The 208,579-nt window shown below is 41.6% G+C and overlaps 2 protein-coding genes and 1 non-coding gene across 4 annotated transcripts; all 3 read right to left on the bottom strand.

Moving 5' to 3' along the window:
- Positions 1–15,168: 15,168 nt before the first annotated feature.
- Positions 15,169–40,618, bottom strand: CAPN6 (calpain 6). Of its 2 annotated transcripts, none has more exons than XM_081567211.1 (13): positions 40,519–40,618; positions 34,173–34,352; positions 24,766–24,897; positions 23,494–23,702; positions 22,749–22,978; positions 22,037–22,283; positions 21,703–21,780; positions 21,404–21,590; positions 19,377–19,499; positions 18,964–19,166; positions 18,266–18,387; positions 17,354–17,490; positions 15,169–16,787 (listed from the first exon to the last, which is right to left on the bottom strand). In XM_081567211.1, the coding sequence occupies exons 2-13, from the start codon at positions 34,335–34,337 to the stop codon at positions 16,605–16,607; spliced, it is 2,016 nt and encodes a 671-aa protein (XP_081423337.1). In that variant the 5' UTR covers positions 34,338–34,352; positions 40,519–40,618; the 3' UTR covers positions 15,169–16,604. The 2 variants fall into 2 exon arrangements, with proteins under 2 accessions (XP_081423337.1, XP_081423338.1); XM_081567212.1 differs by having other exon boundaries at positions 22,037–22,230; positions 22,786–22,978.
- Positions 38,034–188,018, bottom strand: DCX (doublecortin). The gene is made up of 9 exons (XM_081564034.1): positions 187,834–188,018; positions 187,111–187,496; positions 177,520–177,860; positions 102,939–103,041; positions 100,831–100,968; positions 85,965–86,059; positions 40,519–40,594; positions 39,829–39,903; positions 38,034–38,230 (listed from the first exon to the last, which is right to left on the bottom strand). The coding sequence occupies exons 1-9, from the start codon at positions 188,016–188,018 to the stop codon at positions 38,034–38,036; spliced, it is 1,596 nt and encodes a 531-aa protein (XP_081420160.1).
- LOC145537251 (U2 spliceosomal RNA) lies at positions 136,964–137,154 on the bottom strand. Its single transcript, XR_014076282.1, has one exon. It is a non-coding gene; the product is annotated as a U2 spliceosomal RNA (small nuclear RNA).
- Positions 188,019–208,579: the final 20,561 nt, after the last annotated feature.

Here is a 208,579-nt window from a genome sequence, read left to right as displayed (position 1 = left end):
ATTTCTATTAAAAACCAACTCCAAGTGTGACTAAATGACAGTAAAGTCAATTGAAAGCTGGTAAGTGAACATGTTGGAGTCAGCTTTATCAGAAACTCTGAGTCCTTAAGATGAGATAAAAACACCAGAGATTTAGCATAGTGGAGGTTTGTTACCCTGGTAATACTTGTACAGTGGGGTAGTATTCCTTCTGGAGCCTGTGTATATAATTTGATGTCTTTGTGTAAGTGGATACCCAGTGGTACTCTGTTCCCTTTGAGTGGAGTATATATCTTGTGCTGAGTATTCTTGCCTGCAGAATCCCATGGGCAGAGGAGCCTGGCAGGCCACAGTCCACAGGGTCGCTAAGAGCCAGACACTACTGAAGCGACTTACCATGATGGCACGCAAGATAAAGAGACTAGTACACACCCAGTGGAGGGTGAAACGGGTTGCTCTGTCATCAGAGGAAGGAGGTGCCCTGATAGGTGGTTCCTGCCCAGGCTGCTATCAGCAAGGCTGTATTCTCACGGAGCATGTGCTCAATAAGAGAAAGATAAATATCATATTCTAACGCATATATATGGAATCTAGAAAAAATGGTACTGAAGAATTTATTTACAGGGCAGCAGTGGAGAAACAGACATAGAGAATAGACTCATGGACATGGGGAGAGGGGAGGAGAGGGTGAGATGTATGGAAAGAGTAACATGAAAACTTACATTACCATCTGTAAAATAGATAGCCAACGGGAATTTGCTGTATGGCTCAGGAAACTCAAACAGGGGCTCTGTATCCTATGATCTTTTCTAACTCATTATTTGTATCGTTTTGAGAATTATTAACACCTACCTTAAGCCATCCTTCAAATTGCATCTGGATCATAGGCTTTTATAGACTATTAGTCAAAGCCCTGATGTCATCTGCACTAACATCTGCACTATAAGGGATGCAGTGTTGCTTGTGCTGGGCCTGCGCGTGGTGCTCTGTGACCTTCCAGGAAGCACTGTTCCTCTGATGGGAAAGATGAGGCTCGGCACTTGGCCACAGGCTTGAGGATCCAGAAGATGCCACGTACCAGCTTTAGTTTGCCTCACTTTCTCAATTCTTTGGGTTTTCCACCAACTTTTCTTTTACCATCATGGCATCACAATTGAAGGAGGCTCCCTCCCTGCCCGCACCCCACACACAGTAACGCATCATCTCCAATCACATCTTTCTTTGTCATCGCCGTGGAACCTGGCTATACTGAGGTGGAGCAGCTCCAGAAGCCAGTTCAAGTACAAGTTTGGCTCCTTGGACTCCAAGTATGTAAGAAGTAAATGAATGAACCCTGCCTGGAGGGGCCTTTACTTTGCTGGCAAGCATGTGGATGGTGGCCCCCTTGGCTTTCCATTAATTGCCCATTGGTTGAGGTACACACTGTGACCCACTGTGATAGCTTCACCCCATTTTTCTCCCTGTCCATGGATACAGCAATGATTTGGGCCTCACCAGGGAGGCCCCCGATTCCTCAACATCAATCAGCACTCCATCTTTCAGCTGCTGTCATCCTACTCCAACAATGTTCTGGTGCTTCTTCCATTCAATGTTGCTGCAAAATGCCTTGGGAGGTAGCAATCTATATGTTTCTGGCAGTTTCTACTTTAGTCTAGTTATATAGTAATATTATATCAGCATCCTCCTAAATTTCCATACCTTCCACTTCCTCCCACATAGAAGTCTCTGGATTTCCCTCCAAAAATAAAACCATGAGTATAAAATCATCATTCACAATATGGCAGCAACCCAGAACCCAAATTCTGGCTCCCACCATCTCTTTTGCTCTTGCCTCAACTGCACTTGACCACATGCCGTCGATTCACTCAAATCTCGTAAATGATGGACTCCCCTTAAGTTGACATGGGATTAAGAATTTAGATTTCAGAGCTAGAACTTCATTTCACTTTTCATAACTAAGTGTCAGTTTCAATTATTTTGATTATTTATCAAAAAAGGATAAACATATATGTGAAGAATAAGAAAGTTAACATATCAAAATGCTCATTTGATCACAAAGGAGACATTCAATAAATGCTAGCTCTTGGGCATCGCTGGTGGCTCAGACGGTAGAATCTGCCTGCAATGCAGGAGACCTGGGTTTGATCCCTGGGTCAGGAAGATCCAGGAGAAGGGAATGGCTACCCACTCCAGTATTCTTGCCTGGAGAATCCCAATGGACAGAGGAGGCTGGTGGGCCAGAGTCCATGTTGTTGCAGAGTCAGACACAACTAAACGACTAAGCACAGCAAAGCACATTAGCCTTGTAAAATATCCTGGCCAATTGGAACACCTTCAAGAGTAGCCAGCCCTGCATGAATTTTGGCTGGCAATCCAAATGCAGAGAAGTGTTTCTTGCATGACACAGCAGCCATCGTTAGAGATCATCTGGTCTTGTGTAGAGCCAGACTGGAAGGCTGTTGAACTGTGCAGTGTGAGTATGTGCCCCGTTTTTTCCCATCTACATCCAAAAGCAAGAAAATCTTTGCTAACAAGGGTGGCTTGCATCTGGGGGTAACATCCAGTTACACTATCTGTATTGGTGAAATCTTGTGCTGTGCAAAGCAAACTTTCGCCTCACATTTGTATTACAAGTCCTTATCCATCTTTGGCTGAAATAACTGGTTCTTTAAGAGTTACCAAATCTTTTCCCTTCTTATATTGCCAAATCCATTCTGTAACACTCTTAAAGCCATAAGACAACACTCTTAGGGAAAATCCAGCTATTTCAATTTATTTTTAGCAAGAGGCATTACAGCATCCATATAAGACATAGCCAACCCACAACTGAATCATCCAACTAAAGTCAGGCAATCTTATTGTATTTAAGTTATACTTCAATGAAACTGACTAAAAAGAAACAACAGATCTCCCTCAACTTCTGATGGGGTTATGTCCCGATAACCCCATTGTAAGTTGAAAGTATTTTTTTATTTTCTTCCAGTTTTATTGAGATATAATTGATATACAGCACTGTATAAGTTTAAGGTGTACAGCATAATGACTGAATTTACATACATCATGAAATGATGATCACAATAATTTTCAATGAGCAATATGTCATCTCATTTAGATACAAAATTAAAGAAATAATTTTTTGTGATAACTCAGGATTTGCTGTCTTTTCTTAAAAAATATTTACTATAATTGGAATATTTTAAGTTGAAAATGCGTTTAACACACCTCACCTACTGAACATCATAACTTAGGCTAACCTACCTTAAATGTGCTCAGAACATTTACATGAGCCTGCTGCAGTCCACGGGGTCACAAAGAGTCGGACACTACTGAGTGACTGAACAGAACTGACAGTTGAACAAAATCATCTAATGCAAAGTCTATTTGATAATAAAGTGCTGCAGATCTCATGTAATTGATTGAATGCTGCACTAAATGTGAAAGACAAAATGGTTGTCTGGTTACAGAATGGTTGTCAGTGTATCGATTACCTTTGTGATCATATGACTGACTGGGAGCTGCGACTCACTGCCACTGCCCAGCAGCACAAGAAACTATCGTACTGCTTGTCACTAGCCCAGGAAGAAGTCAAAATTAAAAGTACGATTTCTACTTAATGCAAATTGCTCTTGCACCATTGTGAAGCTGAAAAATTTTAGGTCAAAGCATCATAAGTTGGGTACCATCTATATATGATTTTGAATGTGAGTGTGCTGGTGTATGTGTGTTTGTGAATATATGTATATATCATCTGACCATGTTTACTGCAACCAATCTGATCCAAGGCATCTTCATCTCTTGCTTGGTTACAATAGCCTCTTACCTGGTGTTCTTGCTTCTATCCTTGCCTGCCTAACTCTAGTCTCAACGTGACATTCAACATAAATCAAAACTCTTCTTTGGGTCCATATTCCTCTCAGAGTAAAGACAGGGTCCTTATAATGACTTACATGGCCCTCCACTGTGGGTACCACCCCCTACCTTCTCATCCCCTTCTATTCTTCCCTTCACTCGTTCTGTTCCAGGAACACTGGTTCCTTGCTAGTTCCCAAACATTTCAGTCATGTGTTTGCCTCAGAGACTCTGTGATGACTGTTCCTTCTGATTGGAAAACACTTCCTTGGATAGCCACACATCTTATGTCTCACTTCCTTCAGGTCTTTGCTCAAATACTTCTTTTTCAGAGACGCCAACCTGATTACTCCATTTCAACTGCAATTCCACCACCAGAATTCCTGATATGTTTTCCCTTGTCCTTTTCCTCATAATTTTATCAATTACTTTCATACTCTACCATTTCATAAATTTATTCTATCTGTTGTCTGACTCTTCTCAGTTGAATGTAAGCTCCACCAGGGCAAAGATCTTTTTTTTAATTCCTTGAGGCATCCCCAGGCATACAGCAGCCATCTATAAACCTTAGTTAACTCAGTGAATGTTGGCTATTCCTTCTTCTTTCTTTTTTTTTAAAAAATGTTTAAGTTGATATGTTGTATTTTTGTTGTCATTCAGTTCAAGAAATTTTCTTCCTGTCTTTTTTGGCCATGCAGCATGCAGGATCTTAATTCCCCACCCAGGAATCAAACCCGAGCCCCTTGCAATGGAAGTTCAGTTCAGTTCAGTTAAGTTGCTCAGTCATGTCCTACTCTTTGTGACCCCATGAACCACAGCACGCCAGGCCTCCCTGTCCATCACCAACTCCCAGAGTCCACCCAAACCCATGTCCATCGAGTCGATGATGCCATCCAACCATCTCATCCTCTGCCATCCCCTTCTCTTCCAGCCCTCAATCTTTCCCAGCATCAGGGTCTTTTCAAATGAGTCAGCTCTTCACATCAGGTGGCCAAAGTATTAGAGTTTCAGCTTCAACATCAGTCCTTCCAATGAACACCCAGGACTGATTTCCTTTAATATGGACTGGTTGAATCTCCTTGCAGTCCAAGGGACTCTCAAGAGTCTTTACCAACACCACAGTTCAAAAGCATCAATTCTTCGGTGCTCAGCTTTCTTTATAGTCCAACTCGCACATCCATACAGGACTACTAGAAAAACCATAGCCTTGACTAGACGGACCTTTGTAGGCAAAGTAATGTCTCTGCTTTTTAATATGCCATCTAGGTTGGTCATAACTTTCCTTCCAAGGAGTAAGTGTCTTTTAATTTCATGGCTGCAATCACCATCTGCAGTGATTTTGGAGCCCAGAAAAAATAAAGTCAGCCACTGTTTCCACTGTTTCCTCATCTATCTGCCATGAAGTGATGGGACCAGATGCCATGATCTTAGTTTTCTGAATGTTGAGCTTTAAGCCAACTTTTTCACTCTCCACTTTCATTTTCATCAAGAGGCTCTTTAGTTCCTCTTCACTTTCTGCCATAAGGGTGGTGTCATCTGCATATCTGAGGTTATTGATATTTCTCCTGGCAGTCTTGATTCCAGCTTGTGTTTCTTCCAGCCCAGCGTTTCTCATGATGTACTCTGCATATAAGTTAAATAAGCAGGGTGACAATATACAACCTTGACGTACTCCTTTTCCTATTTGGAACCAGTCTGCTGTTCCATGTCCAGTTCTAACTGTTGCTTCCTGACCTGCATACAGGTTTCTCAAGAGGCAGGTCAGGTGGTCTGGTATCCCCATCTCTTTCAGAATTTTCCACAGTTTATTGTGATCCACACAGTCAAAGGCTTTGGCATAGTCAATAAATCAGAAATAGATATTTTTCTGGAACTCTCTTGCTTTTTCGATGATCCAGCAGATATTGACAATTTTATCTCTGGTTCCTCTGCCTTTTCTAAAACCAGCTTGAACATCTGGAAGTTCATGGTTCACATATTGCTGAAGCCTGGCTTGGAGAATTTTGAGCATTATTTACTAGCATGTGAAATGAGTGCAATTGTGTGGTAGCTTGAGCATTCTTTGGCATTGCCTTTCTTTGGGATTGGAATGAAAACTGCAATGGAAGAGCAGAGTCTTAACCACTGGACCACCAGGAAAGTCCTTGTTCCTTTCTCCTTGAAACTCTGTCTTTTCTTGATTCTGTGACCAGTTTTTCCTGCTCATTCTCTTACTTCTCTGTTTTCCATTTATCCAATTTTCTTTTCAGAGTCCTGCTTCCAACCATCATTCACATGTGGGTGTTCTTCCAGGATTCTCTCATGGTCAATTTTTTCACACCAGAGTCTCCCATCCCCCCACCCCACATATCATAGCTCTCAAAGCAATATCTCCAACCCATATGTCTCCTCTATTCTTCAGATACTGATTGTAAACCCATCTACCCACTTGAAATCCCCACTAATGTGTCCCAAAGTCACTCGACACTCAAATTGTCCCAAACCAAATGCACCAACTAATATTCACCATATCAGAGCCTCCCCCTGTGTTCTATTCTCACTCCCATCATCACCCCAGTCAGAAACCTGGGTATAATCCTTGAGCTTCTCTTCATTTTATTTACCCATACTGTCTCCTCAGTTACCAAGTTCTTATGAGTCCTCCTATGAAATATCTTTTCAACTGTCCCTTACTCTTTACCTCCACTATTTGGCGAATACCACAGCAAAATAAATAATGAAGGCCTGAAGGAACCAGTCTTTTACTTTCCATTCTTGGCACTCTTCTGGTTCACATTGCTGCTAGTGTCTGTTATGAAAAGAAAATCTGACAAAGTCAGATTTCTTAAATCCTTTCCATAGACTCTCTAGCATCACCAGGACAGGCCCCTTGCTCTCCAGTGCATGCCCTTCCTGTGGATTCTCATATCAAGTTCAAGACCTTGTCAAATACTTCCTAATAAGAAACAATAACCCTTGCTTATAAGTCCATAGAGAGATACAGAAACCACATACGAAAGTCACATCAATAAATCAAAATTAATGATCCCTAGGCCCGTAGAGAGTAGAAAAAAGATGCCAAAGAACACTGACTGTAGGTTGTGACTGCAAATTCTTCCTGTATTATAATTCCTTAGGAAAAACATATAAAGCCAATGCTATAATTAGTTCTGAGGCTGACAACTCACAGACTGAAAAGAGGAGGGGGCATCTTTGTAATGGCCAACATTCAGAATCACACAGTGTTCTCTCTTTCATGGCGTTTGGATTTGCCCTTCCAATTGCTGCAGCCCAGCCTCCATCCTGGAAGGTAAGCTAAATCTCTTCTCACGTTGATGCTCAAGAAGGTATGGTCCTTCACAGAGAACAGACTTGTGGTTGCCAAGGTGTAGGGGATTGGGGGAGGGATAGAGTGGGAGGTTAAGGTTATCAGATAAAAGCTGTTCAATATAAAATGGATAAACAACAACATCCTACTGTATAGCACCGGGAACTATATTCAATATTCTATAATAAACCATACCGGGAAAAAAAACTTTAAAAATAGAATGTATACATAAGTATAACTGAATCACTTTACTGTACAGCAGAAATTAATACAACTTTGTAAATCAACCATACCTCAATTAAAAATTTAAAAAAATTTTTTAAAAGGTACAGTATGTTAATGCATATATATGGAATTTAGAAAGACAGTAACAATGATCCTATATGCAAGGCAGCAAAAGAGACACAGATGTAAAGAACAGACTTTTGGACTTTGTGGGAGAAAGCAAGGGTGGGATGATGAGAGAATAGCATTGAAACATGTATTTACCATATGTAAAATAGATGACCAGTGCAAGTTCAATGCATGAAGCAGGGCACTCAAAACCAGTGCTCTGGGACAACCCAGAGGGATTGGGGGGGGAGGGAGTTGGGAGGGGGGGTTCAGGATGGGGGACACATGTGCACCCGTGGCTGATTTGTGTCGATGTATGGCAAAAATCACCACAATATTGTAGCTATCCTCCAATTAAAATAAACTAATTAATTAAAAAAGAAGGTATGGTCCTTGGCCAATAACCTGGATAAGTTCAATATATTCAGAATCCTTGGAAATGGCCTTATAGTGGTCTAGAGCTAGACACACATACATTTTCCATTACAGAGTAAAATGGGTTCTTTACACAATTGTCGCTGAGACCTGTATCTCAAAGGTTTTGCCAGGTGATAAGGTCTACACTAAAATCCCAAAATATAAGAGTCGTTGGCTTGACTCTAAGTCCAGCCCCGGGATAAAAGGCAATGCCCTTCTCTGGGCAGAGCTTCTCTGGAGAGATGTACGGTGCCAGAGTCCAGGTTAGCTGGGATAAGAACCCTAACACAGACCACAGACTTCCCTAGTGACCCTCAACATCTGTAGGGAGAATATGGCAGCAACTCAACAGCCTAAGAAGGTCCAGAGAACAGAAGTGACACTCCCTCTGCTAGGTCCTGGAAGCAGGGTTAAAGGGGTTTGGACAGATGTTTTCATATACTCACTGGCTTCAGGGCATGGGAGCAGTTGGCCCATCAAAGGCTTTGGAGTTAGAACAACTTTGTTCCCACCTCTTCCACTGAATAGTCCTGTAAGTTGAATCCAATTTCTTAAACTCCCCAGGCTTTCACTTCATCATCTGTAAATCTGGAATTGTTATACCCATGTAAGTTCATTGTAAAGATGGAATGAGTTCATGTTGTGGGAAAATGCATCGCACCAGACTTGGCCAACAGTATTGCTCTTGGTGTATGGTAGTTTTCATTTACCCTGGCCAAGCCTGGGACTGTATGAAGAGTGAGTCTGCGAAACTGAAAATTCTCAGGGTCAGAACCGCCTCTTTTTGATATGGCCCAGTTCCCACGTGGCACTAGTTGTTAAGAACCTGCCTGCCAATGCAGGAAATGTAAGAGACGCGGGTTCAATCCCTGGGTCAGGAAGATCCCCTGGAGGAGGTCATGGCAACCCACTCCAGTTTTTGTGTCTGGAGAATCCCGTGGACAGAGGAGCCTGGGGGGCTACAGTTCACGGGGTTGGAAAAAGTTGGACACGACTGAGCAACTCAGCACGCACAGCACAGTTCTAATAGCAAGGTCTTTGTTTCTGTTTCTAGAGGACCAGATAGAAACAACACAAGAGGGACACAGGGCACTTGCTGAGAAGGGGGCCATAAATGGAGTTAGTGTACCATTTTCTCAGTAAATAATATTAGTTTTACTTTTATCTAAAAAATAATGCATGTCCCATGTTCATTTTGATGTTGTTAAATTAAATGCTATTTAACATTCTTTGATGTCAATGTTACCGAATTTGATCTACACATTCAAAGCAACCCCTGTCAAAATTCCAGCTGGTTTTTTGCAGAAATTACAGACTTACCCTAAAATTTATATGGACATTCAAGAGACCCAGAATAGCTAAAATATTTTTGAAAAGTAATAACAAAATTGAAAATCTCCAATTCTTGATTTTTAAAAGCCCTGGAGTAACAGGGCTTCCCTGGTGGCTCAGTGGTGAAGAATCTGCCTGCCAGTGCAGGAGACACGGGGTTCAACCCTGGTCAGGGAAGGGCCTACATGCTTCGGAGTAACTAAGCCATGTGCCACAACTATTGAGCCTGTGCTCTAGAGCCCAAGAGCCACAACTTCTGAAGCCCACGTGTCCTAGAGGCCATTCTCAGCAACAAGAGAAGCCACTGCAATGAGAAGCCCACACACCTCAGCTAGAGAGTAGCCTGCACAGCGACAGACCCATCACAGTCCAAAAATTAGAAAAAAAAAAATCTTACCACAAAACTACAGTAGTCAAGACAGTGTAGTATTGGCATAAAGACAGACATATAGATGAATGAAATAGAATTGAGAGCCCAGAAATAAACCCATGCATTTATGATCAGTTGGTTTTCAGTAAGAGTGCCAAAACTATACAGTAGTGGAAAAAATAGTCTTTTCAACAAATGATGCTGGAACAACTAGATATCCACACTCGAAAGGATGAATTTGGACCTTTGCTGTACATCAACAATAAAAATTAACTCAAAGGGTCAAAAATCTACCTGTGAAAGCTGAAACTACAAAAGTTTTAGAAGCGGGCATAAGCATAAATCTTGTGACATTCAGTTAGACAATGGTTTCTTCCCTGGTAGCTCAGAGGGTAAAGCGTCTGCCTGCAGTGCAGGAGACCCGGGTTTGATCCCTGGGTCAGGAAGATCCCCTGGAAAAGGAAATGGCAACCCACTCCAGTACTCTTGCCTGGAGAATCCCATGGATGGAGAAGCCTGGTAGGCTACAGTCCATGGGGTTGCAAACAGTCGGACATGACTGAGTGACTTCACTCACTCATAGATATCACATCAAAACCATAAACAACAAAAGAAAAATAGATACATTGGACATCACCAAAATTAAAAAACATTGTGCTTCAAAGAACACCATCAAATGGAAAAGACAACTCACAGAATGGGAGGGTATATTTTCAAGATTACATATCTATAAAATGAACTAGATCCAGAATATATAAAGGGCACCTATGGTGGCACTAGTGACAAAGAGCTCACCTGCCAGTGCAGGAGACATAAGAGACATGGGTTCGATCCCTGGGTCAGAAAGATCCCCTGAAAGAGGGCATGGCAACCCACTCCAGTATTCTTGCCTGGAGAATCCCATGGACAGAGGAGCCTGACAGGCCATGGTCCACAGGATTGCAAAGAGTTGGACACGACTGAAGCAACTTAGCACACACAGACACACACAACTCAGTAATAAAAAGACAAACAAATTAAAAATGGACAAAGGATTTGAATACATACTTTTCAAAAAAAGATGTACAAACGGCCAATAAGCACATAAAAAAGATGCTCGACATTATTAGCCATCGGAGAAAGGCAAATGAGAACTATAAGATGGCAACTTCATACCCACTAGGATGGAAGTAATTTAGAAGACAGATAATAACAATTATTGGCAAGGATGTGGGAAAACTGGAACCTTTATGCACTGCTAGGGGGTATGCAAAATGGTGCAGATACTTTGGTAAATAATCTGTCAGTTATTCAAACAGTTAAGCATGCAATTATCGTATGATCCAGCAATTCCACTCTTAGCTACACACCCAAGAGAACTGAAAATACATGGCCCCACAAAAATGTGTACACAAATGTTCACAGCAACATTATTCACAATAGCCAAAAAGGGGAAGCAACCCAAGTTTCCATCAAGTGGTGAGTCAATAAATGTAATGTGGTATGTCCATACAATGGAGTAGTGAGGCTTCCCTTATAGCTCAATTGGGAAAGAATCTGCCTGCAATGCAGGAGACCCGGGCTCGATTCCTGGGTTGGGAAGATCATCTGGAGATAAAAAGAAATGAAGTATTAATCCATGCTACAGTGTAGATGAGCCTTGAAAATATTGTACTAAATAAAAGAAGTCATATACAAAAAGTCACACTTTGTATAATTCTATTGACAAGAAATGTGCAGAATAGGCAAATCCATAGACACAGAAAGTAGATTGTCAAAGTGAAAGTTGCTCACTCGTGTCTGACTCTTTGAGACCCCATGGACTACACAGTCCATGGAATTGAACTCCAGGCCAGAATACTGGAGTGGGTAGCCTTCCCTTCTCCAGGGGATCTTCCCAATCCAGTGATCGAACCCAGGTCTCCTGCATTGCAAGTGGATTCTTTACCAGCTGAACCACAAGGGAAAGTAGATTAGTGGTTTTCTAAAATGGAGGAGAAGGGGATTAGGAAGCAGTGGGGAGTATAGGGTTTCTTTTTGGAGGTGATAAAATTGTTCTAAAATTGATTGTGATGATAGTTGCTCAACTCTGTAAATAAACCAAAAACTATTCAACTGTACACTTTAAATTGGTGAGTTGTATGATATGTTATGTTTTTTATTAAAATTGTCATAATAAAAAAATGATATATGTCCATTACAGAAATGAGAAAATTCAGAAAAGCAAAAAGAAGAAAAAAGAAGCTAAAGAGAAATTAAGGAAACAATCGCACTTACCACTGCAACAAAAAGAACAAAATACCTAGGAATAAAACTACCTAAGGAGGTGAAAGATGTGTATGCACAGAACTATAGGACACTGGTGAAGGAAATCAAAGATGACACAAAGAGATGGAGAGATATACCATGTTCTTGGATTGGAAGGATCAATATTGCAAAAATGACTGTACTACCCAAAGCGATCTACAGATTCAATGCAATCCCTACCAAATTACCAATGGCGTGTTTCACAGAACTAGAATAAAAAATTCCACTGACACTGAAATTTTTTTTCTGTTCCCCAATTGTCCTCAGGATTGGTTAAGCCAAAACTTCCTCTCCTGAAATATACAACCTCTCATGATTCATTCTGTTTACTTCTTGAGCATCACCTTTCATCATTTCCACACTGGCACCATATATTTCAACCATAATGAATTGCTTTTCTCCAAACATTGCATGCTCCCTTGCAAGTCTCTGTACTTGCACACATCATTCTCACTACCTGCAACTGTTGGTCCCTCCCTTCATCAGATTTCAGCTTAGACATCACCTTCCAGAAAGCCTTTCCTGATCCCTGGGATTGAGTGTACCTCCTTGGTATCTAACAGTTCTCTATGTGTATTTCTATCAAATCACTCACACTGTGTGGATTTTTTAATTAAAATTTAATTATGAACAAAACCGCCAAGATCTCTGGGACAATATAAAAAGGTTTCATATTCATGTCACAAGATTCAGAGGGAATGGAAAAAGGAATTGGTGCAGCAATTTTTGAATAAATAATTGCTGGAAATGTCCCAAAATTTGATCAAAGACATATTTACACATTCAAAACTCCGTGAAATCCAAATGTATAAACATAAAAAAATCCTGCCTAGACAGATAACAATACTGCTGAACACTAAAGAAAAAGAAAAATTTTGAAAGCATATAGAGCAAAATGACACATAAAACACATAATATTAACAAAAATTTGAAATACTGTCGATTTCTCATCAGAATCCATGGAGGGCAGAAAAGAATAATGTCTTTAAATCACTTAAAGGGAACAACTGCCAAACCTGAACACTATATCCAACAAAAATATTCTCCAGAAATAAAGGCAAAATAAAAATATCCTCAAATGAAGGAAAAACTAAGAGAATTCATCAACAGCTCTAAAAGAAATGCTACAGAGAGCTCTTCAGGGTGAATATAAATGATACTAAAGAGAATCTTGGAACTTTGGGAGTAAAGAAGTGAAACAAAAATGGTAAATATAAAATACTATTTTCCCCCCATTAAGTTCTTTAAAATATGTAGGCCTGTTGAAAGCAAAAAATTGTAACCTTGTCTGGAGGAATTTTTAATGTATATAATCTGTATGAAACTTTGAAAGATTAGAGGGGGATGGTAAAGTGTTATAATGCTTCATTTCTTAAAAATTTATTTATACTAAAATTCAGTTAAGTTTTGAGAAATGCAGACAATTGAGTAGGCCCATAGGGTCGCAAACAGTCAGACAAGACTGAAGCGACTTAGCACTGCACATAGACAGTTGTGTAACCAATTGATACACAAAGTTTCAGACTAATGAACCTAATCATTATTCCCCAAACGATCTTCAGGTTACTTTGTATTCCTTTCTTCTCGCCTGTTCCCACCTCCCCAGGCAACCAATGAGAAGTTTTACCTCAACCAGTCCATCCTAAAGGAGATCAGTCCTGGGTGTTCATTGGAAGGACTGATGTTGAAGCTGAAACTCCAATACTTTGGCCACCTGATGCAAAGAACTGACTCATTGGAAAAGACCTTGATGCTGGGAAGGATTGGGGGCAGGAGGAGAAGGGGACAACAGAGGATGAGATGGTTGGATGGCATCACTGACTCGATGGACATGGGTTTGGGTAAACTCCGGGAGTTGGTGATGGACAGGGAGGCCTGGCGTGCTGCGATTCATGGGGTCGCAAAGAGTTGGACATGACTGAGCGACTGAAATGAACTGATAGAGTAGTGTGCATTTTTGAGATTTTGTGTGAATGGAACTAGGCAGGATGCACCCTTTTTTCCCCTTTCTTCTTTCACCCAAAGTTATTATTTTGAAAGTCATTTATGTCGTTATCCAATACATATTGATACATGTTCGTGCACTGGATTTATTGTGGGAAGACCAAGTTGACTGACATTATATATGTGCATACTTAAGAATACACATGAGTATGTAAGTTAGAGAGGTAAAGATTCTGAGAGAAACATTTGGTGTGCTATCTGCACACTTCTTAGTATGGTATTATGGATACACTGGTGGTAATACAGATGTAGGGAAGATGTTACCACTTTCTGGTGGCAGCATACTTTCATGGGAAAGCTCAAGCTTTAGGCCTCAAATGAACGTTATTATCTGATTAATAATCATTATATGATTACTGACCAACAAGCTTGAGTTGTTATTTATTTATGTGTTATTTCACCTCTCTGTTGTAAGTGTGATGATGTTATTTATCCTCTCTGTTCCTTCATGTCATTTTTGGAAAACAGAGACAATGACAACACTTGCTATGTTTAAGTGAATTCAGATGAGTTCTCATTTTTAAACCATTGCGCATGGAGTCTGACACATAGCAGGCAGTCAAAAACTGTTAGTTCTTTTTCTTTTCTACCTTTTTATTGGGGAAAAAAATTTCTCATTCTTAAAAATGGCAGTGCATTTGAGTTTAATCGTGATATCATAGTGCCATCTGGTGACCATAGAGAGCTATTACATTATCCGTATTGGATACTTCATTTCTGACCAAGTTCAACCGCCTTGAAATATCCTGGACTTAGGAATTCATCTCTAGTGCGTCTGGATTAGCGTTTCAAGGACAGGGAATGAGGACTGTGCTTGAGGAAAGTCCTGTGGAGCTTGGAGATGCCTCCTTTGCGTGGGCATCCTCTCGTGTTGGGAGACAGAGCTCAAGGAATAAGGAATTTTCTTCAATAGCCTACCCTAAAATGGGCAGAGGACAAGTTGAGTGTGGTAGGAAGCGAGTGAAGTCTTGAATGACCTGCCCACTGTAACTTTGGCCTTGAGTCCAATCTCAGAGGGGTTTCAAAACCATGTAACCCCGGATACCACACAAATATCCCGACTAGAAAAGGAACCCCCTACTCCAATCTACCAGCCCCACCCCCACCCCCACCTGGATGAATAGAACCAAGGCTTCTACATTCATCAGACTCATGCCTGGGCTCAGGTTACACCAAGTACCCCTTCCCTCACCCCCCCACCCCCACCCCTTGAACAGCTCCCAAAAGAGTCTCTGCAGATGGCCACTCTTGCCATCTCTCTGGTGCCGCCAAATCAAGTCAAGACTGGTCAGTTAATTAAATGTGAACTTTATTGTGCTTTGGATTACGTAAGGCAGTGTGGTGAAGACAGTGGAGAAGTTAGACTGAAAAACGTGATAGGAAAGAGTGAGCTAAAAATAATCTACAAAATAATTTTTTAAATGATCGCGTGCTGAACTACACTAAGGGCTACAGCTATGTCATTGTATTCATTATTGCAGAAGCATTGAGATATTCTAGGAGGTGAAGGTTGGAGGATGGGGAGAGGCTTCATGGAGGATGTGGCATTTATGCTGGGCCTTGAAGGAGGGGTAAAATGTTGATAGATGAGGTGGAGGGAAGAACATTTCAAAGAAAATTCTGTAGAAGGACTGAAAAAAAAACAAGAGGGCAAACAAACACCCCCAGGGAGTGACGCTTTCCAACTGGGAAGCCTGAGGGGGCTCAAGCCCCCAGATGGGGTCTTCAGTACCAATGATATTAGAAGGCACAGGGCAACGGGCTTGTTTGTAAACCTAGCAGCAGCAGGAGGTTTCACATTGCAGTCAGGGGCCCCAAACTGGCTGAACTACGCCTGGATGGACTCTTTCATCTTTTCATCCTATGTGGTCCTTATTCATCCTTCCTCTTGCCCACTGACTGCCTGAACGGTAGTTCGTGCGCGCCCACGTGCGCGTGTGTGAGTGTAGGTGTGTGTGGATGGGTGGGGGACCGAGGCTTTGTCTCCCACTGCAGCTTCTTCCACTTTTCCCTCTTGTGGCACACAGCTGGTTTCTGTGGAGCTGGAGCTCAGGCCCTTTCCACTGACTGAGCCTCAGGGAACTCTAGCTCTTGATTAAGCACCTAGGAAGCTTCCTCAACATGAAGGTAAAACCTACTTGGGGGGTGACTTGGATTAGGGCAGGACTACTCTTTCCAGACGTGGAGACTGATGGTGGTGTTGACTGATGGTGGTGGTAGTGATGGCTGTAAGGGCTTGGGACATATGAACAGACTGTGGCTGCTGTGTAAAATGCTGCTGGGACTGCTGTAGTGTTCAGTCAGGAGCTGGGATGTCAGGCTAGACCTGCTTGGCCTCGATCACCCCTCCCCCTTCCTCAACATGCCCTACAGGGGAGACATATTGGGGACCTGAAAACGGCAATGACATCGGTAGAGTATCCAGGCTGATGTTGTCCTGCTCGACTCTCACCCCCAGAAGCCCCAGAGATCTTTTTTCTTGGCCAACATCTGTCTAATCTCCAGATGGGACTGTCACCTCCCCCTGTCCAGCTGCTGGAGGTAAATAGGTTATGTAGCTACTTATGCTACTTGGATCAAGAGGTATAGGGAACTTATCAGAAGAAAAGGAAAGTTAATTACTGTGAATTTCTCTCTCAAAAGATTGGGAATCCTAGAAAAAAATTAGCATCTGACAGAAAATGAAAGAATGGAAGAGCTCTGTCAGGCTTCCCTGGAGCTGGACATTTAGAGCTCAGTGAGGTCATCGCTCGAAATAATCTTGAAGCTGATGTGGCCTTGTTTCACTTTGGCAGTTGGGCCACCCTTCTTACGCAGGTACAGTGACTTTAATTCACGGCAGTCACTGGGGTCAGCATCCAGGGTAACCTGGCCCAGGAACTGATCACAGAACTTTCGCTTGTTCCATACCTGGAGAGACAAGTCAACAGAGTGAAGGTGAGTAACCCTCTGTGACACTGGACTCTGACCCTGTGGCATGTGGAACTTAATGCTGGACTTAGAAAGGGCTATTTAAAAACCAAGGACTTTTTGCTGATACCGCTCTGAGTAGGAGAAAAGTACCTCAAAGAGCAGAGATGAAAAGCAGAGTTCAGGATCAAACTTGGCAGCTGGTCAGAAGCAGTAAGTCAGGGGAACACAGCCAAACCATAGTGATCCATTCTGACCTAGCAGGCTGAGGGCCATGTGAACTGGCATATGCTTCCCTACATGGGAATTTGCCGTGCCTGTGTTAGCATGTGAATCTGACAGCATGTGGGTTTCTGCCCACAATGAAATATGTGGAGGAGAATATATTTAGGATGGACATTCATAAGGAAGTCAGTGATTGTGCCTGGTGGGAGGTATCTGAGTACAAAACAAATAACCCAAAATAACTCTTGCTCTGTATCCTAGTCATCTGTGATGCACTTGGGATCATCTAGTATCTAGTAGTGAATAGGAGCCACTCTGCGGGTCCCTGTTCACGTCCTTACCTGCACTATAATAGGAATGTCAGTGGTCCTTCTGTAGAAAATGGCCTGGGTGTCAAAAATGGCATGAACGGTGTTCTTTTGGACAGGAGAACGGACTTCCTCCTTTCCACACTTGATGATCAAATATGGGTTTACAGCTGGAACAAAGTAACCATTATTTTGAATGCAGTGATGAAAAGTCCTCCTCCTGGATAGTCAAAATGATCTCACTAAGTCTACTCAGGGACTTTTAGCATAATACCCGGTTAGTAGAATGACCTAGGACTTTGGTGTCTACTTTCCTTTTCTTTTCTTTATTTTATAGAAGGATATAAAAATGAATACTAGATAGGCCTTGCCCAAAGACACTTATATCCCATTTTCTCCTTTTTAATTGAAGCATAGTTGATTTACAACATAGTGTTAATTTCTACTATATAGCAAAGTGATTCAGTTTTATATATATATATATATATATATATATATATATATATATAGCAAAAATGTTTGTTTGGGTTTTCTGTAAGATGTTGTGGAAAAGCCCAAACAAATTTTTCTGTCAATCCTTTATATATATATACATATGCATATATATATATCTATCCTTTAAATATATATACTTATATATATAATATATATAACCCTTTAAATATATATGTATGTTTATATATTTTATGTATACAATATATACACATTATTTTAAACTATTCTTTTTCATTACAGTTTATCACAGGATATTGAATATAGTTCCCTGTGCTATACAGTAGGACCTTGTTTATTTATATCCCATTTTCCTAACTTGGTTGACAGCCATTCTGACTTTTCTACACTGAAAATACCACTGGAGAGGCTCATCTGTGACCATCTTTTCTAATAATATATGCAATAAGTGAAACTGCATTTTGCTTTCCCAGACACCCCTGTATTTCTTACTTTCATTGGCATACTTCTTCTCCAGGCCCTCGGCGCTATGCACAGTGATCTGGGTGACAACCTTGGGGTAGCCACGAGCCAGATTCCAGCAGGACATCTTGGGCATGTCCATAGTCAGCTCCCTGGAACATCAAAAGGAAGACACGTCATCCACGACGAATGCCCTTTGATGAGGAGAAAGGCTCGCCAAAGCCGACCTCGTTGTTGAAAAACATGAAATGCCAAGTGGCCTAGCCCATTCCTCCCCAGACATGGCTTATATTTTATGGGTATGTTTTCCTTTCCCCTTGCTTTAAGGCTCAGAAGATAAAGATCAGAGTAGGCAGGGCTGGGGTGAAAAGGTAGCTTTGGTGACCCAGCACTCAGAACATAAGAGAGACACAATGAGGAGGGCCAGCTGTTTAAGAGAAGAGAGAGTCAGCCAGAGAACAGAAGATAAAATATAAGCGGAAAAACTTGGGCTATAGGCCCTTTCTCCTTAAATGGCAGCTCAGAGCACTGAAGCCCAGATCTTCATGGGGAATTCCTCACAAACCACCCCTTTTTGAGACATGGTTCTCCTGCCATCATTTCAGTTAAATCTGACTTGCACAACTTGGCCCCCTGAGTATCCATCTAGGGAGAGAGGGCCAATGGGGTTAGGACTTGGAGGCAAAGCCCAGAATAGGAGTTGGCAGGGCTAGCCAAGGAAATGGCACCTGAGCTGGACAGGCACTTCACAGAAGATTCTCAAGAGGAACTCGCTGGTACGGCCATGCTGGAACATGGTTGGGACCAGCACGTAGTTGCCCTTTTTCAGGTACTTGCTCAGAAACACGGTGCGTGTGTCAATGTAAGTGGAGGTCCCAGCACGCTCCTGAATGTAGAGGTGGTGGAGGCGGAATTTGCGGTTCAATTCCACCTGGAAATGCAAGAGAAGGAAACGCTCCATTGCACTCACATCATAGTTGGTGTTGGTTTTTTTTTGTTTGTTTGTTTTTTTGGTTTTGGAAGATTCTAGGTCCTCTTACTAGCTTCACCCCGCCACCTTTCTTAATTCTCTTAACCCCAAGGCATTCTAATTTTGACGCTGTTTGCCATTACCATCTCTGCTCCAAAGGCCCATTCTTACCTTGAAGAGCTCAAAGCCGATGATGTAATTGTCAGGTCTTCCCATGCGGCGGTAAGTGCGCAGATCCTTTTGCTGTAGAGACATGATGACCTTGTGCCCATCCTCTGGCACAGTGAAGATGTACTAGAGAAAAGAGGCCACCAAGGAGCTTAGTTAATGTACTTCTGTTTCAGCTGTGTCAGCTCAAATGTCAGGGAGGAAAACTCTACCTCTCGAAGCAGAGACTTGGGTTATGTCCTGGGCTTTGCCACTGACCAGAAAATGAGACCTTGGATAATTCATTGACTTGCTAACTGTGGATTCTAATGTTTGTTTCTCCCTATGGCATTCAGTATGTGTTGAGAGACACAACTTCATGCCCAGGCTTCTGATTCCAAAGAGGGTATGCTTTCTTTTAATAAATTATTGGTTAGGCTCTTGGTCTTTTTTTTTCAATTATCCCCTTATTTTTTAAGTTGTACACAAGAAAAATCAAGAATCTATAAAGACAGAAAGCATTCTTGCTTGACCTAACCTGACACAGCAGCATTCCCCTAGGCTAGCTTCTTTTTGCCAGCCCAGATGTGGGACTTGTGGGAGGGGTTGGATGCAGTTCCTTGGTGAATTGATGCTTCACTATCACTGTCATAGGGAAGCTACAGGGCTGTGTTAGAGACTTTCCAAACATAATTTGGGGAATCATGCCATTGGGAAGTGAGTTTAAAAGGCATCATATTTTTCTCTCTGCCTCTGTCTCTCTTTATCTCTCTCTTTTTCTGTTTCTGTCTCTGTTTCTGTGTGTGTGTGTGTGTGTGTGTGTGTGTGTGTATGTGTGTCTTTCTCTCCCTCCTAGAAAGAAACAGGAAACAGATGCAAAACCATAGGTTCACAAGGCCCCCAGAGATCTATCGTGTGAAGACACTTAAACAGTGAAGCCAAAAAAGTCCATTTCACCAGTTTGGTATATGTGCCTGACAATTAAAGCATTTCCAGGGTTGTAAATGAAGGGAGGTGGTAATAGGAGCTTTCTTCTCTTTAGGGACAATTAAGGTAGAAGGAAAGGAGAAAAGTATGAGTTAAGCAAAGCAGCCCACCAACTTTAGTATCTTTCAAAATGGCTGCCAGTGAGGTTCATGGAAAGAAAACACTCATGGCTAAGGCTGCAGTACAGTCAGAATTCTTGCCTCCTGTGGGCTACCTCATCGCACATTTGTGGATCAAAGCATCAAGGTTATTATAGGTTTAGGCTTTGGATGTTTGTATTTTTTGCTTTGAGGTGTGCCTGGGCTTGACCTCTAATGTGTCACCTGGCATAGCGTTGTAATGGGAGGTGAATGGAATGGGTTCATTGATATGGTAGTGATTCAAATCCTGGGAATAATGACCTGAGATTCTAGACGAGAAAAGGGAGTCATAATGATGGGGTTCAGGAGAATCATCTGCCTGAGAAAGAGGACACATATAGTAAGTATGCACCCCAGAGAGCAATTAGGCAGTAAAGATATAAAAAAGAATTGAGAAGGCATCAAAGAGCAGATTCTCTCCCTCCAATGTGGGGCCATCACAAGGAAGCAGGGAGTGTCAAAGCATACCCAGCAATATAGCCAAGAGAGAGGCAGCCAGAGGAGGTGGCTTGGATTTGATAATGTTGCCAAATCACACCTCTGCAAAGAGACACAGCCTACTGTGCTTTACAAGCATCTGAGCCCATCCGTCTTCATCTTGGTTGATGAATATTACACAATAGTGGCCAGTGGGAGAACTGATGTCAAAGAAACATTCCGAGGTGAGACCTGGCTTCCTATTGCCTTGATAGTGAACAGTGAAAGTGTTAGTTGCTCAGTCGTGTCTGACTGTTTGCAACCCCTGTCCATGGAATTCTCCAGGCAAGAATACTGGAGTGGGTTGCCATTCCCTTCTCCAGGGGATCTTCCTGACCCAGAGATTGAACCCAGGTCTCCTGCATTGCAGGCAGATTCTTTACTCTCTGAGCCACCAGGGAAGCCCTATTGCCTTGATAATGAAGACAAAAAGAATTTGGTTCAAACCTGGGGGTTTTGCAGGAAGGTATCACGGTTGTTATAGCAGCCTCCCGAACGATTCATTAAGGGATCATCGTTCACAGTCCAGCATCCAACCACGGACTCCAACTCCTTGTGGCCAAAAAGTGGGTTGTTCACATTGCGGCAGACATTGAGTTCATGGAAGTTGCGGCAAAAGTCCTCCAGGCTCATCCTGAATGGAAGGAGTGCAGGAGAAAGAAATGAAGATGCTACTTAATACCTACCCACCCCTGCAGTTCCATGTGAAAGCCTCAATTCTCTTAGCACAGAAAACTTCTCCTCACCAAAACTCTCCATCATCAGACATGACAATCCCCAGGTTCTTGCGATCTGCTGCAGTCAGTTGTTGCCACTCTTCAGAACTAAAGGCAAATGAACAAAGGAATAAGCCAGTATGTTTGCCATTGACTTCCGACAGGAAACAGGATGCCAAAGGAACAGAATGCATGAGGATTGGGACAGCTCTGTTTCACTGTCAGCTAAGTCACAGACTCCATGCCCGAGAAGAACCCACAGATGTCACTAAGCATTGACAGCCCACTAGTAGCCTAGAGGGATGGAATTGGGAGAAGTTATAGGGTTTGGGGTATGCAGCCATCAGAGTGGAAAGCCACTCACATCTCACTCCAGGGGCCACTCCATTCCTGTCTTCCCAAGGGGTTCCTCAGACGAATCATGTACAGCTTCTCAGTACTGAAGACTTCCACAAGTCTTTCTCCAAGGCGGATCTTGCGAATATCAGTCATGGTGTAGGTATGGCCCTTCAGCAGACCCCAATCAGTTTCAACTTCTTGTTCCTCCTGGTCAGGAAACTGAGAACAAAAAAAAAACATACATAAAGGCACAAGAATTGGGAGAGCCAAGGCTTGGCTCCTCCTCTTCCTTGATTGGTTTACACCAGTATGGTTGAAACTAGTTCTCTTATGTACATGGGAATTTGTTCCTGCCGCCTAACTTGACATAAAGCCAGCCAAGGAAAAGAAGAGAAGAATTTAATATAACTCAAACAATACAAATGACCCATGGTATTGCATTGATATGAAGAGCATCAAAATTTCGTGGGACTGGTTAATTCTTTGAGCAAACAGCTATAACCTCCACATTCAGGAGCAGAGGTAGGAGGAATAATTTAGCAGAGGCTATTTATATCCGCTTGAATGCTGCATCGCCAGGTTGGAATGATTGGTACAAAAGGGTGATACGTTAAATATCCTTAGCCTCTGCACCAGGGCTCAGCGTCTATTGTTAGCTTTCTGAGTTTCACAGTGGCTTGTCTTGGATCTCCAGGGTTAGGGTCACGTTCCACACTAAATGTCATGGTCTCCTCCACCAAAAGTGAGTAAAGAGTTGTTTTGATGAGTACAAACCTCAATGGAGCAACAGATCAGACCTCCTTTGGTAAATGTTTTGTACAGTTCTTTAAACAGCTTGTACTTCTCCTCAACAAGATCAGTGTATCTTCCCTTCTGCATGTCAACAGTTTCAGCCAGTGTGCCAGTGAAGTCCACAATGATATCACTGGTGGTCAGACCATCAAGGGCTTCATAACAGCCAAGGAGCCTAGGGGCAAATATGCAAAGTTACCTTTGTAAAATTATTTTTCCAGGTCTAAGACATCTTGCTCCCTCAAAATTAGAACACTCCTTGCACAGTCAGTCCTTACCAGCTAGCTTTTCTCTAGGTACAGAAGGAGAGAGATTTTGAGACCATAGTCATATTTCTAGGCTTAGGCTATGTTGATCTAAGTCCATGCATGAAACTTCTTTCTACCAGTAAATATTAGACAAGGAGGAAATCTGAGGCCATAATGTCATGTGATCCTTAGCTTAGCCTCAGAAAGTTGGCACCTTTCTGAGGGAGCAGGTAGGGGTTTAATGGAAATTGGATCAGCTTATTTCTTTCTCATCTAGAATTATGGAGGGCCAGTCCCAGGTCCAAAGCAATGCCTTGGATCTGCCTGACATCCCACCCAAGGCTAAGCTGGGAGAGCATGAGTATGAGTTCCCAAGGACAAATATGACCTTCCTTCCCTTGTGTAGCCTGACCACTGACTAGTCAACCCCCCACTTCCTTACTTGGCATAAGCTTTTTCCAACAGAGCGTTCCAAAACTCATTCATGGAGGTGGAGAAGGAGAACACAAGATCTCCATTGATGGTGGGCAGCAAGTCATCAATCACCACCTCGGTCCATTCTCCAAAATGCCAGAACCGGAAGTGAAATATCCCAGCATATTTATCTAGTTTTCGAGGGTCCCATTCCTGTTCCTTATGGTTGGGGATTGTCTGGAAATATAAGAACATTCAATCAGTCAACTTTTATTCACCAGACCATATCCAGATATTGAGGTTACAGTTGACTTCTGGAAAATCCATGGGGCAACAGGAAACATACCAAATACATTTAGCTTGGGTCTAAGGAAGTCCCTGGTAGGGTATTCCCCCCTCCCACAATTTTTGCTTCCCCAGTTCAGTTTTGTTGAGAATAGTATTACCATGCTTGCCCTGAATACACACAGGATCACGAGGGGCAGCAAGTTATGGCTTAAATTATTTTCCACAGATAATCTAAAAAGTTGATCATGAGAAACTGTCTACACAAACATATTCATGGTTGCATATTCAGCCCTATAAACAAGGCATTTTTTTAAAAAGCAAAAATTATTCAAAACACAAGGCCCCCCCTGTGGTTTTAGAGGTCCACCCTAGAGAGTTCGGGCAGATTCTATAGATGATAGATTTTATTCACACCTTGAATAAAATTACATTTTGGAAACTCTCCTTTTAAAATTCTATTACACTTTCAGCTTCTAAAATAGTTTTTCTGAAGAAAATGCTCTACCTTTGTCCCAAATCAACACTTCATTGCCTTGAACTCTGCCTGAATGCCATAGGAATTCTTGTACTCTTAATAATTTATTAGAACATTTTCAAGGATATATTTCCATCTTTCTCACCTTTTCTTTTATTCATATCTGTCAGTGACTTCCTGGCTCCCAGTGGGGTTTTTTTTACCCCAGTAGGTACAGAGAGTGTAAGTATGCAGAGCTACTGAGTCAAAGTACTGCAAGTGAACAAAAGATCAACTGATACGTGTAACAAAGAAAATAGAGCAAAATGTTAATGGTAGAACGCAGGTGAGTAAATGGATGTTGACCATAAAAATCATTCAACTCTCTGTATTTGTGAAAATTGTCGTAATAAAATGGAGGAAAATCACCTCCAATAGTGAATACTTTGGACTTCAGGAATTAAACAAGCTAAGAAAGTTATGAGCTGACTTTTCCTAAAGTTACTAAAGAAGACAAGAAGGTAGAAGCCAAGTGAGGTCCTGCAGAAGGGAGAATACCTTTGTCCAGTGACACTCCTGAACAGCCAAACAGGAAAACGCAGAAACCATTGGCTTGTGCCCCAGTCTCCCTTGGGTCAGCTGGTGGTTGCTGATGTTGCCCACAATCAGACGAGGGTCATCGCAGATGTCCTGTGGATACAACAATTGGTTCTAAGAATCTGAGATGTGTTTCCCATCAGACAGTGTGAGCTCAGCTGCACAGGACAGACCTCACAGATGAGGTAAGATCAAAAGATGACCAGGACATCCACAGGTGGGAGAAAGGGAAGGTTGTGGGGTTGTGAGAACAAACACAAAGCAGTAGATCATCAAGCCACGGAAAAGGGTCATGTGAGGGGGTAGAAGGAGAGGGTGAGAATGAGACAGGATGAAATGTGCTGGTGCCCTCAGACATAGTTTTTGCAGCAGCAGAAAGCTTGTAAAGAGGAGAGCAAGGGATTAGCACATTACATTTTGATCCTATTTGTCAGGATGAGATTTCCTGAAGTGCCTGTACTTGGAAGGGTGATTGCATTTAAAAGACAAGGTCTGATGGAGGTGGACATTAATGCTTCTCCCTCTCTAGGAAAATGAGTTAGGAGACCTTATATATGAAACCCATTCCTAATAAAAAGCAAAGGCAACAGCGGTCTCCATGGCAACTAGATTTCCCTACATCCTTGGATGAACGCAGATGGCAGCAGCGCTAATAGCAGGTGGTAATAGGCCGTTCTGAGGAGCACTTCAACGGACACTCTTTTTCTCCAGTGGATGTTCCAAGGGATGCTGGACAGACTGGCTGCAGTGTTTGTTAGGGGTGTACGTGTGTCTTTCCCCAATATATCATTAGCTGTGCCATTCCCACTGCAAGGAGGAAAATGAAGCCCAAATAATACAATTACAACACAAAGTAATAGAGGCATTTTCAAACTATAACCAGTGCCTGAAGGAAAGATCCCCAAGTTTCCCTGGTGGGAGGTGGGATAATTTGAATAGTAGTGTCAGTGCTCAGGTTGAAGCCTTAAGAATGACTAGAGTTAGCAATTGGACACGAGAGTGGTACGGAGGTATAATGAATAGAGAGACAGGCATGGACAGAGGCATAGCCACATACATGACACCATATAATTGAAGACACGTTTGTGTGACTCAGAGTATCAGCCCTTGGAGAGCTCAAAGGCAGGAAATACCAATGAAGTCTTGGGTAGATGGAGACAGCTTCGTGGAAGAGGCCTTTGGCCAGTACCTTGACATTCTGCTTACCCAGCAGAAATAGATCCTAGTCTCAAATGGAAAGAAAATCTAGACATATATCCTTTAAAAATTATTAAATAGACATCTATATTTTTCTGGTTCTCAAAACTCTTTTTTTAATGGACATAATTCTCTTTGATGAAGGGTCTGGTCTACAGAATGAAACATTCCATATATTCTTTAAAAGCCAAAATAACTCTGGAAAGGAACAGACATTCTGGGCAAGGATAAGACCAAACTGAAGATTAATTGGTCATCCTTTTGCCAAAAGGAGAGAGTTAGGTGGGTTGTCAACTTTGTATTTTCTGGTATTTTTTTTTAGGTGTCTCATCATTACATTTTTGCCTTAGAAGAAGACAAAATTTTTTCATGAGTTGGGAACCGCCTGTTTTTTTTTCACTTATGGAGCATAGAGCAGGTGTGTTGGGTGAATTCAGTTTTGATATTCTTTCTTTTCTGTTTGTTCCTTTGCCCCTTCTAAGATAAAATGAAACCCAATTTTTCCTTTCTGAGCTATGCATTACCATCTTATGTGGAGCAAGATGAAAAGTTATACCATGATTTCCTGGACTTAGATAATGCATATTTCCTAGCATGAAAAATCAGTAATGTGAACACTGATATGTGGAAAAGTGTGCTTTTAGATTATAGAGGCAAATTACTTGCTGGTTTTGTGTGGAGTTATTAGTGGTTGTGGTCACATTAGTCTTGAATTTCCACAAGGCTTTCATTCATAGCAGGGATCTAGGCTCAGCAAACATTTTTGGCAGGTCAACTTCTATTTAAGACCTAAAGGATCATATAAATAAGCAAAGAGACATGGAAGCAGAACTAAAATAGAGGAACTGTATAATTATTCTCTTGTTGACTAATCTGAAGGTGATTATTTTATATACAGTGTGTGTGTGTGTGTGTGTGTGTGTGAGCACGTGCATGTTTGTAAAGCTATGTGCAATCATGGGAGAATATATATTTGGGCAAAAAAAACCTCACCTTATTTTCCACTTCCCCTCATAAACTGGCCCATGCCCCAGTTTTACTTCACCACTCTTCATACATGATGGATGGTTATTTAACAATGGGTTTAAAAAAATAAGTTAACAGTCCATAGACTGTCAAGCCTGAAAGGAATTTAGAGACTATTTAGTCAACCTGTTTATTTTACAAATGAGGAAGCAGGCTCAGAGAAGGGCAGTAACTCACCCCTCCTGGCATTCAGCTAGTTAGTAGACCTAGGATTAAAGCTTTAGGTTCCTCACATACAGATAGAGAAGGAACTTCTAAACATCAACTAGTCCATCCTTTTTCCTTTACGTTTATTAATGGCCACCATGTAAAGGATAATACTGTGCAGTTCTTCAGGGGTGGAGATACAACCAGCTCTCTCAGTCATCCATCCCAGGGTTTTATGTCTCTGCTTAATGCTCACTGAAAAACTCTCCCTCATTCTGGAAGACTGGTTTCAGACATGTTTTAGCTTTTGGTTCCAGGCTAAATATAATATTACCAATGAGCTTTAATCTCCTCAACCTCATCCACTAAATATGAATCAAACTCTTATGTATGTCAGCACCATGATGTGAAACATGGGAGAACATTTTTATCAAGCCATTTTTTTTTCGCCTCTTTAAGGAAGTGAAAGACTAGAAACAGCTAAGGAGGTAGAAAGGGTAAAGGGTAATGAGCCAATGCAAATCTACAGCCAAGTGGATTTTTTGGTGACAAATTTGAAAACAATGAAATGGCTTCTTATTGCATTTTCCCCTAGATTTGGACAACTCAGTATAATTCCTGTGGGGGTAAGGAAGCAAGGCTGGAGAAATTTCCCTGTAAGTCAAAGCTGAGATGCAGAGTGCAGATGGGACATATCAGCCCAAGCTCTGGTAGGGAGTGGAGTTGGAGGAGAGGTCACAGCTCACACAGTCACATATTTGGGTGGCTTGAGAAGTAGGGAAGATTGCTGAACCCCTAATTGTTCCCAGCTGTGTTGGCGTCAACATGATCCTGGAACTGGGCTGTTTGTCAAGGCAAATCACTTCTTAGTGGGAAAACGCACAACTAGGAAGTCAAGCACCAAGAGTAAGTCCAGGAATGTTCTCTGCAGACCCCCATCCCGGAGCCAAAGCCTTCGACAAGCAAAGCAGCGTCTCTAAGAAATATGTTGCCTTAGCTGAGCACTGAAAGACCCTCTCATTGTTCCTTACCTCATCTCCCTTCCCAGACTCCTTGGGGTCGGGGGAGAAGGGGGCTTACCATTATAAGCCTTAGAGCCCCCCACACTCTATATAGCACGTACCACATCCACATCTTTAGTGCCTTTTTTTTTTTACACAGGTGAAATTTGCTGACAATAAACACTGAGGTCCAGGGTAAACCTCAAGAACCACAGTAAAGTGAAAGGCTGCCTAGAAAACCAGCGGCCAGAAGAACAGAGGCACTTTCAAAAGCACTACAGGCTGTCTAGCAGTCCTGTGGGGCCGGGGTCAGTGTGGACACTTACAAGTGAGGCCGGCCCTGTAGTAGGTACATTACGAGTAAGTCCAGGATTCTAAGTCATCCTGAAAGGCCTAGGGTTGCCATTCAGAATCCGAGGGCTTTACCAGCTAGTTCAAGCAGTTACCTTATGCTTAGAAAATTGTACCATCTCCAGACAGAACATGTAGGTGGACCTCCTCTCAGGGGCCAATGTTGGCCCCTCTGCTCAAGGAATCCACTTTCCTTGTGGAGTTTTGCTTCTGCATGAAGATCTTATCATCGGTAAAACATTCTCTTCCTTCCTAACCCCTCCAAGGAAAATTCAATATGGAGCTGTAGAATAATACCTGAAGTTCAACTTCCACTTTCAAACTGGACAAGCAAGTCAGTACAGAATTATCTTCTTTAAACCTTCAGACTACTTCAAGGAGACTCCAGGGGTAAATCCTAAACTGCTTTATTGGGAAAAATTTGTGTATCTGCAATGGGATACAGTTCGGCAATAAAGCAAAACGAGTACATGCTACAACATGGATGTTGCTTCAAAATATTATGCTAATCAAAGACGCAAGTCAGTTTTATGATTCCATTTTAAGGGAAATGTCTAGAATTGGCAAATCTAGGAATGGGAAGAGAATGTTTTACCAACAGAAACCAAAAGTGGATAGGTGATTGCCTGTGACTGGGTGTAGGAGGGTTTACTCACAGCAAATGTACACAGTGGATTGTATTGGGTTGATGCAACTGGTCTAAGACTGGATTGTGGTGATGTTTACATAACTCTGTAAATTTTTAAAAAATCATTGCTTTGATAAAGTTGCTGAATTTTATGATATATAAATTATACTTTCCTAAAGCTGTTAGTGTTTTTTTTTTTAATTCAGAATCTAAAATAAATAGGAAAGATGGTAAGAGTATGGGCCTATTCAACTCCCTTTGATTGTGTCAACAGCTAAAAACACTTAGGACTATTCAGGTGAAGGGATGTGATCTCCAGGAAGAAAAAGGAATTGATGAGCAGTCTAGGCCCAAACTACACTACAAAGGTGTTACATTCAACTGGGTGTTAGATTTTATTAGCACAGAGAGATATGTTTCCTCCTTTATTGGTCCCTCATATGTAATCTGGGCTTCTCTGGTGGCTCAGTCAGTAAAGAATCTGTCTGCAATGCGGGAGACATGGGTTCAATCCTTAGGTTGAGAAGCCTGGTGGCATATGGTCCATGGGGTTGCAAAAGGGTCGCACACAACTTAGTGACTAAACCACCATCACCACCATATGTAATCTACCACCGAGGCTTGTGTATGCTGCTTCTAAAATCTCCTCTCAGCCTTTTCCTTCCATTCCTCCCACCTTTGCTTTAATACAGAACTTCATCAGCCTCTTCCCATACAAGGTAGTAAAATGGCCCCCAGGGAGGGTACTCCCTGGTGGAAGACCTGGGCAAGGTCAATGGTAGTGGAGGCTGAACTCAAAACTTGACCAGGAGAGCTAACAGATCTTGTGCAGGAGTTGTGCCTTCTCCCACCACTGGCTGTGCAAATCCCCACAAGGCCTTGCTCCATTTTAGTCAGAGGTTAGTTGAGTCTGACTGGAGGACATGATTGTAGCATGGTGTGAGTCAGTCAGGAAAAACAGCCAGAGGCGGGTTGGAGGGGAGAGTGGCTGGAGGGAGCTGGAGAAGAGACTTTCTGTGGGAATTTGGTGGTTAGATTTCAGCCTAAAAATCCTACCTGCCATTTTAGGATCACATGGTAACTCAGTAGAACTCAGCTCTTTGAATTTTTTAAGGTCCAGGAGGTCAGGAAAGCCCAGGAATACAGGTCTTGGGGAACATACCTGTGTACCCAGGAAGCAAAGCCAGTAGCTGGGGTCATTGGACCAGGGGAGACCTTAAGGAGAAGGATTTTCCTCTGGAGGATACGGGCCAAAGAACTGACATCAAACAATAGCAAAAACCTTCTCATAATCCCTGTCAATCTAAAATGGCTCCTCAGGACACAGCAGATAATTGGCAAGTGGGAAAAAGAGGAGCTCAATCCTGCCCTGGGATGGTGGGGCTTGACTGCAGTTGGTTCAATTAGCAGTGATGTTTACAGACACGGAGGTTGTTCAACCCGGGAGGGGAAAGAGACAGAAAATATCAGGTTAATCATGCTTCTTCCCTTTTAGAGACTTCAGAAAATAACCCTGCTTGCCAATGAGGCAGTGAGTCCAACGACCCGTCAGGTCTTCCTGAGCCAATTTAGAGAGGCCTAGGGCTGTCTCTCAGCTTTCCTAATGGGAGGCCAGAGAATTTTGACGTGGTTCTTGACCACAGGCTTGGCCTCCACTCTGACTGGAAACTACTCTCCAGCTTTTGAAGATTCAGATGGTGGTCCAGAGGCTTGTTTCTTCCCTTACTCCCCACAAGAGGCCCCCTCCCCAACCACTTCAATCCACCATGATCTCCCCTTCTTCAAAACCTTATGTTGATTTACTGTCTGTATGCCTAAAATAGCATTTCCTCTATCCAGCATTAATTTATTATTTAACTCTTTGATAGCTCAATATCCATCTCTTCAACTATAATGGGAGGCCCTCATCTCAGATCTTGTCTGTATCTTGCATAGAGGCTGGCATAGAGTAAGTGCTACATAAATATTTCTCAACTGACTCTCCCTTTGGGCTGAATAAAGGCTAAGCTCAGAGTATGCTCTCAAAGGGGAGGGTATGGGTCAATTAATGGATTTACAGCATCAACATGGTGAGGAGGAATGTGAGAACTCACTGGAGGGAAGCTACGTATTTTATCAAAAGACACACAAGCAAATCTATGTTCCCTACATGGCAGTGTGGTTGAGTAAAAACTAATACAGGCTTTGTAGTCAAACCTGGGTTCAAATCCCGGCTTGTTAGCGGTCTGAACCTGGGAAAATTCTTACCTTCTCCCTGAGACACAGTTTCCTCATAAATAAAATGAACATAGTATCTACCTTTCTTTTTTACACTGGGAAAAAAGAATTATATCAAAGTGGATTTTTAAATACCTACCTTGCTTTGCTGTTGTTGTTTAGTTGCTAAGTCATTTCCAGACTTTTTGCGACCCCGTGGACTGTAGCACACCAGGCTTCTCTGTCCATGGGATTTCCCAGGCAAGAATACTAAAGAGGTTTGCCCTGTCCTTCTCCAGGGGATCTTCCCAACCCAGGGATCGAACCCGTGTCTCCTGCATTGCAGGTGGAGTCTTTACCGCTGAGCTACCAGGGAAGCACCACCTACCTTGCTAAGCCATAGCAAATTAGTATGAAATTTTAAAAAATGTATAGAAAACTCCAAACACAGTATTTGGGCAAATAGCAGACAAGCCCTAAATGCTGATTCCTTCTTCCACCATCCCCATTTCCCTTCTCTTTCTGACACTCTCTCACCTTCGAAGGAGTATCGCTTACCTCAGAGGCAAGATGGACTATTGCCGTTTTTTAAGTTTTTTCCTTCAGTGCTAATCCATCTAGGACTCAATCCACAGAATTTGAAAGATGAAGGCAAAGGACAAAGATCTGAGCCAAGACAGAGAGGGGAGGATGTATCTAAAGATGGGCCAGTACAGGAAGCACTGTTGGCTTGGTTCACAACTGGGGAACGGCTTCATGTTGGCTTGTGATTTTATGGCCCATCAGATCCCCTGCCACCTCCTCCAGGACCTCACCCCCATCCATTATCCCTTCTTTCTTCTGAGTCTTTAACCTCTTCTACTTTACTATTTCCTCCTTAGCCTATAAATATGTTCAAGTCTGTCCTATTTGTAAAAGACACCCTCCACTAGAAAAGCTCCCTCGATTTCCTGCTTTCTTTTCAGCTACTTCTACCTTATTGACCTCCCTTTTTTCATAGCCAGTTATCAAAAAAGAGTGATGGCCCTGATTATCACCATCCAGAGTGGCTCTCAAACAGCATATTTCTATTTTCTCCATGTGTTTTTGGGGAAAAAACTTACCTCTCTCTATACTGAATTTGTGGCTAATGAATTCTGCTCATGTTTTCCAGATTTGTTGGTAGGTCAGTGATCTACAAGGGTGTCAATAACTGGAGGCATAGAAACCCAGCAGGAGTGTAATCTTCCTTCTGATGGAGAGAACTTCTCTAAGTCATATTCTCAATGGCTATCATACTTTATGGGCAAAAATGGAGACATGCCTTTGAATCATATAGAAAACAAGCAACTTAAAGTGATCCATGTGTCTTGGCACCCCCTGGTGGCAACCTACATAAAGTGAAGTAGCTCATGTAAGAATCCCTTTTAGGAGTTCAAGTTGTGGACACTGACACTAAAGAGTGATAGCTTGTTCATTGAAGAAGGCAAATCTTGAGTTGCTGACCGAGTTGGCTCCACAATAGTGCACAGAAAGGTATAATCATGAAATAAGATTAAAAAGTCTTCAGGATATTGTAAAAGTCTGCAAATTTGCATTTCATAACAACCCTAAGTGACCTGTATACCTGGTCACCCACTTTGGGAAGGAGCCCAGATTGAATATCCTTCTATCTTGGTAGACTCTTTAGATTTAACCAGGTTACTATTTATTCTCCAAATGCCATCATCCTATCGTTTTATACATTGACCTCCTGCTCACATAGGACTTTTGAAGGGATTCTGACACTTGCTCTAGAGATACTATCTACAGATGCTCCACAGAGAACCATAGTAACTATTAATAAGTGGTTAGAGAGCTACAGTCTTACTTGGATCCGACGTTGCTAATGGTGGGGGATGCAGATGATGATATTTAAAGAGCAGGAAAGAAGCCTCCCTCCCCCAGTTCAAACTCTATCTTGTTCCTGTTGAGTTCATTTCATTTATGCTCACCATCTAAAGAGTAAAGAAAAGGTAAAGAATCTGCCTGCTATGAGGGAGACCCGGGTTCAATCCCTGGGTTGGGAAGATCCTCTGGAGAAGGAAATGGCAACCCACTCCAGTATTCTTGTCTGAGGATCCCATAGACAGAGCCTGGTGGGCTACAGTCCATGGGGTCACAAAGAGTCGAAAACGACTGAGTGACTAACAAGCCTATATAAGGAGTTTCCTCCTTACTGGTCTGAGATTATCTTGAAGTTGCCGTGAGTGGTAACTCAGTGAAGAGATGAGAGTAGAGCTTTTTGAGTTACCATATTTACTCAGATGAACTTCCAAAAGAAAACAAGAACGGTATCTCTCTCTTTTGGTTCTTTCTAAATTACTAAATCTGATACAATGTGATTAAAATTCAAGATTCCTCAAGTTAGAGTCAGAAGCCCAGATCCATAAAACTTCTCATTATAAAGTTGTCTGCTGGGAATTTTTGGCAGTGAAAATATTCTAATACTACAGAATTATGGATGTATGTCACTATACATTTGTCCAAACCCCTAGAATATATACTAGGAGTGAACTCTAAGGTCAATAATGAACTACGTGTGATAATGCTGTGTCAGTGTAAATTCACCAGTTGTAACAAAGGTACCACTCTGAGAGGTGGCATTTATATGGGAAATCTCTGCACCTTCCTCTTAATTTTGCTGTGCTCTAAAAACATAAAAAGGATACTATGCTATAAAAATTAAAATTGTCTGCTAAATTTGTCTATATGCAGCAGACTGTGTGAGTGAAATAGTGAACCAAGTAGAATTATGATGAAAGAGATCAAGAGGGAGACAGGAATTGAATCCACAAAGTTACCTGGGGACGTTTCCATATCACCTTTCCAGGAAGGAGTCGGTTGTAGAAAAGTGAATCATTCTCGGGCAAAAAGGTTGGATCACAGAAAAGTCTACCATCCCTGATGCATTCCTGCTTCAGTTCCTGGTACTTCTGGTTTTTGAAGAACTTCAGAGGAGGACCCATGATGTCAAACTACGTCTAGAATGATAAAATTGTTGTTATTGAGGGAAGAAGTTCTCAAGTTTTTGAAAGATTGTCTGAGATTAGACCAACAGATGTCATCCCGGTGATTTATTCCTGGATCCAGGCAACTTGAGTTTAGTTTCAAAGGAGAAGTCACCATTTTCAGGGAACGATCTCAGACTCTGCAACAAATTAGTTTGGGGATTGGGGTAAGGCATCTAAATCATTTCCAGGTCTCAGTTTCCTCATCTGTCAAATAGGTTAATATTCACTTTAATAATCTTACTGGAAAAATAGATAATAAATGTTAAGATTGAGAGTTAAACATGAGTCATTATAATTTAAAGGGCAATCTTCCATTTTCCACTGGCAGAGACAAGTTCAATCACAGAACAATTTCAAATTTGAAGAGAAAGGGGAAAAAATAACTTTACTATGTTCAGAGTAATTTGGTGCCTTGAAGGGCCACACACTTTGTGCTTGAGGGGGAGAAACAGCCCCTTTCACTTCTAACGAGCCCTTTTACACAATTCCTTTCCTCTTATCATTGAAGAGTTCTGCATTATTACTGGCCAGGGAGACCAACACAAGAAACAGAGCTCAGCAGATGGCCTCCAAAGACAAGGAAAGATAGAAAGTTTGCATGTGTCTTTCTTCTTAAAAGTCTAGTATGCAATCATTTGCCTGCGATAAAAGGCAGACTCTGAAATTCAATTACACTAATTCGGTAGACTATAGATTCTTATCCCATGGCAATACACTGTTGCTTTCTTTTCTGAAAAAAATAATCATGGCTAAATAGCAAATTAATACAGTGGCTCTTTAGGCAATGTCTATCAGAGTGCCCCATACTCAGATGTCCCTAACTGGTTTTTATGAGGGTAATTTGAAAGGCAAATTTGATTTTAAATAGCAGGGTTTTCAATGGCTTTTCGTGATTCACAAAGATATATTTGTAGTGATTTTAATGATCCTCTCATGACAGTCAATGTTTAAATGTGGGGGGGTGTAAAATTTATATGGCACCAAATATTTCAAAAATTTATTTTAAGGATAACTGTGTCTACATTCTGTGATTACATGAAGGTTGAAACTAAAGAATCGGGCTAAGGTCAGAATATCTGTTAAAAAATGGACAAAATTTGTGGGGGGAGCTAATTAGCACTTTCAATAGTATCTGTGTAGGTAGCGCAGTTCAAAACTTAGTTAATAATGAGGCAGTTGTTTTTTTATAACAAGTGTAATATTAATCAGACCTCTTTATCTCATTTTGTGTTCCTTCAGCATTGCTTTGAAATGCCTTACTGGTGAAGAAGTCTCCCCATTTGAAAACCATAAAAAATTTTTAATTTGATGTTATTTGCAACCTACAGTATATATAAACAAACTTACCCTTTCTCTGAAGCCAAGGACTAAGAAGCTGAAAATAATCAGTCTTTCCACCAGTACTTGTTTATTGGCAATTGTTTTTCGAATGGAAAGCTACAGGACACTGCAAATACCAAAATGCTTTCAGTCTTCAGGTTTAAGTCTGTCTATAGGTTTGAAATATTAATGTATATTTCATTGTATGTGAAATCTTGGATGGTATCAGTAATACTTCTCTGTTAAGCAGCATCAGAGCCAGTCTGAATGTGTGCCCAGGCTCCGTTCTGGAGCCTTTTACAAATGGATCCCAATTTTCATGAGTGCTCAAATTTATAAGAAACACTACTGTGCCTCTTGGCTTTTCCTGGAAGGTTGGGTGGATTGCCAGAGGCTGGGGACCGCAAATGGAGGGTCGTCTGGGGCAATTAAGATATTTAGTTTGCTAGAGCCTCCTGGTCCCTGAACATTTTGGATAAATGAGTATTTCCTGTTCTTGGGAAGGCCCTCTGCCCCTGCTAGTCTCCCTTGTTAGTCGGTCAACTGGCAAGGCAGGCAGGAACCTGCAAATGGAATCCCTGTTATATCAAGAGGGCCTGTCTACAGACAGGAATGGCATCAACTGAAAAGAAAATCAAGTTTAATTTTCAAAACTGGTATGATCCCAGTTGACTTTATCAGAGGCAGAATGTACAGCTGGTGTGGATCATTCAGGCCTTTGAGGGAAGGCACAAATATTCTGGAGAAGCACAGGAAATAAGGAAGAGCAAGCTATCAGCCTCAACTTTCACTGGCTCTGGTTAGAGTACAATTGTAGTCCCACGTCCTGTTGGACTTGCAGACTAGAATTGACCCCAATTTCTGATTAGGTAGCAGGAGAACTATATTTCATTTGTTGTGACTTTGGTTTCTTTGTGCCTCAATTTTCTCATCAGGGGAGTGGGGTTATTTATCCTATCCTCCTTATTCTGTGGCTGTCCCTAATGAGATGGTTAGTGTATAGGTTTTTGAATACATAGAAAGGGCTCCATAAATGCAACATATACACTGTAAGCCCTCTCACTGCCTGGCACAGAGCTAGGCACACAACGATCATTCAGGAAAATTTGTAGAATGGATGAATGCCTTATGGAGAAAATTCATGTTTATGTGGCAAATTATTGCTTGATGGGTGCATTTCAGCTCATGTTCCCTTCATGGCAGCTATGTTTAGTAGATGTTATCTGGGCCCTTCATTTTGTATCTCCAGAAATGGCTGCTCAAACAAGGAGCAGCTAGAAAATGGTGGCTCTCTCGTAACACCAGATTTAGTGTACAGGCTTTTATCACACCACACTGCTTCCTTTGCTCACTGCCTTCTTAAAGAAGGTTTTTTGTTTGTTTGTTTGTTTGTTTTTGGCTCAGATGAGGAAAACTCTCCAAAGCAAACATGATACCTAACTTTGAGGCACTCTGCCTGGAATTTATTGCCGTGGTGAATATTGAAAAGGTCCTTTATTTCCATGGTTTGATAAGCATGGGGGAATCTGAACCCTTCACATCCCAGGGTTCATCCCATTGAGTCTCAGAAAACTTTCAGAGACTAAAAAACTTGAATTGGGTTCATCATCAACAACTTGCCCTGTCAGGACATAAGAGAGTGGAGAAGGGATTGTTCCTTCTTTGCTAACTTGCTGCATCCAGCTGTGAAGACCAGGGAGTCTCTAGGTTAAAGACCACATATAGGAAAGTGGGTAAACAGAATCAAAGCTGGAGCCGCTTTGAATATCAATGAAAGGGAGCCTCCAGCTAACGAAGGGAACGTTCGCATTTAAGAAGAGGGACCTTGTGTCTCGAGGGCTAGTATTATGGGAGGCTGGGTGAAAAAGAGTGTGGAGTTTTGGATTGAGATAATGGTCTTCAGCAGTTCTGTTTGAGCAGGGCTCCTCCACACCCCAGGGTGTGGTGAGTTCGGAATTGCCAAGGGAAATTGAGGGAGCCTGCCACGTAGAACACGAGGTCGCACTTAGGAGAAGGAGCTTTTGCTGCTCCCTGGACTGGAAAGCTTGGGCAGCTGGACAAACTCTTAGGAGGCAAATCACTTGTTCTTTACCTGTGGGTCAGCCTTAGAGTAGAAACCAGATTTTGCTCTAAGAAGTCAAATCTGCCTCAGTTTATTCAAGAGTGATGATCTGATAGGAGAAATCCAGTCTGCGGTTTACAAACTGGTTTCGATTGCGATGAGTGAGAGGGGAGGGGAGGGCATTTAAGGAAGGGAGGGGGGGGGCAGGGGGCCCCCGGGGTGTTGTTTCTGGCTGGTTTCTCCTTTTTCCCTAGTTTCCCCCATGTGCTCTACTTGGGGCGAATTTGGAGGTCAAAGCAATTAGGAGTTTGCAGAGCAAACTGAACACTCAAGACTTGACTCTGCCCTGACATGAAGTCACAGCCACTTTCAGCACAGTTGGTGACCCCTATCCTCGCTCCTGCAGCTGACGGGATGAGAGAAACAGGGCTTGGAGACGGAGAATTAATAAAAATCTGGCATCCGCCTGTTATACAGAAAAGAGTGTGTTCCGGGTCTACACAGGCAAAGGCATAGCCACACCCATGGGCACACGTCTGCCATGGGGAAAATATGGCTGTTCTGATTCAAACAGTTGGCCAGATATCCTGAGGTCTGAAAGGGACCGCAGAAGTCTTATGACCCAACCTTATATAGGACGCATCTACTCTGCCCAGAGAGAAGACTCTGTTCAAAGAAATTCCAAGAAAAACAGAAAACACAATTTCCTTTAATTGCATTGTTGCAGAACTCTATCAAAAAAAAAATTCAAAATCCTAAAAAGAGCACAGGTAGTCAGGAGATCCAGGGTCAAGTCCCAGATACCATCATTTAGTGTAGATAACATCTCTGTCCCTCAGTTTCCCCATAAGAGCAATGGGGCTAAAATAGCTGCCCCGTTCACCTCAAGGTGTTATTGGGGACAGCTAACAAAATTAGGAATATGAATGTGCTTTTTAACTATTACAGAGAAGACCAGTGTAGGGCAGCAGTATTAGGAAACACTCGTTTTGAGCAAATTAAATCTCTTTTTTGTCCTTATTGGGAAATGAGGATATTTGATCACATATAAGACACTCACAAACATTCAAAAGACCAATATAAAATGGCCCCTCTGCCCTTCAGTAACTCCCCTCTGTTCCACCTCTCCGTTCTGGCTGATTTGCCCCCACTAACCCTTTTCTCCCCCTGTTGGCTTGAATAAGCCCATCCTATAATTCTAATTTTACAGCCTTTCAGAAGCCTAATTTCAATTTTTCTAGAATGTTACACTGGATGGACTCTTAGAGGTAGATTGCTTAGTCCATTTCCTTGCTTTTACAGGGAGGTAAAGGGACTTGTCCAAGGTTACACAGTTAGTGACTAAAACCTGGATCTTCTGACTCGTCTTTTTTTTTTTTTTTTTTTTTACAGTTAAAAAAAAGAAAACGGAGGTTGGGGGAGCATGCAAACACAAAACCTGAGGACATTGCTTGTGAAAATGTGTATTGTCCTCTTCTTACGAGAATGCACTTAGGAGTTTTGTTTTTGAATTGCTGTCAGAAGGTGAGATGATTTCAAATTAAGGCTAATCAAAGAAACACTGTTTGGGGGTCACAAAGGGGCTTTTTCTGCTTTTAATTTGAGGACTGAAAACTCCCAAGGATACAGAAAGCCTGCTTTTTAACCTATTCCTGACGACACAAGTGTTTAGACTTCTCCCTCGCCTGCTAAGGACTCAAGGATAAATAAAGAATGCTATTCAAATCCAAAGTATTCATACAGGCACACACGCGTGTATGCGCACACACGCACAGACACACAAACTGCAAGAGGAATGCCAGTTAGCTGTCCCCCCATAGATTCTTTTTCTACATTCCTTCAGACTATAAAACGTCCTTAATGTCACAACAAAGATTAGCAAATGAGATATTAGCCGATTTTCAATAAAAACATTAATACAGACAAGGGATACTTTATCTTGAAGCCAGAAGTGACTGTCAGAATGGCAGAACCTGTTGAATTTTCCTCCGTGCTTTTCACTATATTTCAAGCTCCAAATCCTGAGAACTAATTTTCAATTGCAATGCTCCAGTCCCTTCTCACCCCAGCCTGCTTTGATCAAGTGTCCCAGCTGAGCCCCAAGAACAGGGTAGTTGGGGGGTGTGGAGAGAGCCCCAGCTAAAAATCAAAGTTTAAACCAATGCAAAAATCAGAGGAAAACAAAACCAAGGCTATCCTGAAATTGCCAAGATCAACCTGTCACCAGGACAGGAGGGTCCCAGCTCTGCAGACAGGAAAGACCTTGCAGCCGTTCCCTCCTGCGCGGCAGTGCACCATCCAGGCACCCCATTGCCAAGGCTTAAAGACCTTGTGCACACAGTGTGGCTCCAGGATTTTGCCTGCATGTCAACAATGTGTCCATGGTTGGGGATCAGCAGAAGCTAGAATAAAGCCCTGACAATGTGGTCTCCCTCCTACACTAGCCTCCCAGGAATGGAAAATCAAAAAAAAACCAACCAAACAAACAAATCCTGAGCAGATATCACCAGAAAAATCTCATGGTCAGACATCCACAATTACCCACCTTAGACATCCTAAAAGAAGCAATTCAAAATTCCATTAGTTTTGAAGTTTTCAAACTGTTATTATGCACACATATTCAATCCAGACAAACTGTAAAATGATAGCTGTGGAGTTTACCTATAAAGTTCAAGTTTCTTCACTTCATTTAGATACTCAGTTATCCAGCAAATAAGATTGCAGGATGAGTTTGTGAATGTCTGCTCTCCTCACCTGAGTTATCCCAGGAGACTCGCTGCTGCTGCTGCTGCCGCTGCTGCTGCCGCTGCTGCTCTTCACCAGGTAACCCCTACAAAGTCTGTCCAGTAAGTGCGGCTGAACAAAGATTCTGGCTTTCTTAACCTGAAAACTATTTGGGCTGTACCAAGCTCTGCTCACAGGGGGAGGTGCCCTGCATTAAATTCAGGAGACTTGGCCCCGCCTAACAGTCAGAAACTGATCCTGAGTCATGAGGAAAATCTGGAAAGTGCCCCTACCAGATGTGCAAACGGGATGCCCACTCCAGATCCACCCACCAGAAAACTGAAAAACAACAAAACAAAACAAAACAGGAAAGCCATGTTTGAAAGTGCTTTCTGTTCCAAGGAGAAAGAGGACTTTTCAGGGAGGGGTCTGAGAGATTTCTGACTTTTCTGTCCCGAGGTTAAGAGTGCAGACCTGAGCATGACTCAAGGGAGGACATGGAGAGAAAAATCTCGAAGTGCTGGCAAACTTCTGGTGGACTCAGCTGCAGTCCCGGCCCTGGTACACAGATCTATGCTGGTGATGAGCCCTTCAGCGAGTGGGTGGGAGTGAAATAGGACCTGGTGGGACACAGGGAAGAAAAGGTTGCTTTGTAAAGTAACAGGTTACCTCTGGCCAAGGGCAGAGAGAGGGTAACAGTAAGAGGAAAGCAAGTGGAGTTTGATTCCATGGAAGCTGGAAGAAGCCTAATTTCTAGCATTGGGGCTGTAGAGAGTCTGCCTGGCCATGTTCGGTGAAAAGCAGAACCAAGAACTGGTTTTGCACTGCTGACCAAGAGGCTTCAGCGAGATATTAAGAGCCCTGTAAATACTATGGTGCACCCCCGTTAGGGCCCTACCCCCTGAGACATTCCCTGGGCCACAGTTCCAGGGACTAGATTCTCAAGTTGTTTTCTTTGTTTCAATTTTCAGAAAGAGTGAGGGCTCCGTATCTCATTCCCCAGCTCTCTAACCTTTGATCTGAAATTACCACCCTCTGCCCCATCCCTGCACCAAATGTGCTGCTGGCTCATTGAGTCCGAGAGAGGAGAGACTAAGAAGGAAAGGAAGTGTGCTCACCCTACACACTGGCCCCATACCAGTATTTTCATGAAACAGATGTGAGCAGTTTTCTAACTCTGGTCTCTGAGACCTCCTCCTTGGCACTTCCCCACACTCCCTCTGTGCCATCTCACCCTGTATGCCAAGATGGAAATTGAATGAGAAGTAGGGGTGCACCTGATTTGGTTCCCGAGTGACAGATTTCTCAAGCAAGTATCCTCCATATTGTGGGGTTACAGCTTTGAAACCAAGGGAAGGGTGTTTTGTCTGGGATCATCTTGGCAGCCATCTTTTCCACCTCTGTAACTTTCAAATGAGTAGGGAATCATTGAATCTGAGAATTAGAAGAAATTTTAGAGGCCATATCTACCGTCCCGCTCAGTGCAAAAATACCACCCTGATAATCTAGAAAGCTCATCCCTCTCGAAGGCAACTTGCTCCACATTTGGATATCTTCTAATTGCTTAAAAAAAAAAAAAAAAAAAAGGTATTCCTTAGGCTGAGCGAAAATTAGCTTTACATAAACTATTTCTAATTCCTCTTTCATATGAGAGATATCTGTCATATCAGCTTGAGTTTTTTGTCCTCCAGGCCAATATCTCCAGTTCACTTAAATCATGACTCATGGGGCACGGTTTGCAGGTCTCTTGTCTGCTCAACATGGAGCTTGTAACACAATTAAAACACTCTTTTGTTTCTTACACGAACTACTATTATTTGCCAGATTTTATGCTTATACAGTTGACTTTTATTTTAACCTAGATTCTGGGCTTTCCATGCATCTTTGATAACCATCACCTTGCTCATTTTTTATGTCAATTTATTCCCTTATGATTTTTCTAGATTTTGAGTCTTTCACCTAAAATATTGTATTCTTTATACGAATGTTTTTCAACCTTTTTAAAATTATCAACCCTCTAGGGAGCCTTTTAAGACATTTTTTTCCCTAATCTTGTCCCATGAAATTTTAATAACACTGATAAGCTGTGTATTTAATTACTCTCTACAGATCTCTGTATGTATGTTTCTTTTCATTCCTCAAGAACCAATTTTGCCCTCTTGGGGGCGATATCGCCTCCATTGAAAATGCCTGCTCTGTATTACCAAGTTTCTTTTATATGCATCTTTGATCAACTTGACTAATAAAAATATTGAATAAGATAGGGTCCAGGGCAGAATTCTGCAGCATGACCTTAGGGCCCACCCCTTATTAAAAATCACTTTTAATATGATTGCTCAAAGTTGAAGCAATCCATGTAAATTCTGCTACCATTCAGCTTCATTTTTCAATCTTTTCCACGAGGATATAAGACTTTTTCAATGTCTTGCTGAAATCCAGATACATTACACTCCAGTATATCCCCTTCATCTACCCTTTAAGATACCCATTCAAAAAAGGAAATGGGCTTAGTTAAGCATGACTTGCTTTTACTGAGCTCATGCTTACCCCTAGTGATTTCCGCTCCCTTTCTAAAGCCTCAGAAATGATCTGCTTAATAGTGCATTCTATGCCTTTGCCAAAGACCAATGCCATGCTCACTGGTCTGCAGTTTCCGGAATATATTTGTACTCTGTAACACCAACCTCCCTCTCTCGCTTCAGTAAAACTTGGAACAACATTTGCCTGCCTCTTTCTGTCTCTCACCTCTTCCCTTTGCCATAATTTCTCAAAGGTTACTAAGACTGGCTCTGTGATCACATCTGCACATTCTCTCAGTAGCCTCGGATGTAATTTGTCCGGGCCTGGAAACTTGAACTCATTGAAGGCAACTAAGTACTCCCTTATTATCTCCTCATCTATCTTAGGCTTTAATTCTCTTTCCAGTTCAAAGATCATGTTCATTGATGGAGATGTTAAGTAACTTGCCCACAGTCACACACCTAGTAAATGGGCAGAGCTGGAATTTAAACGCAGCCCAGTCTGACTCTAAAGTCTGGCTCTTAACTGGATGCTATGTAGATTTCAAGTATCAAAAGAGTGGTATGGCCCATGGGTGCCATATGAATTCCCAAGTGGGAGAGAGAGCTTCTAGCAAGAGCAGTCAGCGCAATCTTGGTAAAACAGGTGAAATTTGAACTGAATCTTTAAGCAAGAGTGGGATTCTAATAGGAAGAAAGGAGTGATGTGTGCGTTTGTGGAAGGATGATAGAAGAGACTGAGGATAGCATCCCAGGCAGGGGAAATAATCAAGAATCATCCGTCACCGTGGGTCTACCTCACAATACATTTGGTTTATCATTATGAACACAGAGAGACCATAAGTGGTCAAGAGATAGCCAGGGTGTTCCTGCCTTCCCTTAGGAAGTAACCATTCAAGCTTTGTGGCTTACTAGTCATGGATATCCTTGGGCAAGGAACCACCCTCTTGAGCCTTGCTTTCCTGCACTATAAAATGGGAATAATAATGAGCCTACATTAGAGGGTTGTTGTGAGGATCCAATCAGCTAGTTAACACGTAAACTCCTTAGGGCACTGCCTGGGGTACAATCGGGGCTCCATAAATATTGATTAGTGTCATTACTATTATTACTGTGATTCATTTATTCATCCAACAAGCACTGACTGAGCGTCTACTATGTTAGGTCCTGGGGATATAATGAAGAGTGATAAGAAACATGATCTCAACTCTCCATAAGTTAAAGACAAGCCATTCATTTATTTTGTGGAAGCTTTTGCTGCTGCTGCTGCTAAGTCGCTTCAGTCATGTCCGACTCTGTGTGACCCTATAGACGGCAGCCCACCAGACTCCGCCGTCCCTGGGATTCTCCAGGCAAGAACACTGGAGTGGGTTGCCATTTCCTTCTCCAATGCATGAAAGGGAAAAGGGAAAGTGAAGTCGCTCAGTCGTGTCCGACTCTTCGCGACCCCATGGACTGTAGCCTACCAGGCTCCTCCGCCCATGGGATTTTCCAGGCAAGAGTACTGGAGTGGGGTGCCATTGCCTTCTCCGTCTGTGCTATTTTTGTTTGTTTGCTTCGTATTCCAGATAAAGTGGTACATCTGACCTATTCTTTCACAAATTTTGACCTCGTTCAAAAGTTTGCGGGAATAGTTGTAAAAATCCTTTTCATTCAGTAGCCCGGGATTGCTAGAATAAGTTGGTGGCTACTCTCTCCAAGAGGTTCCAGTTAACTCCATGTCAATCCACACCCAGGTCTTGGATTCTACCCTTTTGCACCCTCCAGCTGCATTCCTCTCCTGATCTCTTCTCCCATCTTGGGCATTTTCCACCCTGAGGTTGTAAAATCGAGTTCCCCTATGGGGAAAATCCAGCTACACCCAGAGTGGAGTGTCATGGGGCACTGTGGGGCAGCAACATTTGGTTTTGGCCAGCTAACTGCAGCCTCTGCTTCTTTTGACTTTACAATCTCCCAAGGCCAGTGAGAGTGTGAATAGAAGCCACAGAAGAGGTTGGACTGTCAGCTTCCAAACCAAATAGCTTTGGGCCAGTGTGGGGTGGAGTTCAACCAAGACTTTGGGAAGGGGTAAATTGGATGTCTTCCCTGCTGGCCTGGTTAACACAAAAATAGGCTTCACTGGGCTGTCGGCAGAACTTCCTTTAATTAGGGGAAGCAACTCATTTGCCTTGTCAACTAAAGGGCTCCAGTTTCTTAATATTAGTGAAAGGAAAGCTCTGTCCCTAGTAATAGAAATAAATGGTCACAGTGGTTCCTAATCTCTGACTATATCAAATCTATACCACTCTGCTTGGTGACCAAGGCCCTTCCTCCACCATGGGATGTCATTTTAGCCATTTCCCATGACTGGTTTTCTCACTACTCTTTGGTGCTAGTCTAGCTCTCCTTTGTTTTCCAAATCTCAGGGCTGGACAACATTTTCAAGAACATCCCTCCACTGTTGGGTGCCGGGGTAGGGAACTCAGGGCTCGGAAGGTTGGGTGGGGATGATACTTTGGGTACAGCTGTCATCCAAAACTTAAGTATGCATTGTAGCTGAGTGTCAGCCCCAACAAACTAAGCACTGGGTACCGGGTGAGAGTGGGCAAGGCCATAGAAGGCAAGATGAGGAGTTCAGGAATTGAGGTGATCCAGAAGTCAAGTCAAGAAGCATGATTCAATCCTCTCCACTCCCATGTTTTTACTCAAGATGTTCCTCTCCTAGGACTGGTCTTTCTCACTCTTCCACCTATCCAAGTCTGGCTTATCCATCAATTCCCCAACCTTACTTTCTCCATGAAGCCTTCTTTCTCCCTCACTGATCTTCAACCTCTCAGATGGATCATCTCACTTTGGGTCAGTGTCCCATCTCACAGGGTCTTCTTAATAATTCTCCAACTGTTTCACGTGGTTACTTGGATTTCCTCAAACTGCAAACCCCTGGAGGACAGTAGCTCTGGCTTTTGCACTCCCCACAGTGTGAAGCACAGGGTGGGGCCCCCCAGTAGATGTGCAGCAAATAGTTGGCAATGGACTCCAGAGATACTGGGAATGAAGTTAGTAGCAACTTAGCAAGACTCCCTGATACAGGCCCATCACCACTCACAGAAAGTCCTCAGAAAATCACATGGAACTGTCTTCTGGGATTTCACAACCAAAAAAAAACAGGGAAAGTCTGAGGGAAATGATACTATCTCTTTGTCCAAGCTATAAATATATCCATAAATAGCTCTTTGAGTTCTGGGAAAGCTTATAGAATTGAAACATAAAGGATGGAGGCAGTCTTGAACACAAGAGTGAAGGAAAGACTGGGAGGAGGGTAGAAACAAACACAATTATGAAAGTTTTTCAAATGGGGGAAAGGACTCTTTTTCAGTCCCCATAAAATGTTGTTCATCTGGGCTCTGCTAATTTAGGAGTCTTGAAAAATTGGACTAAGGAAGGCTGTAGCTTCTTATAGCCAGATCTTGAAAGAAAGGAGTCGCTAAACTAATTAAGCCTCCCTGAAGTTGGGAGAGGGAGTGGGAGATGGGACAAGGTCTTGTTTGACTTAGGTAAGTCTTCCCAGCTCCCTCCTAGAGCTCTTTAGAAGCCTCATTAAGCTAATTATAAGTCTCAGTTGTACAGTCATTCTTGTCCTATTTTCCTGCTGTTATAAATGCTTAGGAGTATCGAAACAACATTTTCAAAGTGTACAATTTCGACTTTCCACTATTTTTAATTCATTTCCCCTTCTTAGCTGGTCAAGGGAGCAGGAACTCTGGAACGCCCCAAAGAACTGGGAGCTTTTATGTGCTATCTCATTTAGTCTTTACAAAAACAACTTTGCACAGAGGTATTGTTTTTCCTGGTAAACAGAGATAGGGGAGGTGCAGTGGAGGCTGGGGTGATGGTGGTGGGAGTGATGGTGGTGGAGTGTTAAGTAACCAGCCTCAGGCCATGCAGGAAGGAAATAATGGAGCCTTGTTTTTATAAAAAACAATTCTTCCAACTCCAAAGTCCTACAGCTTTCTCCTGGCCCAGGTTGCCTCTAAATTGAAAAGAATCATTAACTGAGAGGGGATTCAAAGACTTTTCTCAACAAATCTTGTTTTACCAACTCATTTAAAGTGGCCATGAATTCATGAGAAGAAAACATGGTCAAAAACAGAGGTGATATTCATAATAGCCAAAACCTGCAACCAGCCCAGATGTCCTAATTTTAGAAATGGTGAACAGATTAGTATTTCCCACGGGTGGGAAAGAAGGTTGTGGGAGGGATGTGGGTGCAGCCATGAAAGGGTAATACCACGAAGGATCCTTGAGGTGATGGCACTGTTCAATATTTTGCCTGTGGTGGTGATTACATGAACCCACCTGTGATAAAACCCCAGAGAACTAAATGCATACACAGATGAGTATAAGTGAAACAGGAAGTTGGAATAAAATCTGTGAATTATATCAATACCAATATCCTAGTTGCCATACAGTAGAGCTTTGCAAAATGTTGCCTTCAGAAAAAGCCAGGGAAAGGGTAAACAGGATCTGTCTGTACTATTTGTTACAACTAAAGGAGAATCTACAATTATCTCAAATATTGCAATTTTTTTTAAAAAAGGAGTGAAAGCATAAAGTATGTGTTTCTCCATCTGACTTATTTCACACTTTTCATAAGACACTTAAAGTCTATCCATTCTGTTGCAACTGATAAGAATTCAACTTTTCATGGCTGAGTAGTATCTCATTTATATGTATGTGTATATACCACATCTTCTTTATTCATTCACCTCTTGATGGATACTTTGGTTGTTTCCATGTCTTGGCTACTGTAAATAATACTGCAATAAACAAGGGGGTGCAGATAACTTCTCAAATTTGTGTTTTCATATTCTTTGGATATATACCCAGAAGCAGAATAGGTGGATCATATATAGTAGTTCTATTTTTCAGGTATGTCCATATTATTTTCCATACTAACTGCACCAATTCATTCCCATCAAGAGTGTATGAGTGTTCCCTTTTGTCTACTTCCTTACCAACATTTTAACATTTCTTTCCTTTTTGATAATGGCCATTTTGACAGGTGTGAGGTGATATCTCATTGTGGTTTTGGTTTGCATTTTCTTAATAATTAGTGACATTGAACATCTTTTCCTATGCCTGTTTGCCATCTGTCTATATTAAGCTAAGTGAAATAAGTCAGAGAAAGACAAAACTGTACTATTTCACTCATATGTAGAATTTTAAAAAATAAATTAACAAACCAAACCAAACAAAAATAAACGTATAGACACAGAAAACAGAGTAGTGATACCCAGAGGGGAAGGCTGAAAAAAGGGGTCAACCGCATGATAACAGATGGAAACTAAAGTTCTAGTGAGCACACAGTAGTGTATACAGAAGTAGAAATACAGTGTTGTACACATGAACCTTCTATAATGCTGTAAACCAATGTCACCTTGATTTTTTTAAAGGGAAATTATATGTGGTGGGGAGGTTTATATATACATCAAATGTATTCTGTCTAATAAGACAGAAACCAGTTTTGAAAGATGAAGTGCCAGTGGTCTGGTAGATTTGAGCAACATAGCCAAGACTTGGAGGTGCAAGGGCACTCGGCTCAGGGATAAAGTTCACACAGGTTGGTGAGCCGGGCTGATTACAAAAGAATGGGAATGTGGTGTGAAATTCACAGGAACAGATTTCATGCTTGGGGGCCTTCCTTCAAGGCTATAATTTTGTAGGTTCCTCTGCTCTTTTCTGGGAGAGTGAACCCTGCTCTCAGAGAACTGTAGGATGGGCCTCAGCCCAAAATAGCTACATCATTTGTGAGGCCCAGTGCAAACTGAAAATGCAGGACTGTTTGTTCAAAATTTATAATGAATTTCATGATGATGATGGCAGAGCACTAAGCCAGGCCTGGGGCCTCTCGAAGCACAAGGCCCCATGTGACTGTGCAAGTCCTGGCCCCAGTTAACATTTCTGCTAAATCCCCACAGCTGCGATGTCTAGAGGATACAGAACAGCACCCCCTTCCCAACCCCTCCCTGCTGGTCTGGATTGACTGGGATGACTGAAGTCTAAGTGACCTTTTGGAACATATTTACTGTGAAGTCACAGTGCTGGGCACTTGGAAAATTCCTGCCAACTGATCTAGTGCAAGAGAGGGAAGAAGGTGAAGTCTGGGAGTCGCAGGGGGAGGCAAACTGGAAACTCCTGCGAGTCCACTTTCAAAGGGAGGCTGATGAGTGAGAAGTAGATCTGCTTGGTGGCCATTTCTGATGTGTAGGGTGAAGGGAGCCCTAAACTAGGGCCTGGAGGCCTGGGCTTAAGTGTCAGCTCTGCCATTACTGGGCAAATTAACTCATCTCTGGGTGTTTCCTCATCTATCAAATAGAAATACTAACAATAGTGTGTATCTCATTGAATTGTCATGAAGAGCAAGTGAAATCCTGGATATAAAAGCTCTGCTGAAACTCTCATGATGTACAGAAATGTAAGAAATGCTTATTATACACACATCCCAAAGCCTCTCCTAGCAGGTGGTGGTGACTGACTTTATCTAACGCCTAAAATGAGATGTCAGGTTACAATTCATGGTCCAGACTTCTCTTGGCCAAGATAGAGGGATACTATTCCCTTCTCCTTTTCTCCCAGGTCCTCCCTCCTACAACTAACAAACACTGGACCTACCACAACAAACAAGCATAGGAAGACTGAAAGATGTAAAGAAGACAGGCAACCTAAGGACCTCTGGACTTGAGAACCAACATAACCTTGAGTTCTCTGGGTTTTCTTTTTTCCTCCGTATATTCCAGATAGGGCTCTTCAGAAGCCCCCAACCCCAAACTTCCAACAGGCACCAATCAAAAAAGGTTCTAAGGAAAGCCCGTTCCTCCTAGCCAAAGGCCTAGGAAAAAGGTAACCAAATAACAGAACACCTTTTGGGAAGCACTTCCCACCCTACTCCAACCAAACATCAGTGGAACAACAGCACACCACTCCCCTGGGGGTTCAGAGGCCCTGAATGGGGAGCTGATCTTCTAAGTCCTGAGAGGCAGAAAGAGTCAGCACTTCAACTCTCCTACCAGAGTAATCCCACTGTGCTGAGTCTCCACGCCCACCTGCAGGGAGGAGACTGAACAGGCAGTGTGAGGCAGGACTAGTTGGCCTCCATGGAATTATTAGTAGCTCAGTCATGTCTGACTCTTTGCAACCTTATGGACTATAGCTTGCCAGGCTCCTCTGTCCATGGAATTCTCCAGACAAGAATACTGGAGTGGATAGCCATTCTTTTCTCCAGGGGAATTCCCAACCCAGAGATAGAGCCCGTGTCTCCTGTGTCTCCTGCATTGGCAGGCGGGTGCTTTACTGTCTGAGGCACAGGGGAGCCGCACAAGCAATTAGGAATTCTTTTGAAACAAATGAAAAACATGGAAAATCCCAGCAAAGAAATAAAAAAATATAAAGAAGAACAAAAGAGCAATTATAGAACTAAAAAACACAATAACAGCAAAAGTACTCATTGGATGGGCTCATAGCAGAGTGGAAATAGCATAGACTCAGTGAACGTAAAGACAGATCAACAGAATTACCCAATCTGAATAGCAGAGAGAAAATAAACTGAAAAAAGTGAACAGGGCCTCAGGGTTCTGTAGGACAATAGCAGGAGAGTTAATATTTGTATCATTGGATCTCAGGAGGAGAGGGTAAAGAGTGTGGGGCTGAAAAAAATATTTGAAGAAACAGTGACTAAGAATTTTTCAAATTTGTCAAAAGATATAAACCTATAACTCAAAGAAGCTGAGTGAATCCCAAACAGAACCGCCCTAAAAAATCCAAGACACACCATAATTAAACTTTTGAAAATTGGAAGTCATGGTCTGAAAGAGAGAGTGAATTTGGGGAAGTTCAGCACAGAAGATCTTCAGGGCTGTCAGTCTTCTCTTTCTGGCTCTTGTCAGGCAAGGAGAAATCTCAACTACTTCAAGCCCTAGCTTCCTATCATCAAATCTACCATTCACTCATTCAACAAACATATATGGTCACTTAGTATTTGCCAGTCATTCACCTAACTGCAGGGGAGACAACAGTGAACCAACCAGAGTCCCTGGAGGAGGCCATGGCACCCCACTCCAGTACTCTTGCCTGGAAAATCCCATGGACGGAGGAGCCTGGTGGGCTGCAGTCCATGGGGTCGCGAAGAGTCGGACACGACTGAGCGTCTTCACTTTCACTTTTCCCTTTCATGCATTGGAGAAGGAAATGGCAACCCACTCCAGTGTTCTTGCCTGGAGAATCCCAGGGACGGCGGAGCCTGGTGGGCTGCCATCTATGGGGTCACACAGAGTCGGACACGACTGAAGCGACTTAGCAGCAGCAGCAGCAGCAGTTATCCTCAGAACACAACCTGACTTTCCCTTTCCCCAGGCCTTCCCATGTGCCCTTCTCTCTACCTCAAATACTTTGCCCTAGCCAGTGACCTCAAATGGTGTAGCACTCCTCTCAAATGTTTCTTTGAGGTGTTGACCCCACTTTGAGGACAGGGACTATGTCAAGTTCACTTCTGTAGCCCCAGAGGCTAGCATAATGCTTGCCCATTGAAGGAATGCAAGTCCACGGAAAAGAGATTTGACTGGCGCAGCTCTCAAATTGGGCTTTCTAGGTGGCTCAGTGGTAAAGAGTCCACCTGTCAATGCAGGAGATGTGGGTTTGATCCCTGGGTCAGGAAGATCTCCTGGAGAAGGAAATGGCAACCCGCTCCAGTATTCTTGCCTAGGAAATCCCATGGACAGAGGAGCCTGGCGGGCTACCAGTCCACAGAGTCAGAAAAGAGTCGGACACGACTGAGTGACTGAGCACAAGCATACACACACACGCAAACACACACAGCTTTCAAATTGCCTCCATGCTGCCTGGGGGAGACAAGGCAAACAGAAATGAAGCAGTCACATTTCATACAACCAGCTTGTTAAAAGTGAATACATGTAGGATGTATTGATCTTAGCAATGATAGAGCATGGGAGGAGGATTCATGAGATCAGGAATTTGAATCGGGCCTTGAAGTATAACCTGGCTTTGATAAGATCAAGGGGAGGGAGGAATAGCTAAGGGATGGGGGTGGGAAAAGATAGTAGAGCACAGCATACTCACCAGACGGCAAGAAAACTAACGCCCAGACAGTACAGGCCCGAGACCTGCCTCATGGTTCATAGGAGGTCAGCTCCCACCCTGAGGTCTGGCTAAATCTTGGCTCCTTTAAGCGGGTAGCAAAGGAGAGGGTTATAAGTGTGATGAGAGGGCTTCACTGGTGGTCAAGTGTTTAAGAATCCACCTTGCAATGCAAGGGGCACTGGCCAATCCCTGGTTTGGGAAGCTCTCACGTGCCGTGGGCAACTAAGGCCCATGTGCCACAACTACTGAGCCCACGTGCTGCAACTACTGAAGCCCGTGTGCTCTAGAGCCCGTGTCCACAACAGGAGAAAGCCACCACAATGAGAAGCCTGTGCAACACAGTAAGAGTAGCCCCTGCTCACCGCAACTAGAGAAAAGCCCAGGTAAAGCAACAAAGTCCCACCACAGCCAAAAATAAGTAAATAAATCTTTTTTAAAGAAAAAAAAAAGAGTGATGGGAACTCTAGACTAGTGGAAAACACTGGGGATAATGTTTTAGAGAATGAACACAAACACAATGCCCCCCAAATGAGCTGATGTTCCAAGCACAGGAAGCAAATCCTTCCTTAGCACCTCCACTTCAGCTGACTTTGATAGAACACATGTAATGTACAGTGTGCTTCCTGTTCATCATCAGGTTTAGTTTTCACACCAGTAATAATGGTCTTTCCATGGCAGAGCTGAGATTCAGATCCAAGCTTCTGGATGGAAGACCTGGCCACTTCCTCTGTGTCATACTGCCATGGTGAGCTAGGCCCAAGTTTGGGACCTACTGGCAATCTTGTCACGCAGGATCCCAACAATGAGCTTCTTGTTTCCCTTGAGGTGAGAGGTAGTGCCTATCCCTCCGTAGGGAAGACCCTGAGGGTTCTGTAGTTAGTGCCTCATGGTGAGTGGAGGGGGTGGGGTATATTTCTCCCTCTCCCCTTTCCAGAAGCTGAGGAGCAGGATTGCTGTCTACCAAGTGGTACTTTGTCCAGTTTGGCCTTCAACCAACAGTTCTGCCACTGCTCATTTCCTAAAAGCACCTGCAGTCTCTCCTCCATCAGGAAATCAGCCTCTTCCTTTCCCAACACTTGTGCAGACATTCACTCTTCTCTGCCACTCCAGGGGCACTTTGCTTGAGTTGTGTGTTTCTGCTTTGTTATCAAAGCTTTTCCCTAGAGAATCTTCTGCCTAAAGAAATAGGGAAAAACCCTCCATCGGCGCTTACTGACTCTTGGATCATATTTAAGGCGCTAGAACAGAAGGGAGTAGCCCTGTAGCAGGTGTTTACATGCATTGCTTCTTTGAATTTCTCCATTAGCCCAGTGAGATAAGTACTGTTCATTTCCCCATTTTATAGATGAAGAGACTGAGGTTCAAAGAACTTGAGTGATTTATCCATAATTAAGCAGGTAATAAATAGAAGAAATAGGATTTGAACCTATGAACTTCATTCATCACACTTTTACTACAATTGCCTATTTTATTGTCTATATCCTCCAGTAGATTGTGCATATTTCCAATTTTTGTTTTCATTTCACAGAATTTAGAATTGTCCAGAGCTTCTTCATGCAGTAGATGAGACAATCCTGAAGGATCATAGTGCTTTGAGAGAAAGTAGGCATTTGAGGATGGCTTCCCTGGTGGCTCAGTGGTAAAGACTCCACCTGCCAATGCAGGAGACGTGGGTTCAATCCCTGGGTTGGGAAGATCTCGTGGAGAAGGGAATGGCAACCCACTCAAGTATTCGTGCCTGGGAAATCTCATGGACAGAGGAGCCTGGTGGGCTACAGTCCATGGGGTCACAAAGAGTCGGACATGACTGAGCGACTAAACAACAACAACAGGCATTTGGGGACATGGGTAGAGAGAGCTGCAGAGTTTCTGAGCTGCAGAGTTTCAGGCCCTGAGTCAGTCAGATGGAAATGTGGTGTGTGTTGGGGATATGCTTCAGAAAAAAAAAAACAGTGAGGTGGATTGATGGGGCTGGATTTCAGAGTTCATGTTGGCAAGTAATGGGAGATCAGACAGGGAATAACCTACATCTGGAGGAGTGAGGAGTTTACGTGAGTTCCCCAAGCTGGTATGTGTAGACACAGGAGGCTGCCTAGCCAAATATAGCTGTAGGCAGTCATGGATTAGTTGACCGGGGCAGCTGGGAAGGCTGCCACTGACAATGGGTACAATTGAAACTTGAATGGAGACTGAGCAAGGGCCCACCCAGGGTGGGATTGCGTGCCAGGGGTCTCCACACCTGTGTATTTCACCTAGCCTTCTCTTTGGACACCCCAGTGACATCCTGCCTGCTCCTTGCAGAACTCTAACCTTCTATCACTGGCCAAGTTTCACCCAGGACCTCTACACTGCATCTTTTTCTCTTACTACTGGTGCCCTTTTTTTCCTCCATCCAAACCATATTATTTTTTTCCTCTGGGTTCTATCATGTTAGGAGCATAAACCTGATAAGCAAGTGTGCAGTAGATGTTACTGGTTGATAATGTCTTAATAACGTTTTCATTTGAATGGGAGCTTACAATGCCTTTGCTAGAAGCAGGGGTTAACAAGGGAACTTGGGCTTAGAGAAAAGGGGGGTTGGGATGGGGTGAGGATGGGGGTAGAGGTGGGAATTCGAGAAGGGGGCCTTTGGGTGACCTTTGCATAAGGATAGTCCTGGTTATCTCTTAAATACTTGGGAAGAGGCTTCCCCCATTCCCCTCCCTGTCCCCTCCACGTTCTGCCCACCTTGTTCCTATATTCCACTATCCTGCCAGGAATAACTGTATTAATTAAAACAACCTTCAGATGCAGAGAAAATGCCCAATTTGGTTTGGAGATAGAAGCTCTTCCTGAGTTGTCCAGGACCGCACAGAACTAAAGCTGGGACTCCGAGAGCTCATGTTCACAGCTTCCTTGGACACTAAATTTAACAGATGGGACACTTCAATCCAGGCCACAGTTGTCAAAAACCACGGTTTAAATCAGTCACAGACAACTGTTTCATTCCCCACACTTGCCTGGGTGTAACAACTGCAGGAATGCCTCTGCTTAAATTACACTCGGTGACACCACAGGGAGAGACATGTCTCGGCCACATTCATTCTCCATCCTTTCTGAGCTTCTTTTATAGCAGGGGTCAGTGCCCTTTCCCAAATGGGGTGCCAGGGCACTGAACTGTGCTCTTTTATGGTCCCAGTGTTATGTTGGTGTACATATTTGATCATGGCAAGGTGGGAGGGTGATGAGGTAGGAGGGAGAGGATGGGGTTATACTGAGTGTCACAGAAGGGAGTGTTTGCCCAAGGATGAGCTAGAGACATGGGAACCCTGGGTGGTGACTTACAAAACTAAATGGTGAGGAGCAGCTATACCTATGGCCCGTGACCTGTGTGCCTGTAATATCTGGTCTATGTATCATCACCTGGTATCCAGCTGCAAGGTACCAGCTCCTGCATTATGGAATCCACTCACACATCCATCCATCCAGGCCTTTACTGAGTGACCACTCTGGGCCATACACTGCCAGGTGCTGGGAACACAGACATGAATGAGACAGTGTCTGCCTTTAAGGAGCTTGTAATCAAGTTCCTGAGAGTTCAACTATTAACCCACCCTAGAATGCACTGTCAATCATTCCACTAAGCCCTTGCTGGTGCTTGGCACTGCACTGCATGATTGATGGAGATGTACAGTTACAAAGAAAAAGAGAACCAAGTCGTTGACCTTAAGAAGATTCCAGTATGGTAGCACAGAGAGACGGTTTTCCCCGGTAGCTCAGCTGGTAAAGAATCCACCTGAAATGCTTGAGACCCCACTTCGATTCCAGGGTTGGGGAAATCCCTTGGAGAAGGGATAGGCTACATACTCCAGTATTCTTGGGCTTCCCTGGTGGCTCAGATGGTAAAGAATCCGCCTGTAATGCAGGAGGCCTGGGTCCAATCCCTGGGTTGGGAAGATCCTCTGGAGGAGGGCATGGCAACCCACCCCAATAGTCTTGCCTGAAGAATCCCTGTGGACAGAGGAGCCTGGTGGCTACAGTTCCATGGGGTCTCAAAGAGTAGGACACAATTGAGTGACTAAGCACAGCACAGCACACAGTGCGGAGAGACACATAGACATGTCCATTTGTGTTCCATGTGGGAAGGGATGTTTGGCTTAGATGAGCCTCCAAGACACCATCCAACAGAAGATCCTTAGAAGTTGGGAGCAAGGGATCTGGGGGAGGCAGACTCGTGTCTGAGACTTGCCCTGTCATATTACCAGGCTTCTAGGAAGGGGCTTGGTAACCATTTGTTATTTTTGTTTGAGGAATGATCTCTTTCATCACTCCCTTTGCATGAGAAAAAAATGAAACACTGAAGCTAGAGAAATATGAGTGAAATAAAGCAGGGAGGCGTCCTGATGAACAGATTATTGTCTACTTCTGGTTCATGGACTTTGGAGCTTCTTCAGCTGGTCATCATCCTGTCAGGGTGCCCACTACCTTGTACTGGCAGTTCTCAATCTGGAGGTCTCTAAAGGGAGTAACTGGTGCTCTTAAGCTATTTTTTTAAAAAACGTTTGTAAAAAGTCTAATAGAAATTGTACATTCGGCCAAGACAAAGCCACAGAAAGCTAAGTACAATATCATGTTTCTTTGCTTTTGACTGGAATTATATTAGCTTGGTATGGTTATCTCATGCATATCTGAAGCACTGAGCGAGTAAAAATTGGGAAAATGAATTATTCCATAATAAATGTAGTTTTGCTAGATAAAAAAATTTTCCAAATGTGGGGCCCACAGGGGAAAGAGTAATAAGAGGGATCCTTAGTGGTGAAAAGGTTGGAAATCACTGGCCTCTACGTCTGGATGCCGAAGTTTGGCTGCAGATTCAAAGCCTATGACCACAGAATCCTGGGATTATTGGCAGCTGACACCCCTGATGTGGTTCCTGTTGGAAAAGCAAACATGCTCCCTGCCCAGCTTTCTAAAGTGTTATACATTAACCGGCTCACAAAGCACCATTCACGGGGGGACGGGGTTTTTTTGGATCACGGTTTACTGTGTTTTTGTACCTACAGTGAAAGAACATTTCAGAGGAAGCATAGGCTTGCCTGAAATCTACAAAGCTATGCTATTGCTGGGTAAGCGCAGAGCTCCTTGTAACTTAACGGGGCTGGAATAAGCTGTCCACACCTTTCTCCTCATCAACAGTTTTCAACCACTACCTCTGAGAATATACATTCCATGAACACACTGGAAACAAGTTAAGAACATCCATCGGTATAAGCGAAAGAGGAGTGACTCTGCAGGCTGGCGCGGGATGGTGAGGGAGGAGATTTGGAAGTGGCCTTGCCAAAGAATCATTCCCACTCTTCCCATTGTCTGAAAAAGTTTCCTGGAGGAGGCTCAGAAAAGCAGGCGAAAGTAGAGCTGAGGTTTCTGCAGAGAGAAGGAGCTCTCTAAAATATGGATTCTAACTCACATTTGAAATTTTTTTAAGACTGTAATTGTGATAAAATACACATAATATTTACCATCATAATCATTTTTAAGTACAGTTGACCCTCTAACAACACAGGGGTTAGGGGTGCTGACTCTCCATGCAGTTGAAAATCCAGCCTCCATATCCACGGTTCTGCTTTCACAGATTCAACCAACTGAGAATTATAATCCTGTAACATGTATTTGTTGAGAAAAAAATTTGTGTATTAAGTAGACCTGCACAGTTCAGAATAACAAACCCATGTTTTTCAAGGGTCAGCTGTATATGGTTCAGTAGTATTAAGTATATTTACATCGTTCTGAAGCAGATATCCAAAAATTTTTATCTTGCATGACTACAATTCTATGCTCATTAAACAAAAACTTCCACTTTCTCCTGCCCTCACCCCCTGGTAATCACCGTTCTACCTTCTGTTTCTATGAATTTGACTACTTTAGATATTTCATAGAGATGGATTGTACCGGCTTCTTTCATTTAGTGTAATGCTCTCCAAGTTCATCCATATTTTAGCATCTGTCAGAATTTCCTTCCTTTTCAAGGCTGAATACTATTCCATTCTATATTTATGCCACATTATGTTTATCCATTTGTCTGTCAGTGGACACTTGGGTTGCTTCCACATTTTTGGCTCTTGTGAATAATGCTAAGAACATAAGCATGCAACTATCTCACTGAGCTCCTGCTTTCAATTCTTTTGGATATATACCCATAAGTGGGATTAATGAATCATATGGTAGCCCTATTTTTACTTTTTTGAAGAACTGCCATACTGTTTTCCAGAGTGGCTGCACTACTTTGCATTCCCAGCAGCAATGAATAAGGGTTCCAAATTCTCCACATCATTGACCAAACTTGTCATTTTCTCTTTTTTTGTTATATATATATATTTAAATGATAGCCATCCTAATGTCTGTGAGGGGCTTCCCAGGTGGCTTAGTGATTAAGAATCCACCTGCCAGGCAGGAGACACAAGTTCAATCCCTGGGTCAGGAAGGTCCCCAGAAGGAAATGGAAACACATTCCAGTATTCTTGCTTGAGAAATCTCTCAGACAGAGGAGGGGCTACAGTTCATGGGGTCGCAAAAGAGTCAGACACAACTTAGCAACTAAACAACAACGGGTGTGAAGGGGTATCTCATTGTGGTTCTGATTTGCATTTCTCTAGTAGTGATGTTGAGTATTTTTTCGTGCATCTGTTGACCACTTGTGTATCTTGTCTATTCGAGTCCTTTGCCCATATTTTAATTGGGTTATTTTGTTGTTGCTGAATTGTAAGTGTTCTTTATGTATCCCGCACATTAACTCCATATCAGATATATAATCTGCAGATATTTTCTTCCATGCCATAGGTTGCCTTTTCACTTTGCCGATTGTGCCCTTTGATACTCCAGCCCACATTTTTAAAGACAAGAAAAATATGATAAAATGAAGAAAGAACCCGGCAAGAACGATGCCTTGGGGCCTCATTGGGTGATTTCGCCAACTCCTTTGAACTCTGTTCTTAGATTCCAGTCCTCCTGGTGATGTTCCTCTCAAGCCTTTTGTACACTGCTTGGTCTTTACCCCATTAGCTCTAGCCTGCTTCTAGAGAGAACATGCCCCATTCTACGTACTATCTGCCTTTAACACCCCACAACTTTCTTGCTGCTTCCTCCATGCCTCTGAGATCTGCCTTGTCATCCTGCAGCAGCTTCAGCCTTGGGTGTTGTAACACAGCAGCCTCAAATACACTTGCGACCTCTCTGCCATGCCAGGCAGAGACAAGTTTGAATTGTCTGCTTTTAGGGCAACCTTCATGGTGGGACTGAGTGTAGAGGCGGTTTGCTGTATGTATCAGAAGTTCTCCGAAATTTGATGCCCAAAGCCGGTGATCTGTGACAACCTGGAGGGATGGGGTGGGGAGGGAGGTGGGAGGGGGTTCAGGGTGGGAGGGACACATGTATACCTGTGGCCAATTCATACTGAGGTATGGCAAAAAACCATCACAATGTTGTAAAGTAATTATCCTCTATAAAGTCAATAAAGAAAATTTTAAAAAATTTAAAATGGCTAAGGTGGTAAATGTTACATTTTGTGTATTTTACCACAGTAAAAAAAATACATACACCTATGCATACATAACTGCAAAAAAAGGAAGAAGAAGAACATCAGTCCATCACTTCCTGACTGTTGACAGGTCATTTCAACTCTCTGAGCCCCTCTTTCCTATCTGTAAACATGAGGATAGCACCTCCCCACCCTGCTGGGATTTGGTGAGCCTTGTTCAGGATAAAGCATGTGGGGGTGCTGAGCTCAGTGCCTGGTGCATCTCAGGAGAGCTGGGCTATTGGAAGTTTCTCCTTCTGGGCCCAGACCCTTCAGCCAGAAGGAAGCTCACCCAGCCAGGATGGGGTCCACACAGAGGCTGCACAGCGCTGAGAGGCAGGAATAGAAGTCCCTCATCCGGCCCTGGCCTCCAGTAGCCCTGTGCCCCAAAGAGCCCAGGCTCTGTGAGAGGCTGCCACTGCCCGGCAGAAGGCCCCCATGTGTCCCTCTCTTGGTGACACCTTTCAGTGGCTCTCAGATCTCCCTGGCCTGGAGTTCTTACTATCTTCTGACTCATTTCCCTCCAGCCAGAACTAAAACCTTTTCTCCCTCACCTTCCCACAGATTTCATCCTCACCAAGCCCTGTAGAGTCTACTTCCTGTTGATCTACACTGCCATGACCCTTGTCCAAGCTGTTATCAGTTCTCTCCTGGATCAAGGATGTCAATGCCCAGGGCAAATGCTCTCCTTATCTCCTGCTCCAGGGTCCCTCCAGTCCAGTCTCCACAGCAGGGCAGCAGGAATGATCTACTTTCAACTTGTATCTGTTCATCTAACTCTTCTGCTTAAAACTTGTAAATACCTCCCTGGGTGCTCTTCAAAGGGGAAGTTCAAACTCCTTAACTTAGCCTACAGGCCCCTGTGCTCTGGCCTCTGTCTAACCTCCACACTCCACAGTGCAGCCATGTTGGAGATCTTTTGGTTGCTCCAACTAACTTTTTTCAGGGTTTTCATATATTCTTTCCCCCTAACCTGGAACATTCCTGCTCCCTCTGGCTAACTTTTCTTTCATCTGTAAGTCTCAGTTAAGAAGTCGCTTGCTCTGCAAAGGCTCTTCAAACTACTCCTCAGGCTGAATTAGGTGCCCCACAGATAACCCTGCCATTTTGCATTTTCTCATATTACTGTCCCCCTTAGCTAGACGTGGAGCTCTGTGAGGTCAGGAGCCATGTCTATTTACCCCAGTACAGTACTCAGCATGCAGCATGTTGTATGTTGTCAGAAGAATGAATCCCTATTTACCTCTGCAACGTGGTCTTCATCCACTCACTCCCCTGCCCTCCACCTCACTGGAGGACTTTCAGACCCCCAGACACATTGCACACGGACCAGACCCTTTGACTTTGTGCATACTGGTCTTTCTGGCTGAAATGCCCCAGCTCTCCTCTCCCCCTCCCCCAGTCTTGCTTCACCAAACAAACTCCAACTTGTTGTTGAAACCTCGGCTCAAGTTTCATCTCAGTGAAGCCGATGCCTGAAGGGGACCATTAAAATAAAGATTTATTCTCGGCAGGGTAATTCTTAGCTCATTCTTCATCATTAATGGTTTATTATTCTAGCTCCAATATCTAGCAGCCTTCATCACCCCACCCCAGAGGCCAGACTGCCCCTCCTCTGGGCTCTCCCATCTCCTTGCAGCACCTCCATTATAGCACTTTCTCAAGGCTTTGGGTGATGGGGTTTTGTTTGTTTGCTTAAGTCGGTTGGTTTCATTTACTTTACTTTACTTTTGTTTTTTTCCCTGGAGGAGGTAGGAGGACATTGTGTGACCTTAACCCTTCTGGCTCCTTGTAAGGGGACCTTGGCTCATTTCTTCAATTAAAATGAGACATAAATTCTGTCCCCTTCCCCACCCTTTGTCTTCTTGCAGCCAGTGTACCCACTCATTGCTGAGACAAACCAGGGCTGCTTCCCTTTCAGGAAGCATCATTTTTCCAATTAGCCTTTGATTAGAAGCAGTACCATTGCAGCTGGGCTGCTTTTAGTGCCTGCTGGTGATAGGCAGCTTGGTCATATGGAAAGAGCACTGACCCATGAATCCCCAATTCTAGCCCATCTCTGCTCTACCCCAGTGTCTGAATGTAGGCAACTTCCCTTCCTTCCTTGGGCCTCACTTTCCTCCTCTTCTGAATGATGGGGGGTTTGAACGTAATGTTTTGCTACTTAAAGTAAGATCCGTGCACCAGTGGGGCCTCCCTGGTGGCTCAGTGGCAAAAAATTTGCCTGCAGTGCAGGAGATGTGGGTTTAATCCCTGGGTCAGGAAGATCCCCTGGAGGAGGAAATGAGAACCCATTCCAGTATTCTTGCCTGGAGAATCCTCATGGACAGAGGAGCCTGGCAGGATACAGTCCATGGGGTCACAAAATCAGACACAGCTGAGCAACTGAACACACACACCCGCACCATGCACCAGGAGCATGGAACATCCATAGGTAGCTTGTTAGAAATGCAGAATCTGCCCCCAAACCTTGTAAATCAGACATTTTAACAAGATCATCAGGTGTTTCTATCCACAATAAAGTTTGAGAAAGTGCTGGGAACTTCCCAGATGAAAGAATCACTGGGGCTCTTGTTAAACATTCAGATTCCTTGGCCACTGTCCTGGAGTCCTAATCAAGTGGGACTGGGATGGACTCCCAGAACTTGTATTTGTGACAAGTACCCCGTGTGACTCATATCCCTGAGGAAGTATGAGGAACACTGGACAAGTGGTTTATAAGGGTTCTTCCACCTTGGACATTCTGCAATTCTGTATGCAGCTGGTTCATTACTGAGGATAGTCAGTGTGTGTGTGTGTGTGTGTGTGTGTGTGTGCGCGTGCTCAGTTGTGTCTGACTCTTTGCGACCCCAAGGACTGCAGCCTGCCAGGCTCCTCTGTCCATGGAATTTTCCAGGCAAGAATACTGGAGCAGGTTGCCATCTCTTCTCCAGGGGATCGTGCTGACTCAGGGGTCAAACCTGTGTTTCCTGCATCTCTTGCATTGGCAGGTGGATTCTTTACCACTAGCGCCACCTGGGAAGCCAAGGAGTCAACAGTGGTACAGAATGCAGAGCCCTAGGACTTACCCTTCTTTAAATTGGGTAAAGAATTTCCAGAAGCATCTAGGGCTGTGCAGGTGGGCGGTGGGGTGAAGGAAAAGGGATTACAGCAACTGAAGGCAAGCCTTTTTGAGTGGAGAAAATCAGCAGCGTCTGGGGTTCAAAGAGAAATTACTTGCTTACTCAACACTGTTTGCTTGAAGCAATCAGGCTTGATACATTCAGACTATCTGAAAGACCCTCTTGGAGCACTGAAAAGGGAGGATCAGAGACAGAGGGGCAGCATCTCTCCCATACTGGCAATGGGATCCAGGAGACAGGGCAGATGAGTTAACAAGGAAACCTAGGGAAAGCCTCTCCTGGAAAGGAGTCACAATTTCCGAACCCTCAGTGCGGATGTGTGTCCTGACAAGGGATGTTTTCCCATTTGTTGAGTGTATTTATCTAAAAACTTTAAGAAAGGTCTAAAAATGAAATCACATTTAGTTATATGTTTAACAAATCACCTTTATTTGGAAAAAGAAAAAAAAAATTACATAAGATCAGGACTGCCCTGGAAAGTCCAGGGTAGAAAGTCGCCAGTTTTTCTCCAAGTTAGGGTTTGTTTTTCTTATAAATATGCCTTAAGTTCCGTTGTTGGTAGGTTTTGGCTACATCTGAGATTTAGACAGGTGGAGAGAATGTGGAAGGGCATTCAGAGGGTATTTTTCTGGGCAGAGAAAGAAGGGTAGACTCTGTCAGCAATAGTGAAGTGTGAATGAACACAGTATATCCAGGGCCCGAGTCAGGGGAGGAGGCGGATAAGAAGGAGTCTGCTGAGCTGTCCGGAGCTGAGAACCAAGTCTGGTGATAAGGGAAGCCAGGACTGAATTGCTCAAGTCAGGGCTTTCCCTGGGTCATATTCTCCCATATATCCAGACAGCACACCAAATCCTGCCGATTCTGTATCAACTGCTCTTTCCTCTCTGCCTCCACTGCGTGCTGCATGCTAAATTGCTTCAGTCTTGTCTAACTCTTTGCAACCGTATAGACTGTAGCCCACCAGGCTCCTCTGTCCATGGAATTCTCCAGGCAAGAATACTGGAGTGGGTTGCTATTTCCTTTTCCAGAGGATCTTCCCAATCCAGGGATCGAACACGCATCACTTACATCTCCTGCTTTGGCAGGCAGGTTCTTTACCGCTAGCACCACCTGAGAAGCCCTGCCTCCACTGCTCTGGCCTTAATTTAGGTTCTCTCATTCCCCATCTGGACTCTAGCAACAGCTGCAAAGATCCACTCTCAGTATGTCTTTACGTATGCAAGTTTGTTTTTTTTTCCTCAAGCTCAAAGGGCTGTCTTTCTCCAGGAAACTGAATATATGGAGATCTTACCAAAGTTAACCGCCTCTTGAGTCTTTGTTCTACTGGGCAAAGATGCAAATCCCTCTAATTTAAATGATCCATGAGCTCATAGATGCTACTTAGGTCCTTACTGAGTCCTTGTGAAAAGGAAGTGGAATTCACAAGAGTAGGGGTTCTCAAACTAGAGAGGTTCCCAGAAACTGCCAGTTGTGGTGGGTGGTTTAGTCATTCAGTTGTGTCTGAGTCTTTGTGACCCCCATGGACTGTAGCCCACCAGGCTCCTCTGTCCACGGAATTCTCCAGGCAAGAATACTGGAGTGGGTTGCCATTTCCTTCTGCAGGGGATCTACCTGACCCAGGGATCGAAACCAGGTCTCCTGCATTGGCAGGCAGATTCTTTTCTGACTGAGCTATCAGGGAATCCTCCAGAGGGCTTATAAAAACAGGATTTGCTGGGCCCCACTTTCCCAGTTTTTGGTCCAGTGGAGGTGGTATGCTGTTGCTGCTAAGTTGCTTCAGTCGTGTCCGACTCTGTGCAACCCCATAGACGGCAGCCCACCAGGCTCCCCCATCCCTGGGATTCTCCAGGCAAGAACACTGGAGTGGGTTGCCATTTCCTTCTCCAATGCCTGAAAGTGAAAAGTGAAAGTGAAGACACTCAGTCGTGTCTGACTCTTAGCGACCCCATGGACCGCAACCCACCAGGCTCCTCTGTCCATGGGATTTTCCAGACAAGAGTACTGGAGTGGGTCGCCATTGCCTTCTGCAGAGGTGGTATGGGACCTAAGGATTTGCATTTCTGGCAAGTGCCTGGGTGGTGCTGATGCTCTGTGAGCACTTGAAGGTAGAAACCCAGTTTTCTCTCTATATCCCCATGGTCTCTGCATAGGGCCACTGTTGAAAGAGGGCTTCCCAGGTGGCACTTGTGGTAAAGAATCCGCCTGTCAATCCAGGAGATGTAAGAAACGTGGGATCAATCCCTGGATCAGGAAGATCCCCTGGAGGAGGGCATGGCAACCCACTCCAGTATTCTTGCCTGGAGAATCCCATGGACAGAGGAGCCTGGCGGGCTATGGTCCATAGGGTCATAGGGTCAGTCGTGACTGAAGAGACTTACCTTGGGAGAAAGTGACATTGCGAGAAATCAGCAATGAGAAGGGCCTGACGATATTGGGGATGAAGACTGGCCTGGCCAGTCTGATTGTTATATCTTTTCTTTGGATTAGAAACACTAAGAAGTCCTTCCCATATACTTTCATTGTCTCCACCAGAGTGATGGTCACGGGGCTAGTTGATAAAATACTGATTATAGAAAGCATTCCTAATCATCTCAGTCCTTGGGAATACCTAGGATGCTGGCAGTTTGCTTCTCCAAACACAGGTCAGATGCAAGCTGCAGGGTTGACCTTCATGGTGAGGTTGGTCAAACTATTTTCCAGGATCTCTGCCTCCTCTTTCTGTGCCCTTTCCTCCCTCCCTCCCTCTCCATCAATCTCTTCACAAGCCCAACACCTTGTGTTCTGTTAATAAAATCCTAACTGAGAAAAATACTCAATTAGTCATTTGTGCCTGAAGGTGAATACGATACGTAGGTGTTCCCTCTCCTGGAAAGTAGCTGCAGATCAAACTTTGGAGAGAGAAGAGCCACACTGTCAAGGAATTGCAGGCAGCAGGAAAAAGTGTTTTGAAGGAACCCATATGGAGTCTTTCTTGGGCCTCTGAAATAATTGCAGTACTAGAAGTGACCACCTATTCTGATGGCACGGACTAACCTTGGCTTATGCATCATTAAACATAAAGAGGTCACTTGATTCCTGCTCAACTCCGGAAGGGAGATCTGAGATCGTACATGTTGTAAATCTGCAGTGTTGTTAATTATGGTCTTTCCATCCCACGTTGACCCTCAACTTCCCCATCTATAAAATTAAGGGGTTGGACAAAATAATGTCTAAGTTTTTCTGCCAGCTTGGACATTTTGTGGTTATATGATCATCGGTTCAATGCTTCAAAAAAAGGGGGGGGGGAGAGAGAATGTCAGCCATAAATATTGAAATCAAATTTTATTTTTGGAAAATGACATTACACACATCTTGCAAATGTACACAGAAATGAGCATGAGATGAAGAACAGAGCTTGAGAGCCAAAATGATTGCAAGAGCAGCTCTGTGGCTGCCCGGTACCAAATGCTGTGAATCTGCAGCATTCACAGTTCACAACACGTTTCACACATGGAGAACTTCTCTAGACTTTGAAGTCCTCTGACCAAAGAAAGCCCTCATCAAATTGTGGAGGGAGGAAGAGGGATATTAACAGGCACGGGAGATGAAAAGGGTCTGCTCCAGCTGGTTTACATGGGCCTCACCAAACCTACCAGTCCAAGTGGGAACAGCAAACCATAAAGGAGGATGCCTTCTTGGAACACTGCTTTTGCATCTCAGCCTAAGAGCAGGCTGGGCATTGCCTGGGAAACTGACAGCAGTGCACATAAACCCATGTCCTTGTCTTTTCTCACTATAACTATTCTAAAGGGGCAGCTAAAAATCCCTAAATATCTATTGTCTTTTTCTAAAAAATAATTATTGGTCATTGGTCAAGCAGAACCTTCTGAGAGCCTCTGAATATCTCAACACTGCTGCAAGGATAAGTGTTGCCCACTGTGTTTCGATTATGTGTGATTCTGAGAATTATTCAATTTGCAATGTCATCAAACGGCCTGAGAGGCTCCCAATTTGCCACTGATTTTTATTCAAAGGTGAGCTGAGTCTTTGATCACGATGCCATCCCTTGAGAAATGGTCAATAACTGCTGAGAGACCATTGAGAAATGTCTTTCTTTCCTCCCCCTTTCTGGTTTGTTTGTTCTTTGCTGACTTTACTTGGCAAAAATTATTGGGCCCTAAATCAGTTATTTACAACCGTAAGACATCTGGGAGCAGAGGGAGGGAGAAGGCAAGGGAGGGAAGAGGGACCACAAGGAAGAATATATTCTTTTCAGAGGTTAAAATGAGTTATTTAAGAAATGTGATGTACAATAATACCATGCATTTACTCTCCAAAGCTAGTCACTAGCAAGCTAACGCCTCTAACACTACAACCACCAATTACAGCTGTTTTGCTACAGTAACTGAATTCTAACTACAGCTATAGGGCAGAAAGGGTGGGCTGTTCCATTTTGAACTTTCTCCCTTTGAAAATGGCCATAAAAGCATTTTCTGTACAAGTTTAATGGCACAAAAAGGTGACTGAAAACATTGTAAAGAACTTACCACACATGAGAAATGCAAAATTCAATCAAAACATGCATTAGTTGTGTACAAGTCATAAGGGATCATTGGCTTCAAGCTGCAATATATTACAGGACCATACATTGGAGACATTTTGGTATAACCTCTTATTCGCTCAAATCCCTTTAAGAGAACTTAAAAAGAAATGGCATTGGAAAGGGCATTCCATAAGGTCTTGCTAAGCAGTGACATTCCCAAGGGCTGTGCACCCTGTTGAATAAATTAGCACCTCCAAGATGGCTTCTTTAGTGCCATTAATTACTCTTATATGGACTGCCTGCATGGGATCATGAAGAATTGACATCAATAGTAAATGTTTAGGTGGATTTAGTAACAGAAGGAAAAATAAAATTTAATTATGTGAATGCTTCTGTTTATATTGTGGAATTGCTAAACACCCTTAACATTTAAACCGATCCCAATTGCCTATCAGTTTAGCTTTAAAAAATTCAACATTTGGCAAGCCTTAGTGTTTATAAGGTTATTGTGGAGAGCTTATTGTGTAACAGTAAAAGTTAAAACAAATTGTCCCCCCACCCCACCCAACACCCCTGTCCAGCCAAACCATATGACAGGAGAAATTACCTGTGGTCTCTCACTATATTATATTGCAGCTTTTAAGATTATGAGCAAATTAAACAAAATCAATTCATAGTATTTAGCTGGTATGAATCCATAGGTGGATTTTTCTGTTCAGCTGATTATTTTTCTGAGCATACTTCACTACACCACAAAATGGTGGACTAAAATGAACCACGAATTATTCTGTACAATGCTTGGAAGGCAAAGACCCAAAGATATACAAGCTATAATGAAACTGTGTGAGGATCTGCTTTGATAAATTACAACTGAAAATGGTGGAGAAAGGGCCAGGCTTGGATTGTTCCTCACCAACAGACTTCTAACGGGACTCTCGTAGGATCAGGGTTCGTTAAGTCTGGAAATAACTACTCATCACCAAGGCAAAATCACAGGGCTAAGAAGAGGTATATACCCAACACTTAGATAAGGAGGAAGGAAAAAAATTTAAAGAGAGAGAATAAAAGAGAGAGAGAGAAGAAGAATTGCAGAGGACAAAGAATAGATGCCTATAATGTAGAAAGATAGAGTATAAAACTGAGAGCAAATATGGTGAAGTAGAGAAAGAAAGAAAAGACTGAGATACACAAGGGAGGTAAGGTAGAGAGTGGCAAAAAACCATTGATTTCCTCAGATTATTAACCTAGAAATGAGAAGTTCCAATACCTCTAAGTCTTCATCTTAGTTTACAAGATGTTTGCTCTGACTTCTCTGTGCCATCTTTCCTCTCCCAACTAGACTGTTCTTCTCATTGGGAGCAGGAAGATGCCTTAATTTCCAGTGAGAATTCTATACCCCCCAGCCCCAGGCATCCAAGGTAAGACAAGATAGCTTCTGATTCCAGAAGATGTTGAAGCCTATAAACTAAGGAATAAAATGTTAGGCAGTTAGAAGGGGTAGGTGATTCAAGAGTCTTGTTATGTGATAACCAGTGTCACACTAGGAGGCCTGAAAATAAGCAAGAAGCTTATTTACACTCAACTCAAAAGGTTGAATGTAAAGATCACACTAGAACTGTGGGGATGGAGACAAGTTTGGAGACCAGGGTAGGAGAGACAGAAGAGGAAGTCACTCTTTCCTGAAGAAATAGGAGGAGCAGAATTCTTCAGCCAGATATACTGAAAGACTGACTGATGGAGAAGAAGCCTTCTTGTCTCTGGAAAGAAAAAGAGGAAGGGGCTAGGTGAAGCTGTTAAGTCTCAGCCCATAGTAGGTTGCCTGCTGGAGCCAGTGCTCTGTGGGTTTAGAAATCCATTTTCTTTCCTGAAGATGTGTCTTGCCTGCCGTGTAGCAAGAACCTCCAGCCTTCTATCTACTAGGGAAGTGAGTTCTGCTAGCCAGAGGAAGAATAAAATTGGGAATTCGTTTTAAATAAATAATTTGTGTTGTCTCAGTCCATTATTATGCCACTTAGAGCTGACTAAGGGCAATCCAATGAGTGTTAACATCACCGGACTGGGTCTGGGCCACCCAAAGCCAGAGAACCTGCTGGAGATTATCTCTAGCTAAAAGGTAGGTGAGCGGAATCAAGGCGGTATCCTTGCTCCAGGTGGTCACACCTGTAAGGAAGAGTCAACCCTGCATGGGATTATAGAACTGTGGATGAAGCTACATATGGGGTCTCCTTCTTGGGCAGAGGCAGAGTGTAACAGCCTCAAAGTTCTACATCAGGACAGAAACCTAGGAAGCCCAGCAACTGAAAGGCTCCATGGCTACATAGGAAGTCTCAGGCCATTTCTGGAATGTCAATGGCTAGGTCTTTATTCTCTCTAGGTTCCCAGTACTAAAACATTAGGACTCTAACCCCTTGCTAGTCTCAGATGAGCTTCAATACATGGATGGTTTACTTAGGAAGCCAGCCTAGGCCTCTAGGTCAAATCCCTTAATGCAATGACAATACAAGAGTGAAGCCTGGTCTTAGAAATCCAAATGGCTCCATGTGACCAAGGACAGGTTGCAGTGGCTTTAAAAGAAAGAAATATGCATGTTTTATTGCCATGGTAAACTGGACAGTAGGGGGAGATCATTTAAACACCACTATCCCACTGAATCTGTCTGGGGAAGTCCCTTGGCACAGATGTTTTTGAGGTGCACTGAGCTGGGGGAACATTCTCATCAGTGTGCTGGAGCTCATCCTGGAGACATGGCATGTTTGTACCCTTGTCCAAGGGAGATGTGTGTGTGTGTGTGTGTGTGTGTGTGTGTGTGTGTGTGTGTGTTTAAGATAAGCTATTCAGAAATAAATCTGAGGGGGAGTAGGGACACGTCTATCCAGAGTATTGAAGGGACTAAGAAATTGATGTAATTTTGTCCGAGGCAAACATTCGATTGCTGGCCTAAGACTTGGGTTGGGTGACTCAAAGAAGAATCTGGAGGTTAAAACACATTTTTCTTGCCTTCTTCTGATAACAACACATTTCCTTTAAGGTTCCTTGGTTACCGCTGAGGGAGGAGGAGAAGCAAGAAGGAGAATTTCCAGAGGAGTGGGGTAAGCCTGGAAGGAGGTCTTTCAGAACTAAATTGATGAATACCTAGTTCCCAGGAAGAACCTCACTGTGGGGAAAGCTACATGTTCAGACCTCATTGCCCCGGTTTCTGCCATGGAAGGCCACAGGAGCAGTGTACAAAACAAGATAAGTATGGTGAGTACAGCACATAGCTTGCTATTTTAGTGCAAATACAAGAAGTCAATGTTTAACATCAGCCAGGGTACATTTTAGTCCCAAAGCCCATTGCTTATACCTGGAAATTGTTTCCATCGATGCAGGATGGCTATGGGAAAATTGCAGATGAGCACAACCACTGCAAGGCCAGGTTATTTTCTCTAGCTAGTCTCATCCCCATATTGTAAAAGAAATCGCCAAAATACTGTAAAGTCATTAGTCTCCAATTAAAATAAATAAATAAATTTTAAAAAATAAATCACTGCCAGGGAATGGTGCTGTGCTGCGCTTGGTCGCTTCAGTCGTGTCCGACTCTTTGTGACCCCATGGACTGTAGCCCGACAGGCTCCTCTGTCCATGGGGATTCTTCAGGCAAGAATACTGGAGTGGGTTGCCATGCCCTCCTCCAGGCCAGGGAATGGTAGCCACACTCATTTAAAAAATACTGAAAAGTCATCTCAGAAAGTCAGGATAAACAAAGCTATTATTTCTCCCTCCCTCCCTTCTTTCCTTCCTTCCTTCCCCTGCTCTAGGAACAAGAAACATTTACCTCAGCCTACAAAGACCAACCCGTATGAAATGAGATGAAGTAAACTGACAGGAGAAACCAGTCTTCCCTCATCCCATTTGAACAGAGCAGGAGCTCCGGGGACTGTTCTGAGGACTCCTCAAGGTGGGCAGGGATCCCCAGTGCTTGATGGACGAGGGCAGCAACCCCACTATTCCTGTTGGCCCTCAATGCCTGCTTCTCTCTGGGGACATCTGCAGTCCATGTGGGTGGGAACCATAGGAATATAGGGAGAAAGAGCTGTGTATTAGGTTGCTGGGTGGATTTCCCACTGAGATCAGGGCAGCAGCATATGGCTCCAAGATGCGACATGACCCTGGGAAAGAATTCTCAGGAGCCTAGTGGAAGGCAATACAGTTCAGTGGGAATGGCCTTGGAATGAGAGCCAGGAGATGTGGGTTCTAATCCCAGCCCTGCCCCTAGCCAGCTGTGTGACCTTGGAGAAATTACTTTACCACTGCTTCTCCGTTCCTGGCCTGAAAATAAAGAATTTGGAGTAATGATATGATCTGAAGATTCCTTCCAGCTCGAAAACTGTATGATTCAGTCTAGGCTAATACTAAAGTCCGTAAGGACACAAAGCAGTCATGCTAATGGCTATCCTTTCCAAAACAGTGAAGAGAAAAGGAACTTTTCTCTCAATTTACCCCTAGTTAACACTACTTATGAAGTTGTTGAGCCCAGCCCCATATGTACATTTTCCCCTTCTTTGTCCCTATTTCTATTTCTGTAAGGGAGAAAAATCAGGAGGTAGGAACAAGCAATAGATGGATTGTGTGTGTGTCTGCATGTGTGTCTAAGAGGGAGGGAGAATGGGGGGAGTGGTGGCAAATCCTTGCTGAATGACTTGCTATTTGCTGACTGTGCAGAAGGTAATACAACGGGCTATTTGTGGTAAAACTGGATTGGGTAAAATTGTGAATGAATGACAGCACTGAAGGAGCTCAGTAACAACCAGATTTTCTTATTTTTTGCCTTGAAAATGGGCCAATTTAAAATGCAGTTGTTAAAGGCTTGAATTTTGAACTAGACCAAAGTCCCCTGAAGTGGCAGTACAGAAACATTTCCTTATTATTTATTTTTTTAAAAGATAGAAATTCTATTATTAGTATAGAAGATAATAATAAAAATGCATTGATTATTATAGAAGGTTGAAAGATCATTCTGAAGAAAATATGGCCACTGAATATTTTCTAATGGTACATGTGGCACAAGCATGGGAATGCCCAGAGAAGTAGCCTAGGGCATGGCCACGAGAAAATCTGAGTTTCTTCTCTGGTCCTGCTCTTTACCAGATGGTCATTTGGCTGCCTCAGCCTGCCTTTCATCTTAAATTGAAGGAATTGGACTAAATGATATCTAGAGTAAGACTGTGGGTGGAATTTGAGGGGAATCTGGTCTGCAATTTAGATACTGACCTCCTACCACTCTCTACAGCCTCCAACCCAAGTACCAATTTTTCCCAGTTAACTACAAATTTTTCTGGGAGGCACTAAGCAAAACTTTAGCTTCCAGAAAGAAGCAGCGGGTAAGTAAAATGGGCTTCTTAATGATTTCTAACAGCTTACAAATAAAGGAGAGGGGGGGGGAAAAGAGATTCTCATACTTTGGGGTTTTTCAATGACCAGTTTTACCCGGAATCAGTACCACTATCATCTGGATTTTCCTTGTAGCTAAGGACATCTGAAGCTTGTCTCAGGGCATCTGATCTACCCCTTCCATCAGTGCATTTCCTTCTACACAGTGCACATCAGCAATGCCATAAAGTTGCCACTGATTCGTGTCAGGGTGTCCTGTAATATCTCCTAAATATGAATCAGCTATGTGCGTGTGTTCATGCATGCATGTGTGCGTGCACGTGCACACATGCGTGCGTACACACACACACACTCACACACACCCAAGCTCATTCCAGTTAAAGTAGAGGAACAAATGCAAGTCATTCAATAGCCAAACAGCAGCTTGACTTTGAGTGTTGCACCTTTCCAACTATCTGAACAATTACAATGAAATAAGGATATCTTCATATCTGCTAAAAGCAAACACAGAATTGGCATGCATGGCTTTCACTTAAATTTAGTTTTCTTTGCCATTATGGGCTATGATTATAGACAAAAAGCAGTGTTATGAACCTGTACCTCAAAGACTGAGAACTATTTCAAATGATCAGTCCTTATAGCAAAGAGAAAGGATTCTGTGTCTTCAGTATGAAATATCAGGAATATAGATAAAAAAGAGCTGCTTAAAATATGCCGTAACATTTCATTTAAAATATAATTAGAATGTCTGGTCCACATTGAAATTATTAATGTAAGCATAACTGTTAAAAAGTTATCAAAAGACTGATTCTATTGAATTGGCCTCTGCTATTCATTTTGTTTTTTTTTTTTTTTCCTGGAAGTTTCTGTTTGGCAGTGACAGCATGATTTCTAAACTACATTATTCTTCTGCAATTTTTTTTTGGTAAATTTTCTGCATGTGTTTTTTAGACAAAAGAAAAATCACCAGTTTATAAAAAAGGAGCCTGAAGAGTTTGCTCCTGAAATACAGACACAAGGTTTTATAAAAAGGATATTGGTTTCTTGCTATAAAAAGCGACTGAAAGGTGTCAGACCTGAAAACAAATTCTCACAGTGTTTTCAGTGTTGGCTGTTTACAAGGCATTCAATAGAACAGAGATAGATGGATACCGTACAGTTTGTGTCGTAACTTGCTAGGTTAGACAGCCTCTTAGAGGACCCAGGTATATGAAAGCCCCTCACCCCCAACTGTTATTAATTGCGTATTGACTCTAAATTGCCCCAGTGGAGATGTTGACAAGGAATTCACTGTGCTTTATAAACACTATTGAAATGTCTACAGTGTTTTCCAATTTCGCCTAGTCTCTTTAAGCTATCCTACACCAGGGTCCTAAGCCTCTGGTGTCAGAATGACAAGTTGCTGGTGTTTCTCCCCCTTGGCAGCCAGAATTAGTGCTAAACAACAAACTAGAGTTTCAATCAGGAGTGAACTGCCAGGCTGGGGAGCTGCCTTGCCGTCCTCCCAGGATCCTCCAGCTTTCTTGAGATGGGGAGACAAGGGACACTTATGTTTGTCACTCTTGGATTTGCCAATGATTTTCCCCTCCCTGCCCCCACACACATCTTGAGTGCTATGTGTGTAAACAACTCTCTGCAGATGGAAGACTGTCACGGATGAGGAAAGCGAGATGGGGGAAAATAATGCAGGTGCCTAAGTATCCAATAGAAACATCACAGACTAGTACATTTTGCATCCCTGGAAAGTTACCCCCAAAGGATGGTTATCAATCTATCTCTTATAACTGGTAACTGTGGATCAGTGGTCCAGAGGAGAAATCACAGGAAAATAAACCCAACATATTACAGTGTGTTTTTAAAAGTAACAACAACAACAACAAAATAAAAATTTGAAAGCACCAATAGCCCTGTTGGACACTTGAGCAGAAGTACCCTATTGTAACGGTAAGCTTGCATTTGTACTCTGGACTCTCTCCTCCTTCACATGGAATCGCCAAGTGAGTCTGAGTCATCCAAGGACAGAGGCAGGTACAGGTCCTGTAAGAAGATAAGAGATAAAGTTAACTCTCCTTTTCTTAACATCTTGGGCTCTGCAATGGGCAAGATTATGTGACTGCTCTTTTTTAAACTAACATTTTCTCCAATTGTTATTTTGAAATATAGATTCATAGGAATTTGAAGTACAAGGAGGTAGCTTTGCACGATGTAGCCTTCATTCAATTTCCCCTAATGGTAACAATCTTGCAGTTTTCCATGCATTCATGTATGTGTATGTGTGTGTGCATGTGTGTGTAGTGTAGTCATATGTGACTTTATCATATGCGTATATTTGTATGACCATCATGACAATCGAGATACAGAACTGTAGCCTCACCAAAGGGCTCCTGCTTGCTACCCCTTTATAGCCACATCCACCCCTCCACCATCCCTAAGCCTTGGCAAACAGTGTTCTATTTCCCATCTCTACAATTTTGTCATTTCAGATGTTATATAAATGGAAGCATACAGTATATAACCTTTTGGAATTGGCTTTTCCCATCAGCATAATTCCCTGGAGATTCATCAAGCTGTTGCCTGTAAGAGTAGTTCACTCCTTTATATTGCTGAGCAACATTCTATGGACGTACCATGGTTTATTTAACCATTCATTGGTTGAAGGACATGTGATGATTCCAGTTGTAGGCTATTATGAATAATAAAGGTATAAACATCCACGTACAGGTTTTTGTGTCGACCTAGTTTTCACTTCTCTGGGAGAAATGCTCAAGAGTACAATTTCTAAGTTGTGTATCAACTGCACGTTTAGTTTGGTAAAGACTGCCATACTGTTTTCCAGAGTGACTGTACCATTTACATTCTCACCAGAAAAGTATTAGTGATCTAGTTTATTCACATTGCCACCAGTATTTGGTGTTTTCACCACTTTTTATTTTAGCCAGTCTTGTGGGATTGTAGTGATATTCCATTGTGGTTTTAATTTGCATTCCTCTGATGATTAATGATGTTAAACATCTTTTCATGTGCATAATTGACATCTATAATTCCTCCTGAGTTCAGTTGAAGAAAACATTCCTCAGAAATGTTTCTTCATGTTTTTTATCGATTTTTAACTGGATTTTTCTTATTGCTGAGTTTTAACAGTTATTTTTATATTCTATATATGGCTTTGGTTAGATACACGGCTTGCAGTCTGTAGCTTATCTTTTCATAACTTTTGCATGGTCTTTGAGAGCAAAAGTTTTTAATTTTTATGAGGTCCAATTTGTCTAATTCATCATTTTCTTCTTTTACAGGTTGCACTTTTTGTTGTCATATCTAAGAACTCTAGCCAAACATCAGAAGATTTCCTCCTGTATTACATTTCTAAATGTTTTACATTTACAACTATAATCCATTTTTTAGTTAATTTTTATGTAAGATGTGAGGTTTAAGTTGGGATGATTTTTTTTTTTTTTTGCCTGAGGATATCCAGTTCCTCCAGCACTATTTATTGAAAAAGCTATCTTTCTTCCACTCATTGACTTTCGTACCTTTTTCAAAAATCAGTTGTAGATATATAAGTGGATTCATTTCAAACTCCCAGAGAGCTGCCAGACCCTGAACAAATGGATAACCCAGAAAATGCACCCCATCACCTAATTCCAATTTATTTCTTAATACTTCCACTTCCCACCAGGAACTAGGATTCATGACTCCAATGCTGTCCCAAGTCTTGTCTATGTCTTGAGGAGATGGGATGATATGGCAAAGGTTTTTTCCACTGTTCCCAGAGCTCTATTTGGAGATCCTTGTGATTACTTGTAGACTTACTTCCCCCATGGTCTAAATCAGTGCTTTTCAAATCTCTCTCTCTCAGTTTCTCTCTCTCTTCTCGTTTAAATTTTCTATTCACATGAAATTTTTCTTGGAAGCCAAATACATGAGACAAATAGAAGCGTAGTTGTTTTGGTCAAATCAGACATAGGGGAGGCAGACTCTCACCCATCCCCAAATGAAGTACAGTTTGAAAACCACTGTTTTCATGTACATTATCAGCAAGATACTAAAGGAAACTGGAAATTTGAGGGTCAAGTCTCCGGGTGATTAAGAGGCTCTCTTTGGTATAAACATAAAACTTCAGTAGAGAAATGTCCAAGAGAATTAGAGAATGCAACTTCTCCTTGAGGTAAAGGAAAAAGTGAAGATGATGAAGGGGGACGAGAATAGGGAGGAGAGGGACTTATTTATCTAACACTGAGAATGCTTTTTGCTGAGAAAGGATAGGAAGTCTGTTAGGCCACTTAGAATGGAAACAGAAGTAAAGTATATTCAGAAATCTGAGGATGTAGTTAAGTAATACTCTGACACTGAATAAGTCTTTAAGTCTTGGTTTCTTCATCAAGAAAATGCAGAATGTACAATCTGTAAGGTCTCTACCAGCTCTGAGGACACTCAAAGAATGACTGAATCATTGAAAAACACACACACACAACAAAGGCAACTGTAGCAAATGGATTCACTTCTCACCAACCCGCTATCCCTACACTGTAAATCAGGGGTTGGAAAACTTTTTCTGTAAAGGGCTTCATAGTAAATACTTCAGGCTCTCTTTGCTGGTCACATATGGTCTCTATCACACACTTTCTTTGGGTTTTGTTTCTTTTACAACCCTTTAAAGATGTAAGAAACATTTTTTTTACATTGGGGTGCCATCCAAAACAATCAGGCCATACACAAGATTTGGTACTTTTGCTCTTAATCTCAAACAAAATTTCTTAGAATACTGATAAACAGGCAAGGAGCACAACACTGAGAAGACAATAGGAGAGCAATAAAAACATGTAGATCGGAGTTGGGGCAAAGTGGCATACTATGGAGTTGCATCTCTGAAGGGATTTAGTTCTCCAGAAATTGAGTAAAGTGAAAATTGGACATAGTCAAAGTATCTTTGAGCCTTAGACTTTAAGAATAGTGGAGAGACTCTCTGAAAATCTTCTCCTGCATAAATGCAGGAACACTGGAAAAAATTGTCAAAATCAACTTTTTCAGAACTCCAGAAATTAACCAAAGGCTTGCAACAACCCCAAAAGTATTTCTTCAAGAAAAATGGCTGACTCTCAGTAAGAATACCAAAGTTTGTGGTGCTTTAACTGGTCCTATTTCCATTCTCTCTTGTACCAGCTCCAGGATATCTTTGAAAACCAACAGCCTCAGAACTACAGTATCTGAAAAACAGCGACCTAGACACCACTAGAGGATGCAGAATGGGACTGGAGTTCCCCCAAATGCCATCTTCCCAGAGAACTGTCACTGTTTGACCTGTCTGTTGATTCCCACTTATGGGGCTCTTCTTTATTTGACCTGACTCAGAGCACACTCACTGTGAACAGCCTTTACAGGGAGCATTAATCAATTGCAATTGTTTAAAATCACAGCTGCCCGATGTGGGGGAAACAGTTGGGGCAAATGAAGCTGCTCAAAACCTTAAAAGGAAAAGCTGGAGAATTCATGTCCATAGGGAAGTTTGAAAAGCTCTGACAATATTCCCGGGAATCTCTAGGCCCAGGCACATGTTCAGGGTGTATTCTCAGAAAAGACCTGAGAAATTCTTAATCTCTCACCTCTGGTTGGCCTTGAGGCCCTGAACAAACAGCAAGTGAAGGCTAAGGCAAGCTGCCTGACAGAGCATTGAAATCAGGCTCCAACACACACACACACACACACACACACACACACACACACACACACACACAGCCCTTTGGCAGAGGCCGGGAGACTTATTAAATCAAAGTATTTAAGGAAATCTAGCAAAATTATCCTTCAAGAATGAAGGAGAAATCAAGGCATTCCCAGATAAACAAAGACAGAGCTAGCAGACATGTCATATAAGAAATACTAAAGAGAATCCTCCTGGGAGAAATGAAAGGACAGTACACACGTAACCCACATAAGAAATAAAGAACAATGATAAAGGTAAATACGTAGGTCAAGATAAAAGGAGTTATAAATTTATTTTTCTAACTTTTTTCTCCTATTATCCAATTCAAAAGACAACTGCATATAATAGTAATTATCAAGATGTGTTGGTGGACTTATTATGCATGAAGATGTAATTTGTATGTAAATAAGAACACAAAGGGGTGGGGGATGAACAGAGATATACAAGAGCAAAATTTTTATATAAAATTGAAATTAAGTTGATAGTAATCCAAAGTAGATTGTGTCAAGATGTTAATTGTAATCCCCAGGGCAACCACTAGGAAATAACTTGAAATAAAATTAGTAAAAATACAGCAAGAAAATTAAAACAGTATACTGGAAAAATATCTATTTATCACAAAAAGGGCAAACATACAGGAGTGAAGGAACAAAAAAGACATACACAAAATAGCAAATGGCAGATATAATTACTAATTTACCAATAATTACATTAAACATAAGTAAATTAGGCACTCAAATGAAAAGGCATAGCCTGACAGAATGGTTTTTAAAACATTCAGCTCTATGCTGTTTGAAAGAGACATAATTTATATTCAAAGACATAAATAGGTTGAAAGTATAATGATGAGAAAGATTTATCATGCAGTTAGTAAGCAAAAGAGAGCTGGAGTGGCTTATACTAATGTCAGAAAAAAATAGATTTTAAGGCAAAACCTGTTACTAGAGACAAAGAAGGACATTCATAACAATAAAATATAATTAAAACATATCTGTGCCTTAACAACAGAATACCAACATATATGAAGCAAAAATTACTGAATTAAAGTAAGGAATAAAGAATTTAACTGTAACGGTCAAAAAGTTCAATACTCCATCTTCAGTAATGGATAGAATAACTAGGCAGAAGACCAAGAAGGAAAGAGAAGACTTGAAAGACAGACACTACAAGAAATTACACATCTAACCTATTCCATCCAACAACAGCAGAATACACTTTATTCTCAAAGTCCTATGTAACATTCTACATGACAGATCATATGTTAGGCCATAAAATGAGTCTTAATAAATCTGAAAGGGTTTAAAATCATACACAGTATGTTCTACAACTACAGTGGAATTAAATCAGGAAGCTATAACAGAAAGATATTTGGGAAGTTCACAAATATGTGGAACTTAAACAACACCCTGCGGAATAGTCAGAAATCACAAAGGAAATTAGAAAATACAGTGAGATAAAGGGAAATGAAATCACAGTATGCCAAAAGTTTTGGGAAGCAGCTAAAGCAGTGTTCAGAGGAAAATTTACATGAAATGTTCAGAATATGCTAACTCATAGAAACAGGGAGTAGATTAGTGGTACCAGGGGTGTGGGTGGAGGAAAAAGAGGCTGTGACTACTAATAGGCATAGGGTTTCTTTTGAAGGTGATGAATACATTCTTGCATAACTTTTTGATTATTCTAAAAGCCACTAAACTGGACATTTTATTTAAAAGGGTGAATTTTATCTCAATAACACGTTGTTCTAAAAAGTAGTACCTTTGAAAAATCCTTCACATTGACAATTGAATACTGTATATTTCAAAATTTACTTTTTAGCGTAGTTGAATTGCAATGTTGTGTTAACTACTGCTGTATAGACAAGTGACTCAGTTATACATATATGCTCTTTTTCATATTGTTTTCCATTATGGTTTATCACAGATTATTGAATGTAGTTCCCTATGCTGTATAGTAGGACCTTGCTGTTTATCCATTCTATATACACCAGTTTGCATCTGCTAATCCCAAACTCCCAATCTAACTCTCCCACCCCTCTCCTCCTTTGCAACCACCAGCCTGTTCTCTATGTTTCTGGTTCTGTTTCATAGATAGGTTCTGAATCTTGTTTATATGATTCCTTAGCAGGTAACCCTATACAGCAATATGCATATATTGCTATATAGTGTATACAGTAATATTCAGTGTGTAATGATATGTACAAATGTAAAATACAGTTTTGTAGTAGTTTTGCTCTATGACTATATTGTGACCACTGATGAATTCCATAAATTTACACATAAATGCAAGTCCACTGTAGTAGAAAGAGCACAGGATTAAGAGCCAGGAGAACCGTCCTAAGCCTAACTTCCTCTTTCAGGATCTTTGCTTCTATATCTGAAAATTGAGGAAGATGAAGACTATAAGATCTTTATGTTTCGTTCTAGCTCTAAAATTCTATAAAATATAATGTGGATCATTACGTTTTGCTTTTCTCTAGTTATACCAAAGCCAGGGGAAGGGAGGCAGGCACTGCCAAGTTAGTGAACTCTCGGGGCAGTCTTCAGGCCAGCACACAAGGGTCTTTTCATTATGGAAGTCACTTTGAGTCCCACCACACTCAACACTGAACCATTGGACTTCAGTGTAGGTCTGAATCATTCATGTAATAGACACTTCAGTGTAGTTGGTTGGCTAGTGGAAATAATTATCTGAGAAGATTGTTACAGACTGTTATCTCAGAGGAAGAGGAGACAAGCCTAGGGGTAGAAATGGGGAGGCTACTCCACTTGCAGATGCTGTGACTTGTAATGGATGGGGTGAGACACAGGCTATGGAGAAAATCCAGAGGACCAGGCCTGGGTATGAACTTCTGTACTTCTATCCTCCATCAATTTCTTTAGTATTCAAAATATATTTTCTTGTATGAGTAGAACACTGTTCAGGGAAAGAAATTATCTCAACATTCTGTTTTTGTTGATTGATATGTAGAAATACAGAAACACACATATTGCTTAACAATACAAATAATTTGCACCTGAAATTCATTTGCTTAGTCCCCTGGAGCCCTACAGAACAAAATGTTTGTAACAAATACAGCTGTGCTGGCGATACTATTGCATTAGAGAAAACAAAAACTTGGTCTCTGGTCCAAGAAGCTTATAGTCCAAAGGAAGTCGGAGAGAAGTTTTTAGAAACCTGGCTTCCAGTTTGGGTTTGCTTTTTCCCAAATGTGCCCTGTGCTTTTCTGATGATGTGGCTTTGTTCTTGCTGATTTTTTTTTCTTTTTGGAAAGCTGGAATGCCCGTTCTCTTCACCAGTCATCAAAAGCCTATCCAGACTTTAAGGTTCCACTTAAATATCACCTAGTCTGTAAAGCTTTTCTGTCTCCCACAGTTGGATGTCTTTCCTCCTCTCCTTTGTGCTCTTGCAGTTTTTTGTTCACTCTTGATTACACTACCAAAATCCACTTAGAATGGTGTCTGTGATTTAAGGTTCAGGACCCTGCTTTATTCATCAAACTATCTCTCTAAGCACTTCCAGGATGACAGAAAAAAAGAGTTTGGAAACACAGAGGATAATGTATATTTAAATAATGTTTGTTATGTTTTCAAATACTATGTCAAATACATTTTCCTTCAATCTCCAGGCAACTTGGCAAGCAAAATGCCTCCACATTTAAAGCTATGAGGGTGATCACTAATCTGGAAATTTTTTTTAAATAAATGAAAAAGTTTCCCTGTGCTTCTAGGCATTTTGAACATCTTTAATATGGTGTGTGCGTGCTAAGTCACTTCAGTCATGTCCAACTCTTTGCGACCTTATGGTCTGTAGCCCACAGGCTCCTCTTTGCATGGGATTCTCCAGGCAAGAATACTGAAGTGGGTTGCCATGCCTTCCTCCAGGAGATCTTCCTGACCCAGGGATCAAACCCATATCTCTTATGTCTCCTGCATTGGTAGGTGGGTTCTTTACCACTAGCACCACCTGGGAAGCCCCCTTTTATATGGTAACTTCTCTGAAGTGTTGAATCATACTGGGGTTGTCTTTATGACTGGGCACCTTCTTTTTCTCATCTGTAAAATGGAAACACTAATCTGCCTTATCCCTTTTGCAGGGTTATCACAAGGGTAAATGAGAAAACGGCTAAGCAAAAAAGATAAAGCAGGATGAAAATGCAAAATGTTGTTCTCATTAACTATACAAGGATTTACTTCATGACCATATTGCAGCATTCGAGTATGCGGACTTTGGCTAACCTCATCACAGCTGCATTAAAAAGGATTCTCCATGAGTTGCTTAAGAGAAGAAGCCAAGCGGCTGATTACAGCTTAGGGCCCTGCCACAGCCATCAAAAGTAACCAAAGGGATGCTGGGACTTCAAGTTTGTTTCCAATTGCGCAGAAGGAAAGTCATGGCCTCAGCCACCTGCTTCCTGTCTCCACCATGACTCACACCTTTCAGGTCCACTTGGATGGAATTTCAGATGAGATCTGCTTAGGCCCACTGCCCAAGAACCTCGATGGTGCTAAGGCTCAGGTAACTGTGAACGGAGGAGCAAAAAGCTGAGCATGAGCCCCAAGAGGACTGAACCAAGGTCACAACACACTTTTTAACTTATTTAGAAAAACCAATTTGTCCTCCATCACTGGTGGTGTAAGCATGAGGCTACTGTTTCTGATAGGATGCACTGAGTGAGACACAACATCATTTCTATGACATTTCTGTCCCAAAGGCACAGTCTGAATTTAACCACAAGGAAACATCAGACAAACCTAAATTGAAAGACATTTCACCAAATAATTAGCCTATGCTCTTCATTTCTGTAATATACTACCCTAAAAGATTTTTGAAAAGACTCAAGAACTTTTCTGAATCAAAGAAGACTAAAGAGACATGACCACTGAGACCAATGTGCAATCCTAGGTTGGATCCTGGACCAAAAAAAGAACGCTCTTGGGACAATTGATAAAATTTATATATGGATGAGAGAGCATACAACAGTATTGAATCAATGCAAATTTCCTGATTTTACCATTATACTATGGTTATGAAAGAAAATGTCCTTATTCTTAGGAAATACAGACTGAAGTATTCAGAGGTAAAAGAGCATGATGTATGCAACTTAATTTCAAATGGTTAAAAAATTTAGGAAAGTGTATGTGTGGTGGGGAGGGAGAAGACCCACAAAAATAAAGTAAATGGGGAAAATATAAACAACTGGTGAGTCTTTATAAAGAGTACATAGAAGTTCTCTGTATTATTCTTGCAACTGTGTAATTTGAAATATCAAAGTAAAAAGTTAAAAAATTTGTGAAAACTATACCAACATCTAAATGTTTTTTAAAGTTTGCTTCAGAAAACTATATAATTTATTACTTAATGTTGGTTTGCTTAACTGCCATAAAAAGGGCAATTTGAAAAATAAGGTGATACACTGAAAACTCAATGATACAAAGAAAATAGAGAGGCTCTGACAAGGCTGCCACCTGTAGCTTATTCTAGTCCTTTAATGGTGAAATTTGTTTTTAGAATTGAGTCCAAAACAAAAGCAAAACAAAACACAACAAACCACACCCCCATAAAGCCTGAAAACCCAACCAGAAGAAATGGTTTAGCAATACACTCACCCAATGGGCTTATGGGTGGTGGGGCCTCAGCCTAAATGAACTGAACATATCAACTGAAAAGTGGAAGGACTCAAGTGTATGGGCCAAGTAATTGCCTAGACTGTGCCCCCACTCCACAGCCCTTTGAGGAAGGTACTGGTGGAAGGTACTGGGATAGGTCACACTTCCCAGAAGGAAAGTAAGGGCAGCAATGCGTGGAACAAAGACACAGTAAGAAACAGTGGAGCATCCCTATGAGGTTCTGTGTAGACAATAGAACAACCGAAGTAGGCTATTCCTCATCCTGGTATGTCCACACGAACAAGCCTTGTTGCTCAGAAGAATCACTGAAGGTGACTGCTAAAGCAGTTTTCATCCATCTCACAATCTCTGGGTAACACTGGCTACACAGACAGTTCAGCAGATCCTCCTTTGTTAAAACCAATTAGCTCAAGAGAGCAATTCAAAGGTTCCAGCCAGGGTCACTACCAGAAGTTAAAAGAGTCATTAAAGGAATGGAATGAGCATTAGGAATTATGGTGCAGGTAATGGTCGAGTTACCCAGAAAATTAAAATCCTGATGTAGAGAAAAGGAAATTAAAATGGGTGTCAGGTAGTGGTGTGCTGTTAAATGTGTAACGACCAGCTTTCTGTGTGAGAAAACAACAACTCTGATTTACAGCATTTGCTGAATTCCATGGTGTAAATATTCCCATCATGGCTGAGCTCTAGTTACCAGAGTTGGGAAGCGGTGTACACAGTCAGCTCTCATGAGCTAGTGTAAACTGGCTCCAGCAGACCAAGGGTCATAACCTAGGTGCCAGTCTTATGTCTGCTGCTGCCTAACCATGTCACCCCAGTAAGTAACTTCACCATTCTAGGTCTCAATTTCCTCATGTGTAAAATATCAATCTCACAAGATCATTGAGAGAACCAAATGAAATGAATTTACCTCTGTCTCAGATCTCTTCTACCCCTGACCCTCTATGGTTCCATGATGGAGCTGGCCACATTGGCGGCCTTTTGCCTTTCTCCATCTCATGCCAGGTCTTGTGAGCCAGGGGAAGACAAGAGAATCCGAGAGGAAGCCACTCTATGGTGTGGTAATCAGAGCAGAGGGCTTCCCTGGTGGCTCAGCAGTAAAGAATCACCTGCCAATGCAGAAGATGAGGGTTTGATCCCTGGGTTGGGAAGATCCCCTGGAGAAGGGAATGGCAACCTGCTCCAGCATTTTACCTGGGGAATTCCATGGACAGAGGAGCCTGATGGGCTACGGTCCATGGGGTTGCACAAGAGTTGGACGTGACTTAGGGACTAAACAACAACAATCACAGCAGAAACCACATCCATGTGGCCTGAGGTGAGGTAGAAGGCAATGGCCACTGTAGATTTTCGATACAGAAGAGATTTCTAGGTGGAAATCAGTTTGGGAAGTGGAGGTAGAGAATTTCTACAACATCTATGATTTTAATGGTATATTTATTGGGGCTAACTTAGAGGTGTAAAGGATGCCTAGGGCCAGTGCAATGTATATATGCCCTCTCTTCCCACACTGTACCAGAATTGGCCTGGTCATGAAGAATACACAGTGAAATTAGGTTCTGTTCATATTTGAATGTCCCACAAATCTAAAGGGAGTTAACTCAGGACTAACTTTCTTTATGACCTTTACTGGACCTAGGGACTTAAGTTGCCCTCAAAACCCTGTTTGCTGTGCCTCTGAATCAGAGGGACAAAAGCTCAGTTCATCCCCTGGGCCATCATTTGGTGACACGATTAGCTCAGAATGGGGGTATTTGGGTCCTTCATACCTCTTCCTTTTGGTTAAATATAATTAGAATTAAACTGGGGACCAGAAGAATAAATACAAATGATTGGAAACTTGGCCCCTGCTGGGATTCCTGGGGCTTCAAGCTAATGGACGAAAAAGTCCAAGTGAAAGGGGGTTTAGTAAGGTATAAGAGACATAATACCTTGTGCTTCCGGAGGCTGCCAGGACTGGTGGGCGTAGAGATGGGAGACTGCTTAGACTTGGGGGTAGAGAGCTGGCTGCTGGAGGTTCCGTTTGCTAGCCCAAGGCAAGAGAAAAGGAAGGGAGAAAAATCAACAGCATACAAAGGAACACGTTATCCTTCCCCTCTGAAGACACTAAGAACATTCAAACGAGCTACACAGACGACCAAGTGATTTGATGAGTAGAACAAAGGTGAAAAGAAACACATTCCTCAGAAAGGCAAGAACTACAATCCTCAGTTAATTAGATCCCCTCGCGGTGCAAGGCGGTAATCCACCACCCCCCTTCTCCCCCCCTCACCTCCTCCCAAGTGCTTCCAATTACAGAGGTCTGGTTCTTTTCAAACCTTTTTCATATTCATTCCCAAGTCTGACCCTAGCAACATCTCTGGGAGGTAGTCCGGGAACATGTTACCCTGTTTCAATTTTATAAATGAGATAAAAACAAGGCATGAAGAGGTTATATGCCTCACCTTAAAGGGGAAGGCATGTGGGTGATTTGGGCACGTCCCCTTGGGTGGCAGATGATGTAGTAGTTGCAGGACAGCCCTATTATCTATCTCTTCCCCTCTCTATTTTCCTGCTCATCTTTCCCCCCACTCTCTGTTCCCTACCTCATTCTGGGTGCAAAGAACAGAAGGAAAAAAGGAGAGAGAGAGAGAGAGAGCTAATTAGGAAGCAGAATGGAAAAGAAAATGGAGGAGAAACAGTGTGAAACATAAAGAGAGGTGCATACAGCAAAATGGGCAGAGAGAGTTGAGAATCAGAGAGAGAGAGAGAGATCAGGCGTGAAGGAGACGAGAGACAAGAGGTTGCTAGGAAAGAGAAGAAGGAGGAAGTTTGAAATCAGGAGAAAGGCTTACAGACAGAAAAAGGATGATGGTATTAATAGCCAGAGTCAGGGTGCATCCCCATTTGTCTCTAGTCAGTAAAATGCTGAAAATGAGAGGATTTAGTATTTAACATCTCTATATTCCATTGTTGTTGCAAATTGTCTTATATTCCCTTGCTGACCAGATTTTTTAAAGATCCAATCATGTAAAAAGAAATGCGGTGCCTTGAAGTGGAACAATTAAACAGCTTTCAAAGGGAATTCATGTTCAGACATCTCATGCTAAAGTTAATTTATTTTAAAATCTAAGGACCTACATTGTTCCTCAGATATTCTGAAATGTGCTTTTTTAAAAAGGCAAATATCCCAAGGGTACTAGGGGGAGAGGGGAGGAGAAGAGAAAGAGGAGGAAGGGAAGACAGAAGAGAGCGGGTGGAGAGGAAGAGAGACAGAGAGAGAATAAGAAATTGAAAAAGTTGAGCAGGAAGATAGCCTGAGAGTGTTGCTGTTGATCCCACAGGTAAAGCTTAAACTGATGTATCATGAATATTTCCTGAAGATATACTTCCTCTGCACCACTTGTGGTAATGTTTCCCTAGGTTCTGGAACCTTCACATCAACTATAGAGATGAAAGAGTCATCAGTGTGGTGGTAGCTGAATTTATCCAAGCACAAGTGCGCTGAAAGATGGGCACTTAGGCATCCACCGTCTGGTTTTACCTGTGTATTCACTTGTCTTTAACCCACTCACTGAGAGGCCTTTCTCCCTGTCAGGGCTTCCTGAGAGTCATTCATTCAATTGGCCAGTAGTTCCAGAGTACTTTCTCTAAACTAAGCCAAGTATTAGACACTGAGGTTTCAGAAATGAGTAAGTCACTTCAAATGGGGAGGCAGGTAAGAATACTGTAGAATAAGTGCTATGACAGAACCAGACAAGTGGTGTTATTGGAGCCCTGCAGAGATGCTTGGAAATCAGGGAACTAAGGAGGCAAACAAGAGGAGGTAACACCTGAAAAAAGTCTGGAGAGATGACTCTGGAATAGACAAATCTATAGAGACAGAAGGTCCAATAGGTCAATGGTTGCCAGAGGCAGGCCAGCAGAAAGCAAGAAGGCTGGAATGGAGAGGGTCTGCTAACAGGTACAGTGTTTCTTGGCAAGGGGTGGAAAAAGATGTTCTGGCATTAAATAGTGATGATTGTTGTACAGCTCTATAACTAAACTATTAACATCCAGTGAATTGTACATTTTAACTGAGTGAATTGTTTGTTATGTGAATTATATCTCAATAAAGCCAGTAAGAGAAGAGGAATTGGAGCTAGTTAGGCAGAGAGGGTAGAAAGGGTAGTCAAGATCAGAATTTCACCAGGAAGGGCAAAAGGAATGGCAGTGTGAAAGAATACAGTACGTTTACAGAAGTGCAAACAGCTCCAAATGGCTCAAGAATACATGCCAGCAGTGAGTTCTAAGAGATGAGACTGGAGTTGAGGATAAAGACCAGACCCTGGGGGCCTCTTGTGAGGACTTTAGTTAAGTTTTGGTTTGATGTGTGAAAGAAATCATACATTTGATACATCACAAGTTTGAGACCATCAAAGTTACATTTAAAAACTATGACTCCAGTTGTGGTGGGTGGACTGGATTAGGGTGGGGTAAAGGTAGAAGCAAAGAGATTGGTTGAAAGACAATGCATTCATCCAGGTGAGAGGTGGTGATGGCTTAAATTAAAGCACTGGAGAGGTAAAGCATGGACTGGGAGAAGAAAAGAGACCTAGAGGTCAGGCAAACTTAGGGTGTTATGTACACATACGACCCAAGCCACCCAAAGAGGAACATGACCTGTACCAACAGCACAGAGACTGGGGGAGGTAGGCTTTGCCAGGGCACCAGGCTTTCTGGTGAATAAAAGAGACACTTTGGAAAAAGCAAGAGTCTATGGAGACACAATGTGGCAAAGGAGTCAATTACTCTGCAGGAAAAGGAAGGAGTTACTACACCACCTGCAGTGCCTTGGGGTCTCCAAGCAAGACCTGGTCCCCTAGAATTCAAGATGCAGAGAAATCTTGGTCGTGAATGTGAACTGACATAATGTAAGTCTTCCAAAAGAGCCCTGACCTCAGCCAGGAAGTCTCAAAGATGTAGGCATCCCCAGATAAGTTCTGCCATTTTGTTCCACACGGTTGCTGTGTCCCCGGGCAACAATAGATTCTAGTTTCCCAGTGTTCGTCAGCCATGCTACAAGAGGATGGCTACTATACTTCCAGTGTGAACACTGTCTTTTTCACCTACCCTCTTATCTAGCTTCTTACCTGAGAATGAGCCCACTGGTCTTGCCAAAATGTGGGAAATTATTAACCATAGCATGTCTGTATGGGAATCAATTCCCACTTATTGGCCATAGAGCTGCACACACAAGTGTTTTTTGTTTTTTTTTTCTTTTCAATTTCCATTTTCAAGTTCTTTTCTAAACATTCTCTGTAACTCTCTCACCCCAAAATTTTAGAGCACTAAAGTTCCATCTATACCTCTCTCTCTCTATTCTCTGTATGTCTGTGTATGTTTATATATGTTCCACTGCCACTCTCCCAATCAATCAATCCCCAGATCAATCTTAAGCTGCCTGCAAATAAAGGATTTAATTTTGTCATCAACATTCAATAAGCATTTTGAAAACCAGTTTTAAACCATTTAACCACAATTAACAATTTAATTGTTGGGGGAAAAAAAGGCAGACGCTTTCCCAGACTTTCCTGATGGAATCAAACCCAAAGATGGACACAGAGCAATGAGAAAATATAAACACGTACAGGCAAAGGTCCCCCTGGAGTAGGAAATGGCAACCTGCTCCAGTATTCTTGCCTGGAAAATTCCATGGACAGAGGAGCCTGGCAGGCTACAGTCCATGGGGTCACAAAGAGTCAGACATGACTGAGAACACACAGCACACAACTCAGGCAAAGGTCAATTCCCTACAAGCTGAAGGAGCTCCTACGTTTACAGAGGACGTAAAACATATTCTTATATGCATTTCTTCTATGGGTTCTGTGGGAAAAAAAATCTGGAAGGGTGCCATTTGACTTGAATTATGAAGCCAATTCATATAAATGTCAAGTAAAAGAAGTAGCAGGAAAAGATGAAAATAGGGTCTGATGAACTGTGCATAGTCTTGGATTGGCAAATCCACATGGAAGGCTGTCACACATCATTTTGAGAGTGACTGGAAAGAACACCAGTTTGATAATCCTCATTTTTCCTTTATTCTGCTCAGACATCTTTAGCTCCCGTCTCTGAGGTTCCATTTCTCAGCTGCAATTTGAGAATGTACTGGGGGAGTCTTCACCATCTTTTACTGGTCTCTCTCATTTCCCTTCTCATAACCACAGCCTCACTGTTGTCATCTTTTATTTACTCATATTCCAAATCCTTTCATCCCTTCCTTCTCATTGTACAGTTCATTTTTACTCCTCTACAACAAGGCACATCAGGAACTTTTCAATCTCCTAGGCTGCTTTAACAATCTTATCAATAAAAACCAGTATAATAATGCTTATTGTGCGTCTGTGATAAGCCAGGAACTCTTTTCTCTCTTTTTAGTCTCTTGCTCTCTTTCTCTCTGTCTCTCTCTCTCTCACACACACACAACCTCATCTAGTCATATTCTAATTTCTGATGGGGAAACAGAGGTTTGTTCCATTTAGAGACAGCAAATCCTGTGTCCAGGATTTGAACACATGTCTTTCTGATTCCAAAGCCTATGTATATTTCAGTTTGTTTTCAGTTTTTGCTATGTTGCTCTTCCTTTTTCACACTTTGCTCCTGGGGCTCCTTCCTATGACAACTTTCTGACATGGGGTAGGAAGGAGGGAGAAGAGTTGTGGCAGAGGAAAAAAGAAAGAAATAGGAGCACGTAGAAGCAGACACCAGAGCTTATGCCCATCTTCTAGGCTTTTTATCCTACTCGATCTAGTTTAGATTGGAAAGTGATTAGCAAGAGCTATCTTTCATTCACCCTGCCAATATTCATAGACAATGTCATGAAACAATAGCAGAGAGAGCGGCCAGCCAGGCATGTAACTACCCTCATGCCACAGAATCCTCTGAGAAGATGGTATCTGCGCCCTGTCTGCCACTTCCCTCAGCTATGCAGCATAATTGCCAAGCTTGGCTTGGCACACTCTTGGCTTACTAGCTTCTCTGAAGGCTCATGCCTGCCCATTTCCCAGTGCTTGTCTTTAAATCCTTGGCTCCCTCAGAATGGAACAAGACAAGCCCAAACAGAAGATGGTAGGTAAAGTAACTAACTTGAATTAACTAGATTTACAGGGACCTAAATGTGTAGGGGAATAGGAGCTCCCAGGAGTCAAGAACAAGGTAGAGGGAGTCAGTTCCCAAAGAACAAGGAGAAATTTCAGTTTCCGGCATGGGTAGCCAAGGGCAGAGTATGGTCACCAGCCTGGCAAGTTGATGCTAAGCTCTTAGACTCCGAATTCTCTTGTCTGGAGGCTGGACTGATTCCTGGAAATCAAGATGCAATCGTGTGAAAGGTGGGTGTAAGTAGCCCCAGGTACAGCAATTAAAGATTTGTCTGGGCAACGAGTTAAACAAGTCATTTACTTTCTGGGTTCAAGTTTGCATGGTACAGGAAGAAAACGGTCAGTTTGACATGTGCTTTTCACCCAGCCTTTGGAGAGCAAACTGATTTAATATTCATTCTCACTTAGCTCTGGCTTTTCCCTCCCATTTGAATCTCCACATTTGAGCTCAACTCAAAATCAAGTCTGCTGGTTTGAGTTTGAGGTCTATTTTGAAATACTGCTCACTGAAAAGAAATAACCCAGTCTACAAAAAAAGCCATGACAATAATTTCAGAGCCACCTTTAAAATTGCAGATGTATTTCCACAATTGTTTTGAAAGCATTTTGCACTATATGAATTCACATGATTCTCCTGATAACCCCAAGAGAGGGCAGCCAGGAATTAATGGTCTCCTTTTAATCACAAGAAGAGCCTCAGAGAGTTTAGGACTTGCTTAAAGGGTATAAACTGCTTCTTCTCAAAGGATGGTGGACTTCAGGATTTGCTTACAGATTCATTTCAAAATTCCCTCAAAGTTAGCATATCACATACCACCATGACTTTTTAGTGATTGGTTCTCTGTCTTGTCGTTTCTAATTTCCTAATGCCTTGGAGAGGGAGATCTCAATATACAATTCAGTCACTTCCTCATTCTTTTCTCATATTGAGATGCTCTAATGTTCCTTCATTCCAGTCCAAAGACACCCTGGTTTCTTCCTACTTATACAGGGAGGTTTTCTGGAAGGCCATCCAAGTAGAACCAAGGTGGTTTCAACTTACTTCAGAACAAGGCCAAGAGACTGAGCCTGTGGTTTTCATACATTCATTCCAAAGAGCCCTTGGGCGGGGTGTGTGGATTGGTTTGGCTAATTATTTCTGCTCAGTGGGAAAGCTTTTGTCCCTCTCCCCAGACTCGTCTAATAGGGAAGCAAAAACTAAGGGCCCAAGAACAGTTTTTCACTGATTTGATCACAAACCTGGTTCTCAGGCCAAATTCAATCATAGGTCGTAAGACACTGTAACTTCAGAAGTTGGAATTTGAATTTTAAATTGATTCCCTACAGAGTCTTGGACAGCATGCAGTGGTGAATCTTTTAAACAAAGGAGAGAAGTAAGAGTCTTCCCTATAGCAAAAAAAAAAAAATGTGTACCCATTTCTGCACTATTTTGACACAAATCAGTTTCCTTCAAGAAGAGGACAACTGTAAGAAGACTGATAGATGTGCCAGGATTGTTTCCTCAGACTTGATAATGCTGACAATATTTATTTCCAGTTGAAGGTGGTTTTGCTGAGAACATGTTTCTGGTGGAGCAAGCCTGTTGTCAACACTCACTCCCAGTTTTATGGGGCAGGAACTAGAAAAAAACTACACTGCCCTTAATCTGTGGAAAGAACATATGCTTTGGAATCAGTCAGGGTTTTAAACCCTGGCTTAGCCATTTCTTAGATGTGTGACCTCAGGTGGAACCTACCCTCTGTGAGTCTGTTTCCTCATCTGTAACATTTGAATAAAAATAATGCAGATGCCAATTCTTGTTGTTTTGAGCAGTGCATGACAGACTACATATAAAACGCTTAGCCAAATGCCTTAGCAGATAGAGAGGGCTCAATAATGACATCTTCCATTGTTATCACTACTGCCACTACTAGAAATGGAAGGAATGGAAGCACTGAGTTAGGAAATTCCCTTCCACGGTGGGTGATTCATCAACTTATGGAGGCTGACGGCTAATTCTTTGGCTAGTAGGTCAGACATTAGAAGACTGAAGTTTTCCCGAGTGAAGCCCATTATTTTTTATTTTTGCATGTTATGGCCGTGCTCCCCAAAGCAGAGCCCTTGGTTCTCGACTCTCTCAGCAGTACCATGGGGGTGGGGTGGTCAATGAACTCCATGGGAAACCAGTGAAGGCATCGGAGCAGGTAAGTTATATAGTGACCATGTTTTAGGATGAAAAATGTGGTGGCACCACAGCAAATGCCTAACTGGATAGAGATTTGAAGCAGAGATACTATGTAAGAGTATGTTGAGCAATTCAGGCATCAGGTGATAAGAGAAAGGAAGGAATTTTTTGTGAGAAAGGTGAAGATGTTTTAAAGGTTCAACAACAACAACAGACACAGGATATGGTAGACGTGAAGGATTGAAGAGTGGGAAGAGTCAAAGATAATGCCAAGGTGCTGGGCCTAGGGAATAGAATTGATTCTACTGTCAGGGAGTTGGGGAAGGGAAATATTTTTGATTTGTAGACACATTGCATTTGGCACAGGGAGGCAGAATTGTCTGGTCAGCATTCATGGCACTGATATCCAGAAGGAAGTTGGGGGCTGGAGATGTAGATTTAACGGCAGCCTGTCTGTACCTCAACATGCTATACTCATTACCACCTCTGCTCTTTTGTTCATGCTTTCTCTGCTGCCAGAAATATCCCTTCTTTATCAATCGAAATCTTCCTTCAAGCCCCAGTTCTTTCAGGAAGCCTTAACACCCTAGCCCACAGTAAACTCACTTTCCCACAAACTCCAATACTTCCAACAGCCCTTATTGCCTGTGTCTCTCATGTGCTCGGCATCTAAACAAATCATTATCATAAAGTCTCATTTTCAGCACCACAGTTCAATGGTTAAATTGTAGAGTGTGGGGCCAGATTGCCTGGGTTCAAACCCCAGCTCTACTTCTTACTAGCTGTGTGGTCCTGGGTAGGTCAGTCCACTTCCATATGCCCTAGTTTCTTCATGTGCAAAATGGGGACAATAGCACCTACCTCATAAGGTTGTTATAGGAATTAAATTAGTTAATACATGTAAAGTGATTAGAATGGTTGCTTGGCACATAACTATGTAAGTATTTGTAAATAAAAAATTTTGTACTCCACCAAAAATTTGGAGAATCACTTGTATTTAAACACAAATCCCAGTGTGCAACAGGTTGCTAGGACTCCTACTGTAGGGATATGGGTCAACACCACTGCATTCCATGGCCTATGGTGTGCTTTGGGTCCCCATTATACTGCTTCTCCAACCATTTCCTAAGCAATGGAAAAGTTGCCTTAGATATAGGACAGTTCTTCCACTTCAACTAGACATAAGCCGTGGTGTTAGAAAGAACCAGAATGGGGTAGGAGGTAAGGGAAGTTTTTCTCTTCCTATGGCTTCACCAAGGGCACAGACAAAGGGCACCACTTCCTCTTGGATGGACAGGAGGGGAGCTGATGGAGGGTCTATGATGGGCACTGGAAACAAAGGTGCTTAACTTATGGCTGTGTTCTATGCTGCACAAAGAGAATGTCACACATACCACCCCCACTCCCGCCTCCCTACAGCCCTTTTCTGAAAGCTGAGGAAGGTGGAAGGAGCAGAGAAGCAAGGACCATCCAAGAGAGACTGTTTATTCACCACTCTGGAGCTTCTACACCCTGCCTCAAGGACAATGCAAGGATTGTTTGCATGGGAGTCAGGAGAGCTGAGCTCTCATTCTTGAGTAGTAAATAGATATTGGGAAGACTGCAAGATTTACTGAACCTCTTTATATCTTAGTTTTCCAATCTAAAAAAAAAAAAAAACAACTGGGTAATTTTCTTTTCCCAACTTAATTTATGGTGCTATTATGAGTGACAACTGAGATGATGGATTTGGAAATATTTTGCAAAGTGCAGAGCATTTACGTCATGTAAAAGATCATTATCTTGAACTTCTCTCAGATACAGAAGAAGGATATTGTGTGTTGAAGACCTACTGGAGAAGGAAATGGCAACCCACTCCAGTATCCTTGCCTGGAAAATTCCATGGACAGAGGAGCCTGGTGGGGCAGGTTACAGTCCATGGGGTTGCAAAGAGTCGAACACGACTGGGCAACTGAGCCCACACACAGTCACATGTGGCAAGTGAGCACTTGAAGTGTGGCTAGTCAACTGAGGTGTACTTTAAGTATAAAATACAATCCCATTTCAATGAATGTAAAATATCTCAATAATCTGTTACATTGGTTACGTGACAAAATGATAAGATTTTGGATGTATTAAATAAGTTATCAAAACTAATTTCACCTGTTCCTTTGATCTTAACTGTGGCTATTAGAAAATTTTAAATTACATACAAAGCTTGCATCTGTGGCTTGCATTTTATCTTTATTGGACTGAGTTGGTACATCCAGACAGTCACATTCAGGACAGTTAGAGCATTCAGTTTCCTCCATCTTAGGCAACCCAAAGAAGCCTGTTGAGTTCAGAAGAGAAGGACTCCTGGATACAATACTCCCATGGACATCCTTCCTCTAACCTGGCTGTTTTGTGGTCCTTGACCTGCCTTTTAAAAGATGTATATTTTGGTAGAGAAGACATTCATTCTCGCGAATTTGGGAACAGGGAAGATTTGACTTTCAGGAATAGGTGCTCATAGGTTAGGGGACGAAGGGTGGGGAACATTGGGTTGCTCAAACAATGACTTACTGTTGAAGAATAGCAAACTAATTATCACATTACAATCCTCTCTGCCAGCCTACCAGAGTGGGTAATTAGCTTCGTTGGAGGCTCCTCAAAAAAGAAAGAAAAAGAAAAGATTCCTTCCCAGCATCTGGCTGAATTTGTCCTTTTAATTCAATTCAATCCAATCCAATTGGGAGGTAGTTGCATAAAGAGAGAAATTAACACATTAAAGGCTGAAATAAAAATATAGAGAGATGCGCAGAAACATCTTCCTTTAGTTCTGAAGCCAGGCTTACCTTTGCCTATCAAATGGCAAGTCCTGGGTTAATCAAAATGGAGCACTGCATAAACTTCCCTCACTGATTCCACAGGAGTTTTCTGGACTCAGGTTTCACCTGCTTTCCACACAGTCCCTTGCTCTACTTTGAAGACAAACTTGGCTAATGGGACTCTTATTCTCAGAGTCCATCAGCTCTGCCCAGCAAGAATGAGAGCTCCTTATAGCTATATTATATAGACAATCAAATTTTTCCTTAACTCAAGTTTAGGCTTAGCAACAGACATACCATTTGGGGCAATACTGCCATCAATACCGGCAGGCAGGAGTGGGGACTGAACTCGAGGGGAATAAAGTAGAAAGATTTTGATTTATTCATGGGCAGAAGAGGAAAGAGACAACTTAAACACTAAGGAACAAAGAATCATATTATGATGCAAATTACAGACCAAATAGCATCAATTTACTAAACCTCAATTCAAACTGAACCCGCATATTAACTGAATCATGAATTGGACTATATATATATATATGTATATGTTTGAAAAGCTAGAAAACTTGTTCAAACCAAAATCAAACCTACATATTTTCTAATGAACTAGAACATCAAAACATTCCTTTAACTGAACCTGAAATGAGCCAATGTTTCATTTGGTTTGAATCCCAACTAAAGAGGAACATTTTTGGCTTTCATTTGCCATCAAAGGAAGGTAGTTAAAATTCCCTGGAAATGGTGTATCTTCCACCTTCCACAACCTTTAGTTACTCAGGCTAAATGAAGAAATGTGGATCCATCCACAAGTCTCAGATCCAAGACAGACTGACAGAGAACAGAAACAGGGCAGTATTACCAAGTCCTAAAAAAGAACAAAGAATTTCAGCCCCACCCAATGCCATTATTCTTTAATTAAGTAAGTGTTAGTTGCTCAGTTGTGACCACCTCTTTGCAACCCCATGAACTGTAGCCTGCCAGGCTCCTCTGTCCATGGAATTCTCTAAGCAAGAATACTGGAGTGGGTAGCCATTCCCTTCTCCAGGGGACCTTCCTGACCCAGGGATCGAACCCGGGCCTCCTGCATTGCAGGCAGCTTCTTTACATCTGAGCCACTAAATTACTCTGTATATGTTTCTTGCTGACAGCTCAGAAAACCTTGATGCTTTATGAAAAACTGTGCATTGCCTATAGCTCATCCTTCTTATTATCTAATTCTGTCGAATCTGTTTTACAACTCTGGAAATAACCGATAACCATGGAAAACGACTTTTGTCTAGACATGCAAGTTCTGTCTTATCCAAAATGGGAACTAAGTCTTAGAGAAGGTAAGAAACTTGTCCCAAGTCACAAAGCTGGGAAGTGGTAGAGTTGGGTTTTCCTAGAGGGATGTCTCTCTTTCCTCTTCCATATCCTATCCCCCTACACCTCCCAGCTTGGAATAGTCCTGAGTGAGGAGGAGGTGGAAAAGGGAAAATGGGTATGTCAACTCAAAACTTAGTACCTAAAGTACTGGTTTGCCTGAGATTGGCTTTATCCCTGTGGAATGTTCACTGAGTGGATGTCCTAGTCTTGACCCTAAACTCCCTTATACCTTTTGGGGCTGAAATCATGTGGAGGCTCTATACACATCATCTAAGATGAGTGCAAATGTTCTGAAAATTGCCAGAACATGAAGGCTGGCTAGACTAGAGTTTGACTTCACTTATGTTCATGAACTATCTGAAGTGAAGATTTAAATTCTCTCTACTGAAGATATCACTTTAGATTTTTTTTTTTCTTTTTGCAGTATGGTCTTTACTGAATACATTGCCCATCTTTTTTTTTTTTTTTTTTTTTTACTGGTAAGAAACATGGGGCTGTTAGTAATTCTGATGCCAAGTAAGGTCCCATTTTCCTACCTCAAATTGATTACTTTGTTTATCTTGTATGTGTGAGTGCATCCTCATTCCTTCTCTTTAGCAAGGGAGTTCTGAAAAAACTCAAGAGTTCAAGACCTAAGAATAGGTCTTACCTGCCTAAGCCTAGGTTGGGATCTATTAAAACTCAATTTAATACATGTTCATAGAGTCATAAATGCATTCCTTCTCTGTCTCCAACACATTAGACTCAGTGAGGTGCATATATTTTAGAAGGGAAATTCTGCAGGTAGCATGTTGGAGATCAATTATTTGACCTATGTGTAAACTGTGTTTAATTACAGGTGGTTGTATTCATGTGTGCTAGGTAACCCAACTGGATACAGTCTGCAAAGAGAATCTACTTACTTCAAACTTTTGCCACCCCAGCCTTTCTAACTAATGGATTATATGATGGCTTAAGAACAGGCCCACAAATTCTCAGATATCCTTCCCTTCAAGAAATGGAGGCTGCAACCCCTTCCTTGAATGTGGGCTGGTCTTAGTGACTGCTTCCAATAAAGAGGCTAAAACAGAAGTGACAGTGCATGGCTTTGGAGAGCAGATCATAAAAGGCACTACATCTTATTTCTTCTTCATTCTCTTGAATCACTGTCTGGAAGAAGATCCTGCCAATGGTCATCTTGGAAGTTAATTCTACCATCCTAGTTGTGCCTTCAGATGACTGCATCCCCTACTGACACCTTGACCTCAACCACATGACAAATACGTGAAAGATCCTGAACCACCCAGCTAAACCACCCCAGGAATTCCTGACTCATAGAAAATGTGAGATAATAAATGTTTGTTGTTTTTAAGTAGTGTGTTTTAGGGTGATTTGTTTTATAGCAAGAGATAAGTAATACAGGTTAGAAATCCCAGAAATAGCCACCGATACTCTGAAAAAGTGATTAGCTAAGCAATTATTGCCAGATTTTATGAATCTTTTGATTTATGTATTTATTTGGCTATACTGCACAGCATGTGGGATCTTTGTTTCCCGACCTGGGATTGAACCAGTGCCCCCTGCAATGGAAGGGCAGAGTCTTAACCACGGGACCACCAGGGAAGTCCCCAGACTTCATGAATCTTGATCAAGTTTTCAAGTCCATTTTTTTTTGCAAGGCCCTGCTTGGAACCTGTATAAACAATTTCATTCTCAATCCAAGTGTTAAAATCTAGGTCTTTGTAGTTTGTGCAACATGAATTTGCTTACATAATTTCATGTGCTTTTCTTATATTTAGCCAAAATATCACCAAACAGCTGCATTTAAAAAAAATTCTTCAGCAAGTATTACCCACATGTCTACTGGGTTTCTAGTACCGTGCAGTGCTCTTGTGCATCTATTCATGCACAAGCACTATTAACATTTACTAGGACAAAGGTCCTGTGCTCAGCACTAAGAATACAAAAATGAACATGACACCTTGCCCTTGAGGGACCCAGGATTTAGCTGAGGAAGTAAATACATACAAGCAAATACATACTTTACAACACAGTTGTGGTGAATATTACCCCAGAGATATGAACAACATGCTATGATATTGTGGAAAATGGAACAACTATTTCTACTTGAGGTATTGAAGGATTAATAGTTTTCAAGCAAAGAAGAGTGGTGAGTTTGAGGGATGGCATTCCAGATGCAGAAGAACAGGGTATGCAAAGACATGAAGGTATGAAAAGCCTGAGTTGCCTCTTCACAGTTGGGCTCCTTCTTCCTGAGAATAAAGAGATGCCCAGTGATAGGCATGGTAGGATGAGGCCAGCAGGACCAGCTGTTTTTCTAGGCCATGAATATTTCAAAGCCAATAGGTTGCTCAAGCTGCCTCAAAGTGAAGATGTGATAAGGAATGCTTTTGCTCTCTGCCCCAAGGCTCTCCAGCTAGAAGAATTCTCATTGTGAACCCTGAGCCTTGGGAGGATAAATGTGAAAGTCTTCTGGATCATAGAATTTCTTAACCATGAAGAATTCAAATTGTCAGTGCATGAGTCTACTGAGCTTCTAAACTTGGACTTCTGTGGCCCTTTTGCTTTTTAGATCAGTGCCACTTAAAATGTGGGTGCAAGGCCTTGCACCAGAATGTAAACCAACACACTGCTGCCTTTATCAGTAAAATCATGCTATGAAAAAAGAGCTGGCTGAAGTAAATGGTTTGCTCAGTGGCATGATTTACATTTGGCACCAGCTCCAGTCTCTTCACAGACTGATAAATAGTTCATGCGTCAGCAGTGATCCCTAGACCCCTAGATCACATTTTTTACATCATGCACTATCCACTAAATAAAATCCTATATATCAAATCTCTTTATTTCCTTTGGGAACCTGACCTATATGTCCTTTACTCCTGTGAGAATGATGCAGTTTATTTTGTTTCCCTTTTCGTTTTGACTTCTAAAAAATTCAAAGTTACATTTAAAGCTCAAGGGCATCTACCATGTTGACACTTTGAGGTAAGTAGCTCTTTTTTTAACCTTCTTGTTTTTGATTCTGATTTTGTATCCCAAATTTATGTTTGACTTGATTATATCACTGACGATGCGTTTGCTGGATGACGTTGAGAATAATGGCAATGAAGAGAACCATAACAAACAGCATTACGGCAAGCATGGCAAGTGGGCCAGATTTCTGGTCTGTACCCATTTGAGTAGAACCAGGATTGTAGCTGTATCTCCATGATGCCAAACAAATTGAACTGGTTAGTCTCTGAATGGATAGAATTGGTCTCAAGGAGACACAGTGGTGTTCATGAGGAACTCATTCCTCTGCATGCAGAGGGTACTGGTCTCCATAAATGAAGTCAGCGTGCACAGTTAGGAGAAGAGCACTCACCGTCTTGGTCGTTACCTGAGTCAGCTGGAGACTTGCTCCGGCGCATGGGGCCAGGGCTCTTGGCTGAACTCTTCTGAGGTGTTGGGGATGCCTTGGGGCCAGCTGTGGCTGATGGGTTTCCCTTCATGACTCGGCATTCTGGTGGAAAAGGACACAGATGGCTTAGTAGAGCTGGGGAGAACCAAGACTCAGTGTGTTACCAACTTCTGGAAACTGGAATAAGCACCTCATGCCAAAGCACCTCATGTCTCAGGACTACAAGGTGGTCCTCATTGTTTGAAGGAACGATGGCTCTGGAGAGAGAGGCAAGGGAGAAACTTTCAAAAGTCACCTGGGCTAAGCCAGATGTTTCAATTTCTGGATCATGGAAACAAGGGAAGGAGTTGAAAAGCAGTCCGAGCAGGTAATTAAATAGTCAATAGTCAATCATTTTTGGACAACTTAGTCATGGCTCAGAACAGCACCAGTTGACATAATTGATTTCCTTGGAGAAGAGATTGACAGCTCAGGGGTTGCAGCCATACAAATGAAATATTCATGAACAATTTAAAGGAGGGGGTGGGAGCCACTATTTATTATTCATCACATGTCATTTATTGCAATAGGCATATTAAGGACGCCATGTCATTTTATAAGTAAGCAATACTACCACCACCACCACCTTGCATTTATAGAGTTCTTTTTGATTGTCAGTGTATCTCATCATAATCCGCTCTGCTGGTTCAATGAATAAATGGACCAGCAGAGACTATGCCACTCGTGACTTACAGAGAGAAAGGCCTTGGGTGTGTAGGAGAGTCTGCTGAATGTTTCTGCTACTTGCCCAAGCCCAGTCTGAAATGTTTGGAGTACCCTTTCTATGCAGGTCACTCAGCACCCCTACCATGGTAATTTGGGACACTGATGGTGCTAATATGTTAGGAGGATTATTATAATCATTTTGCTGATGGGAATGCAAAGAGCTTAAACCTCTTGCTTAGGGCCACAAAGGAAGAAAACAGCAAATAAGGGTGCACAGTCAAGTTTCCTGAGTCCCAGTCTAGAGCTCTTTCCACTATCTTTCTCCAACCTCATGTGATCATGCTCAAAGTGGAACCAAACAGCTAGGCACTGGGTTGTCTCTTCATTGGACACCACCTCATCACCTCCTACTTAAAGATACACCAAAAATATTGGTTCTCTGAAAGACTAGGAGATCTTTTCTGGTATATTAAGCTTTGGGGGAAACTGAATTAAGCTGAAAGCTCATTTTTGTTTGTTTTACTTCTTGTTTTGACTGACAAACTTTAGTGATCACTGTCCAGAGCTAGAGATATACAAGATACAAGAAACTGGACAGTCTGGGATTTGTTTACCTATTTCATGGTCATCTGCCTCTTCTCAAAGGGAACACAGCCACCTCTTTCAGGGTCCTTGTCACTTGAGTTGTTTGTAAAGTCTATATTAGTGAACTTGATATTTTTCCCATACTTTTCTCCTCATTATTGGGAAATAATGTTTTGAATGTGTCTTTCCACCAGGATCATCCCCTAACTCTGTGACCGGGTGAGCTAAGTCACCAAGAACTTACTCACGGAGCTTGGACTCAAGTAAAGGGAGATGGGCAGATGTTCACCTCCTTCCTGAGATTCACAATCTTCTGGAATCTTGAGTCACAAAGCACAGGGAATGGGGCAGTAAGCCAGGAGGTGGGAAGAGGGAAAATGTTTGACACTAGGAACACAGTGGAAAATAGTTCTAAAATGGAACCACCAACACAGGCCAAATAGCTGGAGGATGTTGACTAGAAAAAAATGTATACGCATACAATAACTAACTTCTGACTCCAAATGTTCCTTCCCATGGTCTGATTGAGCCTGTCAGCCCAGGTGACATAATATATGCTTCAAGAAATATGGTCACTATGGTGGCAGGTAGTGAGTTTTATTGAGTTTGGAGGCTGAGCATCTGAGATAGGCAGTCAACTTTCATGAGTGGCTCCTGTATCCAAATATATGGGACAGAGGGGACCACTCATGGATGTTCTCCAGGCCATATGAACCCATGAGAATCCTAAGGGATAGAAGAAGCAAGAACAATGAAACATAAAATTCAGTGGTTATCCTTACCATTTTCATCCAGAGAAAAGTCATCCTGAGCATAGCGAAATTTTTCAGGACCGCAGGCAATAAACACATCATCATCGCCAAAGAAATCATGGAGACAGGTCACCTGTCAGAGAAAGCAGAGACACTGATTTGATATTTGATGGTCTTGTGACAATGAACTTCATACATCATCTTAAGTCCCCAGGGATCTCCTTTTTCTCAAAATACCAAGCTCATAGTCTGTACCACAGCCCCTGGTGAGTAAAAGATACACAGAGTGCCACTTTCTTTTCATGTTGCATGTGTGGTATTTTATTTCCATCTTATCAAGAGTAACTTCAAGACCATGTCAAATGGAATGTTTCCCTCTGAAGAAAAATCAGCAAGTAGATAGCCCTGTAAATGTTGCCTTTCCTCAGAGCTTCATAGATGGAGTGTTGCTAACTCAACTTTGGGGTCAAGGGTCAAGGAAGATGAGAAAGATCTTCCACAGCTTGAGGTGGACCAACTCCATGGCTGACCAACATGTGGAAGTCCCTCTCTCCAGCTTCATGAGTTTTGAAGGAAGGAGACCAGGTTTTAACCACTCTGGACCCACCCAAAACTGGACCTTTTCCTAAAAGTGTACCAAAAACCTAGTAGTGGCCCAGAATACCATCCTTTCCTGAAGAAAAGGGAGGGGAAACCTGTCCTGACCACTTAACATTTAATCAAGAGCAACGGGCCCCCGTAGGCATGAGGCTCTGCTTGTAAATTCAAGTTCCCGGGATCCTTCCCACCCTCTTGTGTCCTATGAGTTGCTGCTTCTCCACAGTAGAGAGACAGTCCCCCAACTCCTTTCTGCACAAACAAGTGAGGGTCCCTGGGAAAGTATGCTGCTCCCTGCAGTCTCCCCACCTCTCAGCTTTCCTAATTACATTTGATAATTAGTCCAGCACACCAGGGAAACCCCAGGAGAAACCATAGAGTCAAAACATTCTTATCCCAATCCTTAGCTTGAAAGTGTTCAAAGCTTCTAATTGTTTTAAGCTACCCATTCAAGCTGCCTTCAATGGTTTTGCAAAGGCACAGTGCTCACAAACTAACAACAGCTTGCTGGGTGCAGAGAGCAATATGTTACATTTGAAAAATGCTTATATTAATAACATCATTCCCCACCCAGGGTCTATTCAATCCCTGTTCCCCCAGCCAAGATGACTGCAAGTCTTACACAAAGAAAGAGATGCTTAAAGATTATCCCCATTGTCTCAGCCTCCCAATCACCCAAAGGATGCCAAGAGAAGGGAGGGCGACTTGGAGCACTGCCAAGTTTGCTCCTATTAAGCCTCTTCCCACCCTGGGTCCTGACCTCATCAAATAGGCCACCATCCTTCTTCAACCCACTCATCCTCACCCATTCATTCCACAATCATGTAATGACAAACAGAGCTACCACTAATTGAATGCTTACTGTGAACAGGCACTCTGCTAAGTACTTCCAAATCTGTCATCCCATTTGACTCTCACAACAAATCCAAGAGGTCAGTGTTATTGTCATCACTATGTTACAGATGAGAAAACTGAGGTCCAGAGACAATAAGTAAATGAGTCAGGTGGAATGTGATGAAGTCACGTTAGTACAGACTGATGTGACCCTAAAGCCTGTGCTTTTAGCCACTCAGTGACAAAAGCACTTACACATGGTTCAGGCATTGGGGAGACAAGAACGAGTACGGCTTAGGCCACAGACTTCATGGGGCTCATAATCTGATGGAAGAGATACACGGAAATAGAGCATTTCAGTATTGTGTCAGGAGTGCTAGGAGTGTTTGCAGGAGCCATAAGAGCTATTCAGTACCACATCCAAGTGACCCAGTCACTAGCTGGCGTGTTAGTTCAATAAGCAGCCTGCATATTTCCCTGGTGGGTTTCCGAGGTGGCTCAGTGGTAAAGAATCTGCCTGCCAATGCAGAAGGCGCAAGAGACATGGGTTCGATCCCTGGGTGGGGAAGATCCCCTGGAGAAGGGAATGGCACCCCACTCCAGTATTCTTGCCTGGAAAATCCCATGGACAGAGGAGCCTGGCAAGGTACAGTCCATAGAGTCACAGAGTCAGACATGACTGAGAGAACACACACACATATTGCCCTGGTAGTGGAGACAATGCTAGAGGCTACATACACGGCTTTGAACCCTTTTGCAGACTCCCACTGACATCTTGGACCAAAAAAATTTGGAGCCCCTAACTTTGGCACATTGTATGTCTCTGAATTATTTATGCCCCTGCCGCCTCTTGACCTTGAAGATCGCTGTCACATTCTGTATCTGGGGCTGCCCCCGAATGGCTTCATTTAGTTGCGGTCATGAGTGAAGGAAGCCTCTCCCTTGGGTACCCCGCCACTCATGGTCTCTAGCATTTAGCACTCTGTTTCAAAACCTGCCTGTATTTTCATGAGTACTCACCTATTCCTTCCTATTAAATCACAGGTCCCCTGACTGTAAAGACCAAATTTAATTCCTCCCTCTGTATCTTCCCATGGTTCCTGGCAGAGCACTTAATCATATAGTAAGAATTTAGCCAGGGCTGTTTTTGCCTCAATTGAATGTACAGAAAAGAAGAAGGAGGCTTTGCAAGGGTACAGAAAGGCAGAAAAGTAGAAACAAGAAATCAATAGTGACAGACAATGCGACCTAACATTCAAAGGTTTTGACAGCTAACAAAAACACATAAATTTAGGAATAAGAAAGGAGAAATGACTGTGAATTAAGAAGTTATTCTTTGCATCATTATGCCAATTACTTTGAAGACAGATGAAATGAATCATTTTTAAAGGAAAACACAAATAAAGAAATTAGCAAAAAAGAAATGGAAAACCTCAACCAACTACTGGTAATAAAAAGAATTTAGTAAATACTTCAAACGGCAACCCTTCCCCCAAAGTTGCCAGACCATTCATCTTGGAGGTACTTGTGGAAATCACTTCCCCAGAAGAAAACCCAAAAGCTCAAAAGCAGCCATTGTGGTGACATGCCATGCTATCCTGTTGTAGGACAACAAAGCCTTCATAGATTGCTCTGGGGGTTGCTGTTAAAATGCCCCACCCCTCTCCAACTCCAAGCCTCTCTGCCTCCACCCAGGCTTTGGGAAAAGCCTTTGGATAACCTCTTCTCTGGGGAGCTTCTAAGAAAGGCAAAGCCCCTATGCTTCTGACAAACTCACAATGGTGTGGCTGGCTTCAATCACACTCATTTTGCAATCCAGCTGTTCAGCATCAGGTTTCTTGTGTGATCCCACCCCACATTTTACTAGCTCCCGAATGTAGACCAATTCACATGGTGCATGTGGATACCCAGCTTTCCCAAATGCCTTGGAGACTGAGACACAACAAGCTTGCCCTGCTTTGTTACAGAGTTGGGAAAATAGAAAGCCCTCCCTCTTAAATATGAGGAACCCAAAACACAGAATGTCAAAGTGGCTTAAGGATACCCAGATGGATCATGGCAGAGTTGAAACTAGCACTCAGGTATCCTGATTCAATTTAGGACAAAACAATTCAATTGCCTGAGAGGACATGCGCTCCTAAGCCCTGGTTTCAAAGGTTTGTATACAGGCAGGAGTCACCTTTTGTCCTCATCAGTGCCCGATATACATTAGAATGTTTTAGTGGATTGAAGAAAGAAAACATCTTCTTGGATCACATTTTTAATCTATGGATAAGAAAACTCCTAATCATTACCATAACTGGTAACTGAGTATGCAGTGGAGAAGGACAGGAGGAGGAAAAGAACAAAGAGGAAGAAGGAAAAAAAGGAGAGGAATGGAGTGTAAGAAATAATTTCCAAATGAAACTCACACTCATATCTGCTTTTTAAAATTTCATTCAGGGGCTTCCCTGGTGGCTCAGTGGTAAAGAATTTGCCTGCAACGCAAGGGACATGGTTTTGATCCCTGGTCTGGGAAGATCCCACATGCCTCAGAGAAACTAAACCCATGTGCTACAATTACTGAGCCTGTGCTCTAGAGCCTGTGAGCAGCAACTACTGAAGTCTGCGTGCTCTAGAGCCTGTGCTCCGCAACAACAGAAGCCACCACAATGAGAAGCCTGAGCACCGAAACTAGAGAGTAGCCCCTGCTCGCTGCAGCTAAAGAAAAGCCTGAGCAGCAGTGAAGACCCAGCACAGCCAAAAAAAAAAAAAAAAATTCTGTTTGGTTAACATAATACAAATACACTTTAGGTTATGCTGCAAATATATAATTTTGCAAGCCAGTTTTTTGTGATAAAATTTCTGTCGTGAAGGGGCAATGAAAGTGGTAAAAATAATAATCATTATGATACCACTTACAGCATCCTCAGAGATCAAGGGTCTTGCTGACATCAGCTTTTGTTTGAAACACACTTGGGTATTTAAGTCAGAGAAGGGAACACAAAAGCATGAAACCTGTCTGTGTAATTTATCAACTGCCAGCACAAAATCAATAAAATCAATCAACTCCTATTAACATTAAACCATTTATTCCCTGTTCTTCCTTAAAAAAAAAAAAAAAACCAGCATGAGTTGGGGGAAGGGAGGCTAGCTTGGTTGTGCATTAGCAGGAACAATAGACTATATGGGCCATCCAGTGGCTTCAATGTCAAAGTATAAATGGGGAAATGGAGACAACAGATCACTGTGTGTGGGCGGTTTGAGTCCATTAGCTGCAAATAGCAAATTCACTCTGTGATTTGATTTAAGCTTGATTAGATTTTCCATCCACATATTACAGATGCTGGCAATTATTATTAGTTCTCATAAGTGTCTGCTGCTGGTAGATTCTACATCTCACTATCTAACTGTTCAGAAAGAAATGTTAGCTCAGGAATTAAGGTCTTGCTTGTCTATGAGACTCACTTTCAACATGCAAAATATTTTCATTGAAAGTTAAATTCCGCTGATATTCATTCATAAAGTACTTACTGTGGCAAAGGAACTATGTGAGAGACACAGAAATGTACAATAAAAGGCCCCCGTGTTCTGAGTTGACAGCATAATATGGAAGTCAGAACTTCACAAATAATTGGACTACAAGGCAGACTGTTGTTAGCACTATTATAGAGGCACTCATAGCAAGTGGAGTATGGGTGACAAAGAGAAGAATTCTAACCAGGAGAACTGGGGAAGGCTGCTAGAGAAGATGACACGAAGTCTGACTCTTGAAGGATGGTTGGCATAGAGATTGATGAGAGAGAAGTGAAAGGTATTCCAGATAACTGCAGAAATAAATGCAAGGAAGCAGGAACCTGCCTTTTTCTCTTTCCTTTTAGCCCTGGAAAAAGAACTAAATCTTGTCCTCTAGAAACAAAGAGATTCTAACTCTCTATGGCACAATTGCCCAGACCCATCTGCCAGCCTTCTGCACAGACAAAACATCCAGTTGTTGACTGGTGGAATTCAGGGTGAAGAGAGAGTGTCTATGGGGAGAGGAGTGGCCCCAGTGGTGAAAAACAGGGAACCTTGTGGCAAGGAAGTCAAACCACACTGATTTCCTGGTCTTGCCAACAGTGTGCCCTGCCCATAGTGTGGTTGGCAAGCTTTCCAATATGAGTTAATGAAAGATTCAGTAAACATTACGGATGAGGCTTTTTCTAAAAGTTGCTGCTAACTCTCATTCTGGAACATTTCCTGCCTGCCTGCCTTGGATGGGCTCCAGTCACAGGCTGGCACAGGGTTGGCGTGGTGATCTAAGATGGTGTTTCTTATCTCTAGACTCCTATATTCAACTGCCTGCTTGATAGCTCCACTTGTTTATCTGATAGGCATCTCAGATTTAATAAGCCCAAGACGGAACTCTCATTGCTCCATCTCCAAACCCTACTTCCCTTTCCACTTTCCTCATCTCATGCACTGGTACCACAGTTCCCCTAGCTTCCCGAACCAGAAACCTGGGAGTCACTTTTGACTAGAAGTCACATTTTACCTTGTCCACTGTCACTCTCCTAGTCCAAGACACCATGCAGTAGCCTCGTAACCAGCCTCTGTATGTCCACTCTTGGCAGCACACCCCCACCACCCCGTAAACGTACACTCGCACTTTTCTTACTGTAGACAGAGTAATACTTAAAAATTTTAATAAGGCATATCACTTTTCCATGAAAAATCCTCCAAAGCCTGTCAACCAGAGGTAGAATAAAATTCACTTTCTATCTTGGGTCTGTATTATCCAGTCTCTTACATCACATGTGCTAGCTAGCTCCAGTCACACTGGCCTTCTTTCTCCTCCTCAAGCACAAGAATTTTCGTGCTTCAGAGCATCCCTCTTGCAGGTCCCTCTACATAGAAAGTACTCGTCCCAGATAGTCACAGACCTAACTGCCTCTTCACCAGCAAATCTAAAATACCACATACTGGGGGACTACCCTGGTGACCCAGTGGTTAGAACTCAGAGCCTCCACTGCCAGAAGCCCGGGTTCTATCCCTCATTGGGAAACTAAGATCCCACAAGCTGAGGGGCTCAGCCAGAGCAAAACAAAAACAACAAAAATATATATTAAAAAATAAAGTACCATATACCGTATTTCAGCCTGAGCAACCCTCAATTTGGGGCTTCCCCAGTGGCTCAGAAGGTAAAGAATCTTCCTGCAATGCAGGAGACCCAGGTTTGATTCCTGGATCGGGAAGATCCCCTGGAGAAGGGAATGGCTACTCACTCCAGTATTCTTGCCTGGAGAATTCCATGGACAGAGGAGCCTAGTGGCTCCTCTGGGGAGTGACAGTCCATCGGGTCACAAAGAGTCGGACACAACTGAGCAACTAACACTTTCGTTTTTTAGCCCACATGCCATCCTCACTTACAGTTTCAGATCTTTTATTTAACCCCACAAATTAGTCACTATTTTAAATAATTAATATTGTTTAAATTTATCTACATACATGTTTGCCAGTTTATTTGATCACCATTTCTTGTTAAGCCTCAAGACTTTCTTCTGGGGTCATTTTAAAATTATGTACCAGTTTGACCTTCCTACTCTTATCTTCCCTATCTCAGTCTCACCATATTTTCCATCTTCTTATCTCTTCGGGCAACATTCTGGAAAATATCTCCAAATCTGAGGTGTTTTAACCCACTCAAAGAGCTTCAAATTTCAACAACAATAATTTTGACTTTTAGAAATTCTATTTTATTTTTTTACCCAGATTTTCCAGGTCATAGGTGATAAGTTCCTTTTTCTTATCCCATTTTGATTACATATTTTGTTTATCAAAACAATCCATATTAAGTTCTTTTAGGTCCTTACCTGATCATTCTAGTATCTTCTGTCCTAGAGAACCAAAGTCTGTTGTTCCTGCTAACTCTCCCTTATGTTGATTTGTTTCCTTGTGTGTTTGATAGTTTTAAAATGTGGAGCTCCTACTTGATTAAGTTAAATCTTTGGGACCCCTGAGGGGTCTAGGTTGGGGATGATTTACTCTGAAAAAGATGGCAATTTATTTCTGCAGGGTGCCAGCGGCACTAACAATGTGGGGGCACTTTTTATTCACCTATGGTTTCCCTAATGACATGAATAGTATGAAATGGTTTCAGACCTGAGTCAGAGCAAGCTTTGGGCTGCAAATTCTCAAGTGAGTACTTGCAGTAGCACCAGTCACAGCAGCAGTAAGAGTAGTGCTCTTGTTTATTTTGTTTCCTACCTACAGTTATGACAAAGACAAGCGGTTTATGTGTAGGTTTTGGGGATATTCCCTTTTAAGGATCCTGGCTTAATGCAGAGATGGCAGCTTCAGGTCCCTCACTTTTCAAGGACCTTGTGTCAACTGAAAAAAAAAAAACAGACCCTGAATAACATAAGAGTGTGAGTCAAGTTTATTCAGTATCTTACTGAGGACTATAGCCCAGGAGACAGCCTCTCAGACAGCTCTGAGAAATTGTTTTAAAGAGGTAAGGGAGGAGGTTAGCAGATAGGTGATTTCAGGGAAGGAGGTATGTGCAACTACGCACACATATTGGTAGAAAGTTGCTGCTAGTCACAAGGAACAGTTAATGGTTTTAGTGCTTTTCTAAAAACAGAAAAATGCAAGAAGCCAGGTTCATAAAGAGTTGCTCATGAAAATATCTACCTGAAGGCTTGTTCTGCCAGTTTTCCTGGAGCACTGAATGCCTCATCTTGATCTCTGTCATGAACTCCGTTTAGGGTGGGTTGAAGGTCAGTGACTGAAGTGGCTAATGACTCCCCTTGCAGAGCCAGATGATAAGTACATTTTTTAGTTGGCACCTGCATGTCCTGCATTTCTGATAATATCTAAAGCACTGGCTCCAATTATGGGGGTTTTGCCCTCAGGGAAGCTTAAACTTTTACATAGTGCCTGCTGCTCTGGTTTTAACATCTGGTGCCGCTTCCTTCTCCTGGCTTTTTTTTTTTTTTGGTTTGTTTTCCTGAAAGCTTAGAAAAACACTTTTAAAAGTGTGTTGCATGTTCCTCAAAACACTAAACATAGAATTACATATAACTGGGTTCCTGGAACCAATTTCAACTTCTGAGGGTGTGCGTGTGTGTACGTGTGTGCGTTGTTTCTCCATACCTCCAATAAGTAAAACCTGGATACCAGCATGGTGTCCTACAGTTCAACTAAATTATGACACTATCTGGAGATAGCATCAGATTCCACAGGTTAAGGGTTCAGTCTTACAAGACTGCCCCTAACCCTTCAGAGATAAGTCACAAGCCCAGGTTGTTGTTACCTTTACTTCTGACCAACTGGCTATAGGTCAGGGGTTAAATTTCTTCCCATTGGAGTAAACAGAGCAGACTTGTTTGGGGTCCTCTAAATGCGGAGAAGGCAATGGCACCCCACTCCAGTACTCTTGCCTGGGAAACCCCATGTATGGAGGAGCCTGGTGGGCTGCAGCCCATGGGGTTGCAAAGAGTTGGACACGACTGAGCGACTTCACTTTCACTTTTCACTTTCATGCACTGGAGGAGGAAATGGCACCCCACTCCAGTACCCTTGCCTGGGAAACCCCAGGAACGGAGGAGCCTGGTGGGCTGCCGTCTATGGGGTCACACAGAGTCAGACATGACTGACGCGACTTAGCAATGCTGGAGAACCAGCAGGAGGACACTTCGACCCCATCAATGTCTAGCCTCATTTCTTAATGACCATCTAAAGATTTCCGCCTTGCTGGGACGAGTCCTGTTTCCTCTTTGTTTCACTCCTATGAATATTTGCTTTATTCATCTCGTTTCTCAATAACCATTTCAAACTTTTCACCTTGTTGGGAAGAGTCCCTTGACTCTCCCCTCAGCCCCTCTCTAATCACTTGTTAATTAACCTAATGATTTTTAAAACTAATAATTTTCTTTATTGGCTGTGCTGGGTCTTCGTGGCTGTGTGGGCTTTTCTCTAGTTGGGGTGAGCAGGGGCTACTCTCTAGTTGCAGTGCACAGGCTTCTCACTGAGGTGGTCTCTCTTGTTGCAGAGCATGGGCTGCAGGGCACGAGGGCTTCAGTAGTTGCAGCACATGGACTCAGGAGTTGTATCTCCTGGGCTCTAGAGCACAGGCTCAATGGTTGTTGTGGCACATGAGCCCAGTTGCTCTGCAGTATATGGGATCTTCTCAGACCAGGGATCAAACCCACATCCCCTGCATTGGCAGGTGGATTTTTTACCACTGAGCCACCGAGGAGCCCTAACCTAATGTTTTTATTAGCATCTGTAAGACCCCTGAGGAGAAACTGAGGCAGAAAATTCCATAAGGCTTCCAGAACTGTTTTTTGTTTTTTTTTTAAGTTTTGCAACGGTAAGATTATAAGGGGTATCCATGTGAAAGAGCTCTGGATAGTGGGCATAATCAGCTAATGGATATTCCAGTCATCACAAAGCCAGTCCTCCATGGCTTGCATACAAGCATCAGCTGCTTAATCTGGAATACTCTACTTGACATTCACAGGGGGAGATGGACAGTCCTTCTTTTCAGGGCAAATGGACCTTACAGTGCACTTTACCCAGTCCACCAGACTGGCTGTTCTCTTGGGAAGAACCTGCTTTCTGTCTGAATCACATATAGACATTGGTGATTGTTTCATAGTGACCTATGGGTCCTGTGTCAACCCAAACATGCTCTTCCACCAAAACCAAAGACAAAGACACAGTTTCTAAATTAGTCACTCTCATAATCCATTTTGGTAAAGGTTTTTCAGGAAGCTGATGATACTGATCCACTAAATGAGACAACTCCTTCACACTACACTTCCTAGTATCAGTAGTTTCTTGGTTTTTCCCTCTCTTCACGCTGACTACCTGTCTTGGTAACCAGAGGTCTTGGAAGGTACTTTCTGTTGTCCTTGTACAATTTTTAACCATGGTGGTGGTGGTGGTGGTGCAGTTGCAGCTCTGAGTCACTGAAATCTGCTTTTGGTGTAGCACCAAAATCTGACACACTATTCTTATTTACTTTTAGTTTATCTACTATAGATCACAATAACCAAAAGAGTGAATATTTTGCCTCTGTCTTACTAGTTTACATTTCTTTATGCATCCAGTGACAAAATTCGAAGAGCTGGATCCATCTCTAAATTCCATTGGTAACTTTTACCTTTAGGAAGTGATTGCAGCACTGCGGCTGCTTCATACTGTGGGTGACAAGATGACCTTTGATTCCACATTGTTCTCCTATCCTTTTATCTTTTTTCTTTCCAAATCACAAGTTTCTGTGAGCCAGGGCTCTTTTAGCAAATCCCGCTTCACTGACACCAGTCATCAATCCCAAAGTGTGTGTGTGTGTGTGTGTGTGTTAGCAGGGGAGGTTTCCCACACTAACAAACAATTCTTAGACACCAGCCAGGTGTTCTACACTTCAACACAATTCTCACACTACCTACTACCCAGACATAGTAACAGATCCTACAGGTTAAGGGCTCAGTCCCATAAGACTGCCCCCCAGCTTCTCCATTTCTATGCCAATCACAAGTCCAGGTGGTCATGGGTACTTCTGACTGTTTGACTATAAATCAGAGGTTCCCAAGACCCCTTCCTTGTGTTTGATTAATTTGCTAGAGTGGCTCACAGAGCTCAAGAAAATATTTACTTACTAGGTCACCAGTTTATAATAAAAGGATATGACTCAGGAACAGCCAGATGGAAGAGATGCTTAGGGCAAGGCATGGGGAAAGGGCATGGAATGCCCATGCTTTCTCTGAAGGTGTCAATCTCCCTTGCTGTCCACGTGTTCACCAACCCAGAAGCTCTCCAAACCTTCTTTTGGGTTTTCATGGAGGCTTGATTACATAGGCATGATTAATTAAATCATTGGTAATTGGATATCCTTTCAATCCCCAGTCCCTCTCCCCTCCCAAGAGGTCTGGGTGTGGGACTGAAAATTCCAACCCCTTAATCACATGGCTGATTCTCCTAGCAACCAGCCCCCATCCTCAGGTGCTTTCCAAAAGTCACCTCATTGACATAATAGAAACATCTTTATAGCTTTCATCATTTGGAAAATTCCAAGAGTTTTTAGAGCTCTTTGAGAAAAAACAGGGACAAAACCCAAAGATTCATTTATTATTATGAATCACAATATGAATTATGAATCACAGTTCAGTTCAGTCACTCCGTTGTGTCTGACTCTGTGACCCCATGGACTGCAGCACATCAGGCTTTCCTGTCCTTCACTATCTCCTGGAGTTGGCTCAAACTCATTTCCATCGATTCAGTGATGCCATTCAACCATCTCATCTTCTGTTATCCCCTTTTCCTCCTGCCTTCGATCTTTCCCAGCATCAGGGTCTTTTCCAATGAGTCGGCTCTTCACATCAGGTGGCCAAAGTATTGGAGCTTCAGCTTCAGCATCAGTCTTTCAAATGAACATTCAGGATTGATTTCCTTTAGGATGGACTGGTTGGATCTCCTTGCAGTCCAAGGGACTCTCAACAGTCTCCTCCAACACCACAGTTCAAAAGCATCAATTCTTCAGTGCTCAGCCTTCTTTATAGTCCAACTCTCACATCCATACATGACCACTGGAAAAACCACAGCTTGGATTATATGGACCTTTGTCAGCAAAGTAATGTCTCTGCTTTTTAATATGCTGCCTAGGTTGGCCATAGCTTTTCTTCCAAGGAGCAAGTGTCTTTTAATTTCATGGCTTTGGTCACCATCTGCAGTGAGTTTGGGGCCCAAGAAAACAAAGTTCTGTCATTGTTTCCATTGTTTCCCTGTCTATTTGCCATGCAGGTCAGGAAGCAACAGTTAGAACTGGACATGGAACAACGGACTGGTTCCAAATAGGAAAAGGAGTACGTCAAGGCTGTATATTGTCACCCTGCTTATTTAACTTATATGCAGAGTACATCATGAGAAATGCTGGGCTGGAAGAAACACAAGCTGGAATCAAGATTGCCGGCAGAAATATCAATAACCTCAGATATTCAGATGACACCACCCTTATGGCAGAAAGTGAAGAAGAACTAAAGAGCCTCTTGATGAAAGTGAAAGAGGAGAGTGAAAAAGTTGGCTTAAAGCTCAACGTTCAGAAAACTAAGATCATGGCATCTGGTCCCATCACTTCATGGGAAATAGATGGGGAAACAGTGGAAACAGTGTCAGACTTTATTTTTTGGGGCTCCAAAGTCACTGCTGATGGTGATTGCAGCCAGGAAATTAAAAGACGCTTACTCCTTGGAAGGAAGGTTATGGCCAACCTAGATAGCATATTTAAAAGCAGAGACATTACTTTGCCAACAAAAGTCCATCTAGTTAAGGCTATGGTTTTTCCAGTGGTCATGTATGGATGTGAGAGTTGGACGATGAAGAAAGCTGAGCGCCGCAGAATTGATGCTTTTGAACTGTGGTGTTGGAGAAGACTCTTGAGAGTCCCTTGGACTGCAAGGAGATCCAATCAATCCATCCTAAAGGAGATCAATCCTGGGTGTTCATTGGAAGGACTGATGTTGAAGCTGAAACTCCAATACTTTGGCCACCTCATGTGAAGAGTTGACTCATTGGAAAAGACCCTAATGCTGGGTAGGAATGGGGGCAGGAGGAGAAGGGGATGACAGAGGATGAGATGGTTGGATGGCATCACTGACTCGATGAACATGGGTTTGGGTAGACTGTGGGAGTTGGTGATGGACAGAGAGGCCTGGTGTGCTGAAATTCATGGGGTTGCAAAGAGTCAGACACGACTGAGAGACTGAACTGAACTGATGGGACCAAATGCCATGATCTTAGTTTTTTGAATGTTGAGTTTTAATCCAGCTTTTTCATTCTCCTCTTTCACCTTCATGATAGGGAGGGAGGTAGAAGGGGGGTTCTGGATGGGGAACACATATACACCCATGGTGGATTCATGTCAATGTATGGCAAAACCAATACAATATTGTAAAGTAAAAAATAAATTAAAAAAAGAAGCTCTTTAGTTCCTCTTTGCTTTCTGCCATAAGGATGGTTTCATCTGCATATCTGAGGTTATTGATATTTCTCCCAGAAATCTTGATTCCAGCTTGTGCTTCGTCCAGCCTGGCATTTCGCATGATGTACTCTGCATGTAAGTTAAACAAGCAGGGTGACAATATACAGCCTTGACATACTCCTTTCCCAATTTGGAATGGCTCCATTGTTCCATTTCCAGTTCTAACTGTTGCTTCTTGACCTGCATACAGATTTCTCAGGAGGCAGGTAAGGTTGTCTGGTATTCCCATCTCTTGAAGAATTTTCCACAGTTTGTTGTGATCCACAGAGTCAAAGGTTTTGGCATAGTCAGTGAAGCAGAAGTAGATGTTTTTCTGGAATTCTCTTGCTTTTTCTATGATCCAACAGATGTTGCCAATTTGATCTCTGGTTCCTCTGCATTTTCTAAATCCAGCTTGAATATCAGGAAGTTCTTGGTTCATGTACTGTTGAAACCTGGCGTGGTGAATTTTAAGTCTTACTTGGCTAGTGTGTGAGATGAGTGCAATTGTGCTGTAGTTTGAGCATTCTTTGGCATTGCCTTTCTTTGGGATTGAAATGAAAACTGACCTTCTCCAGTCCTGTGGTCACTGCTGAGTTTTCCAAATTTGCTGGCATATTGAGTGCAGCACTTTCACAACATCATCTTTTAGGATTTGAAATAGCTCAGGTGGAATTCCTTCACTTCCACTAGCTTTCTTTGTTCGTAGTGATTCTTCCTAAGGCCCATTTGACTTTGCACTCCAGGATGTCTGGCTCTAGGTGAGTGATCACACCATCATGGTTATCTGGGTCATTAAGATCTTTTCTGTACAGTTCTTCTGCGTATTCTTGCCACCTCTTCTTAATATTTTCTGCTTTTGTTAGATCCATACTGTTTCTGTCCTTTATTGTGCCCATTTTTGCATGAAATGTTCCCTTGGTATCTCTAATTTTCTTGAAGAGATCTCTAGTCTTTCCCATTCTATTGTTTTACTCTATTTCTTTGCATTGGTCACTTAGGAAGGCTTTTTTATCTCTCCTTGCTATTCTTTGAACTCTGCACTCAGATAGGTATAGCTTTCTTTTTTTCCTTTGCCTTTAAGCTTCTCTTCTTTTCTCAGCTATTTGTAAGGCTTCCTCAGACAATCATTTTGCCTTGTTGCATTTTTTTTCCTTGGGTATGGTCTTGACTGCCTCCTGTACAATGTTACAAACCTTCGCACATTGTTCTTCAGGCACTCTATCAGATCCAATCCCTTGAATCTATTTGTCACTTCCACTGTATAATCATAATGGATTTGATTTAGGTCATATCTGAATGGTCTAGTGGTTTGCCCTACTTTCTTCAGTTTAAGTCTGAATTTTACAATAAGGAGTTCATGATCTGAGCACAGTCAGCTCCAGCTGCTGGTCTTGTTTTTGCTGACTGTATAGAGCTTCTCTATCTTTGACTGAAAATAATATAATCAATCTGATTTTGGTATGGACCATCTGGTGATGTCCATGTGTAGAGTCGTCTCTTGGAAAAGGGTGTTTGTATGACCAGTGCGCCCTCTTGGAAAAACTCTGTTAGCCTTTGCCCCACTTCATTTTGTACTCCAAGGCCAAACATGCCTGTTACTCCAGGTATCTCTTGACTTCCTACTTTTGCTTTCCAGTCCCCTATGATGAAAAGGACATCTTTTTTTGTTGTTAGTTCTAGAAAGTCTTGTAGATCATCATAGATACATTCAACTTCAGCTTCTTCAGCATTAGTGGTTGGAGCATAGACTTGGATTACTGTGATATTGAATGGTTTGCCTTGGAAACAAACAGAGATCATTCTGTCGTTTTTGAGATTGCACCCAAGTACTGCATTTCAGACTCTTTTGTTGACTATGAGGGCTACTCCAGTTCTTCTATGCGATTCTTGCCCACAGTGGTAGATATAATGGTCATCTGAATTAAATTTGCCCATTCTAGTCCATTTTAATTCACTGATTTCTAAAATGTCAATATTCACCATAAGGCCCAGCAATTCTACTTCTAGGTATATATACCAAAAAAATGAAAGTAGTAACTCAAATAGAAACTTATATGTAATGTCCATTATAGCATTATTCACAATATCCAAAAGGTAGAAACAAATATCCAACAGATGAATGTATAAACGAAATGTGGCATATACATACAATAGAGTTGTACTGTATTGATGTATTCATACAATTCAGCCATAAAAAAAATGCAGTTTTGATACATGTAGATTGGATTTTGAAAACATTAAGCTAAATGAAATAAACTAGACACAAAAGGACAAATATTATATTTAATTCTACTTAGGTGATATATCTAGAATAGACAACATCATTGAGACACAAAATAGATTGGAGGTTACTACAGGCTAGGAGAAAGGGGATTGGGAGTTATTGCTTAAAGGTAACAGAGTTTCTATTTGGATGATGAAAAAAATTCTTGAACTAGGTAGTAGTGATGATTGAACAACACTGTGAATATAACTAATGCCACTAAACTATATATATGAAGTGGTTACATGATAAATTTTTATAATATACATTTTACCAGAATTAAAAACATTAATCATATAGTATACCAAAACTATTGAATTTACTTTAAATGATGAGTTGTATATTATGTGGATTATATATCAATAAAGCTGTCAAAAAAGAGAGAAATATAAAGAAAAAATTTTCTATAATTTATCCAGGATTTAGTTGTAGCAGGAAGATTTTTGGAATACTTAGTCTGCCATATTGCAGAAGCAGAAGTCAAATTTCACCTATTCAATTGTGAAGTATTCCTTATCTTCCAGTCTAAGAGAACCACCACCACCAGCATCACAATATAAGATCCAAGTGAGTAGAACCTCATCTGTTCTTGTTCACTGTCGTATCTCCACTAAGTTTAAAAAGTCAAATATTTAAAAACAAATTATTGTAATATCTTGTAATAACAAGAGTAGGAAGAGTCTAAGAACCATGAGAATTAAAACTTAGTGTCATAATTAAGGATATTAGAGTATAATAAGGTGATTCTAGACTACTAGTGACCATTAGCACCACTTATTAGAGAAAGTCATAAGAGATAAAAGATTGACTTGTTTACTAAATTCTAGATCTATTTGTGTCCTAATTATATACATTAAGAAACACAATGTCAATGCCCTCCCCGACTAAAGACCATTTCTTTAAGCACATTAGTTATCCTATGGGTTTTATCCTTTCTCTCCCTTTCAACCATCAAAGCATGCATTTCTTTTTTTTTTTAAGAAGTTTTATTCATGCATATTTTTTCATTTTTTAAAAAAATTATTGAAGTATAGTTGATTTACAATGTTGTATTAGTTTCAGCTGGATAGCAAAATGAGTCAGTTATACATATACATGTATCCACTCTTTTTGTTTTTTTTTTTAGATTCTTCTCCCATATAGGTCATTACGGAGTATTGAGGAGAGTTCCCTGAAAGATACTTGAAAAGTTCTTGAAGGCACTGACCATGATTTGCCTTGTGGTATTTTAGGGCTTCCCTGGTGGCTCAGTGGTAAAGAATCCACCTGCCAATGCAGGAGACATAGGAAGCTCGAGTTCAATCCCTGGATCAGGAAGCTCCCCTGGAGGAGGGCATGGCAACCCACTCCAGTATTCTTGCCTGGGATATCCCATGGACAGAGGAGCCTGGTGGGCTACAGTCCATGGGGTCGCAAAGAGTGGGACATGACTGAGCAAAGCACAGCACACCTTAGGAAACAGTGTGGACTGGCTGATTGTGCAGGGAGGGATTGATAGTCTCTTCCCACTATCTTGTGCCACCCTCTGGAAATTCTCTGCAAGCTAGTTTAACTACTCCTATGGCACGTCATATTAAGGCTGACTCCCTCTTATCCTCCAGCACCAGGATTGTATCTCTCTTCTTTTCCTGGTGAAGAGTGACTAGTCCTTAGAGTTCTTCTCACAGGTGTCTAGGAAGTAAAGTACCATGTGAAACTCCAGGAATAAATCACATTTCTGTCAACTGATTCCTTCCATTGGTCTTCTTGGATTCAAAGCCAATGATGACTTTTCATCCCACTTCATTCTAGAATTTCCCTCCAGAAAACCCAGTTAGACCGAAATCTAGGCAGCCAGATCTCAGCTGGGCTATTGGCCCTCAAGGTTATTCTTTTCAACTTTTAAAATTATTTTCCTTTGAGTGGTGAGAAGTCATAATGACCCCACATATCTTTTGGTTGTATTGCATTTGTCAAGTGATATCACCTCCATTACTTCATTTGGTTCATCAGCCTCATGTTTTATTAATGAAACATGAAAGCCCATCAGGGTTAAGCAACTTGTACAAGATCACATTGCTAGTTAGTTACAGAGCTGATACTAGAACTCCAGATTGTTTTTATTCTGCTACACTGGGTACCTAAACTAGATGGCAAAGGTACTCATTTTCTACATGGGGAGACAGAAGTAAGGAAATACAGTAGGGGATCCTGGATAGTATGAAAAAGACATGTGACCTGGGAAAGAGAGCCATAAAAGGGGACATGGGAAGGAATAAGACTTTATCCTCTGTTTTACCAGGCCCTAGTGTGATTTAATAACCTGAGCAAGGCTGTGCCAGATCCCCTGGAAGCCTGGCAACCCCTCAGTGCTCAAGGGTGTTTTTTCCCTTAGCTTTTCTTTGCCATTTTCCGAGCGTCTCTGTGTCAGCTCCCACTTGGGGCCTCACAGGGATGAGAACAGCTGCAGAGGCTCTGGAGTTGGGCTTCTGAGTCCATGCCCAGGACTGACACCTGCCCCTCCACAGGGCCCCGGGGACAAGTTGGCTCCAAGAAACAGGGACGAGACAGAACTCCATTCATCAGAGGGAACTGGGATGGAAAAACCCTGCCTGATTCCTTGGCACCACTAAGCTCTAAGGTTGGCCCTGAGCCCCACACAGCACCAGATTCTGTTCAGTAGGGTCAATTAAGAGAAGCAAGTGTACTTATAGGGCTCACTGCAATTATCAATTGCATGTTAACAGTTATCTGGTGTCTACTGGGCACAAAGTAGAGTGGGAGTATGGCTATGGAATTAAGTAGAGGAAGGAAGGGTTTGTTTTTTTTTAATTAATTTATTTTTTATTGAAGGATAATTGTTTTATAGAATTTTGCTGTTTTCTGTCAAACTGCAACATGAATCAGCCATAGGTATACATATATCCCCTCCCTTTTGAAATTCCCTCCCATCTCCCTCCCAATCCCACCCCTCTAGGTTGATACAGAGTCCCTGTTTGAGTTTCCTGAGCCATACGTAATCTCCACCTTGGTTCTAAAGTTAAAGCTTAGACTTAACTTGAAATCTTCAATAAGTTGCTATCTCTCTGGGCCTCAGTTTCTTCTCCTATAAGGTGAGGATGCTGTTCTAGAGCCATTTGTGGTCTATGTTTCTTTTCTGTTACACGCTTTTTTGAGAATTTGATGAATGCTATGAATTTTCCTCCCAGAAAAATGCATGTGTGTACAGAAATAGCTAATTTTGCATATAATGTAGGGAGTTTAAGGATTTCCCTGTGGCCCATCTACAGACCTTAAGTTTAGAACCTCTGGACTAGTTGATTTCTGAGGTATCTTCTAGCTCTGACAGTCTACAAAACATTCCAGGTTGGACACAGTTAATAAGCAGAGACATCAGGGCCAGAATGCTGGCAGCTGTCATGGAATCCCAGAGGCTTAACTGTACCCCCCTTCCCAGGCTTCCTGAGACTCCAGTCCAAGGGAAGCAAAAGGATATAAGCTCATTCTCTGCAAACTTAGTCCAAGGGAAGCAAAGGGGTGCAAGCTGATTTACAGCAAACCATAGGCTGGAGTAAGCATCAGACAGTTGCCTCCCAGGATGCTGGAATTTAGCAAGGATACAGACTTTGTGGGAGAGTGTAGGCACGAGAGTTGTGGCCTCTAAATGTTCCTCTGTAGTTGGTTGTGGATAATACAAAGAGAATGCATGGTGCAATTGGTAGGGAACAGATAGGTTGATTATAGATGCTCAGAGGTGGTGACTTAGGAGCTAACTCTCCACACGGCTGCACAGAATACTAACAACCAGAAACCTACTGCATTTCCTTCTATAATGTTCCATCCTTTATAAGTATATATTTTACTACAATAAAAAGTCAGGGGAGAAGTAAAGAAAGAGATTTGGTGGGTATATCAGTCAGGATATTAGTAAACAAACAAACAAACAAACACATGACATACTCAGAGTAGATAAACAGAGTAGAGTTTAATAAAGGCAACAAATTACAAAAGTATGGGCAGGGTATAAAGAAACCATAGGACATGCTGAAGTATCTCAGGACTAGTAATAATGGGATCCATTACCACCCTTAGAGCCGAAAGATAGAGTAGAGGTAATAGATACCAGAACCCAGGAGAGAACATGACAATTCTACAAAGAGAGCTTCCTGATAGGAGCTGTAACCTTCGATGAAGGGATGACCAGCACCCTTGCTGGCAGGGTACCAGGGAATAAATAGCCTAACCTCACTGCTCTCCTCCTTGCCAATGTTTCCCACTGACCAAACACAACTGGAATTTTGGAGACAAGGGAGCCTGTTGATATGAGGCAGCCTCCCAGGGCACAGAGCAGGGTGGAATAGGGTAGAAAGTAGAGAGTAGATCTGGAGAGGAAGGCCTAGACAGTAGGTCTGTTGCTGCAGGTAAGAGAAAAGAACTGTTATTATAGCCTTGACTATGACATCTATCTGGTGGGCACTGTGACACTTGGGTATGGATAACTGAAGAGGTATGAACTATAATTAAGTGATAATACTAATATCACTTTGCATTTGTAAAAGCTCTTCCATGTTTCATGCTGCTTTCCACCCCATTGTATCTTTGGAACCATACAGTTACCATGGAGGCAAACGGGTAGTTCTATTTTACATGTGAGGAAACTGAGCCAAGATAAGGTGATTTGTAAGATCAAATATCTATAAAGAGGGAAAGAGACTAGAACCTAGGTTTGGACTCCTGGTACAAGGCCATTTCCACTATACCCTGTCCACAAAACTGTTCTGACAGGTCTTCAGAGGACTCTTACTTCTGACAGACATGAAAATCCACCACACAAGCAAAAATGAGGAAAAAGAGAGCATAGACTTCTTCCTTACTCTTTTTTTTTTAAGGTGGTAAGAAAAGAGGCTGAGTTGAAAGACAGAGAAGTGGGTACAATATTCTTTGCAAGTATTTCCCAGAACAGAGATTCTTAGACCTAGTTCTTACCAAATGACCCCAGTCAGAGTTCTCTAGCCTCTCTCCTTTATTCTGGGTGTTCCACCTCATCAGTTATATACTTCCACTGTAAATGATATGGTTGAATGAAAGTAAAAAGAAATGGAAGTGAAGAAATTAAGTTCAAGGTAAAACAAAAACAGGAACGTAACATAGTTTTTAGAACTCATTTGCAAAAAGTATTTTCACATTTGTCCCAATTTGCATGTAAACCAAGAATGAAAACCATGAGGAAATCTACCCTTCGTTTGCGATTAAGTAGGATTTCAAGAAAATTCTGAGGACTCAGTATTCTTAGGAATTGCAATAGTGCCTAATGGGAGAGATGAGCCTGGCACTGCATGTGAAAGAACATCTGTTGGGATTAACTTCCCAACAGATTCTTATACCTGCTACCTTAGATTTCCTGCTCTGAAGATAATTTAGAAGTCTGTGGACCCTAGAAGGCTTCAGACCAAAAAACTTTCATAATCCATAGCTTCTAGAGCAGTGGTTCTCAACCAAGGGCATTTTACCTCCTCCTAACTCCCCAAGGAACATTGGACATTATCTGGAGACATTTTTGGTTGTGACAGCTTGGATGGATGCTACTGACATCTAGTGGGTAGAGGTCAGAGATGCTGCTAAATGTCCTACAGTGCACAGAACAAAGCCACACAACAAAGAACTATCCCTGCACGAAAATGTCAATAGTACCAGGGTTGAGAAACCACACTCTAGGACATTTCTTGACAGTCAAGGTAGCACCTTTGCTGTGATCACCACACTCTCCACTCCCCACCTGTAAAGATGGCTTCCTTACTCCCACCTATGGATCTCAGGCTGGCCACTCCCTAAATCAGCTCAATTTTAGCAGGCTTCTGGGAGAAAGCAGAATTTATCTCATTTTCTAGGGTGGTATTGTTGTTATTACCATTGTTCATTGCTGTTTAGAGTTTTTGACACTTGGCCTTGCTTTAACCCCAGTAAGAAGCTTATTTCCTAGTTCCTAACTGCTTTTTTGGTTAATGACTCACAGCCTGCCTAGACCTCTGGTTTTTGCAAAGTTCTTGGCTCTTCTAGTCCTGGCATCCTTCACAGGCTCTGAGGTCCAGCTTCATCCATGGTTCCAGTACAACACTGCCTTACTCATTCCATTCTGGGACACCAAATAGGGTTTGGACTGGTAATTACACTAGACCTGCTGCCTCTTGAATCTGTGTGAGAAAGTTGCCAACTTCAGGAAGGAAAAGACTCAATAAAATATCAGCAAGAGGTCCTCTTGCCATAGCTGTCAAAGAAAGCTGTAAGAGAAAGAGAAGATGTACTCTGGGACAATACATTTCAGAAGACTTCTGTGTCAGCTGGCTTAAGCAGAGACAGAAAGATGTCCTGCCAATGTTGTTTGAAATGTATTTAAGTGTGCACTTCATATTTGAAGGAAAAAAAGCTGAGGATAAATTGATACCCTACAGTTGATATAATGTCTGATCTGGCCATTTCTCAAATGTCAGGCTCATAGGGCTAGAAAGGAGTATAAAGAAGGAATTTGAAACAATATAAAAAGTATGAGGATTATAACCATGAAGACAGTAGCACTATCTGCTGTTTTCCTAACAAACCTCCATTCCTGAATTTTGAGACTTGGGGTGATATTGTGCCAAGGGATTGACTTCTAGTTCTGGTTCAGTCACACACTGCAATGTGATCATGAGCAAGTCACTTAAATACTCTATACCACAGATTCTTCATCTGAAAAATGGAATTAATACTACTTTGACTGCTTCATAGTGTTTTTTTTTCAAATTCAGAACAAAAAGAGAGAGTGTGTATGAAAATGCCTTATAAAGCATTAATGCTATATGAATGCAAATTATTATAATTATTTTGCAAAAGCTGTGTGACCTAAGGGGAAATAAGGTGGGGCCAAGAAAAGCTGGCAAAATTTAACACAATATGGTAAATGAACTATAGTTTAATAAAAAGAAAATTAAAAAGAAAAGAAAAGCTGGTAAAGTAATTAGGTTTTGGCAAAGAAAGAAACAAAAAACAGGGAGAGAGACAAAAAGAGACACCCAACACGAACTATCTTCACCCTATTTCATAGCACTCAAGAACTAGCAGGAAAATCCACTGTCTTTCTCTGCCCTTATAGAGCACTTTACTTTCACATTCTGTGCATAGTAGAACCTACCTTCTTTCATAAAATCTCTGCAATAAAGGACTCCCCAACATTATTTGGTAATACAGAATCAATCCTTCAGTCAAAAAATTGTTCTTTGTTCTGACTGTGTTCACTTCTTGAATAGCATTCACTGAGTGCCTGTGAGAAGGCAGCCACCACGGTAACTGTCAGGGATACAAAAGGCAACAGACACAGCTCCCATCCTCAAGGAGCTGCTAGTCTGGTGGACATTTTTGGGTTGAATCCCTTCTGTCACAATTTAGTTCTCTTCTTGCATCTGACCTACATTTAATGGCCTGAAAAATTGACTTCTGGACCTTGTTTATACAAGCATCTAAACTGCTTAGCCATTCCAAGTTTTGACTCATACCAATTGCTTTTTGAGTCTGTTAAGATTGCAAATTTACACAATTAAATTAGTTTCCCTTAAGAATGGGGGACAGCATCCAAGTCAAATGTATTGGCAAGGAACGCCAACTGGTTGCTGGGAAAGGATCAGTTCCCTGCAAATTTCTAATAAGCTAAATCATGCTAGAGTGTTCATAGCTTAATAGTGCATCCCACCCAGCCTTGGAGGTAATGCCTAGAGAGGACCATAACTGAACCCTAAGGAATAAAGCTCTAATAGTAGGCAACTTATACTCCTTAAAATCTGCTGAAAGATATTTGAGGGCTTTTGATGGCCCCTTGAAACACTCTCTTCATGTAAACCATCTTTAAAGTTCAGTTTCCACCTTCTTCTTGCCATTCATCTTCCCATTACACCAATCACCATTTTTTTAACGAGCCAAATTGGTTCAAACTCAGCCAAAAGTCAAATGCATAAAGAAGTAAGGCTTATACCCATGCTAAATGAGCGCTTCTATGACAACCCTCAAGGAGGCCAGGAGACAAAATGCTTCTCTCAAGATATCCAGGAGGAACAGCCAGTGAAAGTCCTGTATTCTCCCCCTCCTCACAAAAAGGCTTTTCTTTTCCCTTCTTCAAATCCATTCCACCTCCCACACAGAGAGGCAGGACTAGTGGCAAGTTTAAGCAGGAATGCAAATTGAGGGATGTGTACAGGAAGACAGAAATAGACTGTATAAAATGGCAGCCCGTGTGATCGCCTGGAAGGAGCTCAACTCAAACCTTTCCACTGAGAGCAAAGCAGCTCCTGTTTACATTTGTCCCTTGCATGGGCTGCTGGGATCAGGAATTGGGCTTTCAATGGTTTATAGCAACAGGGCACAGCCTCTTAGAGGGCTGAAGGCCCACTTCTCACTGTACCTCTGACCAAATAAGTGGTAAGATTCACACTGACAGGGACAAGAACCTGAGCTGGGCTGAACCTGCATGATAAGATTTCCCAGTCCCAGTAAAAATCAGACTCGCTGCAGCTTCTGCAAAGCAACCACAGTGCTGGATGGGGAGACAAGCTGCAGCCACAGCAATGTCATTTTCTTCCTGTGTACACAGATCAAGGGTCATTTAACTAATCCATAGTTGGAACAGAGAGTTTAGATGAATTTCATTTTCCGGTCATTGAAGGTTAGCCTTTTTAAAAATTCACTTATATTTTGGTTCCAATCTTGTTCAAGAAAAGGCTTCTTAAAAAAAAAGCCTGAACACCAGATTTTGGCTATTTGCCACTCTCTTATTAAGGTGGTGGTTTAGTCGCTAAGTCGTATCTCACTCTTGCAATGCCATGGACTCTAGCTCACCAGGCTCCTCTGTCCATGAGATTCTCTAGGCAAGAATACTAGAGTGTGTTGCCATTTCCTTCTCCATGGGGTCTTCCCGACCCAGGAATTGAACCCAGGTCTCTTGCATTGCAGGCAGATTCTTTACCAACTGAGCTACAAGGGAAGCCTTATTAAGGTAGAAGATTTTTACAAAATTACTGCAACATCTTTAAGATCATGTCTTTGTTTCCTCTCAGTGTCTAGCACAGGACTGGGCAGGTGGTAGGTTCACAAAAATCTGTTGCTTTTAGTATTCTAATGAATCATCATTTTACTGTGTTTTTTGCGTGTATCTACATAGCTGATATTCTCTTTTTCACATATATACAGCTGAAGTGTATCTATTGTTAACCTAATATCTGCAATTTCTTGAAACTGTTTTGTTTATTTTCTCTGTCACTAACAGTCACTGACCTAGGTCCTCATCTGGAACTCAAGGGCAGATGTGCATTTTTCTGGTCATTTTTGTGCTGAGGTTACACTTTAGCCATCCAAATTCAGCTCAGAGGAGACAAACTAGAGCAAGAGGAGAACATGGAGCCAAGAGAAGGGGAAGGGAAGAGAGACAGGAAGAGCCATCTGAAATGCTTGCTGGGCCAAGGTTCAGAGAAAACTGCCTCCCTAGACTTGGCTGTCTTTCTAGGCCAGGCCTCTGTCAATAACACATTTATTGGCCATCCTGACTTCAGCCTCTGATTTGCCCAATTCAAATAGACCTTTTCCAAGAAACAGCTCTCCTAGTCATGGCCCCTGACCATCACAAACAATGCTGTTGAAAGGTCCGAGTGAAAAGGGCCATTTTCTCCAAATGAGTCACCACCACCTGGAAAGTTCTTGGAAAATGGAAGAGGCGCCAGAAGACTAAAGACAAGAAAATGTTGTCCTACTTTTTGAAAAGGGGAAGAAGTATATCTCAGAAAATACAAACCAATAATTAACTTGATGTTGGTACCCAGAAAAAATATCTTAAAGGGGTTATTAGAATATTGTTTGTGAATACTCAAGAGAAATTATGATAGTAGACACAAAGAAGGGTTGACACAAGCTATGCCCAGTTTACTTTTCTTTTGATAAAGTAGACATCTCAGGGTGTGGATGCAAAAATACATTTAAAAACATACTGAGTACTGACTATGCCCTGGGCCAGGGTTGGCAAAATATTGCCTCCTGAGCTCATGGCTCATGCCTCACAACACTCTTGCACTGAGTTCCTACCCAACCTCACAGTCCTTCTCCGTAGATAGTTACCATAGTCCACCTGCTGACCCAGGCTTAGGTCCTGGGGATGCAAAGAATATATAAGACCTGAAGGAATTCATAAAATAGCAGAGGAATTATGTTTTTTAATATAATTCTATTGTATAGAAATGGGGCCTGTCAACACTGCTTAAAGGATGAGGAATTCACACATAGTAACATTTCACAGTGCTCAGTTGCTCAGTCGTGTCAACTCTTCATGACCCCATGGACTGTAGCCCATGAGGCTCCTCTGTCCATGGGACTTTCCTGGCAAGAATACTGTAAGTGGGTTGCCACTTCCTCCTCCAGGGAATCTTCCCCACCCAGGGATCGAACCCACATCTTCTGTGTCTCTTGCATTGCAGGCAGATTCTTTAGTGCTGAGCCACCTGGGAAGCCCCAACACTTCGCAGAGGAGGTAGCAATTGAAATGGGTCTCAGTAGAGGAATAGGAATTCTCCAGATAAAGGAGGAGAAATGCCACAAAAATAAAATGTGAGTCTGAAGTTTTTGAAGTTAGGTCTTGGTTATGTATTTGTTGGTAAATTGAAGAACTGGGGGTTGAATATCAGTACAAGTTATAGTCCTACTTCAAGGGCCTTGCCAAAAGCGATTGATGTTGGATGACAGAATCAAGATTTAGAAAAAATTTTAAAGGCAGGACTGATGGGCCAAAACAAAGGATTTCTAACACTCCTTTGAGTTCTAGGAGAGAGTATGTTTAAGACATTTAATAAAGTTCCATGTTTAAATCTCCAAAATTCAATAGTATAAGATGGAACAAAATGGATATTAACAGTGGCCCTAGGATTTTAGTTGATCTTAAGGTTAATATGAGTCATTAAAGTGGGGGATGGCTAATAGTGAGGAATAGTATAACATCATTAAAAGCTCTCTAGAATGGAAGTTAAGAGACCTAAAGTTTAGTTCTATCAGTTTTGCTAAGTAACTGTGTGGCCTTAGTGAGTCATTTCTCTCCTCTAGTCCACATCATCTCTGAAGAAGTTGGACTCAATTCATGGTTTTCAAATGTTCTTCAGACTCTCAGGATTCTCCTTGGGCTGGCTACTTGGGAAACAAGAAGGAAGTTGAAATGATAAAGGTTCTATAACCTCTCACCCTCCTTTCATTTCAACAAGAGAAACTTCACTGTTAGCTGTTTTAAGGATTAGGGTTCTGGCTAAAGGCAGAAGAACCAGAGATCAAATTGCTAACATCCACTGGATCATCAAAAAAGCAAGCGAGTTCCAGAAAAACATCTATTTCTGCTTTATTGACTATGCCAAAGCCTTAGACTATGTGGATCACAATAAACTGTGGAAAATTCTCGAAGAGATGGGAATACCAGACCATCTGACCTATCTCTTGAGAAACCTGTATGCAGGTCTGGACATGGAACAACAGACTGGTTCCAAATAGGAAAAGGAGTATGTCAAGGCTGTATATTGTCACCCTGCTTATTTAACTTATATGCAGAGTACATCCTGAGAAACGCTGGGCTGGAGGAAGTACAAGCTGGAATCAAGATTGCCGGCAGAAATATCAATAACCTCAGATATGCAGATGACACCACCCTTATGGCAGAAATCGAAGAAGAACTAAAGAGCTTCTTGATGAAAGTGAAAGAGGAGAGTGAAAAAGTTGGCTTAAAGCTCAACATTCATAAAACTAAGATCATGGCATCTGGTCCCATCACTTCATGGCAAATAGATGGGGAAACAGTGTCAGACTTTGTTTTTTTGGGCTCCAAAATCACTGCAGATGGTGACTGCAGCCATGAAACTAAAAGACATTTACTCCTTGGAAGGAAAGTTATTACCAACCTAGATAGCATATTTAAAAGCAGAGACATTACTTTGCCAACAAAGGTCCGTCTAGTCAAGGCTATGGTTTTTCCAGTGGTCAAGTATGGATGCGAGAGTTGGACGGTGAAGAAAGCTGAGCGCCAAAGAATTGATGCTTTTGAACTGTGGTGATGGAGAAGACTCTTGAGAATCCCTTGGACTGCAAGGAGATCCAACCAGTCCATCCTAGGGGAGATCAGTCCTGGGTGTTCATTGGAAGGACTGATGTTGAAGGTGAAACTCCAATACTTTGGCCACCTCATGCAAAGAGTTGACTCATTGGAAAAGACCCTGATGCTGGGAAGGATTGGGGGCAGGAGGAGAAGGGGACAACAGAGGATGAGATGGCTGGATGGCATCACCGACACGATGGACATGGGTTTGGGTAGACTCCGAGAGTTGGTGATGGACAGGGAGGCCTGGTGTGCTGTGATTCATGGGGTCGCAAAGAGTCGGACACAACTGAGCGACTGAACTGAACTGAAGACTTCATTTATAAAAGGATTCCATTGCAAAAAAAAATATTTTAAAAGCATTTAGCTTGAACATTGCAATGTATAGCTTCTCTATGTTCTGCAAGGGTCAGACAGTATCTGAACTCTCTTCCAATCTGGACATTATGCTTTGAGAGGGACATTTACAAAATGGAGTGCAATGAAGGAAAGATGACTCAGGGTGGGTAAGGTATATATTTTGAAAATAATTGAGTTGCTTATCTTGGAAAATTGAAGATGTAGAGAGTATGATAAACATATTCAAATATTTGAGTGGTTAACCTATAGAAGAAGGATTTATTTTATTCTGTTTAGGTCTAAAAAACTCAACTGGAACTATTGGACAAAAAAATTTCAGAAGAGATTTTGATTTATAAGAAGGAACTTTTAAACACGTAGCTTTACAAAGTAATGAGATTACAATAAGAGTAGAAAATGAGGAATAAAATTTACCAAATAAGAGAAAAAATTATCACTGTTTTCATACTGTATGATTGTCTACTCAGAAAATTAACTAAAAAACCATTTGCTCCAGAACGATAACTCAGCAAGGTGGCCACAAACAAGATCAATTTACAAAAATAATAGTTTTCTGTACTCCAGGAATAGTCATTTATAAACAGTTTTAGTAAAAGCATTCCACTCACAAAAGCAAGCAAAATGATAAGATATCTTGATATCAGAGGATGAGATGGTTGGATGGTATCACCTACTTAGTAACAGAACAGCTGCTGCTGCTACGTTGCTTCAGTCGTGTCTGACTCTGTGCGATCCCATAGACAGCAGTCCACCAGGCTCCGCCGTCCCTGGGATTCTCCAGGTAAGAACACTGGAGTGGGTTGCCATTTCCTTCTCCAGGGCATGAAAGGGAAAAGTGAAAGTGAAGTCGCTCAGTCATGTTCGACTCTTCGCGACCCCACGGACTGCAGCCTACCAGGCTCCTCCGTCCATGGGAGTTTCCAGGCAAGAGTACTGGAGTGGGGTGCCATTGCCTTCTCCAACAGAACAGCAACAAAGAATAAATTTCAGAAATGCACTGGACTTACTTGGGTTGAAAACTATAAAGTCTTTATTGAATAAAATAAGAGATTTTCATTTAAAATAGGTTTTAAAGATTTCAAATCTCCCTAAATATAGATATAACATTCAAAGCAATGCAAATAAAAGTCTCAGTAGAACATTTATGAAAATTGAAAAATCAATTCTAAAGTTCATATAGAAGATAAAATGTACAAGGATAGCAAATGATATTGAGGGGGGCGAACTCCCAAGAAGTGGGGACTTACAATATCAGATGTCAAAATAGACTATAGTATTTTAAATAGGGTAATATTAGGACAGGAACAGAGAAATTAGTCCATAAATGGAACTTACAAATGAATTGACAGTTAAGATGAAATTTCTTTTCAATAAAGAAACAAGTAATTATTTCATAAATTTGATTGAGACCTTGCCTATCTATTTGAAAAAGGTAGACCCTTCCTCCCAGCTTACAACAAAAACACACAAAAAATATGAACATAAAAGAAAAAAAATGTTTGAAGAAAATATAGAAGAATACTTTTTATCATCTTTGGGTAAAGGAGGCCTTCTTCAGCAAGACCCAAAACACAGCAGCTATAAAATAGAAACAATAATAAATTTGATTTTGCCAAAATTAAAATCTTTTAATTTCATTTTCTACAAAAAAAAGATATAAATAAATCCAAAATTCTATTTATGCTTTTGGGTTGCTTGAATCACCCAAAAATGATAATGGACTAACATATTATGTGTGTTTTTTTAGACAGTAAAAAGCAATGAGTTTCTTGCTTGGGAGATGTTCAGAGTTTAAAAGATCACTTATGATAAGAAGAGATTTTATTTTGCATGGAAAATGAAACTGGGTGATGAGTAAAGTCTTTGGCCCTAAAAAGTTTCAGGCTTCTAAGAGGGGAAATTGTCAGTATCTTTAAAATAGCTAGACTTCAAACTCTTTGCTTTCCTTTCTACATCTTTTGAAGTTTGGTTTTATTAATTTCAGCTAAGCTCTTAAACTATTATTATAAACCCAATCTTCAGGTCCATTGGGAACTATCTCCTTATAAAATGTGAAACATAAACCAATCCCAAATACCCAGCTAGGGAAATAAACAAGTTATTTTCCATCAAAGGTTAACTTGTAGCTTCTTTTTTCCTCTATAACTGATTTCAAATCATTTGTACCTTTCATTTACAGCAAAATTTACAACTACAATACACAATGCTAATCCAGGGTTTACTTATCATAGCTGACTTGTTTTTGTCCCTCAGTGAATGATGGCAAACATAAGCATGAAAATGAAATTAGTGATACCCAAGCCAACTGCTTTATCTATGTCTTGAGTTTAAGGGATTAGCAATGGTCTCTCTGGAAATCTCTGGGTTTTATGAAAAAGAGGTATTCCAGTTAGTAGCAACCGTGGAGTTGCTGTGGTAAAAACATTCATGATTTCAGCTTGCTCCTTATTTCTGTATCGGGATCCTGGGTCATATGGGAAAGGCTAGGGATTCAGTTAGAATCTTCTTTTTCTGTCGATGGGACAGAAATATAAGAAAGGCCTTGCAAGAATTCACAGTAATAGATAAGAGGTCAAGAAAAGGATTATGGGAAAAGAGCAGGGTTTGAAGAGGTAAAATGGAATGGTTGAGAAGAGGTAGAGAAAGCATCACTACTTCAGTTCATAAGAATTCTCTAGAATCAAAGTTTGAGTCAAAGTTTGTTCAAAATGCCATCTTTGTTCCATTTCCAACATCTGCATTACCTTTCATCCTTTTCTCCTTCTATGTCAATTCTCTTTGAGAGACACTGGGTGATATTTTGGCAGATCTTAGAAGTAATTATGATACAAGAAATGTACTGGTATGTCCTTGTGTCAATTTTAATGTAAATATAGTCCCTTGGGGTATTCAGTCCCTAGCCCCACTGGCCATCTCAGCTACACAACTTGCTGGCACAATTTTACCCTTAGGCCCCAAGAAGCAAGATAGGCTTGTGCCTGCTAATGAGCATTTGTTGTGGAGAAGACAGTGGCGTTGAGATCACAGGAAAATAGTAAACTATCAAATGTAGGCTTCATTCTCGATCACTCACAACCTTCCTAGATGAAAGCACTATTGACAAGTTAGGGGATGACTGTGGCAAGGGACAGACTTATACAAAGGCAGACTCACAGGGTGAGATATCTCCCTGGGATGAGAGCAGAGAGATGGTAAGATGCCCTACCATTGAAAAATGCCTCTTCCCACGTGTGTGTGCATGTTTAATCCCTCAGTCATGTCCGACTTTTTGCGACCCCATGGATTGTAGCTCACCAGGCTCCTTTGTCCATGGGATTTCCCAGGCAAGAATACTGGACTGAGTGGCCATTCCCTTCTCCAGGGGGTCTTCCTGACTCAGGGATCAAACCCAGGTCTCCCACATTGCAGGTGGATTCTTTACTGTCTGAGCCACCAGGGAAGCCCCTGCCTCTTCATATACTCCTGCCTGAATACTTGGCTTTTCTTCATTTTAAAAGCATCAGAATCACAACTTTTTAGGTCCAAAATTATATTTAGCACCTATGTGGTAGATGCCATGCCAAGTGCTGGGGGTACACTGATGAACAAAAACAGACATGGTTTGGGCACTCACGTTGCCTACATGCTGGTAGGGCAAACATATTGATCAAATAGTCACCCAAACAAATGGAAAATTACAACTGTGGTAAGGCTTCCAAGGTGAGATACATGACGCCTATACAAAGGAACATAATTTACACTACTTTTCTACCTATCTACCTCCTTATCTGACTCCCCCACCCCCTGCCACTCACTTAGAAAAGAAGACCATCACCATAGTAGTTGATGGTAATGAAGAAATTAACCTGCCTAACTCAGGCAAAGGTGCAGAAGTCCTTCCCCTTCCCCTAATACCTCTTTGGAACTGGTGAGAACACCTGCGCCATCACAGATACTAGCCAACTGGGAGACTGATAAGGCAGCAGATGTCATGTACATGTGAGACAGAAGGATGACAGTCAAGCAACATGTTGGTAGTGGTGATTTGAAATGGTTTGTATTCACAGTTCCCCGGCAAAGATCAGGACCCTAGTGGACAGAGTAGGAGGGTGCATGGGATAGGGCAACCAAAAGAGCAGAGAGGACCACTCAAGAGCCAGTTTTGGCTGAGACTCTGGAACCCCCATTTGGTGATCTTGACATTCACTAGGACTAATCATTCATCTTCTTCACCACAAGGGCCATAGCTTACAAGCACTCTGGTTTCAAATAATACCCAAGAGTCTTGAAGATGCTGTACATCTAGTTTTATTCCTTAGTCAGTACATATCACATGTTATAATTCTCCTACTTTTCCTTGCCACATCTCTTTCAGTTTATGCCTGAGGGTGGGCAGGAAACTCGTTGATACAACTACTTATTGGGAGTGGTCACAATCACCCAACCCCATCTTTGGTTTTCTCATGTGGGCTAGACAACAGATGTTCTTAATGAAGATTAACTGAAATTTAATGGTCCTAATTGCCATTTGCACGGGCAGCAGATAACATTCAGTTCACACGCTGCCTTTCATGGTCCTTTATGCTTCATCACGTATCAGATTTGTATTTGACTGGAGCGAATCTGACTGGCAGTACCTGCTGGCTATTTAGTGTCAAGATGCTGGCGTAGCAAAGGCTCACAGTCCAGGGAAACACAGAACTGTGGTGAGAATGGGCATTGCTAATTTGTTTCCTAATATAGCTATGCTCTTGAGTTCTCAATAATGGCAAAAAGGGGTCATTTTGGTCTAGGTGGGACTCAGGATCTGTGTAGGGAGGAAGGACAGACAAGACACTTGGTAGACTGATTTCTGTGTTTTTGTGCAACCTGATCCTGCTCTATTCTGTTTTTTAAAAAAACTATTGGAAAGGTCTTATAAAAGTGAGCAAGGGATGTGAACATCACTGAGGAGAATATATGACAGATTCAACAAATACATGAGGAGATGCTCCATCTCAGCAGTAACAAGGGAAATGCAAATTAAAACTAAAACAAAAGAATTATACTATTTCTCAACTATCTGATTGGCAAACATGAAAAACAAACTGTTGGGTTGGCCAAAAGTTTCATTCAGGTTTAAATCCCCAAAATATCAAGTGTTAGTGAGGTTTTCAGGAAATTAAATGTGTCAGCTCTCTGGAAGGCAATTGGTTGTAACTGATAAAATTTTAAATGTGTGTTTTTTCCATAACCCAGCAATTTTTATACCCTTTTGGAAACCCTGGCAAGCATGTTCAAGGAGGCATGTGCAATGCAGCATTTGTCATAATAACCCCAGACTGGAAGCAAACTAAATGTTATTTAGTAGGGAAATAGATAAACTATAGAATACTATGAATCTGTAAAAAACCAATGACACAGTAGATATATTTCCATAGTTGCACACAATATATGTATAAAAGTGTAGATAAAGCTTTGAAAAGTTGTAGCCACAAAACTGGTTATCTCTGGGAAGGGGTGGAAGAAGCCAGGTTGGTCAAAGATATCTTCACAGTCTTATCTGTAATACTGTAATATTTTACAAGCACAATGTGTCCAGACATTTATTTATGTAATTAAAAATCAATTTAAAATTTAAAGGCAACATAGTTATGTTAGAGAATTTACAGACAAGAGAAAAGAAAAAAAAGATGCATTATCCTGCCACCTACACACTCCCCTATGATAACTATGATGTGTATCCTTCCAGTATTTTTTTTTTTTTCAGGAGATATGGGAGGAGCTCGGGCAAAAGAGATGGGTGTGAGGCATGAGAAATGAGGATGGAGGCTGATGAGACTGACCCTTATAGTTCAGACCTGAGTATCAGGGCTTCAAATATCCAGTTGCCTGTGAGTTTAGAACAGCACTTTCGTTCGGACTGGCAGTTTTGTCCCCGGAGAGGATGCACCATTCCTGGAAGTACTGAAATACCAGGCCGATGCTTGGAGTGGATGGAGCAAGTTCCTATTCCAACTCCCTGCTCCAAAAATCCATTTAATATACTGTCCTCAGATAGAAGATGTATCAGGTATTAAACTGATAAGAACAGATACTACGCTTGATTTTATTCAAAAGGCCAAGAAGCGATCCAGTATCTTTTTAATATTTCATATAGTTGTGATCTATAATGTGTATCTTGTGCCTCTAATACAGACATCTGAGTTGGATGATTTTCTGCTGTGCAGGGCTGTCTTGTGCATTGTAGGATGTCTAGCAGCATCCTCAACCACTATCCACTAAATGATAGTAGCACTTCCACAGTTGTGACAATCAAAAATACGTCTAGACATTATTAAATGGCCCCTAGCAAAATCATCCCTGGGTTGAGAACCATTGATTGAATACATCATTAGCATAATGTTATGAAATGAATCTTCATAACCTATCCAACGTTTCCAAACTTAAACCCAGTGAGTTGTCTCTATTCTGTTCTCAGATCCCTGGCCTGTGGATTTCAACCCTGGCCTTTAGAACTTGACCTTGCTCTCTGACTGCTCCTTTTCTAGGTAAGTTGACTTGGGACTCCTTGACCCAGAACTGTACTCTGACTTATCACCACTAAAGCAATTAGACAGTAAAAGCCAAGTCTCTTCCCCTGACATCTGTGGACTAATGTTCAGCTCATGGGACAGGGAACAGGGATAGCAATCAGGAAACCCAGTAAGACTGTAGAAAGTAATCAGTCCAGAGACACAGCTGTGGGTCAAAACCACTGGGCTAAGGGCCCAGGCTGAGAAGAGGAAGCCAACTAGATCTCACCCCAGAATCAGCTCTCAGAACAATCAGAAGCATGGTTCCCTGGCTAACAGTGCTTGACTCTTTCTGTCTGTTTTATTTAGATGTTTTCCAGGCCCCCAGGGCATAATCAATTCAGAGGCCATGGAAGGGATGGCATCTGTGCTTATATTCCAAATCGATAAGGAGAGGTTAATGCCAGAAGTCAGGCTTACTCTTTAAAGACACATTTACTAAGCACCACGTATCAAACACTGCTAGGTTTTGAGGATGCCAAAATGACTCTGAAATGCTTTTGTCTAAAATCTGTTTGCCACGTGATTGCCAGAGAAAAACATCTCTAAGGAATCAAAATGTAAAACTAGTGAGAGCTCCCTTCAGTTTGAGCCCTTAATTAGAGCACGTATCACCAGTATTTCACTTTGCCTCCTACAAGGGCCTGGGGAGTGAAAATTGCGTTATGAGGTTCTGTGGCTCTGAGACCCCAATTCAAAGAGAGGACTGAGTTCATTTCCAGAGCATAGGGAGGGTGGTATCAGATTTCATCCTGTTAGCTCACAACATGGAAATTGGAATTTCCTGCTCCCTACACTCCAAACGTGCTCGTGTGGCCCGGGTTTCTGCAGCTCTGAGTGAAGTTGGAGGAACCTCCTCCTGCGTCCCTGTCTGTCTGGCCCCTCACTCCGGTGACCCAAGGGAGTGCAGACAGGTTGAGCACTTTATTTCCTCAGGGGCTGGATCACTTCCATGTCTGCCCATCTGGCCTTTTCCTGACAAGATGTTCCCTGACAATTTGAGATCTGAAGACACAAAGAAAACAGAGCCAAGTGAGACTGACCCTGGTGTGATATCTGGAGAGATGATAAAATATCCTCGTAGCAGGAAAGGGAACGTGGCAGGATATGACTTGTAAATAACCCACTGTCTTCTACAGAGTGAGATGAGTTCAATCAGGGGAGTTTCCACAATGCTTTCTTGAAATTTGGGGTTTTATTGTACCCAGGGTCAGTCGCAGGCCAAATGCTGGACTGCCTCCAGTTGGAGTCCAATAGAGATAATTCCTTGCTGTGAAATACATATTTAATAACTCTACTGAATGCCTATTTCCTTTGTCTTCTTGTAGTCTTTCCTTTGTCCTAGGTTTCTCTTGCACTAATGGGGCCTAAGGGAGTCACAAATAATAATGTGCTGTGTAGTAGATTACTCAGTGACTGCTAGCGGCAGGTTCACAATACTGGGTCCCAGTAATAGCCCCTTCTCAATTTATATTTCCAAGTCTAAGAATTACTGGTCACAGTAATCAGGGGAAGCTTAGAACAAAACTGAGAAAAAGACCAATTTGTTTTGTTAGCCCCCAAACTCCTAGTTGTCATTCCCTTTCTAGGACATTCTTTTCCTGAGTCGAACAAGCCATACTGTCCTACTCCTAAGACCCTTTGTTTATAGCAAGATGTAAACACGGATAATAGCTAAATGCATTATTTTTCCTTCCAAGGCATTTCCAAGACACAAGCTGGAGTGTGAGAGAGCTCTTTGTTACATTCAAAACCATACTATTGATACTTGCGTGTTCAACTTGCATGAGCTCAGCTGTAGGAATAGGGGATCTAGGTCCCACGCCCTGCCAATTCTGTTTTCTCAAACACATTTATTGAAGTCACCCTGCCATTTATGCTTCAACTGTGACGTGCCAAACTATTAAAATTACAGTGGGTTCATGGAAAGCCACATGTGGAGAGACAGGGGTTCTCCCTCTGTGGTTTTGGAACCTTTAGCCACCAGGCTATATGAGATAAGTGTGGTTTTAACATTGCTTCTTCCAAAACCATAGTCTCCATTTCAATGAAAAAGAAAATATCCATTTTTCTCAGGCCTCAAGTCCTGCAGCTCTCTGTGGAAAACAACAATGGTCCAAGTGGCTTGACTGAATTTAAAGACCTTCCAGAACCACAGGGTAGTGCCAAACCCTATGCTTTATTAATTATGCCATGATTATTTTATCTTAAGGGACTTGACTCTTTTTGTTCACTACATTTGAATATTCCCTGGCTTCTATCAATCTAATGTTGGAATATGTTGATAACAGTTGGGGTTACTGGCAACTGGATTCAAGAGAGTAGATATGAGTTTATGGAGAATTGAAAATTGAAGAATCCCGATTACTACCCTGTATCTCTTGTTTCCATGTTTCCATCCCTGTGGATGGAACCATCTTTTCTCCCTTACATGAGGTTCTCCAAGGTTCCCCTGAAAGTGAAAAGTGAAAGTGAAGTTGCTCAATCATATCCGACTCTTTGTGACCCCATGGACTGTAGCCTACCAGGTTCCTCTGTCCGTCCATGGGATTTTCCAGGCAAGAGCACTGGAGTGGGTTGCCATTTCCTTCTCCAGGGGGATCTTCCCGACTCAGGGATCAAACCCGGGTCTCCCACATTGTAGGCAGACCCTTTTACTGTCTGAGCCACCAGGGAAGTCCACTAAGGTTCCCCTAGTTATCTCTTAATCTGTATCTCCTAATTTAATTCATATATTTATGTATTTTTATAACAGCTTGACATGCTATACAATTACCCATCTAAAGTATACAATTCAGTGGGTTTAACATAGTCACAAAGCTGTGCAACCATGACCACAATTAATTTTAGGACACTTCCATCTCTCCAAAAGGAAACCTTAGGGATTTCCCTGGTGGTTCAGTGGCTAAGACTCTACACTCCTAATGTAGGGGGACCAGGTTCAATCCCTCGTCAGGGAACTAGATCCTACATGCTGCAACTAAGAGTTTGCATGCCACAAAGAGGACCGAAGATCCTGCATGCCACAACTAAGACCCAGTGTGGCCAAATAAACAAATAGATACAATATCTAAAACCAAACAAAAGAAATCTTGTACCTATTAGCAGTCACTCTCAAAATCCCTCCAACTTCCCCAGCCCTAGGCAACCAATCTATTCTTTCTGTATACCGGTTCCATATATTTTAACAAGAACTTTTAGAAAACCTGTATTATCCAAGAGAATGACTCCCAAAGGGGTACTTTCTGGTGTGTGGCAGGTCCACAAAAGGAAGCGTGTGGCACAGTGGTGGCCCTATGGCTGGCACATGTCAGATCGCACACATTTCCAAGAGTCAAAGGTAGTGGGAAGAGGTACACTGGCAGCTCAAGCCAGCACAGCTGGAGGATTCCCCTCTTTGGCCCAGTTTCTTCTCGTAGGTCCCGGGTCTTCAATCCTTTACCACAAAGCTTCCTTTCTGACAAAGGAACAGGTAAAGTGCCCCCCAAATGTCCACCACATACACACTCACCCTGCTGTAAAGATTTCTAACAAGAAACATTTTAAGTGATCCTGCTGCTATCCAAGGGGTAAGAAGTATATTTTGGGAGGATGCATCCAGTTTAATGGTACTCATTCACATAAAAAGATGCCAAAGGGCATTCCTTTCTGACCTTGAAGAGGGTCATTACAGTGTTCCGCCCCAGTAGATACTCACCTTTGTTGTTCTAATAGCTATCTATAGAGCCATGGATAACTTGCCAATTGGTTCAACAAACATATTTTGGGCATCTACTTTGAGCTTGACACTGTGCTGGGTGCCAGGCAAATGAAGTGAACAAAACAAACCATTTTTACAAACCCAGCCTGGGTGTGCCTGCCTTTTATGGAAAATTCTGTCTATTCTCCGAAAGGTACCCCAGAGCAAAATGTATCTCTCTTTTTGGCTATGCTTAGTTCCTGAAAGTATCAACCAAATTAATCTTTGGTTTAAGACTTTGATGGCCCTGCTAAATGGCAAGAAACACGTTGATCTATTTTCAGCCATTACTCCTTAGTCACAATAACCAAACCCTCCCTGAGCAGAGCCTTGAGGGTATGGAACTCTAGCAAGATGGCATTTGGTAGAGGGAGAAAGAGGGAAGTTACAGGTCCTTGCTACTCAATGTGTGGTCCATGGAACAGCAGTAAGAGCATCACCTAAAGGCTTTTTAGAAGCGCAGAATCTCAGACCTCACCTCAGACTTCCTGAATCAGAAGCTGCACTTTCACAAGATTCCTATTTGACTCATAGGCACTTCTGAGAAGCACGGTCTACAGCAGTTTTTCAGCCTTAGAACTACTAACATTTGGGACCAGATAATTCTTTCTTACAGGGGGTGGGGGAACTGTCCTATGCATTAGAGTGTTTATTAGTATCCCTAGCCTATACCTACTGGATGCCAGTAGCAGCCCTCCCCCCACATTGTGACAACCAAAACTATCTCCAGACATTGCCAAATATCCCATTGTGGGGTGGGGAGAGGGGAATAGATCACCTCAGATTGAAAACCACTGGTCTATAGCATGCTTTATTAATTTTCAGTCATTCAAGTATAACCTTCAGAATTTTTTCCATCTCCACATACACTTTTTTAAAAAAATGACTATCTTTTTCTATAGAAATTAGCCTCATCCTAAATAGTAATAGTGATGAAATAATAGGACAGATGTGCCATTTTTTCTAGTACATCTAAAGCCAAATATAACTATTAGAATTTGAAATGTTTATCAAGGAAACCCATAAATATATCATGCATCATGGGTGGAGTGTCTACCAACTTTTAGAAAACCCCGGTAGTAGGTCCAAGGCATTGGACAAATTTGGGTTGCCAGGAATGTTAACAGGATAAATAGTGCTTAGAAGTAGAGAGGAGCCATTAAAAGCAAATTTATTTCTCTACTCAACTTTGTTTCTGGCCAGGCCAAAGTAGTATGTTTAGATATTAGAACATTACACCTACCTATATTTTGGAGACTCCAGGAGTAGCCATTTTGACTGATCTAGCATATGGCTAATTTCATTTCCCTCTGAACTACTGGTGACTACACTGGTCCCCCAAATGATTCCACTATAGTCTGACACAAATTTCACACAATGCTTCTTTGGCCATATGTCAGTCTAATTAAAGAGTCTTTGCTTCTTCTGGCAGAACTGCTTTTCATATTCAGGGGAGATAATAATCCCATCTCTGAGCTACATCAATGATAAAATGACCTGGTTCACTGCTTCTCAGCTCAATCAGCAGCCTGTGACCCCTGGCACGTTGATTGCAGAAGGAAATATTTTTATGTGACTTTAACATATGGGTCATTTAAAACATGAGTTCCTTCCCACATAAAAGCCATTATAGATCCATGAAACTTGAATAGGGGGAAGGGAGAGATGGGGGAGGTGACAGAAAGGGAAAGAAAGGAGAAGTGAGAGACACACACACACACAAAGAGAGAGAAAGAGAGAGAGAGAGAGAGATAAATTCTGTGTAGGGTTGGCAGCAAATATATTCTCAGTGCACTTAGAAAAGCCCGCAGGCTGAAACTCTGGGATCCTGGGGCTTCTGCTCCTCTAGAAAAGAGCTAAATGATGCTTGTTGATAACACAATCCCCCAACAGCTCCTTAAAAACAACAGGCGGCAAGACAAGAGCTAAAATCCGAGCAACTTTGGGCTCTCTTTTCTATGATCCCACAACCTGTGTTCAGCTCTAGGTGTCTGGTCTACCACTTAGCCAGAAGTTGAGTGTCTGCCTCTCCAGCAGCTGCAAAGTAGAGGCCTTATCATTGCTGTTCAGTCACTCAGTCATGTCTGACTCTTTGCAACCCCATGGACTGCAGCTTGCCAGGCTCCTCTGTCCATCTCCAACTCCCGGAGCTTGCTCAAACTCATGTCCATCAAGTCGATGATGCCATCTGACCATCTCACCCTCTGTCGTCCCCTTCTCCTCCTGCCCTCAGTCTTTCCCAGCATCAAGATCTTTTACAATGAGTCAGCTCTTTACATCAGGGCAGAACCTGGAGCAACGATCTAGTGGATGGGAGTGGGTGGGAGAGGGAGCTGGCTTCTACCTATAATTTACCTGACACTCTTCATTACAGTTCTTTCCAGTGCTGCTTTCAGTTAGAGGCAATGTTTGAAGTTAGGGGTAGAGGGTAAACAGTGGAAATACACAAGTGAGAAGGAGGGATGAGCTATCACTGACTGACGTTATCAGGACGCTTTCAGTTTTGAACCCAGCCACACTTATTGTGAGTTGGCTTTGAGAGTCCAGAGCACTTGGTGTTTGTTTTAAAGGCCCTTGAGATTCACCTTGAGAGTTTTTTTTTAAACCCACACCTGGGCTCCCTACTCCAGACTAACTTGCTTCTGAAATTCTGAGGGGATCCTATTCATTGGCATTTTTAAAAAGCTCCCCAAGTGAGTCTAATTTATTTTTCCAACATTTTATTATAAACATATTCAAACACATAATAGTCTGTGTCACCTAGATCCTATAATCAGCATTTGCTATATTGTTTTAACATATACCTGTCCCTCTATCAACCCATCTTATTTCTAGATATGTTTCAAAATAAGCTGTAGACACTTGACTCTTAAATACTTCTGTAAGCATATAATTAATTAGAGTTCAATATTAGTTTCATTCAGTGAAATGTATAAATTGTAAATGTACCATTTGATGAGTTTTGACAAATGCATGTACCTGTATAGTACAAACTCTTATCAAGATATAAAAAAAAATCACGAATCTTCCCAGTGAACACTCACCCCCACACCTGAGGGGCCATCAGTATTCGGCTCTGATTTTTTACAGATGATTTCAATTTGTAGCTGAGGTGGCGAACCCCTTAAGGAGAGACACAAATTCCAGCTCCCCAGCCCTTTGTAATTGCGTCAGTAGAGCTTATTAGCTAATAGCGCTGGAGTCAGCTAGCTTGAGGGCAAGTCCAGCTCAACCAATTGCTATTTGTGAGATTTTAGGCAAGTTAACCTGTATGAACCCATGTTTCCTCACCTATAAAATAGGGATCATACTAGTAGCTATCACACCAGGTTGATTGGAAGACCTAAATGAGATAACATAAATAAATTAGCAATAAAGTTAATGTTAATTAAGTTAACATGCTTACAACTGGCTGGGCACTGAGCTAATTGCATGGATTATCTCATCTAATCCTCCTTACTGTTAGGATCCCCATGACAGATAGGAAAAGAGGCTTATAATGGGGAAGTACCTTGCCCAGAATCACATAGCTAATACTCGGAAGAGCCAGAATATAATCCCAAAGTGCTTTGATTTCAAGGATCAGACTCCCATACTGTTAACCAGTACACTTCTGCCTCTATGCCTGACACACATAGTAAGAGCTCAAAAGTGCTATATATTGTATTGCACATTGTATCATATAGATTTACCAGTTATTTATATTGTGTTCAGTTACAGAGTCCAAATGAAGAAATGGAACCTTTGACCCAAGCACAGAAAAAGCTTAAATATCTCAGCAGCCCAACGTTGCTGGTCCACACTTTGGCATGATCATCTGTATCTATTGTGTTCCTAATAATGTCCTTTCCGTGGTGACTCTGAGAATCACCAGCAATAAGACCAGCCACTGTACTGAACAACACACAAAGGTCCTTGTGAAAACATCCCTCTGGAAGAAAGAACTAGGGGAAGCGCTTTTTTTCCCATTAACACATTCAGCTCCCTGGCGCTCTGTTCTGCAGCTGTCTGAGTGCTGCAGTCACTCAGACAAAGAGCTTGCTGAAATATCAGTGACATCATCCACTTCAGCTCTGACAGACTTGCCAGGAGCTGCATGATTAACATCTCCACGGTACCAGAGAACAGGCAGGGCTTACTCAAGCTACACTATGCTACTCTTCCTCCTAGTGAGAATACCATTAAATTGGACAATTATCCACACCCTATTCAAGGTGGCTTTTTATGTGCAACCAGAGCCCATTTTCTTCCAAAGTAAGGGAGCACCACACAGAGCCATCTTACTCCTCAAACTCCCTCAATGGGCCACTCCTTTCTAACAGGCTGGATGATACTGGTTGGTTGGCAAAGGGAAGAGAGTGGCATGCTCTGGGCAGGGAGCAGATGGGTGTCTAGTAGTAAACTCTGTAGCCAAGGCTTAAGAGGAAGCACAGTGACAGCTGAAAACAGAACAGTACTTCTTTTAATACCATCAGAAATCCTATAAATGGCTATTAAATCTATTTCAAAGCTTTGGAAGCTCTGTTCAGCAGGCAGGTAGCAAAGGGAGTGGGAACAAGATGAGAAGGGGTGCTAAGACTTCAGGCTCAGTGCTCCTTTGGAATCTCAGATTGCCAGGCTTCTTTTAATCATGTGATGACTATGAGGGACCCTTCCACCAGGAAAGGGAAATAGCTGGCAATTTAGCTAAACAAGTGCCTGGGGTTATGATGAAGTCAGCAATTAAGAGGTTATTTCCAATAGAGGAAAGCTGATAACTGCAATGAAGTGAGGTTCTCTGTTAGGAAGGTCAATGTTCCATTATTGCAACACCCATGGAGTTAATATCCCCAGAGAACCATTACTATGTATTTGATACAAGTTATTGAACTTGTGGCCAAAACACACCAAGGCTGGCCTTTCTAGCCAGTATTCTGTTATCCTTCTAGTCCCAAAGCGGCTGAGCGTTCCATTTAAGTACAGTGCTGTAGGAACACAGGGACCAAGATCAAGACACCAGAAATACCTTCCCTGGCTCCTAAGTCCATGTGCTGCATGCTCAGTCACTCAGTCGTGTACAACTTTTTGTGACCCCAAAGACTGCAGCCTGCCAGGCTCCTCTGTCCACAGGATTTCCCAGGCAAGAAGACTGGAGTCTTCTCCATTTCCTTCTGGAGGGGATCTCCCCAACCTAGGGATCAAACACATGTCTCCTGTGTCTCCTGCATTGGTAGGCGGATTCTTTACCACTGAGCCATCTGGAAAGCCCTCCTGATTCCACAGAAGAGGAAAAAAACATTTGTGTGAATTTTGACGAACAAAACAGACTCAGTCCTTTAGGTGATTTTGCCTGTGTGGATACTCTGACCTTCAATCCAAGGAGTCACATATCTTAGGGAGTGCTCTAGTCCTCTTTCAAGGTTATTAGTACACAACAATGGTGTGTGCTGAGCCAAGAAATAGGAAGAACTAGTTGTATTTACTCTTGTTTCTAGGAAAAATTGTGGTTTCTGGGACAAATATCTCAGACTTGCTAAAAGCTAACATTAGGCAGCATCAACTCCTGGCTGAAAAGAAAGTCCAAACTACCAAGCATGGCCCAATTGAATCCAGGACCCCCAGAAGTAAAACAAATTTTAAAAATAAATAATAATATTAGTAGATGCCAGTTTTGAGTGCCTACTATGCACCATGGACTCTATGACAGCTATGTTTAATTATCACAAGAGACTTCTGAAGTAGAAATAGTGTCTGCTGCTGCTAAGTCACTTCAGTCGTGTCCGACTCTTAGCGACCCCACGGACTGTAGCCTACCAGGCTCCTCCGTCCATGGGATTTTCCAGGCAAGAGTACTGGAGTGGGGTGCCATTGCTTTCTCTGAGGAATAGTGTCTGGGATATTGTAATTACTCAATAAATATTACCTAGTATCATTGTACCCATTTTACAGATGATAAAACTAAGGCTCAAAGAGGCTTAGTAACTTTCTTAGGGTGACAATCTATAATTGACTGTGACACTTTAAAGAGATTTGGAATTGGATACATCCTGCCTTATTCTCTCCTAGGCAAACTCGGGCTCATTAGAGTAACAGCCACGGGCTCCTTGCATCTGTCCTTTTCCTACTTTGATCCCTGATTTTAGAGTCCATAAAATTACACTGAAATTTGAGAGTAGATGCCTATGTGGGATATATCACCTCTATGGACACAAAGGAGTTCTCTCTCAAAGTTATTAAAGCAGAGCCTATGTCATAATGAGAACCCAAAAGGAAGCAAAGAAACCAAGGCCCATTGGGCAGGCCTGGAAAGAGTGTTAGGGTTAGGCTAATCCCCTCTACATTCATTATGTGATTCCCACTATCCACCCACTCAAGCATAGCCCAGAGCAGATTTAAGAAGCTTTCTGTGAATAGCCTATGCAGCACTAAGGCCGCCTTCTTGAGTTTCCTTACACTTCAAGTTGATTGATGGTTAAAATGGTTTGTGAGTCCTACTCTTGATTGCTAACTTCATATCTTAGGGTCCCCCCACTCATTTATATTTACGGTGCAGCACCTGGAAAATGATCTGCTGCTCTTAAGTACACACACACTTTACACAGAGTCCTTGCTGTCAGAATAAAATATAGTTACCCAAGCTAGGAACACATTTCTCTGCTACTCACTGGAAAAGCACCAGGGAAAGGCACTGGCCTATAAAACAATATAATTGCCTTGGTCATCTCGACTAAGTGGCGTGATGTGATTATCAAATTCATTAGGCTGTCTCCAGTGGGAAATGAAACAAAGGACAGGCTACTACAACAATCCAATTTCCCCTACTTTGCCTACACCTGCCACAAGGATTTCCAAAGTTAGGATTGACAACAATATTCAGCACCATGGACAACACCACTAGCTGTTGACTGTGAGAAACAGGGTATGGGACACATTTTAGCTCCCTGAGTTCCTCCTCTTGATTCTGCTTGCCTCCCTTAGCAATTAGGTATTTATAAAGATAGTGGAGTGGGTTTGATACTGTTCTATAGGAAGAATCAGAATGAAACAGGGGAGGGCTTTAGAAAACAGAGTTTTAAGGAAAAATCAGAATTGAAGGCAGCCATGGCTCAAAGAACCAAGTGGATTGAAATGTGTTCTTAGCTAGTTATCCCTGCATATCAACACTCCCACAGACAGAGCCTTTAATCTAGTGATGAGATGGAGCATGCAAACAGCAGTCAGTAGCCTTGCTGACCCTTCCAGAAACCTTCACCTTGACACTGCTCTTTTGGCAAAATGGTCCTTAGAAGTCCCTGCCTAAGAAGGAAAGGGAATGTACAAAAATAAGAGAGGCTATAGAGATTTCTGTACTATGAAATACAGCCCAGACAAACTAATTTGGAATAAACCCCTACGGAGGGTGGGAATGAGGAGAACATGCCATTTCAAATAACCAGCTGACCACTGGGTCTTGCCAAAGAGTAAACTAAACCAATGACAGTGAGAGCTGAAAGGACCCTTACACATTATCTAGCTCAGTGGTTCTCAAATGTGAGCTTGCATTAGAATCACCCAGAGGGCTTGTTAAACCAGATTGAGGGCTCCACCCCTAGAGTTTCTGATTCAGAAGGTATCATGCAATCTGGTAATCTGCACTTCTACAAATTCCCAAGTGGTGCTGATGCTGCTGATGGAGGAGGAGCCCACTATGAAAACCATGTTCTAGTCCAACCTCTTTCAGAGCATAGGAAAGGCAACAGAGGCCCTAAAAGAACAGTGACTTGCCCAAGGTCACACAGATGGTTAACAATCCATCTACTGAGTCCTATATCCTGGGCCTCCTAATTATCAATCATGTGTTTTTATTTCAGAGCATGACAATCATATTTAGTCACTATAGTAGCATCTAAGGAAAAACTATAAAGGAAGGTGGTCACAAGAGAAATGGATTCAGCCTTTTATTTGCTTCAGTTTCTAGCATACTTGTCAAAGCAGTGCCAAGCCAGTTGTGAGTCTTGACCCTCCATAACAGCATCAGAATGGCTCTCTCTACTTCTATTACTCTTTTGGTATCAACCCCATGCAAAATTCATACCAAATTGATTGCATACTAGGTAGGATTCCAGATTTAACAAATAAAAAGACAGTTACATTTGCTTTTTTCATTGTTTATCTGTAACTCAGATTGTAACTGGGTGTTCTGTATTTAATCTGGCAACCTGAATCCTGAAATATGAAACTGCCGGGCAGTTTGAAAAAGGGAGTTATCTTCTCAGCTCATGGTTCAATTATGCCCTCCCCCACTCAGATGCTAAGAGGCTAAGAAACACCTAACCCCTCCACCTCCTGCCTCCACCTGCTGCCTGCCAAGCTTGTTGGCACTCTATTGAAACACAGTAGAAAGGCTGTGATTTGACAAACAGCAAAAAGAGAAAAAAGCAGCAGCAGCTGAACTGGTATCCTCCAGCATTTTTCATTTCTATGAAAAGTTTGATTCTGGTTTCATGCCCTGTGATTAACCAAAACAAGAGGAAGACAAATAAAAATTCTGTACAGCTGTTTCACACTGACAGACCTGACCTTCCCAGCTGAGGGTTCTTTGTGCTGGGAAATTGTTACCTAGCAACCATGCCTTGCAGCTGCCAGACTCCAAACACGGAAAGCATGACTTACAGAAAAGAAGCAAGGAGAAGAAGGGTGGGGTGGGGACTGCTTCAATCTGAGCTTTGTCTTAGGATCTAATACTATATTCCAGTAAGAGAAGACAAGCAGGAAACGAAGCCCCTTCCTGCTGTGATTCAGTTGCCAACCAAGCTGCTTGAGCTTAGCTTCCTGTCACCTCCACCTGCTCTAGCAGTTAACTCTGGTAGGGTTGAGGGAGGAATGAGAATGAAGATGCTTCCCAGAGATGTCAAATATTCTGTGTGGTACACATGGCTCTTACTCTTTGGCAATGGAGCACATCTTCAATGCACATTTTTAATAATTAGGCATTTCGTTCTCCTTCCTCGTCCTCCTTCCTTCTCCTCCTTCTCTCTCTCTCTCTCTCCCCTCTCACCCTCCCTCCTTCTTTCTCTTTCTTTTTAAATTACAAATAGAGGGGACCTCCATCTTTATTTTTTCTAACTGCAGAAGGTGAAGGATTACTACTTCAGTGGATTTCAAATATTAGCACTTATGTGAGTCACCTGGTCCGCATCTTAAAATGCAGAGTTCTGAGTCCCATCATCTAGCAAATCTGATTTAGTAGATTTGGGTGGAGCTTGGGAAATCTGCATTTTTAACAAGTTCCCCACATGGATCGAGACTATGAACAACAAAATATTGGTTAGTGGTGTCTTTGACATAAAGGTTTTTCAAAAAATTTTATGTATTCAAACAGTATTCTTCACACCACCCAACAATTTCCCCTAACAGATAACCATCTTCCAACTTCATACGTCCAATGAGTTAGTGGCTTAGTTTCTGTCTCTAGGCATGCAGAGCCTCTTTAGGAGGCTTCACTAGTTTGTCCCTAATAGACGCCCAGTTGTCTGTCTCTAAGGATCCATTTTGTCTCTGTTGACTGCACTGCCCATTCGAAGACTTCCCGTTGGTTGCATTGTTCTTCGGTTATTCAGCTCACAGTCCTTTAGCAACAGCAAATGCACAAATTCAGATGCAAACATAGACCCCACATACTAACTCCATCTCAGCTGTTCCATCCCACTCCCATAGATGTTCATGTAGTAGCTTTCTATTGCTGTATAATAAATTTAGCAGCTTTAAACAACACCTACTCATTATTTCACATTTTTCCAGGGATCTGGAGTCCCTGCACAGCTTAACTGGGACCTCTGCTCAAGAGTTGCACAAGGCTGCAATCAAGGTATCTTCTGTATTGCAGCTCTCAGCTGGGTTCTGGGTTTTCTTCCAAGCTCACTCAGGTTGTCATTAGAACAGTTGCTTGCAATTATAAGACTGACATCCTGATTTTCTTGCTGACTGTCAGCCAGGGGCCACTCTCAGCTCCTAAAAGCCACGTGCTCAAGGGGCACTGTCACATGATAATGGTTTACTTCTCCTTCACAAGCAAAAGAAAAGCTTTCTGACTTCTCCCATCTGTGACCTCCAGGCCCTCTAATATTTTTACTTCAACTCTGTCATTCTGTGTGACCACTAGGAGCTACTGTGTTTCAAATTTAAAAGAGTGAAGCATTGCAAATTGTAATATATAATATTTTAGTTTATAAGAGTACATTGTAATTCATACATGAACTATATTACTGAATTTGAATATTGTAAAAATAAAAACTTATTTTTAAAACTGACAGCTTTAAAGAGAGAAAATTTACATACCATATAACTCACCCATTTAAAGGGTACAATTCACTGATTTTTAGTATATTCATAGAGTGCAAATACCACCACATCAATTTTAGAATATTCTCATTACTCCTCAAAAGAAACCCCATACCTATTAGCAGGCACTCCTCATGTCTCCCCAAACTTCCAACCCTAGGCAACCACTTACCTACATTCTGTTACTATGGATTTGCCTATTATGGACATTTTACAAAAATGGAATCACATAGTTTTGTGCCTAGCTCCCTGAACTTACCATTATATTTTCACAGTTCATTCATGTTGTGGTATGTATAAGTATTTCATTTCTTTTTATGACTGAATAATATTCCACTTCATGGATATAGCATATTTTGTTTATCTGTTCATTCATTGATGGACATCTGAGTCGTCTCCACATTTTGGCTATTATGAATAATGCTTCTATGAACATTTGTGTCCAAGTTTTTCTGTAAACATATATTTTCATTTCTCTGGGGATATTCCCCTAAGAGTAGAACTGCTGGGTCATGTGGTAACCCTATGTTTCCAGATCATTTCCAAAGTGGATGTGTCATTTTACATTCCCACAAGCAGCTTGTGAGGGTTCTAATTTCTCCATATCCTTGCCAACACTTTTTATTATCTGTCATTTTGATTATTGCCATTCTAATGGGTATGAAGTGGTATCTCATTATGGTTTTAATTTGCATTTCCCTGATGGTTAACGATGTTGAGCATCTTTTCATAGGCTTATTGGTCATTTGTATATCTTCTCAGGAGAAATGCCTAGTCAAACCCTTAGCACACTTTAATCAGAGTATTTGTCTTTTTTTTAAACCATTGATTTGTAAGAGTTCTCTCTATACATTCTAGGTGCAAGTCCCTAATCAAATATATTATTTCCAAATATTTTTTCCATTTTATGAATTATCTTTCCATTTTCTTGATGGTATCATTTATAGAACAGGTTCTTAATTGTGATAAAGTCCAACCTTTCTTTGGTTGGTTATATTCTCGGTGTCATATCTAAGAAACCATTGCCTAATCTAAATTCAAGATTTATATATGTTTTTTACAAAATTTTTATATTTTTTACTCTTATATTTAGGCCTTTGATTCATTTTGGTGAATTTTTTGTATATGGTATTAGGTGGGGTCTAACTTTTTATATGTTTATGTTTTGCATGGATGCATATCCATCCAGTTGTCCAAGCATCATTTGTTGGAAAGAGTATTCTTTCCTCATTCAATTGTCTTGGTGCTCTTTTTGAAAGCAATTGACTGTTAAGTGTGAGGGTTAATTTCTAGACTCTCTGTTCTATTCCATTGATCTACATGTCAGTCTTTATGCCAGTACCACACTGTTTTGATTAATGTAACCTTGTGGTAAGCTTTGAAATTAGGATATGTAAGTCCTTTCATTTTGTTTTTCTTTTTCAAGATTGTTGGCTACTCTGAATCCATTGAATTTCCAAATCAATTCTAGTATTAGCTCATTAATTTCTGCAAAGAAGCCACCTAGGGCTTCCCTGGTGAATCAGATGGTAAAGAATCCATCTGCAATGCAGGAGACCTGGGTTTGATCCCTGGGTTGGGAAGATCCCCTGGAGAAGGAAGTGGCAACCCGCTCCAGTATCCTTGCCTGGGAAATCCCATGGACAGAGGAGTCCATGGGGTCATAAAGAGTTGGACATGACTGAGTGACTAAACACAGCACAGGATTTTGATAGGGATTTTATTGAATCTGTAGATCAATTTAGAATGTCATCTTAAAATTATGCCATCTTTCTCTTTTGAACAGGTTTATAATACCTGGCTCCTTCACTGATTATACATTAAATAAATAAAATAGTTAACATGTGTTCATTTCTTTATCTGTGCAAGAGTCCTGACTTTACCCTTTTTTGAAAAATATCTTTTAACACCTGTAGTTTAGAGTAAGCATATTTCTTCCATTTGATAGATGTGGGAACTGATGTCCTGATAGGTTAAGTGTCTGACTTACAGCTGGAACCACAGCCTAAAGATAGAACTGCTTCTAAAACCCAGGTTTTCTGACTCCCAGTCAAAGATGCTTTCACCAGACCATACTCTCTTCCTTTCTTTCTTAATTTAAAAAATTAAAATGGCATAAATGATGTTGTTGAAATAATTCTGTTAAGTTTCTTCTTGGAACATAAGTCCTCTTCCCCTCTTTCCCCTTCTCCAAACTCTTTTTTAACAATAAGATTTTACTATGCCAATTTAGTATCCTTATGTTTTATCTGTATATTTATTATAGATGAATGTATCAGGTTTGAAATATTTGTGTAGTACTTGTTTCCTAAATCAAAAGATATCTGGAGATTCTAAAATTTGGTGCAAAGTATTGGACAGAAGACAGTGATGAATGAAAGTACCAGTGAAGCAGAGTCCAAGGCACAGGAAACCCCAAAGGAACATACCTCATAGGAGAACTTTAACATAATTTGGGTGGTGGAGAATTATCTGTGTGTAGTGATATGTTGAAAGCTTCTTGTGGTGGTGGATAGGGAAGCTGGCATGGAAGACTGTAGAATTGTTCTCAAGACTCAAGCAGGAGGCCATTTGTTCTGTTACATGAAGAAAACAACTCTGTCCAGAACATTCAAAACCATCCTGTTTAGAAAACAAGCTTATCTTATCCTTCAGCTTTGTCTGTTCAAGCAAAATATCTCATTCCCTAGCATTTACTTGCAATAAAAAATGTCTGTGTTGAGATGTAAGTCCCAGTAACTGTGCTTGTCCAAAGCTGAAAGTCCTCAATACCCACTTCCTCTGAAAATCAGGCTTTGTGTCAAAAAACAAACAAACAAAATTCAACAAGGAAGAAGGGGCCTCTAGTTTCAGCTTGTATGAAAAAAGATATAAAGCTCTTATTTATAATCCATTCCAAAGGGTTTTTGATGATGCAAGAATATTATTCTGTTTTCCTCATGTAGCCTTTGATTCTTGAAATGTGCATGTAATCCAACTGCCTGCCAGCAGTTGATAAGGCTTCTGATATATATAAATTCAAAACAGAGGAGTTTAACTATGTCTCTCTGACAGTCACTGTATGCTTTAATTCAAACAGATGAATAAAACCTGGACAGGTTTAAGATTTTTAAAGAAGGCTTCAGCTTGTTTCACATCTGTGCTTACAGTACCCTAATTAGCATGTAGTGAATATCTGTGATGACTTTTGCTTGATCAGTCAACATGATATGGGGAAAGAGTACTGACATAGGAGTCAAGAGATCTGGATTCTAGTTATGGCTCTACCATTAATCAGTTCTGTGACCTTGGGTGAGTCACTTCACCTCACTGAATATCGGAGCCTGTGTCTATCAGAGATAATCCATCTGATAATCCTTGTACACTATCTCACAGAGTTGTTGTGATGATTAAAGTGAAAGAACCTCTAAAGAAGTGAAAGAACCTCTAAAGTATGAAGCATGAGACACATGTAAAATATTTTTATTACTATTCAACTCACATCTTTCATCTTTGGATTTTTCATTATCTGCAAGTCAATCAGTGTGATACACCACATCAATAAGCTGAAGAACATCTTTCATCTTTTATCAGTGGAATAGCTACTAAAGCTTAAAGACTTAGGTGAACTACTTCAGAATGTAAGATGTAAGAAAAAGGGGCAGGATTTGCTCAGAACCATAAATTTGCAACATACATGATAGTTCACAGAGCACTTTCACATACACTATCTCATTTAAGACACACAAAACCTTATTCATTAGGCAAGGCAATGGAATTCTTCAAGGGCAGAGGGTTTATCTTACTCATCTTAATATATTACCAACATCCAATGGAATGCCTGGCAAAATCAGTGTTTGTTGAATTCATGTTTACTTCTATCCCCATTTTATAGTTCTAGGAAGAGTAGGGACAGAGCTGACATGTGAACGCAAGTTTTCCAAACCCATTGTGTCACTCCCTTGTACCTTGGATGTATGCATGCTAAGTCACTTCAGTCGTGTCCTAATCTGTGTGACCCTATGGACTGTAGCCTGCCAGGCTCCTCTGTCCATGGGATTCTCCAGGCAGGAATACTGAAGTGGGTTGCTGTTCCCTCCTCCAGGGGATCTTCCTGACCCAGGGATCGAACCCTCATCTCTTATGTCTCCTGCATTGGCAGGTGAGTTCTTTACCACTAGTGCCACCTGGGAAGCCCCCCCCCCCTTGTACCTTACTACTAGTATTATTTATTGTAGCAGTTCTCAGACTTTGGTGAAGATCAGAATCACCCACAAAGATTGTTAGAACTCAGATTGCTGGGCCTCACCCCAGAGTTTTGGATTCAGTAGATCCAGAGTGGGAACTGAGAATGTGTTTTCTAACAAGTTCCCAGATGATTCTCATGTTGCTGGTCCAGGAACCACATGCTGAGAACCACTACCTGACAGCCTTGTTTGTTCTTTTGACCAGCAGCATCAGCACCACCTGGGAACTTGTCAGAAGTGCAAAATCTTGCATATAAGTTCAAGTTGAATAAGCACTAGAGAACAATGAGGTCAGTGCCGGCTGCACATCAGAATCATTTGAGGGAACTTTGAAATATACAGATTCTCAAGCCCCTCCCTGGAGGGGAGGTGTCTGGGTGACTAATTCACAGCCACTTGGGGAAACATTGCTCTGGATTAGTGATATCCCAGTATATTTTTATTACAAATCCCTCACTTTCCCCATCCCCACCCCCACATGTTATCCTCCCAGAAACTTCCCTGGGTGGTAAAAGAGCCCAACAGAGAAACATTTTACCGAGGTACTGTACCGCCTTTAGCAACTGGTAGTTGCCCAGATAAATGGCCTAAGCACTGATTTTTGTAAAAACAATATTCTAAACACTGAGGTACGCTGAGGGGTAAAGCAAGTGCAAGGTGGGATCTGTGGGGGAGATAGACTTATCACACCTTTAAAAAATTACAAAACAATGAATGATTAACTCCCTGACATTCTCAGTATGATTTATATTGAAATAGGATATGTGAATTGAAATAGTCAAGAAAGTTTCACAAAAGAGGTGGGCAGTGGGACTGCATAAAAATTTATCTTACATTTGAATCACTTTTTTTCCCTAGGAAATCATTCAACTAATAGTGTCTCAGACAAATAATATAACTCAACAACGGAATATAACTCAACAACAGGAGCTAAACAGGGGAAGTAGAAAATGCACTTAACACCCACCCTCACACTCTGGTAAAGAAGGATGAATTACAAAGAGTGGATCTGATGGAATAAAGAAAGGGTAGGAATGGGAACATGTATCTTGAAAGGAAATTACCCTGACTTTCCATCCTCTGCAAAGTGAAGCATCTTCAAGCTCAGTGCAACCCAAAGTCTCCCAAACCAGGAACAAGTGAAGGCCCTTCTAAGAAAAAAGGGCCTGATATCATGCTAAAACCTCATTCCAAATCTCTTCCTCTGCCTCTAGGGATGACCATGCCCCAAACAGATGATATAAGCTGGAAATAAGCTAGAACTAGGCTAAACAGCTCTCCCTGCTATGGATCTCTGAACTCCTACATTTACACTATGCTTATGTTTCTTCTTGAAAAACTGTGACTTTTTAGGGCAATGTTTGCCATCACTGGAAGGACTGATGTTGAAGCTGAAACTCCAATACTTTGCCACCTGATGTGAAGAACTGACTCATTTGAAAAGACCGTGATGCTGGGAAAGATTGAAGGCAGGAGGAGAAGGGGACAACAGAGGATGAGATGGTTGGATGGCATCACCGACTCAATGGACATGAGTTTGAGCAAGCTCTGGGGGTTGGTGATGGCATCCATGGGGGTCAGAAAGAGTCAGACATGATTGAGCAACTGAACTGACTGATGCCATCTTTGGGCTTTTCTGGTGGCTCAGCTATAAAAAAACTGCCTACAATGCTGGAGATGCAGAAGACGTGTGTTCAATCCCTGGGTCAGGAAAATCCCATGGAGAAGGGCATGGAAACCCCCTCCAGTATTCTTGCCTGGAAAATCCCATGGACAGAGGAACCTAGTGGGCGACAGTCCATGGGGTTGCAAAGAGTCGAACATGACTGAGCACAGACGCAAGCATGCGTGCCATCTTTATTTACCAATGATTCAATCTAATAATTGGAATGGAACATTTACTCATTTGCTAATTTATGGAGACCTGGAAAATAAAAGAGAATGTCCTTCTAGTATAATTTAATGACAGAGGGGATGTTTGGCCTGCTTGCCAATGAACATTTTCTGATTCTGTTGATACAATAAACACAAGAATAATGTGTTATGTTATTAGGAGCACTTTCACAGTTATTTTGATATCCAAGGTCCCTTTTACCTCTAAAGTTTTATGATCTAATATTATCCTTCTAACGACCATATGAGGTAGGTTGAACATGTTCCTTAACCTACCCTGGGCCTCAGTTTATTCATCTATAAAATGAGAGGGTTGGACTAGAACAATGGTTTGCAATCTTGGCTGAGCATTGCCTTGCCTGGGGAGATTTAAAAGATACTGATACTGTTACCTGGGCCCACTTCCAAGGATTCTGATATGATTGGTGTGGGGCCAGGCCTGAGCACTGGGACTTTCAAAAGTTCTCCAAGTGTTTCTAATGGGCAGCCAGGACTGAAACCCCCTGAACCAGATGAGGTCTAGGCCTTCTCCCATCTCTAACATTCTGAGTCTGAATGTTATTTGCATTTTTTTGGATGAGGATACTGAGGCACAGACTGCCAATAGTTAAAAATTAAGTCACTTCTAAGATGGGAGATAAAACTTATATCTTTCTACTTCGAAGCTTAGACCTCTATTTCAGGCTGGCTTCAGTTTACCTAATGTCCAAACATATATGGTCCTTCAATTAACCCTTCTACCTTTATGTATAAAAATCCAGCATTTCAGAAATATCACCCTTGGGCCATTTGGCTTCCTCTATTGAGATCACTAATGGAAGCAAAAGTTGTGTCTGACTCTTTGTGGCCCCATGGAATAGTCCATGGAATTCTCCAGGCCAGAATACTGGAGTGGGTACCCTTTCCCTTCTCCAGGGAATCTTCCCAACCCAGGGATCAAACCCAGGTCTCCCACATTGCAGGCAGATTCTTTACCAGCTGAGCCAACAGGGAAGCCCAAGAATACTGGAGTGGATAGCCTATCCTTTCTACAGCGGAGCTTCCCGACTCAGGAATCTAACCGGAGTCTCCTGCATTGCAGGTAGTTTCTTTACCAGTTGAGCTACCAGGGAAATCAGCTGAGTTCACTATACCCTCTTCTCTATTAGAAGGCCTGCCCAAATTTTCTTCCACCTGCCCCTCATCTAAATGTGCATGCATTCCTTTAGTACTGGCTCAGTCGATAGTCTGCCTGCAATGCAGGAAACCCAGGTTCAATCCCTGGGTCGGGAAGAGCCCCTGGAGAAGGAAATGGCAACCCACTCCAGTATTCTTGGCAGGGAAATCCCATGGACAGAGGAGCCTGGCGTGCTACAGTCCGCAGGGTTGCAAGAGTCAGACATGACTGAGTGACCAAACCTACCTACCCTCTCACTAAGTCCTTCTCTACTCTCTCATTCATTCAACAAATATATTAAGCGTGTACCATGGTCTAGATAATGTTCTAGGTCCTGAGGGTATATCTATGAACAAGACAAGGCCGTGCCCTCAACAAGTGTTTGTATTTTATTCTACAGGATTTAAGGCTTTATTCTAGGTATGGAGCATGTCTTCCTAACTAGATTGTATCTTATTGGTTCTGTTTCTCTGAAGACTCCTGGCTAACACAGACCATACAATAAATATATATTGGGCTTTATGATCCCAACCAGTCTCCACTGTATATTTTTCTTCTTTTTTATTTTTAAACCTATGGTTTGCAGACCCTTGATCTATTGTATTGTGAGTAATGGAAAATCACGTTCTCCTTTGTTTTCCAAAGGGAAGTTTCCTGAGACTGCAAACGCTGATCAACTTCACTTCTTTCTAATTCTATTTTACTCTGATTACTTTTGTTTTGTATCCCCACCAGTTCTGCCTTTTGTGTGAAGATTCCCAGGGTCTGTATCTTTGCATTTATGCTGTACGTGTTAACATATACAAACCCAGCTACCCCACACCATTCTGTTCTATTTCAGGTCAGGATTTGACAAGGGCAAGGGCAGTATGGAGTTGATGCTGTCATCCTTGAAAGCCACATTAAGCTCGGGGGATGGAAACATATTGATTTAAACAGAATTTTTGCTTTACAAGAAGGGAGGGAGAGAGATTGCTCAATCTGAACTCAAGGTCTCGGCAAGGTCCCTGTGGAGTAGCCAAACTCCATACCACTCAGTGAACTGAACCAGAGCCAGGACTATTAAGCCAAGTGGGGGCTAGGAGTTTTTAGCCTGCTCAGTAACAACTATCTATTTCCTCTAGAGTGTGAGTCCCAGCCTAGTCCCAGTTGGAGGAAAATCCAAAAGCAAGGGTGGCTATGTAAAGTATACCCCATGGGTGGGGGACCCCTCCAAGTTCTCATCTTCTATATCAGTTCTACCCAGTTCCAGCCACCATCAGTTTTCAGGTAAGGCTCATTAATAAACTCTTCAGCAGCCAATGTGATAGCAGTGGTAGCATTCTGAACCCCATTCCAGGCTGTTGCTACGGAAGATTATGGTTGGGGTTGAAAAAGAGGTGTCTATATCGATTACCACTGAAAACAGACATGGATTAAAGCCAGCCCCAAGCCTGTTTTCTTCAGATGAGCTGCAGTAATCTATCTCATTGTTAATCAACTTCCACACCCCCTTTCACTCAGCTGCCTTCTGCAGTGCTGCAGGCTAAATGACAGAAGCAGTTCTAGCCTGGAAATGAATGATGCCATTCATCAATCCCAGAAGTCTCTCTGTGAAGATGCTGAAGAAGCAGATTCCTATTCCCAACATTTAATCCACCAGGCCAGAGAAAATGCTGACTAAGGATGACATTTTATCATGCTTTGTAACAGTGGGTAAAATATGTTAGAACTGAACTAGGAGAAGAGTTCTGCTTGGTACTTAGTCATTCATTGGGAGGTCTAAGAAGCTACTGCTCTCTGGGATGGGATCCTCAGTCATAGTGTTCTTAGTCACTGCTTGGCTCATGTGAGCTCACAGTGCCAGCCTAGGAAACAGCCCATTGTATCTAGGGCTGATTATCCATTAGGTGGGCTTCCCTGGTGGCTCAGTAATAAAGAATCACTTGCCAATGCAGGAGATGTGGGTTTGATCCCTGGGTTGGGAAGATCCCCTGGAGAAGGAAATGGCAACCCACTCTAGTAATCTCGTCTGGGAAATCCTGTGGACAGAGGAGCCTGGTGGGTTATAGTCCATGGGCTCATAAAAGAGTCGGATATGACTTAGCAACTAAATAACGACAACCATCCATTAGGTACACTAGCCACAGTGCCTAGGGCTCATCATATGTTTATGAACCCCTGTTTACCTGGTTGGCTCTGTGATAAAGGAATCTGCCTGCAATGCAGGAGCCACAGGAGTTGTGGGTTTGATCCCTGGGTCAGAAAGATCCCCTGCAGGAGGAAATGGCTACCCACTCTAGTATTCTTGCTTGGAGAATCCCATGGACAGAGAAGCCTGGCAGGCTACAGTCCATAGACTCACAAAGAGTCAGACACAACTGAAGCGACTTAGCACACATGCACAAGCATTACTTAATTTCTTTTAAAATCAGAAAAAAAAATTTAGATTATACAAAATATTTAAATATATAATATTAATATATTCATACCAATGTAGTGGCAATTATTTTTTAAGTAGAAAAAGGGGTCCAGCGAGACAAAAGTTGCCTAGGGCCCGCCAGTCATATGCATCTGTAAGTTTATCAACTAGTACTGGAGATCTGAAACCTAGAGGGTAGGATGGCCCACTGGAGAACCAACACTTGTCTTAATCAGAGGAGTCCCTGGGAAAGCACAAACATCAATTCCCAGAAGGCGACAAGCCAAACACTTGAAACTTCAAGCAAGGCAAGGCCCCATCCTCTTTGCAAACAGCAAGAGGAAGTTCACCTATCAACTGCCATATTAAATAAACTGTGGAGGCAAAGACTGCCAGAGGGAAGCTTTTTATCAAGGCTGTAATGTCTCTGGTGAGTAAGACCAGAAATGTCCTGACATATAAATATTTATATACGACTTCATCAGATGAGACAGCCCGTACTTAAAAGAAACAGGGCGTAGGCATGCATATGCAGACATAAAGAGACTTCAGGAGGTACTGGTCTCTGGCCCCAAACCTCTTTTAAGGGATATTATCATGCTGGGCGAGCTGTTCAGACCCCTAAGGTCTGCCAAATTGTTGCCAGTTGGAGAAGCCTGGACTTGGTGCAATAGGAAGTATGCAGCCTACATAAATGGCAAGCACCACTCATGGCAGTTAAGTCTCATTAGTGAACCTATCTCTGATTCCTTACTTTGCAGCATGGGCTAGTGGAAGGAGTGCTGCTTTATACAGGACTAAATCTACTGTGAAGGTTCTAAACCGGGCAATGGAATTGACGTTGCTGACTCTTTTATCACTCTTGTTAGAGAAGCCGAACTTGAATGCCTGTGACCAAAAGGATTCTCCTAATCTCTTACAACTCTGGGAGACTCTTGAAACATCTAGATAAATCTCCCTTTTTGGTCAATTTCTTCTTTTCTCTCTCAAGTCTATATCAGAGATAAGTGTGCTCAACCCCTACACTGAACATGGGTAAAAAGGTGTTGCCTTTGTGGTGATTGTCAATACTCTATCTATAAAGGCTCCCATGCCCCAGTTTATCACCCCTGTCAAAATGTAATGGTGCCTGTTTTCTCTCCATTTAATTACTCCTTTGGGCCTTGAAGGGGTTTTTTTTTTTTCTTTTTAAGCTTCTCTAATTAAAATGCAAATAAATCCCCAAGGCAGAGGCCGATGATTCCCAAAGTGCATTCTACCATATGGTCATAGTTGTTTTTGTTTTTGTTTTTGTTTTTTTTTTTTAATAATAAGTTTGGTGTTCAAAAAAGTTTGGGGAACACTGGTCTAAACAAAATCAAGCAGGTTTCTCTATAGAGGGCTTATTGGAGTCTTTTTGCAAGAGGGGAATATACTGTGCAATGTTACAAAACTTATTTGATCAAAGAACTTCTGATCAGACTAGTATTACATATAACACAATTTGGGAAATATTCTCTAAACGGATAAGAGCTAACATTGTAGTAAGGAGTGATATCCTTACCAACTGAATCTGTGAGCTGAGATGGAGGCTCTGAAAAAAGTCTGACTTATCTGGGGATACAGCTGAAAGTTATAAGGCAGGACAGGGCACAATAGACAAACAGCTAGCTTTGCATATTAAAATGCACACATGGCAGAAGTTATACCAGAAGGGCATTTTGGTAAGGACATACAACACAGCAGCTGACAGAGAGGAAAGCCCTGGGAAAATTAAACATTGGACAAGCAAGTTATGATAGATCTGGAGCATGGGGAACTGCCAAAAGCATCAAATCCCATAGCCTGACCCACTCATGACTCCATCTGCCTACATGCCTCTGAGGGCCTTCCTGAGCCAGACTCTGCCCTCTGATCGATTGGAAAATTTTGCCTCCTGTTTCCAGCCGTAATGACTGCTCAAATGACCTGAATTTGACTGGTTTGATAAACTAAATTGTCATTTGAAATAGACATTTTCTGTCATATTTGACACACTTGCACACTCCTATCTCAAAACTATTCTCTTAGCCTCTCTGGACACATCATCTAGTTATCCACAGTCCTGTTTATCAACTCCTGGGCTTCTCCTCCCACTCTTCCCCTTAATGCAAATATCCCCCATGGTCTTTTCCTGGAATAACCTCTCTACTTGCCTGATTTTAACCACCGTTGTCTGCAGATTATTCCCAAATCTACGTATCTCCAGCCCATACCTCTCTCCAGATGCCAGACCCATTTACACCACTATAGTCTGGAGATTCCACTCAGATGTAGCAAGGCATCCCAAATTCAGTACATCTAAGTTCTGTTTCTTGCCCTGGATTTCCCTCATCTAGTGAATGGCTCTACAATCTACCCATAAACCTGAGTCACCTGAATCCACCTCCTCCCTCACCTATGACAGGCAAAATTATAAGAATGATCCTTGCCCTTGTATAATCTCCTCCCCTTGAATATGGCAGGAACATGGGAACATGATATGTTATTTTTATGGTTATGTTATGTTATATGGCACAAAGGGACTTTTCAGATATAATTAGGGTTAATAATCAGTTGACTTTGGGTTCATCAAGGGGGAGATTACACAGGTAGCAACAATCTAATCATGTGAGCCTTTCAAAAGTGAGAGTTTACTCTGACTGCTGGCAGAAGGGGAAATTAGAGAGATTCTAAGCCTGAGAAGGATTTGATGTAACTGCGTTGACTTGAAGATGGAGAGAGCCATGTGAGAAGGATGTTGGTAGCCTCCAGAAGCTGAAAATGGCTCCCAGCTGACAATCAGCAAGGAAGTGAGGACCTCAGACCTACAGGTCCAAGGAACTGAATTCTGCCAAAAATCTGGATGAGCTTGGACCTAGGTTCATCCTCGTGCATGCTGAATCGCTTCAGTCATGTCTGACTCTTTGTGACCCCATGGACTGTAGCCCACCAGGCTTCTCTGTCCATGGGATTCTCCAGGCAAGAATACTGGAATGGGTTGCCACTTCCTTCTCCAGGGGATCTTCCTGACCCAGGGATCGAACTTGTGTCTCCTGTGGTTCCTGCAGTGCAGGCAGTTTCTTTACCGCTGAACCACCAGGGAAGCCCAGATTCATACTCAGAGCCTCCCAGTAAGAGCCTTGCCCATATGACACTGTAACTTTAGTTTTTCATGATCCTAAACAGGGAACCCAGTCAAGGCTGCTTTAGCTCTGATCTATAGAACTGTGAAATAATAAGTGGCTGGTGCTCTAAGCTGCTACATTTGTAGTAATTTAAGTGGCTCAGTAGAGAATGTGCCTGCCAATGCAGGAGACGTAGGAGATGTGGGTTTGATTCCTGGGTTGGGAAGATCCTCTGGAGGAGGAAATGGCAATCCACTTCAGTATTCCTGCCTGAGAAGTCCTACTGACAGAGGAGCCTGTGGGCTACAGTCCATAGGGTCGCAAAAGTCAGATACAACTTAGCGACTAAATAACAACAATGTCCAATACCACTACCTGGGCTTAGATCCTTCTATTTTCTTTCCTATACTACCACACAATCTTCTACCTGGTCTCCCTACTGGTTTTGTCTTCCTCAAATCCAGAACAACAGAGTGACTAATCCAAACTGCAAATCTGATCACACTGTTCCTTTGCTTAAAATCCTTTAGTGGTTTCTTTCCCTACAGGATAATATTCAAGCTCCTTAATGTAGTTTTTACAAGGTTATTCCTGAATCTTTCCCTTGACTTCTTCTCAGATTCATCTTCTGCCATGTTTGCCTTGCATTATTTCCTGTAACACGGTTTCTCAACCATAGCCCTCCTGCCATTTTGGGTCAGATAATTCTCTGCTGTGGGGAGCTGTTCTGTGCATGGTAGGATGTTAAGCAGCATCCCTGGCCTCTTCCAACTAGATGTCAGTAGCATCTCACCCTCATTTGTGACAACCAACAATGTCTCTGAAAGTGAAAATGAAAGTGTTAGTTGCTCAGTTGTGTCTGACTCTTTGTGACCCCATGGACTGTAGCCCACCAGGCTCCTCTGTCCATGGGATTCTCCAGGCAAATATACTGGAGTGGGTTGCCATTTCCTCCTCCAGGGGATCTTCCCAACCCAGGGATCGAACCCACGTCTCCTGCATCTCCTCATTGCAGGCAGATTCTTTACCATTTGAACCACAAAGGAAGTCCTAGATATTGCCAAATGCCCCCTTAGGGGCAAAACTGCTTCAGATAAAGACCCCTGAGCTAATAATGTATACAGGATTATGGTGGCTCTCTACACCCAAACTTCTTTTTTTCCCCCTTAAGAGCTAATATCACAAGACCTGGAGAGGGTAGAATCTGTGATATCAAGAATAAAAGTATTCTAAATCTAGGAAAAATAGATGGATTGGGGTTCTGGAGATCCCTTTTGGTATACTTTTTTAAAGAACTTTTGGTGGTTAGGGAAGAGCCTGTAATTCTTTGTACTAGAAGTTCCTTCTGCTTAGAAAGATTCCTTGATGCTTGAGAGTTAGAAAGGTCAGGGTGGGACTAAGATAACAAGAAGAGGGAAATGACTTCTTTGTATTTGCTCTAGCTTTAAGGACATTTGTTAAAGGGACCCTCATGTTTCCTTCTAGTGTTTCCTTAGGCAAGAACTCTGGGCCAAATCTCTATACAGAAAAAAAAAATTCGTTTGCTTGGAGTAGTCTTTTGGGTACATGCTTTAGGAACATGAATTTGGTGGTTAGGCAAGAGGAAAAACCCCAGCACCCAAGAATTCTATTACTAGGTATATCTTCAAGAGAAATAAAAATATATGGCCACTCAAAAACTTACACACGTATGCTCATAGCAACATTAGTAATAATAGTCAAAAGATGGAAACAACTCAAATGTTCATCAACCAATGAATGGGTACATAAAATGTGGTATAATCATATAATGGAATATGATTCATCCATACAAAGAAACAAAATCCAAATATATACTACAACATAGAGGAGCCTAAACCATTATGTTAAGTGAACGGAACCAGTCACAAAAGACTACATGATTCATCAGCATAAAATGTCCAGAGAAGGCAAATCTATAGACACAGAAAGTAGATTAATGCTTGCTTAGGGCTAGGAGAAATAGAAGGTAGAGGAGAGGTAGCTAAAAGTTAATACAATTTCTTTTTGAGGTGATGAAATGTTTAAAAATTGACTATGGTAATGTCTGCAACACGTCTATGAATACACTAAAAAATCATTGAATTGTATATTTTGAATGGGTGAAATATATGGTATGTGAATTATATCTTAAGTAAGCTTTTCTCCAAAAGAGTAATCCAAGCAATTCTTGGCATCTCCCTACTCCCCAGGCCCAATCCTGTGTAACACCACCCTGAAGGGATACAACGTGGGACAAGCAAGTTTGGATGGGTGTGGGATGAGAACACCAAGAGTCTAGAGCATGGGGGGCACTGCCAAGGAACAATAGGTCCTTTTAAGTTCTCTTGAGCCCTCTTATGTTTTTCCTACTTAGTGAGTCTTAGCCAACCTAACTGTTATAGTTTTGGATTGAATTACTGTTCCAGAACATCTATACAAGAGAAACTTCTGTGCTGTTAGTTCACATCCAAAGTTCTTGGAAGAGAAAACTTCACAGAATTTGGCTGCTGACTTTTGAAGTCAAGGTACTTGCCAGATATATGGGTCACTGCTATTTCTAACTCTTGGATTAAACTCACATTTAAAAAAATCTGTCTTATCTTTTCAACAAATGGTGCTGGAAATGTTGGATATACATTTGCAAAAAAAGAAAGACAGAAAGAAAGAGGGAGAGGGAGGGAGGAATGAAGAAAAGAAGGAAGGAAAAAAACTTTGACCCTTAACTCACATGATACACAAAAATTAATAAACTGGATTTCAGCAAAATAAAAAAATTCACTCTTGAAAAATCAAGACAGCCATTAAAAAGATGGAAACACATACTATAGACTGGGAGAAAATATTTGGAAATTACATATGTGATATAAGATGTATCCAGAATATATAAAAAATTCTTATAAGTCAATAATAAGGAAATAATTTATTTGTTAAATGGCAAAGACCTAAATAGACATTTTAACAAAGAAGATACACAAATGTCCAATAAGCATGTGAAAATATATTTGATACCATTAGTTAATAGGGACAAGCAAATAAAAACAAACCACAATGAGATACCATTTTATATCTACTAGAATGACTCATAAAAAGATAGACAAGAACAAGTGTTGGCAAGATGTGAAGAATTCTCATACATTGCTAGTAGGGATGTAAAATGGTGCAGCCATTTTAGAAAATAGTCTGGCAGTTTCTTAAAATTTTAAACATATACATACTATGCAACCCATCAATACTATTCCTAGGTGTTTATCCAAGATAAATAAAGACATAAGTCCACATAAAAATCTGAGCATGAATGTTCATAGCAGCTTTATTCATAATAGCCAAAAGGTTGAAACAACTCAAATTTCCATTCAATAATAAATAAATAAAATGTAGTATATCCTCTTATAATAATATAATATTATTCAGCCATAAAGAGGAATGAAATAATGCTATGCTACAACGTGATGAACCTTGAAAACATGCTAAGTAAAGAAGCCAGCCACAACAGATCACATGTGGCATGATTTCATTCATATTAAAAGTCCAGATTGAGCAAATCTGGACAGAAAGAGACAGAAAGTAGATAAGTGATTGCCTGGAGAAAGGGGTGGTTGGGGGATTGGACCATGATGTCTAAAGGGTGTAGAGTTTCTTTTCCTGATGATAAAAATTTTCTAAAATTGATCCTGGTGACGGATGCACAACTCTCTGAATATACTAAAAGCTATTGGATTGTGCACTTGAATTGGGTGAATTGTATGGTGTGAGGTTTATATGTAGGAGACCTGGGTTCGATCCCTGGGTTGGGAAGATCCCCTAGAGGAGGGCATCGCAGCCCACTTGAGTATTCTTGCCTGGAGAATCCCATAGGCAGAGGAGCCTGGCGGGCTATAGGCCATGGGGTTGCAAAGAGTCGGACATGGCTGAGCGACTAAGCACACACAGAGGTTTATATCTCAATAAAGCTATTTTAAAAACTGCATTTGGAGACAATGAATTTTCTTTCACTTTGAGGGAATGGCAATAATGGGAAAGATGAAAATAAAGAACTAAAAATAAGAGGCCAGTTGCTTTAAAGGTTGTTCATGGAATCAACTCCCTGATAAACTCCCATTTAATGATTATCCTGATTACTTAAGAAATAGCTCTGATGCTAACCTCTCCCATTGGCAATATTCCTTTTCTGCACTGAAAATAGCACCACTGTGTTTAAGATGCCTTAATAATGGCACTGTCAAATGCTTGCAACAATTAGCAAGCTGGCTTTTATCTTGTTTTGTTTAGTGATTCCTCCACCCTCTGCTTCTCATATCATCCACATTGTTAAGAAAAGGAAGTCAAATCAAAATTATGTTTGAAAATATTCTCTGGTTATGTCATCACAGACATTGAAAGATCTGAATATAAGAACTGTGTAAATCCCTTTAGGAACAATCCTAGAAAATAACATATCCACCAAGGTGATTACTACATCAAGTTGGAGAGACTAGGAGCATAGAGAGGTGGAGGGCTTTGAGAAGAGTAGCAGCTTGGTGAAAAATACCTAAATAGAAGCAACACTGTAAGATGACTACTCTGTTAACATGGAACAAGAAATACTCTTGTAGGTCATGTACTTATCTCAAAAACTGAGGCCCAGAAAAGAGATTTGTTTGGCTCCCAAAACATATAACTAGTGGAAAATAGAGTGAAGACTAGAACTCAGGTCTCTGAATCCCAGTTTCAGGCTCTTTCCATTTGCTGAATGTTGGATATTGATAGACTAGTCAGTGTGAGAGACTGGAATACTGTGCCAAAGTTTTTGATTGAAATGACCAAGCCCCAGCTCCATCACTGTTCAGAGTCTACAGCATTTCATCAACAATAAAACTCTAAGATGATAAATTAGATCTGATAGACAGAGTGCCTGATTAACTATGGACGGAGGTGTGTGACACTGTACAGGAGACAGGGAGCAAGACCATCCCCAAGAAAAAGAAATAAAGAAATGCAAAATGGCTGTCTGAGGAGGCCTTACAAATAGCTGTGAAAAGACGAGAAGCCAAAAGCAAAGGAGAAAAGGAAAGATATACCCATTTGAATGCAAAGTTCCAAAGAATAGCAAGGAGAGATAAGAAAGCCTTCCTCAATGATCAGTGCAAAGAAACAGAGGAAAACAATAGAATGGGAAAGACTAGAGATCTCTCCAAGAAAATTAGAGATATCAAGGGAATATTTCCCGCAAAGATGGGCTCAATAAAGGACAGAAAAGGTATGGATCTAACAGAAGCAGAAGATATTAAGAAGAGGTGGCAAGAATACACAGAAGAACTGTACAAAAAAGATCTTCACGACCCAGATAATCACAATGGTGTGCTCACTCACCTAGAGCCAGACATCCTGGAATGTGAAGACAAGTGGGCCTTAGGAAGCATCACTATGAACCAAGCTAGCGGAGGTGATGGAATTCCAGTTGAGCTATTTCAAATCCTAAAAGATGATGCTGTGAAAGTGCTTCACTCACTATGCCAGCAAATTTGGAAAACTCAGCAGTGGCCACAGGACTAGAGAAGGTCAGTTTTCATTCCAATCCCAAAGAAAGGCAATGCCAAAGAATGCTCAAACTAATGCACAGTTGCACTCATCTCACATGCTAGCAAAGTAATGCTCAAAATTTTCCAAACCAGGCTTCAACAATACATGAACCATGAACTTCCAGATATTCAAACAGGATTTAGAAAAGGCAGAGAAACCAGAGATCAAATTGCCAACATCCACTGGGTCATCGAAAAAGTAAGAGAGTTCCAGAAAAACATCTATTTCTGCTTTATTGACTATGCCAAAGCTTTTGACTGTGAATCACAATAAACTGGAAAATTCTGAAAGAGATGGGAATATCAGACCACCTGACCCACCTCTTTAGAAATCTGTATGTAGGTCAGGAAGCAACAGTTACAACTGGACATGGAACAACAGACTGTTTCCAAATAGGAAAAGGAGTACGTTAAGGCTGTATATTCTCACCCTGCTTATTTAACTTATATGCAGAGTACATCATGAGAAATTCTGGGCTGGATGAAGCACAAGCTGGAATCAAGATTGCCGGGAGAAATATCAATAACCTCAGATATGCAGATGACACCACCTTTATGGCAGAAAGTGAAGAAGAACTAAGAGCCTCTTGATGAAAGTGAAAGAGGAGAGTGAAAAGTTGGCTTAAAGCTCAACATTCAGAAAACAAAGATCATGGCATCAAGTCCCATGACTTCATGGCAGATAGATGGAGAAACAGTGGAAACAGTGTCAGACTTTATTTTTTTGGACTCCAAAATCACTGCAGATGGTGACTGCAGCCATGAAATTAAAAGACGCTTACTCCTTGGAAGAAAAGTTATGACCAAACTAGATAGCATATTAAAAAGCAGAGACATTACTTTGCCAACAAAGATCTGTCTAGTCAAGGCTATGGTTTTTCCAGTAGTCATGTATGGATGTGAGAGTTGGACTATAAAGAAAGCTGAGCACTGAAGAATTGATGCTTTTGAACTGTGGTGTTGGAGAAGACTCTTGAGAGTCCCTTGGACTGCAAGGAGATCCAACCAGTCCATCCTAAAGGACATCAGTCCTGAATGTTCATTGTAAAGACTGATACTGAAGCTGAAACTCCAATACTTTGGCCACCTGATGCGAAGAGCTGACTCATCGGAAAAGACCCTGACACTGGGAAAGATTGAAGGCAAGAGGAGAAGGGGACGACAGAAGATGAGATGGTTGGATGGCATCACTGACTCAATGGTCATGAGTTTGAGTAATCTCCGGGAGTTGGTGATAGACAGGGAGGCCTGGCGTGCTGCAGTCCATGAAGTCACAAAGAGTCGGTCACGACTGAGCAACTGAACTGAACTGAACTGAAGATTATAAATTACTGAAGAAATAACCAATCACCAGACTATACTTGGTCCTTTCTTTCCAGAAGAACAGTATATTTGATGTTGGGCCACTTCCATCATAAGACCTCTTTTTTGAGAGGAAAGGGGGCTATACCAAGTGGTTTGTGGGATCTTAGTCCCTTGACCAGGGATTGAACCTGGGCCCCAGCAGTGAAAGTGCCAAGTCCTAACCACTAGACTGCCAAGGAATCCCCTTAAGTCCGCTTTTAAAGTACAAAATCTACCTTGGTATGAGACATCTTGAAGTCTATACTACATATGGCAAAGTAGTTTGCAAACCATCTCCTTTCAAATGGCCCAGCCTGGCTCCACTTCTCTGCACTTTTCTATTTCATGCTCAAGCCAATCTTCTCAAAACCTGTCTCCAGGAATCCAATTTGTGGAAGGTTGAGGAGAGGGAACTTTTGGTAATACAAACATTACCTTTCCAGCCTTGGTTTTGTTAAGTGAAGGTCAATGATAAATGACCTCCCTTTGGGGGCATAATTTATGTCCATGTGACCTTTTCTATTGAGCCCAACGTTGATTGACAGGACACAGCACTAGGAGGGGAGAGAAGTTGGCTATGGGAGACCTGAAGGCCAAGGAGTATAACTAAGACCAGATGTGGCTGGAGGGGGCTGAGATGCCGCGGGTGGGGGAGGGTGTGGCGGGGAGCATGGAGAAGAAACGCCTACACAAGCCAAATAAAGATATTCCACCTTGGGAAATGTGCTCAACATTTCCAAGGTTAAATCCAACTAGTCTTCCTGTGTTGCCTGCAATTACCTTTGTGCTTTCAGCACAGCACCCAGTTATTCAGCATAGCAAGATGGAAGGGGCAAGCCTTTCCTGGAATACTTAACAGCAGTTCAAACACCCTTCGTGCTCTCATTTTCCTATTCTACCATCTTATTATTCAAAACATTTCTTCAAATTCCTGTTCTAGCTTCCAAGTCTCTGGGTAATCTGGGAATCATTTAAACCCCTTTTCTGTTATTCTGAGACCTAAAATTCCTGGTTCAAGTAGTTGGTACTAGAAAGATATAGACAGAAACAGAAAATAAATTCATCTAATTTTAAAAATTGGCCCAACAAAGCTAACACAAATACTAAAGGCCATACTTATCCCTTAGCCAGGCATGTTGAGGCCATAGGGAATCTGTGACTGTATAGAACCTGGACGTGGACAAAACTGAGACTAGAGATACCAGCAAGTATAACACGAAAATGGATGGTGTGAGAAACAGCTGCAGCTAAAAGTCTATTATTAAAGCTCTGAATCTCTAACAGAATCATCATGCCCTGTGCTTAATGGAAATGATTTTGAGGCTAGACCATGTATCTACTGAGCCACTACTACCAAATGAACCAGAAATTTGGGTTCTAGTTTTTGTGTGTCAATGACATTCAACCATAAAGGTCAACATGTGGCTTGATTATAGAAATTAATAGTTGGATAATTTTGTCAACATACTGCAACCACTCCAGGAGTCAAAAGAACAACCTCACCTAAGAGTGAACTAATATGTATCACCATCCAACACTTCATTGTGTTTTCCCTGAAGTGAAGTGAAGTGAAGTGAAATGAAAGTTGCTCAGTCATGTCCAGCTCTTTGTGACCCCATGAACTGTAACCTGCCAGGCTCCTCTGTCCATGGAATTCTCTAGGCCAGAATACTAGAGTGGGTAGACATTCCCTTCTCCAGGGGATCTTCCCAACAGAGGGACTGAACCCAGGTCTCCTGCATTTCAGGTGGATTCTTTACTGTCTGAGCCACCAGGGAAGCCCTGACTGCCTAGAAATCCATTATAGCCCCTAAGAGTAGCCAGGGCCCTACCAACTACTCCTTATTCCATTAGCAATTTCTTACTGAAGCGAGGAGTAAATTGCGACCTCGTCCTATTAGTGATGGTTAGCTTCCCCATCTGAGCTTCCCTGGTGGCTCAGACAGTAAAGAATCCATCTGCAATGCAGAAGGCCTGGGTTTGATCCCTGGGTCAGGAAGATCCCCTGGAGAAGGGGATGGTTACCCACTCCAGTATTCTTGCCTGGAGAATTCCATGGACAGAGGAGCTTAGTGGGCTACAGTCCATGGGGTCGCAAAGAATCAGACACAACTAAGCGACTAACACCTGGACTTTTTTCACTTCCACTTCGCTGCCTACACAGACCACAAATATCTCAAAGGAAACTGGTCTTCTACATCAGCAAAACATAAGCCCTAAAAAGATCAAAGGCTCCAAAAGCACATCCAAACAAAATAAAAACAGGGAGAAAGAGATGAGAGCCATGTCCAGATTGCTTGTCAATCATCAGAAGCCAGTCAGTCAAATGGTACACATGAGAACGGAAGCAACAATAAATCGGGTATAATCAACTGGGCTGTTTTAACTGATCATTATTTAAACAAAGGGGGAGAAAACTGCTTGATTTGGTCCATTTGGGACCCAGTTAGAGCAAGACTGAAACCAAATGATGGTCCTGACTTCATGATAAAAACGTTCCATAGCAAATAGCCTGGACCATACTTCGTCATTTCTGCCTGGTGCCACTTTTAGCCAAAGACAGGCATGGAATCTCAGCCAAGCAAGTCCAAGTCATTGCAACACGTGTGCCTTCAGCATGCACAGAGGAAGATCATATTCCGAAGTAGTAAGAATACTCACTAGTAATCAAAGTGACTGACAGGTGTTAACATGAAGGCTGTCATCACTAGAACTGGGAAATGGGCTGGGCTCCAAAATTTTGAATTTGGCTCCCACTTTCAGTATACTCAGTACCTATTTTGTGATTAGTAGGTTTTGTCCTTGTACCCCTAAATTCTCTTATTTAATGTCCTTGCTGTAACCATATAACAATGTTTGATTTATCGGTTACCCCATGCATGACAATCTTACCAGCGAGGTAAGAGCAGTTAGTTCCTAATCATTCAGCATATTCTATAAACAGTATTTCATAGTGTGCTCTCTCTTTCTCTTTCTCTCTCTCGTGTGTGTGTGTGTGTGTGTGTGCATGTGTGTGTGTGTCGGTGTATTCCATGAAATATGTTTGTGGTTAAATAAGATTGAGAAATGTGGTGGTTTGATCGCTAAGTCATGTCCAACTCTTGCAACTCCATGGACTGTAGACTGCCAGGCTCCTCTGTTCATGGAATTCTCCAGGCAAGAACACTGGAGTGGGTTGCCATTTCCTTCTCCAGGGGATCTTCCCAACCCACGTCTCCTGCATTGCAGGCAGATTCCTTACCAACTGAGCTACAAGGGAAACTTCAGAATGGGAAATACTGAGTCTAAACTAAACGGATTTCCTTTCTGCAGGACTTCTCAGAACATTTAATGTGCCAATGGGCAATGTGAGTCTCTAAGAAAGGTACATAAAGTGCAACATTTCACAATCTTACCTGACCACAAAACCCTTTCATGAAGAGCTTCTGGGAGTGGGGAAATGGGTTCAGTCCTCAGAATATACTTTGGGAAAAAACTTCTCTAAAAGTCTGCCCTCAGTGACTTCCAAGTAAGTAATAGGAGCTTCCCAGGTGGAATATGAACCCCTTTGGAAGCCCTCTATGTCTTCTGATAGAACTATCTGTAGTCTGGCGCCAGTGATAAAGAACCCACCTGCCAATGCAGGAGACCCAAGAGACGTGGGTTTGATCCCTGGGCTGGGAAGATCTCCTAGAAAAGGAAATGGCAACCCACTCTAGTATTCTTGCCTGGGAAATTCCATGGACAGAGGGGCCTAATGGGCTACAGTCCATGGGGTAGCAGAGTCACACACGACTGAAAGACTGAGCACAAACAACCCATTCAATCAACAAACATTTACAGAGCATCCACTGTGTATCAGGAGGTGAGCATTAAAAAAAAAGATTAAAATTACTTTAACTTTGCATGATGGAGACAGAGAAGTTTACAGAAATAATGTGAGATTGGGACCAGGCCTTCAAAGATGACCCCCATGGGTCAGAGTAGGGAGAGGGAGACAGTTTAAAGAGAATGAACAGTAAGTGCAGAGTCACTGATGTCTGCCAAGGCATTGTTCTGCTCCCTTGCACACTCCTCCCTGACGTGTCTGTACACACACCATATCATACCTTGGCATTTTGTAAAGTGTTCCCCAAAGAAATAGGAACCTATGCTTGAAAGGAGTTGGAAAGCTTGCTATAGGATGAAAATCCACCATCACTGGACTGGAGCTTGCTTACCTAGGAGGTAGAGGTGTCCTTTATTATTATTATTTTAGAAACAATCCCAGAATGGCAAGGAATGCACAGCCGACAGAATGCACATCCCATAAAATGCTGGAAATTTGTGGTAAGAACGATAGATAGGTAAAGTTGAGGAAAGAGGGCTAACATTTATTAATATGTATTTAAATTGTCTGACAATTTACATATTTTATCTCACTTCATGATGAATTGTATGCACACATATTTATATCATGTGTTTTGATTTCCAGAGTGCTTTCATATCCATGATTTCATTTGATATTCATGAGAATCCTGTGAGCATGGAAAGGGCCGGTGTGATTAGCCCCTTTGTGCAGAGAAGCGTGAGCCTCAGAATAGTTATGTGATTAGCCCAAGGTCACAGAGTAAGTGGCAATATCCAGATTAGAAACTATGCCTTCTAAATCTCAGCCTGATGTTCCTGGTTTGTATTTGTCCTGTACTTCTTCAAGAGGCTGAAGGTACATGGAAATGGAATTATGCCTAATGTTAGAAAAATCTTTCTAAAAACTCCAGCTGTTCAACAGTGAAATAGGCTTTTATGAAATTGAAATGGTTGTAGATTATATCCTTGCCATGGAAGGGAGATTAAATATCATGGCTTCTAAGGTCACCCTCAACTCTAAGATCCACTGATCATAAAATTCCTAGGCCCTACTTCTCTGAGGTGAGGTTTCTGATGAGTATTCCTATCCCTGGACAGCTCCTGTTCAATATATACTTGGTCCTCAAAAAACAGATACTCTTTAGACAGATACTTAGGAGTTAGAACTTTTCCCATCACAGACAAACCCATTGCTTTGGTACAACCAACACAAATCACATACAACCAATACCTCCAGGTTTCTCTCAGATCACAAAATGGTGGGGAACAGATAGAAGGCACACATTTATCCAAATCACCATGTACATGAATTTGCATTTTCCCAGCAACTTAAAATCTTGTAGTGCACAGTAATAGAAATGATAGAAGGAGACATAGCTCTGCATTTGAACACTCATTATTCCGATATAGTGAATCAATTTTTTTTTAGAATCTATATAGTTCAAACACCAAAGGTATTTTAAGAGGTGCAAAGTATGGACTGATAATAATCCACACTTGTCTTGTCTGATGAGGGACCAGGATTCTCTTTAGAGGCAAAGGAACCAGCCACTGTTCCACTTTCCTTGGAACATTTTTTGTCATATATTTACAGCTCCCCATGCTCAAGAAAATGGTGCATCTGTCAGATGGAGACGCCTGGCTGCATTCTTTCCCAGATATTAATATAGGTGGTACTTTAGTAACATAACCAATGACATGCAGAACCTGATTTGGAGAGGAACAGATGTCAGCATCTTTCTTGGGCTAATTTTAGGATCCTGAAATAGTCCCTTTCTCACAGAAACCATCAGTGGAGCCAAATTAAGACAGCTATGTCACATGGAAAAGAGAGAAAAAAATGTAGTCTTGTGTGAGGCAAAGACAACAAGCCAGGGACTTCAGTGCTTCCCCCATATATGACTCCTTTCATAGAATACGGTGGTCACTTCAACTTCTTTTCATCAGAATGGATGTTGAATACTAATTTAAGAATATCAGAGAGGTAATGAGTGCACAAATCTCATTTCCAGTCACATACATTGAACAATCAAGGTTGCCTCATGCAATAGCTAAATTCAGATTCAAAAGAGTGTGTAGGACCTAGGTTCCAATACATCTTTTCTTAGCAGATAAGGAAGCTAATAAGTGACCACTCTACTTGGTAAGTCAGAAGCAGATTGCATTTCAAAGCTTCAGATTCCTGTTCCATTGGATTGTCTGCTGAATGGACATTTCTTCCGAATGAGACATAACATATCAGGTAGGGATAATGAGAGTGGAGGAAGGGTCTCCCAACCAGAAATGATGTTTGAGGTTTAAGATGGTCAGCTAAGGATTCAGAACAAATGGGGGGGAAAAAAAAGAGTACCTACCTGCTTTCCATCCAGAGTGTAGAGTTTCTTGACAACCCCTGTCTCCAGTTTGATGGCTTCAGTGATATCAGTGAGGACTTGCTCAAAAGAGTGGGCTGTCTTCTTGTTCAGAAGCACACGCACAGCCTTCCGAGGCTTCACCCCACTGCGGATGATGGTCACCAGCTTGGGGCGCACGAAGTCCTTGTTTTCTCTGGCCTGGGCACTGTTGCTGCTGGCCAGGGACTGAGGGGCTTTCATATTGGCAGATGTCTTCACATTGACAGACCAGTTAGGATTGACATTCTTGGTGTACTCCACCTTCTTGAAGAAGTTGTCTGAGGAGCAAACATAGCTTTCCCCTAAGGGAAGAAATACATGGTGATTAATAGCAGGTATATGGACTATTCTAACAAGACTAATACACACTGACCTTGGAGTAGGACTTTTGGAGAAATGATGATAATAACAAGCTTCATGTGCCATTCCTAATTAGGCTCTCTAACAGTTTGGTTCATTCAAATTCAAGGGCAAGTAATCAGCAAAATAGTCTTCATTATAATGGCATATTTAGTGAAAAATCCTATAAAGCTAAGGGTCCCAAGGACAATGAACATATCTAAGTATAATCTACCAAGTGGGGTTCTCAAGCTTGACATTGTTTTACTGGAATTGAAATGTCTATTAACTTCTAGGATATATGTTAATGTCTAGGGGCATTACTGGAGTGTTTTTTAACATGTCTCTATTTCTTTTTTTTAATTAATTTATTTTTAAATTGAAGGATAATTGCTTTACAGAATTTTGTTCGTTTCTGCCAAACATCAACATGAATCAGCCATAGGTATATATGTGTCCCCTCCCTCCTGAACCTCCCTCCCATCTCTCTCCCCATCCCACCCCTATAGGTTGTTACAGAGCCCCTGTTTGAGTTCCCTGAGTCATATAGCAAATTCCCATTGGCTATTTATTTTACATATGGTATTGTAAGTTTCCATTAACATGTCTCTATTTCTTAATGTTCCCATCCTATTTCTGGACTCACAGCTCCATGACTTTGTTATATTATGAACTGGGGAGAACTTTCAAAATTAATACATTTTTATTCCAAGTTAAAGTGACCAAAGTAACCTTTCATATTGGGCATACAGTGCAAACTGGCCAAGAAAGCAGACTGTACTTTGGACAGAGTATATGGTTAAGCATCAGAATACTAAAATGTGAAATGTGTGTGTGTGTGGTGAATGTATGCATGTATGTATATAACTGTGTCTTCTACTGATCATCCCCACAGGCAGGTAGAAAAAGTATCTAGATAACAACCTGGACACACACGCGCACACACACACACACACATTTTTCACACTATTTCTTGTGTTTGCAAGTCTAGTTCTTGCTTGAGAAATGCTTTCCCCTGTTTTCACTACCCACTCCCCATCTTTCCAACTTACCAAATGCTACACGCTAGCTCTATGTGTTCAGGGCCATCTTCACCAGTGCTCACCCTTGGCTGCCACAAGTAATGAGGTGGAGATGTGAAAATACATTATACAGCCTGATTTATGGATCGGAGGGATCTAGTGCAGTTGTCACATTTACCATGGGCTAGAGGAAATGACTGGGCTTCCCCAGTGGCTCAGTGGTAAAAAATCGCCTGCAATGCAGGAGATGTGGGTTCGATCCCTGGGTCAGCAAGATCTCCTGGAGGAGGACATGGCAACCTACTCCAGTATTCTTGCCTGGAGAATCCCATGGACAGAGGAACCCGGTGAGCTATCGTCCACGGGGTTGCAAAGACTCAGACACAACTGAAGTGACTGAGCATGCATGCACAGGGGAAATGACTAATTCAGTGGAAGAAAGGCAGAGACCAGAGGCAAGAGGAAGGGATCCTACACCTGGGACTAGAAGCTGGAGAAAAGAAGAAAAGAGGTAGGCTCAGCCTGGAGGGGGAGAGACTATTGGAAAAGGTTGAATTTGTCGAGTAAAACACTTTAGTCTCAAGGTATACGAAAGTTAATCCAGAGGTCAAGCTGCAGAAAACCAGTGTGATTTAATCAGGTTTAACTCATCAGTAAGAATGTTTAATAAATAAATAAATCAACCCAAGCCGGTGCAAAGAAAGCATTAAACACAATTATAATCTGATGGCTCTTCTTCCTTTGGTCTCAGCAGGAGAACCGAGCAGACATTCAGCCAGGCTGGTAATTCACTCCTTGCGCAATATTGATTGTTGTGCTGTAGCACCAAACACTTTAAGTCATGTTAATTAATAAATTTCTCAGTTAGTGCTGAGAGAAGATTCAGTCAGATTCTCTAGGGCACCTTTGAGGACATTTAGATGTGAGTGTGGAGGGGGAAGGTAAACTTCCAACCCTGTTCTGAGTCCCGGGAGCTGCTAGTGTTCTGTCTTGACAAAGAGACCAAGACATGGGTTTGTAGGTGAGCACAGGCCCCCTCCTGCACTCTGTGCCTGCATGCACAGCCAGGATGGGGAAGTCAAAGACCTCAGCCAAAAGAAACCCTAATTTCTCTGGCTCCCACTGGCAATTCAATCCAACTGAAGTGATTAGAGGGTGTGGTCTTTAATTTTTGACTTAAAGGATGAAGGGACCCTTTCAATTCCTCCATATATTTACAACCAATATTCCGCACACGCTAGAAATGGCCTCTTGCCCTACCACTCTACCAGATGCACGGGTACCTTCCAAGAGGTCAGTGCCTTTGAGTCAGATGTTTTCCATAATTTGTCATGTACTTTAAAACTCTGTCAGACAACTGTTGGTGTGCAAATGTATGAGGCTATATATTTATGATTTCACTCATCTACAGTCTCCTCTGGAGAGTCAGCTGTGTAGCCCTATTAGGACTCCAGACTTTTTTTTGCTTCCATCTCTTAAACCTCTTAAGCCTCTGAACTATGAGTATGATTAACCACCCCAGATGAAAATGAACATGATGGCAGACAGCTATAGTATCATATGGCACCCAAGAACTTTTCCAAGGGCCCAGCTCTCAGCCAAATCTATGTTGAACACTTTCCAACAGTACATTTTAGTCTCTCCACTCTCTTTCCTTTTGGCCCCAATATGAAGTAATGGAAAAAGAGCAGCTGATGTGATGTCAGTCAGAATGGGGTTCCCCAATATTTTCTTGTTGTGCACCCTTGGGCAAATTACCTAACCTCCCTTCACTTCAGTTATTTGTCTGCAAAGTGAGGATGATGATAACAATATCTATTGCTGAAGGTTGTTCTGGGGCTCAAGCTGAGCCCACGGCCTGGTGCATAGTAAGCACTTGATAAATGCCAGCCATCACTATTATTAAGGCCCTAATCTGAAGGAATAGAGAGAGAACTAGAAGAGCAAAGAGGGAAAGGAAGAAGAAAGAGTTTAGAGAAAGGAGATGAAAAGAGGAGGAGTAGAAGCTGAAGGAAAGAAAAGAAGTAGCAGCAAGGGCAGCCATCTTGGAACTGTGCCATAATCTGTATAGAATATGAGCACTGCATGGGACTCATGCTTCAAAGATAATATTTCCTGCTGCTTGAGAGGAGGCCTCCGATTGCTTCAGTGACAAATGTGGTAACTTTATGGCTAACACCAAACAAAGCCACTTGCTGCCACTGCTGGTACACATCGAGGGCAGAATATTTTTAAAGAGTATCTTTTTCTAGAGCAGTTCTAGGTTCACAACAAAATTCAGGGAAAGGTACAGATTTTCCATAGGACCTCGGACCCCATAATGCATACCCTTACCCATTATCTGCATCCCCCAACAGAGGGCAGGATGTTTGTGATGGTGGAGGGGAAGTCGGACAGACCTAGATTCAAATCCCAGCCAGGCATTTACAAGTTGTGTTGACCTCAAGCAAATCATTTAATATCTGAGTCACAGCTTTTCTGTCTATAATAGAAGGTATTGTGCTAGGTGACATTTCAGTTCCTTCCAGCCATAAAGGTCTATAAGAAGGAATTTTCTTCTCTTCTCCATCCCAAACAGACTTTGGGAGACAGAGTTGTTATGGTAATGGCCTGTTAAAGAAATAGATGCCCCCTACTAAGGACTCTCCTCTTCCAGAAAGATAACAAATGAGCTGCTTCTCTTGATCAAGGTTTCCTTGTTCTGATTTTGTGAGCATCTGCAACGTGTGTTGCCAGGGCTCGAAGCTTCTTGCAGGTCCAGCTGCCTGGCACTTGGAGCCAGGGTGGGGGGTGGGTGTTGCAGCTGGGTTCTACTCCTGCCACAGCTTCCAGGAGCCATTTCCCACCCACTGGAAGTCAAAAAGGAAAGCTGGCTTCAGAGCCAAGCAAGGTGACAATTTGCTGGAATCGACAATCTGCTTCAGGGCGAGGGGGTAAGGAAATGAAGTCATGGAAGCAAAGCTGAAAGGGCAGGAAGGGAACAAGCTGTGGCCTCAAGATGATCTAATGTCTACCTCTCTTCACTTTCAGGAGGACTCCATTTTCAAAAACATTAAATATGTTTATAGTTTCTCAGTGCAAAAAGCACATCTGTCTGGGCTTTCTCCTCTTTTCCCGGGCTTCCTCCCTCCAGAAGGAAAATATTAAATGGCACTTTATTGTATTCTCAGATCTATTAGTGATGTATCACTCTCCCAGGTATCTTAAAATCCTCCTCTTCGACAATGTGCTTGCTTTAGTAGTTAGAAGATAAATTAGTGAGAAAGTGGTTTCATCTCATTGGAACAAATGAGCTATGGCAAAGAAAGTGGATCATAGCTAGTGTCACCATACAGATCTTTCAACAAGACCGTACCATTTTAAATATTTTGTCCCAGGGTCTGCATAATAATGCTCAAGATGATACCATAAAGATTGATCTGGGTACTTACATACAAGGAAGTGGGGAAGGAATTAGACAGTACGGGGAAGAACATGAGGGAAGAACAATTCTCTAATGAAAGATTAAACAAAAAAAAAGCCACTCTTGGATTTCATTCATTGATACACTGGTAATGCAGCTCATACATATGTGGCCACATTCTGTATGGCTTCACGAAGACCTTTCATGTAACCAAGGAACTATGGAAAAACTGACATCAATAACCTGACTTTGGTCCAAAATGGTCCCCTTACTACTTTCAGTATCTAGTGGCAGGCAGTTAGACTAGAGAGGCAATAGACAAAGGAGTGCCACAAGGCCATAGTGATTATTAACCAATTGGTTTCCATTTCATTTGATTTAGGCTAAATATTTCATAATGTGGCCATTTGGAAACATAGTATGTTCTATGCTCCATTATTTCTTTAAGATAAACAAGTCAAAAAACAAAAAGATTTCTGTATTCCCAGGAATACCCAGTATTGTAGGTAGCTAAAGAGGACCATCAAGATCATTTACTCTAGTACTTTCCCAAGTTTAACTGCTTGCAAAGTTCACCTGGGGAAATCTGTAAAAAGACATGCTGGAGATTCTGAGTCAATTCCTGGGTGTGGCCCAGGAATTGATATTTTTCTAAAGCCCTAAAAGATTCTGAAAAGCAGGCAGGTTTGGGAGCCACTGGCAATTCCAACCTCTCACTAGCATCATTATTATTATTATTTTTATATAATGAACAATAATAGTCCCTTGGAGCTGCAGTTTTACCTTGTCAATGTGTTTCCATATCTATCATCTAATTTTATCCTCATAATCACTCTAATCGATACAGAAGGCAGGTGTTACTAGTCTCATTTTACAAATAAGAATATTACAATAGATATACAAAGTGTGCTCTATACATATGATGAAATATTATTCCTTTAAAAAAAGGAATGGAGAATTCCCTAACAGTCAGTGGTTAAGATTCTGCGCTTGCAAGGCAGAGGGCTTGGGTTCAATCTCTGGTCAAGGAATTAGATCCCACATGTCACCCAGTGCATCCAAAAAAGTAAAAATTTTTTAAAAAAGGAGTGAAGTATTGATGCATAGTATAAGTTAGTTACGTGTTAGTTGCTCAGTCCTGTCCAACTCTTTGCAACCCCATGGACTATAGCCCACCAGGCTCCTCTGTCCATACAAACCTTGAAAACATCTTCTAAGTGAAAGAAGCCAGTCACAAAAGACCACATAGTATATGATGTCAATTTCTATAAAATATCTAGATTCAGCAGATCTGTAGAGACATAGGCAGATAAGTAGTCATATAGGGCTGAGGAGAATACGGCAAGTGGGCAGTGACTGCTAATCGGTACAGGATTTCTTTTGGAAATGATGAAAATGGGATAAAATTAGATTATGATGATGGTTTCACCACTTGGTAAATTTTCTAAAACTCATTTAATTCAGTTGGTGCATTTTACAGTATGCATACTAAACCCTAATACATTTGTTTTTTTTTTTTTTTAAGTTGTCTTAAAAAGAGAGAACATTAGTCACAGTGATGATAAGAAGAAATCTATAGTCATGTAGCTTAACCAGCTATAAACTAGGATGACTCAAATATTGGGTTGGCAAAAAAAATCGTTTGAGTTTTTCAGTACCATCTTATGAAAATCTAATACTTTTTGGCCAACTCAATAGTAACATCTACCATTACTGGAATTTTCAGGTGGTGCTAATGGTAAAGGACCTGCCTGCCAAGGCAGGAGACCCGGTTTCGATCCCTGGATCAGGAAGATCCGCTGGAGAAGGAAATGGCAAACCACCCCAGTATTCGTGCCTGGAGAATCTCATGGACAGAGAAGTCTGGCAGGCTACAGTCCATGGGGTCACAAAGAGTCGGACATGACTGAGTGACTAAACTACAACCCTTTATTGAGTACTGCTAATGTGCCAGGCAGAATACTAAATAATTTATATTCACTGTCTCATTTAACCCTCAAAGCAGTTATGCCCACTTTACAGATGAACAACTGAGGCTCGGGGGGCCTAAATGGTTTCCCCAAGTTCATACAAGCTAGCAGGTGGCAGAGCTTGGATTTGAACCAAATCTGATTCTAAGAATTTATTTTCTTGTTATAATCTTCAGCCTCTAAGACAAGAACCCAATGCATCTGACTCTTCCCCCAGGGATCTTTCCAAACTTTTCAATTTGAAGTCTCTTGGAAAGCAATGTGTAAATTATTTGTTTTAATCATTCATTCAACCTCTTCCAAAGGTGAACAAAGTAAAAGACTTCTATCCTCCATTCCTACATGAGTAGTTGCAAAAGGACAAAAAAATAGGAGCGAAAACAACTGCCCCCCCCTTTTTTTGGTTGTGCCACGCAGCATGTGGGATCTTAGTTCCCCCACCAGGGGTTGAACCCCTGGCCCCTGGAGTGGAAGCACAAAGTACCAACCACTGGACTGCCAGGGAAGTCCTGAAGACCCCTTTTCTTTATCCTCTTCATATCTGTGCCTTTTCCCATTAGGCGCAATGGTGATGGAAAATTGGTCACACTTCTCAGTGCTATCCCAGGAATATCCTAGAATTTCCTTGATTGAATCACAGTACTCAGGATTCAGAGGGCATTGAGCGCCACAGCAGACTGTGACTGTGGCATGTGAATAAATGCAAATGAGCCTTAGTCACACTCTGCATAAATTCACACTCTGCACACTCACCAGGAATTCACCAGGAAGTACTACTACTGCACCCAAGAGTGGTAAATGAGAGGAGTCCAATCTAGCAGAACTCAAAAGGATCAAGAGAAAAGAAAGCTGCAGTCTTCAAAATTGTATTTATTACATATATTCAGCTAAGATTATCACAACACACACCACAATACACATATACGTACGTACTCACGTGTGCATACACACACACACACACACACACACACACACAAATCCAGGAAGGAAAATCAATACCAAGAGCTAGTCTTTGAGCAAGACATGTTAAAAAACATATTTGGGGTAGAGAGAACTCTGCATGATATCTCTCACATCAGACACAAGAACACTGTAATCCTTGCTCCAAATACAATGGCACTTGATTCAGAATTCTGCCTGTGCATCTATATTGGTCTTTAAAAGATAGCAGCTAGTAGAAATGTGGACATACTGGTGATTCAGGTGCTTTGTTAATGAAAATTATTACAGAGAAAACAGCCCCCCCCAGTTTGACTGAGATGTGGATTTTACAGTGACAAAAGACACGCCCTATCGATTACTCTGTTGGACAGCTCCCTGGATTCAGCTTCTAGTCCTTCAAGTTTGCCCTGACTCGCCTTTCTTTTACAGTATTTGCTAGGATGGCCAATCCTTCAACGTTCAGAAGCCTAGGATTAACCTCTTCCTGGCCCTCCAGCACCTGATCAAATAATCAAGCCCCATCAGCATTGTTTCTCAAGGTCCACTTGGAGGAAAACCTCAGACTTGAACCCTGAGACCCAGATCTGGCAGCCATATGGGCATTGGCTCTTATAAGTAACTGGCCCCAAATCACTTGACCTGACTTGAGAAACAGCAGCTCCTTGCAAGAATGTGCTCTTGTACAAGGGAAGCCCTCATGCTCCTTTGTTTAGGAATCCAAGAAACCTAGAAGCAGTGAATCTGAGGCGGGGCACTGCCATATCAAGTCCTTTAATGTGCTGTTTCTCCTTCTTTGCCAGCTGTTTCAGAATTTGGTTTCCTTAGAGATCTGCCTGTTCTAAACTCATCTTTGCTCAGGGGAATGGAAAGAATGAGAAGGGAGGGTTGGAGAATGGGAAGAAGTTGGGGGGGGGCATTTTCATTATCACAAGGACTCTTGAAGGACTCTTGAAAATGTCCTTTAAAGTATTGTCAGGTTAAACAAATCACACATATTACACCCATGAAAAAGTAGGCTGGGGAGGCATCCTCAGTATACTTGATTTGATAAAGTAAAATATTAAGAACATGTCCCCAGATCTATTTCTCTACATGATCATGAAAAAGACATCATGGCTGAGCAAGTTTTGGCAAGAGCTGGAGTTTTCCCTATTTTTGAGTTGGGTGCACAGGTTGTCAGGATTTTCAGCAATCTTGTCATAAAATTCAATTGCAGAACCAAAATCTAGAAATCTGTTTAAATACAGATTTAGGTATAGTGAGTCAGTTACTATTCTAATAGGAATAATGTTTATTAAAATACCAGACATACCTACGAGGGACACACCCTGAAGTGGGCTTTTTAGAAGCAACAGCTGAGCATTGACCACTTACCTAAAAGTATAATCCTTTGTGAATACGTTCAGGAAGTCCATCTTTTAGGGTGCACATTTCCATGAGTTGCCATTCACCAAGAGTCTCTCAGCAGTTCAAAGGATATAAGCATATAATGTTTTCTATCTCTTAACCCAACCAAACCTCCTTCCTCATTTTATACCCCTAAGGATTTTATGGTCTGCCTCAATAGTGCTCTTTAGAGTTAACAATGAACAAATTCTAGAGTAAATGATACAATTCAGATTTTTCTTTGTATACCCTGGGAGATCAACACAATGCATCCTCATAGTCAGCCACACTTCACCCCAGCAGAGACTGAAGTCCATGGAGGGTAATGGCTAATGATTCTGACTATGCCTACAGAATCAGAAGTCTCAGCATCACCCTCATGTTTGAACAAACATAGTTCCCAATTTCTTTTAATCAAAGCCAAGAAATGTAACCATAACTAACAATAACCCCCCCCCCACCAAGGGCCACCACCCACTCCTTGAATTACCTTCCTCCAGTTCATCCATGCTTCCAATTTTCCGGGATCCATCAATGGTGTAAATGTAGCGCACTCCCTGAGGCAGGTTGATGTTGTCAGACAGAGATCGTGTCAGGTCAGCCAGCAAGGCATCGAAGCTGCGAAAACGGTCAGAGGACACAGCGTACACAATCCCCTTGAAGTAGCGGTCCCCATTGCGGTAGAAACGTACCTTCTTGGCTTTCTTCTCGTTGCTCAGTGCCTGCAAGGTTCGGGTTCGGTAGAAGCTACAATGGGCGCTGTGAGTGGGGCTAGGTAGCCCATTCATCCGCGAGCCTCTCATGTTCCTGGATGTCTTATCTCTTTCGTCAAAATGTCCAAAATCAAGTTCCATATTTTGGTGGAACCTCAGAGACCTGAGTGTTGGAGAAAAGGAGGGAGGCAGAGGGGGATGAAAGGAAGCAAAGAAAAGGGGCGAGGAGGGGGAAAAAAGAAAGGAATTCAAATATTAGCCAGATCCAGATCTGCAATCTGCTGCTTGTGAAAAGAACTGGTTGAAAAAAGCCCATGACCCATCTGCTGCTTGCCCCTGACCTGCAGGAATATTGATCTTAATAGAGAAGAGGGAGGGGCTGGAGGGGTGCTGGTGGTTGTGGGGGTGGGGGTGAGAGATGCGGAGGAAGGCATTTTGGGCACTGTTCCAAAGAGAGGAGAGGGAGGGATTTTGAAATCGCTTAAAATCCTGGGACTTACTGACAGTGGCTCCTATCAAATTGTAACTTCGGGGTAAATACATTAAAACTGGCATCTGTTTCCTCACACATGCCCACATGACTAACGGTTGTAAATGAATCCATAGCCTGACAAAATTCCCCTTGAAGGGAACAGAAGGACCTAGACAAGGTTAGCATCTCTAGCTCAGGAAGCGATCTTTTCATTTCAGTGAAATAATTATAAGAGTAGTGTTTTAATTTTATTCCAAGCCCCCTTTCCTACTTTAATGTGTGCATCCCCTCCCCCCTAGAATAAAGTAGGATTCTCCTTTAAAGCCACAGCCTCTAGGGAACAGCCAGTCTTTGTGCTATTCATCAAACCCCTTCCCCACCAAGCTGGTGCAGCTATCCGACATTCATAAGAAATAAGCTGGAAAAAAAAAAAAGGATTACAAAAATCAGTTATTTAACAAGTTATTTGTTCTGCTTTAGCCCTGGTACCATTTGGCCGCAAAATCCTTCCTCCCACCCCCCCCAGTCCCCCGCTTTCTCTAGGTGCTCTACCTCCCATCAACAATGCAGCCCCACCTCTTAATGCAATATTTTAATTGTGTAAAGATTCCCAAATGAGTCCCTGAACAGCATATGGGACCTTTAGAAGCAAGCACACCTTCCATTGTTCTGGGTTTCTACCCTGAATGAAGGGGCATTTCACCCTCACAGCAGGCAGCACACCCCAAATTTGTCTATTGCTTAGGTGTGTTAGCTGAGGCAAAAGATGGTCATCTGTCAGATTTACTTTCCCCCTTTCTGCTGAAAGAATGAAAGAAAGAAAGGAAATCACAATATGAAACCAAATACAAAAGAAGCCCCAAATGCTAGCAAAGGTAGTGACAGCCTAGGAAACAAACTATTAACATGCATTGCACAGATGGGGATAAAAGGACTCACAAAGCACGCGGGGCTCAGCTGCTACACACTGCCACATTGAGATATTTGCAGGGGACCAGGAGGACAGGCAATAAAGGAGGACTGGTGCCTAGCAGGTTTGCCAGGCTCGGTCCCTCTTTTCTTCCAATGTCACCATGACCTGTGCTGAGCTCAGCGTTGTCTCTGTCAGACAACCTGCAGTGTAAGAGACCCCACCTCCTCAAAACAAGTAGCAAGCATTTCCCCAGGCATGCCAGCAACACTGGGCTTTGCTTTAGAATCCGGGGCAGTATTATTCTAAAATCAATATCACAGTGAAAACAAAAGAACATCAAACTCACTTTTCCAATGGAAAATCCCAGGTAGAGGCTTAGGAAAAAAAATCCAATAGAATAAGGCGAAAAAGAGGGGAGAAGAGAAAGAAAGAGAGAGAGGACACACTGAGAGAGAGGGAGAGAGCGTGCACTTTGCCTTGTGCTTTTTCCATTTGACATCTCTTACATTCTCCCTGAAAATCACTCCAAAGCCCCACTCACCGGTTTTCTGCTGGTTGGGTGGAGATGCTGAGAGAAAGAAAACCAATCTCTCTATGCCTTTGTTGTCTGAGCTCCAAGCAAGAAATTCCTGCCAGGGTGGATAGATGCCTTCTAGGTCCTAGTGCCTTGTCCAGCTTCTCCCCTTTACTCAGGCTTAGTGAATCCCCCCCAACCTCCTTTGATTAATTACATGCTTTTTTTTCAATTCACAGGCTGCATTAACAGCTAGAAAGGTTTCATTTATAACCAACAGGAAATTGCAGGGTAGCAAAAAGATTGCACAGGCAAGTTCAGAATGCCCTAATGAGCAACGTGCTAGTCTTTTCTTTTAGGCAATTGGCAATTTCACTTGGCCAAAACCTTGGCCTAATCTGCCTGGGGGCCAGACTCAGGTAGTCAAACCAACCTTCTTAGCAATTGTAGCTCTCTTCATTTAACCTTCTTGACAGAAAAACAATCAAATATGTGAATTCTTCATAGCATTTTAGTTCATGCATCCAACAGCTAGTTGTTTTGAAATGAGGTTAGTGGAGTAGACTAAGAAGCAGTAGAAAAGGGATAAGACAAGGGAAAATCATTCCAGAATTTCATGGAGGATGAAGTTGAAGATGGATCTCAAAGACCTTTTAGCTTGGTGGAATAGTTTTGTTAATGGGATTTACAGAGAGTTTCAGAGTTCCAATCTAACCCAGAGACCTTTCTGTGTGAAGTGAGCCTAGTCTGATGGCTACAGGAAAAGTATTAATAGCTCTCTCTTCAAACTGCCTGTTTGTTACTAATTGGCTTCGTTATATCAAATATGTTATACAAAGCCAGGAAACATCCATATTGAATTCAAGAAACCAGGCTGAACTATAAGACAAGAAGAGAAAAGTGAGAAACTCCAGTGGGGGTGGGTTACCATCTTCAACTGAGGCTACATGCATTAATATGCAGCGGCCTTGAATTATCATTGTTCCATTTCTGCTAGGCTTCCAGGAGGCTCAGAGATAATCATGTGCTCAGGATTGATCTTCTGTCTGATTCTTAATGTAATTAACCCTCCTTTCTAGATATAATGTTAGATGACTTATAATTAAGCTCTTGCTATGCACGTGTTTTACTGTAAGCTGCCTTAAAGTAGGATAAAAAAATATGATTTTTCTTCTCTGGAAGGTACTAGCTCAGCAAAGCCTAAGCAATCTATCTTAGTTGGGTGGTCAGCATCAAGTGTGCCACCTGCCCAGTCAAGTCCTCCTAACACATTGCTGCTGCTCTCCTAGTTTCTACATAAGTACCTCAGGGGACAGCATCCCTGTTTTCTTCCACTTGTTTCTGCCTTACATTGTGGCCACCTCTTGGAAACAGGGTTATTTGGGTCAAGGGCAGAAAAATATCAAGGAATAGAAGCAGAAAAATATGGAAATTCTAACCAATGGCTGTAACTTCCTTGTCCAGCAAGGCCAATGTCTTAAAAATTGTTTTATTTCACATAGTAAGCATTCTGTAAATACACAACAATTGATTTTGGATCAATTCAAAATCATTTTATTTCTGGTGAAGATATAAGAATGGATGGGATACTAAAACAAACATAAAGGATTTGGAATAGATCTTGGAGAAAATTTCCTCACGGTCTAGGCTTTTAAACACTAGTGTGGAAGCAAAATGTCTTTAGAAGACAGTCTAGGATAAATGACTTTGTTTGCTTTATGTATACCAGAGAGCAAAGGGTGAATAAGATCAATGTTTCCTAGTGTGAGGTATGTGGATGTTAATAGGTGTTCTTTAAGAACAGAAAAAAGGTTCCTTGGTCATATATGTTTGAAAAGTGGTGGGCTAAATGAGATTTGTTTTCTTTATCATAAATATCTCAGGGCCTTTAATATACTTAAAATATGGTACAAGTCTCCAAGAAGGGAGCTTCCCCAATGGCTCAGCAGCAAAGACTCTGCCTGCCAGTGCAGGAAACGAAGGTTCGATCCTTGGGTTGGGAAGATCCCCTGGAGGAGGGCATGGCAACCCACTCCAGTATTCTTGCCTGGAGAATCCCATGGACAGAGGAGCCCAGTGGGCTACAGTCCATAGGGTCTCAAAGAGTTGGACATGACTGAGTGACTTAGCACACACACAGGCTCCGAGAAGGCAGTTTAGTATTAAGGGCTTCCTGCCTTTTTTTTTTTTTAAACTCAGGATCTTTTTTTTTTTTTTTTTTTTCTCCCAGAGCATTCAATAGACTTATGTTCTATGGGAAAATCTTTTACAAAAACAGGACTAGATTATTTCACCAACATAATTCTTCTCAAAGAATTCTCAGCTACTAATCAAAACCTTTTGTCTCACTTGCTCAGAGGAGAAGGAACACTGGCAGAAGAGAATGTCTCAGGCACGAGTCCAGGGGGAAAGTGCATCTTTCTGTGTGGAAGACAACTTTGAAGATCAAGGGAGAGTCATGAGTGAAGGTTCACTGGAGTGAAGAGAATGAAGAAAAAGTGCAGCAACCCCATTGTGGGAAATATCCCAGTAAGACCTTTTGAGTAGGTTCAATGTGCCTGCCCAGTACCACCTGAAAGATGCAGAGAAGAAAACGTCAGTCCGCTGCCCCTGAAGAACTTGAAGATTCACTGAGAAGACAGGACAAGAATGTGTATCTTGCAAAAATCATGAAGGAGAAGGGCTGTGGTCTGGGTTAATCAAACTCAGCTTTAGGATCAGGGTCAGGAAATAAGACCATCATCACACACACACACACACACACACACACAATCACTAGTTTACATTACCTATGAGAAACACAATTACCTATCAGAAACACCCATCTAGGGTGGAGTGGGATGGGCAAACAGGAAGTGAGGTTGGAAATATATACGAACATTTTTTTAGGGACCAAAAATTATGAAGTACATAGTAATAAAGTCAACAAATATGTGTAAGATCTTTATTGAGAAAATCATAATACTATTAAAGAACATAACAGAAGCTGTGAATAAATATAGAGCCAGACCATGCTCATGAATGGCAAGATGCAATGATGTAAGGGTGTCAATACTCCCCAAAGTAATATATATATAAATGTGTGTGAAAAGCTCCAATAGAAACTTCAACAGGAACTTTTGTGAAATTCACAAATATCAGTTAAATATCTTTTATTATGCCCCAAATATTCACATGACACCTCCTTCACTTCTTTAAAGTGAAATATCAACTTTCAAGTGAAATATCTTCTTTCAAGTGACATATCAACTCCCAAATATCAACTTCTCAATAAGACCAACCCAGATCATCCTGTTTAAAGTGATAAGCTTCCTTCCAATCCAGCACTCCAACTTCCTTTACCCTACTCTGTTTTTTCTATAACACTTATCATCTTCCAACATACTATATAATATACCTATTTATTATGTTTATTATATATCTACCCAAAGGAGAATATAAGCTCCACAGGGCAAGCATATTCTAACAGCTTTAATGAAACATAATTTATAATGTTAATAGTAATATTTTGTTTATTTTTAATACTTATGCAAAGTGCGTAAAACAATGATTAGCACATAGTAAGTTTGGTTATTTGTTTAATTGGACAGAGTAAAGAAAGCAAAGAGTATTCAATAGATGATATTGGGACCATTAACTTTTGTATAGAAAAAAATTGATTTAGATCCCCACTTCATGCCATACATAAAAATGAACTCCAGATGTTTTAAAGATGTGAATATAAAGAACAGGGCTTGAAAATTATTAGAATAAAATGTCGGAGATTCTCTTTAACTCCTTGTGACAAAAAGATTTTGTTAACCGATATGCAAAAAGTAGAAATCTTATAGGAAAATATTGGTAAATTTGATTATATGAAAATTAAAGCTTCTGAAAGCAAAAGATGGCATTAAAACATTAAAACATAAGTAACAAACTGGGAAAAAGATATTTGAATCTTATGTAACTGACATAGGATTAATGTCCTTTTATATATATATATATATATATATAAAATTATATCAATTAGAAAAGGTAAAACTTCAGTAGAAAAAAAAATAAAGATATGCACAGGTCGTTCATAAAACAGGAAACCCTAATGGCCAATGAACAGGGAAATGTATGCTCAACCTTACACATAACTACAGAAATTGCATCTTTTACAACCATTAGATTGATGGAAATTTTTAAAGTGAAAAAGTGAAGGTGAAATTTAGTCACTTAGTAGTGTCTGACTCTTTGTGACCCCATGGACTGTAGCCCACCAAGCTCCTCTGTCCATGGAATTCTCCAGGCAAGAATACTGGAGTGGGTTGCCATTTCCTTCTGCAGGGGATCTTCCCAACCCAGGGACTGAACCCAGGTCTCCCACATTGCAGACGGACTCTTTATCGACTGAGCAACCAGGGAAGCCACTAACCAAGTATAGGCAAAGACAAAAAGCACCTGGAACTCTCATTTATGTTGGAATAAACATAAATTAGTACAATTTTTGAGAAATGATTTTGGTAGTAGCTAGTATAGTTAGAAAATGTATATCAACCTATAATCCGGAGTTTCCATTTCTAGATATACATCCTAGGGAAATTCTCACACATGTGTTCAAGGAGAGACGTACAAAGATATTCAAAAAAGCATTATTGAAATGTTGAAAAGTGAAAACAACCCAGATGCCTATCATCAGCTTACTAACTTGATTAGCAGTTATTCATACATGGAATGCTACATACAGTGAAATAGAATCGATGAATGCTAAGTGTAAGCAGTGATGCACAGGTTTCTTTGCAGCCATAAGATTTTATTTATCTGAAAAAGTGTAACTGCTGTGTCATTTGATAATTATATGCTTCATTTTATTAATATAAACTGTGAAAGTGAAAGTCGCTCAGTTGTGTCTGATTCTTAGTGACCCCATGGACTATATAATCCATAGAATTCTCCAGGCCAAAATAGTGGAGTGGGTAGCCTTTCCATTCTCCAGGGGATCTTCCCAACCAAGGGATCGAACCCAGGTCTCCCACATTGCAGGCGGATTCTTCACCAGCTGAGCCACAAGGGAAGCCCAATTAATTTCTTGTTAATAAAAGAAATTGCCAGACTTTTCCAGAGTGGTTTAATATTTTATACACCCACAAGCAATATATGAGAGATGCAGTTTTTCAGCATTCTCACCAGCATTTGGTACTTTTATTTTAGCTATTCTAATGGATTTGTATTGATATCATGTTGTGTTTTAAATTTGCATTTCCCTGATATATAATGGTGTTGAACATCTTTTCACATGCTCATTTGCTATAACTGTATAGCTTTTTCAGTGATATAACCCTTTGTGCCTTTTGCCCATTTTCTAATTGAATTGCTTGCTTTTTTTAACGTTGAGTTTTGAAAGTTTATTATATAATCTAGATCTGAGTCCTTTGCCACATATGTGGGTTTGCAAATGCGTTCTTTTAGTCAGCTTGTCTTTTCATTCTCTGTTAAGCAAAATTAAAAAAAAAATTTAAATGTGTTCATGGTTTTTATGGTTTGTGCTTTTGGTATTCTGTCTCTTCATGAAGCCTAGGTCCTGAAGTTTTCTCCTATGTTATATTCTAAAAGTTTAAAGATGTGCATTTTATATTTACATCTGTGATGCACATTGAGTTAGTTTTTTGTGTCAGGTATGAGGTTTAGATTATAGTTCATATTTTTTGTCTATGGATATGCAATTGTTCCAGCACCATTTGTTGAGAAGATCCTCCATTGAATTGCTTTTCTACCTTTGTTGAAAGTGAACTGGGTATATTTTTGTATGTTTATTTCTGTGTTCTTTATTCTAGCCCATGAATTTATGTATCTATCCATCCTTCAATATCAAACAGTCTTGATTACTGTAGCTATAAAAAAAAAAGTCTTGAAATCAGGTAGACTGATTTCCTATTTTATTCTTTTTCAAAATTGTTTTGGCTACTCTAAGTCATTTACATTTCCATACAAATTTTAAAATAATCTTGCTTGTATCTATGAAAATTCTTGCTGAGAATTTTTGATAGAGATTGCCGTAAACCTATATACCAATTTGAAGAGAACTGACAAGAGCTGACATGTTTACTATATTGAATCTTCTAATCCATGTACGTGGTCTATTTATTCAGATCTTTGATTTCTTCCCTCAGTGTTTAGTAATTTCCAGCATACATGTCCTATACCTGTTTTGATGGATTTACACCTAAATATTTCTTTTTTTTTAAGATTGTAAAGAATATTGTACTTAAAGTTTTGCTTTCCACATGTTCATTGTTACTACATAGAAATGCAATTGATCTTGTATTTGGCAACCATGCTGAATTCACTTACTAATTTCAAAAGTTTTTTATACTTATCCTGGGATTGTCTACATCGATCATCATTTCATCAGCAAATTGTTGCTGTTGTTTTACTCACTGAGTCATGCCTGACCCTTTTTCGACTCCATGGACTGTAGCCCACCAGGCTCCTCTCTCCAGGGGATTTCCCAGGCACGAATACTGGAGCAGATTGCCATTCCTTCTCCAGGGGATCTTCCCGACCCAAGGATCGAACCCGTGTTTCCTGAATTGGCAGGAGGGTTCTTTACCACTGAGCCACCAGGAAAGCCCCATCTGCAAACATAGATGGCTTTATTACTTTCCAATCGGAATGCCTTTTATTTCCACATTTTGCTTTAGGCAAAGCTTCTAGTTCTATATTGAATAGCAGTGGTGAGAATGGGCATTCTTGACTTGTTCCTGATCTTAGCTGGAAAACATTTAGTCTTTATAGTTAAATGTGATATTAGCTATGAGATTTTGTTTGTTTTTTGGTAGATGTACTGTATCAAGCTGAGTAAGTTTGTGTATTCCTAGAGTTTTCTGTGGTGGTTTTTTTTTATTAAGTCATGAATGGGTGTTGAATTTGTCAGATGTTTTTTCTACATCCATCAATTTGATTGTGTGATTTTTCTTCTGCAGTCTGTTAACATGATTGATTACATAGATTGATTTTTCAGAGTCTGTATTATTTTGCGTGCCTTGCTATATTTCTTAATGATTTTTAAAAAATTTGAATCAAATATGAACTAAGGTAATTTTCCATATTTCTTCAGAATAATTTTCAAAATTACACAGACAAGTAAAAGTTAAGGAGAGTGTTAGCAATCAGGTAATCAGGAAAATATTTGGCAGAGGAATACATAGCATATTTAGGCAAAAAAAGAAGTATGTTAGAAAGTTTTACAAAATACTCTTCACTATGATTTAATTGATCTGGTGTAGTTTCGAAGCATTAGTACGTTTTAAAGCTACCTTGGTGATTCTAATATACAGCCAAAGTTGAGCACCACTGGTATAGAGGAAAGAACCTAACAAGGTAGACTTTGGAGTCACATCTGGGTTCAGATCCCAGTTCCACAGTTTATTAGTTACGTGACATTGAGCAAGTTAGTGGAGTCTATTTATAAAACAGGGATAAAGAAATAATCTCATGTCTTCCTTGAACCACTGCTATTTACAGTTTCTTCACTTGCTCTATTCTACCTGACACAACAGAAAAACAATTCAATACATAGTCATGCTTGAAATCACTCTTGGTGGGCCAAAAACTGAGGAACACCTTAGAAGATGTTTTGGTTAAAGAAGGAAACCACAGTTCAGGACATACATAGGAGAGCAGTGGAGAGTATTCTTTTTTTTTTTTTTTAATAAATTTATTTTAGTTGGGGGCTAATTACTTTACAATATTGTAGTGGTTTTTCTCATACACTGACATGAATCAGCCATGGCTTTACATGTGTTCCCCATCCTGAACTCCCCTCCCACCTCCCTCCCCATCCCATCCCTCTGGGTCATCCCATTGCCCCAGGCCTGAGCATTTGTCTCATGCATCGAACCTGGAATGGTGTTCTGTTTCATATATGATAATATACTTGTTTCGATGCTATTCTCTCAGAACGCCCCACCCTGACCTCCTCCCTCAGAGTCCATAAGACTGTTCTACGCATCTGTGTCTCTTATTCTGTCTCGCATATAGGGTTATCGTTACCATCTATCAAATTCCATATATATGCATTAGTATACTGTATTGGTGTTTTTCTTTCTGGCTTACTTCACTCTGTATAATGGGCTCCAGTTTCATCCATCTCAATAGAACTGATTCAAATGTATTCTTTTTAATGGCTGAGTAATATTCCATTGTGTATATGTACCACAGCTTCCTTATCTATTCATCTGCTGATGGACATCTAGGTAGCTTCCATGTCCTGGCTATTACAAACATTGCTGCGATGAACATTGGGGTACACGTGTCTCTTTCAATTCTGGTTTCCTCAGTGTGTACGCCCAGCAGTGGGATTGCTGGGTCATATGGTAGTTCTATTTCCATTTTTTTAAGGAATCTCCACACTGTTGTCCACAGTGGCTGTACTAGTTTGCAATTAGTGGAGAGTATTCTTATAGGTAGTAAACCTCAGGAGTTCTCCATGCCAAAAGGTAAAACCTATGGCAAAAGAGTCGTCTTAGAGGCAACTACTCAGTATAACACGAAGAAAAGCCAGAAAATTCCTCTCCATCCCTTTTCCAACCAGATGGGCCAGCAAGCAGTAACAGAGACATTTGTCTTCAAGTGATGGCAGAAAGAAAAGAAGAACTAAAGAGCCTCTTGATGAAAGTGAAAGAGGAGAATGAAAAAGTTGGCTTAAAGCTCAACGTTCAGAAAACTAAGATCATGGCATCTGGTCCCATCACTCCATGGGAAATAGATGGGGAAATAGTGCAAACAGTGTCAGACTTTATTTTTTTGGGCTCCAAAGTCAGTGCTGATGGTGATTGCAGCCATGAAATTAAAAGACGCTTACACCTTGGGAGGAAGGTTATGACCAACCCAGATAGCATATTGAAAAGCAGAGACATTACTCTGCCAACAAAGGTCTGTCTAATCAAGGCTGTGGTTTTTCCAGTAGTCATGTATGGATGTGAGAGTTGGACGGTGAAGAAAGCTGAGCACAGAAGAATTGATGCTTTTGAACTGTGGTGTTGGAGAAGACTCTTGAGAGTCCCTTGGACTGCAAGGAGATCCAACCAGTCCATCCTAAAGGACATCATTCCTGGGTGTTCATTGGAAGGACTGATGTTGAAGCTGAAACTCCAATACTTTGGCCACCTCATGCTAAGAGTTGACTCATTGGAAAAGACCCTAATGCTGGGAAGGATTGGGGGCAGGAGGAGAAGGGGACAACAGAGGATGAGATGGTTGGATGGCATCACCGACTCGATGGACATGGGTTTAGGTAGACGCCAGGAGTTGGTGATGGACACGGAGGCCTGGCGTGCTGCAATTCACGGGGTCGCAAAGAGTCACACACGACTGAGTGACTGAACTGAACTGAACTGAACTGAAACCAATGAGTATGGGAGTTAGGACAGAGGGATAGTCTAGTATCATGGGTGATAGGCAATGGCAAAATAAATGAGCATATTAATGAGAAATAGAGAGGTACACAGATTCATCAAGGCACCCTTATTATGGCATGTTCTCCACAACACCCACTTTGATTGAAAACAGCAGATAGATATTTTCCCTCTATTCTCTCAAATAGGTTATATAAATGGAAGGAACAGACAGTCTAAGAAAAATCTCAACTACAGAATGCAAGAAACCTGAGTTTGATCCCTGGGTTGGGAAGATCCCCTGGAGAAGGAAATGGCAACGCACTCCAGTATTCTTGCCTGGAGAATCTCATGGACAGAGGAGCCTGCCTGACTGGCTACAGTCCATGGGGTCACAAAGAGTCAGACATGTCTTAGTGAGAGAAGAATGTAATAAGAGAATCACCTAACATTTAAACAAAACAATGCCATTAAATAGAGATAATGCGCTCAACAAATGAAAGGACTTTCATTAGATAGCGTCCTCAGAACATCAGCATAAAATAATAACCTCAGAATGATAAAGAAAAGATATTACATCTATGAAAGAACAAATAATTATGAATAATAATAGGTAAATGTGAAAAATAAGAGCTTTTTAAAAATAAATAACATAGGTGAAGCAAATAAATGGACTGAACTAAGATTTGTCATGGATGCAAATAGAAATTAAATCATAGATCGAGAAAATTGGACTGAGGCATTTACCCAGAGCATAATATTAAAGGATAGAAGGATGAAAAGTAGTAAAGAAAAAGTGACAGGCATGAAATATAAACAAATCAAGAAATTTCCACATTTGCTTAAAGGGAGTTCCACTGAGTAAAAATGGACAGAATTCATGGGAATCAATATTTGCAGATAACGTGGCAAAGCAAATAAACAAACAACTCCCTAGAACTGAAGTCACAAATTCTCAGACTGAAAGGACCCTGTAAGTGCCAAGGATGATAACCTGTTTTAAAAAAGAGAAATTAAGGAAAAAATACCATTCACCATTGCAAGAAAAAGAATAAAATACTTAGGAATATATCTACCTAAAGAAACAAAAGACTTATATATAGAAAACTATAAAACACTGATGAAAGAAATCAAAGAGGACACAAACAGATGGAGAAATATACCGTGTTCATGGATTGGAAGAATTAATATAGTGAAAATGAGTATACTACCCAAAGCAATCTATAGATTCAATGCAATCCCTATCAAGCTACCAATGGTATTTTTCACAGAACTAGAACAAATCATTTCATAATTTGTATGGAAATATAAAAAACCTTGAAAAGCCAAAGCAATCTTGAGAAAGAAGAATGGGACTGGAGGAATCAACCTGCCTGACTTCAGGCTCTACTACAAAGCCACAGTCTTCAAGACAGTATGGTACTGCCACAAAGACAGAAATATAGATCAATGGAACAAAATAGAAAGCCCAGAGATACATCCACGCACCTATGGACACCTTATCTTTGACAAAGGAGGCAAGAATATACAATGGAGAAAAGACAATCTCATTTTAATAAGTGGTGCTGGGAAAACTGGTCAACCACTTGTAAAAGAATGAAACTAGAACACTTTCTAACACCATACACAAAAATAAACTCAAAATGGATTAAAGATCTAAACGTAAGACCAGAAACTATAAAACTTCTAGAGGAAAATGTAGGCAAAACACTCTCCGACATAAATCACAGCAGGATCCTCTAAGACCCACCTCCCAGAATATTGGAAATAAAAGCAAAAATAAACAAACGGGACCTAATTAAAATTAAAAGCTTTTGCACAACAAAGGAAACTATAAGCAAGGTGAAAAGACAGCCTTCAGAGTGGGAGAAAATAATAGCAAATGAAGCAACAGACAAACAATTAATCTCAAAAATATACAAGCAACTCCTGCAGCTGAATTCCAGAAAAATAAACGACCCAATCAAAAAATGGGCCAAAGAACTGAACAGACATTTCTCCAAGGAAGACATACAGATGGCTAACAAACACATGAAAAGATGCTCAACATCACTCATTATTAGAGAAATGCAAATCAAAACCACAATGAGGTACCATTTCACACCAGTCAGAATGGCTGCTATCCAAAAGTCTACAAGCAATAAATTCTGGAGAGGGTGTGGAGAAAAGGGAACCCTCTTACACTGTTGGTGGGAATGCAAACTAGTACAGCCACTATGGAGAACAGTGTGGAGATTCCTTAAAAAACTGGAAATAGAACTGCCATATGACCCAGCAATCCCACTTCTGGGCATACACACCGAGGAAACCATAATTGAAAGAGACACGTGTACCCCAATGTTCATCGCAGCACTGTTTATAATAGCCAGGGTATGGAAGCAACCTAGATGTCCATCAACAGACGAATGGATAGGGAAGCTGTGGTACATATACACAATGAAATATTACTCAGCCATTAAAAAGAATACATTTGAATCAGTTCTATTGAAATGGATGAAACTGGAGCCCATTATACAGAGTGAAGTAAGCCAGAAAGAAAAACACCAATACAGTATACTAATGCATATATATGGAATCTGAAAGATGGTAACGATAACCCTATATGCAAGATAGAATAAGAGACACACATGCATAGAACAGTCTTTTGGACTCTGAGGGAGAAGGTGAGGGTGGGACGTTCTGAGAGAATAGCATTGAAATATGTATATTATCATATGTGAAACAGAACACCATTCCATGTTCGATGAATGAGACAATGCTCAGGGCTGGGGCAATGGGATGACCCAGAGGGATGGGATGGGGAGGGAGGTGGGAGGGGAGTTCAGGATGGGGAACACATGTAAAGCCATGGCTGATTCATGTCAGTGTATGACAAAAACCACTACAATATTGTAAAGTAATTAGCCCCCAACTCAAATAAATAAATTTATTAAAAAAAAATAACAACAAAAAAGAGAGAGAACAGTAATTTTAAAAAAGTACTCTAAACCTGGACACACCACAGAGAAATTTTAAAGCATAGAGGATAACATGAAAATACTGAAATCTTTCAAAGAGAAAATAAAGACCATCCACATTAACAAGGATAGGTTTGACATCAGACTTTCCATTAGCCACATCAGATTGCAGGACAGCAATTGAGCCATGTCTTCAAACTACTGAGTGAAAATAATGTTGAACCTAGGATTTAATACCCAGACAAAGTATTATACAAGTGGGAGGGAGGAATAAAGGTGTTTTGGACATACGTTGCTGCTGCTGCTAAGTCGCTTCAGTCGTGTCCGACTCTGTGCGACCCCATAGATGGCAGCCCACCAGGCCCTACCATCCCTGGGATTCTCCAGGCAAGAACACTGGAGTGGGGTGCCATTTCCTTCTCCAATGCATGAAAGTGAAAAGTGAAACTGAAGTCGCTCAGTTGTGTCCGACTCCTAGCGACCCCATGGACTGCAGCCTACCAGGCTCCTCTGTCCATGGGATTTTCCAGGCAAGAGTACTGGAGTGGGGTGCCATTGCCTTCTCCAGTTTTGGACATATAAGAACCCAGAAAACTTACCACCACCAGAAACTCTTGGAAAGAATTATTACAGAATATACTTAAGCAAACAGAAAAATAATGTAAATTAATGATGTTAAAGAAATAAAGGTTAATCATTTATGTATTACATAAATAATATATTTAATTACATAAATGACTAAAATTAATTTTAAAATATAAGGTATAACCTATCTCCATCTGGGAAACAGTTTGACAAGTGTAAGATCAATGAAAGGTATTACCTATAAATTTTGCTTGAACCGAGCAAAACTGTGTTCTCAATACATCAGCAAAGGAAATGTGAATCCTTATGTAGTTTTTCCAGAAGTTTAGAAGAGTGATGGTGCCTGTGGTCACTGGCCTAATTTAAGTCCCAGGAAACAACTAGAAAACTTGCTCATCTATAGCCAGTCTCTGGGATAATTTATGGACTAAAATATCCTTGTATGGATCAAAGTGAAATAAGGGAAAAAAAAAAACGGACCTACAATAGAATATTCAAGAGTTTAATTCCACAAAATTTTTACTGAGTTTCTTCAGTGCACCAGGCTCTGTGCTAGGTGATGAGGGGTGACATGACAAGAAGACAAAGATGAAGTGGAAGATCTCTTGCTTTTTAGTCTCAGTGAAAAATTTTTCTTAGAAGCCCCTCAGCAGACATCCCTTCAGGTCCCATTTCCAGGATTAATCCCATTTCCATGCAGAAACTTACTACTGACAAGGGGAATGAGACCACTGATTGGCTTCAATTAATTATAATTCACTTCCTCTGGATAAGAAAGAGTTCAGTGCCCTCCACCACCATCATGGCTACACAGTTCAGTTCAGTTCAGTTCAGTTCAGTCGCTCAGTCATGTCCGACTCTTTGCAACCCCATGAATTGCAGCACGCCAGGCCTCTCTGTCCATCACCAACTCCCGGAGTCTACCCAAACCCATGTCCATCGAGTCAGTGATGCCATCCAACCATCTCATCCTCCGTCGTCCCCTTCTCCTCCCGCCCCCAATCCTACCCAGCATTAGTGTCTTTTCCAATGAGTCAACCCTTTGCGTGAGGTGGCCAAAGTACTGGAGTTTCAGCTTCAACATCAGACCTTCCAATGAACACCCAGGATTGATCTCTTTTAGGATGGATTGACTGGATCTCCTTGCAGTCCAAGGGACTCTCAAGAGTCTTCTCCAACACCACAGTTCAAAAGCATCAATTCTTCGGCGCTCAGTACTGGAGTTTCAGCTTCAACATCAGACCTTCCAATGAACACCCAGGACTGATCTCTTTTAGGATGGATTGACTGGATCTCCTTGCAGTCCAAGGGACTCTCAAGAGTCTTCTCCAACACCACAGTTCAAAAGCATCAATTCTTCGGCGCTCAGCTTTCTTCACCGTCCAACTCTCACATCCATACATGACCACTGGAAAAACCATAGCCTTGACTAGATGGACTTTTCTTGGCAAAGTAATGTCTCTGCTTTTAAATACGCTATCTAGGTTGGCCATAACCTTCCTTCCAAGGAGTAAGCGTCTTTTAATTTCATGGCTGCAGTCACTACACAAAGGAAGGTTAAAAAAAATAAACCTGGAGTTCTATTAGTGAGGAAAAAGTAGAAGTTACCAATAAGATTTGCTACAGTATTTAACATTTCTGAACCTCATAGTTGGGTCATCATTATATATTTTTTCCTCAAAGAACTACTGTGACTGTTAAATGAGATAACTCTTGTCAAGTGCTCAGTAAATGTCAGCTATTAATGTTGTGGTTGATGCTATTTGGTTTTAACTCATTATCTATCAATAGCTTGTTCTTTCCATATTTTCCTTATGCCGCTCACAGTTTGACATCAATGCCTCAGAAGATGGCTATAGCAATTTTAAGCATCAAATGCAGATAATGTTTTTGATCTTAGGTTTCTCTATCTGTAAAACAGATATCATATTTACCTCATAGATTCGTTGTGAGGATTCAGTAAGATCATTCATATATGAACTCAATAAAGTTAGCTATTGTTGCTGTTATTGACATAAATACCTTCTTGACAGTGCTTGGCATAATATCAAGCTCAAAGCAAGTGCTCAACAAATGGTAGGTCTTGTTGTAAATAAACATGTGCATATCTGTATAAGAAAGAGCTGGCAAATCTCCCCGACCTTGGGTTAAGTCAAACCTTCTTACACACAACATCAAAAATAGAAATGACAAAAAAAATAAATACATTGGATCTCATCAAAATTAAAAATACTTGTGCTTCAAATGATACCATCAAGAAGGTGAAAAGACAACCCACAAAACAGGAGAAAATATTTGGCAAATCATATAGCTGACAAGGAATTTGTATGTACAATATACAAAGAACTCAAGCAACTCAAAAATTAAGAAACAAATAATCCAGTAAAAATAGAAAAGGCTATGAGGGACATATCTCCAAGTAAGATACACAAAAGGCCAATAATCACATGAAAAGATGCTTAACATCATTAGTTTTTAGGGAAATGCAAATCAAAAACAAATGAGATATGGGACTTCCCTGGTGGTCAAGTGGCTAAGACTCCATACTCCCAAGGCAGGGAGCCCCAGTTCAATGCCAGGTCAGGGAACTAGATCCTGCATGCCACAACCAAAGAATCCCACATGCCACAACAAAAATTGAAGATCTTGCATGCTGCAACTAAGACTTGGTGCAGCCAAATAAATGAATAAATAAACAAATATTATTAAAAAAAAACAAATGAGATACTACTTCATACCCACTAGGAGAGAAGAATCATAAAGGCAGATAATGAAAAATGTTGGCAAGAATGCAGAGAAATTAATAACCTATAATGGAAAAGAATCTGAAAAAGAATATATATGTATGTAACTAAACCACTTTGCCATACACCTGAAACTAACACATTGCAAATCAACTATACTTCGATAAAAATTTTAAAAAAAGAATGTAGAAAAATTGGAACCTTTATGCCCTGCTAATGGGAATGTAAGATGATGTAGCCAACATGGAAAACAGTCTGGCAATTCCTCAAATGACTAAACACAGAGTTATCATATGATCCAGCAATTCAACTCCTAGGTATATACTCGATAGAAATGAAAACATATGTGCACAGAAAAACTTGCACACAAATGTTCACAGCAGCATTATTCATAATAGCCAAAAAGGTGGAAATATCATAAATGCCCATTAACAGATGAATGGATAAACAAAATATGTTACATCTATGTGATGGAATATTATGCAGCCATAAGAAGAAGACAAATACTGATACATGAAACAACATGGATGAACTATGAAAATATTATGATAAGTGAAGAAAGACACAAAAGGCCATATATTGTATTTGTCCATTTATATGAAATACCCAGAATAGGCAGATCCTTAGAGACAGATTAATGGTTGCCAGGGGTAGGAACAGGGGAAAATGGGATTTACTGGTAATGGGTTTGGGGTTTCTTTATGGGGTGATGAAAGTTTTCTAAAATCGATTATGATGATGATTGCACAACTGTGAATATAGTAAAAACATTGGAGTTTACAAATAAATGGGTGGATTTTATGGTATGTAAATATCTCAGTAAAACTACTTTAAAAAAAATGAATTAAGCCTTGTTAGAAATACAAAGATGAATAAAACAGTTCTTGCCTTAGGGCACTCACATTCATATGGAGGGCTAAAAAGTGTACAAAAATAGCATTCCTGACTCCATTTTATGTCCCCACCCTCGTTTGTCTGTCATTCTACTTTTAATTTACAGTATCTATTTGTATTCGATTTATTATTACAAATCACTTAAAATACTTTCTGTAACTAAGTGGGTATTAAGTAAACAAATGACCTCAAACAGTGACAACACAGGGAAGAAAGTGTTCAGTGTTATAAAAGAGGCACTGCTGGAGTGCTATGGGAAGAAGAGCATTTCAAAAGGGGAAAAACAAGAGTGCCTTCCCTCCCAAAGCATCTTGGTGACCTTGCTCTCCTTATCAGCCACAGAAAAAAAGAAGTCAGAAGTCATAAAATGGATCCCAGGGGGACATGAGCAGAGCCTGTCAGTAGATGTATGTGCAAATGTTATGAACTCTGAGAACATGGAGTGTGTTTAAAGATTTCATTCTCTGGAGGATTGGGCTCTGCTGGACTGTATCATGAGCTGCAACTAACTCAGTGGTAATATGAGGAAACTGATGCAAGCCTCTGGAGCTGGAATGTGCCTGCAACCTGCACCTATCAAGCAATGAGCATGCGGAGATGTGAAATTGTTGGACCATTAGGCAGGCCTACTGATGAACAGCCCGATACTGAGAGGTGAGTTTTCAGCATGGCAGCTTCTGGCTGAGCTCAGCTGTTGGTGCAGCAGGCACTGGGCTCTGTGCTCAGAAACTGTCAGAAGCATTATAATTAAACCTCCCTGCCTCCCCCTGACCAAGGCTGACAGCTGTGAGAGCAGAGCTGCTAGAAGAGGCACTTATATCCTTGAATCAATTCTGATCCAGGAAGGGGGTGGGAATCATTCCACCTCCACAATTTCCACAACAAAGGGCACTTCTATTCCTGGGAAACCCATGAGTCACAGATGCCTAAGGCATCTTGGACAAAAGAAGTATTTCTTCACATTTGGAAAAAGATATGACAGCTACTTATAAACTTCTATATACATATCTTATGATCCAGCCATTCAACTATTCAGTATTTATTCAAGATAAATAAAAATATATATCAAAAAAAACTCATATATGATTGTTCAGAGAAGCTTTATTAGCCCAAACTGAAACAGACCAGATGTTCATCAAGAAAAGAGTGGATTAGCTAACTGTGACTATTTGCAAAATGAAATACTACTCAGCAATAAAAAGCAAAGAACTACTGATACATGCAACATAATGAATTTCAAAAATACATTAAATTAAAGTCTTGGGCTTCACTGATGGTTCAGTGGTAAAGAATCTGCCTGCCAATGCAGGAGACATGGGTTCGATCACTGATCTGGGAAGATCCCACATGCCATGAAGCAACTAAGCCTGTTCACCACAACTTCTGAACCTGTGCTCTAGAGCCTGAGAGCCGCAACTACTGAAGTGACTCACCCTAGAGCCCGTGCTCCACAAGAGATGCCACTGCAGTGAGAAGCCTGCACACCACAACTAGAGAGTAGTCCCTGCTTGCTGCAACTAGAGAAAAGCCCATGTAGTAATGAAGACCCAGCACAGCCAAAAATAAATAAATAAAATTATTTTTTAAGTCAAAGCTTAAAAAAAGACATTTTACACAAAAGAGTAAGATTTCATTTATATCAGGCAAAATCCATGGTGGAAAAAAAAATTAGAACACTAATTATTATGAGGGGAATTAGGAACAGGGAATAATTGGAAGGAAAATGAGGGAACTCTCTAAGGTGATGACTATGTTGTATCACTTCATAGGGATTTAGTTTCCAGAGGCACATGCATTTTTCAAAACTCAGTGAATACACATCAAAAAGAAAAATTGGAAAATAAACTGAGAGATAAATGTCATGTTGAGGGGAAGAGGAGATATGGGCTATTATTAGATTTTATTTTTTTTTAAAGTCACTCAATCAATTAAAAATGGCAAAAATCTTGAACATTTTACTGAAGGATATACAGAAAAGCAGATGATTCCACTCTAATGGCAGAAAGTGAAGAGGAACTGAAGAGCCTCTGGATGAAGGTCAAAGAGGAGAGTGAAAAAGCTGACTTGAAACTGAACATTAAAAAAACTAAGATCATGGCACCCAGTCCCATCAATTCATGGAAAATAGATGGGGAAAAAGGGAAAGCGGTAACAGATTTTATTTTCTTTGGCTCCAAAATCACTGCGGATGGTAACTGCAGCCATGAAATTAAGACCCTTGCTCCTTGGAAGGAAAACTATAACAAATAGATAGCATATTAAATAGCAGAGACATCACTTTTTCGACAAAGGTCCGTATATTCAAAGCTATGGTTTTTCCGGTAGTCATGTACAGATGTGAGAGCTGGACAATAAAGAAGGCTAAGCACCAAAGAATTGATGCTTTTGAACTGCGGTGCTGGAGAAGACTCTTGAGAGTCCCTTGGACACTAAGGAGATCAAATCAGTCAATCCTAAAGGAAATCAACTCTGAATATTCATTGGAAGGACTGATGCTGAAGCTCCAATACTGTGGATACCTGATGCAAAGAACTGACTCACTGGAAAAGACCCTGATGCTGGCAAAGATTGAAGGCAAAAGGAGAAGGAGGCAACAGAGGACGAAATGGTTGGATAGCATCACTGACTCAATGGACATGAATTTGAGCAAACTCCAGGAGACACTTGAGGAAGGGAAGCCCGGCATGCTGCAGTCCATGGAGTTGCAAAGAGTTGGACATGACTTAGTGACTGAACAACAACAAATGCAAATAAGCACATGAAAAAATGTCCTGCATCATTTTCCATTAGAAAAATGCAAATTAAAGT

This window comes from Giraffa tippelskirchi, chromosome X (assembly GCF_054371585.1).
Source record: "Giraffa tippelskirchi isolate mGirTip1 chromosome X, T2T-mGirTip1v1.2.pri, whole genome shotgun sequence".
In the NCBI taxonomy this organism is placed as follows: Eukaryota; Metazoa; Chordata; class Mammalia; order Artiodactyla; family Giraffidae; genus Giraffa; species Giraffa tippelskirchi.
Note: the sequence above shows the minus strand (reverse complement) of the source record. Positions and strands in the feature narration are given on the sequence as shown.

Bases quoted from the DNA above. Each gene is read 5' to 3' on its own strand.
- CAPN6 (XM_081567211.1), bottom strand. From the start codon at position 34,337: ATGGGTCCTCCTCTGAAGTTCTTCAAAAACCAGAAGTACCAGGAACTG. The intron at 24,898-34,172 runs GTAACTTTGTGG...TTGTATCCACAG, and splicing joins TGATATGGAAACGTCCCCAG to GACATCTGCGATGACCCTCG. The intron at 21,591-21,702 runs GTGAGGAGAAGT...CCTTCCATTCAG, and splicing joins TCTGATGATGGAGAGTTTTG to GATGAGCCTGGAGGACTTTT.
- DCX (XM_081564034.1), bottom strand. From the start codon at position 188,018: ATGAAAAGATCGCTTCCTGAGCTAGAGATGCTAACCTTGTCTAGGTCC. The intron at 40,595-85,964 runs GTATTATGTCTC...CAGACTTTGTAG, and splicing joins GCAGCCTCCGGAAGCACAAG to GGGTTACCTGGTGAAGAGCA. The intron at 39,904-40,518 runs GTGAGGAGAGCA...TTTGATTTTTAG, and splicing joins AGTCTCCTGGGATAACTCAG to CTGGGGCTCTCTCCACACCC.